The sequence below is a fragment of the Drosophila melanogaster genome, chromosome 2L (assembly GCF_000001215.4).
Source record: "Drosophila melanogaster chromosome 2L".
Lineage (NCBI taxonomy): Eukaryota > Metazoa > Arthropoda > Insecta > Diptera > Drosophilidae > Drosophila > Drosophila melanogaster.
Genome location: NT_033779.5, coordinates 22,572,040 through 22,860,397, shown reverse-complemented (window position 1 = coordinate 22,860,397; position 288,358 = coordinate 22,572,040). Strand labels below are relative to the sequence as shown.

At 40.5% G+C, this 288,358-nt stretch overlaps 4 protein-coding genes and 2 long non-coding RNA genes across 17 annotated transcripts, besides 4 other annotated features; 4 read left to right on the top strand and 2 right to left on the bottom strand.

The window, feature by feature from the left end:
- Positions 1-5,856: 5,856 nt before the first annotated feature.
- On the bottom strand, positions 5,857-16,178 carry CG17715 (uncharacterized protein). 8 transcript variants are annotated; one of them, NM_001259206.2, is made up of 8 exons: positions 15,990-16,178; positions 15,551-15,930; positions 11,306-11,428; positions 11,143-11,184; positions 11,025-11,092; positions 10,766-10,969; positions 10,628-10,705; positions 5,857-6,211 (listed from the first exon to the last, which is right to left on the bottom strand). In NM_001259206.2, exons 2-8 carry the CDS (start codon positions 15,825-15,827, stop codon positions 6,194-6,196), a joined length of 810 nt encoding a protein of 269 aa, NP_001246135.1. In that variant the 5' UTR covers positions 15,828-15,930; positions 15,990-16,178; the 3' UTR covers positions 5,857-6,193. The 8 variants fall into 8 exon arrangements, with proteins under 8 accessions (NP_001246135.1, NP_001036410.1, NP_001036408.1 ...); NM_001042946.3 differs by lacking the exon at positions 5,857-6,211 and having other exon boundaries at positions 10,088-10,705; NM_001259207.2 differs by lacking the exon at positions 5,857-6,211 and having other exon boundaries at positions 10,088-10,705; positions 11,025-11,074.
- Positions 16,179-16,729: 551 nt separating this feature from the next.
- Positions 16,730-19,881, top strand: lncRNA:CR43266 (long non-coding RNA:CR43266). Of its 2 annotated transcripts, NR_167782.1 has the most exons (4): positions 16,730-16,836; positions 16,898-16,934; positions 17,000-19,208; positions 19,283-19,881. It is a non-coding gene; the product is annotated as a long non-coding RNA:CR43266 (long non-coding RNA). The 2 variants fall into 2 exon arrangements; NR_167783.1 differs by having other exon boundaries at positions 16,833-16,934.
- Positions 17,981-19,074: a mobile genetic element.
- Positions 19,882-62,121: 42,240 nt separating the features above from the next.
- Positions 62,122-62,879, top strand: CG40439 (uncharacterized protein). Of its 2 annotated transcripts, none has more exons than NM_001042938.2 (2): positions 62,122-62,224; positions 62,295-62,879. In NM_001042938.2, exon 2 carries the CDS (start codon positions 62,465-62,467, stop codon positions 62,744-62,746), a length of 282 nt encoding a protein of 93 aa, NP_001036403.1. In that variant the 5' UTR covers positions 62,122-62,224; positions 62,295-62,464; the 3' UTR covers positions 62,747-62,879. The 2 variants fall into 2 exon arrangements, with proteins under 2 accessions (NP_001036403.1, NP_001036404.1); NM_001042939.2 differs by having other exon boundaries at positions 62,276-62,879.
- A 23,797-nt stretch (positions 62,880-86,676) lies between these two features.
- Positions 86,677-95,249: a mobile genetic element.
- An 8,799-nt stretch (positions 95,250-104,048) lies between these two features.
- CG40006 (uncharacterized protein) lies at positions 104,049-237,981 on the top strand. Its single transcript, NM_001042936.1, has 10 exons — positions 104,049-104,541; positions 141,423-141,514; positions 141,671-141,831; positions 141,886-142,030; positions 171,789-172,217; positions 172,275-172,392; positions 184,308-184,474; positions 216,516-216,641; positions 216,698-217,269; positions 237,695-237,981. Exons 1-9 carry the CDS (start codon positions 104,274-104,276, stop codon positions 217,259-217,261), a joined length of 2,070 nt encoding a protein of 689 aa, NP_001036401.1. The 5' UTR covers positions 104,049-104,273; the 3' UTR covers positions 217,262-217,269; positions 237,695-237,981.
- lncRNA:CR43927 (long non-coding RNA:CR43927) lies at positions 108,603-109,094 on the top strand. 2 transcript variants are annotated; one of them, NR_073823.1, is made up of 2 exons: positions 108,603-108,718; positions 108,879-109,094. It is a non-coding gene; the product is annotated as a long non-coding RNA:CR43927 (long non-coding RNA). The 2 variants fall into 2 exon arrangements; NR_124438.1 differs by having other exon boundaries at positions 108,603-109,094.
- Positions 229,446-230,572: a mobile genetic element.
- Positions 237,982-272,574: 34,593 nt separating the features above from the next.
- Positions 272,575-273,740: a mobile genetic element.
- Positions 273,741-274,554: 814 nt separating this feature from the next.
- Slmap (Sarcolemma associated protein) lies at positions 274,555-281,326 on the bottom strand. 2 transcript variants are annotated; one of them, NM_001042934.2, is made up of 4 exons: positions 281,146-281,326; positions 279,265-280,577; positions 275,716-276,276; positions 274,555-275,656 (listed from the first exon to the last, which is right to left on the bottom strand). In NM_001042934.2, exons 2-4 carry the CDS (start codon positions 280,555-280,557, stop codon positions 274,817-274,819), a joined length of 2,694 nt encoding a protein of 897 aa, NP_001036399.1. In that variant the 5' UTR covers positions 280,558-280,577; positions 281,146-281,326; the 3' UTR covers positions 274,555-274,816. The 2 variants fall into 2 exon arrangements, with proteins under 2 accessions (NP_001036399.1, NP_001036397.2); NM_001042932.2 differs by lacking the exon at positions 281,146-281,326 and having other exon boundaries at positions 279,265-280,648.
- Between the last annotated feature and the right edge of the window lie 7,032 nt (positions 281,327-288,358).

Here is a 288,358-nt window from a genome sequence, read left to right as displayed (position 1 = left end):
GTATGGAGGGACTCCCCGATCGATGACCTTCAAGTATACAAACTCGACACAGTTACCTACGGCACCAAACCAGCCTCCTTCTTGTCCGTAAGGGCTATGCAGCAGTTGTCAATCGATGAGCAGGCATCGTTTCCCATTGGATCAGAAATCCTTCGGCGCGATTTTTACGTGGATGATCTTATCTCCGGCCCAGGCACGGTAAAGGATGCTATCAGCATAATGCAGCAGACGGCTGGCATTCTTGCGAAGGGCAAGCTCAAGCTAAGGAAATGGTGCTCTAACATTCCGCTTGTGCTGGAGGGTGTGCCCGCCGAGGACAAGGAGTCATTCATGAAGTTTGAAGATGGTAGCGATTTCACCAAAACTTTAGGTCTCCCTTAGGATCCCGCCTCCGACTTCGTTCTACGCCTTTCAGTCGCCATTGAGACCCTGCAGGCGCTTGGTTTTGTCTGCGATTGCTAAATTTTACGATCCTCTCGCCCTGGTCGGTCCGGTAATCACAAGGTGTAAAATCTTTTTGCAGCAGCTCTGCAAGGAAAAGCTGTCCTGGGATGAAAGCCTCCAGGAAACTCATAACACGAAATGGCTTGATATATGTCGCAGTTTTGAAATAATAAGTCATGTTAGTTTCCCTCGGTTCGTGTTTAGCGCACAGTCTGGTCTTGAGGTGCATGGTTTTTGTGATGCAAGCATTGATGCCTATGGAGCCTGCGTTTATGTGGTTTCTAAAGGGAATCAAAGTTTTAGCCATTTGCTTTGTTCGAAGTCGCGCATAGCTCCGTTGAAGACCATAACAGTACCAAAGCTGGAGCTTTGTGGTGCGGATCTTCTGGCTAAAATCACGAGAGAAATAGTTGGCTTGAAAATATTTAAATGACGCTACTATTGTTGGTGCGACTCGACGGTAGCACTTTCCTGGATCCGAGATGAGCCCGCCAGGTTCAACATGTTTGTGGCAAATAGGGTTGCTGCCATTCAGGAGCTGACAGATGTCACGGCTGGGCGTTATGTTCCAACAGCGTTAAATCCGGCTGACATCTTATCCAGAGGTTCCCTGCCGTCTGAGCTTAGTGAATCGTCACTCACCCGCCTATCTTACGGAGCCTGAAAGAGATTGGCCAACAGCTGTTTGTCCTGACAAACCGGTGCTTGAGCTTCGTCGAAGTGTGTTCATCGCAAAATCGCCGTACGTGGATGTAATTGCTAGCTCCAAATTTGCAAATTCTTACCCCTCACTGCAACGAGTGTTTGAGACACATTCAAGAGGGTACTTGACAGCGCGCGCATTTATGGGAGGACCTGCAATCCCTAAAAACGCTGGGAAGAGTTTCCTCGTCTAGTCCCATATCCTCCCTCTCCCCGTTGCTGGATCAATTTGGACTTCTTAGAGTAGGCAGTCGCCTCCAGAATTCGTCATTGGATTCGATCCCAAGATTGGCCTATTGGGGGGAGGAAGACGTTTACCAAGACCGTGAACAGGTGCATCAGATGTTTTCGGATTAAGCCGCGGCTGATAGAGCACATAATGGCGGACCTTCCCATGGAGCGCTTGGAAGGATCTCACGCTTTTGAGGTTGCTGGTATAGACTTCTGTGGACCCTTCCTTCACAAGTCGGATACTCGCAACAAGCCCGCGGTTAAATGCTACGTCTGCTTATTTATATGCTTTGCAACCAAGGCAGTGCACCTGGAGCTGATCGAGGATCTCTCGACAGTTGCCTTTCTGTGCGGACTCAAGAGGTTCATATGCACCCGACGGAAACCGAAGCAAATTTGGTCAGACAACGCCACCGACTTTGTCGGCGCCAAAAATGAACTTCTGGAACTTCGAAAGTTATTTCTCAGCAGCGAGCATCAAGGCTCCGTTCAGAATTTTTGCCTTTCGGAGACGATTGACTGGCGGTTCATCCCTCCACGGTCGCCCCATTTCGGTGGACTTTGGGAAGCAGCGGTGAAAACAGCCAAACATCATTTCTACCGCGCTGTGGGTACGGCGGTTCTGACCTTCGACGAGCTGAGGACGCTGGTGTGCCACATCTCGGCAGTTATTAACTCCAGACCTTTAGTTCCCATTTCAGAGAACCCTGCCGATCTGGACGTCCTCACTCCGGCGCATTTTCTCAATGGTGGTCCGCCTTCGTCGTTTGACGAGCCAGATAAAACGGGCCTAAACTATAATCGGCTTCACTCTTGGCAGCGCATCTCCTTTCTTCAGCAAATATTTTGGTCGCGATGGAAGGAAGAGTACTTCACGTTGCTCCAGCAGCGCTCCAAGTGGCGCACCCCAAAGCCTGGCGTAGCCGTGGACAACGTCGTTCTTGTTAAGGACGAGAATCTACCCCCAATGAGATGGCCTTTGGCGAGAGTCATGCGGCTGATTCCTGGCAGAGACGACGTCGCTCGAGTTGCAGAATTGAGGACCGCGTCTGGAGTAATAAGGCGGGCAGTGACCAAGCTGTGTCTGCCCTTTCTTGAGGACTCTGTTGGAAGCCAAGCTTCCAACGGGTGGAGGATATTGGGTCATGCAGCCGCCAAAACTGTGCAGTAGACTAATCTTATACTCTTTAATATTGTAAGCCGAATTAGTCAGTGACAGCAGTTGCGATGCCCATAGTGCAAGCCGCTGTTCTCGCACGCATTTATCTGTACGGCGCTCATTCCTTGTTCTTTTTGTTATATACCTACGTTAAGCTTGGCGCTGCAATTTTCGGCAGTCTGTCCGGCCAATTGCCACTTCTTCGTTTGTCGGAAGAGACTAAACTTGTGCATTCGATATAGCTCTTTGTCGGCCCTAGCTGCCGTAAACAATTCGCGAAATAAACAGTATCGTAAAATAAACAAACTTTCTTCGGCTATTTTTTATTCGCAACAGCTATTGAAAAAGCTCAATAGCTAAACAATGATGAAATAAAATAATAATTAAAAATTCATGGCCTGACTATTATAATTTTAAAGTTTTTTAAATTTCTCTTCTTAAGGCAATACTTTCCTTTGTGCACTTAATGCATTGCTCAACAATCAATTTTTTTATACACATTTGTTTTTTATTATTTTTAAAAATATTTTCAAAAACTTTAATGTGTATTTTGCAAATATTAAAAAATAATTCAGATGGTGCCTTTAGTTTCCCGAAGTCCGAGTCTATTGAGTAGTTTTTCTCATGTATAAAAAGTTCTGATGGAGCTCGGTTTCTTTTAAAATTACCGATATGCATTTATCGCAAATGGATCCCTTAGCAATATATCCAACAAACTATCTACTGAAAATTAATTCACTTGGTACATTATTGCACTAAAAGGTCAAAGTATGTACCTCTCATTGTCTTGTACAATTTTTCAATTCAATTTTTATTTGCAACATAACATCATCATCTGATTCGCAATTCGACTTTTGTGAAAATTTAAAAATGTTTAGAGATATGAGCTTGGCAATTATTATATTAAATTCGTTAACTGCAGGTACCAACTTTTGCTCGAACGCACGTACGAAAAAAGTGGTCTGTGTGATCCTTAAATATATATCTTGGACGAGTCCAAATATAGCTTCAGTAGAAGATTTAGAAGAACCGCCCAACAAGAAGGTCTAAATATGTGGACCATCCAGGTAACGGTCTTTTTCAACAAACACAAAAGTTCTATATTCATTCATTTTCACCTTATTATTAGAAAGAAAAATACTAATGGAAAATAACGGCTTAATAGACTACTTTCGGAAGGAAACAATAATTAACGAAAGAACATTCATTCACAAAGAACTAGATCCATGTGATGGTAACACTTCAAAATATTTTAATGCACTCTTACAAGAAAACAACTTTAGATCAGAAATAAACTATGCCATGGACAACAACATAGACTCAGAACACACATACAGACTGGAATATTTTACCCGTCTCCTCGTCAGGAGTTTCGAAGCCAACTGGTTTGGGTGTTTCCCAATTTAATTAGGTACGCGGTTGCCTGTTTGTTTATGACATCGCCAATCCTTGATACTTTCAGCTCTTGTTCAATATCTTTGTTGCGGATGTACCAAGCCGCTCCAGACCTGCTTGTTTCCAGGCCTTAGGAGCCAAGCCATGCTGCTCCGTTTCTTTTGAGATGCCGGGTTACATCCCTTACATGGTATTGAAACGTAAGAATTTTATCCAGAGTGACACCGAGGTATTTGTGGGCGTTCAATTGGTGTACGTCACGGAAACACACTTTTCCGGATTGACAGAGATGATTCAGAGAAAGGCCCAGATCTCAAATTTGTTTAAGTACAGCTGAAGCATATCAGTGGCTGTATAGACGCAAGTATCTCTGGCCAGGACTGCAGTGTCATCAGCAAAGGTGGCAACTAGCAGGTCATTGGGATCTGAAAGCGACATGTAGTCAGCTGAGGGCATGTCGTGCGTATACAGGCTATACAGTGTTGGACCTAACACACTTCACTGGGGTACACCTGCTCTGACTCTCTTTGTTTGAAAGGACAGCTTGTCCTGTACAACTTTAAAGGAGCACTCGCAGATTATGCTTTTTATCATCAAATAGAGCTGAGAATTTATAGATTTTTAACAGAGTTAAAAATCAGCACAAGGAATAACAAAGCTCTATGGGGCATCAGCTTAATGAAGAGGTTGTTGATGTGATCCTCACCAGGAGCCTTGTTGTTGCGAAGGGATTTCATATCTGCTTTCAATTCCGTGATTTTAAAAGTCTTTACTATAAGCCAAATGTTCTGGCCAGAAGCATAGTCTGGATCCGGTTATTATATATTGTGATTTCAGCTTTGGATTATAAGAATTCACCACAGCGTGATCTTGGGAGATGAACGTATTTAAAATTTATTCAACTAAGGTAGAAGCAGCCAAGTTGCACATCACTACCCTGTAGGCTCTGTATAACGAGAGGCAGAAGTCAGTGTATTGGAGATTTACTTCCGATAGTTTTTTAGTGATAGCTCTGTGTGCATCAGAGTCACGGGGGTATATGTGCAAGTTGCCATTTCTCGCAATCTTGAGTTCGTTTGAGTCAGACGAAGCGGTTGCGGGAGCCAGGGTCACTGCTGAATCTTTGGTGCCCCTAATGCTGGACACCCCAAAGACATGGGAAGCAGCGGCTACATACGTCCGTCGTAAAGACCCTGTCAGTCCTAGAAAGGAGAGGGCGGAAAGCGGATGAATAGGCGGCCAGACCAAAGCGCAATGCAATGAAGTACCTCGTGAAGCGGGTCCCCAAAATAGTATAATCAACAAGTAAGTGGATCAACAAGTAAGTGGAGGCTCACGTATCCTTACCGAAGGATATGGAAATCGGTGGAAAAATGGTTGGATTTGTTTCTTTGAATTTACTATTAAAACAAGTTATAAAATCATATTAAATAAATGGAGTATGACTAATGATAAATATAAAAAAAAAAACAAGAGAATGCTATAGTTGACTTTCCCGACTATCAGATACCCGTTACTCAGCTAGTGGAAAAGCGAACTCAAAATTTCGCGATAGATGTTGGTAATAAATGAAAAAAAAATTTAAAAATTGTTTAAAGGTGTGGGCGTGGCAGTTTTGGGCTGTTAGTATGGTGAGCGTGGCTTGATAGAAATTTACAAGAATAATCAAAATATTAAGATATATTAATTTTCAAAAGTGTGGCTGTGGCAGTGGCAGTTTTGTCTGTTTGTTGGCAACATGTATATGTCTCTGGAAACTGGAAACAGCTTCTACAGTTCCTGAGATCTCGACGTTTATATGGACGGACAGACGGACAGGGCCAAATCGACTCGGGTTTTAATATATAATATAGATATGTGACATATTTAAAAAATTTAAATAATCAAGTGACATATTCATAATCAAAAACTTTTACCGATATTTCAAAAAATACACTTTTTAAATGACTCATAGTAAGACAATATTAATAGGCAAAATGTAAAGCTCCGTTTGTCGTTAGGATGTTGCAGTTGGAGTCGATGATAGGCCTTATCGATAGGTATAGCGATATGGTGATGATTTTGGGCGGCCCCCCGCCTTTTTGAATCCAGTTGGGCGATCTGCCCGTTTGAATTATCCCCGTTCGCTCAGGGATTACTCTTAAATGGCCCGGATTATGCTCAATGATCCTAGTCGGGACAGGATTAGGAATTTGTCGGAGACCATGATTAAATGTAAATCATAGCTCAATCGCAGCCATACCGACGAGCCGCAGGTCACAGCTAAGGCAATATCTGTGTCTGAAATTATTTAAAACAGTTCAAAAATTTAAATTCACGCGAAGGTATTATTGTTTAGGAATTTATTGTTTACAATTTCTCTAGACTAACCGGGGTGCCGACTAAAGGGTCCCGGGTAATATTACATTGGAAGTCAGGAAAATAAAGGTTCCGTGGAGCAAGTCTACCTCGCCGACAAATAGTCATCCGGACTCGCCTGGGGGCAGAATGTGATTCCCTAGTGTAGTGGACAAGTAAGTTTCCAAAGTACGGATGCTTGGTTTGTAGGAGGAATGGACATGAGTTTAATATGTGGCTTATTGAAATAACACCTTGAAAAACGGACAAGTTGGTATTGAGTTTGAATTTAGTTAGTGTTATGATTGTGTCATCTGTCATCCAGCGCCAAAAAATTCGGTTTTTATAAGAACAATAGACCTGATTTTAAATTTTACCAGGACAATGACCCCCAACATAAGGCGCATAATGTGCGGAACTGCCTCAGAGTCCAGATCTGAACCCTACAGAAAATTTGTGGGTTCATTTGAAGAAAAAAGTCGCAAAAAGGTATACTAGAAGAGTGGCATAAGATCCCAAAACAATATGATCTTTAAAAGTTATTTTTTCAATGAAAAAAACGCATATAATATGTTATTAATTCTAAGGGTATGCATACAAAGTATTAGAATCGCCTCAAGTTATTATAATTTGCTATAAACTATAAGTCTAAGATAGCTTAAGTACTTTGTGCAAACAATTTCTTGGCTGTCAAATCTGTGCAAACTCGGATTTAGTTGTTTTTCTCGTTCATTGTTAATAGTTTTGTTATTATTTTTATACATATTGATAAAAAACATATGAATAAGATATTAATAAAATAAAATAGATATTAAAAAAAATATTTAAAAAATTTAATAAAGGGCCTTTATATTTTGAACTTTTGATATTTTTCTGGCTTGCGATATTCTTGTCCATAAGAATGAATAAGAATAAGAATGTCACGCTTTCAGTAAGTTGTGATGGCTTAATTAATTGGGGTGGAAAGTGAACTTTTTGAAATTTCTGCGAGATCGTTTTGTGCAGCAAATGCACAACCAAATGCATAAAAATCGGCCACTTACACAACGCATAAAGCGTAAAAGACGATTATGTACCGTTTGTTTAAAGAAATTTCTCGGAATAGGAGCAAAATAGAGAAAAAAAGAAAAGTGTGGACAGAATTTCTTGACAGTGTTCATTGTTAATAGTTTTCTTCTTTTTTTCATATTGATAAAAAACATATAAACACATAAATGTAAATAAAAAAATCCATAAAGGTAAACAAAAAGGCCTTAATTTCCATTGAAAGGCTGTAACGAACTGATTTTCTATGATCAGAAAGTTTGGGCGTTCGACCCACCAAATTTATGATTTGTGTGATTGCCCGACCAAGGAAAAGCAGATGGTTCTTATTATAGTCGATTTATTCTACTGTTATATGACTGACTCCTTTGGTGATCTCGATGCTCCTGCAGCGTTTTTTCGGAGTTAAAGATATTATAAGATAATATAATAATAGATATGATAATGTGGGTTTCAGCTTTATAAGCTGGACCAAATAAGTAAAAATTCAGTTTGAAAAATCAACTCAACGAATGTAGACGCTTGCTTATTTTGCAGCCCCTTCACAGAATCAGTTAGGCTGGGTTGTTTCTGGAGGTTTCACACAATTTTAAAGTTTTTTAATATTCGTTTGCTAAAATCGCCGCTCTAATTAGCTACCGTTTACACATTTATATTTATGCTAATAATTAATTAAATGTAATATATGTAATAATCGGTACACAGGGAACACCACGAGGAGGCCATTGTAATTGTAATTACTTATCGCATTTACTATTTGCGTTTATATTTCCGTACTTTACTATTGCAACAAAATGACAAAATACAAAGGAAATTATTATAACTATTGTAATTTAAAACATACATTTTATTGCAGTCATTGAAGTCATTGAGAAAAATATATGGGGCACAGTTAAAGATTCACTTCAGCTGTGCAGCAATATAATCGTTATTTAGGCAGAGAAGCTGCGTGAGCATCGAAGCCCCCCTCCCCCCTCTCACTCACTACTCTTCTCTCTTTAGGACTCTCGCACATATACCTTTTGCTTAGCGTTCTGCTTTCGCTCTACAATTAAATCGCTTATTATAACTCGCTTTCGTAAACTATGCATAAGCGAATCGATGCCCAAAATCGCTAAAATAAAAAACCACAATCGTTTAAAATCGCTACAATTAAAAACGTCTTATTAGCTACAGATGCATTTAAATATTGGCAAAGTGCAAATAAAAAATAAAAAGTTGAAGTGAAAACCACGACTTTATTGATTAAAATCCAATCCAATCCAACTACCCAAATAGTCCCTACAAAGCCTTTGAGTCTTCAGCTGTGCTGACCTTGGTGGCAGAGTTTCGACGTAGGCTTTGGGTTTCATTGTTTCAACTTTTAACATTATTTTTGTTATATCCGTTACACATAGAGTTAAAAGGTATACTAGCTTTGTTGAAAAGTATATAACAAGTACAACGAAGCGTTACCTACGATATAAAGTATACATATTCTTGATCAGGATCAATTCAAAAACTCCCCTTTATTCTCCAATATCTATCGATAACTCAGAATTTCGCGTTCGCTAAGTAGCATTCTCTCTTGTTTATATTTCACACATATATGCTGCAAACAGGGATATAAGGTCTTAAATTGCCCACGGGGTGTGCGCGTTCAGATTGTCAAATTGTTATCTGTTGGACATGATTTTCATTTTAAGGATGCTTACATCATTGTGTTGTAAAACAAATTTTTCAGAAAATTCTATTTTCCACAGGTAGCACGCTGGGTCACAATACTGCTGCATTACAATAATATATACATTGAATAAATAACAATTTTTGTATTAACATTCTTGTGTATGTCGATGCTGAAAGAGCAAATTTCTTTATAAAGAGGTAATAATTATAATGCAAGTAGGTACATCAAAGTGGGTTTTCTTACATGAGCATTTTGTTAAACGATTGCAAGTTAATTACTTACTCCATGAAAATATTGAATTTTTGCAAATTTATAGCCATTATTAAACAGCGTTTTAGCCAATATGATACATTTACCAACACATTTTAAAACCCATATAATTTTTGTAAATGAAAACGTCTTGACTTACTGGCCTGGTTACTCGTTACTCCTAGAGTAACAGGTAAATTTATTCTATTATTCTTTTACATACTTCCTACCCGATTATCTATATAGTGACATATCCATAAGTCCCTTAGACTTAAGCACATGCTGTACTTATGTGTCACATAATGGAAAAACCCAAAGCAAGGCTAAATGGAATAAACCCAAAATTCTCCAGAGGATGAAATCGAAAACCCCAAACAAATCACCCACATCGTTGCATCAACTTGTCAAATCAGCATGTTTCTACCTTCCAAGCCCAGACTCACAACCTCGAAAGCAGAAGTTTGAATTTCAATAAATAAAATCGTAAAAATCCAAGAGCGAATGAATGCTTTTGATTACAAGAGAACTAACTCCAACATCTCATTAGAACTCTAAAGTCCCAAGTCCATATTCAAAAAGCTCGACACCGAGGCTTGAACGTTAGTCAAGTTGAGTTAAATAATATTATATTTTTTTTTACTTATGAAAATTGTAAACTTGTAACGGTCGCAGTCGGTAGGGTCAACAAGGAAATCCTTTTAGTACGGTACTGATCAATTATAGAATTTCCTATACACCTAGCAATTCTGATCAGTGAATTAAAATCAGTGATTTCCCATAAAAATGGTTAAAAAAAGAATGTATGTGAAAGTAAATTTATATAACTAAAAAAAATCCCGTGAAGTCGGAAATAATATTTTATGAAAAATTTTAATTCTGTGAACTTTAATAAAAGAAGATAACAAAATAAAATAATATTAAACATACCAAAACTTACAACATGGCAGTCCCACAACTTTCTGAGATGCTTTCAAATCAACTATCGGGCAGATAAAAGAACTACATGACACACGATAAAAATATTTTTAAAACCTATTCAGTTAAGCGGCACTGTATAGAGTTAAAACTTAAGAAAGTATTGCACATGCATTTTGATGCTCAGGTAATTGGAGTAATCTGTTATAAATTTATTATGTAATAAAAAAAAATATTAAAAATTTGTGAAGAAAATTACCGCCGATGAGCATATGTTAACCTCAGATACTTTTGGTACGTTTTTTAAGTTGCCTAACAAACATTTGATACATATTCAAATTGTTGAACGAAAAATTCATAAATAATACAAAAAATTTATCCCTTTAAAACATGAAAAGAAAATGTTAAATTATTTCCGATATCCGTTCTCTTGACAAGCTGGAAAACATTTTCTAATTTTTCGGGATTTCATCTTTTACATTCACCTTATCTGCTTTTTCATCCATAAACCATAAAGGACACATTCCAAGCAAACAGCCTACAGTGATCCCGACAATCCGTCCCTAAAATAATAGATATTTCTATGAAAAAAATCCCTTTTATACGTTCTTTGAGGAACTTACGTAACTTGAAGACCGCTTGCTAGACTTTAATTCAAATTGCGCTGGAGTCAAATTGGGCTGCTTTAGACCCAATATCTGGCACCCATTCTCAACGTAGGTGGCCATAGTGATGCCTAAAATATCGCTTATGGTGTTTCCTAGTCCTGCGGCTGCCATTGTAGACAGCGTTATAAAGTGGCCCAAATAATATTCAATGTATTCACCCTACAAATTGCAATTTCTATAGAAGTTTATATTGTTAGCTTTATATCATACTTACCGCCATGATCATTATGAAATTGTCAAGGAATCCGAAAGCGATAAACGGCACTGCATTTACAAAGAAAACTGCAAATATACGATGACTTATAAGCCAACAAGTTTTGACATTTACTTACTGCTGTACAATTGACCTGCCGTGGGGGATGCTGCCGTCTCAACTGGAAGCAAAATAAAAATGAAAGTATGATACCTTCATTGCGACAAGAGATCGATGATGGTCCGGCTGCTGTAATATTTTTACTGGCACAGCTTGTGTTAGTGGCTGATATCGTTATTTACCCAATTTTTTTCGCAGCCAATCATCGGGCACTGCGCAAAAAGTTCCCGCAATAACTTGGCCCAATTCCGTCTTATTAGAAAGTCGTCCGAAGCGAGTGCGCCAACTACCGAAAGCCAGTTGACCTTAAAACCGATGTAGATTGAAGTGTTAGCCGGGACGGTGAAGTGTTTTTTGTTCCAGTGTCAAATATGTGTTATTAAGAAATCGTTGTTGGGAGTCGAGAGGAATATGAAAAAAAAAATAAAATGTTTGTCAAGAAACATAAAAATTTAAATAAGTGTACAGTGTTAACCTTTTCCGTTTTTATGTATAAGACTATAATGTTTTTAACGACATCACCAGCGCACAAACATGATGTGTCTTTTGACACCACAATTGATTGAAGACGTAAACGGTATCGATGACTTTCCAAACTTTATCTATATCATTCCCAATCCAATTCTCACAAAACACACACACAGAATTTAAAATCTGTGTATTACTTTGGGTGGCATGCAGTTAAAAATATCAAAATTGTTTTGCTGCGTTTCGTACAAACAATTTTCGCTTGTCCAATATCCTTTAATTGTCTTACAGCATTAGAAATAGAAAAAACCATTTTCCAATTCATATGTCCTCCATACGAAAAATTCCCACCTCCGAATAACTACACTGAGCCTATAGGAACTGTTACCTTCCCACCCCTACCAAGTAGATAAATGCATAAGGCTTCACACCCACTCACAACTTAGGAAATGGAAGGGTTCTATGAACATTACGCACTATTCCCTCCCACAATTTTTTAATAGAAGCAAATATTAACTATGTAAATTATCGAAAGACATAATTTAAGACAAAAACACGTCAATCTTTAATCTGTAAGAAAACACAAAAAAAGGCACAAGAGTAAAGAAGACAGTGCAATTACCATCTGTAAGCTATATTCCATATTTCTACTCCCCAATTCAAATTAGTTCATTCGAAACATTTAACACATCCTCGATGCGCATGCGAAATGTTATAATGTTACATCACCCTTGCAAAACAAAACAAAATCCAAAACGATGCAATGGTTTTTTATCAACTCTTCCTCTAACTAAAAAATATCTACCCAAGACCTTACTTTATTTACATTAAAAGCTAGAGGCAGCACTTTCTTCAGCATTGCCGACAAACACCTTAAAGACCGGTATCTACTTTTCTGAACTCTAGCGAAATTGTTACCTTGCATGGAGCAATACAAATTTGTATATGTCACACCGTATCCCTTTTCTCACTCACAAACCCTAAAGAGCACCCGTACTATGCCTCATCAATTCGTACTCTGACGTAGAAGCAAAAGAACTAGACCATTACTTACCACTTCAACTGAAAACGAGACAAACACAATTGAGATCGGTCCCTTACCAACGTACTCCTCTTTACTCTCTTACAATATTATTAACTTATCACCCATATAAGCCGTACATATAAGTATGAGATCTAACTAAAAGACTAAGGGTGGGCAAACGTTAAAAATGAATTTTGAAGGATGGGCAAACGAAATTATTTAGTTTTAAAAGGTGGGCAATAGAAATTATTTATTTTTAAATGGTGGGCAAACGCTTTTTATTGGAAGTTTTTATTTTAAAGAGGTGGGCTAACGAAATTGGGTGTATTTTAAATGTGGGCAATCGAAAAAAAATTTTTGTTAAAGGTTTTTTAAAGGGTGGGCAAACGATAAAAACTAATAATAATGGTTGGGCAAACGTTTTTTGTTGATAATATTTGGTTTTAAGAGATGGGCAAACGATTTACTCTCTGATTAGACCGAGGTAAACTTAAAAGCCTTATATTTTCTAAAGTATAAATTTTTTCAAAATTCTAAAGGGTGGGCAAACGATGTTATTGCGATTTTAAAAAAAAAATTTTGAAAAAAGCGAAATTTTTGATTTTCGAAAATTCATATCTCAAAAACTGGACGTGGGCAAAAAAAACTAATTGGTGGGCAAACATGGGCGAAAAATGGGCAAACGATTCCAGCTTTCAAATTTCAAAAATTCGATTTTTCCGACCCCAGCTTCTTTGAGCTATTCTTTTGGTAACAAAATCACAGACTCGCCCAGAATGAAATACTTATACAATAAACTACTGAAAGAATAAAATGGTTTAACTATTCATCAGCAAAATAGGCAGAAACGTGTACTAGTGGACATAATAGGTTCATATTTTAAATTTCTTTGTATTGACACAATCGTTTATGAACTTATGCAATTTATTGTATACATAGAAGACCTAGAAATGGGCATGCAACTTTCACGTCTGGGACTTTTGAATCCAAAATAACTCAATTACAATAAGTTATAAAGCATTAACAACCAGAATATACATTTCAGCAAAACATCAACTAGGATTGATCACAAAATTAAGGAATTATTACTCATTTCACATATCCCTATTAACCAAAATACCATCAACACCATTAAAATTATTCCTATCTGACCACAAAAAAACAAATCAAATATCAAAAAACATATATATCCAAACATATTTGGAAGATGAGAATAAAATTTATAATCAAGACAAAGAAACAAGAAATTAATAATGAATGCATTAAAAAATTAATTAAGCGTAAGAATCCAATTTGTAATAATAATAAAATACTTTATGTAACAATAATAATTGTAATTATTATTAGTTGTAGTTATTATTAGTTGTAATTGTTCTATCAAAAATGTATACACTAAGTCCACTACTCTTCTTAATAAAAAAATTAAGAAACAAAAAAAATTATAAAGAACTACAAGAAAAAAATATCAAGATATTAATATCTACAAGAAATAAAACAGGCACAAAACAAGTTGCCTACATTATACCCTGTAATGCTAGCCCATGCATAGGCAACCCATTTAAGGGGAGGGAAGTAACATATTAAAGAAAGAAGAATATGCTGAGTGGAAAAATCCACACAATCCACATTCACTCATCATTGTATACAATTAATAACCCAAGCGCGAGATCTCGCTCCCGGAATAATGTAAGCAAAAGGGAAGCACAGGAAAGATTTTTGTCACTAAAATTTAGTTAAATTTATCTGAGATCAAAAGAATAAAGACATGGAAAGTATTTCTCTGATATTTATACCCGTTTATTTATACCCGTATAGAAAAAGGGTATACTAGATGCGTTGAAAAGTATGTAACAGGTAGAATGAAGCGTCTCCGAACATATAAAGTATACAAGTATGTATTCTTGATCAGAATCGATCTAGCCAGTTTGTCCGTATGAATGTCGAAATCTCCGAAACTGTAAAAGCTATAAGGTCGATTCAGATGCTCTAGAGAGCCAAAGACGCAGTGCTACTTTGTTGACACACGCTGCCACGCCCTGCCACGTTTTTGAACCATTTTTCGATATGTTTTCATAATCTTATTATTTTTTGGCACGCCGACTTAAACGCCCTAAGGCCGCCAAAACGGTGGAACAATTTTTAATTTTTATTAATTTTAATTCCCAATATCTATCGATGTTCCAGAAAAATTATGCAATTTCGAGTTCGCATTCACACTAGCTGAGTAACGGGTATATATTATAGTCAGGGAACTCGATTATAGCATTGTCTCTTGTTTTTATTCCTAGCGTTTTCAAATTCCATCTTTCAAATTTTAAAAATTTGATTTTTTCGATGCCAGCTTCTTGAGCTCGTAGGATTTTAGTTGCAATCATACGGAACCAAAATTTTTATTTTCAAAAATTTACCAAACTTTGTTTTTGGAAATATCTTTTGAGTTAAGCTGACTTGAACAAATGCATCTTTTTATGCGTTTTCAACATTAATTTTGTAATACTATCTTCAATTATCCCAACAATTTGAAGTTTTTACTTCAACACCGCTTTTTCTTCTAAATTAAATTATTTTTAATGTAAGCTGTAAGCCGTTAAGCCAATCAGTGCAGAATTTTTTTTTGCAATTTATGAAAGCAGTGTCAGCATTTTACCGAAAATGTATTCAAAGCTTAAGTATGTCGTTTCTTCGTTTCCCTCAATTTATCACGTTTAGCTAGCAAAATCGTACTTTGTTTAATATGTACAGGTAATACCTATTAAAAGGATATTGTATAAACAAACTTTTAATATATACTGAGCGGTTATATATCTTTATTAATTTTGAAGTTTAAATTTGGATACGTTTCTTGTTTTGCAAATAGTTAGCAGACATAACAATACCCCATGTTTATTTCTTTTAAGTCAATTTAAATAAAAAAGGTATTTCGAAAAGAACTTACTCTCGTATAATTTTTTTTCCTTGTCGGCATCTAGCCTGCCAAGAGCGGAGCGCAGGTTGCCGCGTTCCTCGTCATCAAGGTTGCATAGCAACTCCAACGCCCGCTCCATAGACAAATGTGTGCTAAACTTTGAGTAGTTTCTACAGGTAAATGGGCTAGATGTAGAAGATGGCGGGATAATCAGTTGCGTCCTCAATAGCTCTCTGCCTCGGGGCCACGATCTTATAATGTATTGTCGCGTTACGCCCCTAATAGCGGATTGAAATTTATTTCGCATTATTAGCGATCTCTTGGTTTACAGTGCTTTCTTAGGCAAATGCAATCCCACGTCAAATAATCCGAGCAGAATACGCCACGGAAGGCTGATTAATATCCGCGTCCTGTTTGCAGCAAGACATACATATGTATTTCGCAGGTTTTGAGTACACACACAACTCACTGTGCCTTGATCGAAAATTAATTTTCGTGTGATTCGAACGTGTCTGTTTCACTGTAAGCCGTTCAGCCAATCAGTGCAGAATTTTTATTTGTTTTGTTTAATAAATTGAGGGGAGATTTTTTGAAACATATATTATGCATTCCCATTTGTGTGGTTATCACGCGTTTAAAGAAAAAAGACAATAATAAATATTTCAGTTGAAACTATAAATAACGAACGGTAACATTAATAGCATCTAAAATAAATGGGGTATTCCCAAAAATGTTTAATCGCTATTTTTAACTTATTTGTAAATAAACTTATATTGTACCTATATGATAAGTACCATCTTATTTTTACTCTTCAGAGAGAGCCCTGCAGCTGTTATTTCTTCTTCACGGTTAATTTAATTCCCCTAAGAAACACAAAGACTAATCGACTGTGTGCTGGCATTGACATGTATTTTAATAAATATTTTAAGCTAGAGGCTTTTCTTTTACCATTGTTTTTCATTAGCGTATATATTGATATTATTTAAAACTAATTTAAATTCGATATCATTTGCAAACTACATTTTAATGTTTCTCTTAAATCCACACTCACATGAGTTTCCTCTCGATATAAAAAAAAAACGAAGACGAAGCGTTCTATAGCATTATATCGCTTTATGAGTTTTATTAGCCCCGAAGAACGAAAAATTGTTCAAATGGAAATTTCCTAACAGATGAATAGCTTATGTTTTGGGTCATTAAAATTGGGGAGAAAAATTATATCATACAATAAGTTCAAATCATTTCTCAACAATTTTGGCGGGTGTGAATAATGTATAATAATATAATTGGAGGAGAAATTCATAATAGATCCCCAGGTAACGATGTTCGTAATGATAGACGGAATTATATGTGTAATTAATGAACCGGTATAATCAGCGACATTACCAACACGGACAGTTATTATCGTTCCTTTGTAAGTAATGCAGCTGGCATTTGAATGGCAAACTAGATCAAGTGGGCTTATACATAATTTCAAAGGGGAAATAACCGGATCCCCGCGGCCTATAGAGGGACGGCGCAAGTGCAGCTCGAGGCAGTCTGTCTCAACACGCGAGGAGCCGTACGTACGCGAGAATAGTCGAGGAGAGTACCGACGCGAGTCTCGCGGTCAGCGCGCAGTCGGACAGTCGGAGTCTGAAGGAGGAGGAGTAAACAGTTAGTCAACCAGACCGCGCGTGGAAGGAGGTGGTGTGAGTGAGAACGTTGGTAAAGAACAAGCATTGGAAGCGTCGGGCAGCAAGAGGCCCGCAGGACACAGAAGAACGAGCAGTCCAAGTGAAGAGTAATCCTCGGAGTGGAGGAGCAAGAACCTGGCGTGTTCGAAAGGGACAGTGGAATCAGTGGTCGGCAAAGGTGGTCCCAGGCCGAGCGTTGCCTCAACCCGTGGACGATACACCTTGCCCCATAACATCCTAATCCCGGTCAGGTCGACACGTCGTCCATTGTCAAGGAAGCAAACGCCGCAGGAGCAGCGCGATCACCGGAGGAGTCAGCCGTTAAAACATTACAATAAATCGACTAAAATTAGAACCTCTGCTTTTCCTTGGTCGTGCAATCACACAAATCATAAATTAGAAAATCAGTTCGTTACAGCCATTCAATGCAAAATTAAGGACTTTTTGTTTACCTTTATGGATTTTTTTAATCGTTTATATGTTTTTTATCAACATGAAGAAAATAATAAGAAAACTATTAACAATGAACGATAAAAACAACTGAATCCAAGTTTGCGTAATTTTGACACTTTCAAAAAATTCTTTGCACACTTTTATTTTGTTTTCTATTTTGCTCCCTTTCCGAGAAATTTCTATAAACAAATTGTACATAATCGTCGTTTAAGCTTTATGCGTTGTGTAAGTAGCCGATTTTTATGGATTTGGTTGTGAAATTTGCTCAATTTTGCATCGTTGTGAAATTTAGAAATGCCTGGCAATAGATTGAGTTTTGCAATAGTTCAACCAAAGACACTAGAATAACAAGATGCGTAACGCCATACGATTTTTTGGCACACGATTTTTTCGCCGTGGCTCTAGAGGTGGCTCCAGGCTCTCTCGAATTTTTGTTAGAGAGCGAGAGAGCGGAGAGCGCTACAGCGAACAGCTATTTTCATCGCATAAAGTGATAGCAGACAACTGTATGTGTGCACACGTATGCTCATGCATTGTAAATTTGACAACATATGCCCTTCACCTTAGAAGTTCTTTGACTTTAAATCTATATTATTTTTGATCAATTGGCACCATGCGAAAAATTCTTGTTTTGCATTATTATTATTATATGAAAATAGATTAGAAATAGCCAAATCTATGTACATATCAGAAAAATAAATTTCAAAAATGACTTTATATAAGAATATTTGTCATTAGAGTATTCATCTTGCGGCGTGTGAAAAATTAATAAGGCAATGATTGTTGAGTGCTTGTGTCCGCACTTCGTGCCTCAAGATATGAACCAAGGAAAGACACTAGAATAATTGTAGTGTCTTTGATATTACTTTTGCAATAAACAGTTATCATATTTAATTATTTAGTATATTTATTAAATCATTTGACTTAATATGATGTAACATTAACATTAAAAGTGTTTCAAAAAAAATATTTCGCTTTTAAAATATTGTCAGATGAGAGACAAATTAGAATTAAACATAAATATAAATGTGTAAACGGTAGCTAATTCGAGCGGCGATTTTAACAAACAAATTTAATAAGCTTTAAAATTATAAAAGTCAGGTCGCGAATTTTTAAAAATTATTTTATTTTATCATATTGCTACGAAATTGGCAAAAACTACCCTAATATGTACAATGTAAATTCGTTTCTTCGATCAGAATTGATTTCGGCCCGAAAACCTTCTTCTAGCACAACACACACACATATACGCGTTCTCGTCTCTTGTTTTTACTCACACAAGCAAGCAAATTCTATTTTTAGATTTCTTACGCTCTCAGCGTGAGCGAGCGGAAAGAGAGCAACTTTGGCCGTCTCTAAAAAAGTGGCTGCATAGTGCAAAACCAATGTATGGCCGTTACGCATCTTGTTATTCTAGTGTCTTTGGTTCAACTGATTTATTATAATCACCATTTGGGAAAATCTGTCACGAAATTGTCAGAAATGTTTTCTGCATCGCGGAGAACAGTTTAATTGCGCAGAAAACAAGGGCAGATTGGAATCAAATTGTGGAACAGAAGGTAAAAGTAAAATCCAACCGTTCAGACCGACTTATCGTGCGAAAAATTCATTAAAATCCGCAAATATCGTTTAGAAGTGTGACCCCCAGCATAAGGCGCATAATGTGCGGAACTGCCTGCTTTACAACTGCGGCAAGGTCATCGATAGAGTCCAGATCTGATGTGGGTTCATTTGAAGAAAAAAGTCGCAAAAAGGTCACCAAACAACCGATCAGCACTGAGCTGCTATACTAGAAGAGTGGCATAAGATCCCACAACAATATGATCTTTAAAAGTTATTTTTTCAATGAAAAAAACGCCTATAATATGTTATTAATGCTAAGGGTATGCATACAAAGTATTAGAATTACCTCAAGCTTTTATAATTTGTTATAAACTATAAGTCTAAGATAGCTTAAGTACTTTGTGCAAACAATTTTTTTGTTGTTTTAGTTGTTTTTAGTTGTTTTTCTCGTTCAGAAAATTTGTGGGTTCATTTGAAGAAAAAGTGGCAAAAAGGTCACCAAACAATTACCTCAAGTTATTATAATTTGTTATAAACTATAAGTCTAAGATAGCTTAAGTACTTTGTACAAACAAATGTCAAATCTGTACAAACTTGGATTTAGTTGTTTTTCTCATTCATTGTTAATAGTTTTGTTTTTTTGTTTTGTTTTACATATTGATAAAAAAACATATGAATAAATAGATGTTAATAAAAAAAATTCATGAATTTTAATAAAAGGCCTTTATATATTTGCATTTAAAATCAAAAATACAATTTATTATCATCGTGCAAACAATTTCTTGACAAACTGTATGCATTTCGCGATGATGATGATTTCTTTTAAGTACTGTGTAAGGCATTGACGGTCACGAACTTTTGATATTTTTCTGGCTTGCGATATTCTTGTCGATAAGAATGAATAAGAATGTCACGCTTTCAGTAAGTTGTGATGGCTTAATTGATCAGGGGTGGAAAGTGAACTTTTGGAAATTTCTGCGAGATCGTTTTGTACAGCTAAAAGTCTGCATCACTACAGCTCTGAAATCCTTCACTTTAAAACCTGGGAGTAAAAGTAGTTACCAATGGAATCGTTTGCCCATGTTTCAAAACGTCAAAAAGTTGACTTTTTTAATTTTTTTAAATCGCAGCAATTGCCCACCCTTAAGAACTTTGAAAAAATCTAATAAGAAAATATAAGACAATAAAGTAAATATCGATATACTCAAGGAATAAAGTATTTGAATAACTCTTAAATTTAATATTATAAATTAGAATCGTTGCCCAAGCATTATTACTTGTTACTTGTTATTACTCGTTCGCCCACCCTTAAAAATAATTTATTGCGTTTGCTCATCATTTAAAATTACTTATTATCGTTTGCTCTCCATTAAAAATAATTATTTCGATTACCCCGCCCATTAAAATTATTGGATAAGTTGGCAAAATATGAGGCAATATATAAGGTCGTTTACCGAATGTTCGGTGTTCGGTTGTTGTGTTGATGGTCAAGAGCGGTGGGTCGAAGTCAGCGATTTCGAGTGGGCGATGAAATTGTTGGTAGACCCTCAACTGGCGCAAACCTGGAGAGCGTTGGTTGGTAGTGGGTAGGGGGAAGGTACATGGAGATGGTTCATAACTCCTCTCCCTCAAAGATCTAAGTCCCGCAGATTATTGGGCTTTGGGTGCCCTGCCCGTATCCTATGTTTCCATATCCGTTAAACAGTCTTGCACGACTGGAATACCTTTGGTCCATGTCCTTATGTCTCCACATTGAAGACTTTAACATAGTGAATAACAACTAGAATGAAACGAGACCTTCAAATAGCCAAGATTTCTCAAAACCTAATCTTGTAAAACACACCAATTCACAAGTTCATTAGGCTTAAAAAACCTAAGAAGAAAAAACACCAATAATAAACCAAACAATCAAACATAGCCTTATCTACCCACCAAAACAGTAAAACTTCATAAATACAAGCCATCATGGAGCCTACCCAACCTAATAGAAAAATAACTCCAGATCGATATAGAACAATCCTACCCAAATTGGATCGACCAAATAAAAATAATACGACTTCGACTAGGACACACAAACATAATCCACCTACACTAACTAAATCCAAACTCAATACCAACTTGTCCGTTTTGCCAACGTGATATTTCAATAAGCCACGAGCTTATCGACCATATGTTCGGGTGATTTTTGGCCGGATAGTATGGTGGTAAAAGAGTTCGAAGCTAAGATAAAAAATAGGAAAAAAGGGCTCGTGGGAATTAAACTTCCCTCACGTGGCCAGACCACTGCACCATCCGCCTCTTCATCTTCTTCCTCTTCAAAAAACTAACAATGAATCTTACTATCTCCTATGAAAAGGCTTGCGTAGCAAATTAAGCAAATTGTATTGTGATAGTCTTTCATTTGCATCCCATATAATAGTGCTCACAGAGACTTGGTTAAAGTCGGAGATACTTAACTCCGAAGTCTTCCCAGGTACGTACGCTATATATAGGTTTGACCGTCCCTCCAGACGGGGAGGTGGAGTCTTAATTGCGGTTAGATCTACCCTCGCGTCGGAGGAGTTACTAAAGCTGTCTCCTTCCGACAGATCAGTTTATATTACGTGCTCGTATATTCCGCCATCTTCTGAATTCCCAGAATATCAGAATCATCTGTCCGCTATCCAGTCCATCTTGAATAAACTGTCTGACAGGGACCAATTGGTAGTTCTAGGTGATTTTAATATACCTGGCACAATGTGGTCCCCAGAAAAACAATCGAATATCCTTCTCCCTTTAGCACAACATGACTTTATTGACGACCTCCCCTTAATAATAAAACATTCGCGTGTACTTATGTACGCAGACGATGTTAAATTATGCCTTCAGCACAAGGACACTTCGTGCCATTTGGCTTTACAATCCGATCTAGACCTATTTCAAATATGGTGCCGTGATAACGTATTAGACTTAAATGGCTCCAAGTGTAAAGGTATGACCTTTTGTCGTGCCAACCCAATACGCACGACTTACACTTCAAGTGGGTGCTCTTTGGGCAGATTAACACGAGTTGATGATCTTGGTGTTCTTCTGGACCCAAAACTAAAATTTTCTGACCATATTTCGTATATTGTCAATAGGGCCAGGGGTGTGCTTGGTTTTATAAAAAGGTGGTCTAAGGAATTTGATGATCCTTACTTGACTAAAACCTTATTTATTTCGTTAGTCCGTCCGATTCTCGAGTACGGATCACCTGTTTGGAGTCCACAATATGCAGTCCACTCGGACCGCATTGAATCGGTCCAAAAAAACTTCTTACTTTTTGCCTTGCGGCGCCTAAATTGGGATGCAAACCGTATATTACCTCCTTATTCCAGTAGACTACTTTTAATTAATTTACCGTCCCTAGCTAACCGTAGAACTATGCTTGGTACAGTTTTATTTGTAAGCTTATTCGTGGGGACGTTGAGAGTCCCGACTTGATTAGACGGCTTAACTTCTCGGTTCCAAGTAGATTCACTAGAAACTGTATACCCCTTTTCTTAAATCATTGTAGATCTAACTATGAGTTGCATGACCCTTACAGAGTTTTATGTTCTGACTATAATAGACTTTATCCTATTATCTGTAATCTTGACTCTCTCTCCGCTCTTAATGCAATCGATTTTAACTTTTTTATTACATAATTAGATCCTACTAACAGTAATATTTAATATAGTTATTTTACATTATATTCATTTCCTCGTTCCTGTTCTCTTTTTTATATCGCGTCTATATCTTCTCGCGAATTGAGCCGTACGATACACGGCAGCGCCCCTCGGTCGGTTGGGCGGGAGGTGTGGCCGTGGGAACCATGCGAAAAAAAAAATATTAAACTCATGACCTCCTACAAACCAAACAAGACATATTTAACAACACTAAAGACACTAGAATAACAAGATCCGTAACAGCCATACATTGGATTTGCACTTTGCAGCCACTTTTTTGGTGACGGCCACAATTGCTCTCTGCTCCGGGCATTTCGGCTGTCTGTCCCGCCAATTTGTTTCTTCGTTATTCGGAAAAGATTAAACTTGTGCATTCGATATAGCTCTTTGTCGGCCCTAGCTGCCGTAAACAATTCGCGAAATAAACAGTATCGTAAAATAAACAAACTTTCTTCGGCTATTTTTTATTCGCAACAGCTATTGAAAAAGCTCAATAGCTAAACAATGATAAAATAAAATAATAATTAAAAATTCATGGCCTGACTATTATAATTTTAAAGTTTTTTAAATTTCTCTTCTTAAGGCAATACTTTCCTTTGTGCGCTTATGCATTGCTCAACAATCAATTTTTTTATACACATTTGTTTTTTATTATTTTTAAAAATATTTTCAAAAACTTTAATGTGTATTTTGCAAATATTAAAAAATAAATCAGATGGTGCCTTTAGTTTCCCGAAGTCCGAGTCTATTGAGTAGTTTTTCTCATGTATAAAAAGTTCTGATGGGGCTCGGTTTCTTTTAAAATTACCGATCTGCATTTATCGCAACTGGATCCCTTAGCAATATATCCAACAAACTATCTGAAAAACTGAAAAATTAATTCAATTGGTACATTATTGCACTAAAAGGTCAAAGTATGTACCTCTCATTGTCTTGTACAATTTTTCAATTCAATTTTTACATTAAGCTAGTGTTCGCTGACGTGTGAAGACGTGTTTTCATCGAGCTCCGTATAAAATCGGTTGTTTTTTTTTTTTACTGAAGTGAATTGTTATTAATATAATACAAACAAATAAATCGAAAGCGAAAGAGACGCTCTGTGCGATGCACCATCGCTCGAATACATATTCTGTGTTTGAAATAGTATAAGCAAATAGTTTCTTTACGCTTACCTACGGTGACTCGTACTGTGACAACAACAACCACTGCAACTGCAATCACAACAACAACTGGAACGGTATCGTCAGCTCGCTCAATTTCGTCGACGCAAGCACTTGCTCCTACTGAGCCAGCGATCAAAACAGAAACACAATTTAACGGTTCTGCTGCGCTATCAGCAAGCCAAAACGTAAACAAGAACGCTGGGTCCACCATACAGACTGGAATGGATCGCTACATAACAATAAAAAGAAAACTTAGCCCTCAAAATTACAAAAGTCAACAAACAGAAAACAAATCAAAAATTACACGCGGCAATGCTAACATGCTCACTAACAAAACGCCAGAAAACACCAACAGATTTGAGCTGCTGGCAAATTCTACTGATGAAAGTATACAACCGGCAAAGTCACCTGAGAAGGTCAAGCCTCCTCCAATATACATTCGCGAAAAAAGCTCAAGTAATTTTGTTCATTAGTGAACAAAATAGCCACACTTATAGGAGAAAACTCATTTTACGTAATACCCCTAAGAAAAGGGAACATAAATGAAACAAAGGTTCAAACTGAAACCGAGGATAGCCATCGTCTACTAACCAAATTCTTGGATGAAGCAGGAAAAAACTTTTATACATACCAACTAAAAAGCGCAAGGGGCCTACAGGTTGTTCTCAAAGGGATTGAGGCAACTGTTTCGACCACTGAAATCGTAGAAGCGCTCAAGGAAAAGAACTTTTGTGCAAAAATGGTCATGAACATATTAAACAAAAATAAGGAACCACAACCAATGTTCAAAATCGAGTTGGAGCCAGAGCGCCAGATACTGAAAAAAATGAAGTTCATCCAATCTACAAGTTACAGCTCCTACTGCATCGGCGTATCACAGTGGAAGAGCCACACAAGCGCAATCGCCCAGTGCAGTGCACTAACTGCCAAGAATATGGCCACTCTAAGGCGTACTGTACTCTGAAATCTATTTGCGTAGTCTGTAGTGAAGCTCATAGCACAGCGAACTGCCATAAGAACAAGGAAGACATCTCTGTCAAAAAGTGCAGCAACTGCGGTGAAAGTCACACAGCGAACTGGCGTGGCTGTGTAGTATACAAGGAACTAAAGAACCGCCTTAACAAACGCGGAGAATCAATACGCGCTCAGACCACCCACATCGCTCACACTCCGCCACAATCGGGGCCGTCCTACACTGCACCCCCCCCTACACATCGTTCCAGTCCTAGCGTCTCCTTCGCTAGTGCCTTAAAATCGGGAATCAAATCTGTGAATCCGCTAACACAAAAGTCGACTTCTACTCGGGAAGAACAGAAAATAACTACCTTGAAAGAACAAACGCAGCATATATCAACTGGCATTGAAACGATGATGATCTCACTCCAGCAAACCCTAAAAGAGTTTATAACATTCCTGCAAACCACAATGCAAGAGCTTATGCGAAACCAAAAAATGCTGATACAGCTTCTTCTGTCATCCAAATCAATATAATGTCTCCACTTCAAATATCTATGTGGAACGCGAATGGCGTTTCACGGCATAAAAACGAACTTGCCCAGTTCTTATTCGAAAAAAATATTGACGTCATGCTCCTCTCCGAGACACATCTAACAGACAAGCACAACTTCCATATCCCAGGATACTTATTCTACGCCACAAACCATCCGGACGGCAAAGCCCATGGGGGCACTGGTATACTTATCAGAAGTCGCATCAAACACCACCTTTATAACAGAACTGAAATGGACTACCTGCAATCCACTTCCATAAGCATGCAATCCAGCAGCGGCCCCGTCACTCTGGCCGCAGTCTACTGCCCACCTCGTTTTGTAGTTTCTGAGGACAAATTCTTGGAATTTTTCAACTCACTCGGTGAGCGATTCATAGCGGCCGGTGACTAGAATGCCAAGCATACGCACTGGGGATCACGTCTTTTGACCCCAAAGGGCAAACAACTTTACAACGCGCTCATTAAGCCGCGAAACAACCTCGATCATGTGACTCCATCCCCAAAGGTGGAAAAAGACGGTTATAGTAATGATTCCCAAGCCAGGCAAAGACAAAACGCAACCCTCATTCTACAGACCAATCAGTCTCCTAACGTGTCTCTCGAAACTGTTTGAAAAGGCATTTTTAAAACAACTAACCCCCTACTTAAAAAGGCGAAATACAATACCATCGCATCAGTTTGGCTTTCGCAAAAATCACGGAACGATCGAACAGGTCAATCGCATCACAAACGAAATTCGTACCGCTTTTGAGCACCGGGAATACTGTTCAGCTATATTCTTAGATGTTGCACAAGCATTTGACCGAGTCTGGCTGGAAGGACTAATGTACAATATAACAAAACTGCTTCCCCAGAACACGCACAAATTTTTCGAATCTTATCTCTTCAAAAGAGTGTTCTCAACCAGGTGTAACAGTTCCACTTCACACGACCGCGTTATCAATGATGGAGTCCCCCAAGGTAGTGTACTGGGCTCCGTTCTTTACACCCTATTCACAGCAGACATGCCTACAAACTATCAGCTCAGTAGAGGTTGTCTACGTTTGCTGACGATACCGCAATACTTAGCCGATCTAGATGCCCAGCAAAGGCAACAGAGCAACTTGCCTGCCATCTTAAAATAGTGGAAAGATGGTTTGCGGACTGGCGCATTAAGATAAACGAGACCAAAAGCAGACATGTAACCTTCACACTGAACAGACAAACCTGCCCACCCTGTACCCTGAACAATACATTTATCCCACAAGCAGACGTAGTAACATATCTCGGCGTTCACCTAGATAGACGCCTCACCTGGCGGCGACATATAGAATCTAAGAGGACTCATATGAAGCTTAAAGCAGCCAATCTTCACTGGCTTATTAATTACAACTCTCCCCTTAGTCTGGAATACAAAGTACTCCTCTACAATACCGTGCTGAAACCCATCTGGACATACGGCTGTGAACTATGGGGAAACGCTTCAAAAACCAACTTTGAAATCATACAGCGAGCCCAGTCCACGATTCTGCGAACTATCACTGGGGCACCATGGTACCTACGCAGCGAAAGCATCCATAGAGACCTCCACATAAATCTTGTCAATGAGGAAATTCAGATGAAAAAAAGTCAACATCAAGCAACATCCCCTCACGAAGTCGCTTACGCGAGCCTACAGTCAGAGCCGACTGAAGCGCAAAGATTCTCCAGCCCAGCAAAGAAATTAATAATACAATTACTTCATATTGTAATTAATATAAGTTATATAATAAGATTTGAAAAATTATTGTTAGTCTCACAAAAAGAGAAGATCCAATAAATAACGCAAGAAGTTTAAAAAAAAAAAAAATTTTTTATTTGCAACATAACATCATCATCTGATTCGCAATTCGACTTTTGTGAAAATTTAAAAATGTTTAGAGATATGAGCTTGACAATTATTATATTAAGTTCGTTAACTGCAGTTACCACCTTTTGCTCGAACGCACGTACGAAAAAAGTGGTCTGTGTGATCCTTAAATATATATCTTCGACGAGTCCAAAAATAGCTTCAGTAGTTTGGATTAATAAAATAAATAAAAATATGAAAAAATATCTTGAGGCACGAAGTGCGGACACAAGGTCTCAGCAATCATTGCCTTATTAATTTTTCACACGTTGCAAGCTGAATACTCTAATGACAAATATTCTAATATAAAGTCATTTTTGAAATTTATTTTCTGAAATTATGTACATAGATTCGGCAATTTCTAAGCTAGGTTTAAATAATAATAACGTTGAGGCAATGCAAAACAAGAATTTTCGCATGGTGCCAAGTGATCAAAAATAATATAGATTTAAAGTCTAAGAACTTTTAAGGTGAAGGGCATATTTTGTGTGTACACATACAGTTGTCTGCTATCACTGTATGCGTAGATCGCTGTAGCGCTCTCCGCTCTCGAAAAAAACTTCAGAGAGCCTGGAGCCACCTCTAGAGCCACACCGAAAAAATCGTGACTCACCGATGGCATCGGACTCGCCTCGGGGCAGAATGTGATTCCCTAGTGTAGTGGACAAGTACGTTTCCAAAATAGCGATGAATATTTGGCGGCGAGGTAGACTTGCTCCACGGAATTTTTCCGACTTCCAATGTAATATTACCCGGGACCCTTTATGTCGGCACCCCGGTTAGTCTAGAGAAATTGTAAACAATAAATTCCTAAACAATAATACCTTCGCGTGAATTTAAATTTTTGAACTGTTTTAAATAATTTCAGACACAGATATTGCCTTAGCTGTGACCTGCGGCTCGTCGGTATGGCTGCGATTGAGCTATGATTTACATTTAATCATGGTCTCCGACAAATTCCTAATCCTGTCCCGACTAGGATCATTGAGCATAATCCGGGCCATTTAAGAGTAATCCCTGAGCGAACGGGGATAATTCAAACGGGCAGATCGCCCAACTGGATTGAAAAAGGCGGGGGGCCGCCCAAAATCATCACCATATCGTTATACCTATCGATAAGGCCTATCATCGACTCCAACTGCAACATCCTAACGACAAACGGAGCTTTACATTTTGCCTATTAATATTGTCTTACTATGAGTCATTTAAAAAGTGTATTTTTTGAAATATCGGTAAAAGTTTTTGATTATGAATATGTCACTTGATTATTTAAATTATTTAAATATGTCACATATCTATATTATATATTAAAACCCGAGTCGATCTGGCCCTGTCCGTCTGTCCGTCCATATAAACGTCGAGATCTCAGGAACTGTAGAAGCTGTTTCCAGTTTCCAGAGACATATACATGTTGCCAACAAACAGACAAAACTGCCACTGCCACAGCCACACTTTTGAAAATTAATATATCTTAATATTTTGATTATTCTTGTAAATTTCTATCAAGCCACGCTCACCATACTAACAGCCCAAAACTGCCACGCCCACACCTTTAAACAATTTTTAATTTTTTTTTTCATTTATTACCAACATCTATCGCGAAATTTTGAGTTCGCTTTTCCACTAGCTGAGTAACGGGTATCTGATAGTCGGGAAAGTCAACTATAGCATTCTCTCTTTTTTTTTTTTTATATTTATCATTAGTCATACTCCATTTATTTAATATGATTTTATAACTTGTTTTAATAGTAAATTCAAAGAAACAAATCCAACCATTTTTCCACCGATTTCCATATCCTTCGGTAAGGATACGTGAGCCTCCACTTACTCCCACAATTTTCATGACGCACTCTTGTTGATCTGCGTTGATCTCGTACGCAATTGATTATACTAGCTTGGCTTCCAGTATCAATGAAAGCGTTATAACCTTTCTCGTTAATGTATATCATCCGTGTGAATAGCTTGTCCTTATTGGAAGACCTATACTACTTTGGAACAATTTTTAAATTTTTTTCTGGAATATCGATAGATAGCGTTTAAAGCGTTTAAATTTCGCGTTCTAATTCACACAAGCACACGGGCATCTGATAGTTCGGGAAATCGATTATAGCATTCTCTTTTGTTTTTCAATATATTCCTTCAATCTTCTATAATATACCTACGTAATAATTTAATTTAATATACAGCCTTGCGGTAGTGCAGATGTGGCAATCGAATAGGGGACCCGCTTCACGAGGTACTTCATTGCATTGCGCTTTGGTCTGGCCGCCTATTCATCCGCTTTCCGCCCTCTCCTTTCTAGGACTGACAGGGTCTTTACGACGGACGTATGTAGCCGCTGCTTCCCATGTCTTTGGGGTGTCCAGCATTAGGGGCACCAAAGATTCAGCAGTGACCCTGGCTCCCGCAACCGCTTCGTCTGACTCAAACGAACTCAAGATTGCGAGAAATGGCAACTTGCACATATACCCCCGTGACTCTGATGCACACAGAGCTATCACTAAAAAACTATCGGAAGTAAATCTCCAATACACTGACTTCTGCCTCTCGTTATACAGAGCCTACAGGGTAGTGATGTGCAACTTGGCTGCTTCTACCTTAGTTGAATAAATTTTAAATACGTTCATCTCCCAAGATCACGCTGTGGTGAATTCTTATAATCCAAAGCTGAAATCACAATATATAATAACCGGATCCAGACTATGCTTCTGGCCAGAACATTTGGCTTATAGTAAAGACTTTTAAAATCACGGAATTGAAAGCAGATATGAAATCCCTTCGCAACAACAAGGCTCCTGGTGAGGATCACATCAACAACCTCTTCATTAAGCTGATGCCCCATAGAGCTTTGTTATTCCTTGTGCTGATTTTTAACTCTGTTAAAAATCTATAAATTCTCAGCTCTATTTGATGATAAAAAGCATAATCTGCGAGCGCTCCTTTAAAGTTGTACAGGACAAGCTGTCCTTTCAAACAAAGAGAGTCAGAGCAGGTGTACCCCAGTGAAGTGTGTTAGGTCCAACACTGTATAGCCTGTATACGCACGACATGCCCTCAGCTGACTACATGTCGCTTTCAGATCCCAATGACCTGCTAGTTGCCACCTTTGCTGATGACACTGCAGTCCTGGCCAGAGATACTTGCGTCTATACAGCCACTGATATGCTTCAGCTGTACTTAAACAAATTTGAGATCTGGGCCTTTCTCTGAATCATCTCTGTCAATCCGGAAAAGTGTGTTTCCGTGACGTACACCAATTGAACGCCCACAAATACCTCGGTGTCACTCTGGATAAAATTCTTACGTTTCAATACCATGTAAGGGATGTAACCCGGCATCTCAAAAGAAACGGAGCAGCATGGCTTGGCTCCTAAGGCCTGGAAACAAGCAGGTCTGGAGCGGCTTGGTACATCCGCAACAAAGATATTGAACAAGAGCTGAAAGTATCAAGGATTGGCGATGTCATAAACAAACAGGCAACCGCGTACCTAATTAAATTGGGAAACAACCAAACCAGTTGGCTTCGAAACTCCTGACGAGGAGACGGGTAAAATATTCCAGTCTGTATGTGTGTTCTGAGTCTATGTTGTTGTCCATGGCATAGTTTATTTCTGATCTAAAGTTGTTTTCCTGTAAGAGAGCATTAAAATTTTTTGAAGTGTTCCCATCACATGGATCTAGTTCTTTGTGAATGAATGTTCTTTCGTTAATTATTGTTTCCTTCCGAAAGTAGTCTATTAAGCCGTTATTTTCCATTAGTATTTTTCTTCCTAATAATAAGGTGAAAATGAATGAATATAGAACTTTTGTGTTTGTTGAAAAAGACCGTTGCCTGGATGGTCCACATACTTACACCTTCTTGTTGGGCGGTTCTTCTAAATTTTTGAACGGTTGAAATGTCATGTCTCGCTAAGGTCATAAACAACCTATCGGGGAGTGAACGTTAATGGCGGTTTTTATATGAAGAGGTGGTCAAAAGTATTTACACGACGAGCTTTTTTTTCAATTGTCAACACTCTTCTTCGGTCTCTCGATAGGAGGTAGCGCGCTAGACGTCCTGTTTCGGTTATTTTCTCTCTTTCTGCCCCCCTAAACAGTTAGAGCCTTCGCGTCAACTAACATATCACTTTTCCGCCCGATCTTCACTAACCTGTGACTGCTCCACTCGAACCTTGGGGTCTGGACTGGGATACCTTTGGTCCATGTCCTTATGTCTCCACATTGAAGACTTTAACATAGTGAATAACGACTAGAATGAAACGAGACCTTCAAATAGCCAAGATTTCTCAAAACCTAATCTTGTAAAACACACCAATTCACAAGTTCACATTAGGCTTAAAAAACCTAAGAAGAAAAAACACCAATAATAGACCAAACAATCAAACATAGCCTAGAACTTTATCTACCCACCAAACCAGTAAAACTTCATAAATACAAGCCATCATGGAGCCTACCCAACCTAATAGAAAAATAACTCCAGATCGATATAGAACAATCCTACCCAAATTGGATCGACCAAATAAAAATAATACGACTTCGACTAGGACACACAAACATAATCCACCTACACTAACTAAATCCAAACTCAATACCAACTTGTCCGTTTTGCCAACGTGATATTTCAATAAGCCACGAGCTTATCGACCATATGTTCGGGTGATTTTTGGCCGGATAGTATGGTGGTAAAAGAGTTCGAAGCTAAGATAAAAAATAGGAAAAAAGGGCTCGTGGGAATTAAACTTCCCTCACGTGGCCAGACCACTGCACCATCCGCCTCTTCATCTTCTTCCTCTTCAAAAAACTAACAACGAATCTTACTATCTCCTATCAAAAGGCTTGCTTAGCAAATTAAGCAAATTGTATTGTGATAGTCTTTCATTTGCATCCCATATAATAGTGCTCACAGAGACTTGGTTAAAGTCGGAGATACTTAACTCCGAAGTCTTCCCAGGTACGTACACTATATATAGGTTTGACCGTCCCTCCAGACGGGGAGGTGGAGTCTTAATTGCGGTTAGATCTACCCTCGCGTCGGAGGAGTTACTAAAGCTGTCTCCTTCCGACAGATCAGTTTATATTACGTGCTCGTATATTCCGCCATCTTCTGAATTCCCAGAATATCAGAATCATCTGTCCGCTATCCAGTCCATCTTGAATAAACTGTCTGACAGGGACCAATTGGTAGTTCTAGGTGATTTTAATATACCTGGCACAATGTGGTCCCCAGAAAAACAATCGAATATCCTTCTCCCTTTAGCACAACATGACTTTATTGACGACCTCCCCTTAATAATAAAACATTCGCGTGTACTTATGTACGCAGACGATGTTAAATTATGCCTTCAGCACAAGGACACTTCGTGCCTTTTGGCCTTACAATCCGATCTAGACCCATTTCAAATATGGTGCCGTGATAACGTGTTAGACTTAAATGGCTCTAAGTGTAAAGTTATGACCTTTTGTCGTGCCAACCCTATACGCATGACTTACACTCTAAGTGGGTGCTCCTTGGACAGAATAACACAAGTTGATGATCTTGGTGTTCTTCTGGACCCAAAACTAAAATTTTCTGACCATATTTCGTCTATTGTCAATAGGGCCAGGGGTGTGCTTGGTTTTATAAAAAGGTGGTCTAAGGAATTTGATGATCCTTACTTGACTAAAACCTTATTTATTTCGTTAGTCCGTCCGATTCTCGAGTACGGATCACCTGTTTGGAGTCCACAATATGCAGTCCACTCGGACCGCATTGAATCGGTCCAAAAAAACTTCTTACTTTTTGCCTTGCGGCGCCTAAATTGGGATGCAAACCGTATATTACCTCCTTATTCCAGTAGACTACTTTTAATTAATTTACCGTCCCTAGCTAACCGTAGAACTATGCTTGGTACAGTTTTATTTGTAAGCTTATTCGTGGGGACGTTGAGAGTCCCGACTTGATTAGACGGCTTAACTTCTCGGTTCAAGTAGATTCATTAGAAACTGTATACCCCTTTTCTTAAATCATTGTAGATCTAACTATGAGTTGCATGACCCTTACAGAGTTTTATGTTCTGACTATAATAGACTTTATCCTATTATCTGTAATCTTGACTCTCTGCCGCTCTTAATGCAATCGATTTTAACTTTTTTATTACATAATTAGATCCTACTAACAGTAATATTTAATATAGTTATTTTACATTATATTCATTTCCTCGTTCCTGTTCTCTTTTTTATATCGCGTCTATATCTTCTCGCGAATTGAGCCGTACGATACACGGCAGCGCCCCTCGGTCGGTTGGGCGGGAGGTGTAGCCGTGGGAACCATGCGAAAAAAAAAATATTAAACTCATGCCCATTCCTCCTACAAACCAAACAGGACATATTTAACAACACCAAAGACACTAGAATAACAAGATCCGTAACGGCTTACATTGGATTTGCACTATGCAGCCACTTTTTTGGTGACGGCCACAATTGCTCTCTGTCCGCCCGATTACGCTTATCTAAAAACAGAATTTTCTTTCTTGTGTGAGTAAAAACAATAGACGACAACGAGTATATGTGTGCGTACTTGTGTAAGAAGACAATTTTCTGGCCGAATTCAATTTTGATCAAAGAAAGGTATTTAAATATTTAGGGAGTTTTGGCCAATTTCGTAGCAATGTGATAAAATAAAATAATAATTAAAAATTCATGGCCTGACTATTATAATTTTAAAGTTTTTTAAATTTCTCTTCTTAAGGCAATACTTTCCTTTGTGCACTTAATGCATTGCTCAACAATCAATTTTTTTATACACATTTGTTTTTTATTATTTTTAAAAATATTTTCAAAAACTTTAATGTGTATTTTGCAAATATTAAAAAATAAATCAGATGGTGCCTTTAATTTCCCGAAGTCCGAGTCTATTGAGTAGTTTTTCTCATGTATAAAAAGTTCTGATGGAGCTCGGTTTCTTTTAAAATTACCGATCTGCATTTATCGCAACTGGATCCCTTAGCAATATATCCAACAAACTATCTGAAAAACTGAAAAATTAATTCAATTGGTACATTATTGCACTAAAAGGTCAAAGTATGTACCTCTCATTGTCTTGTACAATTTTTCAATTCAATTTTTATTTGCAACATAACATCATCAATTCGACTTTTGTGAAAATTTAAAAATGTTTAGAGATATGAGCTTGGCAATTCGTTAACTGCAGTTACCACCTTTTGCTCGAACCCACGTACGAAAAAAGTGGTCTGTGTGATCCTTAAATATATATCTTCGACGAGTCCAAAAATAGCTTCAGTAGTTTGGATTAATAAAATAAATAAAAATATGAAAAAATATCTTGAGGCACGAAGTGCGGACACAAGGTCTCAGCAATCATTGCCTTATTAATTTTTCACACGTTGCAAGCTGAATACTCTAATGACAAATATTCTAATATAAAGTCATTTTTGAAATTTATTTTCTGAAATTATGTACATAGATTCGGCAATTTCTAAGCTAGATTTAAATAATAATAACGTTGAGGCAATGCAAAACAAGAATTTTCGCATGGTGCCAAGTGATCAAAAATAATATAGATTTAAAGTCTAAGAACTTTTAAGGTGAAGGGCATATTTTGTGTGTACACATACAGTTGTCTGCTATCACTGTATGCGTAGATCGCTGTAGCGCTCTCCGCTCTCGAAAAAAACTTCAGAGAGCCTGGAGCCACCTCTAGAGCCACACCGAAAAAATCGTGACTCACCGATGGCATCGGACTCGCCTCGGGGCAGAATGTGATTCCCTAGTGTAGTGGACAAGTAAGTTTCCAAAATAGGGATGAATATTTGGCGGCGAGGTAGACTTGCTCCACGGAATTTTTCCGACTTCCAATGTAATTTTACCCGGGACCCTTTATGTCGGCACCCCGGATAGTCTAGAGAAATTGTAAACAATAAATTCCTAAACAATAATACCTTCGCGTGAATTTAAATTTTTGAACTGTTTTAAATAATTTCAGACACAGATATTGCCTTAGCTGTGACCTGCGGCTCGTCGGTATGGCTGCGATTGAGCTATGATTTACATTTAATCATGGTCTCCGACAAATTCCTAATCCTGTCCCGACTTGGATTATTGAGCATAATCCGGGCCATTTAAGAGTAATCCCTGAGCGAACGGGGATAATTGAAACGGGCAGATCGCCCAACAGGATTCAAAAAGGCGGGAGGCCGCCCAAAATCATCACCATATCGCTATACCTATCGATAAGGCCTATCATCGACTCTAACTGCAACATCCTAACGACAAACGGAGCTTTACAAACTCTCAATCGACAATGCACGCTAAGTTTTTCGCGACTTGCGATGGCGGCCATTAGTGTGCCCGCACACATTTATCGAGAGGCCGTTGTCGCTCATGCGTACTTTGGCGCGCTTGACTACTCCATCTGCTTCGCTGTAGACTTCCTCCACGATGCCCTTGCACCACTGTCGATCGACAAAGCGGGATCGCAGACGAAGACCATACCACCCTTGTGGATGGGCTCCGTTCTTCGGCACCACTTCTCCATGACCCATCTCCTTCAGAAACGGTATCACAGAACCCTCCATGGGCATCCAATCCAGGCGTATCCAGCAGATTGGCGACTCCCTTGAGTAAGTCATTCGACACAACGGCGCCTCCTGTTCGGCATCCACAGGCACATGGGTAAGGGGACGCGAATTTACAATATTCTCCGCCTCGATCAGGAGACTCTTCAATACATGGTCCCTCAGCGCAACTTCCTTCAGGGTGTGACGCAGTACTCTCTTGACGCACTGCACCATGCGCTCCCATACTCCGCCCTCAGACGGTTTTACTGGGCAATTGAAAACCCATTCGATGCTTCTGCTTGACAACTCACTCTGAATCTTCTCCATCTCGAACACGGCCATCCACCCGCATCCAATCTGTCCTCTGGATGGGGTCCCATTAGAGGCGGCGTCGGCAGCACTCGCTGCACCTTGCACTCGTTGCACGATGATTCACTCTCCGCATCACTCGCCTCATCTTTGTGACCCAGAATCTCGTCCGGATCTTAGCGATCGTGCATCCACATTTTGATGATTCATCCTGGCGTGGAAATGTCGTACAATCGCTCTGTCAGACTTTGCCTGTGTGACAGTATTACGGGTCTCCTCGCACTGTACGGCATCAATTCTGCCGTAAGCTCGCAGAATCCCGTTCTTGTCCAGAATGTCCAGAATACCAACCCTCGAATGTCGCTCGAGCTAGCGACGTCCCGTCCAGTTTCCACCGACCTCATTTCGTCGGGAAACGTCTCCAACTGTGCCTGTTCTCCGCGTCCTTACATTCTGCTGCAGTAAGGCCATTATTCCTCGAGATGGCTTCTCTGTTTTTGGCATACGGGCGCAAACCGTAGGACCCAGGCAACAGGCGATTGAAGCTCGAGAATTTCTGAAACTGAATAACAAAATCGTTTCCCACGACTAATACAAACTCACTGGGCACCTCTTCTTCATTAGGGGCATCTGGAACACGCTCAGTTCTATCCTCAGGCCCCGGCCAGCCGGCTGCTGGCTGCCTCAAAAATGCAGGTCCTCTTAACCACCTTGAATCCTGGCAAGGTCGACTCCCCTCTGTGACCGCGTCGCATCATCCGCCGCATTGTCGGCCGTAGGCACCCATCTCCATTGAGAAACCTATGGCGGCTCCAGAATCTTCTCCACTCGCTTGCCAACAAACTGCTTATGCCGGCGGTGGGTGCTGTCGATCCATCTTAGCAACGTCTTTGAGTCCGTCCATAACACAAGGTCCGTGATGGCCACACTCCTCCTTGACAGTGTTCATCAGCCTGGTTCCGAGGACTGCTGCTTGCAGCTCCAGCCGTGGGATCGTGATTGTTCTCATCGGGGCGCACTTCGTCTTTGCACATACGAAGCTCACCAGCACGTTGTCGTCTTCGTATGTGACCCTCCAATAGGCCACCGCCGCGAATGCTGCCTGACTAGCATCCACGAAGACATGCAATTCTACGGCCCGGATTGCTCCACGCCCAAAATAATGGCGAGGACATCGGAACTGTCCCACGACGTCCATCTCCTTGCGCCAAGTCGCAATTGCTTTGCCTTACTCCTCTGGTAGTGGTTCGTCCCACTGGATCTTCTGCCTCCAAATCTCTCGCAGCAGCAGCTTCGCTGTAATCATGAGGCAGCACAGAAATTCCAAAGGATCAAACGTCGACATTACCAGGCTCAAATACTCCCTCTTCGTAGGGGCTCGATTTCCACTCAGAACGCTGCTTGGCACTCGATAATTCTCCACGTTGAATCCGTTGCTTCCTGCCAACGCATTTCGAAGATCTTTTGCTCAGCCTCACCCCATCCGATGCTCTTGACGCGTCCAGGTCCTAAAGGCGCCTCCGCGGTGGGCGAGCTGGATGAAAACTGGCATAACTCGAATCCAGACATAATGTTAGTCGGTAATAGCCTTGATAGCTCTCGGACTCGAATCCCGAAACTTCAGGGCATTCACAGTCTTCACGCAATGTGCAGCGCTCGGCCGGCATGCTGCTCCAAACTCATTACGCTCATTACGGTCATCTCATAGACATCCGGATCTCTCTCGTCTTCGCCATCTCTCCAAATCGTTGGGAACATGTGTCCTGTTGAAAATCTCTTTGATGTCACCGCAGACACCGACTGCTCCCTCTCTGAAATGAAAGAGCACAGCTGGCAAAGGCTTAAAGTGCTGAGGCCCTTTGTCCAGCTCCGAATTTAGCGAGATTCCTCCAACTTTGGCTGGAGCATCAAACGCAAGCCGTACATTGCCGGGCTTGTTGGGGTATTCGACACTAAAATGTGGCAAATACCATAACCGGTCGCTCCTCATCCGTCTGTAAGCCCCCTTGCGTATCCTTTAGACAAGTAATCCTTTATAATCCGATCATATTCCTGCGCCAACGGCTCATTGCGCTTCAATTTCTTCTCTACGTTGACCAGCCTCTTGAACGCCATCTCGTAGCTCTGTGGCAGCACAACGTGGTCGTCCTTCCATAGTAATCCTGTGACGCCCCACTCTCACCGTTGTATATTAAAGCATCCTTTCTGCCCGCACATCGTCTCTGGCAGCGACCTCTGGCGCGGGTTTCTGTTCCATCGCGTCATCCACTGTCATGGCAAATAGGCAGGACCTCGGTGGTGGCGTAGTCAGTTGCCCACTTTCAGGCCCAAACACAACCCAGCCCAGCAGGCAATCCGAAATGTCCGTGATCCAGGCCGACGAGCAGCTTCGGAACCGCGTTGCTGTAGGGCTTCATCGGCAGGCGTGCATACCTATTCACACCTTGGACGTTTCTCAATACGTGGTGAGTGAGATTTCCAACTCCGCTTATCTTTAAACTCACCATGTTGGTTGTTCTGGTTGTTCTACCTCCAAACCATTAGATATTTAGCTGACGACGCTCTCCTTGCACTCCAAGATCCCTTCGTAGCTCGTCATCGATCATCGTGACGGAGGATCCCTCATCTAGGAGCACATACGTATCCACTTTCTACAACCTCTCGCACGCTGATCAGCTGGCTCCGGTCGGCCGAGCCTAAAGCGCAGCTGCTCCATCACGGCGCTGACATTACCTGGATGAATTAGTAGCGCCTTCAGTTTCTCAAGGGCTTCATCCTTCAGCGCCTTCAATAATCTTTGGTTGGTCGTCTGCACGAACGCACAGCTGAAGATCGGCCACTCTTCGGCGAGCCCTCCAAATACAGGCAAGTCCGGAAGCTTCCTTGGCCCATATGCTCCCTGGGTTCCATTCGGCGTCATCGCAGCGTAGGATCCAACAAGTGACGATGCTGTTGCCACATCGTGGACGTTCTCCAGCGCTGGGCTCGCAGCTGTGACGGCAGTACTTCCAGGTTGGGAAGTTACTGTAGTTACCGTAGTGGCAGGGCAAGAAATCGTCTCCGCCGAAATATTCACCCGCTACCGGGTTCCTGCTCCACTACTCACTGGCTCCTGATCCGCTCTCGTTGTTATAGGTTTGGCTTCCCCTTCATTCAGCCGGGCATCTTCCACAGCTTCAACAAGGCGGCGCCTGTGTGCGCTCCAAAATGGCGCCTGTGTGCGCTCCAAAATGGCGCCTGTGCGGCCGTCGATGCTTGGCGCTCCTTGCGCCTCGTGACCGCTAGCTGCGCTCACAAATCTTCCTCGCTGGCCGTTTAAGCCGTCATTCCAGCGCAAGTTGCCCTTGCAGTCTCCTTTGGACTGCGAATAAAAGATGTCGTCGTTCAAGTGGAGCTGCCTTCAACGGCTACTCCCCTTGGATCCCGACGGAAAGGAAAGACTCCTCCGGCAGTAGTAGCTTGGTCGTTTTATTCTATGATCGTTCTCTAAGATTATTCAGTATAAATTATTTTAGTCTTATCTTACCGCAGTTTGCCCTCCAAACTCTCAATCGACAATGCACGCTAAGTTTTTCGCGACTTGAGATGGCGGCCATTAGTGTGCCCGCACACATTTATCCACCAAATCCTATCACTATCAGGAAATACTGACTGACGCCTATCGATTACACCGTTCGATCCGCGACAATAGTGCTTCCTGGCTTTTGATGGTGGGAAATTAAAATTTTATCATCGGTTCTGGCCGTATAAAATGGCGCTAAAAATGCTAAAAACTCTTTGCTGAAGCAAATCAAACTACTCAATATGAAAGCCTGTACATTGCAGTCGGACAATGGAATTTACAGGAACCCTAAATAACCAGCTGCTTTTTAGAGTCGACTACTGTTTTGTACTATTCGCTAGAGAATTGACAGTTCAATACAAAGTTTCTCTAGTTCGTCTTTTTGGCTAAGGGTAGGCCTCATTCTTTTCAAGAGTTTTTATCTTTACTTTAGTTTCCCGAACCTTATCATCATTACCAATATGGACATTTTCCAAATTTCCAGAAATTCTATCTTCCTGGATGAAAGTTTTCATCTCTTAATAAAACTATTTGCCCTTCATCTGTATGATTAAGATGAGTGTAATTGATGAGTCACGTTCCTGGCCTCGATCTTCTCTAGTTATCTTGCATATCAACCCAGACGAGGTACGATTTTGCCTCAATGCATGAAACTATCCGCAATTACTTTTTGGGCAACCAATGCAGTCACTGCAAGGACGCATAACCCATCCCTATAATGGATGAGCTGCTTCACCAGACGATTGCTGGAAATTTCTTGTATCGTGGTCGTTTCGCCAAAGCGTAAAAAGTTCGGCACATGACACACCTGCTTATTGTGGTATGGCTTAATGTTTAAATCGTTTAAGACGGCGTTTCTATTGGCGAAATGTGGATTTCAACGCTCGCGATTATATTCGAAAGTGCGAAAAGTATCAGACCACCAAATATCCCAATCGTTTCTTAAAACCGCCAATGGGAGCACTCGGACCATTTTCTCGATCCAAATCTGGCAACATTGGTATATTGATTATTCTGGATCACTTTTCCAAATTTTTGTGCTTTTGGCTTTCCCGAAACATTTATGAGTGATAACGGAACACAATTTAAAAGCCATGATCTCTCCGTCTTCATTGACTCACAGAAGGTGCTCTCCAAGCAAGACTCCGTTATTTTGAGGTTGGCCAAGAAGTTGTTAAAAGGAATTTCGTACTAAGTAACACAGCGAACACCTATAACGCAAAACTCGCTGCTGTCGGTGTCGAGGCTCAAATCAAAGAATGGATTGGTCAGTCAATATATCTCTTAGAGAACATGAGCGGCAAAGGATTTGGTAGCATTTATGCCAAGGACATTTGTTTTTGCTTTTGACCTCTTTTTCAGTTTGTATTATTAGCCCCAGGTAGTACAAATCAAATCTGTGCTTGTGGGAGGCAAAATAGGATAGAACCTCATATTTGCTATCTCAATTATTTGGTAATGAAACATCGTAGCAAAGTCCAGATCCTGGAAAACTGATTATTTCCTGATAAAGTACAACAAAGAGTCCCGGATTCTTCCACAGTGCATCTTTATACTTCCGTTCTCTTTCTTTGGAGGCGTGATCGAGTACAGACGTCTCTTCGCATCGTCACCAAATGTCATTCCGCGTTCATCGTGTCGATTGGACAAGTGTTTTTCAAGCCAAGTACAGCCAATATTTAGTGATAAGACGGCGGTGAAAACTTGGATACCGCCGGCAAAAAGAAGCACATACAAACTACTTAAGATTAGGACTATTAAAAAAAACGTGCCCTGTTATCATCTGACTTACACCTTTATCATCGTTGGTATTTATGGTTACATAGTGACCATAACCCGGAACCCGGTGACCGGGTTCAAGTGTCAAGGCTGGGTGTTGCAATGGGCGACCATGCCAGAGATGTATTGTTGCGCCCAAGTTGGCGGTTTTGATCTCCTGTAGAAGCTGTCTGATGATACATTACAGTCCTTGACGGTGATGGGTTTCGACCCGCTAACAGCGAGCGTGCTACCAAAGACACTAGACACTAGAAAACAGGGGGAGAGCGGAGAGCTCTACAGCCACAGTGACATACAGTGACATACGCATACAGTGACAGCCGACAACTGTATGTGTGCATACTTATGCTCATGCATTGTAAATTTGACAGAATAAGTAGTTCACTTTATAAGCTCTATATTATTTTTGATCAATTCACAATGTAAACCACCACCATGGAAAAAATGGGCAAGATGTTTTGCATTGATAGTAATAGCCGAATCTATGTACATAATATTACAAATAAAGTTGCGATTTTAAATATGTCTTAAAATAATTGTCATTAGAATATTCAGCTCGCGACGTGTTAAAAATTAGAGAAGGCATTGATTCTTAGGTCCTGTTGACCGCACGTCGTGCCTCACGAAATTAATTTTGCATTAAACAGTCGCATATTCGTATTTATTTTATAAGTATTAACCTTTAACTATGTATGTTTGTATTATTTTTATGAAATATATTTTTAAATATGTATTTTCATTTTTTGGAAAATTTATGTAACAAATTTCAAATCTTATGATAACAATTCCAGATCGCAACTTTTTTTACTAAAAGGTTAAAATATTGAAGAACTTAATATTAATGTTATAAAGTTTTGGAACGAAATTGGACTAAACTCCGAATATGTTTACTCGTTTCTTAGATCAATTGATTTTCAATTCACATATACACGTTATCGTTTAATGTTTTTAGATTTTAGATTTCTTATGCTCACAGTTTTACTCGAGCGGAGAGAAGGCACTTTCGGCCGACCCCAAAAAAGTGGCTGCATAGTGCAAAACCAATGTATGGCCGTTACGCATCTTGTTATTCTAATGTCTATGGTGCTACCGTCCTAATCTAAGATTTAGTATACCCGTTACTCTTATAGTTAACTAGATTCGTTGAAAAGTATGTAACTATATAAAGTATATATATTATTTATCAGGATCAATAGCCGAGTCGATTTAGCCATGTCCGTCTGTCCGTATGAACGTCGAGATCTCAGAACTATAATAGCGAGAAGGTTGCGATCCTAGAGACAAAGACGCAGCGCAAGTTTTTTTATTTGTCTTGTAATTTTCTATTTTCATTGATCTTAAAATCTTGCAATGGTATTTCTTGTAGATGTTGATTTGGTCGAATAGAGACAGCAGAATTAGGTGAAATTGTGTAAACTGTTGCTTACAATTCATGGTATACAGGAGCTTATACATTTCTTAATCTTATTTTCAAATTTTGGTATGTAGAACTTTTTTCCAGTTAGTTCTTTAGCCTTCTTGACTGAAAAGTGGATGTGCTTGCTTTAAAAAAAGACCTTGCTTCTTGGAAAAATAGTGTTGTCTTCTACGATAGAATATCGATCATTGTATAAGTTACTATATTATTGTTTACTGTTACTTGTGCTTGATTGCAAAGCTCTTCAGCAAGCACCATTTTTTCGTCCAAGAGATTCTTTTCTACGACGAGAAACTTTGTTTCAAATTCTGCACTGTCTATTGATAGTTTATGCTCAAACGATATTCAAACGATAGTCAAGGGTGGTCCGGTCGAACGGGAATTAATTGACTTTGGACCGTGGACGATGCACTCTGCCCCGTAACATCCTAAACCCATTCGATCCGACACGTGGTCCGTTGTCAAGGAAAAGAAGGACACGCGTGGACGAAGAGTGGATACGCGGATGCGGCGTCAGACAGTCGGAACGGAGTCCAAAGACTGTTGGTGAGCCAGAACGCGCGGAGTATGTTACGAAGCGAGGACGCACGGAGAAGTGAAGGCAGATCGATCCTTGCAGTGGAGAAACAAGGACCTGGCATGTTTCAAAGGGACAGTGGAGTCAGTGGTCCTCAAAGGTGGTCCCAGGCCGAGCGTTGCCTTAACCCGTAGACGATACACCCTGCCGCATAACATCATGAACCCATTCCAGCTGTTAGGTTGTCCTTCGGCAGAGACGACGGAGACCTGTCGTGTTTAAAAGTGACCGTGGAGTCAGTGGTCGGCAAATGTGGTCCCAGGCCGATCGTTGCCTTAACCCGTGGACGATACACTCTACCTCCACAACTTCCTAAGCCCATTCGAGCCGGAACGTGGTCTGAAGACAACCACAAAAGCTCTCTGAGCTAGCCGCTACAGTTCGTTACAGTTTGTAGACATTTACCCTTAGAACACTCGTTAAGTTCTATGAGTTCTTATCGCGTTTAGTCACATATCGCATAGAATCGTCAACTATTCTCTGTCTCTATACCTATTGCCAGTCAAGTTAAGCTTATCCACGCATCGGGAGGCCTTATGGTACGTAACTGGTAGTCTAACTCGAAAGAGATACTCCACAGACTGGACGCCACCGTAAATACACTAGACCAAGTTGAAATTACGAACACGGTTTGTTTTGGATGCCGGAGCCCGACGCGTTTGTTTTTATATTCAAATTCGTTCATCTAAAACGTAACGTACCGGAAGGTGATGAGACACTACTACTACTAATTACTAATGTTTATGGGGAACGGCTAATGCCGTTGGGCTAACGTCCAAGAAATATGGCAAATCTCTATTGGCTAGCATCTCATACCCAAATGGACACAAGACCGCTACCTATAATTGCTACCATACAAGTTTCACGATGCTATTTAAAAGACGGAGGCCCTGTAACCATAGAATGGAATTTCAAGCTGCTGTCATCGAGGCGCGGTTGGGAAAACAGATCCCGAACAATTACCGACTTCCAATTCGAGTATTACTGTTCCGACTCCAAAGCCGTTTTATGTTGCCTTCGCATGGAATTTTTAGCAATACGTAAGTGTTAGAAACCACAAACGTGGACCAATGACCCTAGGTACCAACCCAATGAACACCGCCGACCTTGCAACGAAATTAACTGACCTAAAGAACGTCGACCAGTGGTTAAAAGGTGCAGAGTTCCTGATACAAGACCCACCCCAGTGGTCGAACTGCGTCGACTTGGGGCTAACACAAGCGGAGATACATCACTACTCGCCGTCCACACCGTAACTTCTTTGCCAATCATAAACGCTGAATATTTCTCCGACTGGCGGAGATTATAAAGCGCTATAGCGATTTTCTTACTATTGTAAGAAACTGATTTTACTATTTCTGCTCCCCACGAATTGCAGCGTCTAGATCAGAAAGCTCGTGCGTTCGTCCCACCAAATTTATGATTTGTGTGATTCCCCGACCAAGGAAAAGCAGAGGTTCTAATTATAGTCGATTTATTTTAATGTTTTTACGGCTGACTCCTCCGGTGATCGCGCTGCTCCTGCGGCGTTTCTCCTAAACGCCTTGCCTTCGTTGTCCCGTGCTTCCTTGACAATGGACGACGTGTCGGCCTGACCGGGCCACATAACAGCAGGGTGTATCGTCCACGGGTTGAGGCAACGCTCGGCCTGGGACCACCTTTGCCGACCACTGATTCCACTGTCCCTTTCAAACACGCCAGGTCCTTCCTTCCTTCTCCTCCACTCCCAGGATTACTCTTCACTTGGACTGCTCGTTCTTCCATGCCCTGCGGGCCTCTTGCTGCCCGACGCTTCCACTGCTTGTTCTTTACCAACGTCTCTGCGCGTTCTCACTCACAAACTCCTTCTCTTCACGTTCCATATAGAAAGTATATATTTCAAGAAAGTATATATATTTACAGTACATATATTTCATATTTCAACAGTACAACGATGGGATGAGCCGATTCCGGAAACTTTGAGGACGTGATGGAAAACGTTGGTTGAGGATCTCCCGTCGTCCCCACACTTTCAAGTACCTAGATACATGGCAGCTCCCTTCCAATAAGCTCAACTGCATGGGCTTGCGGGCACCTCCAATTCCGCGCTCATAGTTGAGTGCTGGGCTGCTGCTGTTCCGATTGTTAAAAATTGTAGCCAATTCATTAACAATTCCTATTTTCACCTGCAGCTGTTGAACAAATACATCTTTAACCGAACAGCTTAAATATTGAATGACTTTTCTCGGAGTTGCTATGGTTCGAAATTTTTGGAAAAATTGGTATATGGAGTACTTAACTTCCCTGCACGAGCGTACCAAATGGCATGTCAAGACGACAAGGTCCGGGTAGTTGCTGTGAATACTACCATGGCGTGTAGAAATGCCCTATTACTTAAGTAGCTGTACTGTCCTTATTGCTGAACAAGACACCCTGTTTTCCACTCTTCGTTTACCTGTGGAGCACTCGTTAAGTTCTGAGTTTTTATTGCATTTAATCCGCTGCATTTTCACATGTAACCGTTCACATTTAGACTCCGAGCTTTCTAGCACTTTTCCTAGACCGGTAATCGGTAACTTGTACCGCTTCAGTCATATTTCTCACAGTCTCCGAAGTCCAACTGTGTGAAGTTCTTTCACCCACACTTTTATTGACACATTATTTAGTGGCGAGACCGAACGATCAAACTAAGCTCTTTATATACCGAAAGTTTAAAGCACAGCATGCATTTTTCTGATCAACTTCATCACTTCTGCCGCTTCGCACACTAACATTGTATGCCTTTTCGTCTTCGTTTTTTTCTTTACAATCAGTTTCGGCTAACAGTGTTTTCTTAAGTTGCAAACTATGTGTTTTGTCAGGCCGGCCTTATCGTGTTGCAATTTTAGCAATTTGCGAATTAAAGGGATGTTATTAATTTTGCTTTTATATAGTCGATTCGACTTTTCGTAATCATAGCCTTAAAATTCTCCCAAACTCCCAAACAACGAATCTATATAGGAGCAAAATGTTTTGTATCTTCTCACCTCGGAGCTTCTTACTAATACTATCAAAGTCCCTCAGCTGCCATTAAGTCGTCCTCAGCTTCTGTGCATCTTCTGGATATCAGAAAAAGTACATGTATTCGCTTCTGCTTCTATAAATTGCTGAAGATTTTGCAAAGTCTTGAGAAATTTTCCTTTGTCCTGCTTTTACACGTGTTTGTATTGTATTTTGTTTATTGTTTTCAGCAGTTTTTTTTGTATTTTTTTTTTTGTTTAGCGTTCAATTATTTGTGGTGTGTGAATAAGGGCTAAGAAGTTTTGTTTCAGAGTTATTTTGTAATTAATTAACTTAGTGAACATGGTAGTATGGCGAAGACAATGGAGATTCTGCGACGACACTTTTATTGGCGAGAGATGAATATCCAAGTAAGTGAGATCATCCGAGGATGTAATATGTGAAAGGAGACCAAGTCGCCCAACTTCAGGATGAAAGTGGAAATAGGAACAAGGTAAAAAATCGGAAACACCATTCCAGAAACTCTATATCGACCTATGCACGTATCCGAAGTCCAAGGGCAGTCACTTATGGATATTTATGGAAGTGGACCATTTCTCGAGAGTTATTCTCCTGAAGGCTATTAAGGACAGCTGACAGGGTAAACCAAATGTGCTGGCGGCCATTCGTAGCGCATCTGCCCGAGATCGTATTTCTGTCAACACAGCCACAGGAGACGCACCGTTCTTCACCTTATTCGGCCATCACATGGCTCCAGTTATAGTACAGGCATTCAGATACAGTTCAGGAGAAGGATATGCTTCCGGAGAACGACGCCAAGGTCCAGGAACATCTTGGGCGCGCATGTGAGGTATGTCGAATTCTCTACGACAGAGAAGAAGAAGCACACTGCACCCCAAGCCATGGCAGGAAGTCTTCTGTTGGATCTTCGTGCTGAGAGATTTCTGCAAGTCTTGCAACGCTGAGTTCGCTCCTAAGGTCGTGAATGCGCGCGTGGTAAAGGCTTTTGCCAATAATGAGAGCTAGAGGACCTACAAGGACGAATGGTGGGAGTGGATCACGGAGTCAATGACTGATCTAATCTCAGAGGCTGTTAATGCGATTGATAGAAATGTAAATTATGTTAAAATAATTTAGTGTACTTTTTGCTTATTAAGTCAGGCAAGCTTACTATGATGAATATGAACATCATCATTAAGATTGACTTTTGTTTACGGCTTTTTGCCGAGCTTTCTTGGCGAAAAAGAAATCTTTCCCTCTGGTCTTCTTTTCTTTTAAAGGCTTGCCCGTCGTTCGCTTTTAATAGTGTTTAGTCTTTTGAGACGTCGATACACAGCAGCGCCCCTCGGTCAATCATGCGAGTTAACAAGTTTTTGATTATAACTCTTTTTTTTAAAATTATGTGTATGTATAAAACGGTGTACTTGCAATTTTTATTCGGGTCAATAGCAGTTCTGTTGGCTCGCCATGCTAATGCATATGTACAGCCGCAAGCAAACAATTCATTTGCTTTGGAGTATCATTCATACTCCTAAGAATAACCTTTGTATTCTTTTGAGTAACCATAGTACCCTGGCTCGGTGGCCCACAGCAATATATTTATTTTTTGTGTTATTTATTTTTGTTCACTCTTCTGTTTCGCATTGACTGTGCGTTGTTTTTTTTTTTTTTTTAATTTTTAAGAATTTTTGTACATATTTTTTTTTCACATGTCACCACACCGACTTACTTGATTAGTATAAGGATGCGTAGATTCATCTTCGCCGGCTCTTCTTCCTGTCCCACGAAGTTCCGACTGCGCCAGTTAACAAGTCCTGTGCTAAGGGGTAGACTTGATCGTAATTGTCTTCTTGGGATTGTACCTCAATCCTTCAGAAAGTATGCCTCCTTTTAGTTGGTTAATTTATGAGTTGATAGAATGTCCAAATGAAACAACGTCTCTCCAGTTTGACTTCTAAATTTATTCTGATTCTCTGGTCTTATATTTATACAATTGTAGCTGGCTTGTATTGCGAAATATGCTTACTAGTCATTTTCTTATTGGACACAGTCATCCGCTTGTGGAACCTAACTTTTGTTTAGTTTACAATTTTTGCTTGGAATTTTGTTTTGTCTTCAGTTTTCGTTGGAATTTTATTTGTAGTGTTTGCAACTTTTTGTACAATGTCGTCGACGTAGCTATCTGTGTGTCGTCGACGTGGGGGTTTGGCGGGACCATATTTTATTGGCATATCCTGTCTATACCCGACGGAATCCTTGGCTGTGTGCTCAGATTCTGCGCGGAAGCCTTGTAAGAGCATGTGCTGAAAATGTGCACCTTATCTATGCCATCTTGACAGGTCCTTCAAATATAGAAGGAGTTCTTTGTGATTCCTCTTCATAAAAAAGGTAGCAAACTGGATGCAAGCAATTGCAGCGAAATCTCTAAATTGTCGGCTATCCTAAAGCTTTTTGAAAATGTTATCACTCCTAATTTGCAGCACCTTTGTAGGTCATATATATCACCATGTCAGCATGGTTTTATGAAACGGGGATCCATAACCACTAACCTTTGGGAAATAATCTTCAAGCATATGTCATCTACACTGACTTTAGTGAAGCATTTGACTTCTAGTAGGGAAACTTGATTTATTAGGATTCCCTTTTGATCTTCTGAATTGGAATTTAAGTTATCGAAATGGCAGGAGGCAACGGGTCCTCTTTAAAATTTCTCTTTCTAGTATTCTCCGAGTCACATCAGGTGTCCCGTAAGGAAGCCACCGTGGTCCGCCCTTTTTTACCTTATTTAATAACGACCTTACTTTAGTAATAAAACATTCTTGTGTACTTATGTACGCAGACTATGTTAAATTATGCCTCCAGTATAAGGACACTTTTTGCTATTTGGACTTTAAATTGTATATTGTGCAGTAAATGGCTCCAAGTGTAAAGTTATGAACTTTTGCCGTGTCAACCCAAAACACATGACTTACAGTCTAAGGGGGTGCTGCTCTTTGGAGAGAATAACACGGGTTGATGATCTTGGTGATCTTCTGGACTCTAAACTAAAATTTTCAGACTATATTTCGACCATTGTTAATAAGACTTTGCTTTCTAATAAGGTGGTCCGATAACTGTGGTTACTCAATAACACAAGTAACTAATTAATTGGCGCCCAACTCGTGTTGACTACCCACGCGAAAGTGACACATAGTGACACATAACTAACAAGTGGTGATCTTAAGGCATCAGTACCAGTGCGAAAGCCGACACCTCCTCAATAAAATAAAAAAATAATTAAACACCGAAGCCGCGGGAGCTCTTCGAGCAGCGGCGTGTCGCCAGACTAACGTGCTAGTTAGCTGGACAGCGGAGACTGCAGCGCGGGAAGCGGAACCAGATCAACATCAAGTAACACACACAACATTAAAAATGTAAGTGGGCTGTTTTACTCAAACTGTGTTTTAAGTCTGCTATAATTTAAATATAACTAAATATAATTAAACGCGTAATTTTGCAAGAATCACCAGCAACAGAATACAAAAAGTTTAAACAAGAGAGCTGGGTTGCCATAAGAGTGTTATTTGTTGAATAAGCATTAGGAGCGCCGCATGAAATGCATGTTCAATTTTGCAACTTAGTTGCCTTGCCCTTCAAGCGGCTCGCTTCAAATCGCTTTGGCTACATAGAGGCCCATGTCTTCACCCTTCAGCTGCTATAGGAACCCCCGTCAGCAGCCAAGTGACTCAGGCTCCGATTGCGACAGTCGCATTCGTGTCCCAGACTCAAGGCATACAGTTTCGTCCCCCCCCAGCAACATCAAGCATGGACGCTGAGCAACTCAGAGTAGTGATGCAAACGGCTGTTACTGCTGCCTAAGCAGAACAAGCCAAAGCGTACCAGCCCATGGTAGACAAAGTCGAATTGCTATCACAGCAAATGAATGGAACTCATATCGTATCACCGGTAGTAGAAAGTTTGTCTGATATAGATACACCAAACGACGTTGTGTGTAACGAGCCATTAGATGCCGTCAAGAGCTTACCCGAATTCACAGGGGTACAAGAAAAATATGCTTCATGGCGACGGGCAACCCTCATGGCTTACCGCGTCTTCAGACCACACTACGGCACCGCGCGTCATTACCAGGCGGTCATAATCATAAGACACAAAGTCACAGGGACCGCAAATGACGAACTAGTTTCATTCGACACTGCACTTAACGTCGACGCAATCATAAGTCGTCTCGATTTCGCTTACAGCGATAACCGGACGATTCACGTTATCGAACAAGAGTTGGCCACGCTCAGGCAGAATAGCGCGCCTCTGCTGAAATATTATGATAAGGTCTGCAAGAAACTGACGCTGTTGACAAATAAAGTCAACATGTCGTATGAGCCAGCCTTAGCAAAGACACTTTGCGAAAAATTTCGCGAATATGCCCCACGAGTCTTTGTGTCAGGGTTAACGCGCAGCCTCTTGCTCTTGCAGCCTCGCGCTCTTTGCAGCTAAACCGAGGGATCTGCCATGGAAGAGAGAGAGAGCAGAGGGATAATGCCAATCAGCAAGTTAAACCAAATCAGCACGCCGAAGCGCAATCAAGCGGGTCAAAGAACCTGCACTCAACACAAAAGGCAAGCCCAGCGCGGTGCTGAGCAACAAAGTCGCGGTAGCGCACCGCAACCTATGGAAGTCGATCCGTCGCTTTCAAGGTTCAGGCAGCCCGCTCAAACATCGAACGATGCCAACAAGCGGCCAGCCACGTCCGAGCGCACTAACGCTAGGTATAAGAACCAAAGGGTAAATCATGTCACTCAGGGTGCTGGGCAGGCAGCAGAGTTGTACGCCGCTGCCGCCAGCGCCGCGATGGCACAGATCAACGATGATGGAGAGAGCGACTCGGATGCCCTACATTTTTTAGGGGTAAATCCCTGCTACCCGTCATCAGGCGAAGAGTAGCGGGGCTTGACATGAAGTTCCTCATCGACACCGGCGCGTCAAAAAACTTCATCAGGCCACATAAGGGCCTACGTGGCGTCCGTCCGGTTAGCACACCATTCAGGGTGCATTCGATACATGGCTCAATTAATGTCACCCAAAAGTGCTTTGTCGCGCTATTTAACACAAAAGCAACTTTTTTTCTTCTACCAGATTTGCTTAATTTCGATGGGAAATGCGCTGACGTAAAATTCACGGACATAGGCGCGCCCGCTTCGGTGCAGAGAACTTTTTAAAAATGTTAAGAATCAGAAAGAAGGCTTTCGCAAGTCCCAACGAGGCACTGCCCTACAACACGTCAGTGGTTGCCACAATTAGGACAATGGGCGAGGAGCTTATCTACGCCAAGCTTTTGCCCTATCCACTTGGCGTGGGGGGCTAGGATTGGAGAGCAGAGTGTAAGGTCTATGTGTGTGTATGTATTGTGTGTTGAAAAGTGTGCGGGAGATTTGTCGTTTAACAGAATAAGGTGCTTGTGGTCAATGAATCTTTGAGTTATTTTTCCTCGTGCATTTGTTGTTGGGGAGCCCCAGGATGGGTGCCATCCATTAAAATCTCTCGTAATTAGTGAGGGTGTTTGTTGTATATTAAATGTGTTATGGAGTGTCTGGTTAGTAATGTTTTTGGTCGGAAAAATGTATGTGGAAAATATGTTTAATTAAAGTTTAGATTCTATATTTATGGCTATTGCTTCTATATCGATTATTGTGTTAAGGATAGTGTATTGTATTGACTTATGGACTAGTAGTGCTACGCCCCCAAATCTGTTGGTGGCTGTATTTGTTAATAGTTTGTAGTTTATTGGGGTTGGAATGTTATTATTGTATTCTATATGTGTTTCTTGGAGGGAAAATATGTGAGGGTAGTATTTTTTGATTAGACTTAGGAGTTGGCTGTAGTTGTTTACATATCCTTTTAAATTCCATTGGATTATAGTTCGTGACATTTGTGAGAAAATTAAAGCTTATAACTTAACTAAAGGTTAACGATTTAGGTTTTGTGTAGAGTTTAAGGTTCTATATTGATTCGCTTTCGCTGTTGTAAGTGCGCTTGTTTTTGTTTGGAGCTTTGGTCTTTAATTTCGATGCTTTAAGGTTTATGGATAGGTTATTGGACTTATCTTTCGGGAAGATTTTTATTTTTAGATCTTCTGTGAGTTGTGATGAGTATGGCGTAGATGGTTTTCTGGTAGGTGTGTAGTCGGTATCCACGTCTTCTAGTTCGTCGTAGCTGTGGTGGTGATGGCGTTGGTGTGGTTGGTTGGATAGTAATGTTGTTTTGACTGGCCCAGTTGTTGGTGTCTTAGATGAAGTGTTTTGTGCTGCTGATGTGGGTGTGTGGTGCGGGTTTTGGTGTTGTGCTTGGGTTGTATTTGTGTGAATATTAGGTGATAAAATGCATGTTGTCGTCTGGGTTGTGCCGTTTGTAAGTGTTTTGGCATAGATGTTTTTCGTTTGGAAACCGTGACGTTCGAAATATATGTGTTGGGCAGTTTTATGGTCAACTTTTTGTGTAGTTTTAATGTAGGGCATTTGCGGTCAATTGAGCTGTGTTGATGGTCGAGTTCTGGGTTGTTTCGGCAATTTAAGCAGTTCTTTTCGTTTGTGCATTTTTCTCCGTCGTTTGTGTGTTTTGCTTCTGAGCAATTGATGAAAGTTTCTACACTTTTGCATATGGGTGTTCGATGACCGAAGCGGAGGCATTTTTTGCATCGAAGTGGGAGTGGGATGTAGTCTCGTACTCGGACTGTTTCGGGGAGCTTGTGAGATTCAAAGGTTTTAATTATTAGTCCAGTTTTAACTAAGGTGATGTTGTTGGTGTCAGAGTTAGAGTTGGGGTTTTGCCGTTTCATTATTTTTTTAACTTCAGTTACTTTTTGTGGTTTTAGTTCTTGTAGAATTGTGTCTTCGTCGATGTGTCTAAGGTCGTTACAGTAAATAACTCCCTTAGAGAAGTTTAATGTTTTATGTTCACTTCCTGTAACATCCACACCTGCAATTTTTGTTAGTTTTTGGTTTTTATTAGCAGGTTGCCGTCTCTTGTTCGTTTGCATCCCTCGACTTCTCCTCCACAGGCAAAGTCCACCGATTTCTTTATGATGAATGGTGAAATTCTTTCGAAAGAGTTGTTGTCTTTCCTTTTGATAATTATAAATTTAGGTTCACCTAATTGTGATTGGTATGTTTTTGAAGTAATTTTGTAAATGTTTGGTGGGTCTGTCATGATTGTTGGTTAAGGGCTTGAGCCCGGGTTAGCGGTATTGTTGTTTTTGTTGTTGGTTTTATTTTATTTTCTCTTTGTGTTTGATATTTGTTTATCAAGGTTTTGCTGATAAGGGTTTTGGGCTTACGCTAAGCCGTGCTTTAAACTGGGTGGCACGACTTATCTCTTCGGAGGTTGAAGTGGTACTGATGTAAATGTTTTTAAATATCGTTTTGGTGCCCCTAATGTATGCTCTTTCATAATATATAGTTAAGTTCCAAATACAATTTACAAAATTTTTTGAATTTATGCCAAAGAAGGGAATCTGGCCCAGTGTGGCGTGTGATAGTGGGTCCGTCTTGTAACGTATATTTCGGGCTTCACTCGCATTTTCGCCTAGGCATCTAAGTGGACGAATTATTGATTTAAAATCGGTGGACTAGTACTTTATGGATCGTTGGTGACATAGGATACCATGGATATGTTTGAATATATATTGATTGAATTATGTTTGAATAATTGATAAGTTATATCGCAAAAGGAACGAAATTTTTCGGAATTTATAAAAAAGTTGGACGATATTCCTATTAAAATAATGTGAAACTTTTCCAAAAGATTTTTGTTGAAGTTGGTTATCAACGAGAATTTGGTACTTGCGAAAGCTCTTGCCGTATTATAATCACTGTTATTGCCGCTGCCATTCTGCTTCGGCATGCTAACTCGACATTTGGATACATTTTTTGCGAGTACTTATTTTAACCTTGTCCTCTCGTTTTATATGCCACTTTTTTATCTCAGCTCTGTATGATACGTTTAAAACAAATTAAAAAAAAAACGAAATTTCTTTATATATATTTTAGGTATTTTACCTGCCTGTTTCGTTTTACCAACAGTATGACTTACTTATACTAACGTTGCAAAATCGACCACTTTTGAGGCCGACGGCAAAATTTGGTTTGTGAAATTTAAAATGGGGTGAGAAATAAATTTTTCTATAAAATAACCTGATTCTGATTTGATATAAAAAAGCCATTATCTTTTTTTTCGATTTACAAATACAAAAATTAATACGAATTCAAAAACCGGAGCACCGATTTTGCGATTTCTAATCGACATCCTTACGAATTCGACTAGCAAAGAATCTCAGATTGTAAATTCATGTTCTGTTCACACATGAAACATGTGCGTCCTCGGCATTCCTTAACCTTGTGGTCCTGATGAAATAGTTAACGAGTGTATAGTTCATATTTCAACTTTAGAAAGGAGAATAAAGGCGCTAACGGCAGTTTACAATAAGTGTTGCAAATGCAAGGAGTTGCCAAAATAGTAAATTTCCATTTTTTTTCAATCTAACGCCTACAAACCTCCCAAAAGTCAATTAATTCTTTTTCCGTTTTAATATTTATCTTGCCAATTTCTATCGGTATACCATAAACATTTTGACCACGATCTTTCTGACGACCACAATCCAAACAAAAATGTCACCCCAACACTTAAAAAATTATTGGTATTAGTTATTATTATTGTTATTAAATCCATAGATATGAAATGCCAGAATAATTTTGAAATTTCTTGTTCACACTTCCCCTAGTTTTTTATTAGTGGTTTTCTAATAGTCGGGAAACTCGACTATGACGTCCTCTGTTATATCTTGAAGTTAGAGTCTATAATGGGAGAGACTTTCGATAGGTACGAAAAGGCTTTAGCTTTGGTTATTCTGGTTAAGAAGATGGCGGTTAAGTTAGGCCCGGTGTCCACAATTTTGAGAGAGAAAGGAATGTATGGATCGATGTCAGTCATTCTTGGTTTAACAAAATTTTGGTAGAAGATGTACCACCTAACCACGCCCACGCGAGTGTGGCACAGGGTCCGTGACGATCGTTTTTCTTTCATCTTAGGAGATATTTGCATACGTGCCGTGTTTTCGTGAGAATTTTGGAAAAACTACAGGCTTACCGCTTCGTTCAAATATAACAAGGGTTTTTTTTTGGTACGGCTTGGCGGGCGAATGTGTTTTTTTTCGGTCGCGTATTCAGCTTTAAATCGGCTTAGCAAGAAGTGTATGAAAAAGAGCAAAACAACGAAATTAAGAGAACAACCCAATGTGCAGGCGTCACTATGTCCTCCAATCTGATAAGAAAGTTGGCGAAAATAGACACTGGGCAGCGACAGAGCAACAAAAATTATTACTCGCCGTTACAAACACTGGATGATACAACCGAAACACAGTAATGCAGAAGTTTTTGCAAAAAAAAAAGGCAAGACTTTTGTCCTGCCAATTACGGTGCTCAAAACAACGACGGATCAAGTGCTTGACATGTGCATTCAAGATTACTCCATCAAAAAAATTTCTAGTGAAGTAAAGCTGCACTTCACTGATATTAAAAGCTTTGAAGCAATCTGAACTCATCTAAAAAGAATGAAGCATGAGTTTGCCAATGAGGCCTTATGAAGCCGTTCTTACTGGCTTAGATAGAATGCCGGCAGAAACGGTACAGCTTATCAGTACGAATCTCCCATGCACACATTGAAAAAAGCATAGCTCCTATTCTTTGCACGTTGTATACTTTGTAAATAGGACAATCAGAAAGAGGAATCCGAAGAAATAATCCCAGAACAAGGGATGTCATTTAGAAGCGCCACAGTTAAATTGCCCCAGAGCTTTCCTTAGTCTAAATTGGCAGTCAGCAGAACCTTCATTATCAACCTGGTCGAGGCCAACAAATCCTTGGTTCTCTGCCAATAAGTATCTCTAATGGACTGACTTTAGTAACTCTATTGGGCGTGCTATTAAGGGCCAGCTGAATCTCATATAAAGAATCCTGCCAAGATCCTGGGCCAGTTTCAACCGCAGTCAGCATGGACTTTAGAGTACTCATGACTCGCTCCACTTGGCCATTGTCACGACTAGCACCTGCGGCAATTAAATGTAAATCCATTTTCTGTGATGAGCAGAAATCACGGAAAGCTGAACTAGCAAAACTACGACCTTGATCAGCAATAAGTCGGGAGGGGACACCGAATAATGATATAACAGACCTCACTGCCTTAATGCAACTATCGGTGTCTAGCTTCGTAGTATGAGAGAGATAAACAAATTTGGTAAATCCGTCTATCATCACAATTATATACTCCTTCTGGTCGCTTTTTCCGCTAAGTTTACCTGTAATATCCACATGAACCGTATGCCACGGGATGTCAATTTTAGGAATGGGATGGAGTTCGGATTGTATTTTGCCAGACGGAGGTTTTGATAATCTACAAGTGATACAGTTGTCCACAAATTGGCGAACATACTTAGACATTTTATCGAACCAATAGAACTCGTACATTTTCTCAAGAGTTTTCTCCCACCCGAGATGCATAACTGACTCGTGTACGTTGTTGACAGCGGACCACCTAAACTGCTTTGGGATTATGGGCAGACATCGAGTCTTTCCATTTCTTTGAATTTTTCGGTACATAGTTCCAGACCGTAGTTCATAAGTCTTGGCCAAATCCTCGGACAATTCATTATTACGCAATTTAGAGATAATGGAAGAAGTTTCTTCTCCTCTTTGCTGTTCAGCCAATAACCAGTTGTCGGATATTTCTGTCAGATTGATATGCCTTTCGACTACGCCTATGGAATTCTTGACAATTTTTGGAACCGGATTCCGAGACAGAAAGTCAACATGAGCCAAATCGGGATTCTTTTCGGAAACTTCAACAGACAATATAGATTTTTCGTTAAACATAGTAAGAGATTTTGATGTTATTGTCACACCGACTCCCTGGCTCAAAATATCTCGACCAATCAGAGCGTCATACTTAATATAATTGTCTAACACTACATGAAACAATATTTCATATGAGCGTTCACTTATCAAAACATTAGCCAATATCTGCAAAGTGCTACAAATAGTATTGCTACCAAGACCCCTTAAAATAACTACGTTGCCCATTCTGGATCCAGATAGTCTCTGCGAAGTAGCCTCCTTGATGAGTGAACACTCGGCTCCAGATTGCGAAAACGTCCGTACGGGCTCAAAAACGGTACAGATGTTGACATCTTAAACAATGTTATTTTTGCTAGACGATGAACGCTCCTGACGATCAGGACATACGGTGGAGATGTGTCCAGCTTTTCCGCAGTTGAAACAAGTCAAAGTAGACCGGTCTTTCCCTGATGGTTGCCTGTCGGGTTGCTGAACGTGCACTGCCACTGTTTTTGATCGACAATCCGCCTTTTTATGACCAAGCTTTCCGCAGTTGTGACACTTGAAGTAAGGCTTAGCTCGTTTTCCTGGCGGCTCTGATGTACCATCGTTTGGAAGGTGGCTCGGTCTAGCGTCGAATGAATAGGCCTTTAGTTCTTGGTTCAGCTCGTTCCGAGTGTTGATGTCGGAAGTGAAAACTAAACGCCGCAAACGCCTGTCAATTCCAGCTGCATGCGCCAGTGTAATGGAGACTGCGATTTGCTCCACGCTCAGCGTCTTCCATTTGGCCATAAGCGAAGTAACCATTCGGCTTCCGTATAACGACAGGCACTCGCCTTCCGCAGGGCGTCCATTTAGCAGATTCATAACGGCTGCCGCTAATGTTTCTGTTCCCGCAAAATGTTGCAAAAACAATTCTCGGAACTGTGGCCATGATATACCAGGAAAGCAAGTCTGTGAAAGCCAATGAGACGCGCTTCCTTCCAGTGATTTGCTAAGGGTCATCACAAGAGCGCTGCCTTCCAGTTGGTTTTCGGACAAGATGTAGTCCACCGTTGAACACCAGGATTGCGCATCTGATCCCGCACGTTCAGGATTAAACCTGGGCAATACCACAGCAAACGATTCTCTTGACTCTCTTTGTGAGTGTTGCACTTGTTTCAAAAGTTCGAAAAAATGCCGATTTTGCGACTCCAAAATTGTCAGCCAACTATTTTCATTGTTCAAAGTAGGTATAGGCGATCCCACTTCTGATGTCGAAGAGTCATCAGGATGCCCTTCTTCCTCTTCACTACTCTCGTTATGGTTCGCGCGACGTTTTCTGGCGCTTGAACGAGGCATGTCTGTTATGCGTAACGATCGAAAACTGACTGACTGATCTCTTCTTCACAAAATCAGAATTATGCGTAGTTCTTGACTTTACATGCAATACCAACACAATTATGACAGTTGTTCTAGTCCGCATACACCAATACTTATGCACACCGCATTTTTCTGTATGCTTCTCGTTTTCGTACAGACATCTACTTCCCCCCCCCCCCCCCCGGTCCTACCCGCGACCAGACTACGTTCGGCAGAAACTCTAACGGTTGTCTGCCGCGCATCAGAAAAATAAAAAGAGGCGTCTGCATGGCGCGTGCCAAGCAGAAACACGAAATTTCGTTTCATTTAAATGATCTGCGACATATACAAAAAAGTATTCGCTATTCCTTGCTACCTCTCCTTAACACAAAGACTGTTAAAACTATTGGCGTAAGTATTTTTAATATAGATGGCACTCAGACATCTATTTACTTCTGTTATTTTCCAGGAGGTCGAGAAAATCCTCAGAAAAAAAACTCTTTTTCTTCTTTCACCAACTAATCAGCTTAAATGGACCTTACATTGTAAGAGGTGACCTATGTCGACACCAGTCATGGGGATGTCGCAGGGCAAACTCGTGGGGTAACCTGCCAAAATCCAAACAATTCCTACTGTATCCGCCTGACCACACTTATATCCCTGCAAGAAGGCACGGTCAACCATCTACTCTAGACTTGTTCGTAACAAATCGCCCGCAATATCTTATCTTATCTAAACACTCTCAGTTCAGATCCTTTACCTGTGCTCCTAAAAGTTACTAATGTCTTGCCACTTACTGATATTTCTTTTGCTTTGACATAAAAAACGCCAATTGAAAAAGTTTTCCCGCTTCTGTAATAGATCGCTTCTCCATATAGATCCAAACACTTCATGCACCCCACATGATATTGATGCTATGATAAATGTCTTTTGCGAAGGCTTCCGTGAAGCTGAATATAGTATTCCTTAAAAACGAATTAAATTCTCCCCTAAACCTTTGCCTCAGAATATCGTTCCTCATAAAAAGCAGAAATATTCGGAGGCGAAACTGGCTAAGATATAGACATCATACCGATCTCATGCTCTACAAGTGGCTTATGAAACTAGTTAGAAAAGCGTTACTCGACTTTCGAAATAAGTCCTGGAATATCGCTCTCTCATCCCCAAAATAAAGGTTCTTCCCCCTTTTGGAAACTATCCAAAATCTTTAGGAAGAAACAGAGGAACATTCCAACCTTATAATCAAACAACAATCGATACACAACAGGTACAGAAAAGGCTGAGGCCCCAGCTCGATCCTGCACGCCTTAGTGACTCTTAAACAAAAAAGGCCGTATACGCGTCAATACGTAAATTACCACTGTTGCCAACTCCGCACCAAAATGACTACCATGATAATTTTTGTCTAAAAGCTCTTCCTTTAAAAGGACTAAAATTTTTGACCTGTGTGATTACTAAATGCTTGGACCTTTGCTATTTTCCGTTTACTTTGAAATGGGCAAAATTCCCATTGCAGATTCTTTGTCCGCATATAGACCTATTAGCCTACTTTCCTCAATAAAATAAGAAAATAATAAAAGAAAAGCTAACCCTATTCATTGAATCCCATAATATTCTGCCATGTGAACAATTTGGTTTCCGTAGTGAGCACAACACAGTGCAACCACTATTTAGAATTAAAAAAAATATTAAAAACAACTTTCTTCGTTCCAAGTCAACTGTCTTGGTCCTGTTAGACATTAAAGCCGCCTTGAGAGTGGGGTGATGGCTAAATCCATAAAATGCTATGTTCAAAATAAGCGGTCATAAAAACCTTACAGAATTTTCTAGAACACCGATCATTTGTTGTCCATTTAGGAAAAGCCACATCCACGACAGTAAATATTCCCGCCGGTTCCCCAAGGCTCATGCATATCCCCACTATTGTATTATATCTATACTTCAGATTTCCCAACTTTAACCCATTGCACAACATCGATATTTGCTGATGACACAGCTGTTCTCTGCTCTGTATTACTCTCAGCAGACATAAACGCAAACCTTCAGGTAGCTTACTTACTTTAGTGGAAAATTGCAATGAGTCCAGAGAAGACAAAAGCAATATACTTTACCATGAACGCAGAAATATATTTATTCATACAACAAATATCAGGGTGGGTACGAATTTCATTAACTGGGAAACAACTGTAAAATTTTGCAGCACCTTTGTAGATCAATCATACCACTGTGTCAGCACGGTTTTATGAAACGCAGATCAACAGATCTGTGCCCTTTGGACAGAATAACACGGGGTGATGATCTAGTTGTTCTTCTGAACCCTAAACTAAAGTTTTCTGACCATATTTCGACTATGGTCAATAAGGCCACGGGGTGTTCTTGGTTAAAAAGGAGGTCTAAGGAACATGATGATCCTTACATGACTTAAATTTTATTTATTTCGCTTGTCACCTGTTTGGAGTCCACAATACTTAGTCCACCGCATTGAATCGGTCCAAAAAAACTTCTTACTTCTTGCCTTGCGGCGCCTAAATTGGAATGCAAACCGTATATTACCTCCTTACTCCAGTAGACTATTTCAAATTCACTTACCTTCCCTAACTAACCGTAGAACGATGCTTGGAAAAGTCCTTATTTGTAAGCTTATTCCTGGTGAAGTTGAGAGTTCCGACTTTGTTAGTCGGCTTAACTTCTCTGTTCCAAGTAGATTCACTAGAAACTATTTACCCCTTTTCTTAAATCATTGTAGATCTAACTATGAGTTGACCCTTACAGAGTTTTATGCTCTGACTATAATAAATTTTATCCTATTATCTGTAATCTTGACTCTCTGACGCTCTTAAATCAATCAATTTTATGTTTCTGTTCAGGTCAATTTTCAAAGCATTAACTTTCTACGGTGCCCGATTATGTTCAGATATAGCCAAATACTGCTACAAATCAGGCAAAACAAAAAATTAAAACTAATCTTTAATCTGGCTTGGCATCACTCAACAGCTAATATACATAACCGAGCCAATATCGAAATAGTCTATAATAGATTAATAAGATTGTCCCAAAATTTCTCAATTAAATGTCAAGAGTCTGTGCACGAGAATGTATGTTTTGTATTAGGCGTGAAATAAATGAATTGAATTTAATTTACATATTTAATTAAATTCAATTCATTCAATATTCGTTGTTCGCTTTGATGCGAAAGCCAACATGTGGGAAGAGGATGTTTTATTTAAAAACTAAACTAGTCTTCCATTCCCACTGTTCCAATGTTGGCGCTTAGAACCTCCAAAACTGTGATCTTTATGTATTGCAGATGCTTATCTGAAGTAAGATAATTTTTAATAAAAGATAATGAACACGTTAAAATACATTGATAATAAAGAAATAATAATTGAGGTGAGGAACCTATAAGAATGTAGTTGCTATAATTGAAATAAAGTTTAATAGATTCTTCATTTGGCTATAGATTACCTGATTGGAAATTTTACTGACGAACAAACTCTTCGTTCGTCACACAAGTATGGATTTCAAAATTCAGACGACTTTCTGTTGGTCATACGAATCGTGTCAAAGTTTTACAAGGATATTTTAGTAAAATGCGAAAAACTAACTCAATTTTCGTGTATTAACCCTGAAATGAGCCGGCATGCACATCTTGTGCTATCAGCACGCTATTCTGAGTTAAGAAGCCATCTCGAGCATTGGGAGTTCTTGGAAAAAAAGAATGTCATAGAATCTTTTGGATGGGACACACGGCTAATATTAGGAGATAGCAGCTTTGGAAGGCATATACATCAACTAACAACTTTGGTTTTCCAATACCGTCACATGCATATTCAAAAAGACTTGCATTTTGAAATGAATAACGTAATGTTAAGCGACTTCATTTATTTATTAGAAAATTTATTAGCCAGGTAACAATCCAAATATTAAACAAATATTATTGTTCTTAAAAATTCAGATTAATTGTATCTGGTAGAATATACAGATTTATATTTAAATATTGTTATTCATTTCTATCAAATTAATAAACTTTTCTTTATATAGAACGAAACGAAACTTTTCTATCGTTCACAACGAAGTAATGTAAGTCTAACAATAAATGATTTTCTCCAGCGCTTCTTTGGTCATTGCTTTCCGTACTGTTGATGTGGTCATATTTTCGCTTCTCTAGATATTTAGGGAACCGGGCTTAACTTAAAAGCCATATTTTCAACCAGGATACCCAAAACTATTGCCCTTTCGTGATACCTATTGATGGACTCTCCCATTGTAGACTCCAGCTGCAAGATCTAACAGAGAACGCTTTAGTTGAGCTTTCCGACCGTCTGATACCTGTTACTAAGTTGGAAGTGTGAACGAGAAATTTCAATTTTTTTGGAATATAGGTAGAAATTGGGAAAAAATCAGTTTTGGGCGGTTTGTGAGTGTGACAAAAAGTTTTTTTTACACATCAATAAAAGTGTACTCGATTAAGGGTTTCAAAAATAATCTTTAAACAGATGTCATCTACACTGATTTTAGTAAAGCGTTTGACTCTGTTAATTATTACCTTCTAATAAGAAAACTTGATCTTTAAGGTTTCCCTTTTGATCTTCTAAATTGGATTTCAAGCTATCTGAATGGCTGGACACAACAAGTCCTCTTTAAAAATTCTGTATCTTGTATTCTCCGAGTCACATCCGGTGTCCCGCAAGGGAGCCATCTTGGTCCGCTTCTTTTTACCTTATTCATTAACGACCTCCTCCTAATAATAAAACATTCGCGTGTACTTATGTACGCAGACGATGTTAAATTATGCCTCCAGTACAAATACACTTCGTGCCATTTAGACTTACAATCCGATCTAGATCGATTTCAAATATGGTGCCGTGATAACGTGTTAGACTTAAATGGCTCTAAGTGTAAAGTTATGACCTTTTGTCGTGCCAACCCTATACGCATGACTTACACTCTATGTGGGTGCTCCTTGGACAGAATAACACAAGTTGATGATCTTGGTGTTCTTCTGGACCCAAACCTAAAATTTTCTGACCATATTTCGTCTATTGTCAATAGGGCCAGGGGTGTGCTTGGTTTTATAAAAAGGTGGTCTAAGGAATTTGATGATCCATACTTGACTAAAACCTTATTTATTTCGTTAGTCCGTCCGATTCTCGAGTACGGGGATCCAAAAAAACTTTTTACTTTTTGCCTTGCGGCGCCTAAATTGGGATGCAAACCGTATATTACCTCCTTATTCCAGTAGACTACTTTTAATTAATTTACCGTCCCTAGCTAACCGTAGAACTATGCTTGGAACAGTCTTTATTTGTAAGCTTATTCGTGGGGATGTTGAGAGCCCCTACTTGATTAGTCAGCTTAACTTCTCGGTTCCAAGTAGATTCACTATATATCCCTTATCTTAAATCATTGTAGATCTAACTACGAGTTGCATGACCCTTACAGAGTTTTATGTTCTGACTATAATAGACTTTATTCTATTATCTGTAATCTTGACTCTCTGCCGCTCTTAAAGCAATCGATTTTAACTTTTTTATTACATAATTAGATCCTACTAACAGTAATATTTATTATAGTTATTTTACATTATATTCATTTCCTCGTTGCTGTTCTCTTTTTTATATCGCGTCTATATCTTCTCGCGAATCGAGCCGTACGATACACGGCAGCGCACCTCGGTCGGTTGGGCGGGAGCTGTGGCCGTGGGAACCGTGCGAAAAAAAAGAAAGTAAAAAATCAAAAAATATCAAAACATTTTTAAAATGTGTGGGCGTGGAAAAAGTTTTTTGGCATATAAATAGAAATTTAAAAGGACTAATAAAAATATAAATATCAACAAATTTTTAAAAAGTGTGGCTGTGGCAGTTTTGGTCGGTTCGTGGGCGGGGCAACATGTCTATGTCTCTAGAATCTGTATGCTTAATCTCAACCATCTCGTTTTTATAGATCCTGAGATCTCGGATTTCATAAAGACGGATAGACAGGGCCGGACAGTTTAGGCTATTAATCCTAATTAAGAATGTATATATATTTATATATTATATGGTCGGAAACGCTTCCCCTTACTAGTACACTTCAACAATTCTTTACGTGTAACAGGTATTACTAGTTTGTTAGAAGATAACTACGACAAAAGAAATTGTCAGGTCTCGCAGCCGCCAGTAGTTCTTAAATTGGTCATATTTTATTGCTAATATTGGAGACGCAATAAACCTCTACGGCACCTCAGCTTTCGTATATATGCAGAGCAGCTGCGTGACCATAGAATCACGCGACTGCACCTTCAGCTTTGCGTTCTGCTATTCGCTCTGCAAGTCAACACTCATTTTTCGTAACCTATGCCCAACAATCGTTTTAAATCGCTAAAAAAGCTTTTATCTCAACTTTTTGTACATTGTGTAAGTCAGTGTATAGTTGACGGCAGAGTGCGCGCGAGAAGTGAAGCGATTATATTGAGCGAGAACGAGCGATAAACCATTGCATGCATTTTCAAGTGCAATCGCTCAAAAGATGTCAGACTACTACAGACGACTACTAATTTTATTTCAAATATAATCAAAAGTCGAAAGAGGTATTCCCGCATAGTCAAAGAGCCCTTCTGGGTGGTTACGAAAGTCATTTATAAATTATTGAATTCGCCTTTTCATTTCTATTGCAGTTAAGGGGTGGACGCCAGTTATTTTTCTAACAGAATGTTAATAGTTGCGCTTTATGCAAAAAAATTCCTCGTTCGAATCCATCACTTTCTCATTAATATAAGAAGAGAGAAATGTAGCTAGTTTCTGGCAAAGCTCTTATTCTGCCATCCTCTCGCTTTGCTCATAGCTTCTCGCTTCGCTTCTCCTGCGGACTCTGCCGTCAGCCTATGTCATACAAAGCTGTTAAAGCTTGAACTTTAATTAAATCGTTATTGCTGCTAAGTGCGTTGGCTTAACAATTTTTGATTGCAATATTTTGATTAGATTAAAGGCAATGTGCATAAAAAATAATTCCGTTGGTTACGTAAGGCTCGAAATACATAAGAAGTTATATTTATGTTTGAGCGTACATAGCCAAGTAACAGAACCTTCCGCTAATGCTTCATTGCGCTTATATTCCCGCTAAATTTCTAATCGCTGTTCTGCCGGTATGGAGAAACGCTACCGCTGTTTCCAACAGGGTGACATATTTAAAGCGCAAGGCGATTGCAATTTATTATATAGTGGATCGATTAGCAGGGTCGTTGTCAAGTTCTACGTTAACTTGATGGTCTTATCGATTATCTGTAGTCATCTACCGGCTCGAGTGGAAGGTTCATCATATCAGGCGCAGTCACAACATTTTGTGGCCTATGAGGAAAACCTGCTCAAACAAACAATGTTAGCCGAATTATTTAACCACAAAGCTGCATTCCGGTTTTGGGCGTTATAGTGGGGGTGGCAACAAGTTTTTTGGCAAATCTATAGAAATTTGCAAGACTAATAAAAATAATTCAATAGTGTGGGGGTGGAAGTTTTGTACGGTTTTTGGGCGTTATAGTGGGCGTGGCAACATGGGTCAACAAACTTGCGCTGCGTTTTTGTCTCTAGAATCTGTATGCTGAATCTTAACCTTATAGCTTTTATAGTTCCTGAGATCTCAAAGTTCATACGGTTAGACAGACAGACGGACATGGCTAGATCGACTCGGCTTTTGATCCTGATGAAGAATACAGCACAGATTTTAATATCCGGATCTAACAACACATCCTTGGTGTGTGTGTTTTTTTTTATTATAACTCGACTTACGGTAGGAAAGCTAAAATCTTCTAAAGATACCACCTACCGTCCGTAGGTGGCATGCACAATTCATAATGCCCATTGGAATTATGCCTACGTAATAAAACAAAAACCTCCGCGTGCTCTTCAGTCCTTGCACGCTTACCGGAACTGCCAGTCAAGGTATGACTTCGATGAGCAGGATGTGAGGCCAGGTCACACTCCCTTCCTTCAGTGTAGGCCATGAGGGCTCCTCCTTCCACCCTTTAGTCGCCTTTTACGACAAGCCCAGAGCGCTGATGTAGTATTTTTGGTCCGCCACCACAGGACACATGTTTAGGCTTAGCCACCCACTCTGTTGGCCATCTTGTCTGATCGGACTCGCTTCATCAAATTAATGATTAGGCTGTATCCCAGCTCCCATGCCTCACTGTTCGCCAACATAGCCATAGCCATAGCTTGTTGGACAAGCTACTAAGGCTGAACGCGGTAAGACCACTTCCCCTGTCGCAACGTTTGCCATCTGTTCTGCCACTCACCCAGCAGACAGAGCCTGGATCTTCAGATCAATTGGCGGCCAGCCTGCCAGAGCTAGTGCCGCGACTTCGGATATGGTCCTGAATCATGTAATGAGCCCGAGGGTCATGAACCGTAGCACCGAGCTCGTTCCTTTCAGGTATGAACCCCTGCTAGTGGCATTGCTCCAGACTGGAGCAGCTACCTCCACCAGCAGTTTCCTGGCTGGATATCTTGAGCCACCGACGTTGGGCACGAGTCATACTACTATTCTGGATCGAGGGCACATGCTAGACCAGATGATGCACAAGATCTTTTGGATCACGTTCTTACTGAACGCCAACTAACTCTCGAAAAAAGATGGTGTGAAAACACCTCTTTTCGCCATCCAAACAGAAAATATATGGTCCGCTTGCCGTTCAAAACCTTATAGTTCAAGTTCTCGGACGATCTCGACAGATCGCCTTTTCACCTTGGAACGACTATTTCAACTTCAAACAGAATTTCATCAGCACTATGTATGTGCAATGGATCAGTATTTTGTACTACATCTGATACAGGAAAACGCTTCCAGTGAAGACAACTACGCGCACTGTAGCACTATTCCGCACAATGCTGTTCTAAAGAAGGATAATCTCACTAATACGACGCCTCCTGTAAAAGTTCGATTGCAAGATCTTTAAACGACATTTTGTGCCTGGCATTACGTAATGATCTGGACGGAGTCATTCTAAATGGCCGATTTTATCGGTATGTTTTTGTTGCGGGGTTCCAAAGAATGTACCTATGTATCGTCATCGTCATGCACCCGAACGACTCAATATCAGTGGATCTAGTGGTGTGATCAAACTGGTAACTTAAAAAAGATTTGTCTTAGTACAAATACTACCATCCGCTTCAACGCATCAATTATCCTCTTGCAGAACACGCCTTACGCATATGATGTGTTAAGTGGAAATGAAACCATTACGGGGCGCTTCAAGTACGACAAGATGTCAAAGGCGCCGTTAAATCAGCTGGCATGGATGTCCGGAAAGCCATCCAGCGCTTTTAAGTCACATTCTTGCACCTGATCTCTGCAAAACTTCGATATTCTAAATGGACAACAGGGATCCAAGTTCAAGATCAATCCCATTCTAAACGATCACTCTCTTATTCACCGTGGCACGTTTTTTTGACCCATTGGGGTTTTTAGCACATGTCAAAGATCCTCCTGAAAGACGTATGGACCTTCCGCGTTTAGCAAACCGATGGCTTACTACCACCGAACACTGTATTTGGACGAACACACAGAACCAAGAAAAACAGTTCGTTACATCTGGCGCTCGAACCCACGACCCTAATATTATGCTCATGCTCTATCGACTGAGCTAGCCGAGCTGCGAATTCCGTGGGAGGCAAGTAAGCGGATGGAAAAGTCCCGTTACCGGTACACGCCCTCAAAAAAACGGTACAAGGAGCGGAAGGAAAACCGAGGTTTCATCGGGGAGAGAGCGGCGCGAGTCCATCATCTTAAACGAGATTTCATTATGGCAGCACGCATTTTTCACGACCGGCGGTTGCGCCTAGCGTCACCCCTAGTGTCGCAATCCCATACCCGGGGAGTACGGTGGATCCTAAGGAGATCCCGAATGTCCAATTGGAGGACGAGGAGCCGACGATGGAGATCGAAGGAGCGGAGGTGAGACGGTCACCCAGGATCGTGGGGCGGGGGGGGGGGGGGAGGAGAGGGGGGTTTCCCTTGCACCCGCAAGTCGGCTTTGGGACCCTGTAGCGGGCCGTGCGCAAAAGGGAAAATAACGGGATCTGGACCGACAGTGAGTTAGAACGCGCGGAGAAGTCAGTGAAGTGTGAAGGACACAGAAGGAAGTATACAAGTGGATATCGTTGATATGGTTGAGTGGAGACAGGGGTGGCAAAGAAGGTCCCAGGCCGTTGCCTTAACACCTGGAAGATACACTCTACCCCATAACATCCTAAGCCCATTCCATCTGGTAGGTGGTGCTTCAGCGGAGACGGCAAGGACCTGGCGTTTTTGAAAGGGACAGTGGAGTCAGTGGTTGGCAAAGGTGGTCCCAGGCTGAGCGTTTCCTTAACCCGTGGACGTCACTCATTGCCCCAATAAGATCCTAAACCCATTCGAACCGGCACGTGGGCCGTTGTCAAGGACACACTGGACAAACAAGGCACGGCATCGCAGGAGCAACGTCGCGCAGCAGACGACGGTGAGCTGTAAAATTCTACGACGAAGAGACTTCAATCTTCGTCTTGGTCGGACAATCACACAAATCGTAAATTTGGTGGGACGAACACACAAACTATCTGAGCTAGTAGCGAGAAAAACCAAGCAAAACGCTTCTGCGTCTGGACATATACGACACAACCCACACCAATTTACTCGCATTTCGGAGTCGGGTCACACCTACTCGACATCTCACCATACTCTTACTCACTCACGCTCAGGACCAATAAAAGCGTCAGAAAGTGTCAGCCACTCTAGCGGGTAAAGCTATCCATTTAGAGCTGGTTACCGGTCTCACCACACAACATTTCCTGTGCCGAAGAGGACTGGTTCAACACAAGCACAGCGGCTGCGGTACTAATTTATCGCTGCAGATAAGTCTCAATAAGTCAAAGACGTGGTGATTCCAGAACACATCCTTCACACAGTTCTTTCAAGGAAACCCAATGATATATGACCATCTATTTACTGTACTCATACAGACAGAAACATGCTTCAATTTCAGACCAATTATGTTCTTTATCTGCAGACAAAGATGATCTGCAGTCACTGACTCCTGCACACTTTATCATCGGAGACTCGATGCTAACCCTCCCAACAGCCAGCACTCAGGATAAATCCCTGGACGCTTATTTCTTGGACGGACAACGTGTCCTACGACAGTTCTAGAAACGATTAAGTTCAAACTGGCATTCCCATTTTGATTGGTGAAATTGTGATTGTCAGGAATGACAGCACGCATCACTGACTTACATCCGGGTCTAGATGGTATGGTCCGTTTAGCGAACATTCAGACTGGTAAAGGCATTTATAAGCGATGCGTATGCAAAATATGTCGCTTACCTATCCAAAACTATACTGAAGCTGTTAAAAAAAAAAGACACGATTCTTTTCATGGCACCGTCAGCAAGGATGTCTTAATACTGGATTGGGGGGCGTCATGTACGTGCGATAGTTCACACCATGGAATGTCTGATCGATGATCTATCGATCACCTACCAGCTCTAGTGGAAGACGCAGAATATACCAATGCAATTGTTTTTCGTTTTAAGTTTAATTAATTTAGAAATTCTTAAATACGAGCTGTTCTCGGCTGTTGCTACGCCACTCCCCTGCACGCTACTTGTAGGGAGTTTTTAGGCTCCTCGCAAGCTGCAGAGAAGACAGCAAAGCATCACTTGTACCGTTCTGTGGGCTCTTCCAATCTGACATTCGATGAACTGAGAACCCTTATGTGCCACATATTGTCGGAAGTAAATTCTTAACCTTTAGTATCTGTTGGAAATGCAAAAGCCACACATATGTGAGAATGAGAGACCAAGAAGATCTTAGAAAGAGAGAACGCGCTCTCCCATTGATCTCTGTCAGTTGTTGGTTCCACACATATATAAGTTTAATAAGTTACCCGAAACGATCGTCCGCTCACCAGCAACGGTCAAGCATGTGGCCGGAAGCTCGCACATAGCCGGCAAAAGCTCTGCACATTGACAGAGGACGCTATGAGGTTTTTTCTGTGTTAGCATTTAAGTCAGTTCGCTTTGGGCAATCCAATAACAAAGAGCACAAGTTCATAAGGCCAACTCCGGCAATCTATGGTTATCATTATAACTATCATAGCTATCTGCGCTCCTAGGCCAGAAGCCAAAAGGAAGACAGTCATCTTCCCAACATAATCATCCTAAATCTTCAGTTGGATTAACATCGCACTAGCTGTGCGTGGACAGCAACGTGGAAGACTTACACGAGGGACGAGACTGAGGGATTCTACCTATTCACCTTTAGGGTCACCCTCCACACATTTAATTGGCATCCAACTACCGGAACCGAACCCACAAAAAATCATGTAAGTGAGCTTCTGTTCCCACACTAACTTCAAGCTGCATTTAGTACTTTAAAATTTTTTTAATATTTTCGCGGCTTAAATAAAAACAGGAAGATCTGAATTTCCATAACAATTCATATTATTAAATTGAATATAATTAAATTCGTGTTATTATTATAAAATCTTAATATCGAATTTAAATATTGATTGATATTGCTCCACCGTAGTGTATTACTTGGACACTGCCGCGAAGATTGATTGACTTCACAGTTTATACTCTATTGTGTGCATTTCGTTCCACTTTTGTGCATTATCTGGACACTGCTATTTCAGTTGAGCTTGGGTTTGCTAGCTTCACAGACGTCTTCTGATCTTTGGTTATTTGGCTTAGCTACCTCTACCGTTCTACACGAGGGACGAATCGCCTCCCACAGACTGCTGCGAGGGATTCTACCTATTCACCTTTAGGGTCACCCCCAAAAGAATAATAGCAGTGAATGAAAGTGAAGTGATTTTTAATATGTATGTATAACGGGCACAAAATAAAAAATAAACTTTTTGATTTATGTGCAAATTAAAAATGTTACTATTTAATTATTTAAAAAATTTAATATTTATTTGGTGATAGACTTTTTCACTTCGACTATTACAAGACACTTTATTACAAGCTTATGTTTGATTTGAAGCTGTTCATGATCTCGTCCCGATTTAGACTGATCTTGTAAATCTTAGGATTCTTATTCTTTAGGATTTTCTTGAGCTTTCAAATACGTTTAGGATAAAAGCTTTACACTGAAATTATTTTATTATGACTGATGCAGTTTGAAGCGCAATAAGTTGATCATGGCTTGGTCTCCAAGTGGAAGTTGTGTGTACTTTAAGTTTGGTTATTTATCGGGTGGATAAGAGTTGGCGACAAAAACAAGAGCAAAGGCAATGCTGCTGAGATTGGAGTTTGAAATTTGTTTATCAACTGGGGCAGAGTGCTATATTTATGGCTTGGATAACTTTCCCCTTCTAAAATGACGCGCCCCGCTTCATTGTGAATTTCGGTTAAATGCTCTCTTAATTCTGTTAAAAATTCTTTCTCAGTAATTGGTTTTTATAGTTGTGCTCGCTTTTGTTTGGTTACAAATATAATATTTCTGAATTTAATTATTAAAGTAAATTTAAATAAATGGGTTTAAAATATTAATGTTGTCAAAAGTAAGTTCTGAGTTGTTGGATTTTAAATAATCTGATATTTCCAGATTCTTCAAGTGGTTAGTGGTTATGTACTCAAGTATTTTGTTTTCTACACTGGTGTACGAATTATTATTTATTGTAGTTGTGCCGTTGAATGTTATTAAATATGAATCGTCTAAATGAGAATTGTTTACATTATTAATTATATTTATTAGAATAGCACCTTCTTGAAAGATATCTATATTTTTATTTTTTTTCGTATTTTAGTGCTCACCATTTAGTATGCGTGTAAAACAAGTTTTATCTCTACTTAAAATACCATAGTTCTTAAAAAAATCGTTATTAAAATTAGATATTTCATAGAAAGTATTTTCGCATTTTGAGACCTGATTGCTTATTAGTAATTTTCCATCATTATGTAAAATGGATCTGGCATAATAAATTTCGCATCTATTTGTTATTACAGGGTATTTAATATAAATAATTATGAGTTATTTATGTAGTAAAATTTTGAATACAGACATATGCCTTTAGATCTGCAATAATTACAGGTTTTTTTTTGGTGATTTAATATTTCCTTAATGTCTTCATTGATTTACATTTTTGTGTTGAACACATCAATTTTCGCAAGTTGATTATTATTTTGTTAGGTAAGTTTTTCATAACAACCTGTTTCTTATATCTTGTTTTTAGCTTATTTCTTTCACCATGTTTTTTTTCATAAACATCTTGCCGCCCTACATGACATTCTTTTTCGTGTTCAATTTTATTATAGAGGTTCAAAAGGTTTTTGGTTTGTTGTTGAATGGATGCTCTGATTGAATTCTTTTGCGGCTCTAATAATTATTTCAGAATGTTCAGTAAGATTAAATTCTTCCTTTATACAACGAGCTAATTCTGTTAATGTTGAATGTGCCCTTTCTACTTGTCCGTTCGAGGTACTGGTGTCTGGGGTCTGCGAAATGTAGAGTTAAACCACATCTTTGTGCAAAGGATTTAAATTGGACAGAGGTGAAGCTTGGTTCATTATCAGTCATAATTACTTTGGCGTGGGGAAATTGTTAAAGTAATTCCATTACTTTATTATCGATGATTAGTTTATTTTGAATTCCTTTTACTACTAGGAATTTTGAATACGCGTCAATGCAAGTTAAGAAAATTAGATTTTGGGCGTAAGAAATATCGAGGTGTAAATTTTCTTCTTCTTTAGTTGGAATAGGAGCTTCCCCAATAAGGATTTTTATTGGATGCGTCTTATTTTCGTTGCAAATTGTACAATTTTGTATGTATTTTTTTTAATCGGATAAATAATTTTGGCCAATAATATAATCTATTGATTTGTTTGTAATTTTTAATAATTTTCTTCTATTATTATAGCCTTATCTTCATTATTCTCTACGTCTTCCAGAAATATTTTGGTAAAAAGAAATTTGTAAAAAGTAAAATGATTTTTAAAGGTAATTGAATATGATAAAGACCTTCTAATGTGCAATGAATTCCTACCTTTGTGTTTGTTGGTAAATATTCTCTTAATATTCCTACTAAATTTTCTGGTGTGTCATATTCGATTATATGTCGTGTCTTATCAAACGGTTGATATGTCTGATTTAACGGTTTACGGGTCTCATGTATTACATCTTACAAAACTACTTTCAGCAGAATGTTGTGTATTTTGATCTGAGCTTGATTGTGCTATATCGTTGTTTGTAATATTAATTATTTTTATTCGAGATAATGCGTCAGCTACGACATTTGTTGTTCCGGGTTTATACATTAATATTATTATTATTATATAATAATTATTAATAATTAATAATATAATTATAATTATTATATAATATTATTTTTGGGGTGAAACTTTCGATGAAAGAATACCATCTTTTCATTTCTACGTTCGGGTTTGTATTTGAGGTTGTAAAGATAAAGATTAGTGGTCTGTTTGTATTTCAATACCGATTACTCCATATAAATAATTTCTAAGATTTTTAAGAGCCCAAACTATGTCTAACAATTCTTTTTTATTCGTGGCATAAAGTTGCTCGGTTTTACTTCTGTAAAACTGTTTTCTGTTGTCAAAGTGAATTTTTTGTTATAATCTGGTTGAACTAAATGAACTTGTGCTTTTAAATTATCTTTTCGTGTTCGTAAAAGGCTTTTACAGCTGAGTCATCTAACTGTGTTGTTATTCTTGTATATGTCGGAGCACAATTATTATTCTCCATTTCGCGCAGCGAGTTTCGAACGCACCGAAGGTCTACACACAATTAATTTGTGTCACTCACTTCTTCTCCGTGCTACCCTTCGAACCACACTCGGCGACAGCGACCACACGCTGCCGCCGCGCTGTAACGGGAGATGCCAAAGCTACAAAAATACAGCCGACCAATAGCAAATATCAATGATTTCCCCGAACTGATGGAATTATTATTCTTGTGAAATATTCTAGCACATCCACCAGCTTACAAAAGTATGCGCCGACACGGCCATCCTGACCTTTACACGTCCTCGTGAAATATTACCAAAATGATTCGTTCTCTATAATTTTATTGTAAAACTATTTTTACATCATTTTAAAAAAATATTAACCAATTGACAAATCAAATTTTCAAATTTAAATTTCCAATAAAAATTTATTTTCTTTAACATAATTCATTTTTCTTCTTATTCATATGTAATGCGCAACACGCCATGATCAAGACATTTGCCTTGCACTTGTGCTTACATTATACTTAAAAATTTCATTATTAGCCCTTCAGGCATCCATACTGTCTCTTTCAACAGCTTCACCAATTTCGCTACTGTCTCTTTCAACAGCTTCAACAATTTCGCTACTGTCTCTTTCAACAGTTTCAACAATTTTTAAATTCTGCTGGTACTTGCCAATTTGGCATTTTCCTTATGTCATCGTGAGCATATTTATATTTTCTATTATTTGTCAGTGACCTGAGCATATACCTGTCTCCGTCTAAAGGAGATTTGAAAAGGCCCTCTGAACTTCGGGCTTAATTTTGTTTGATGCCTTTCTTCATTCTTTAACAATACAAAATCTTCGACTTGACATCTATTAACTTTAGCTTTGTTTTTATCAAACTGCGCCTTGTTATATGCTGCTGCAGCTGAAATACTCTGAACTGCACGTGCTCTTACTTCTTCTAGATCAACCTCATCTACCTCATCGCAAGGTGGAACCAACCCCAACGGCCGAGCAACTTTGCCAATAAACAATTCTAAAGGGATTGCCTTCGTCACTCGACTAACCGTACAGTTTAATGCTAACTGAACCTCACCTAATGCGTCTTGCCAAGAGCGACTGCTAGTCTCGACTGCGGTTAGTAAGTTTTTTAAGGTGCTCATAATGCGTTCTACTTGACCATTTGCTCTACGTGCACCAGTCGCAATCAAGTGCAAATTTATTTTCTGTTGCTCACAGAAATCACTAAATCTACTGCTGGCAAAACACCTACCCTGATCTGCAATAATGCGATTTGGTACTCCAAACAGAGATATAGCCGACGTCACTGCACTTACGCAATTCTCTGCGTCAATTTAATGCGTGTGAGTTAAATAAACAAATTTAGTAAAGGCATCCACTTGAACGATGATATACTCTTTCTGATCAGACTTGCCGCTTAACTTTCCAGTTATGTCGATGTGAACAGTGTGCCAAGGGATATTTACTTTTGGTATTGGATGAAGGCTAGCTTGAATTTCGCCCGAGGAGGTCTTTGACATTTTACACGTAATGCAGTTTTCAACGAATTTTCGAATATATTTCGACATGTTATCGAACCAGTAATAGTCATAGGCCTTGTCTAACGTCTTCTCCCATTCCAAGTGCATGATTGACTCATGAATTTGGTTTATAACAGACCATCTAAATACCTTGGGAACAATTGATAACGATCGAGTTCTACCATTTCGCTGAATTTTTCGATATAATATTCCTCCTCTTAACTCATAAGTTTTTGCAACGTCCTCAGCCAGGGAATTGTCTTTCAATTTATTTACAATATTTACTATTTCGAAATCTTGACGCTGTTCAGCCAAAAGCCAATTACTTGATATTTCAGCCAAATGAATTCGTTTTTCAAGAACTTTGGGAGTTGGGAAAAAGAAGTCAACATGCGCCATTCGTTTGCCTTCCCTATATTGTAAATCAAATGTAAATGATTGACCTAGGAGATAGGTCTTGTTTTGTCCTTGAGGCCTTAAGAGAGTTACAGTCAGTAAAGACAACAAAGTTTCTACCCAGTAAATAATGGCGAAAATGTTTCATTGCTAAAACAACAGCAAGAGTCTGCAGTTAATATGAGTGGTAACGTGACTTAGCCGGAGAAGCTGCCTTACTAAAATATTCAACGACATGAGACTTGTTGTTAATTTTGTGTAATAAGATGGCACCGTATCCACGAGAACTTGCATCTGTATGCAACTGGATGGGATGCTGCGGATCAAAAATTACTAAAACTGGCCTAGGGTAAAAATAGAAATAACCTCTTGTCTTATTTCTTTATGCTCTGGCTTCCAAATAAATTCATTCCTTTCTGAAGTCAAAAGATATAACGGCTTCATAAAACAAGAAAATCCTTGCATAAATTGTCGAAAGTAAGACGCTAATCCTATAAATTGTCGCAAAGCAGGGACCGACTGAGGAGGTGGTAAAGTAGTTAACGCTGCAATTTTAAGCGAATTTGGCCGGATTTCACCTGCACTCACTTCGTATCCCAAATATTGAACCTTTGACTTTAAAAAAGAACATTTGTTTATATTGAATGAAAATCCAGCTTTTGTGAGACAATCAAGAGTAATCTGCAACCTTTCTAAAGCTTCACTTTTCGTTGAAGCAGCCACCATTACATCGTCCATATAAACGACCACAAATTTATTTGCAAGGTCTCCGAGAGCTTGCATCACTGTACGCTGGAAAATAGATGGAGCATTTCTGAGCCCAAACGGCATTGCCAAGAATTCATATTGTCCATCTGGGGTGACAAAAGCTGTACACTCTACTGAATCTGGGTGTAATGGAATTTGATAATATCCACTTGCCATGTCCAGACATGAAACAATATTTCGATACAATGATTGTTAATTATTACGTTACTAAGTATCTGCAATGTGCTACACAAAAAATACTACCATTGCCAATACCTTTCAACATCAATTCATTGTTAATTCTTTTACCAACTACTTTGCTACTTAGCTTTTGTTTAATTAAAGAACATTCCACTCCAGAGTCAAACGTTGTTGAAAATGTTTCGCCTTGATGAATCATCTCTCCCTTGGGTTCGACAACCTCGCATAGTTCCAACCTTTTTACTTGATGCGTGCCTTTGTCCTTTTTGGGCTTGCTGCAGTGTGTTGAAATATGACCGCGCTCGCCACAATTAAAACAAGTCACATCCGATTTTTGATGGTGACCAAAAGGGTTTCTGTCGTTGCTGTCCTTGGCATTAGTCGAAAATTGCTGCTGCTGTTTAGCTCTACATTCGATCATCTTGTGACCGAGTTTTCCACAGAAATGGCATCTCATTGTTGAAAGTCGCTGGCGCTTTATGTCAGCTGCAGGCATTTCTTCTTGCGGAGTTTTCTTTCGTTTATTAAACGTAAATGCTTTAAGCTCAGTTTGTAATTCACTTCTTGTGCGCACATTTAAAGTAAATGTTAATCGTTGCAGCCTGCTGTCTACATGAGCCAACTTAGCAAGAGTCACAGAAACAGCTATTTCCTCCACATCCATCTCACGCCACTTCGTAATAAGCGACGTCATCATGCGACTAGCATAATTGGAGAGACATTCGCCGTCAGTTGGACAACCTGCTAGCATTGCTAAAAACATAGCCGCTGGAGTTTCCACACTAGCAAAACGTTGCACGAAAAGTTCCTTAATCTCGGCCCAAGTTATTTCCGGATAGCATATTTGAGCAAACCACTGCGACGCGTTTCCTTCCATCGCTGCACTTAAAGCCATAACTAACGCGCTGCCTTTTATAGTTGATTCAGCCAAAATAATATTTGCCGTAGAGCACCACGCCGTTGCGTCTGCGCCATCAAGGTCCGCGTTAAATTTAGGTAACACCACAGTATTTTTGTTTGTTGTTTCGGATGCCGTTGATTGTATTGCTTTAACAAGTTCGATCAAGTTTTTATTTTGCATTTCCATTAAAACGCGCCGCGGCCCATCTCCCGCCCAGATCCCACTTCTGATGTGATATTCTAGCACATCCACCAGCTTACAAAAGTATGCGCCGACATATACATTCTCCTAGATATTTTACCATTGTCTGCGCCTAAGTATTTGGTTAAAGGGTTGGCAATTTTGGTTTCTGTTTCTAATTTAAAGAATTTTGATTTTTTAATAAATCTTCATATAAGCTTGTTGTAAAATACTAATATTTTGAATTAGATCGGTTTAATGTTCAGTTGTATTTGAAAAGATTATTATGTCATCCATATAAACATGGCAAGTTTTTCCGACTTGTTCTCTTAATATATCATCCATTGCCCTTTGAAATGTTCTATGTGCGTTTGTTAACCGAAAATAGCATACGTAAGAACTCGAATTTCCCATTGTTAATAGAAAAGGCTGTTTTTTCAATATCTGACTCTTTCATTAAGATTTGATGAAATCTTGATTCCAGACTGACTGACATAGCATAAGGATATTGTTTGCTATAAATTGTCCTATCATTGTCAGTATTTATTTCTCCTCAAATATCTGTTCGAAAAGGAAGTTGCATATTTATTTTTGAATGCTCCTTTTCAATTTTATTCATAATATATAAACTAAACTATAATATATAAACTTCCTGCCTTTGTTCATCAAAGTATTTTTTTATAATATATTTTTTTAATTGAAGAAACTTTTTTTCCTCAAATCGTTATTTCTCATTGTCATAATATTCGAGCTTTTCTTTTTTCCCATTATATCCCATGATACCCTTTTCTGCATATATTTTAGCTCCAATTTTACTTATTTCATAAAATAGATGTTTTGTTTCAAATATTGTTAATATATGGTAATATTTTATAATTGAGTATCCATGATCTGTGTATACTCTCTTGTAAGTTGGCAATTCTTCTTTATTTTCATAGATCCCCTTTTTGATATAGCGAGATGTGGCTCCTGTGTCTATTAATATTCTTAATTGTTTTTGTGTTTTTCTGTATATTCTGGTTATATGAGGCATTTGTTCTCATTTCTTTCTGGGGTGGTTGACTTACGTTTCCAGTTGCTTTCCTTTTTAATGGGATTTGCGGTTCAGGTTTTTGCGCTAGATATCGTCTAAAATTTATTTTTTTGTGTAAAATTATTAAATTTCTGTCTGTTATTATTATACCCCCTTTTATAATTATTACTCTGACGATAGCAATTGTAATATTCGGACAATTTTGGTACCTCATGGAGCTATCTACCTGCATTGCTTCTGGTGGGGGGGGTGTACCATAAAACTGTTATTTGAATTCCAATTATTATTTTGTCCAAAGTTCCCGTTTGACGGCCAATTATTATTCTGATTATTATTCCAATAATAATTTATTCTATTTTATGTATTATTATTCTGTCTGGAATCTACTGGATTAAATCTTGTTTCCTTTTTATTTTCATTCCTAAATCCAAAATACCTATTTGCAAATATTTGCAAAGTTGAAAGTTGTTAGACTCTAGTTCCGATGGGTTTAGGGAAAGAGTGTTTCTAGGATTAAACCGTTCAATCCAGAAATAACAATTCTGAAAGCGTTGCTCCTTATTGTTTCATTAGATTTCTTTGTTATTTCACTGTCTTTTCCATATGTCATTATAATTTTATTTATGAGCAATGTCATTTTCTTATTTACTTCGTTGTAAAATGCTGTAATACTTAAGCGTCCCTTTCTAAGGATGCTTAATTCTGATTCGAGAATATGGATTGGTCTTTTATGGTTATAAATAAAATCCAATCTGGAAAGAATTATTCGAGTACCTCTAGCTGTACCATGGTTAGTTAGAGCATCATGAGCTGCTCCCATGATTTTATTACGTAGAATTGTTAAAGCGATAAAATATTGTTCGCTTTGAATTTTATGTAGGCTAATGGCAGTTTCCGCCACTTCTCGCCAGTCTACATATTGGGTTATTTCACCTGTGAACTTTGGTAAGGACCTAACTACTTCTAGGGTAGTTTCGCATTTTTTAGTTTTGTCAATTGTTTGGATTTTATAATCCTCCATTACATTTCTTCTAGCGTTTAACTTTAACCCTTCTGTCCCTTAAATTTTTATGGTCACTCCACCCAATTGTACATTTATTAATCGGTTAATTATTTTAATTGTCAGATTGCTTGCGCTGGTTATCCCGCGCGCAGAAAATGTTGGTGCTAAACCTCCTGTTGCCATTGTTAAATTTTATTTTCCAAACTTATTAATAAATTTTTCAGATTGTTTTCTTTATTTAATTATGTAATGTTTAATTTTTCAACTTTAGAGTATTCCCTATGTCTGCTCTTATTTTATTAAAATTGGCTTTTAAAGACATAATATTATTTTCTGCCCACGATACTTTCCGTTGGAGTCTTCCTTCCGTTTAGTTGTGCTGATTACTTCCTGTTGGGGTCTTCCTTCAGATTAATTGTCCTGATTATTATATGGTTAGATCTTCCTTCAATTTTTTGTATTTTGTTGTATCGAGGATTGTCCTGTTGTAATATTAATGTGGATGTTTTAATTTTTCCACTAAATGTGAGTTGTTGGCGGCGCGAGTTCCTTTTTATATTTATCTTATTATCGTTAATATTTTTTTTTAGAACTTTAGAAGTACACCGCCCCACGTTGGGCGCCTATTAAAATTGTTACTATTAAATTACTTAAAAAAATAGTTTTTATTTTTTATTATTTAATATTTATTTGGTGATAGACTTTTTCACTTATACTATTACAAGACAATTTATTACTAGCTTGATTTACAGCTGTTCACGATCTCGTCCGGATTCTGACTGATCTTCTAAATCTTAATCCTAATCCACTCAACCTCGGCCAGAAGCTTTTCTTTCGGATAAAATTATTTCATAGCATTGTGAAATTCAAATTTGCTGACTGATGCATTTTGATTGAAGCGCAATAAGTTGATCATGGCTTGGTCTCTAAGTGGAAGTAGTGTTTACTTTAAGTTTGGTTATTTATCGGGCGGCTAAGTGTTGGCGGCAACGGGTTGCGACAAAAACAAGGGTAAAGGCAGGTTAAGTGTTGGTGACAAAGACAAGGGCAAAGGCAATGCTGCTGAGATTGGAGTTTGAAATTTGATTATCAAATGGGGCAGAGTGCTATATTTATTGGTTTGATAACTTGCAAACGGAGAAGAGGAAAAATAAGAGCAGTGAGTCTTACCGTCGCTAAGACTAATGAAGGATAAAAGAAAGAGGAATATAAAACCGTTTAACGGGGAAATATATTCAATTTGGAAGTTCAGAGTAATGACGCTGTTTGTTAAATGTAATTGTTAAAGAACTGAAATAAACGAGAAAATAAAATGGGCTGACAGAATTGCAAAAAAGTCAAATTTATATTGGCTTCGGGGGCATCAGTTTGCCTAGTAAACAATATTTATTTAATTTCTGAGTATGTGAATTTAAAATTAAACGATTCAGATTGCAAAGCGTTGAAATTTTTGTTTACGTTATGTAGGGAACAACATTACATTACACCTCGTTCAGTATTGTAAGGAAAGCCCCCAAAATTTTTTCTCCGTAAAGAAGATGATAGATGCTGAAATGTCCGTCGAGTTTAATACAAATAACATTAAAACGGTAACATGGTATTTAAATGGTAAGTTAAACAGTAGAGTATACACATCTGTGTAATTAAATGAAAGATTGTGACATACAGTTTGTCAAGAAACTGTTTACACACTGTAAAATAAGTTGACTTTTTGACTTTAAAGCTAAAAATAAAGGGTTTTTTGCTTAATTAAACGCAATTTTTTTATAAAATATTATTAAACAATATTTATTTTACTTATAAATCAAAAAACAAATTAAAAATATTAAATATACAAGAAAATAAACAACAAATTCCAAGTTTACACACTTTTGAGACTGTCAAGAAACTCTTTACACAAAACACTAAATCGAAGTTTAATCCTAAATTTTTTAATTATTTTATTAAAATTTTAAAAGTTTTGGTATGTAGTATGTTCCCCATTGGCTTTAGCTACAAGTTGAAGCCTTTTTTTCATGGATTGGACAAGTTTTTGCAGGTCATATTCAAACGGGATCTTTTCACACTCTTCGACTATTACAGTCATAAGCTGTTGTTGTGTTTTAGGTCCCTTTTTGCCACCTTCTTCTTTAAGTAGGTCCACAAATTTTCAATGGGGTTCAGATCAGGACTCTGAGGGGGCGTATCGATCACTTTACCACAGTTATTAAGGCGCCAGGTGCGTACATTGCACTCTTTATGTTTCTGATCATGTCTTGGTAAAACTTAAAATTTGGCTTGTTGTTGCTAACCAGACTAATTTTTTCTACACTGGCCTTCAAATTTGTTTTCTAACATTTCTAGATATTGCACGGCATTTATTGTGCTCTCAATTAAGGCTAGTTTTCCCACTCCACGGCTGGTGATACAGCCCCACACCATCAGTGACATTTTTCCAAATTTTATCGTTGGAATGATATTTTGTTTTTCTAGCGCACTCAACGGTTTGCGCCATACTCTGCTTGGCCCGTCGTTATAAAAGAGCATCATTTTTGTTTCGTCACCAAATATGACGTCATCCCAGTACTCTTCCGCATGATCTATCATGCTCACAGCGAATAAATGACGCTTTTCAATATTGGCATCTGACAGCAAAGGGTTTTTCCTTGCAACTCTTGAAGAGTACCTATGGCGTAGGATGACTTGGAGCACAGTTTCGTGTGACACAGCTAGGTGACATTCTTGCCTGATATCCAGAGCAAGTGATCTGACCGAGATTCGGGGGTTCGCAATCACTATTCGCATAATAAAGCGGTCTACACGCTTTTTAATTTTAATTTTCCGCCCACCACCACTCTTAGGTTCAAGCCTGCCCTCTTTTTCCGAGCCTTTTAAAACATTGTAGACGGTCTTACGGGATACAGGAAACATTTATACTAATTCTGGAAAAGATTTTCCCAACTGGTGGTTATAGTTTATTAATTGGGTAACTTTAAAAGTTAATCTCTTTCCAGGCATTTTATTAAATTTAATAATTCGCTTTAAGCACGTTTGATCAGCAAAATTTCACAAGCAAAGTCAACAAAATTTCAATAGAAGCGTTGTAAAAAGCAATGCAAAGCCAAAAATAACGGAAAAATCGAGTTCGTTCTAAGAAAAAGAACAAAACAAAGTAGGAAAACAAAATGTGTAAAGAGTTTCTTGACAGTCTCAAAAGTGTGTAAACTTGGAATTTGTTGTTTATTTTCTTGTATATTTAATATTTTTAATTTGTTTTTTGATTTATAAGTAAAATAAATATTGTTTAATTATATTTTATAAAAAAATTGCGTTTAATTAAGCAAAAAACCCTTTATTTTTAGCTTTAAAGTCAAAAATTCAACTTATTTCACAGTGTGTAAACAGTTTCTTGACAAACTGTATACGTGACACATATATATAAGTATTTGGTAATTCTTAAAAATCAAATGTGATGTCTTATTTGAGATCAGTAAACTTATAATAGACGCACAAGTAAATAGTAACGAATTATTTGAGTCGTGTATTTAAGAAAAGCAATCTAGACAAAAATTTTAAAAACGAAAAATAAAAGACCATATTGAAGACCCACTATTTGTAATTTATTCTGAAGTGTGTGGTCCGATTACGCCCTCAACTGTTGATAAAAAAAAACTACTACGTACTTTTTTGATCATTATACACATTACTGTGTGAAGTATTTAATAACTTATAAATCGGGCGTGCTCTTTGTATTTCAAGATTTTTTAGAAAAGAGCCCATTGCAATTTAATTATGGTAAGTGTATACATTAATAATAATCACTGGCAAGAAGAGGACTAGATGCGACAATCAAGTCACTACTGGCATCTAGGCGAGCCATGGCCACTATAGGAGGATAGTCGTCCACAGTATCTACCACAAGGGGGTGCCCCTAAGGGGGTGTCCTCTCTACTCTCTTATGAAGCTTGCTGCTAGACGAGTTGCTGGACAGACTGACCCGCAGAGGTATACTTTGCCAAGGCTATGCTGACGAAATTGTCATTATAACCAGAGATAAATATGAGGAAACACTCTTCGATATCATGATATACGCATACAAACCCATTTAATAATAATAATAATACATTAATATTGGCAGGGAATATCTAATAAAATGAGTGAATTTTGCGTTGAAAAATGTATCAGCTCTCATTTAACGGTTCCTCATACCCTACAACAAAATAGTGTTGCAGAGCTGATGATTAGAACAATCAGTGAAAAGTCTCTGTACTTAGCCTAATAAAAGTTATTGGGGTGAAGCTCTTTTAACAGCAACATTCCTAATTAACAGATCTCCAATTATAAAAAAAACACTATATAAAAAAAAAGAGAGAACCCGTTACTCAGCTAGTGTGAACGCGAAATTTCATCATTTTCATCATCGATAGATATTGAGGGAAAAATTTGTAAAAATTTAAAATATGTTCAAAAGTGTAGGCGCGACCGGTTTGGCGGCTTTAGGGCATGGCAAAAAGTTTTTTGGCAAATTAATAGAAATTTACAAGACTAATATGGGTCAACAAAATTGCGTTGTGCCTATGGAATTCCTAAGATCTTGAAGTTTACACAAACGGAAAGACTGACGTACGGACAGACCGACGGTCAGACGGACGGAAGGAAACGCGAACATGACCAGATCGACTCGACTATTGATCCTGATTAAAAGGTGTAGGTGCTAGAGTTCTACAATAGAAAGAGAGAGAGCGCGAGAGGGAAGAGCTTAGTTGCTCACTCAGCTAAACTGCATAGATAAAGATGATATTGTACAGCTGAAGTGCAGTAAAGTTAAACTGAGTCTCCAAAGATGGCATATAAACAAATAACAATGTTAGGAATTGCTGGTGGCTGCATGACCCGACACCCTTTTACTCTACGAGTAACGGGTATTAATGCCTTACGTGCACCAGTACAGTCGGCAGGAGTACGGGCGCCAGTAGCGCGGTCAGGACGCGGTCGCAGTCACTAGTCGGTCACCAAGAGATCCCCAAGTGAGAATGGCAGTCACCTAAAATGAGGTCCGCGCTTGAGAAAGGAGTACGGAAGTGAAAAGTAGTCAGCCGTTAGAGAGGCGCCCGCAAACAACCTCTCAGTGAGCACCCGGCACCGTGGTACGAGGTCGGTCACTGCGAGTGACGGAGCTGAGAAAATCGGAGATCCACACGGCGAGGGCACAGGCTTGGAAAGGGAAAAGGAAAGTCTTTGGTTGGTAACGGTGGTTCTGCGAAAAGCTTCCGTTCAACCTCACAGACGATAAACCGCCACCATAGCATTCTAGGTCTCATTCGACCCGGCAGGTGGAATAGACGACAAGGGCGTGGCGTTGTCAGAAGGGACAGTGGAGTCTTTGCTCGGCAAAGCTGGCCACCATAACCAAAGCCCCATTCGAACCAGCTGCCTAGGACGACGTGGGAAAACGAAGGAAGGGCGACTTAGGAGTAACGCTGCGAAGCAGACGGCGAGGACTTTAGGAGTCCATTCTCGAGTAGCCTGATAACAAAGCTTGTCTAATCTGAAACCCTATCTCCTCCTTGGTCGGGAGATCACACAAACATAAATTTGGTTAGACGAACAGAATAGCTTCATGAGCTCGAGTCAAGAAAAACTGTTTGTTACAGTGCCTAGTTTATCGATTTTATCTTTTATAGTAGGATACACGGTACTTGAATTAGGACGACCTTACAGATTACAGACCTCCCGCCCAATCGATCAAGGGGCGCTACCATGTATCGTACGGTTCGATTCGCGAAAATAGAAAAGAGCACAGAAACGAGGAAATAAATATAAAATAAAATAAATATAATAAATATAAATATTATTAAGATAAGATTATGTGTGAAAAAAAAGTGAGAATTGATTGCGTTAAGGGCGGCATAGAGTTAAGGTTATAGTCTACTATAGTCCAAACATAATACTCTGTAGTATAGCTAAATCTACAATGATTTAATATTAGGGGTATGTAGTTTCTAGTGAATCTCCTTGGAACAGAGATGTTTAGCCGACAAAACAAGTCGGGGCCATCAACTTCACAACGAATAAGCTTACAAATAAAGACTTTTCCAAGCATCGTTTTATGGTTAGCTAGAGAATGTAAATTAATGTCAAGTTGTCTACTGGAATACGGAGGTAATATTAGTGAAATGGAGTGGGCGGAAAGATTCCTTTGATTGTGGTTGCTGCGGCGGCTGCTGAAATTTTTCCCGAAATTAAAACGCGCGGGGTGGACTTCAACCTTTCGTTCTTTATTCACGCACTGGTAAATTACAACTACCTTAACACTAACAGTAGAAATACCGCGGGACCGCGGAGTGGTGAATACCTTGCGGGAAGGGAGGAGAGCGGGAGAAGAGAAGGAGAGCGCGAGCAGCGGTGCTTGCGAGCCGTGGAGGAGCTTCGAGTACAAGCATTGGCCGCTTACACTGCCGCTCAACTGTTTGCGCCCTTCTGGCGTGAACATTCTCCCCCCCCTTGCGTAGGCAAAGGTATCCCTGGCCGGCTAGACATCAGGATCGTCCTCTTCATTTCGCGCACGTTCCAGAAACGGTCCATCCGAACACCGTGTTCTGCGCGACGGGCAACCCATCCTCAATTTTTAGGAACCCCGGTTGGATCAAATTGGCATATACATCTGATCCCAACACGAGGGAGATGGAGGCCGGCCGGTGGAAGCGCTCGTCCGCGAGACGAACACCGTCAAACTTGGCCCTGGCGGCGTCGCTCAGAGCTCGGATGGGTGTCCGGATCCTTAGGCTGGGGTCGATCTTCAGGACGACGTTGAGTCGGAAGGTGCTGGTTCGGGACCGGAGTGTCACCGAGCAGATCTCGTTGCCCCCCAGCCGAGTGATGGGCAGCCGGAACGCAGCCGCTAACGACCGGTCGATGTTGCTCACCGGCATGCATGGGTCGATCATGGCCCCGGTCTCGAAGGTCTTCGAGCCCGTGTCCAGCACGACGATGGCTGTAGGCAGTATGGGGACAGCCTTCTGCTGCTGCTGACGCGGGCGATTGTTGGCGACTGGGGCTGGTGGCGGAGTGCGGGAAATCCGGACCGGACGAGGTGCAGCGGGATGGCGCTCTCTGCGCGTCGGAGCTGGTAGCGCTGCCGGGTTCGGAGCGGGGAGGACCTCGTGCATGTGGAGTAGGGTGTGGTGGTCTCCTCCACACTTCTTGCATCCCTCTTGGCTGCGACAGTCTCCTCCTGAGTGCTGATGGGCGAGGCAGTTCGAGCAGTACTTATTAATAAGTACTGCCCGAAGGCGCTTTTCAACGCTCAGTTTGTGGAACCTCGTGCACTTTCGAAGAGGATGGATTCCAGAGCAGACTCGGCAGCGGTAGGATTTAATACCTCGAGTACGTCTGCTCTCCAACGACTGGGTGGCACGAGGACGAGGAGCCATTATTGGAGGAAGTGAGTAAGTCTGCCAATAAAAGAAATGTAGAAGCTTAGTATGAGCCGACTACTATTTTGGCCCCGGAATGGGGGAAGTGCCCTAATCCCTAGGAACGGAGGACTCTTTGTCCTCCATCGGTAGCAGAATAACTTTGTGGACAGGGCGTTTTATGGTGCCGCGAGACGTACGGATCTCGACGACTCGAATGCGCTCGTCGGCTCCTGGAAAGGCAGAAACGATTCTGCCGAGCCGCCATTCGTTCGGTGGTAGATTGTCCTCTTTGACAACTACCATATCGTCGGCTTGGAGATTCCTGGTCGGAAATTGCCATTTGCTTCGTTTATGGAGTTCCTTAAGATACTCCTCTTTCCACCGTGCACTAAACTGCTGATGTTGTGCCTTGAGGTGTTGCCATCGATTTATTATCGACTTGGCTTCGCCCTTTATCTCGGGTTCCGCCGTGGAAAGCAACGGCCCTCCAATAAGGAAATGGCCTGGTGTGAGGGCCAGCAAATCTGAGGGATCTTCGGACATAGGGGAGAGGGGTCTAGAGTTGAGGCAAGCCTCAATCTTAGCGAGAAGCGTCGCCAGCTCCTCAAATGTATATTTGCGGACTGACGTCGATTTAAGGAACAGGGTTTTGAAGCTTTTCACCCCTGCTTCCCACAAACCCCCCATATGTGGAGCCCCTGGTGGGATGAACCGCCATACGAGTCCCTGGTGGCTATATGCATCAGTCACGGACTCTTTGATGGCTTGGAGAAAGTCCCTGGAAATCAAAGCTGCCGCCCCCACAAAGGTTTTACCATTATCCGAATGGACCCGCTGAGGACAACCGCGCCTCGCTACGAAACGAGCAAAGGCCGCTAGAAATTTCTCGGTTGTTAGATCGGAAGTGGGTTCCAAATGGATAGCCTTCGTGGAAAAGCACACAAACACACAGACATATCCCTTCGTTATGAGACACGCTCTCCCTGTATAATTTTTTATTTCGAAAGGGCCGGCATAGTCGATACCCGTGTAGGTGAACGCCCTCGAGAAGGAGACTCTATCTGTCGGGAAGTCGCCCATCAACTGTGTTTGGAGTCTCTTCTTGTAAATCGTGCAAATCTTACACGGATTGACCACAGCCTTCACCAGATTCTTGATTTTAGGAATCCAATACTTGGTTCGGATCAGGCGTACGATCAATTGACTACCGCCATGAAGAGTAATCTGGTGAGTAAATTGGACGATGAGGCGCGACAGTCTACAGTCATAGGGGAGAAGAATCGGATGACGTTCATCATATTGCAGGGTTTTGGATGCAGTGAGACGGCCGCACGCTCTTAAAAGGCCGTGTTGGTCAATGAACGGGAACAAAGTCACCAAAGGACTTGACACTGGAAGAGGCCTTTTCTCGGTCAAATGCTGAAGCTCTTGGCCATATGCTCTGCGCTGCGCAATGGAGGTCAGAGTTCGTTCTGCCTCTCGGATCTCTTCACTCGTAGGTCGTGAACTGGGCAAGAACGAACCTTTGCGGCAGCGTTTAAAGAAGCGTTGAACATAGACCAGAACTCGCAGGGCCTTGTCCAATTTGGAGAAACGTTCGAGAAAGTCGATGGACGGGCCCTTGACAAAATGCACTTTGACCGCGCGCTGCTCTAGCTCTGTCACTGGAAGAGTGTCGCTTTGTGCTGGCCATAGCTCTCGTGGCCCTTGCAGCCACTCTGGTCCATGCCACCAGAGATGGTTTTCTGCCAATTCCTGAAGGGATACGCCTCGACTGGCTAGATCGGCGGAGTTTTGTTCTGAGCGAACGTGCGCCCAACAGTCGACTGGCGTCGCCTGCGTGATCTTGGCAACTCTGTTGGCCACAAATGTGGTCCAGTTGCACGCAGGCTTTCGTAGCCAGGCTAAGACGATTGTGGAATCTGTCCAGCAGCGGATATCTGAACTGGCGGAGGGCATGTGCGGAAGGATTGCTGTCACCATTTCGGTTAACAGCACGGCACCACAGAGCTCTAGCCGAGGAAGGGAGACGGTTTTGACTGGGGCTACTCGTGTTTTGGCTGTAAGCAGGCGAGTCAGGATCTTTTGCCCCATCTCGACGCGGATGTATATAGCCGCTCCATAGGCTCTCTGAGACGCGTCACAGAAACCGTGGTGCTCTATGACTACCTCAGGCTGGTACCAGATCCATCTCGGAACCCGGATCTGGTTGAGGTCGGAATACTCCTCTAAAAACGATTGCCACCGCTGACTCATTTCAGTGGGAAGCTTATCGTCCCAGCCTAAGTTTTGCAACCAAATCTCCTGCATGAATATTTTTGACCGGATTATGAACGGCGCGAGCCACCCGGCAGGATCGAACAACCTAGCGATTTGGGACAAAACTTCTCGCTTTGTATAGGAGGCCTCCACAACTATGTCTGGAGGAACGAAATAGAATTCGTCGGACTTTGCCCTCCACCGTATACCGAGCGTCTTGGCCGTGCTTTCGGCATCGATGTCGAGGAACTCGCTATGAAGGAGGTGTTCGGCCGGGACGTCTTTAAGGACGCTTTTGTTGTTTGAGGTCCACTTTCTTAGCGGAAACCCGGAGGCACTTAGGGCTGCTTGCAACTCTCGAATTGAACTTTGGGCTTCGTTTACGGAATTCGCCCCTGCCAGAACGTCGTCGACGTACATGTGCTGCTGGATGATGCGGCTGGCATTTGGAAATGGCACTTGGATATCCTCTGCCAGCTGTTGCAAGACTCGAATGGCGAGGAAGGGGGCGCAGTTGACCCCGAAGGTAACTGTTTTTAATTCGAAGTCTCGGATATCTCCTTCCTTGTTTCGGAACAGAATTCTTTGAAACGGGGTGTGTTTTGGATCGACCCAGATCTGACGATACATTTTCGTAATGTCTGCACTGAAGACGTATTGAAAATAACGCCATTTCAGGACCTGGATCGTTAGATCGGATTGTAGGACTGGACCAGCATGAAGAATATCATTTAAGCTGGTCCCATTTGCCGACGGACTTGAAGCGTTGAATACAACGCGAAGCTTTGTAGTGGTGCTTTCGGGCTTAACTACCGCGTGATGAGGAAGATGATACGAGGGAGAATTGTGAGTCGGCGGAACTTCTTTCATATGCCCCAGATCCAGGTACTCCTGGATCACGCTGTCATATTGCTCTTTTAATGGAAAGTCTCTTTTTAAACGATTTTCGTTTCTAAGAAACTGAGCTAGCGCAATGGACCTTGAATATCCTAAATCGGATCCGGTATTCTCGGGATCCCGGAACGGGAGCGTCACCACGTACCTCCCGCTTGCGTCTTTTGTGGTCGTTTGGAGGAAGTTCCTTTCACAATAGGAGTCCGACTCTTTTACCATCTTTACTGGTAGATCCTCCACCTCCCAGAACTTGCTGAGAAGCGTGTCGAGCGAATCAGGGTCGCCTGTTTGGTGCACCTGGGTCGTGAAGGATGCGACCCGTTTCGGCTTACCCTTGGAAATCGGCCCCGTTAGCACCCACCCGAAAATAGTTTCTTGGCCCAGGAGCGAGCCGCAAATATTTTGTCGGGTGCCATCCATCATTATGGATGGTAGAATGTCAGCCCCGATCAGTACATCAATTTGAGAGCTCTCAAAAAAGGTAGGATCTGCCCAGCGGAGTGCGGGCAGGTCCTTCAAAGAATTCCGAGGGATCGGATAGGAGGGCAGTTTGCCTGAGAGCTCCGGAAGGACGTACGCTTCAGTGTCTAACTGTAGACCTGGCTTAGTCGGAGAGCGAATCCCGAAGTGACACAGCTTCGAGGATTTCGCGGAGACCGAATGATTTAACCCGGAGACTTGGGTCCGGGTGTTGCGGAATGGCAACTTGATAAGGTTGAACAGGCGTTCTGAAATGAACGTCGCCTCGGATCCCGAGTCGATTAAGGCTCGGGCTCGGTAGTTCGTCCCCAAATGGCACACGTCTATCATCGCTGTGCTCAGTAGGACGGCTGAAGTGCCGGACGCGAAGAAATTTTGCACCGCTGAGGTGCTTGCCGATGCATTTCTGCTAGAGGGTCTCGGAAGTTGCTGTGTAGGGGGCGAGGTTGAGGAACTCGCATTTTCGGAATTTGGGGGGCTGCGATGCAGCAGCGTATGGTGCCTGCCCTTACATGTAAAGCAGCTGTGCATGCTTGTGCAGTCACGTAGCTGATGACCTCTGGCAAAACAATTCAGACATAGCTGCTTCTTTTTTATATATCCGGAGCGCGAGTCAACAGACATTTGAAGAAAACGCGGGCACAATCGTACCGGATGGTTCTCCTTAGAACATATGTCACACCCTTTCTGTTTGGTGCTGACCTTTGTCTCGAAGGATTGAAGCCTTTTGGGAACCGCCTGAGTCGGTTTCATATCTTCGATGGCTTCCAATGTCCGATACCTTTCGCTCAGGAAGGCATTCATTTCTTCCCAAGCTGGGATCTCGGATTTGGCAGTTAGCGACTGTTCCCATAAGGACAGGGTCTGCTTGGGCAGTTTGCTCGCGCAAAGGAAAACCAAGATACAATCCCAGTTTTCTGTGGATACCTGGGAATGCTCTAGTGCTGTTAAACACCCCTGAATCGTGGATTGTAGCTCTTTTAGAGCATGACCAGATTCTTGCGAAATTGAGCTCAAGTTAAAAAGAAGCTTGAGCTGGCTGTTGACTAAAAGTCGCTTATTTTGGAACCGATCTCGAAGCGCCTCCCAAGCCGAAGCAAAACCATCATTCGTGAGAGGAGATTTCGCCACGATGGCTTTTGCTTCGCCACTTGTTTTGGTAAGGAGGTGGAATAGCTTCTCGACCGGAGTCAGCCTGGGGTTGTTTACGTAAATTGCCGTGAATAGGTCCCGGAAAGTGGGCCATCGGAGGTAGTCGCCATCGAAGACTTCCGTGTCGCATGGAGGTAAGCGGCAGCCGGACGAAATTAGCGGCTGAGAGGGTGCTTGCGCGACTTGAGGCGTTGCTCTGTCGATTGTTTCGCCAATTTGTGCTGCACATGACTCGTATACTGAGTAGCAGTAGTCATATTTGGCCTGGAGAATAGGCACTGTGTCTAGGGATCCTTCTTGGGCCATTAGGTCAGAGCATGTTTCGTACTCTCTTTCCACTTTGTCCCATAAGGCTCGCACCTGTTGCAGACGGACTTGTAACGTGTGTAGGGACGGAGAGGCTTGATCTGGAGTGTTGATCTTCGCTTCGAAAAGGCTTACGCGATCGCTGACGGCGATGAATTTATGCAACGCTGCGTTTGCGGGCGTCGGCTGTTCAGAGGATGCCATTCTCTTTGTGGTAGAGCGTGTGACGCGGAGGAAATCAGTCCCGACAGCGGAGGGACTCTCGGATTTTCTCGATAGAGAAGACTCACTAGACGCTCGCGTCACTGGTCGGGAAATGACCAACCTAGGAGTTGTCTTCGAACTGGTCGATGGCAAAACCTTTGGTTTCGGAGTGGGAGTCGCGGTTTTGACCCTGGGACTAACGGACTTGGGTGCTGGCCTACCGCGAGTGGATATCGGAGATTGCGGGTTGAACTTTTGTTCTTTTCCAGGTGCGGGTGTCTTTTTCTTGTCTCCCTCTAGGGGCATGCTCAGCTATGCCCTAGGAGAAGGAAGTCAAGAAGGAGATTGGAGCACGAAGGAAAAAAAATCTCAATTTTTGTGAAATAAGGCCCCAATAGATCTTAAATCAACTGGAAAAAAAACTTAAATTGAGAAAGTTGCAATTGGGATCTGGAGATTGAGCACAATATAGCTAAAATTCAGTTTATTGCAATTTCTGAAAAAATAGCTAAAAAAAATAGCTACCAGCTGGAGTCTGGGTAATAGCCAAGGATTTATAAAAAATCGCTACCGACTGAAAATCCCGAAAAGCAAAAAAAAAAATAGCTACCGGCTGGAGTCTGGAAAATAGCCAAGGATTTATAAAAAAATCGCTATCGACTGGAAATCCCGAAAAACAATAGCTAATATATGGAAAATAGCTAGAAAATTCAAGTTTAAATTTATAAAAATAGCTACCGGATTTAGGACCACAATTTTATTATTGTAATTTAGGAACCAGAAATGGGAGCCAGAAATAGCTTGTAAAAAAAAAAAATTATTATTTGGGTTAAATAATTATTAAATAATAATCAATAATAATAATAATTAAAACAATCGTTTCTCTCCCTTTTTTTTATTAAATTATTTATTAAATAATAAAAATAAATAAATAAAATATTTTAAAATTTATTTTTAAATTTTATCGTCGGACTTATTTATTTTGTTTTATGTCTCGACAATAGGGTATTCTCTCGTCGCTATGCGCTGGTTTTTTTGTCAGGGCAATAACGAACAAAGAGGAGACGAAAGAACTTGCACTTGGCAAGTCTGTGTACGTCGCGACTGTGTGTATGTGAATATCGTTGGATGACAATGGATATGTCGTAATGTATGTATATGGCTATGTATATTTGTGTGTATGTGAAATTTTTGGTGATTATATGTATGTGTATATTTAATTGAATTTAATTAAATTTGTATATTGTATTGTATTGTATATTTTATTGAATTTAATTAAATTTGTATATTGTATTGTATTGTATATTTTATTGAATTTAATTAAATTTGTATATTGTATTGTATTGTATATTTTATTGAGGCACAAAAAAAAACAGCAGTTTAGCAGCGGACGATAGCAGTGAATTTTGGACAGTGTGTATATATATATATGTACATGCGCTTGGATATCAGCGGAGCACCGTGAGACGAATTAGGGGGCCGGTATTGGCAAAGTGCTTGTTTATGCACTTAAAAAAAGTAATCACGGTGGCTGGGCGCATGTACTTATATATTTTCACTTTTCACTTGATACGGATGGACGGAAAGAATAAACGCCGTTGGAAAAAACGAAACTGGCGACCACGGACGGAATAGGATTTAAAGCCGTACTTATCTTGAATTTTCCGCAAGGAGCGCTGGCAGGATCAGAGCTCATCCGGCTCGAAGGACCATGAAATGGAGTGGGCGGAAAGATTCCTTTGATTGTGGTTGCTGCGGCGGCTGCTGAAATTTTTCCCGAAATTAAAACGCGCGGGGTGGACTTCAACCTTTCGTTCTTTATTCACGCACTGGTAAATTACAACTACCTTAACACTAACAGTAGAAATACCGCGGGACCGCGGAGTGGTGAATACCTTGCGGGAAGGGAGGAGAGCGGGAGAAGAGAAGGAGAGCGCGAGCAGCGGTGCTTGCGAGCCGTGGAGGAGCTTCGAGTACAAGCATTGGCCGCTTACACTGCCGCTCAACTGTTTGCGCCCTTCTGGCGTGAACAATTAGGTTTGCATCCCAATTTATGCGCCGCAAGGCAAACAGTAAGAAGTTTTTTTAGACAAATTTAATGCGGTCCGAGCGAACTACGTATTGTGGTTGACAAAATCAAATGCTTTACAAAAGCCATCTACAGTGGATGCCATCTGGTTGAAGATTATTTTTGAAGCCCTGTATAAAGAAGGAAGTTCGCTCGACAAGGTAAGTGGTTGCTGATCTACGTTTCATAAAACCTTGCTGACATGGTGATATAATTGACCTACAAAGGTTGTGCAAATGAGGTGTGGAAACATATTCAAAAGCTTAGGGATAGCCGACAATTTAGAAATTCCTCTGTAATTGCTTGCATCCAATTTGCTATCTTTTCAATCGAGAGAAGTCACAAAGGACTCGTTCTATATATGGAGGAACAGTGAGGATTCAAAATATAAGGTAACAGTTTCAGTAGAGGCTTGCACAAGGCTTCCGCACAGAATCTGAGTACACAGCCAGGGATTCTATTGGGATCTGGCGAATGACAGGCTTAACAGGCTGAAGATCGTAAAATAGTGAGCTTTCGTTTAAAGTGGGACAAAATATATGATTCGACTTCGATATCACGTAAGAGTACGGCTGTTCGAAATGAGGTAACGTGTAATACGTTGCTTAAAAAACTTGGGAATTGGCTATTGCCTGATCCGATGCTACCGTAGTATTTTCAAAAAATACAGAAAAAATTGTTTTGCGCTTAGTGCTAACGAAGTTATAAAACTGTTTCGAATCCTGTGCGAACTGGAACTTACAACTGTTTAAATAGCTCTTGTAAGGGTAAAATTAAACCGAGCACTTAAAATTTTAGAAAGATTTCTTTAGAATTTAAAACATTCTAGAATTTTTTGCCACGCTCACTCTAACGGCCCTCATTTTTTAAAAACTTTCCAATATTTTTTCATAGTTTTAGTTACTTAAATTTCTATCGATTTGACAACAAAATTTTCGGCACGCCCACTCTAACGCCCTACAGCCGTCAAGCCGGCTTTTTTTTCTCATCTTATTCCCAAATATTTATCGATATCCCAGAAAAATTATAAAAATTTTCGTTCGTATTCACACTAACTGATTAGCGCGTATGTAATAATCGGGGATCTTGACTATAGCATAATACAAAAAGTATTAATGGCATCCACCATTATGTTGCGAGAGTAAAGATCGGACCCATTAAAAACAGCTATAAAATTATTTAGCCTCAGAAAGTTTGCCTTGCGAACACATGAATGCGCATGTCTGATTTCTATTTTACTGCGGTACCTAAGTCGATTATCACCTCGAAAGTAAGATGATATGAATCTTCAGGTTGAGTAAGAGGTGCTTCCCTGGACAGAAACACACTTTCGGGACGTGTTACAAGACAAAAATCCAAAAATCTACCACGAGAGTTTCCAATATAATTATCTTGCGACAACGATAAGTCGAGCAAGCCGCCAATAAAGTCATGTTGTGCTATAGGGAGAAGGATATTCGACTTTTCTTCTGGGGACCACATTGTACCAATTACCAATTGGTCCCTGTCAGACAGTTTATTTGAGATGGATTTGAAAGCGGGATGATTTGGATATTCTGGTAATATCTAATATATATATAATAATAGCAGTTAATATAAACAGATCTATTGGTAAACGACAGCTTTACGCATCTTAATTCTAACTTTAGAGACCCGTCAAAAAGTATATACCTGTATATCGTGTACATACCTGGAAAGATTTCAGAGCTAAGTCTCTCCGTCTTTAACTAAGTCTCTGTAAGCACAATTATATGCATCGAAAAGGTTAGCAGAATACAATTTAGTTAGTTTGCTACACAAGCCTCCAGCATTTTGATAGGAAATAGTAGTTAGTTTTTTGAAGAAGAGGAACAAGATGAACAGGCGGTTGATGCAGAGGTCTGGGCATCCTTTTTCATATTTTTAATCTTAGCGTCAAACTCTTTCACCACCATACTATCTAGCCAAAAATCCCTATAACACATATGCGAAAATAGCTCATTAGGGACAATTATCTTGAAAGATGACGTAAGACATGACATGGCGTAAGAAAAGTTAAATTTTTTCACTTTTATATTTTCGGCTTTTCTTTGATTTTGGATATACATCAGATGATGTTTGATCAGGGGAGAGCCGAGAAACCAAAATTTGTTTTTTGGTGAAAACACCGCGAGCATTGCAGTTTGTATTTCTAAAGAGCCAACTTGTGCCGGTAGTCCGGATTTAATATTCACTTGTGGTGGTAAGCTAATCCGGACAGGTGGAGTCACTGGTTGAGAAACCAGTACAGACGAATCGGAATCTTTAGCAATCCCAAGCTGGACGCCAAGCTACGCCAAAACTGTTGATCAGTCCTTTCAAGCCACCTTTAGTTTGGCTCATAAATGATTTCATCTTGTTCGCAACCCATAGGCAAGTATCACAACATTATTTTATTATTAGCTGGGTCATAAAGTGTTCGGCCGCTAAAACCAGCGCACATAGCCAAAAAGTCATTTTTGGCTGCTCAGGTTTTATAACCACGCGGCAGTTATTTTAAAAGCATACAACATAAGATTCCATATTTTCTCAATTCGGACCACTGTACAAAGACACAATCAAAACTTGCAAGCGAGTTGTTGAAAGTACCGCACGAGAGCAGTCTGCACGCTTAGAACCCTAGATTTTGTGTAGGCGAGAGAGAGAATGCACAGTGCAGTTAATGTGCATACAAAAACAACACAAAACAGCTTTGCGAACAACGCAAGAAAGAGAGAGTAACCAAATTTTTGAATATTATGTTTGAATATGTCGCAGATAATTTAAATGTAACGCGCCATGCAGGCGCCTTTTCTATTCTTTTGATGCGTGGCAGAGAACCGTTAGAGTTTCTGCCGAACGAAGTCTGGTCGTGGGTAGGAGCGGGGGGAAGTAGATGTCTGCAGGAATAACGGAAGCGTACAGAAAAATGCGGTGTGCATTAGTATTGATGTGTGTAGACTGGAGTGGGTCCCCAAAATGTGTTGGCAATGTGTGTAGAGTTAAGAACTACGCATAATTTTGATTTTGTGAAAAGAGTTTCAGTCAGTGATCGATCATTGCGAAGAATAGACATGCCTCGCTCACGCGCCAGAAAACGTTGCGCAGACAACGAGAATAGTGAAGAGGAAGAAGGGCGTCCTGATGACTCTTCGACAAATATATAAAATATAAGATTTAAAATATATATAAATGAAATTATTAATAAACCTCCGCGGGTTCTACAAACCTAAAAGTAAATTGGGAGCGCAGAAAAAAAAAACAACACTTCGCTTTAAAGGAATCCGATTGATTTATTTATTCCGAAAATTTAGAAAACCATAATTATGAGTCTTCTGTAGATTATGAAACATTTCTAAACATAAAGTGTAAGCATTATATAAAATGAACTCATTCGGCATGCTTTCCAGAAAATGCGTGAGTAGACAAGAAAATTATTTTATTTTATTCGCTGGTTGGCAAGCAATATGTTGCGGGCTTAATGTGCTCCGGAAAATCGGTGGCTATGTGCGGGAGAGAACGATTAGAGTGGCAATAATTCTCGCCTCTCCTAACCAGAATAACGGAATGGTAAAATCTCGTCTTGGTGGTGTCCCGCGAGGCTGTATAAGGCGGTATTTTTGCGATACTAACGGCAGCTTACTTTTGTTGCATGAACTTCAACATTTAGTTTAACAACTAAAAGTTTTATATACCCGCCTTGCTTAAAATAATAAAATTGACCAAGTCAAATGATTCGCGGAAACTTGAGAAAATAAAGGATACGCCACTAATCAGTATCTATCTGTGCTTCCTGCTTTCGTTCCGACCGTACAGATAAGAAGCCCACAGATGCAAGCTATTATCGCGCCTGATTGCGCATCCGTATTGGATCAGCTGAGGCGAAGCCAGTTATTTAATCCTTTTTTTTATGTTTCATTATTTTCAAAAATTTTATATTTGTTTAATGTTTGTTTTAAATGAATAAATTATAATGAATTCTGAATTCATAGTTCTTTAGTTGAACTCGGGTTAATGCAGCTCCGGTGAGATGGATAAAGGGGTCGTTGGAAAGGCAGAAGAGAAACAACCATGCGTAGGACAAGAGCAGGTGACCAAAACTCCAACTGTGTGTCTAATAGGCGTTTTTTCTCCCAGGTTGTCAATGCGGCGCGGTTCATCTTTGTGATGTTTTTTTTGTCGAATCATGCTAATTTAAAATAGAAGGATAACGCTTAAGGGCATTCGAGGTGCGAGGTGCTGGAGATATTCCAACAGCCCACTAACGTTGTTCGTTACTCATTTTATTACCGATGTGAGGGTTAGTTAAGTTTCACACAAGCGCTCCAAATTGCATTATTCTCAGCCCAAGAAACTCTAAACCAATATTTTCATCTGTAATGTTTGATCACCTACTCCTTCGGTAACCTAGGATGCACTGGGATCAGCAATGTGTCAGTGATACCCTTAAATTATGCACATCACTTTTGGACTGTTCGACAATCCTGCAAAAGCCTTTTCAAGCAGTCTAAACTGTTCCTGATCCGTGGTCCTTATCCCGAGCATGAGTCTTGCAGACACATTTCGCTGTATCATGGCCAGTATTTTTATATTTTCCATTTTCCAGTAGAAAACCCCTGTAATTTGGTGCACACGTAATGCGTATTGGACAATTGTCCAGGAACTTCCTGGTACTTGCTTGTTTGTGCCTAAGCTTGCTTGAATATCGCTGAGCTTGCTTTTATTTTTTGCGGAAGACTTTGCTATGTGGGCTTTTTTCCGCACTAGATTTTTCGTCGCGTCCAGCTCCCGTTGGATTAGAATTACTCTTCATTCTTGTGGGTTGCCTTCCTACCTATTAGCTTAACCTGACTTTGCCGATACTGGATGGATATCGCTACTGGGGTCATCTAGCTTTGTCGTCTTTTTACTCAATTTTCATTTAGAGTTTCTTCTTCTACTTACGATCTCTCTCTGTAATCGATATCTTCGTCCGAGTGCGTCCTAGTGGTCCCTGAAGTGTCCCAGTCAGCTGTGAAGGGGCCACATCCTTATCCGACGGGACAGAGCCGGTGATCCCTACTAGCCCAAGCGAGGAAGGCGGTTCTATCTTCGTACTGTGGAGTCGCATTTCTCCCAACATTGTACACCGTCTTTAGAAGCAATGCCTCTCAATTTCGTTTGGGCTACAAAATATTCATCCATTATTAATTTGTTTTGCAGACCACTTTAATAAGCTGTCTCGCCCACAATTTTGAAAATTTCTTTGATATTTTCTCCTATTACAATTATTTTTTAAGCATGCGATTTTGGAGCGTTGACACTCCCACTCTAACGCCCATAAGCCGTAACGAGTATCTGATACTCGATTATAGCGGTCCCTCTTGTAATGATTCATTACAAATTACAAAATATACAATTTCAAGGTACATAAAAAGTTTGTCGTCGAAAAATTTGTTGTTTAATTGTGAGAACTGGTTTTCTCCGATTTAACTACCGTGTGCTCAATGCTATCTACAATGCTGCCTGTATAAAAAGTTCTTCATCGCAATCAGAAGTGATCCCGAAATAAAAACTTTCCGCTTTTCCTTCAATTTATATATATATATCAATATATATATATATATTATATATTTAAGGCCTCAAAGGGAAAATCACTCTTCAAAACATCCCTAACTAAAACAAGATAGAATGCTATAGTCGAGTTTCCCGACTATCAGATACTCTTTACTCAGCTAGTGTTAATGCGAACGCGAAATTTAATCATTTTTCTGGATATCGAAAGATATTGGGGAATAAAATGAGAAAAAATTTAAAAATTGTTTAAAAGTGTGGGCGTGACCGTTTGGGCGTTTTGTAGGTGAAAGAAGGGGCGTGGCTACGGTGTTTTTACACACACTATACGGATATAAATTGTCAAGGCAAATAAAAAACGAAGAAAATCGAAACATTTTTCAAAGGTGTTGGCGTGGCAACATGGGTCATCAAACTTGCGCTGCGTCTCTAGAATCTGTATGCAGAATCTCAACCTCCTAGCTTTTATAGTTCCTGAGATCCCGACGTTCATACGGACAGACGGACATGGCCATATCGACTCGGCTATTGATCCTGATCAAGAATACGTATATACTTTATATGGTCGGGAACACTTCCTTGTGCCTGTTACAAACTTTTCAACGAATCTAGTATACCCTTTTGCCCTACGAGTAATGGGTAAAGTGAACAAAAATTTAAAAAAATTTTAAAAGCGTGGGCGCGACAGTCAAGTTAAGAATAACTTTATGTGGTCGGAAACGCTTCCATCTACGAGTAGAAGGTATAAAATTAAATATGAATTGGGACATAAAACTACTCGGTCAAAGTAATATTTCCAGTAATTGATCTTTTGAAAATCATCACAGAAAAAAATCAGTTAAAGATTGAATGATTAAAACTAAAATCAGGGTAGATACTATAACTGGAACTAATTTACAAGATTAACAAAAATAAGAAAAAGTATTAAACGTTTGGTTCAGTGTGTTGAGGGGTTTGTGGGCGCTATAGTGCGCGTGGCAAAATGTTTTGGCAAATAAAAAAAAATTAACAAAACTAAAAAAATAACAAAATAATTAATTTTGGTATTTTTTTCATCACTATGGTTTTTATTAAAGGACGCATACCGTCCTTGAAAACTGCGTTCTGACCAATCCTTGCAGGAATTGGATTCTAGGACCTGTGTGCCGTTTACCAAAGTCTAATGTTATCGTTTTCCATCATTTCTGAAACGCGTAAAAAATGATCAATCAATGCTTTAAAGCATTGTTTGGCACATTTACTTGTATGTTGTAGGTCATTATCGTATTGGAACGTCTAAACAAGGCATATTGAGCACCATGTTATTAAAAATGTTGACGCACAGATAACAATCCGTGATGGCTTCAATCCTACATATCGGCAAATCATAACAGTAAAATATGTTTTTAATTTTAAGTTAATTTAAAGTTCAAAGACTGCAATGTTTGTAAAAGGCAAAAGGAAGCGTTTCCCACCATATAAAGTATATCTGTGTATATATATTTGAGATCAGGATCAATAGCCATGTCCGTCTGTGCGTGTGAACGAGATCTAGAGATCTATAGATCTCAGGAACTATAAAATCCAGGAGGTTGAAATTAAGCATACAGATTCAAGAGAAAAAGAAGCAGCGCAAGTTTGATGACCCATTTTGACACTCTCACTCTAACACCCACGAACCACACAAAATTGCGAAGCCCACATTTTTGAAATTATTTTGAGTATTTGTTCATAATTATGTATATTAGTTTTGTAAATTTTTATCGTCTTGCCATAAACCTTTTTGCAAGGCCCATAAACCGCCCGGAATTACCACGCCACAATTGTCCTTCGGTATACCAAAAAAAAAAAAACAAACACCTTGGACACGCCCCTCATTTTCACTAACTAACTACCAAAGCGGTCTCGACTCATTTTAGCAATTTTTAGTTTTTTTTTCTCATCTTATTCCATAATATACATATACCGATATCCCCCAGGCAAATGATGAAATTATGCGTTCGCATTTCCACTTGGCGAGTAACGGGTAATTTTTATCGATATGCCAAAAGCATTTTGGCCACGCCCATTTAATAAGTTTTTTATATATATCCAGTAGCTGTAGCGTTGTATATCGTTTCAAAAATATTCCTCCTCTTTAGTTTTTAATACATTTTTTTTTGTAAATTAATCCCTAAGAATTTTTTAGTTTTTACGTTTTATGGGAACCATAAAGAATTATTTTTTCTTAGTAATTAATGAGTTGACATCATGGTAATATTTTGATGCGATACTCATTTAGTAAAATAGTAAGTTTTATAAATTATAAGTATTTACATAACAGCAATATTCATCATTTCGACCGCATAAGGTACATATTTATTATAAGTATGTTCTCGTCGGGTTTAAAAGCAAAGCTACATATAATAATGCACATTGAATTCGTGTAATTAAATTTGAATATCGGTAACTGTATACAAAAATAAAAGAGAATTGGAAATGTGCATGCAGACTATAATCTATCCCCTACGTAACTCAATTAAAATTCCAAATATGCCTGTGTCCATCGTAACTCTATATTTAACGATTTTTTTTAACTAAAAATTGTTGTATCTGTAAATACGAATTGATATACATAAAATGTTAGGTAGATTAAGTATTATAATACTAAACACTGATGACAGTATCAGGCTTGTAAATACGCCTGATGTTATGAAATGTAAATATATAAATAAATTTTCATCCATGCAACGAAATTTTTTAACTGATATCAACTGGTGGCAAACTTCGTTATCACAGTACCGATATTTAATTTTTTAGGCGCTCGACTTCTGTTAATGTGATTAAATCTTAACTTAAGCCTCATTTTTTTGTGAGTGTACATAATTACTATCCTACACGACACGAATGGACAAAGAGTAATTTAGGGTATTTATAATTTCACAAATAAACTTACAGAACAATATAATATAAATTCTTAGCAAAACCCAGCTGATATCGTACTTTTCCAACGACATGCCAAGCAGTGAACTTCCAACAAAGCCTTAAACTGGTTTTGCTTTAAGATAACTATTGAATTTTGGCTTATGCCTAGATCAGAAGACCGGCAGAAAACAATGCAACAGCTGAGCGCCGATCCGCGCGACCCTAGACTGTTAGTGCGGGCGCTCTCTGTCTGATCCTCTCCTTTTGTCGCTCTTTCTGATTGCGCTCTTTTGATGATAATACTGAACATTTAATGTCGCCCGTGCTTTCATTCATAAGCGGGCAATGCTTGCGAACGGGCGACAACGCGATACGGGATAAAGATACCTTGATAAAGAAATTGTACTCGTATGTACAAGAAGCTGCAGCAGCAAAGGCTTACAAAAGTTTTTAAGTGCCGTGGCAGAAGAGAAAATCTAAAATCTAAAGTGACCAATATTTTAAACAAAAAAACTAAACTCTATATATGATTTGAAAAAAAAAAAAACAGCCAATATGAAGGAGTTTAGCAAAATGTTTGCGCGACGATATAGTTCAGTATCAAGAGACGTAGAGGCCAGCAATCAGCGGCAGTCAGCAGTGACCCCTGGATCTGGGTTGAGCACAGACGCAGATCCTGCGGTGTCTTGTGCCGCTCAGGTAGCACTGCAACGAATCCAGCGCCGCAAAAGTCTCAAGGCAAATCGTTCAATGAATCCGATAGACATACTAAGCAGCTTTTTCAACGAGCCAATCCAAGGCAAACGGAATCGAGTTCCTACCCGTGAGTTTTTGATGAATAAAGAGAATTATGCTTTCTCGATTAAATTTACACATTTTCGTTATATCGTTCGCATTTGGGGGACAACAAAAACCTGATAAAGAGTCATTAAAGTTGTTTAGCATAGCACTCTATGCTTGTTTTTGCATTGATTGTTAAATACCAAAAGCGAATAAAATTAAAAGCAATGCCGACAATGGCATAGTTTGGATTTCTGATTTCGCTGACTATCTTGTCAAACCACAAAATAGCGTGAACAAATTACATATATCAATTACTTACGGATTCCGTTCGACCCTGAACTTGACCATAAAGCAAACCCAAACAACCAGAAACTGAAACATTTAAAACATGTTACTTTCCTTATATGAGTCGTGAGACAAGTGCGATTGCTTGACTTACTGTTGCATAGTATGTTGAAGAGGGCGACAATGATCGAAGGTGACCTTAAATTGCACCGACGACCTTGCTTATATAAGCAAAACGAAAGTTTTTGTGAAAAAATTTAAGGGGATATTGATCGATAACCATACAGGTTATTAAATATTAATAAATTATTTAAAATTCATAATTAAATTCAATCTAACAATTTTAAAAGGTGTGTATTTCACCTTGCTAAGATTTTTTAGAATAGTAATTTGGTTTAAATTATATTAAATTTTATATTTATATAAAAACATTGTACGCGGTTCCTAAAAAACTTTATGTAAAAATGTTTGGCATTTGATTTCATCACATTATATTCCCTGAATCATTAAAAACGAGATCAACCAAATATAATGAAATCGGGATTTCAATTCGTCTAGTATTACAACGCCCTATTTTTAATTAATTTTTTAGCACTTGGATGTGAAAAAGTTTTTTAAATTATTTAAAAATTTATTTGACCTGTAATTACCTTTTGATTTGGTGTTAAGCATTAATATTTTTAAATCGAACTTCTGAAATTAAATTTAAATAGTTTAATATGGCTTAAAATTTTTTTCTTGTCGTTTCGCTGTAAAATTTAGCACAACGTATTTGTAACATCTTTTTGTAAAAGAACAACATTTTTCAGGTTTTTAGTTTTTTAAGCTTTTATATATACATATAATTTAAAATTACATGCTTTTAAATGTTCATATTTATGTCATGGGGTAAAAAAGCACCTTCAGTATACAACAGTTTTGATATTCACTTCGTTTTGACACATTTTTGAAATTTACTCGGGGATCATATTTTATTAAATACGAATATGAATATTGAATTAAATATTTAAATTAAATATAGAATAAGAAAATACATTCATTCGCATTCACACAATTGATATACCCGTTAATCGTAGAATAAATGGGTATACCGTATTCCGAGCGAGCATATAAGAACTATTACTAGCCTATTATTAGTTTATCTGGCCATGCCTGTCCGTATAAACGTCCAGATCCCAAGAACTATAAAAGTTAGAAATTATATATTTAGAGAGATTAGATATGCAGATTCCAAAGACGTAGCCGCAGCGCAAGCTTGTGGTATAATGGTCAGCTTCACACCCTCTCCTGGATTGTCGATATAAGGACATAGATCTGTCTTTTTTCCTTTTACTTATGAATTTAGTTTCGATTTGAGCAAAATTTTTTGATTTCGTTTGTAGGTGCTCTGACTTTTGCAACATTTTTGCTATCAGAATGTTTCGTAAACAGTAAGCAGCTGTTTATGCTGCTTTCCAGACAGTAGAACGGCCACCTTTTTCACAGTTTTAATTCCGATGTTCGCAATTATTTTTTTACCGCACTTTGACCATTTAAGTAATGAAATTCAATGGCATTATTTACGAAGAACACCTTTTGCCCTCCTTTAACTTAATTAATGAATTCTTTTATATTTTATAAGTATTTTCACTTGCCTGTTTCGTTTTACCAACAGTAAGGCAGCCTGAGCGATAATTTTTGGCGACGTACATGTAGACCCGTTGCTAAATCGAAAATTTTTGTTGCCAACGGCAAAAATTTGAATGCCAAATCTGATCTGAAATCAGAAATAATAACATGGAACAAACATCAACATCAATTGAGTAAATTATTTTTTTCCTTAGTAAATAACATCTGATTTGATATAAAAAACGAATTTTCTTTTCATTTCGGCCTGACAAAAGTGCCCATTTTACAAATCGAAAATTTCTTACGAGTTCGAGAACCGGAGTAACGATTTTTCAATATCAAATCGATATCGTAAAAATCTTACGATAACTTGATAATTATAATAACAATTTACATTTTCTTAATTTTTAGAACTCTCTCCTACTTCAATATGTCTTGACAAATAAAATTAAATTAAAAATTTGATAAGAACATTGGCATCACGATCGTCGAACAGTTATTTTTTTAAATACATATTTGACAGATCTCGTAGTCTAATTTTATACAAAAAACCTGAAAAAATAGGTAACAACGTCATAAATGTACTCTGATAAAAAGCAATACAAAACAAGCGAAAATAATATAGTCGAGTTCCCCGACTATCAAATACCCGTTACTCAGCTATTGAAAATACGAACGCGAAATTGCATAATTTCTCACTTTACTCCCCAATATACATATATTGAGATGTTATAATATCTATCGAGATATTGGGGAATAAAGTGAGGAAAAACATTAAAATTGTTCAAAAGTTAGGCGTGACCATTCTGTAGGTGGAAGGAGGGGCGTGGCCACAGTGTTTTTGGTACATATACCTATAGAAATTGGCAAGAAATCCCAAAAAAGAAGAAAAGTTAAAACATTTTTCAAAAGTGTGGGCGTGACCGTTTCGGGACTGTTTGTGGGCGTTGGACTGGGCGTGCCAAAATATTTTCAAATCGTTAAAAATTTACAAGACTAATAAAAAATAGAACAAATTTTAAAACATTTTTCGTTAGAGGGCACGGCAAAAAGCTGTATTGCAACTCATTAGAAACTTAAAAGACTAATAAAAAAAATTAAAAAAATATCAAAACATTTTTCTATAGTGTGAGTGTGGCAGTTTTGGGCGGTTCGTGGGAGTTAGCGTGAGCAACGTGGAAGCGCTGCGTCTATGTCTTTGGAAGCAGCATATTTTTCTGAACCTTCTAGCTTTTATAGTTCGTGAGATCTCGACGTTCATACGGACGTACAGACAGACCGACATGGCTAGATCGACTCGGCTATTGATCCTGATTAGGAATATAAATATATATATTTTATATGGCCAGAAACGCTTCCTTCTACCTGTTACATACTTTTTAACGAATCTAGTATTACCTTTTACTCTACGAGTAACAGGTATAAATTTTTGCGATTTATTGTTCAAATTTAATCCAAATCATCGGATCATCGAATTGCAGAAAATGTATAAAATATTAAAACCTGATATACGTGAATTTTCAAATTTCATATGTTAATCCTGTCTGTATTGTTTCGCCGGGCAAGAATATGTGTGCTTAATAATTCAAATTATATTTCACTTACTAAATACAGTATCAGCTATTAAAATATTAGGTTCTCTCATAAAACTGTGAATATAAGTATAAAACAGAAACGCATTTTTAAATTAGAATAAACGTTGTTTTTATATATTTTAATATATTCTGTAATATGTAAAGAAATCTCCCAAAGTTTGTCCTTAATAGATGTCTGCCTCTCCGATCAGTTCGCTTAATTCAAACTTTATTTTAAAGGACTAAATTTTTTGTTTAAATGCAACAACCGGATTTTGTAAAGCTGTACAGTTTATAATATGCTTATATATATACTCAAGATGTAGAGTAAATATAGTCGACGCGAAATTGTTTGATAATTGTATATTGGCGCAAAACACGAAAGAAGTTGTTTGTAAGTTAGTTTTTGAACCGAACCTGATTAAAAAATTTCCGGTTTTGATTCATATTGCAAAAGAAGTATATATTATATATTATTGAAGTGTTTGTATGTATAACATGATATGACTTCGGCGTCATTTCATGTTGTGGTACGTATGTGATAACGCCAAACAGAAAAAAACTTGTTTTTGTAGTATAGTATAAAACCTTGTGAGTATTATCAATGAGATTTTAAGTCAATCTGTCCGTTTGACTACCCGCCTGTCCGTCAGTACACATATGAGCGCTGTGATCGCAGAAACTATAAAAACTTGAAAGTTGAGATTAGGGACGTAGATTGGTGATTCTGGGGATGTTGACGCAGCGCAGGTTTGCTTTAAAAGATTGACACGCCCACAAACAGCCCAAAACTTTCAAGCCATTTAATTTTTTAATTTCTCTTTCCATTTCCTGTTCATATGCCAATATAATGTTGGCAACGCGCACACTTCTGTCCCTATTTGACCAAAATGATGCAATTTCTCCTCAGCATTAGCTGAGCAATGTATTTTTGATTTTCGGCTATAGAGTCTGCTCTTGCCTCTACTGTGGATGGAAATGCGACTTTGCTGTAATCGACCGGTCATACCACCTGATACCACCACCACCAAATCAAAACTATCACAAATACTAAACGGTTACCATGTATTAAAGAAATACAAACGCTTAGAAAGAGAAGCGAGGAAAGTGTAATAATTAAAAATGTAATTAATAAATCAATCTAATGACAATCTATTGTACAATAAAAGCTGAAAATGTTTGATTAAGCATGCAGACTCTGGAGATGCCTAAGCAGTGATCGTACGCCCTCAACCCGTTTATTGTATAATTTATGTATGTTGTCAATTTCTATCAATATCCCAACAAAATGATTTTGGGCCCACAAACCGGCCCATGTGTACGGCCACGCTAGCGCTTCTAAGAAAAGTTTTGATTTTTAAAAATGTAATTGATATGTCATATTGCATTTCCTTGCCTGGTCATAAAAATAGTCTTTATGACGAGGATTCCGAAAAGTTACAAAAATTCTATTGTAAAGTCGACCTAAAAAATTCGGTAGATTATATCATTAAGCTGGCTTATTCGGTTTTTCGTATATCTTTATATCTTTTTTATATATGAATAATTTTTACAAGGGGAAGTCGTAGCTGGCATCCTTTCCTTTGTTAATATCAGCAATGTCTTGATAAGAAGTTTTGTTAACAATTTTTAATTTGTGTAATATCCAAACACATTGGACTCATATGTAGCTCCAATTTTAAATCTTTTTCCAAAATTAAATCTTTAGTTATCCCTACTTATTCGTTTAATTACATTAAAGTCTAAGTATTCCCTTTTCGTTTTTCCCTTATATTCCTTTTCCCAATATATTCCGTTATGATCGGACAGCCACAGATTTTCATTTCCTTCTGTATAGTATTTTGCGCGAATATAGTAACCCTTTAACCCTACGAGAAACGCGCAATAATTAATATGATTGTTTATCCTACAATTAGTGCAGCATGATCTGAAATATAGTGAAACTATAAAAAAAGCGCCTTTAATTCATATTGATTTTCTCTAATTTCTCTAAATTTCTTCCTGATATATTTGTTTCTTCATTATGGTCTATCTATCTACAAATGTACAGTGCCGCTCAACTGAATAGGTTTGACTATTTGTTTAGGTTTAAAACGTTGTAAAAAGATAACCACTTAAACCAATTTGACCACTTAAACTATTTAACAAAGTATACATTTATTAGTATAAAGCAAAATTTCAAGGCACTGGATAGTTTAAATAATAAAAGGTACTGCTTTAGCATTATTTAGTATTTGGTATGGACACCCTTTTTTTTAATTACTTCAAACATACGGTTTGGTAAGGAATCATAATATTTTTTAATTTCATTTAGTGAAATTGTTGACCAGGCTTTTTTAATTGCTTCAACTAAGGCCCCAGTGTCACTAAATTGTCTTCCTTCTTCGTACACTCTCCTGTACAAAAGTCCCCAAATGTTTTCAATAATGTTAATGTCAAGGGAGTAAGGCGGCCACTCGAGCAATTTAACGTTTTGGTCTTTGATCCACTGTTTTATAATCCGAGTCGTATGGATGGGAGCGTTGTCATGTTGGTACGTCCATTGAATATGACCATAAATCTCAGAAAACTCTGGAAAAGCGTTTTGAAACACATTCTTATACACGTTTGCGTTCACACCATTACACCACTTGCACAAGTGTGATGACGGCTTAAAAAACATTCTTCCTTTCTTATATCATGGAAATAGTAGTTATAGCTATCCGGTCCATCGATGTTGAACTTCTTTTCATCAGAGAAAACCACCGTTTTCAACTCCTTACTCCGCGTCATGTGTTCTCGGGCAAATCGCAGTCGTGCTCCCTTACGAGCATCATTGAGAGGAAGTTTTGTTTTTTAATTTTTAATCTCTTCAAGTATTTGGAACTTTGAATAATTCGTTTTACAGTGGCCACACTAGCATTTTTCCTAAAAGTTTTCCAGCAGAAAGGTGAGAATTTGAGGCAGTTGGTAGAATAAGTCGCCTCTCTGATGGTGTTGTTGCATATTTTTTCCTCCTTTCATTTTTTTCCATAGTCGGCTTCATTACGGAGAAAATTACTCACAACGATTTGACTTCGACCTATTTTCTTGGCTATTACACATTGTTTTAAGCCAGATTCAATATAGCCTTTGATTTGACCTTTTTCAAAATCGGATAAAGGTTTTCCGCGGCCCATTTTAGAAAAAGATGATTTAAATTTTAGAATACAAAAGAATTTAATTTTAATTTAAAATTAAGATTTTTTGTTATGTTTTTGAAAAAAAAAAAAAAAATAAAAATGATATAAAAACAAATTTAAGAGATCAGAAACTTTGCTATTTAACAAATGACTGATCTATTCATACATACAAATTTATTTCGCTTAAATCGGATGGCCTATAACTAAGTTACAACGTTTCAAACCTAAACAAATAGTAAATCCTATTCAGTTGAGCGGCACTGTATAACTATTTAAAAGTATAACTATACTTTGGATTATTTTATTACGTGTTTCTGTTTTTTTTTCGGAAATGATAGATAATTTCGCTAATACTTTTGTTAAGTGGTTGATGTTTTAGTTTAGTCACATATTTGGACTTTGTTTTTTAAAACTTAAGATCGTTGTGGCAAGTGAAGGATACATGGAAAGGATGTGAATTACGAAGTGTGTACTAGTCATGTGCCTTAGTAGCAGGCGGTTTATGATAAAATCCTGTCTTCTGTCGAGCAGCTTAAATGGAGAGTCTGTGAATTTGGTAGTTCCATTTATTTTTTATGTGTTTGGTGTTTGTCTTGTCAGTAATGCTAAAGGTCGTGATGTCTTTTACTTTCTATCCTTCCGTGTTAACAAAAGTATTGTTTGGAAAGGTAGTTTTTAGTTAGAGAAACAGTGAAGACCTGTGCTGGTTATGCCAAGTTAAGAGTATTTTTAATACGGTTTTCGATAGTTTGTCTGTTGGGTAACCTCGGTTTGGTTTCACAGAATTAACATTAAAGAAATGTAGTCCTTGATAGTGCGAAATGCTTCTAAAGAGTTCTTCATTTCGTAGTTTACAGAAGCTTTGCGTTTTTTTGCGATTTGGGAGTGGGTGCGAAGACATAAATCAAAAGATAGACAGACTGGCAATAATCCATTTTAGAGACTATAACTGATTTAATTACTGGGCTCATGGTGTTCGAATGGTTTCTCATAAATTGTTTATGAAGTTTTTACACCCGTTACTTATATAGTTAAAGGGTATACTAGATTCGTCGGAAATTGTGAAAAAGGGTTAATTTTTATATATTGTGAATATACAATATGTATAATATATTGTATGTAAATTGATTGAAGATTTTAGAAACAGACGGAACGCAAGGCCAAGGCCCATATGCCAAAATCATTTTTGCTACGCCCATTCTTACTCTAGAGAAACCTCTTTTGTTACTCGTAGAGTAAAAGAGTATACTAGATTCGTTAAAAGTATGCAACAGGCAGAAGGTTTCTTTTCCGACCATATAAAGTTCAATATTCTTAATTAGGATAAATAGCCGAGTCCATCTGGACAAAGAATTACAATAACAAGATAAATAACGGCCCCACATTGGTTTTCACTACGCATCTACTTTTTTTGGGAACAACCAAAATTTCTCTCACTTCGCTCGCGTAAAAATAGATTGCGCTTGCTTATGTGTGTTAAAACAATTAATCATAATGTCTGTATGGGTAAACAACAGTAATGTCAACATCCAGAACAACGAACCTCAATATGCAAGCTCATCGTCTGCATAATTTCCTGCATACGCCGAACTACCAAGCAGAGCTCCAAGAAAATATTTGGCAAATATTCCAAATAGACTGCAGATTTTTCGTGGTCTATTGGAAACAGCAAAGCCGACATTAGTCCGTTGCTAATAAGGGCAGCCGACAACTAAAGACTCGATAATTTGATTTTAATAAACAGAGACGTTGTTTCACTCCAATTTGAAGTCCAACGTTTTTTATTTTTTTTATTTGCACTTCGAAAATAATTAACTGGCGCCCTAACAGAGATGCGTACGAAATAGAAAAACGGCGTACGAAATAGAAAAAACGGTTTTTTTTTTGAAACTTTGCGTTCGTTCAAATTAACTCAGGCAAATCAAACTGAAATTGTTAATTTGCCCATCGGAGGACTCCAAGGACTGAAGGCAGCGCCATAGTCTAACCCCCAACCAATACGCATCACAGGATCCCGAGTAGTTACTGAAGCAAAAAGGATGACATCTGGATCGTCGGAGGGTGGATTTAAAATACATATAGTACACAAAAAATAATTTGTAAGAAAACTAAATACCGTAAAAATACAAAACAAACAAAAAGATCACAATAGTGATATAATACACTCCAAGTTTACGATTCCTGAGGAACCCTACAAAGTAAAAGGAAAAAAACAGCTCCTGGTTATTACAAAAATTATATACCCAAAACAAAAAAAATGTATATTTCACACTAAACAACTGGATAGCGATCTCGAAATATTTGACGCATGTCAAATGATGCGACAAATGCCACATTAACACTTTAGAATCTCAAATGACAATGCTTAAACAAGGCATTAACTAATCGGTGGAAGAATTCCATAAAGCAATCTACAAGCATCTATCCCTCCTAATCCCTAACAAGAACGGCTTTATGGGATTAGGTAAGGAAGCAGAAACGCTCATGTCAAAAACGTACAGAGATTAGGCTTTAGACACTTTTGTACGTGGGTTACTAGGCGACCTGCCTCGTCTAGTGGTAATCAAAGAACCAGTAGACTTACCCTCAGCATTACACCTTTCCTTCAAACTATAAAACCAAAATTTTAGAGCAAAGCATGCAACAAACATGGGACTAATCCCACGGCCAAGAATTCCATATTACCAAATGATCAGCTTCGGTTACCTTCACCGATATCCCGTCATTTTCAATATCGACATTCCCCATACAACAGTCAGTAGCACCTAGGCCACAGACCCCAAAACCACATCCTCGCCAGAGCCGATGAAAGTGGATCGCAGAGTACAGACCAGAATGGTTAATTATATGAACAGACCACGAGGTCCAATACCAGACTTTGAATTTTTTAGAGTAAGGAATTCCTCTCTTCATGGCAAAAACTATGTCCAACCGAAATTAGTTGATAACCCAATACACCATTCAACGATGTTTCAGTAGGAGTCAGTATGCTTTAATATTCAGGACCTGTTGCCCACATTAAAACCTTTTAATGCAATTTGGGGCAATGATTATTTGAAAGAACTAGGTGCAGAGATTAGCAAAAAATTATGACACTAAAAATCTATCTATTGATCCTCATCAAAGAAAAAAATACGAAGTAGTCAATACAATCCCACTTGTCCGATATACAAAAAGCCAAGCTAAAAAAATTAATGATACCGATATCCCAGAAAAATGATAAAAGTTCGGGTTCGCATTAACACTAGCTGAGTAACGGTTATCTGATAGTCGGGTAACTCGACTATAACATTCTCTGTTGTGTATATTATATTTAATTTATCGTTTCTGTGCTCTCATATATATTTCGGGTCTATAATTGAAAAGTCCTAACCATTGTCAACATATCTTGACTAATTTACGAGGTTTGAATTTATGCCAACAAAACATTTTGCTGTGTTGGAACACAAGCACACCATAGTGTATAAATTAACTAAAGATTGATCGCACCGTCTTGCGATACTGTCGTCGTCAGGATTCCTCCAGAGGTGAAGGGCTTCCTTCGCTGGCTGCTCCGTGGAGTCCGGGGTGCAGAAGAGTATTTTTTACGTTGAGAGGAACTTTCCTCTTTTAACTGCCAGCCTTGTGGTCTGGTAGAGTAAGTAATAAAAATATGTTTTACGACGCTTAGTCGGAGTTGACGAGCTGCCGATCTTCATTCTGATAAATGCAAATTCAAACTGAACTTAAGGCTAACAAAATATAAAACTCATAGCGGCCACTCCAACGGGTAGTGTTTGCCGGCTATGCATGGGCTTCCGGCCAGACGCTGTGTCAGCAATTTGGCCGGAGCGAGTCTTCGGACGATCGGTCGTAGCCGTCGCCCGGTTAACTTAGTTAACTTATATATCATCTTGATGGCTGAATGGAAAATTTAAATATCCGACCTGAGGGACCAAATAGTGTTGCTCGTCAAGAACTACCATATAACTGGAGAATGCCAATTACAAAACTTAATATAAGAGTGTCTATAAAAACTGGAGTTAATTTATAAAATTATTACTCTATAGTATAAGATGACCTTAGTTGCTATTATAGAATGCTACTATAAATTTAAAACTCCGTGGTGACATGGGGCAGATATCTGTCCTTGGAAGAAGATCACAACAAGAATACCAACATTTAAATATGTAAGCTACGTTTGACAACGGCGCATGTGATTCTAGGAAGACTGCACCAATTAAACACACATAAATCAGCCTACGTCGTAGCCCCTTAGAAGCTCCGGATTTAAATAAATAATAAATTATCGTTCAACAACAATATAGGAACCAAACGTCAATGAAAACAATGAATACTTGCATATATTGATGTTCTTGCACTGTTACGGGATTGAGATAGTCTACGATTTTTTGTTTTAATCTATTATCTACTGTCCCCCATTGCGAAATGTGTGTGAATAATGTCAAATGCCTATGCCCTTTGGAGCGCTGCACGCCATTTTCACATTTTAAACTATTCTAAGTTCGTTTGCTTGTGAAACGTCGATAGTTATAGATGTTTATGTAACGAACTTTGTGGCCCTGGGAAAACTACGCCCTGGGGAAAGTCTGAGCCAGCAGCACTGCCACTAAAGAAGGAAAGCAGTTCGTAACATCACACACGGTCATATACTCGGGAAACAACACTTTTTATATTGTATCGAACTGTTTTTCTTCGTTTGGCTCCCTACGAGTTGCAGCGTGTTCGCCCCACCAAATGTGACCTAAGATCTCGAATGTGACCTAAGAGTGTGACCCACTTATTTTACTACCGCTCCTGTCAAAGGGAACAAATCAATAACTCCACACGAATGCTGCAAATCCGAGAAAACGGTTCCTTTCGTCAAAACATTTCGGAGCTGCTGCATACAGAACTGCAAATTTTTCTCCCGAATGTCGTTTTTAGTTGTACAAATTTTAATTATTAATCTTATTTTTGAGTTTGGTCCGGCACATGCCTTATCTTTGCCTTTCGACCGCACCTGAACTCCCTCCTAAGAGGGAAGAAAACTAAGGGATTAAAATTACTTCCAATCAATTGTAACGCGGCGGTGACTCGCTTAAATGCTCTTTCTCTTGAAGATTCTCATTATGCTGACATAAAGGTGTCATTAGTTGCGATTTTCCATTTTGTGAGAACTCCGATTATGCAATTGCCCAGATTGTGTTATAGAAGAACAAAGTATTCTTATTTATCGCAGTCTTTATCTGTTGTGCCTAACATAACAATAATAAATAACAATCTTTCGCTTCTGCTGCTGAAAATTCCTTTAAATTTATTTGATAATCAAGTACTATTACCATTAGCTTACTGGAACAAAAAAAACTCGACTCATTAAAATTTGTAAACAAAACTGTTCCAAGTCCATTGTCAAAATTATTATTCATTTTCTCTCTCGTTGTGTTTCGAGTCAGACAAAAATTCCATATCCATTCCATTTTCAATTACAGTGATATTAAATTTACAAGGCCCTCGAAAGAATAAAAAGTTCCAATTCTCATTTTCAACAGGACGGGATATGGTCTCTATTTGTATTCTTAAATATTGTGCACACTATATTTTTCGTCAATTTAATTTTCCCCTGACTACAATCAGTTTTGTGCTGTTCCGCTTTTTAAATGGAAAACAGGTTAGATACGGCTATCGATGCATTCCTAGACTCAGTTCTAATCTAATTCATCTAGTCGTAACACACATCACGCACAAAATTAACCTAGATATTCTGTTGCTGTCTCTAACCGGGTTCTAAGGAAAGGTATTAGTGTGCACAAAAAAAAAAAACGATTCTACATATTGCGGAAAAATTAATAACAAATTTGTTCTAAATGGCAAGTCATCCTTATGATCTAGTTAAATATGTAGATGCCTTGTCTATATCGTGGCAAAATGCACTAGGGGATGTACAATGGTGTTGATTCCTATTAACTGTATCTGTTATCGACGGCGAAAGAGAGTTATGATTTAAATCTTCATTAATATCGCTTCACTTAAATTATCTAAGGGCGAGAGAGCAAAGGAAAGATTTAGTGCGCTGCAAATAAACCCTAAAATGAGCGCCGTATATGCGTGCGAGAACAGCGGTTTGCACTATGGGCATCGCAACTGCTACCACTGACTACTTAGGCTTACAATATTAAAGAGTATGAGATTAGTCTACTGCACAATTTTGGCGGCTGCATGACCCAACATGCAGCTTGGCTTCCAACATAGTCCTCAAGGGGAAGTAGACACAGCTTGTTCACTGCCCGCATTATTACTCCAGACTTGGTCCTCAATTCTGCAACTCGAGCGACGTCGTCTCTGCCAGGAATCAGCCGCATGACTCTCGCCAAAGGCCATCTCATTGGGGGTAGATTCTCGTCCTTAACAAGAACGACCTTGTCCACGGCTACGCCAGGCTTTGGGGTGCGCCACTTGGAGCGCGGCTGGAGCAACGTCACGTACTCTTCCTTCCATCGTGTCCTCAGCTCGTCGAAGGACAAAACCGCCGTACCCACAGCGCGGCAGAAATGATGTTTGGCCGTTTTAACCGCTGCTTCCCAAAGTCCACCGAAATGGGGTGACCGTGGAGGGATGAACCGCTAGTCCATCGTCTCCGAAAGGCAAAAATTCTGAACGTAGCCTTGATGCTCGCTGCTGAGAAATAACCTTCGAAGTTCCAGAAGTTTATTTTTGCCGCCGACAAAGTTGGTGGCGTTGTCTGACCAAATTTGCTTCGGCTTCCGCCGGGTGCATATGAACCTCTTGAGTCCGCACAGAAACGCAACTGTCGAGAGATTCTTGATCAGCTCCAGGTGCACTGCCTTGGTTGAAAAGCATATAAATACGCAGACGTAGCATTTAACCGCGGGCTTGTATATGAGTACCCTCTTGAATGTGTGCGACGGTGAGCCGAGGATGACGAATTCCATTACAAAATTTGTAAATGTATGCAAACACTCGTTGCAGTGAGGGGTAAGAATTTGCAAATTTGGAGCTAGCAATTACATCCACGTACGGCGAATTTACGATGAACACACTTCGACGAAGCTCAAGCACCGGTTTGTCAGGACAAACAGCTGTTGGCCAATCTCTTTCAGGCTCCGTAAGATAGGCGGGTCCATGCGCCCAGAGTGACGATTCGCTAAGCTCAGGCGGCAGGGATCCTCTGGATAAGATGTCAGCCGAATTTAACTCTGTTGGAACATAACGCCAAGCCGTGACAACTGTCAGCTCCTGAATGGCAACTGGGTGTAAGCGAAATCGAATTAGGATGTGAAATAGTTTGGGCTGGATGACCGGGCCAGCCATTAACACATCGTTGAGCGAGTAACCAGTGGAAGTGGCAGCTGATCCGTCAAAGACAACGCGAAGCTTGGTGGTAGTGCTATCCTCCTTCATGACGCAGTGATGTGGTAAAAAATATCGGAACGAACTGACCTCGGAGGCAGGCACAGGCGACATATGTCCCGGATCACGATATTCCTTCATGAACCCCGCATATTTCACCCTCAAGCCAGGGTGCTTTGTAAGCTTCCTTTCGAGCGACAAGAATCTCCGCAAAGCCTGAGGATAGGAATCTCCTAAAGAGTCCAAATGGAGTTTTAGCGGCAATCGTACCGATTTTTTAACAAAGTGGGCCTCGCAATCGAACTCCTCCTTAGTAGCTTGAACTATTGGGCCGAGACAATTTTCTACCTCCCAAGAGCGCTACAGAAGTGAATCAAGTTCAACATCAATGCTGTTTTCCTTGCTGGCTGAAAAAGGAACGAGTGAAGCTATTAAGGCGCTACCGCAAGGGCGCGCGCAGCCTCCATACACAACCCAGCCCAGACGAGTTTTTTGAAGCAGGGGCAGTCCTGGCAACAACCTTATCTGACCTACGCACAGCATCTCATAAAACAGGCTAGCTCCTATTAACAGGTCAACACGCTGAGCTTTATGAAATTCCGGGTCGGCGAGCTGCAGGTTTTCTGGAATCTTTTAGTCCCCAATGTCCACATTAAAACTTGGCTGGCGATCCGTGATATTGGGAGCGATAACTGCTGTTATGCTCGTTGAGAAATCCGAAGAGACAGACCGAATCGCAATTCCTACCGAGAATCTATCAGTCGCGAAATTGGAATCCCCGATTCCAGTGACGGAGCCGGACGACCTCGACCTCTTAAGTTGAACGAACAGACCGATTCTGCACTAGAACGGTTGCAGTGGCTAGCAGCACAAGGTCACTACCGAGATCCTGGGCAATTAGAGTAGAAGAAGTCGAAAGCGGGGCAGAAGGCTCAGTGCGGGAGCTTGAAGAAACCGGAACATGTGGCTGCGAGGAAGGCGGACCATCTAGATGGAGCAGCGTATGATGCCTGATTCCACAGGTGCGGCAGCTCGAGCTGCATTGCCTTAGCTGATGACCTGCCTTTAGGCAATTTAGGCAAAGTGCTAGTCTCTTGAGTGCATGCAACCAAGAGAATTTTGGGTGGTAGCAGCTAGCGTCGAACGATTTCTGCCCACCTGAACGCCTGGCGCATAGGTTGCCATGGCGCAATCCCCGGCCTCCAAAGTCCTACATCGCTGCTCCAGGAATGCAGCCAACGATTCCCACGACGGAATAAGGTTGGCAAAGACCGGATCCTCCAAGCGCTCCTCCCACTTAGCTTGGCTCGACGCATCCAGCTTTTGCAGCAGCACTTGCACTATGATGCAGCCAGCGATTTGCTCAGTGGTGCCCAAACCCTTCAATGCACGAATGTGATCGTTAAACTTGTCCGACAATTCCCGAAGCGATGCCACTGAACCATTCCGTACTACCTTTAAACCCAGAATCTCGGTTATGTGCGCCTGAAAAACGAGACGCCGATTATCAAACCTTTTTGAAGCAACTCTAAAGCCGCTTCGTAATTGCTGTTTGAAATCTCAAATGATCGGATAGTTTCCAGCGCTGAATTCCTCAAACATGACCTCAGATGTTGAAATGTCTCAATGTTGGAGAGGTCCGGATGGCTGTCGATTATGCTCGTGAACACGGATTAAAAATCCGCCCAGTTTGCGTAGCCTCCGCCAAACGTTGGCAGCTGCACAGGCGGCAACGGCATCGGCCTCGGCCGCGGCTGCGTTTGAGGTCCACTACACTGGTGGGGCACAACACCTTCCGCAAGCGTTGAGTGCGACGCGAAATGCACATTGCGTTTGGCTATTTCCGAGCGCACACTAGCCTTGAATTCAACGATGAATTCATCGAAACTATCGCTCATCTCACTGCCAATTTCGTCGAAATCCAATTTCTCCAGTTCTGTATGCAGAACATTGAAGGCACTTTGCAGCTCATCAATCTGCTCCAGCCTCACCGTAAGAGTGGGTTCGTCGTATCCGCTTAGCGTCTCATTAGACAGCGACGTCTGTAGCCTCTGCAACCTGCTGAACAGCGCATTGGCTTTGCGCTTTAAAAAGATCGCCCTGTTTTTGTCACCTTCAGCGGGCATAGCAACAATCGCCTTTAATTCGGTTCAGCAGGAAGATGAGCACAAAATAAATGCCGAAAATGCAAGCGGAGTCAATGCACGTAAAGATATATGTAGCAATGTATGTATGTATGTATATATGTAATGCTAGCTCGCTTAAACACAGCCACTATCACCGAAATCACCACTCACTTGTCCAACCGAGTGCGATTTAATGTATTTATATTTATTTATAAACGGGATAGGTGCATTAATTAATGCATGCAAATTAACACTATCACGTCGGGGTCACCAATGTTTAGCTACTGAGCTTTTTCAATAGCTGTTGCGAATAATAAATAGCCGAAGAAAGTTTGTTTATTTTACGATACTGTTTATTTCGCGAATTGTTTACAGCAGCTAGGGCCGACAAAGAGCTATATCGAATGCACAATTTTAGTCTCTTCCGACAGACGAAGAAGTGGCAATTGGCGGGACAGACAGCCGAAAAACGCAGCGCCCAAGCTTAACGTAGGTAGATAACAAAAGGAACAAGGAATGAGCGCCGAAAACAGCGGTTTGCACTATGGGCATCGCAACTGCTACCACTGACTACTTCGGCTTATAATATTAAAGAGTATGAGATTAGTCTACTGCACAGTTTTGGCGGCTGCATGACCCAACACTAATGTTTTGGGTTATTTCTGCCCCTGACATTTTCCAGTTGTCACCATGAAAAAATGTAATTATTTATATTGACGATATCATTATTTTTGGAACTAATGAAAGAGACCACGGCGATGCCGTTCAGAAAGTCAAGGATGTATTTCTGATTGAGGAGAAGTTAAATTCTTGGGACACATACTATTGGAGAAAGGCATCGAGGTGTACCCGGATAATGATTCTTTTATTTAGACATTCCAAAAACAAAGAGGAAACCCGTAGTTTTTTAGGACTGGTTACATATGTTAAAAAATGTATTCCCGAATTGGCCGACCCTAGGAGAGCAAATCCAATTGGGGAGAGTAAGAAACGAAAGCTTTTGAAGATCTGAAGCAGAATTTGGCGAATATTCCGAACTTATCTTATTTCGACGCAAATAATAAATCGCACCTTATAGCAGATGCAAGTCCAGTTGCCCTAGGAGCAGTACTATTACAATTTAACGCGGCCGGTGAACCAAAGATTGTGTCGATTGCAAGTCGCAGCCTATCAGATGTAGAATAACGATACTCACAGACTGAGAAAGAAAGTCTGTCGTTAGTTTGGGCAGACTTGTTGTGACTTGTTTGCATGCGAACTTGTGGGATACTGGTACATCGAACAGTTTCTACTGATCTCGATTCGAACTTTCATTGCTTGGAAAAATTCTGGTGAGAGTCACACGGTTAATTATCCCCAAAGGACTGCGAAAAAGAGTTTTAGAATTGGGCCATGAAGGACATCCTGGTGAGTCAGCTATAAAGCGTCGATTGAAAGTCGAGGTGTGGTGGCCTCATATCGATCGAGATGCTGAAAATTTCGTAAAGACATGCAAAGATTGCATGCTTGTTTCACAACCACCCCGTCCAGCTTTAATGCAAAGAACAGTTTTTCCAAACAGTCCATGGAATTCCATAGCCAGTGACTTCCTAACGGGAAATACGTCCTTGTGTTTATCGACTATTTTTCCAGGTATATTGAATTAAAGTTCTTAAAGTTCATATCGTCCGAATCCATTATTAGGGTAATGAAGAAAAATCTAGGAACAGAAAATGGAAGACAATACATAAGTACCATTTTTGAAAAATACTGCGACAATGATGGCATAACATTAATAAGGATCCCTCCATATTGGTCGAAAATATGGTCGGCGAGGTCGAAAATATGAATCGATCCCTAGTAGAGAGACATAAAATTGCTCATCTTAACAAAGCCAATTATCAACAAGAAATTCAAGACTTTATCACACAATGTCCACATAGCAGGGACCTCTCCTTCTGAGCTAATGTTTAACATATGATCAGGGACAAAATCAGAAACGTTCAAGATATTGCTGGCGAAGTCCACAATTCAAGAGAAAAAGAGGCTGACTGCTTGAAGAAACATAAGGGGAAGTAGACGCAGATAAAAGGAGAGGGACGAAGGAGATAAATATTAGGCGGCCAAGTTTTAATGAAAAATGTCGTCTTCCCACACAAGTTAACGCTCAACTGTGACACTCAAACCCGGATTTGGCTTCACTGCAAATTGTAGATGGCTATGGCCTATGAAATGAAGATGGTCAATAGGTTTCCTTATTAATTGAAACAAACAGTCTGAACTAGTATTGAATTAAAACCGTACCCGACAAAAGCTTGACTGGACTGATTCGCAGCAGAAGCTAGAAAAGACTGCGGATATGTGATCTCAATATTTTTGACTATATGCAGTAGGGCTGACATTAGGTAATATTGAAGGCACGACACATTTTGCGGTCCCGCCAGCATATTATCGTAGGTCTAAATAAATTCTAAATGAATTCTTATAAAAAGGTATTGTGCGAACTGCCTTACGGGAAGTTACTCTCTTTGCTGAGCTGGAGTTCTTCCCATTACCTGCGGCGAGGCAGAATGGTAAAATCCACCAAGAGTTAACGACATTTTGGGAACGCTTTGTCATGGTGCTCCCTTAGCACACGACTGGATAAACCACAACAAAGTTATGTGTGCCTCACATCAAAGTAAAAGTGCTAAAACTGCGCATTTGTGGGGTGTACATTAAAGAAAATAATTTCTACGACTCGATCGATTGCATAATGACACATGATATACGCTGATTGTATGTTTTACTTATATTTTTCTGAACAAACTATCATCATCCAACTTCTTATTTATTCTCAAGAAAAAGAGTTTCAACGTTTTGGCGACCGTGACAGAGCTAGTGTTGTTTTTGCTAATATTTTGTAATGGCTGTGTTCAACCTCATTGTGTCTCATTACAATGATTTCACTCTAGGCTTTGGGGAGTGAAAACTTTCCACTACATTTTGGGCAATGAAAACTTTATGCGCATGAGCAAATCAGTGAAATCTGTCTTAAATTTATCTCCATTGGAACTATCTTATCGTGTGTCGAAACGAAATGTTTCGTTTCGAAATAGCGGAGCTATTTATCCACGCCAAAGTTTACGTCTAAGAACAACTTGGGCCAGAAGCAAACAAAATTGGCATTATTGAATCCAATAATGGATTTACCACCAATGTCTAAGATCGAGAAGTTCAAGCAGTTGTTAAACTGTATTAGAGGACCGCCCTAGAAACGGTTCGAGCGTTCCAGGATCGCTCAGGGCAGCGCAATACTAACAAAACTCAACTTTTTTTTGACAACTCATTGTCGCTCATCACATTGCCAACAAATGGTCAAATGGTGAACAGATTTTTTTTTCGGACGGGTCCAACGGCTATACCTCCCGACCAACCGACGGAGGTGTATCGTACGGCTCGATTCGCGAGAAGATAGACGCGATATAAAAAAGAGCACAGCACGAGGAATTGAATATAATTTTAAATAACTATATTAAATATAATATAATTATGTACAAAAAAGTTAAAATTGATTGCTTTAAGAGCGGCAGAGAGCCAAGATTAGAGATAATAGGATAAAGTCTATTATAGTCAGAACATAATACTCTGTAAGGGTCATGCAACTCATAGATCTACAATGATTAAAGATAAGGGTATATAGTTTCTAATGAATCTACTTGGAACCGAGAAGTCAAGTCGACTAATCACGTCGGGACTCTTAACATCACCACGAATAAGCTTACAAATAAAGACTGTTCCAAGCATAGTTCTACGGTTAGCTAGGGAAGCTAAATTAATTAAAAGTAGTCTGCTGGAATAATGAGATAATAAACCGTATATTAGGTTTTAGATTTAGACGCCGCAAGGCAAAGAGTAAGCAGTTTTTTAGGACCGATTCAATGCGGTCCGAGTGGACTCCAAACAGGTGACAGGCGAAATAAATAAAGTTTTATTCATGTAAGGATCATCATGTTCCTTAGATCACCTTTTTAACCAAGCACACCCCTGGCCTTATTGACCATAGTCGAAATATGGTCAGAAAATTTTAGTTTAGGGTCCAGAAGAACACCAAGATCATCAATCCGTGCTATTCTGTCCAAAGGGCACCCACTTAAAGTGTAAGTCGTGCGTATTGGGTTGACACGACAAAAGGTCATAACTTTACACTTCACACTTCACAGCACCATATTTGAAATCTGTCTAGATCGGATAGTAAGTCCAAATGGCACGAAATGTCCTTGTGCTTTACATCGTTTGCGTACATAAGTACACCAGAATATTTTATTATTAAGGGGAGGTCGTTAATGAATAAGGAGAAGCAGACCAAAATGGCTCCCTTGTGGGATACCGGATGTGACTCGGAGAATACAAGATAAAGAATTTTTAAAGAGGATTAAAGAGGATCAGAATTCAGAAGAATTTAGAAGGTCAACAGGGAAACCTAAAAGATCAATTTTTCTTACTAGAAGGTAATGATTAACAGAGTCAAATGCTTTACTAAAGTCAGTGTCACTGTTTGAATATTATTTTTGAAACCCTGTATTACGAAAGAAGTTACCTTTTTTATGAAGAAGAATCACAAAGGACACTTTCCATATATGAGGGAACTGCGACTTGCCAAAGGCTTCCGCACAGAATCTGGGCACACAGCCAGGGATTCCATCGGGACCTGGCGAATAGACCGGCTTAAACACGCGGAAGATCGTTAAGCAGTGAGCTTTCGTTTAGAGTGGGGCAAAATATTAGATTCGACTTAGATACCGCATAAGAGTATGGATGTTCGGAATGAGGTAACGTAGGATACGTTGTTTGAAAAGACTTGGCGAATAGATCGGCTATTGCCTTATCCGATGTTACCGTAGTGTTTTCAAAAAATAGCGAAGAAGGTAAATAAATTGTTTTGCGCTTAGTGTTAATGAAATTATAAAACTGTTCCTGTGCGAACTGGAACTTACAACGGTTTAAATAATTCCTGTAGCACTGAGCATTAAGCACGGAAAAGTTTAACCGAGCGCTTCAATATTTAGAAAGGATGGACTGAGAACCGAATATAAAGGCTGGACTTTACATTTCTTAGGTGGATCAACTCTTTATTAAACCAAGGAGGTTTAGAGATTGACGGATAGTCATCGGAACACAAGAGTCAAAAAATGATTTAATTGCGCTATAAAACATATTAATGGAATCCGTCATTATGTTGCAGGAGTAAAGATCGGACCACTTAAAGCCAGCTATAAAATTGTTTAGCCTCCGAAAATTTGCCTTCCGAAAACAGGGAATTCGCTTTGTTGACTTCTCTGAATTTACTTTTAATACCGTACCTATGTCGATTGCCACCTCGAAAGAAGGATGATATGGATCTTCAGGTTGAGTAAGAGGTGCTACCCTGGACAGAAACACACTTTCAGGACTTGTTACAAGACTTAGATCCAACAGTCGACCAAGAGAGTTTCGAATATAATTAACTTGCGACAACGATAAGACGAGCAAGCCGTCAATAAAGTCATGTTGTGTCAGGTATATTAAAATCACCTAGAACTACCAATTGGTCCCTGTCGGACAGTTTATATAAGATGAAGTGGATAGCGGACAGATGATTGTGATATTCTGGAAATTTAAAAGATGGCGGAATATAAGAGCACGTTATATAAAATGATCTGTCGGAAAAAGGCAGTTTAACGCATAAGAATTCAGAGTCACGCAACTCGTCAAAAAGTAACTCCTCCGGCGGGAGGGTAGACCAAACCGCAATTAAGACTCCGCTTCCCCGTCTGGAGGGACGGTCATACCTATATATAGTGTACATACCTGGGAAGACTTCGGAGTTAAGTATCTCCGGCTTTAACCAAGTCTCTGTGAGCACTATTATATGGGATGCAAATGAAAGACTATCACAATACAATTTGCTTAATTTGCTACGCAAATTTGATAGGAGATAGTAAGATTCGTTGTTAGTTTTTTGTAGAGGAAAAAGATGAAGAGGCGGATGGGCCACGCGAGGGAAATTTAATTCCCACGAGCCCCTTTTTCCTATTTTTGATATTAGCTTCGAACTCTTTTACCACCATGCTATCCGGCCAAAAATCACGCGAACATATGGTCGAAAAAAGCTCGTTTGGGACAGTTATCTTGAAAAATGATATGTCCCTGGCGTAAAAGAAGTTAAAATTTTCCACTTTTATATTATTGGCTTTTGTTTTGTCTTGTATATAAGACAATACATCAGACGATGTTTGATCAGGGGAAAGCCGAGAAACGAAAATTTCTCTCTTTAGTGGAACCACCGCGAGGGGTTTTGGCCCTGCAGATTGTATTTCTGAAGTGTCAACTTGTGCCGGAAGTCCGGACTTAATGTTCCCTTGTGGTGGTAAACTAATCGAGACAGGTGGAATCACAGGTTAAGAAATCAGTGCAGACAATTCGGAGTCTTTAGCAATCGCAGGGTGGGCTCCCTCCACAGCGGATTGATCGGATTGCTCCGAATCTTTTTTAGTTGCCGATCTTAGCAACATATGCGGATTTGCTGCGATTGACAGCTGATCAATTGGAGATTCATCTAATAGCTTGAGGCCATTAAACTGAACCATTCAAAAGAAAACTATATCTAGTTATGCCATCTCTAGCTTCGCAACCACAAGGCAAGCATCACAACAGTAATTTAGGTTTTTACCCTTTGCTAGGTCATCACGTGTACGGCCATTAAATGCACTTAGTATGCATTCTATCACATAGGCAATAAATTATTTTTGGTTGCTCAGGTTTTATAACCTGGCAACAATTTTTATAAAAGCAGGCAACATTTACGGTTTCCATGTTTATCTAAAATCAGACCACTGCACGAAAACACAAGATCAAAACATTCAAGCGAGCTGTTAAAGGAACCGCACGAGAGCAGTCTGCAGCTGAGAAATTTAGATTTTGTGTGGGAGAGCGAAAGAGCGAGAGAGTGAGAGCGAAAGGTGCAGTTTATGTGCATGCAAAAAATAACACCAAACAAAAGGGAGAGTAAACAAAACACAAAGACGAAAAATGCAAAATACTTTGTATATTTGTTTAAACTACTGCACAAATCACAAAGAATCACTCACGAAGCGAACGGATCTTAAATAATTATGTTTAAAATATATGATAATTAAAGAAGATTATTAAAAACCACGGCTGGTTTGACAAACACAAAATAAAAATCGGGGGAAAAAAAATCACGAAAGCTAAAATTTCGCTTTGAAAGCTAACATGCGATTTGCAAAAGCTTATTTACAGCTTGCTAAAGAATTCGATTCCTATTTTCTACACCAAAGCGGAGGTGCTTGCATATCTCAGGTTCTTTCAAAATTCTTTTGGCGAACAAATGGCAAACTGCCGATCCTTAAAAACTTTTAACGTCTTAGAAAAATAAAATATAAATAAATAAATAAATAAAATTAACAAGTGTATTTTACAAATTGACCGATTTACATTGACAGATTTTATATATAATGATTTTTAAGAATCTGACCCCAACATAAAAATCACAATGCCACAAGTTTTATTGCGTTAGCTTGATACATTAAGAGGATTGGAACAGAATATATGTACAATCAAAGAACGCAGTTGCAATATTTACGGATTTATCTAAGACGGAAGACAGAACAGATGCCGAAAAATCCAGGGACCATTAGAAGCACTTCACCATTGGAACTTTCGAATGGTCATTAAGGAGTTAAGCTACGATCTCATGATCTATCTGAAGGTGTCTGCCAAAACAATCCTAAACCATGTAGGCACGCAACGGCTTTTAAATGCTTTCTGATCGCAATATGCTAAACGTTCATAGGTTGGAAAACAGAGAACTCATACCTTAAGAAGAAATCATCTCTTCGGGAGACGATAAATTTTTTTTTTGGCGGTTCCACTTTAGAACCTCTCCTTAAAAATTCCAAGTCCACTTTCAAAGCTGGCCTTAATTAACTTGTGCTTTTTATTTATTGAATTATTTACTACATCTATCTGAGCGTTACGTACTGTAGACGGAAACTCCATTTCCACAAGCGCATACACAAATCTACCCCAAACTTCTCTAGTAAAGCTATTTACAAAATCTTCCAGTCCTTGTTGGACTTCCGAATCCGCTTTGAATCCAGTCGAACACAATTGCAACTTCCGACAGATCTCTTCTTCGCGCAATCCCAAGATATCGCTTCTCTTCAAATAAAATTGTAAATAGGCTTACCAACCTGTGTCTCTAAGTGCTATTATAGTTAACCCACTTTTGGCATACAGCTTGCAAATAAACTTTTTGCTTAAATGGCACGTATGTACCATTGTTTTTTGCCACACTCATACATTCATGATTATGTTGCAATTAGGAGCCGGGGACAACTTAGAATGGAGAAGGATAGACATTGGTTTAATAGGTTAGGCCACTTTTGGTTTTCTTGCCTTTCCATTACAAGTTCCAACATATTGTACATTTCCGACGACGAAAAATTAATTTAATTTAATTATTGAAATTACATTTTTAAAGGCTATGTCTTCCAAATACTCCTTCCGTTTGCCATGAATCGCCAGTTCCAGCTCTTGGACAAGTATGCGTTCAGCGATTGCTTCCGTTGTACCCATTCCAATTAGAGCGCGCATATGACCTTTGATTTTATCCGACAGTTTACGAAGCATTGAAACAAATCCACTCTGCTCTGCCCTTATCCACAGAATCTCAATAATTTGGGCCTGGAATACTTAGACGATTAGCAAATATGTTTTGTAAGAAATCCATAATCCATCGGATATTTCCTGTGAGCGATTGGGTTCCAACGCAGTGTCTATCAGTCATGTTCGTAGATGCTGTAACTTTTCTATATTTGTGAGGTCAGGATGGTTATGATTGTAGTAAACAGCCAATTACCATACCCTCTCTTTGAGATTTCCCCCCGAACTCAGGATTCAATCTTTACGAGAATGTCATAAAATTTCGCACTCAAAATCAAGTTCTTCGAGCTCATTGAGAATTTTTCTAAATGTTTGCTGTAGCTCAACGATCAGCTCCAACCTCACATGGAGAACGGACTCGTCAAACGAAATTATTATTGTTTAAGCCGGTCTATTCGCCAGGTCCCGATAGAATCCCTGGCTGTGTGCCCAGATTCTGTGCAAGTCGCAGTTCCCTCATATATGGAAGGTGTCCTTTGTGATTCCTCTTCATAAAAAAGGTAGCAAGCTGGATGCACGCAATTTTAAAGGAGTCTCCAAATTGTAGACTATCCCGAAACTTTTTGAAAATGTGATCAATTCTCATTTGCAACACCTTTGTATTGTAGATCAATTAATTATATCACCGTCATCATAGCACGGTTTTATAAAACGCAGATCAATAACCACTAACCTCTTAGAGCTAACTTCTTTCGTAATACAAGGTTTCAAAAATAATCTTCAAACAGTGACACTGACTTTAGTAAAGCATTTGACTCTGTTAATCATTGCCTTCTAGTAGGAAAACGTGATCCATTAGGTTTCCCTGCTGTCTTCTAAATTGGATTTCAATCCGAATGGCAAGATGCAACAGGTCATTTTTTAAAATTACCTATCTTGTATTCTCCTTGCCCCACAAGGGAGCCACCTTGGTCAGCTTCTTTTTACATTTTTTTTAATTAATTTAGCTTCCCTAGCTAACCGTAGAACTATGCTTGGAACAGTCTTTATTTGTAAGCTTATTCGTGGTGATGTTGAGAGTCCCGACTTGATTAGTCGACTTGACTTCTCGGTTCCAAGTAGATTCATTAGAATCTATATACCCCTTATCTTTAATCATTGTAGATCTAACTATGAGTTGCACGACCCTTACAGAGTATTATGTTCTGACTATAATAGACTTTATCCTATTATCTCTAATCTTGGCTCTCTGCCGCTCTTAAAGCAATCAATTTTAACTTTTTTAGTACATAATTAGATCCTACTAACACTAATACTTAATACAGGCATTTTACAATATATTCATTTCCTCGTTTCTGTTTTCTTTTCTTAATCGCATCTATCTTTTCGCGAATCAAGCTGTACGATACACGGCAGCGAAAAAAAAAACATGTTTTCGGTCTGTACCCGAAAATACACGATTGTATATGAGCAATCGGCAAGCATCGGATTATTTAATGTCGGTAATACATTCAAAAAAAATAAACTAATTGCATTATAGAGCTTCCTTGTTTCTTTTGCACACGTTACTTGTAGAGTTAAAGGGTATATACAGTAACAGATCTGTCTGTACTTATTTAACGTGGCGTGTTGCAATCGAAGGAACCACGGCGTTCATATATGCCTATAAATGCGCATATTATGCTGTGTGTTGAAAAAAACGCTGAACCACCGAACCGCGTCACGGAGTAAACTCAGAGGTACCAATTCGGTGGCACACTTGTTGGGTAATGCAACCCCCTTTGGCGAAGGGAATCCTTCCAGCTTAAGATTTCACAGCCACCAAGAAACTCCCACAAGGGGGCCTACCTCGCATGAGCGGGTCTTGGTTAAGCGTGCTTCAGGCATAACATGATGTGGCGTCGATACTCATCCCATGGTACCGATTAGGGCTCGGTTGATGAGTCGTCTCATCACGACATCCTATTCCACCTGGTCGAAGGCTCCTTTGTAGTTCACGAAGATTCCGAGCATATATTGTGCCTGGTGGGCAGCAACAGTGCTCACGACGTGTCTCCAAGCATCCTCAACGCAGCGTCCTTCTCGGAATCAAAATTGCCATCTGCTTCCATCGGATAGTACGTCCTTCAATCGATTCATCATGATCCACTCTAGCACTTTGCCGAAAAGTGGCAACAGACAGATACCGCGGTAAGAAGCAGGATCACTCATGTCCTTATCCGGCCCTTTGCGAGGGCGTTTCCACTCCGAGGGAAGGTATCCAATTCTGATACAGCGGGAGTAAAACGCTGTGATGTGGTCGGGAATGGCACGTCACACCGCCTTGAATATCACCACGGTGATGCCGTCCATGCCGGTAGAGCGTCTGCTCTTCAACCTTGCGACACGAGATTTGTTGTAAAGTGTGTAACAGGCAAAAGGAAACGTTTCTGACTAAATAAAGTATATATATTTCTTGATCAGGATCACCAGCCGAGTCGATCTGGCCATGTCCGTTTCTCCGCCTGTCCGACTGTCTGTATGATCGTCGAGAGCTAGAAGGTTAAGATTCAGTATATAGATTCTAGAGACATTGGGGCATCGAATGTTTGTTGACCCATGTTTCCACGCCCGCTCTAACGCCTACAAACCTCACAGGACTGTCTCGGACACACTTTAAAAAAAAAATTTTGAAAATTTTCCATATTTTTATTAGTCTTGTAAATTATTTTTATCGATTTGAAATCTTTTTGTCACGCCCACTATTACTCCCTAAAAACAACCAAAGCTGCCACGCCCACATTTTTGCAAAATGTTTCGAAATTTTTTCATAATTTTATTAGTCGTATAAATTTCTATCGATTTGCTGAAAAAACTTGTTTGCGACCCCCACTCTAACGCCCTAAAGCCGCAAAACAAGAGAAATTATTTTATTTATATTCAATATTTAATAGTCTTATGACCGACAGGATCGGTCGCTGGACTTCTCGTTGTTGTTAGGATGTAAAGTTAATTTGCTAATTTACTTATGTTTTTTTTTTTCGAGATATCTCTTGTTTGACGGATCTCAGGTCTCTTTTGAAATGTTCTTTTCGAATGTACCAGGGTGCTCCAGTGATTGTTCTATGTATCTTCGATTAAGCCTTTTGAATAATGTCAATTTTACTGCTGAGACACATCCATAAATATTGAAATAAATATTCCATAAATATTCCGTTTTCGAAAGCAATTCATATATCTTAATCGAATTCGTGTATTCGATGTCTATTCGAATTACGTGTTCAATAGTTCCATGATTCTCTTAAAAACTGAACTGATGCGCTGAAAAAAGGTTACGTAGGGGCAATCCGGGTCATCAGCCATTTTTTCATTCTCTGGAAATTAAATAATTAATGAGCAAAACATGTTGAAGGCGCGTTGAAAATGTGATAGACACTTTAACAATGCTGCCTCCACGCTCTAATACTTCATATGGTGTGGTATCAAAATTTGGTGTTATCCTTTTTGGGAATACCATTTCATTGTCTTCTCTTTTTTTATGAGTATCTACTTTCCCCTTATGTTTCCGTATGCAGTCGTTGTCTTTTTCTCCCCGAAAACATGAACTTAACCCAATATATCTTACACATAAGGAGTTTTTTCTCGAATCATTCGGTTGAACATTATTTCGGAAGGGGAAGTCCCTGTCGTGTTATGTGGAGTTGTGCATTGACATAAAATCCTGGATGGCTTGTAGCAAATTGGGTTTGTTCAAATGGGCAATTTTTAGTCTCTTTAGTCCTTATTAATTGAAGTATTGCATCGAGTATTCCTCGAAAATCGTACTGATATATTGTCCTCCGTTATCAGTCCGCACATTTTTTTGGAAACGACAAAATATTTCTTTCACGGCTCCAATTGATTCCGATGATATTGACAGTAAAAACTTTAATTCCATATATTTGGAAAAATGTCGATAAACAAAGAACGTATTTTACATTTGGAAGTGGACCTAAAAGATCACTAGCTATGGAATTCCAAGGTCTTGTTGGACAAGTTATTCTTTGCATCGGGGCTGGTTGAGAAAAATGTTGCAAACTTTGCATGCCTTCACAAATACCTTAAGCATCACGATCGATGTGAGCCACCGTACTTTGGTTCTCAATCGACGCTTCACAGCCGACTCTGTCTCAAACTCTATTGCACTGTCCTTTTGGGATGATTAACCCTGAGGCCCTCAATACAATTTTACCAAGTATTGAAAGTTCGAAACGAAATAGTTAGAAGCTGTTATATGTACCAGCATCCCAGAAGCTTGCATTTCTTCATCTGCAGCGCTCTCCCATGTTCAACATGTTGCGATTTTGTATACAATAACACGAAATACTTTACGTTGCCAGTTGTCAGTTAGATTTCGTGGGTGGAAACTCGCAAAGTCGGAATAGAGCATACGAAATATTTTCCTTACCCGCTTCGTAAATGACTTAGAATTTGATTGCTTGTAGACATCGCTCAATTCGAGCTGGAAGTTTTGAAATTGGCTTTAAAATGCCAATTTTACACCGGCTTGTAGTCGGTGACCAATTCAAATTGTAGTCCGGCTAAATAAAATTAGAATTTTTCGACTGCCCAAACTAACGACAGGCTTTCTTTTTCATTCTGTGAGTATCGTTTTTTCAAATCTGATAGACCGCGACTTGCAATCCACACAATCTTTGGTTCACCGGCCGCGTTAAATTGTAATAGTACTGCTCCTAGGGCAACTGGACTTGCATCTGCTATAAGGTGCGATTTATTATTTGCGTCGAAATAAGATAAGTTCGGAATATTGCCAAATTCTGCTTCAGATCTTCAAAAGCTTTCGTTTCTGACTCGCCCCAATTGGATTTGCTCTCCTAGGGTCGGCCAATTCGGGAATACATTTTTTAACATATGTAACCAGTCCTAAAAAACTACGGGTTTCCTCTTTGTTTTTGGAATGTCTAAATGAAAGAATCATTATCCGGGTACATGCCTTACTCCAATAGTATGTGTCCCAAGAATTTAACTTATTGTATTTTCCAAAAACATTTCTCCTCAATCAGAAATACATCCTTCACTTTCTGAACGGCATCGTCGTGGTCTCTTTCATTACTTCCAAAAAGAATGATATCGTCAATATAGTTAATTACATTTTTTCATGGTGACAACTGGAAAATTTCAGGGGCAGAATTAACCCCAAACATTAATGTCTTATACCAAAATAAACCCAGGGGGTGGATTCATCTAGCTCCAACTGATGCGCCTCCCAATTTTGTCATAAACGTTTCAAAAACCGGCAGTGGATAATTTTCTCTTAAGATTGCCTTGTTGGCCAGCCTCATGTCAATGCATATCCCTATGTCGCCGTTTTCTTTGAATGCTATGACCACAGGCGATATCCAGGGTGAGAGTCCTATTACTGGTTCAATAATATCAAGGCCAACAGCCTCTTCCAGTTTGGCAATTACCTTATCTTCAAGTGCGATTGGTATCCTACGAATTGGTTGCTGGATCAGTTTGATGCTTGTATCAATTGATAATTTCATTGAAGTTCCACTTTGGAAAAGGAGTCAAAGTTTCAAATTTCTTGACCTCGAGTCCCAGACGTAAGGCATTTAAATTAGGTGCCGTAACTTTTCCCAGTAGTGAAGCATAGCATCTGAACTTGTTTGTTGAATTTGGTCGAATATTGAATATATCTGCATTCTTTGCCTGAAGATGGGTCTAGTCTTTTGGACTTATAAGGTTAAATATGGAATCAGAGTCAATTATTAGGGAGAGTTCGCTTCCGCCAACGAGACATCTTATAAACTCATCATCCTCGACCACATTTACAAGCCATCTGCCGCATTCACCGGAAATAAATATGTTTATGTGACTTTTCATAATTTTTCTTATTCCTTCAGTTTCTAAGTTTTTAAGGGCTTCGGATTCTGACTTTGCTCGCATAATTTCAGATTGTTTATTAATTTCCTCATCGACTTGACAGGCATCTATCATTTCGGTCAAAGAGTATTCTTTTTCCAACCATTTCTTTTTTAGATTTACTCCGGCTTGATTTAAAGGCTTGTAGGAATAATTTCAACTGAAGCCTTTTGAAGTTTTCTTAAAGATGATTTCTGACGGCTTTTGGTCAGTCACCAAAATGAATTCTGAAAGTCCGTCTAAATAAAAATATAAGTATTTTCCAATCTATGTAACGTTCTAAAAAACTTCGAGTTTCCAACTGGTTTTTGAGGTTATGAATGAATAATCATTTTCACCTTTTCCGGATCTGATAAAATGTGCCCCAAGAATTTAACTTACTAATTTTTCAAACACATTTTTCCTCATTCAAGATTACATTGTTTACCTTCAGAACATCATTCACTTTTTGTACAGCATCATGAAAATTTTCGTTTTTCCCAAAGATAAAAGAGTTGTCGATGTAGTTTATAACATTTTTGAATGTTGCTTAAATTTCCTTGAGTCTTCTCTGGAAAATTGTAGGAGCCGATTTAACGCCAAACATTAATCTTTTGTACCTGAATAACCTAATCGGGGTAATGAGCGTGGTTATGTTCCGGCTGGATTCCTCTACGGTGTCGCATTTTCAACTTTCTGTGCTTCGCTTGAGTGCCATATCCTTTCCCAATAGTGATTGTGTTCCGTTCTTTATTACAAACAAGAGTAATTGCTATAGTCGAGTTTCCTACCTATCAGATACTATCAGATACCCGTTAGTGGAAATGTAAAAGCGAACTTTCATGATTGTTTTGGAATTTAGATAGATATTTTGGAATAAAATGAGAAAAACTTAAAAATTGTTTAAAAGTGTGGAAGTGATCGTTTTGGGCGGCTTGTGGGCGAAGCTAAATTTGTTTGCCAAAATTTAAAAGACTATAAAACATGAAATATATCAAATCATTTTTTTAAAGTGTTGTGGGCGTTAGAGTGGGCATGGCAACATGGCGCTGCGTCTATGTCACTACAATCTGTATGCTTAATCTCAACATTCCTGAGATCTCAACGTTCATACTATTAGATCACTATTAAGAATATATGTATAAATTAATTAGTTACTAATGCGATTGAGTAACCACAGTTATCGTTTAACGTCCCAATGAAAGACGAAGCGATTATTGCGATATCATTTTTTTTGCGGAGCGAAAGGCTGCCGTTATTGAATGCAGAATAAAGACTAAAGCTACCAGTGAAACCGCAACACATATCGTTTCGGATCCATGTTCATAGCGGCCACGCAAAAATGCTGAGTTTGGCGACTACGCAGCGACGTCCAGCATTATGCTTACCAGCATGCCGTTGCAGTCGCTTATTTTATTTGGCCGTCCGCGGACGTTTACCTTAGTTAACTATTCCCCCCTCAAGTTGGAGGCCGCCCTCGGCCGACCTGATTCCGGCAATCGCCTCATTCAATTTCCTTGTAGCGCGTCTGGCCCTTACGATACGCCAGCTCACGAGGCCAAGGCAGAATAGCAGACAGCATACTGAAGCCATGATAAGTGGGGCGATCTGCGTCGATTTCTTCCTTGAACTTCCGGATTGTCTCCAAATTACTTTCACTCAGGCGATGAAGGTAAGGGAAGCTGAACGCGTTCTGGCTAGCGGTAACATTCAACAGGAGGAATTTAGCTAACCCTGGAGCTCGGCTCTAAACGTTATTCATTTATCGTGGCGTGCTGGGTGAAAGAAATGAGGTGCGTGCCGTCCATCCAGACTTCGGTGCTATTGTCTATTTGCACTTTGGCGGTATTGTCGTTGATGATGATGATTCCATCGTCTACATAGGTAATGGGGTCCAGACTGCTTGGTTGCGCTTCGCAGTGCGCCACGCCGTCAGCATGGAGCTCCCTGGCACATGAGCTGCCCGACGACAATTGACAAAAGGCGGTGCTGGCCGAAGCCGTGCAGTCCTTGACGGTGTAGACTTCGTTATTACATTCAGCGATGACGTTGTCGGTGATTCGCAGCATGGTGGCTAACGGGGAAAATAGTAATCTTTTTGCAAGCAAACTTAATCTTAGGAAACTTAATGATGGTCCTGAACTTTAGTGTTTATTTCTATTTGCCTATTGTTCGCGTCCATCAATCGCGCTTCTAGTCGGTTGTGTGCGCCGAGACCAGAGACCAGACAAAGATAGGAGAAGGATGAATCCGGTCCTGTGTGTGAAAATTTTACTGATATTTTTGTATTTAATGCGTAGGAAACCCACCACCAAAAACTTACTTAACTATTGTGTGTGTCGATGGTGTTAAGCTTAAATCTTAGTAAATCTAAACGTGCCAAGTAGCTTGAAAGACCTTACAGCCCTAATTAAGGGCATTGAATATGGGTGAGTCAATTGAGGTTGTCCTTATGGACCACCCTCCCCTTAATGAGGACTGTGGTCGCCATGTCCGCTTCGACAGCTCTTTCTTCGCACAGAGGCGTGAGTTTGTTGCCGAGTCTTCGGTTGGATTTGACCAACACCTTCTCACCGACTTCAAATACCCGGTTTTGCCGAGAGGCGTTCTCTCTGGCCCTGAGCGCGGTTTGAGCCTTTTTGATCTTATTGTAAATTTCCTCCAGTGGCTCATCGGGGTGCGCAAAGACGATGTCAGCCGGCCTTCTATTGACAACCGAGTGAATCGACTTATTATACTGTGTGGTGGCTAACATGATTAACTCTATCGTGTCGCCTATTCCCTTGTCTATTTTCATGCACCTGGCGAGTTTCAGTAGTGTGCTATGGAAGCGCTCTACCTGCCCGTTGGAGGTGCTGTGCGATGGTGGAGCATTCGTGATGCTAACACCAAAGTTGTTGGACAGCATAGATGAAATTTGTATGCGAATTCAACGATGGTTCGTTGTCGCAGTATATCATCTTGGCCCTTGGGAAAAAGTTCATGAGCTGAAGCAGCGCTGGCTTCAGGTCCTCAATGGTCCGCGATCTAATGGGCTGTACGACGGCAAGTGTGGAAAACTTGTCGATACAAGTGAGGAAGAATTTTTAATCAGTAGAGAAAATTTCTATGTGTAGCATTTCCCCTGTGTGTGACGGTATTGGTGTTTCGCCAATCTCCTGCTTCCTTGGGTGCCTGTCGTACTTGGCCCTTGCACAGGTCTTGCAAATCTGCACAATTTCGTTGGATAACTTAGCCATTTTGGGGAAGTAGTATTCGGACAAGACCTGCTTTACATTTTCTTGAGCTGCTCTGTGGGCTCTATTATGTTCGGCGGTCAAGATTTCCCTTCTCTCTTCTGCTCTAAATATGTCTGTTCTTGCAGTGCCAGAATTTCGTGGCTGGGAACTTCCGAACTACTTCATCGTGTATCATTGCGAGCGTATGCAGATCGCAATGAAAAGCGTTTACGCCTCTTGAGGCGTGCTTCCTCCAGTACTATCTGGTTCTGGAAACAGTTCAACGGTTTATCCGTTGACTCGATTGTGTGGGTGAGAGACATATCACTGTGCACTGTTGCGGCGCACGAGTCAGCCTGATCTTCTTCCAACGCATTAAGCTGTTGTCTGGATAACGCGTCTGCTACCAGGTTCTGTTTACCCGGCTTATAGAATAAACGAGCGTTAGACTCGTCTACGCGGGCTTTCCATCGCTTAATTTTTGCGTTTTGATTCGTTTGATTCCGACACGGAAAAGGTTAGCGGTTGATGGTCAGTGAATATGTTTATATCTTTGACCCCATACAAGTAATGCCGCAGCTTAGCTAGGGCCCATACTATGGCTAACAACTCCCGCTCGTTAGTTGCGTAGTTGGCTTCGTTGTGCTTTAACGCTCTTGAAATCATCGTTATTGGGCGGCCTTCTTGAGCTAGGACCGCGCCTATGCCGTAAGCTGAAGCATCTGTCGTTAGATCAAATGGCTTCCTATATTCTGGGTAACTGAGCATAACGTCTTCCGACGCCAAAATGTTACGCAGTTTATGAAACACCTGTTGCTGGGTTTCGGAAAAGTGCACCTGGATGCTTCTCGACCTATGATCGTTCCATTTTCGCCCTTCAGTATGTCTGAGATAGGTCTTGCTATGGTAGCGAAATCTCTAATAAAACACCTGTAGTAGCTCGCGAGGCCTAGGAACGATCTAACTTTGTATACCGTCTTTGGCTCTGGGTATTCTTTAATGGCTCTGACTTTTTCTGGGTTGTTGCATCGTTACTAGTGACTATGGACCCCAGAAAGTTGACGCTTTTCTTAAAAAAACTCGACTTTAAGGAGGTCTTGTATGTCCTTATTGACGAAATCAGTATCATGTCCAGTATATTGGAGTTATTATTGTAGATTGATTCGAGAACCTGAATCGATTTAAAAAAAAAATACCGCCCACCCACCTACGTGACATTTTACCTTTTCTTCAAAATCATATGGAAAGCAAAATTCATAATTTTCCCGGTGTATAATAGGAAATAAATTTTTGTTCGCTATTAAATTTATATCTCTTCGTAAGTTCTCTCAGTGTATTTCGTGGGTCATTTTCAATTTCAATTTTTTTTTTATATAAAAAAACTCACTCAAAAATTGTTTAATCCTCGGCGAAAGATCGACCACCCGGCGCAGGTGACCTAAAATGAAGAATAAAAAAAAAAAAAGAATTCAATTTAAACAAAAAATTAAAAATACAAAGTGATGTAAACTAAGACTCCTCCTTGGGTACACATTTTTATAAATGATTTTAATATTGTATTTTTGTATCCTTACCCTACTATTTTTTCCTGCGATTATCCTTGCTCGGTCTTTTTTATTAATACATTTTTCTAGCATTTAATTTAAATACACATTGCAGGGTCTCAATTTATTTGCAGCTGCTGTCCCGCTGCGGTTGCTTCTCTTCTTTCGTCTCTCGATGGGAGGTACGCGCTCCACTAGAAGGCCTGACTCGGTTCTTTTGTCTCTTCTGCCCGCCTTAAAAGTAAGATCCTTCGCGTCAACTAACAGATCACTTTTCCCTCGATATTCACTAACCTGTGACTGCCCCAGTTGAACCTAGGGGTCTGGGCGGTGTCGCTGCTGCGCGATGCCTGCGCCAAGCGAAGATTAAATTTCCACTTTTATTAGATATTTCCACACTAAACAAAATTTAAACGCCCGCAGTTTATATAGTACGTGTTAGATGGCAATGTAGTTGCTTTGGTTATTTGCGTTCAAATATTTTGCAAGAGTCTTAAAGCACTTTTCGGTTTTTACTTGGACCTTAGCTTCGTAGGTGTATGCTTTTTGGGGTAATTTGAAGAAGTTGTCATTTTCAACAAGTTTAATTATTTTGTTTAAAAGAGTATTCGAGCGTTCCTGTCGAATGTATATTGCTGGGGACTTTATGTCCCTTTTATCAGAACTGGGGTGTAGATTTTTGTCGATACCTGCCAGTATTCCAAATATGTTGGTGAACTTAGTTCGCTGACTGTGTTATTAGGTTATTCCGGTTGATTTTTCTTATCTTTTCCGTCGCAGAATTTGACTGGCTGTTTTCTTTTTATTTTGATGTAGCGATCCAATCCAGTTTGCATTGTTTTTGGCTTTCTTACTGTTTCGCTCGTTGTAGGAATAAGTTGGTGTATCGGCTAGGGGTGGTTGACAGTGGCCGATTTCGTGCGCGTTACACGTTCGTGCGAATATACAAATGAGAAGTAGGCGTTGTTCGTCTTGCTCTCTATGAGTCTGAGCGCGAATTTAATTTTGACTAATTGATTTAGTTTGCTTACGACTAAAAAGCAAACAATATCATTTTCTGCCGCAGCAGAGAAAAACCTTACCATGGGCCTGTGGAGCGTGCCGATCACTACTCTAAAGTATGTTCTTATCTCTGGCTGAAATTGTCTTGACTTAAATCAAAATCCAAAAAGGTCATAGCAGTTATTAAAATCGTGGTTATCAAAGAAGGTGGATCAAAAACGCTTAGTATAAATTGTGGGCGGTGTGTTTTCTGGGCTTTTGATCCTTATCAAGAATATATATGCATTATATAGTGGAAAACGCTTCCTTCTGCCTGTTGCATACTTTTTAACGAATCTAGTATACCGTTTTACTTACGTATTAGCAAGGGGTGTAAAAACAGTTATATTCAACAGGCAAGTTGGTAACTGTTAGGGCTAAATTATTGGTAAAAGGCACTTAAATTATTTTTTCAAGTGATTACCAACTCATTAAATGATTTAGTATATAATTAAATCAATAAACGTTAGCGAGCTTTACAATTAATTTAATTGTGTGTTTTACAGGTTTATTTATACTTCTAGTCATCGGATTTTTGGCTATTATAACATCTACACTGATTAAAGTTTTGGAACCATACGATTTGATATTTAAATGGGTAAGACACAAACGACTTTTTATGATTTTTTTAAATGATTACGCAAGAGTACTAAGTGGACGGAAATTTGCTCGGCACATGTAAATGATTAATCACAAATTTGATAGTATTCACCACCCAAAAAAATACACATTTACTCTAACGTTCTTCTTGCAGAAATTAATCATGACAGAGGGAGGTGAGATCTTTAATCTGTGGGCCCAGCCTCCAGTCGATCTGTATATTAAGATATATTTGTTCAACATAACCAATGCCAACGCGTTTTTAGCGGGTCGCGAGCAGCTTAGAGTCGAACAAGTTGGTCCCTATGTTTATAAGTAAGTTACGTGTAAAGTAAATAACAGATACCGATGATTAATTATGGGTTTTAGGGAGATAATGACACATGAGAATGTAACGTTCAATTCGAATAACACCATGTCCAGCACTCCCAGTCATCCCTTAGTCTGGCAGGAGGAAATGTCTGGGAATTGTCGTGAGGACGATGAGGTTGTAATGCTCAATATTGCCATGCTGGTGAGTATTTATTGTATAAGTAATATTTAAAAACATATAATATTTAATAAGACCGTGTGTTAAAAGCTTTTAAAAGATATACATATAGTTGTCAGCCTATAAAAATTACATTATAACATATCTGTTTTTCGCCAATAATATAATATGTTTGATTGCATTCGGACACTTAAACAAGCCCATAAATTAACTGTAGATTTAAGTCATGTAACTTGATTACCAACTGCATATCTTAGGGATCCACACCACAGTTCCCATTAGGTAGCTTTGATCGTTTGACTTTGCTATTGATTTTTTTGCAGCTACAGAAAACTGTAGCAGATTATAGTTTCGGGCTCAGCGCTTTGACACACTAGAAAAATTTTAGATGACATGTAATTGTATAAGTGTGCTGACTTTTTATATGCAATATATATTTAATGTACTCATCCAAATGGTCGAATATTACCTAGGAAATCGGAAAAACTTAAATTATCGTAGTTGGCGCTATCCTGATGACCCAATTTTGATTTACCTCGGAATGGATTGGTTTTCTTTTTTATTTAAATAAAAATCTATAAAAAACAAAATGCATATCATATAAACTTTTCATTTATAGAATTATTCAACTTTTGAATCAAAAAATTTTTAAAAACCCTAGCTTGAACAGTTATCGCATATCAAAGATTTTTGCTCAAGGGGCGCTAACCTACCTGATGATGCGCAGGGTTTTTATAAAATAAGGTGTTTTCTTTTAATTATTAGTCATTTTCTCTATTTTGCACAAAAATTTAAATAAACTCATTGTCTAAACTCGCAGCCGCCAAACACAATTACGGCACCTGAGCTGCATGAGCATCTCTCTCTCTCTCTCTCTTTTTCTAGTACTGCTGATCGCTCTGCAATTATTTCACTATTCGCTTTCGATACCCATGCTACGCATAGCTGCCAATTTTGCTGAAGCCAGTAAAGCACATTAGTTCAAAATCAATACATAATCATATAGCAAATCAAAAAGCTTATTAGCTCCACACACATGTTTGACAAACAGTTGACAACAAAAATATTTTGATATATATAACCTTAAAAATTATATATTAACACGGGATTCTTAAACAATTTTTATACCCGTTACTCGTAGAGTAAAAAGGTTTGTTAAAAAGTATGTAACAGGCAGAAGGAAGCGTTTCCGACCATATAAAGTATATATATTCGTGGTCAGGATTAATAGCCAAGTCAATCTAGCCATGTCCGTCTGTCCGTACAAACGGCGAGATCTCAAGTTGACCTACATATGTTCCCACGCCCTCTCTAACGACCTTAAGACGCAGAAAACGGCCACGCCCACACTAATGAAAAATGTGTTGATATTTTTTCACAGTCTTATTAGTCTTGTAAATTTCTATCGATTTGCAAAAAAAACTTTTTGCCATGCCCACTCTAACGCCCTAAAACCCAAAACTGCCACGCCCAATTATTTTAAAAACGTTTAGATATTTTTTCATAATTTGTTTACTTGCTTAAATTTAAATTGATTTGCCAAAAATAACTTGTTACCACGCCCACTTTAACGCCCTTCAGCAGCCAAAACGGTCACGCCCACACTTAGAAATAATTTTTAATTTTTTTTCATTTATATCCCCATTACCTATGATGAAATTTCGCGTTCGCATTCACATTAGCTGAGTAACGGGTATCCGATAGTCGTGAAACTCGACTATAGCCTTCTTTTGTTTTGTTTGTTTTTCTGACCATGTCCCGAGAAATATGGACTGGATAATTGAGTCTCCGGTTCTTCAGCAATTTTGGCACAAGTCTAGACCCCATTTTGCAAATAGGTCACAAGTGCTTTTTGTATCCTTTTATAGTAAAATTCTTAGCTTCCCCTTCAGGTACCTTATATTTTTGGATAATCAGCACTCTCTCTCTCTATGTGGGTTGACTCAAAGAGTCTGCTGACTTTTGAGAGTCTGCTGGTCATTGAACGAAATTTACCGTGACTAGTCCAAACTGCTTCGAGAGTGTAATAAAAAGTATTTAATGTAAATACACGATTTCACTTGTATATGCGTTAAGCGTCGATAAGGTAAGACTTGTGACCACACACCCATACTAATCCTACATACCCTACGTACCCTTCATACCCTTCATACCATTAATACCCTTCATACCCTACATACCCCATATACACAACATACACAACATACACAACATACTCAACAAACCCAACATACCAAACATACCCTAAAAAGCCTATGTCGGATCTCGTAGCCGCCAGCAAATATTAAATTTGCTCACAACTAAGTGTTACGGCACACCAGCTGTGCAATAATACTTTTCGTTATCTATGAAGATGGAGAAGCTGCGGAATCATCAAAGCTCCCATCTCCTTCCCACTTCTACTCACGCGCTTGAACTTTTGATCTATCGTTCTGGTGTGCGCTGTGCAGATATGAAGACTATTGCATTACCTTACGGATCCCATGCATATGCGCATTGGTCCCAAATTTCGTTCTAGAAGACACACTTAAAAAAAAAACGTTTAAATCGTAACTTAACAGTTCCGTTTACATACTAACAGTAATTTAAAACAAAACACGGCACTTTAATTGTACAGGAAAAACTGTGCCAGACAAAAACAATAAAACAATAAAATTGCAACGCTCGCAACAACCGCAGCTTCTTCGTCGACACTTCTTAAAGAGTATTTTCTAGACAAAGAATAAGATTCATGTAAGTGGAAAGCTAAATGTTATCACTCCTTCTAATATAAAGGAAAATTCGAATTAAAAGTAAAAAATTTGTACCTTTAATATTCTGTGACTTGGAAAATTTGATTTCTGTTTTGATAATCAAATACCCGATACATACATATGGGGTGACATATTAGTGTGGAGAAACAGTAATACCACAAAATATTCTGACGGGGAAGACAAATTAATTAGGTATGACAGAAAAAACAAAATCACTCAACAAGACGTAGTTAATGCCGTGGAGAGGTTAGTCTTCTTAATGTAAGCTTAAGTAAGAATTTTTTGTTAAACAAGACGAGGCGGCAACATTCGCCTGAGAGATCTGTGAACCTTATTATGGCAGTTCAGAACACTTCAGTGCACTTGGGACAGGTCAAACCAACAGTAAAACTCTTAGGTAAACACACCTGAATTCCTCAAGGCAACGGTTCCAAATTCGAGATACACACTCTCGAAGACCGGAACCAATGGAGGTTGACAAGTCGATATCGCGTATTTGACAACCCACTAAATTTTACAAGAGCTAACTCAACCCAGAGCCGACAGAATGTTCATTATTCGTCACATAAATTCAAATTCAAATGCGTTTGCAGGCCCTTTGTCAATTCAGAAGTTAAAGAACTTCGAGAAAAGGACGTCATTCCACCATGAAGATCGCCTTTAAATAACCCTATTTAGGTTGTTGATAAAAAAGTTGTCGATGAATTCCGTCATAAAAACAAATAATGGTTATAGATTTCAGGAAACTGAATCAAAAAATCGCGAATGATAAATACCCAATACCTAATATTTCTGCAATATCGGCAGACATGGGTGATGCTCAATATTTTACAACACTGGACCTTAAGTATGGCGCGTATCAAATAGAACTAGCATAAAGCGAAAGAGAAAAAACGGCTTTTCCCGTAAACAATGGGTAATATGAGTTTTGCAGTTTCCGTTCGGTTAAAAAATGCCCCGAGCATATTTCAGAGGGCTATTGTCATGTCATGTCTATGTGGACGACGTGATCATTTTCTCCAAAAAACAAAAAGGACCAAGTAAATCATATTAACTGGGTTAGAGAGAGAGAGAGAGAGAGAGAGAGTGTCTCAGTAAAAATCCAAGTGACTATCTGGGATATACTGTGTTCAGAGTTGGAATTCAAACTGATATCCCAACAAGGTCGCCCCATTGCCCTTATTTTTCGGGCACAACAGAGTAACGAACAAAATCTCGGAACAAATGAGCGAGAGCTGTTAAGCACATCTATATAGCTCCTCTCTGTACATCTATAGAGTTCATTAGCCGCTGACATATGCTGTGTCCGATAAGATTCCTAATGCCAAAATAAAGCTCTGAAATGCCTTTATTGACGATGCCTTAGACGCTTTATTGAATGCCTTATCATATTATCATCATGAATGCCAATCCATAGCGACGAATCCCTGACCTAAATTGTAGAGATCACTGACAAACCAGTGAACTGCTTTAGGAATCAGATAATTATTGAGGAATCTGATTCCCCATTTGTTAGAACCTTCGTGCTATAACCAGATGCGTGGTTGGAATCTCTGATCGGAGCACTCTTCTCCAAACACTAAAAGACGTATTAAATTCAGGGGTCGTCAATGGAATTTCGAACTACCGATTCTTTTATACACACTGAACTTTTCCCGTCAACAACATTTCGATACTCAAAGTATTAGGTAACTGACATCCCAGTTAAAGCGGAACAAAGGGAAATAGTAACGGCAGAACATAACCGCGCCCACCGAGCGGCAAAGGAAAATATTAGGCAAAGGTTACTACACATTGATGTATTTTGTACTGATCAAAAATACTCTCTAACGTAAATTAATAAATTCTTAAAGTTTGCTGTGACTCAGCCAATTTGCTCCAGAGCAGTCGTATACATAAAAAATCCAATCTTGCAATGTATAAATATTTTTCCCAACACTAACACTATTTATTGCGACAATGAAAGGTCTCCAAATTCAGAGACGATAAACTCTATCTTGTCCAAATTTAACATCCAAGTTGCACATACACCTCCCTCACATAGTGATTTAAACGGTCAGATCGAAAGCTTTCACAGTACTTAGCAGAAATAGCTCGTTGTATGAAACTTGACAAACAGATACGCGACACTGTTGATCTGATTCTGCTTTCAACAATCGAATATAATAAAACAAACAAACTATGCGTGAACTATGCAGACTTAGCATCAACAATAATTATAAAAGGTCCATAAAGACAATATAAAAAATAAGAAATTACTAATAATATGAAAAAGGAATTGAATTGGAAATAAAAATTGTTTAATTATTTTATCTTAGACTAACATTAATACTGGTAGTGCTTTATATTTATATTATATTTACGAGTGCAACAGTTAAATTGTTACATACCTGTAACAGACGGAGACGTAACCATTTGGAACGAGTTAGCCTAGACGTACACGGGCGAAACCAGACAGACACTAAGCTTATTTAAACAGGCCCACATACGGCACGTACTGCTTACTGACCTTGGACACAGTGAAACACTAATTACGACACTTAAGGTTAACCATAGAAAAACACTAAGTTTAAACTTGCTGGGGACAGCTCTGAAGATAGTAGCAGGGACTCCTGATTTCGATGACTGGGAACAAATTAAGTTTAGGCAAACGCAACTTACCGATTCAGAAAACCGACATATAGAATTAAACACTTCATTTCAGACAAGACTTAACGAACAAACTGAAATAGTTAACTCAATTAGCAAAACAGATGAAATTGACTCAAATCTCCTGTATAAAACAATAAAACAACAAAGTTATGATTATCTCAGACTTACAGAACTTAATACTTGGCGTAAAACTTTCAAAAATAAACCTGAAACAACGTTGATGTTAAGGAGATGACATTTAATAATTTCTCTAATATTAGCATAAAACAAAACATTTCAAAATAATGACATTGTGTATTTCCTAATATCGTATCCCATACCCAAGTTATTATGTAAGAAAATAATAATATTTTCCGTACAACATTCTGAAAAAAATTTGGACTTCGAAGACACAAAACATCGTCGCTGCCTGCGTTACCGATATCTTTGCTGTTTGTGACTATAATTCAGTAGTTAGCACCACGTTCAGCAAATACCTGAAAACACCCAGCTGTGCGCAGCAACTAATGACCATCTGGATGGGCTGGTTGTAATAGACGACGGCGCAATAATCTAATCATCAACGACTCTACTGTAAACATCTCATGCTATTCGAGCTCAGCGTCGTCTATCTCCGGAACATACCTGGTGAACTTTGACGTCGAAATCACAATTAACAAAATACTCTACACCACCGACTATGGTGTCTTTAAAGAATACCAGTGGTTTCTGCAGTCACTCAAATCAACGTGACCAAGCATCGGGAACACTTGAGCTTGCCCCTCCTTCATGAGATAAGTCTGACGAATTTACAGGTCAACTACAATCCATGTTCACCTACAGACCCATATGGAGCTGCGGAGTCACATTGAGAGCTGTCACGATTTGCCTGGTACTGATGCGAAAAATTCAACAACGCACAAAACTGCGGGAATGAAGCGAGATCATCAAGAACCTACAAGCAAACGCTAGGAAAACCTAGGGCGCTCTTCACGTAGTTCACGTAGGTGAGGGTAGAATTAAAACAAGCTCAACTTAGCTCGGGTCAGCCGGATGCGTGTGCAGCAAAGTTGCGACACCCAACGGCGAAGTAACTAGATCCGCACAAAAAGCAAAAAGATCCCGGGGCGCACGGTCAGCAGATCCGTACGCCAAGTGGCCGCCGCAGCACGGCACGAGGCGCATGGTCAGCGTTCTGACGCGACGCTGGCGGGTATCAATAGCTTTTGTTAGGCTTCTAAATCTAACCTTAAGTCAGCTTTAAGAGAACCATAAACCATGTCACATCGACTGTGAAGCCCAAAATCTCTCTCCTACCAACCAAAGGGAGTCGGAATACCCCGTCGTACGTGGCTACGGGTTATTACTCGGGTCGTGTTTGTGGGCGTTAGAGTGAGCGGGGCAAATAGTAAATTGCTATTTCGATAGAAATTTGCAAAGCTAATAAAAAAAAAAATATTAAAACTTTTTTAAAAATGAGGCAGTACCAGTGAAAAAATATCAGAACATTTTTCAAAGTGTGTGTGTGTTAGGGTGAGTGGGGGGTTGGGGGCAGATAGTAGAATTCATCCTCTTAGTAAAAGCACCTATCAAAAAGCTTATGTATTTGAAGCAGATCGATAGAATTGGAGGAAGTTTGACTAAGAGAATAAGAACAGTACATAGTGTGTGACGAGGCGTGCCCACCGCCCGAAATCACTGCACTGGCTGAATACTGCAAGAGGACACACTCACCCATCATCATCGGATGTGATGCAAATGCACATCACATATATGGGGCAGAAGCGACGTGAACCAAAGAGGTGAGTCACTCTTAGAATTTATCTTGAATAACAATCTAGAAATCCTAAATGTCGGGAATGTTCCGATTTTTGTTATTAGGGTAAGATCTGAGGTTCTGGACATTACACTTTCCAGCAGATCAGTGGCTTCGCATATAAGCGACTGGCACGTATCTCCTGAGGAGTCAATATCAGATCACAGAATTATTCGTTTTAACATAGGGCTAAATCTAGAATGTAGCGAGCGTAGGCGCAATCCCAGGAATACGAACTGGGAAGGGTTCAATGTCTCCTTACTGCGAGATCCAGCTACTAGGGTAACCGGGAAACTCCGTACCACTCTAGAACTGGAGGCCGCCGTAGAAGATATTAACTTGTCTTACAAACACGTTTAGAGAAAACTGCTCCCTTGGCCGAGCCAAGACAGATGGAGATGCTCCATGGTGGAACGACCAATTGGAGAAGTTACGGAAAGCGACCAGGCGTCGCCAACGGACGCAGCATGCCTACATGGCGGGAAGATCAACTGATACTGCCCTATATCACCTGAAAAGCCTTATTGAGGATTCACTGACTCATAAGGAAGTGGCGTTATGTGCCTTCTTAGACATACAGGGTGCATTCGACAATACCTCCCATGAAGCTGTCAACGCATCCCTGGCAAGAAGAGGACTAGATGCAACAACCAGCAGATGGATCAAGTCACTACTGGCATCTAAGCGAGCCATGGCCACTATAGGAGGGCAGTCGTCCACAGTACCTACCACAAGGGGTTGCTCCCAAGGGGGTGTCCTCTCGCCTCTCCTGTGGAGCTTGCTGGTACGCGAGTTGCTGGACAGACTGACCCGCAGAGGTATACTTTGCCAAGGCTATGCTGACGATATTGTCATTATAGCCAGAGGTAAATATGAGGAAACACTCTGCGATATCATTCAACTGGGCATCAATATGACCAGCGAATGGTTCAAGGAAGCAGGCCTGAGCCTAAATCCTAGCAGAGAATGAAGGCAATAGCCCTGTCAAAATGTGGCATAGAGGCCAGCAATGAAGTTAAGTATCTTGGGATAGCCCTTGACTCCAAAGTCAGCTTCAAAACTCATGTCGATAACAAAATTGATAAGTGCACCAGAGCACTTTTCACGTGTAGAAACATTGCTGGTAAGTCGTGGGGAACCTCACCACGCATAATAAGATGGCTGTACCTCATGGTAGTCAGACCCATACTAACCTATGGGGCAAAGCCTAGGGTGATAGAGCACGCCCTAGCACCACTAAGGCGAAACTCCATAAGCTTCAGAGTGCGTACCTGTCCCACTGCAACCCTAGAAGTACTAGTGGAGGTGACGCCACTTCATATCGTCATTGAAATGAAGAGGAAAGCCACCCTAATAAGAATTGAGGGAGCAGGAAATGACTGCAACCTCACAAGTAAGGATGCTGAAAGCCTAAAAAGGGATATCCCTTTGCCAAAGCAACCAAGGGATGAGATGCCAGCTGAGCATAGGTTCGCTCAGAACTTCACCACTCATCTCAGTAATAAGAACAGTTGGACATCCCTGGGGAATCCACAAGCAATAAAGTGGTATACAGACGGATCCCTCACTCAGGTCTCAGGTTGAAATACTACGAATCAATGGGCAGATACACCAGCATTTTTCAAGCTCAAGTCTGTGCTATTGGACGCTGTGCGGAGTTCAATCTGCAAAAGAACTATCATGACAAGGACATTGCTATACTGCCTGATAGTATAGCAGCCATAAAAGCGCTCAGCAAAGCTAAGATAACATCTAGGCTAGTACGTGAAGTGAGGACAGCCCTAGACAAACTAGTAGCTGTAAACGAACTCACAATAAGGTAGATCCCGGGACACAACAACATCCCGGAAAATGAGCTAGCGGACAACCTAGCCAGGAAAGGCGTAAAGAAACCCTCTAATTGGGCCCGCACCCAATTAGTATGGGGCTTACTTAAGTCACTGGAGGAAGAAAAACGTCTGTCCTTCTGGGAACACCTACCAGGGCTTAGGCAGTCTAAGATTCTCCTCCGTGAATATAACCATAAAAGGTTCAAGACCTTAATGACACACGGGAAAAACACCGTGCGCATTTTGACTGGCCTTCTTACGGGGCATTGCCGTCTCACAGCCATTTTCACAAGTCGCTTCTGCTGCATGGAGGAGAAGAGCTCTGCACATATTATATGTGACTGCATGGAACTTTCCATCAGGAGGAACAGACTCCTGGGCATGTATGTAGTCCCACGGGAAACAATTGAACCATGAACCCCAATAAAATTCTGGCATTTATACAGTGCATTGGACTTCAGGGGGATCTTTGAGTCATGAGTCATAGGAGGCAGCTGCCCTGCCCTACCCTGGCGACGCCCTTAGCAATCGGCAAACTTAGGATTTTATTATTTTCCTTAACATATGCAAAAGTTCATCTCAATGCATTGTAGTAGAGAACTCTAAAAAGCATTTCATTTATTGTGGAAAAAAAGAAATTGCTTCTTTATGCTCTGAAAAAAGAAGCGCTGCGTAACACCTCTTTTCCTCGACACTTTCACGAACTTCCGACTGGGGTTACCATCGATTGAATTAAACTTACCAGATTCTTCACTTGTATATTCAACCACATCTGCCCATGACTTAAGCAACATTTAAATTATCTGCTATGTCAATGTTATAGACTCATGTACTCCCGCAAATTTTGCCGTTTGCCCGAAAAGCATCTTTTCAGTGACTTCGTTGCAAATAGTTTGACTCTGGAAGGGTGACAGGGGTACAACTCTAAATATCGATTGTTTATTTGGTGCGAGTTTTAGATGACTTTAAAAATGATAAAGTCAAATTCGTAGATCATGATATAAGGAATTTAACACAAATTTGATTTATCTGTGGTCGAAGTTTCAAATATATCTGTTGAGGATCTGTCCCTTGTTAATCTTCTAATTGTTAACAAGAATTCCGATTTTGAAAAATATTATCACTCTTAATTTGCTGGTTTCCTTTCTAGGTCAATTTTATAACCTTGTCAGTACGGTTTTATAAAACCCAGATCAACTTACCCTGCGGAGCTAACTTCCTTCTAAATTGTATTTTAAGCTATTAGAAGGGCAGGACGCAACGGGTCCTCTAAATATTCTTTGTCTTGTATTCTCCGAGTCAGATCCATCTAGGAGCCACCTAGGTCCGCTTCTTTTTACCTAATTATTAAGGACCTTCCTTTAGTAATAAAACATTTTTTTGTACTTATGTACACAGGCGATGTTAAATTATACCTTCAGTATAAGGACATATCTTCCCAGGTGGGTTTACAATCAGATCTACAGAGCTTTCAAATATGGTGCCGTGATGAAATACTAAACTTAAATGGCTCCAAGTGTAAAGTTACGACCTTTTGTCGTGTCAGCCCAATACTGGCGACTTTCACTCTAAGTGGGTGCTCTTTGGACAAAATAACACGGGTTGATGATCTTGGTGTTCTTCTGGACCCTAAACTAAAATTTTATAAAAAGGTGGTCAACGGAATGTTATGATACGTGACCAAAACCCTATTCATTTCGCTTGTCCGTCCGATTCTTGAGTATGGATCACCTGTTTGGAGTCCATAATACGTAGTTCACTCGAACCGCATTGAATCAGTTCAAAAAAAATTGGTCCGGAAAACGACGCTTGTAAGCTTATTCGTTGTGAAGTTGAAAGACTTAATTAGTCGGCTAAACTTCTCTGTGCCAAGCAGATTCACTAGAAATTACATACCCTTAATCTTAAGTCATTGTATGACTGAGTTACATGACCCCTAGAGAATATAATGTTCTGACTATGATTGACTTTATCCTATTATATCCAATCTTGACCCTCTGCCGCTCTTTCCAACACGTAATTAGATCTTAGTAATATTTTTTATTTATTTACCGCCAATTTTGGTAATAGCATCTTTTTTGAAGCAATCAGTTATCCTGCGAACATTTGGACAACCTTACTTTATCTGGTTTAATTACCATCTTTATAGGTTAATTCCATGAACTACTCGATTTTTCGGTCATGCCTAATTCAATTCGATCGAGTGAGTTTCTGAGTTTCAACATTAAGTAATACTGTAAAGTTTTAATAAATTTATTTGCACAGGTTTTAGACTCGATATCATTATTTTCATCTTCTTTGACTTTCCAATAGAGATCTAAATCTTTTAATTTCAAAAACTATGCATCGGAGATCAGTTTTTTGTCCAAGGAGGTCGTCCCATCTAGTTAACCCTTTTACTCTACTAGTATTTATACTAGTATATGGGATATACTATATTCGTCATATAAAGTAAGTGTCATGGGCATGCACACAGTCGTTATTTGCTTCTTATTGCGGTTGTGGCAAAATAACGGGTGTGTAAGACTGTACTGTTTCCACTTCTCCTTGGGTTCTTTAATGTTCTGGTTATTTAATTTATTGTCAATATATGGGAAAAAAGCGACAAATCATTTGAGCATGGGAATAATTGTGTTAGAGCCGGACCGATAGAGCTGTTGCTCTTGGTCAATTGTGGTCCTCGGTTAGAGTGCGATAGCGATACGACAAAATGAAATGAACCAAAAGAAAAAGGAAATGAAGCATGATCGAGGCGAGAGCGTCGGTTGTAGATTAGAAGCCAAAGCAGACAAGTGAACTGGTTGATGCGCACCGCCTTACCAAATCGATCAACCGAGTCGACCTGGCCCCGTCCGTCTATCCGTATGAGCGTCGAGATCTCAGGAAATATAACAGCTAGAATGTTGAGATTCAGCATACAGATTCCAGAGACCAAGACGCAGAGCACCCATGTTGCCACGCCCACTCAAACGCACACATACAGCACAAAACTGCCAACCCTACACTGTTGATATTTTTGCACATTTCTCTTAGTCTTTGTTCAACTCGGATGTGTTATTCAGATGAAGTTGCTCGAGTGCTTCTAGCGAGAGGTTTTGTTGGAGCCACTTCAGCATTGCTGAACTCTCGGCCCTTTAGTTTTAGGGTCTCGTTCAGGAACGTTATCAAGTAAGTGCCGCTCAATCGTCTCTCAGTGTCCCTCCCTCCCTGACCGTGCCATTGAAGCCGTTGAGCAATATCATATACACATACACAATTGTATGTGTGACATACACAATTGTAGATCCGTCGTGTACAACGGAAACGTCTGAAAATTTTAACATTTCTTCGTCCGTCAAGGCAGAAGTCGGCATATTGGCTACTAATCTCATTCAATTCAACCTCGCTCAGCAGAAAGGCATTCACATCGCTATCTCTTCTTTCGCGAGCCCAATATACATTCTGCAAACCTATGGCCAAATCATCTCTCGATCGAATCGAGTCCTTTCTAATTTAATTCTGTTTTCTCCTGGCCACGCTAGTCAGTATGTTCATTCTGGGTTCTACCTGTCTATTGATGTGCATCGGTGTAGTTAGTTATCTCGATAAGTACTTTTGTCAGTGTGACCACAGTAAGTATCCTGAAAGTAATCATGATCTGATGTTACTTTTATGTACTAATTTGCCTGATTCTGTTAATATTGTAGTACTTAACTATTTCCTTTCTAAATCTACTTGATAGCTTAGAACCTAATCTTGTATTAACCCCAACGAAAATTTCTTGCCCTTTGATATAGGTCTTTATGGGCTTTCTTTTCCGGTTGTGGTATTTAATGTCGGTTTCCTGTTTTTTCTTAAGTCGGACAATATATTGTCCAGTCTAGCTTGTTCGATAGCTATCTTAGCGAAGAACACCTCTAGGGGTCGTTTTTTTGTGAAAGAATGGACAGTGTAGTTACATTCATAGATGGCTCTATCGAGAAGTTTATCGAAGCATCTATGTGTTCCATCTCCTTTCAAACATTTTATTATTTCAAAGAGTGTGGAGTGACATCTTTCTAATTGTCCATTTACCGTACTCTTATAAGGCGGTGATTTATAGAGCTCAATGTCCAGCTGGTCTGTCAACATAAATTTGATAGAGGCTGAGTTGAGGGACTTTTCATTGTCCATTACTATTAGGCACTCCATAATAAAACACCATATCTCTTAAGGCTTTCCTAAAGTCTTCTACAGCTTTTGATTTGATGACTCTTCGCATAACCAGTTTGAAAAATTGATCGATTGCTGTGAGCAACAGATGTCGTTCTGTCGAGTAGATGTCAATATGGATATTTTGTCCGGGATGTCTAATCATATTCCTCAAGGTATGCTCTCAATCTTTTAATCCTCGCATTCCCATTCCAACTACTGAGAGAATGGGTCAGAGGCTGATGGTCAGTAAAGAATTTCACCTTTGCTTTACCGTAAAGGTACATTTTGTGCTTTTTAAGAGCCCACATATGGCTAACATTTCTTTTTCATTTGTGGAATAATTTTCTTCCGCCTTCGAGATTGTCCTCGATAAAAATGATATGGGTCTGTTTTCTTGTGAAAGAACATCGCCTACTGCGAAAGTGGAAGCGTCCGTTGTTAGGTGAAATTCTTTAAAGTCTGGGTAGTGGAATATTACGTCTGGAGAAACCAAACTGCTCTTCAATTTCTTAAAGGCTTCTATTGCTTCACTATTAGGGGACACCGATTTTTTTAACGATAATGTCTTTGAAATTCGACCATCCTCCCCTTTCAAAAGCGATTTAAGTGGTTTTGCTTACTTAGCGTAGTTTGGAATAAATCTCCTGTAATATCCGGATAATTCCAAGAATGATCAACCTCGGCTCTTTGACTGTTCTTGGAATTGGAAAGTCTGAGATTGCCTGTGCCTTGGTTGGGTTGGTTTCAATGCCCTTGTCGGACACAACGAAACCTAGGAACTCTTCATGAACTCGCATTTATCCAACTGAAGAGTAATGAAAATGGGGTCAAGGTTCTGGTAGTGTGTGTTTCATCATCTTTACTAAAGAAGATGATGTCGTCAATATAAATAAAACATATCTTACCGATATGTTCGTGAAGGATGTCGTCCAGTGCGCGCTGGAAAATTGACGGAGCATTTTTCAGACCGAATGGGAGTCGTGTAAACTCGTATTTTCCATTATAGATGGTTTCTGATTTTCAATATCAGATTCCTTTAAAAGAATCTGACTAAACTCACTTTTCAGATCGAGCACTGAGAAAAATTTGTTGTCTTCCAATTGGGCCAACACTTCATTAATATCAGGGATAGGGTATCTGTCCGCCACAGTTACCATATTAAGTTTTCGGTAGTCAATTACCACCCTGTATTTTTTCATGCTAGAGGAGTCGAGTTTTTTTGTACAATCCACACGGGTGAATTGTATGGTGACCTTGAGGGTCGAATGATGCCATCGTGTAAGAGTTCTGTTATTTGATTGTGTACCTCGTCTTTAAGAGACATTGGGTACTGATAGAATTTTGAGTACACCGGTAGATTAGGATAGTTTCTGATTGGGGTCTGCGCAGAGACCTGGATGAGAATCAATTATTTTATTTAATTTCCTTCTCTGTTCTATCTCTAATTGTTATACTCTAGGACTAATTGTGCTAACAGCATCAAACTGTTTTTCCTTGAGGACGACTTTTTTCCCGTTTTCCAGTGTCATGGTTAGGTTCTTTAGGTCAATGTGCGCTCCCATTCCCTTCATTGTATCTTTGCCAAGTATGGCGTCAAAAGAAATGGTAATAGAAAGAATTTTATTTCAAAATCGTAAAGGTTTTCTCTTTTTTATTGCGATATTTTCACATCGCCGCCTGGAGTGTCAGCTATGTAAGGCTTGTTATTTGGTATCGCGTTCGACAACACTTGGCTGTCCAATATCCATTCTTTGGATGTTGTAGTTTCTTTGTCGTTTGATTAAGTTTGGTATCGCGTTCGACAACACTTGCCTGTCCAATATCCATTCTTTGGATGTTGTAGTTTCTTTGTCGTTTGATTAAGTCTGAAATTTGAATGCTCGGTTGTTTACCGGCGTCAAAATATGGTCTATTCATATAATTTACGTTTCGCGTCTGTATACTGCGGTCCACATCCATTAGTTCTGGTCTTAGGTTGGCGCATTATATTGTTGCGATTGCTGTGGATAGTATTATCGGGGTGCGGCGAAATTAGACACATATTGTCTTGACGCAGCGAATGGCTGGCCTAAATGTTGTGGTGGTCTCCTCATGAGATTTCGTCGAGGGCCCGGTGGAGGCTGTCGATGGCCAAAGGCATTCGCCTTCAACTGGCCCTTTTATTGCCAAAAGGCGAGGTAAGTCTCCTCGGAGGCTAATGAAAGTATCCAGAGTTTTTCCTGTGGACGGATTCTCGGCTCATTTGTATGCAGCCTATCTTATTTAAAATAAGAAAAAGATTTTTGTAGACGTCCTCGTGGAAGTCTTCAACCGACTGCTTTTGGCCTTGAACCACAGTTGACATTTGGTATTCCAAGGTAGTTATGTCTCGTTTATCTGCGTAATGTAGAGTGAGACATCTCGACATGGCCTTTCAGTACAGCGGAATGTTGTAGCACTTGAGTGCCACGTCAGCACTTCCGACAATTTTGTTTCTAATGATATGAAGTATATTATAATAGTTTGGAGTACCCACAAATGGGGTGTAAGTTTCCATGATTCTATAACTCTCTTTTTCCAAGATCGATTTTACAATATCAACCACACTGTCAAAGTCCACTAAATTTTGTTGTATTCAGGCTTGACGACCTGATCGCTCACGTCAGTAAAGTCAAGGGTGTCATCATTCATTTGTTTTATCAGTCCACGTAAAACTTGGACCACCAAGTTCGACCCTCATATCTACGCGGTGCTGTTCAGGCAGGTCGGTTCTTTCTGAGGGTACCGGTCTCTCATTTGAATTGGGAACCGATGGTCTTATTGGATTATCAGGTTGATTAGATTGCCATGTTGGCTTCTAATGTGGACAACACTTACACGAAACGAACCTAAATTTAAACCAATTCGGACTTAACAAAAGTTGTGCGTGTGTATGTGTTCGCTTATTTCTTTTTCGGTTTCATTTTTTTTCAATTTTGCATGCAATACAAATTTAGCTCGGCGCGGATACTTTGCTTTGAGAACAGAAAACGAGAAAAAAGGAACAGAAAATAGGGAATTGATTTTTTTTTAAATATCTCTAGGAACTGGCCTTTATTACTTATAATACTTTTTTTGTATACTTTTCGAGACTCTTGCTGTCTTGCTGGCTCCTCTTCGGTTGTTTTAGCTTCAGCTTCTTCATCCTGCTGTGCTGATGTTGTTTTTTTAATTGGCCGCGCTTTGGCACACGCAGCTTTACTTTTCAGATTTTACACATGTGTGTCGTCGTATGTGTTTGTCGCCACTTCTTCATTTTACCGTTTTTGGATTGCATTGTTAACTGTTATCCAAGCTACGCTTAGTTCTCTGCGTTCTACTTCTACTTTTTTACAGCGTCTTTTCGGCGAAATTGCTGTTCTTCGTTTTGCTACCCCGAGATGGCGATGCTGATAGTTGTTGTGGTCACTCCTCCTGGCTAGGTGAATGTCATCCTTATTGTCTTTGCTACTGGGGAATCCACGTCAGCACTCCATAGAAGGTTTTTGCGGGCTGGCCTGACAGAAAATGTGATCCACGAATGGGCAATGCGTTTGCCGATGAATATTTTCCTCTTCCGGAAAATCTGCTCTTTTTTCCAACAGTTTTACTTTATGCCGACCTTGTTTTTTTTTTTGGTTTTTTTTTTATATTAACTCACGGAAATTTCTTTAGCTCAATTTAACCTTTTTTTTTTACCAAAATTTTGATTTTGCTTTGCGACATCGATTTTTTGTCTGTCGTTTGCGTTTATTCACTTTGGCCCGAACAGAGACCAGGCCAGTTAATAATTACAGTTATTTTCCTTTAGTTTCGTAGATCGCAAGCGACCGTTTATTGTAACAGATTATTTGAAACTAAAACAAACATACAAAATATATTCCTACGTCGACTTGGCACACTTACAAAGGAGGTCGTTGAGCGGCCTTACAATGCCAGCGAAGGCGACATTTCCGGCATTTCTCACTATTGGAACAGCCCTTTCCCTGGAACTGTGAAGGCCGTGATTCTGCCAAAGGTACTGCCAATATCCATCCTTAAGGTCCATAGTGCGTATGAAGCGCGCCTCCCTTAGTTGGTTGAGGATGTAGTTTGTTCTTGACATTGGGTAGGCGTCCATTATGGATTTCGCGTTTATCTGTCTGAAGAACAGTATCCGTTTCCCCTCTTTCTTCTTCACCACTACTATGGGCGAGTTGTACGGGCTTATTAAGTAATCTAAATGTGCCATTTTCAGAAGTTCGTCTACCTTTGCAATTATCTCCCCTTGAATTTTCGGATTCTGGGGATAGTATTTTAGCTTAATCGCTTTATACTTGATGTTCTGGGAATACTGTTCTGTTTTTAGGAATATATCCAAGTCGTCTTCTTCGCTGTTCTTTTGGACATCTGCGACCAACAACTTCTCCTCCAGCCACCCGTTGTCTCTGTTTTTGCCCGGTGTCTGGATTTTATGACCGCCGCACCTTATTTCGGGGTGAGGAAATTCCACCCCTGGTAGTATTAGGATGTTTATGCGAAGTCGTCTTTTGCCGAATTCGATTTCGACCTCGAGTTGTGCGTTGATCTCGATGCACCATCCACCTGACAACCTAACTTGCCGTCTTATTTTTGTAATCGTTTTAGGGGCAGCCAGCTTGTCCGTCAGCTCTTCGCTTACGAAGATCCCCCGTGTTCCCAGAACGTTGACCAGCAGAATGATGGCTTTGAGTTTAAACGACACTCCGCCTGTTTATGACCAAGTGTCGTTTATGGTACCATATAAAGATTGACTTTGTCGGGCATCAAAAGAATAGGATGCAGATCGTTCCGAGTGTTCACATCTGTCGTAGAAGCTAGACGCCGTAATCCCTTATCAAAACCAGCTGCATGCGCCAGCACAAGCGAAACTTCAGTTTGTTCCACATCCAGTGACTTCCACCTGGACATGAGAGAAGTAACCATCCTGCTCCCATACAACGATAAGCATTCTCCTTCTTTTGGAAGTCCATTCAGCAGATTTATAACTGTTGCGGCCAATGGCTCAGTTCCTGCATAAATTTGCAAAAACAACTCCCGAAACTGCATTCATGTGATTCCCGGAAAGCATGTTTGGAATAACCAATGAGACACGCTTCTCTCCAGCGCCTTGCTGAAAGCCATAACAAGAAAGGTGCCATGTAGTTGATTTTCAGATAGAATATAATCCACTGATGAACACCATGATGCTCCGTCTGAACCAGTGCGATTCTGGATAAATTTTGGAAGCACTACAGCTACTGCGTCATTTGGCACTCTTTGCCTTCGCTGCATAGCCTATAGGAGTTCCGCAAAGGTGTGATTTTGAGACTCCAACCGTCTTCCCTTCTTATTCTCTTTCATACACCACTACACAACACAGACACACTGTGTTGAGTTTTATAGGACTCTTTCCATCCCATTCATGAACTTTACAATTCGAAATTAAAAGTAATATACGACATGCATATATATATTCTTGATCAGGATCAATAGCCGTGTCAATCTAGCTAGTCGATGAACGTCGATATCTCAGGAACTATAAAAATTAGGAGGTTGAAATTAACCATACAGATTCTAGAGACAAGTGCGCATATACAAAGACAGATACGCAATACGGCATATCTATCGATATCCCAGAAAAATGATGACATTTCGCGTTCGCAATCACACTAGCTGAGTAAAGGGTATTCGATAGTCGTGAAACTCGACTATAGCATTCTCTCTTGTTTTTTTATTTGGGCGCCAGATGGAACAAACTGATTTTAATTGGTCTGCTTGTTACGAGATACGTGCGGCTAGCTCAGAAGATTTTTTGTGTTCGTCCCACCAAATGTATATCATTTCACCGTTTATATATGATCACCGGTTACCAGTAATAACACTAAGTATTTCTTATTTCAATGATATTCATTGTTGGATCGCTTTACACTTAAATTCGATCTCCAGTGGTGGGTTTCTTCTCCTTCGTGGACGACAGCTCGCCGAGGTACCGCCACGTGTGCTTGGCCATGGGCTTAGAGAAGCTTAATCGTTACCGGACTAGATTTAACAGGTGCTGGGCTCTTAATGCAAAAGCCTTGCTAGTCCCAACTTCCTGTCCCTTGTTCTGTCCCGGCTTGTCCCGCAAGACGCCTGTTCAGATCCTCCAGACGGTGCTTCTATGTAAAGTTGATACTTATATTCCCACCTGGAAGCGACGGTGTTCTTTACCAAGCCCTCATGGATAACAAACATTAACGCCACCTCGGGATGGACTTTTTGTGATACGGATTTGGTAGTGTACACCAGACAACCAAATTGCTGTATTTAAAATTTCGCAAAAGCTACTGTGACGAACTGTTCTTCCTATTTCTGCTCGCTACGAGTTGCAACGGCTTGCTCAGAAAATTTATGTGTTCGTCCCACCAAATTTATGATTTGTGTGATTGCCCGACCAATTAAAAGACAGAGGTTCTGATTACAGTCGCTTTATTGTAATCTTTTCACGGGTGACTCCTCCGGTGACCGCGGTGCTCCTGTGGCGTTGCTCATGCGGCGTTGCTCATGCGGCGTTGCTCCTACGACGCCTTCCCTTCGTTGTTCTGTGTTTCCTTGACAACGGTCCACGTGCCGACTCGAGCGGGGTTATGGGGCAGGGTGTATCGTCTACGGGTTGAGCCACGATCGGCCAGTGCCGACCACTGACTCCACTGTGCCATTCGAGCACGCCCAGTCCTTTTCGTCTCCTACGAAGGACGACCTGCCGGCTGGAACGGGCCAAGGTGTGTCGTCCACGGATTGAGCTACCGCTCGCCCTCGGACCACCCTTGCCGACCACAGACTCAACTGACCCTTTCAAACACGCCAGGTGCTTTTTCCTCCTCTCCAAGGATCACTCTCAACTTGCACTGCTCGTCCTCCGTGTCCTGCGGGACTCTTCATGACCGACAATTCCACAGTTTGCTCTTCACCTCTGCGCGTTCTCACTCACGATCCCCTCCTTTGCACGTTCTGACTCACTGAATTCTTCCACGCGTGTTCTCGTTCACAAACTGTCTACTCCTCCGCCTTCAGACTCCGTTTCGACTGTCCGACTGCGCGGCCGCGTCCTAACCGCGCGACTCGCGCGGTCTCTCCTCGACTTGGAGAGCTGCCCTTGGCCAGCTCGAGTCCAATTTCCAGCGCGGTACCGTTAGTTAACACGTTGGAATCAAAACATATTTCAAAAGTGTGAGCGTGGCAGTTGTGGGTGGTTTGTGGGCGTTAGAGGGTCCGTGCAAATGACTGTCCTCATACGAATCAAAGACGTCGTCAGGGTTTTCCCAATCTTGTTCCTCCTGGAAGGCATATAGCATATAATTGTATTGTACTTACGCCAAACGAACAGCTAATGCTTGGACAGATTAAATGTCTTCGACAATCTTGATGGCATTATTATGCGTGCGAGCAATATGGCTTTTGCAGAAGCACCGCTGAATCATACTCCGCATGGCGACCGAGAATTGGCAACGATTTTATATGATATAGGAATCTATAGTTTACCATATACAAGACAGCAATAAAGGACCAAAAATTTTATGTTTATAAATGAAACGCGAGTAGTGCATCTATTTTTTTTATAATATTCATTGTTTCGAACTTCCCACAGTTGGACTACATTTGCTATAATTAATCACATTAATTATCAGACTATCAGATACCCGTTACTCAGCTAGTGGAAATTCGAACTCGATGTTTTATCGTTTTTCTGGAATATCGATAGATACTAGGAAATAAAATACGAAAAAAATTAAAAAGTGTTAAAAACTGTGGGAGTAACCTTTTTTGGCGTCTTAGGTGTAAGAAGTGCCGTGGCCAAAGTGTTTTTGGTATACCGATAGAAGTTGGTAAAACAAACAATATAGCGGAGGAAAATCAAACATTTTTCAAAAGCATGGGCGTGGCAGTTTTGGGCGATTTTAGGGAGTTTCTTGGCAAAACGATAGAAAATTTCTAATAATAATAAAAGTAAGGAAAAATATCAAACAGTTTTTCAAAAGTGTGTGGTTTGTGGGCGTTAAAAATTTTTATTGGCAAAAGCCTCTCCTCATACGCATTAAAGTCGTGAATACTCTACATACGCGATCATTAGCCATACCCACGAAATGCGAGCCTTACTGATTGCAAATATATGTTTGGCGAAGCGTTCACATTAGTCAAACATATTGCTGACATCAACTGTTAGAACGATCTAATTAAAAGGCGTCTACATCTACAGACCGACTCGTCGCCGGGGCAATATGGTGACCAGAGCGTTGGAATGCCCCGAATAGCACTTATCTCTAAAATATGCTGCAACCGCTGACAGGAGTTTTAATTGAACATTTCCAAGTATACAGATATTGTGTTGCAGATTACAATTCTTACGGTGTAAGGAAAACAATATTATCTTGTATACAATGTCGTGTTCATTGAACACGAACACCAATGAAAACTATCGTGAAGCTTGGGGCAGCTACAACAACGATATGACTAGCCCTCTCTAATAATCCGATCGTTTTTAAGCAGTTATATATATATTAAGCTGCTACCAATCCTAACTCCAACCACCTGCGTAAGTTGGCTGACGGCACTTGTTGCCGCTGAAACTAGCAACGACGCTTTCTGAATTTACATTTTCACAAGGCTGAACTTAGTTTTCCTACTGACGTCTTAGACAAAGTTTTAAAGAGAAACCAGTGAAAATGAATATTGAACAGACAAATTTCTGCGTACTTATTTTGTCCATAAGAAACGCCTCTTAATTAGTGTCGACGAAATCAATATTCCTTAAAAATCAATATTTCCTTTTGGCGAAAGACACTTATACGTGCAAAATCTTTGGCAACTACATTTACTAATAAGTACTATTTTGGATGCGTCGAGGCTAATATCACCGGCAGCGGAGATAGCTGGAGTTGCGACTGCAGTACCAACGTGCAGGAGACAGCTGCTGTGAAAGCTACGGTAAAATTACTTATTGATCATGAAGACCCAGTGAATGCGGGGAAACCGCAACAGTCTTCAACTTCAACATTAAGTACGGCCCATGGAGCGGCGTCTAGCTTCACAACAACCATAGCTGTGGCTCATAATTGGACTCAAACGTTAAATAAGCAATGGTATCTATTTAACGACATGGCAGCACAGAACGAACACTACGAAAGATTGCCACTAGATAAATGCATAATCCTGAAAGGCTTGAACCAGAGTACCAGAGTACTACAACAGAGTACCCCAAACGCGGCACAAATCGCTGCCCGCCAAGCGATTCCCAGAGAATGGGAATTCGACGGCAACCCCAAAGCTGGCCATTGTTTTTGGCAGTTTCCAGACGAGTACTGAGCTCCCTGGCAATACTTACGCCGAAAAATAAATGCGTTAGCAGGCGAGCCTAAAAGGAAATGTTAATGCAAGTTAATGCTGCCGGCCATGGTGGCGAATATCATCAATACGCTGCAAACGCGATTTGGACGTCCAAAGCACATCCCCACTCAGTGCTGAGCAAAATCAAACAACTTCCGCCATCCAAGGATACGCTGGAGCCTCTCATCGAATGCGATCTGGGCGTACGGGCTATTTACTCGACGATGGAAGCTTGCGAACTCAAGGACCATATAAACAACCCGATGCCCGTGAAAGAGCTGGTGGACAAGCTGCCTACCCAACTAAAGATACAATTCCAGAGACGGCTAGGCATCTTCCGTGCAGATCTTTAGTGAATGAAATCGCTGAGGCAGCGAGCCAGGTCTCAATGCTTTTCTACAACACACAGAGCGCTAGCATATATCACCATACGGAACATCTATGCGAACCAAAGACCTACACGCCAAAGTGAGCGAATTGCCAAATATAAATATGTATAACTGCTTAAATCAGCACCGCAGACAGTGCTTTTTGAGAAGATTGTGCTGTATCAGAGTTGAATCGGAGTTGAACAAATATACAAACATCTAACACAACGGAGGATCCGCCCAGCAACCAGGACTGGCTGCTCCACACTCATTGGCATGTGGATAGCACCAATTTCCGTATTGTTCCAATCATAACAAACAATCATTACATACATTTGCCTTTTTATATGAGGGTTCGTCCGCCACACTCATCGACAACCTAATCTTTAAGCAACTTAACGTGAAGGGTGTCAGGCAACCACTATGCCTACGGCGGATTCGCGACACTAACGCTGAGCTTTTTCAACTCTCCTACAGCCGCAAACGCCATAAAGTATTATCACTGCTTAGACGATTTTATTTATAAAAGTATCAACGAAAATGTAGTAGCAAGGATTGCCAGTCAAGTTAAGCTTTAGGTACGTAACTGGTACCAAGTTGAAATTTCGGCCACGAAAAAGGTGCTCGGTTAGTATTGGATGCCAGAATCCAACGAGTTTGTCTTTAAATTCAAATTCGCTCAGCTAAAACGTAACGTACTGGAAGGCGATAAGACACTAAACAAACGTGAGCTCTTGCAATTAGTAATGTTTATGGGCAACGGCTAATGCCTTTGGGCTTACCTCATGCTACTTCATGCTCCACAAAAAATATGGCGAATCTCTATTGACTGGGAGGAACTCCTACCTAACTCCTACCTAAATAAAAACACTCTCTACTCACGGTAATTTTAGCAATACGTAAAACATCGAGTTGATTGGGTGTTAGAAACCACAAACGTGGACCAATGACCCTAGGTACCAACCCAACTGAACACCGCGGATCTTGCATCGAAATCAACTGACCTAAAGAACGTCGACCAGTGGTTAAAAGGTGCAGAGTTCCTGATACAAGACCCACCCCAGTGGCCGAACTGCGTCGACTTTAGGACAACACAAGCGGGGTTAGCTCACGGTCTACTCGCCGTCCACACCGTAACTTCTTTGCCAATCATAAAAGCAGAATAATTCTCCGACTGGCGGAGATTATATAGCGCTATAGCGATTTTCTTACTATATATTTCAGCAAACGTCCGACGGGCAACGGGCCCAAATCTTGGCGAAAAGCGCACTCATCCGAGTTTGGCAAGGAGATCCTTGATCGAGGTAAATGCCTACACCAAAATTCCAAACTAATATGTTTAAACATCAATCAAAACAACCGCCTGTAGACCGTGCTACCATATGAGCACTATATAACGCGCCACATAGTGGGATGGCATCACAAGGAAATGCACCACACTTCTTTTACATCGTCTAGCGGAATTTAAACGCCCTTTCACATATTTTGGCATTGACTATTTCGGGCAAATATTGGTCACGGTCGGACGACAGAGAGAGAAGAGATGGGGTGTCATATTCACATGCATTATTATAAGGACAGTGCATTTGAAAGTGCCTAATGACAATTAGAAACTTTACCAGCCGGTGAGGATCGCCGCTGGAAATTTACTCGGATAACGAGATCCATTTTAGGACCGCGGTGAAGACCATTTGCAAAGGAACCCAGAAAATCCAATACAATGAAGTTGGAGCATCATTTGATCAAATTTATTGGACATTCAATCCATCAGCAGATCCCCACATGGGGGAAACCTGCAAGCGTCTCTTACGCTTTATTAAGAAGGTGTTGCGCGCCCTAGGCCCCTCGATAAAATTTACAGACGAGAGTCTGCGCAATGGGCTGTGCAAGGTGGATTTTATTGACAACTCTCGCCCGCTGAAGCCTTAACACCAAACATCGCCAGCGTAAGACACATGTGGCAGTCTACTCAACTGTTCGCGGAACACTTCTGGCGACGCTGGGTTTGTGAATATGTACCAGACTTAGCTCGACGAGAAAAATGGTTCAACAAGCGACAAGTTCGGTCGGTGAGTATTCCACGTAACTTCTGGGCCATAGTTCCTTTTTTTTCTCTCCCTTGATTTATAGAATATAAGAACCGCTCGCCCATCTTCCCATAGCTGACGAAGCTTTAAAGCGATCCGGAAATAAGAAAAGCTTTTATCGGATGCGTCCTTATATATCGTCATATATAAAAACGTTTGGAAACAGTCGCAGGGAAAATGTTACGACGCATGGATGATGCTACTAGACACTGCATCTGCAGTGGCACTGGCCTCAGAATCCTTTGTTCAGAGGATTTCCTTTCTTGGTTCTCAGTCAACATAAGTGGCGTTACCCTCAGCAGTACGAGGAGTTCTTGGAATACTATCTACAATGGAGTCATATGGCACAGCTCACACCCGATTTGATTTGGGAAAACGCAGAACATTTTTAATTGACGCACCACGGTGATAGTCGGATAGCTTGATAGTCGGACTGCCAAGTGTCTGATTACGGTCTTTTATGCTCGTGGTCTAGCAAAGACAGCTCTGAAATGTTGGCTTCAGGTTAGACCGCCGATTCAGCGTGACCTTCTTCGTACTTGTACTATGCGCCGATATCGTAAAGATGTTCCGAGGGATCCTGGTCTCCAAGGCCTACATCATTCCGCGTTTTCACGGTTACCTACGGCTTGGCGACTGTCTGATTCGACTGCTAAAAGAGGCAAAATTTAACTGTTCTGCCTTTTAGAATTCTTGCCAGATGAAGAACGGTACTACGAACCAGTACAGATTCCCAACTGTTCATTCCGCAGGATCAGATGTTCCGTTTCTGAGCCGTACTCCTACGAAGCAAGAATCTCCCGTCGTTCCCACACTTTCAAGTACCTAGATACATTGCATCTCCCTTCCAAGAAGCTCAACTGCCTCCATGTAGGCGTACAGCACTGTTATCTACACAAGACCTCGATTTGTGACGGTTTTTACAGGTTTCACTCCTGTTGACACAATACCGATTCCGGGCTTATAGTTGAATGCTTGGCTGCTGCTGTTCCGAATGTTAAAAATGGCAGCCAATTCATTAACAATTCCCATTTTCAGCTGCAGCTGTTGGATAGATTCCGAGCTTGTTCTGCATCAGCTCCATTTAGCTAAAATTTAGCCACCACGGAACTGGAACAAATACATCTTTAAACGAACAGCTTAAATACTGAATGACTTTCCTCGGAGCTGATGGAACCATGTCGCAAGGAAGACAATCCTGCAGATTGCGCCTCTTGAGGAGTTCATCCATCCAAGCTTCTAGAGAATCAAATCTGGCGGAACGGAGGCGGAGAGAATCAAAGCAAGTTCGAGGCGTGCTCTGGTCCGACGTTAACACCGATGAAAGGGCAACGCAGACAACATCTCTGCCTACTTTCCCTGACAAAACTAGAGAGGAGTTACTCATCAACAAGATCTTACCATGGTTAAAAGTTTTTGGAAACGTTGGCGTATGGAGTACTTGACTACCCTGCACGAAGGTACCAAATGGCATCTAGAATTCGACACTATTAGTGCTTAAAGAGCCTAATTAACCCCCATCCAAATGGATCCTTGGATATATCACGGAGTTCAAGCAGATTAAGACGACAAGGTCAGGGTCGTTACTGTGACGACTGTCAATGGCGTGTACAAACAGACAATTACTAAAGTAGCTGTACTGCCCTTGTGCTGAACAAGACACTCTGTTTTCCCCTCTCAATTCACCTTTTGGAGCACTCGTTAAGTTCTATGGGTTCTTTTCGCATTATAACCGCTCATTGTCACATGCATCGGTTCACATTTAGACTCCGACCTTTCCTAGTACTTATACATGACCAGTAAATGGTAACTTGTTTACATCTATAGCATCGTATGATCCATTAGCCGCTTCAGTCACATTTTTCTTCTCAATGCAACCACACGCATCGTGGTCTCTAAAGTCGAACTGTGCGAAGGTCAAACAAATAAATATTATAAAAACAGATACACCACGGACGTTTGATTTACACCCTTTTTTTGTTGTATTATATCCGTTACTCGTAGAGTAAAAGGGTATCTTAGATTCGTTGAAAAGTATTGTATGTAACAGGTTGTTTGAAGCGACCATATAAAGTATATATATTTTTCTGTTTGAACGTCGAGATCTCAGAAACTATAGAAGCTACATGGTGAAGCGATTCCGACCATATAAAGTGTATATATTCTTGATCAGTATCAAAAGCCGAGTCGATCTGGCTCTGCCCGTCCGTCTGTCCGTTTCCAGCAACTGTAAAGAAGGTTAAGCAACTGTAGAAGGTTAAGAATTATCATGCAGATTTTAGTTTCGAAGTTTTTGTCGGTTTTTGGTTGTGGCAAAAGTTTTTTTTTTTGCAAATCGATAAAAATTTACAAAACTAAAAAAAAAATATTAAAATTTCAATACATTTTTCAAAATGTGGTCGTGGCAGTTTTCTGTTGTTTGTGGGCGTTATAGCGGGCGTGACAAGATGGGCTGCGACTATATCTCTAGAATGTGTATGCTTAATCTTAACCTTCTAGCTTTTATAGTTCATGAGATCTCGACGTTCGTACGGACATGATGACAAACGGTCAGACGGACATTTCTAGATCGACACGGTTATTGATTCTGATCAAGAATACATATACTTTGTATGGTCGGAAACGCATCGTTCTGCCGGTTACATACTTTTCAACGAATCCAGTATATCCTTTTACTCTACGAGTCAGGGGTATAATGTCGGCCATGACGGGATGTTGTCGTAATCATTTCTGGCCTCCATTAGACCGACTTTATACAGATGGAGAGGTGTAACTTCATGATATTTTCACTTCGGTCATGTGTTAACTGTTTTGCGGCACCCCCAATCCATTCCGAACTTTCTTCAATAGCGTGATCATTAGTTGTACCTATGTTGTGCCATGCCCATGTTGTTTGAAGAATGCCAGTTTTGTAGAGGGTTGTTCTTCTGAGACCCTGACGATGAAATCCTAAAAGCTGCTAAAAGCGAGCGGTTATGGAGTTACGGATATAGATCCCCGATATTTGTAGTTTTGGTCGATACAAAGTACTCCTGGGTGCCATCTGGGGTGTTCCGGCCGCCGAATATATTTCTTATGAACTAACATTTTCCCATACAGTAATATATTTTATCATGATGAATTGACAGATAATTCGGTGTAATCACAAATTCTGTGTTATTCATGGGAAGTGCTATGATTCTAAGCCAGAAAACGCTTCCCTCTTGACAATAGGGACCTAATTGAGAATATTATATCTGTTCTGTTAATGATTGCTATTAATTGTAAGAGCTCGTACATATATTATTCGATATTGATTATGTACGTCCTGTTCCTCTAATACACAACTCATTTGTTCGTTCGCTTCCTCTCTGTCGAATATAAATCTTGAGATAACTACTATCTTGGGCAATTATAGCTTCTCGGAAACATCATTCAGATTCAATCCCAACCAGTCTGTTGTTAATGAAATTCTATCGACGATTCTAATTTATAAGTTCTCTTGTCTTTTTCAAAAAATGTCCTTCTTATGAACGTGTTTATCCTACTCTGAAACTAATTTTTGAACAGGATGTTAACCTCGCAGACTCCATATTTCCTATCAGCTTTTGGTTTCTCTCAACCACCCTTCTTCTTCCTGTATTTTTCTTAAGCTTCCTATTATGGATTTATCCACTGAGCCTAGTCCATTGATTAATCACCTTGTTCCTTTATACTTGGGACTAATACTTTCCAATTAATAATATTATTCATTTGGTTTATTAATTCTTTTGATCTTTTCCTTGTGGATTTTTTGCGGTTAGGTTAGGGTTACGATGTTATCCTACAACACCTTGTTTTTCGAGAGCCTAGAAGTGAGCTCATCCCTTCTGTTCTCTTTTCTACATTCAGAACATTCGTATTTTACTAACTCCTGCTAATAGCTACTGGGTCCTTTAGTATTCTTATATACTGTGGTGCCCTAACTCGGGAAGAATAAATAAAAAAGTGGATTGATTAACAATTTTATTGATTATTCTGGTGTGCTCTTTTACAACAAATAAGGCAGCGTCAACTGCCTGGCTGTGAAAAATGTTCGTCTTCCTTCTGAATATTGTGGTGTTGTCCATGGACATTCGATTCCCGTACCCATCGGAGGTCTTGGTGTTCGAGGATGGACCACATTGCTGCATATTTCGTTTCCCATCCTTGAAGTTGAAATGCTTCTCGACACTGATTGTCACACGTCATTGTTTTCCAGAAGGCGTAAATCGTCATCCATTTATTAGCTATGTTACGTATCTGACAAAAAAAATGCTTCATTCAGTCAACCGAGACTATCAAGTTCTTCCGAAAAAGAATGCGTTCCATACGCCTGACAACCTCCTTTCCAGAACTTTTGCAAACAGGCCGCAGCATGCTGATCACAGCATGCCCGTTTCATTCTACCTTTTTCCTGCACAATCGATCGTACAATCGATCGTACAATAGACTCGAAATGTCGAATTGTTGAAAACTTAATCTACTGATCTCTACGGGTCTCTCTTCATTCTTAACGACACTTTATTTTTGATTTTCGTTTTTTTTACGGAATATTGCCTATCAAAAAATATTATTCATATACAAATAAAATTTAAATTTAAAAAAAAATAATTTTTTTATATTTTCAAATAATTCGGATAAAATATGGTGTTTTGTTATAAGAAAGTAGAATTAAGTCCGGTTTTATTAAAACCTAATTTAAAGTTTGTTATTAATTACAGTCCGAGACATTTAATTATTAATGAAAATCAAATTGTCTATCTAGGCAATATCACACCTTACTGCCAACCAGCCGTTCTTAGTTAGAATGGCTCTGAAGACACTACTACTGAGTACAAAGTCGGAGCCAATAGTTCGCACCACTGCCAAGGAATTCATGTTTGGCTATCCCTCCGCCCTGGCCACTCTCGGCAACACCTTCCTTCCAAATTGGATTTCCTTTGAAAAGGTTGGGCTTATCGATCGCATGTACGACTTCTCAACGGATTTCGAGACGTTCTACACAGGCGTGCCCAATCCAGCGCTTTCGGGATTATATGCATCGTATCGCGGAGAGACAACGCTGCCACAGTGGGACGGGGACCATTGCAGCAACATAGAGTTTGCATCTGATGGTACAAAGTTCAAAAGCTTCATTCAGCCTAACGAGACCGTTAAGTTCTTCCGAAAAAGCATGTGTAGACCGATAAACTTGGTATGTTTTGAACAAGAATTCCGGGATAAGCCCCAACTAATTTATATTGTCTTTTAGTACCGGGTGGGAAACGAAAAAACCTATGGCAGCCTTAAAGGATATAATTATGTATTTGAGGATAACGCCTTTGATAATGGCGCAACTAATGAAGCTAACAAATGTTTTTGTAGAAAAGGTAAGTAACGAAGCAGCTCTGAATATTACTTACATTTAAGTTTTTTAACCGTTGGTTGTTGGGACCAAGTGGATTATGTAAATGTACAGTATGCTGGAACAATGCCTCACAATATTATGTGTATAAATATAAATTTTTACTAGTCCAAACTGAGATATGAAAGCCAAGACTGAGAAAAGCTTCGCGTCAATTTAGCCTTAACAAACAGCTGATCATACATATGAATTTGATATCGCATAAAAAATTCAGTGTTGCAACTTAAATGTTTTTAAATATCGTTTTGGTGTGTCTAATGTATCCTCTTTCATAATATATAGTTAAATTCAAAATACAATTTACAACATTTTTTGACTTTATACCTAATAATTGGATATCTGGCCCAGTGTGCAATGATTTGATTTTAGACAAACAGGGAAACAATAAATGTTGTCTGCTTTTATAAAAATGTTTTGTTGGCTATGTGAATGTTGCATATTAACTGCGCTGGTTTTAATGGCCAAACAAGTGATGACGTAGCAAAGTGGCTGCGAACGAGATGAAATCGTTTATGCGCCAAACTAAAGGTGGCTTGAAAGAACTGATCAACAGTTTTGGCGTAGCTGTGATGATCTTCTTTTCATTCAATTCACATTTTAATGGCCTTAAACTATTAGATGAATCTCCATGCGCAAAAAAGCCGCTGGTGTTAGGCTGCCTAAGGCCCCGCAACAACGGGCAAGAGGCAATGATCAAGAGGACTCCACAACTGATCAGCTGTCAATCACAGCAAATCAGCATATGTTGCTAAGATCGGAAGCTGAACAAGATTCGGAGCAATCCGATCAATCCGCTGTGGAGGTACCCCACCCTGTGATTGCTTAAGACTCCGAATTGTCTGCACTGGTTTCTCAACCAGTGATTCCACCTGTCTCGATTAGTTTACCACCACAAGGTAACATTAAGTCCGCACTACCGGCACAAGTTGGCACTTCAGAAATACAATCTGCAGGGCCAAAACCCCTCGCGGTGGTTCCACTAAAGAAACAAATTTTAGTTTCTCGGCTTCGATTCCAAAATTTTGATTCATATTCTCATCAAACAAAGATTATTCTAACATATTTTCAGATCGTCAGATTGATTGAGATTGTCAAAAACATTTTCAGATACCTGCACACCAGAGAGGTAAAAGTCATTTTAGGAAAACCAAGCGAAGGAAAATTTTTGATAGCTTCTATACCATTAAATATCATATCTTATATTTTCTAAAGATTTATGAATTAAAATTTTACCGTTTTCCAGTATTTTTCGCACTCAATTTGTACAAAAAAGTATTTTACACACTTCTTATGTCATGTGTTTCGTTTAAGTGTTTAGCTAATGCGCTCTTCGCTTTTTACTTCGAATCTTTGATGCTCATTTGAAATCTAAAAGACTTCCGATAGCTTATTCTTTTTAGCATCAATAAATAGTTATACCTGTTACTCGTAGAGTAAAAGGGTATACTAGATTCGTTGAAAAGTATGTGACAGGAAGAAGGAAGCTCTTAAACGCTTCATATAAAGTATATATATTCTTGATCAGGATCATTAGCCGAGTCGTTCTGTCCATGTCTGTCCGTATAAACTTCGAGGTCTCAGGAATCTAAAATGTTAAGATTCAGCTTACAGATTCTAAAGTAAATTTCTATCGATTTGCAAAAAAAAAATGTTTGCAACGCCCACTCTAACGCATTAAAACCGCCCAAAACAGCCACACCCACATTTTTGGACCATTTTTTCATATTTATTTTCATTATTGTATTAGCCTTGTAAATTTCATTCAATTTGGAAATTGACATCCATTCTAATCTGATTACTCTTAATTTGTCTTTGTCTTTTGATAGACATACTTGGAAAATTATACGATGTAGGTGTCCGGAAATTTATTAGGTTTTGCATTCTACCTTGGTGTGAATTCCTTCTTTTTTCTTAAAAGTTTTCTCTTAGATGAGGTGGAATTTGATTTATATTTAATACACGCTGAGTGAGTGAGTTTATAGTTATTATGTTATAATTATAAAATATAACGATTTTGTCTATAATTTGGATAATAGCCTGAGATGTTAGTGGGTTAGTGGGTGATGGCTTAGTGTTTTGATGGTGATGATTTTGGGTAAAATGATTCTTTGGATTATGATTATGGTGAGTTTCGTAATTATTTACTGAAGTTTTCCGAATTTCATTTCTTTCAGTGTCAAAATGTTCAAATTCTGCTTCTGCTTACTTACTGCTTCTTTTAAGTTTCCGATTGTGAATATGTTTTTCTTTTGATAAAGCATAATAGAGTGTATCAGGAATTTTCGTTTCAATGCAATTCTTGATAGTTTTATCTAGCGCATGGTATAAACTATTCTACTTGATTGATATGTTTCTAAGTCTAACTTATTTATTTCATTTGTTGCTTATGATTTTAATTCCCTAGCAAACTTACTGATGCTTCCCTGGTATCGCTGATGAGGTCTTCATATGGTGATCTTTAAGCCGCGTGCTTTTCCTTCATTGATTACTTCTCGGGGTGAGCCTATCATTGTCCCTATAATGGCTCCATAAATAATGTGTTGTTTTCGAACTTCTTGCGTGGGATATAATTGTAACAAAAATTCGACTTCAGTTATGCAATAACGATATTTACACGGTAATTTATCATTCATAATTTTATGGTCTTTTTTATGTCTTACTCATAGTGTTCAGTGCTTATATGTATGGTGGTTTGTATGGTGATGGTGTGAGACAAGACATAGGATTATCGATATGTCACTATGCTATTATTGTTATTTATTTTCGTGACGATGGCCGACGAAACAATATAATGTTACCGATTTCATTGACAAGAGCGGTCTGCGCTAAATCGGTATTCAAGTTTCGATTTGCGTGGCGATGACCAACGCGTTTAATATCCAGAAATCAACTGAGAAATACAATCATTATCTCTTAAGCTATCCCTACATCTCGAGTCAAAGCTTCACTTTTATCTTGAAAGCTTAAGGCGTTTGCTTTTTTCTCGGCAGATTGGATGCTGGATGGTAGTCTTAACTTATATCTAAAATATGCATATACATGTTTGTATTTTATTGAGTCGTCAGTTGACTAAGGACAACGCTGAGAAAAAAAATTACCGAGGAGATAGTTTTGACATCTTGCCCTATTTCTGAGTTAACGCTGCTGATTACCACAATCATGCGAAGCAACGCCGCCATCAAAAGTTGAGTGGGAGTTCGTTTGCGAGTCTCGATTTAAGATCTTCCCCGAAATAGAGGATTTAAGCGTTACGAGAATGTCATCAAACTTTCCAGCCAAGTCACTTTCGTTTTCAACCCAATCGAGTTCTTCGAGCTCGTTAACAATTTTTCTAAATGTTTGTTGAAGCTCATCGATTAGCTCTAACCTCACACGAAGAACGAACTCAGTGAACGAAATTAACGCAGAACTTTTTTTTTTTTTTTTTTTTTTATTTTACTTTGCTTTTATTTATTGAATCTTCTTGTATAAGAACTAACAATAAGTTTAAAAATCTTAACTATAACAAGTATTTTTTGAACAGTTGTATTATTTTTCCAACTGTTCTATGTTTAAACGGCCCTAATAATTTATTCGCTGGGTTGGTAGGTCCTTTCGCCGGAGACGGGAACGGCTGCTGAGCTGGATTAGACCTCGCGCTAGGTGGTTGGGGTGCGTGTGAAGCTTGCTATGGTATTTTTCCTTAAGTTCCGTGATTGCGTTGGTAACTGATGGGATATTTAAGTCTCTTTGGATGTTTTCACTCCGAACGTACCACGGTGCCCCAGTGATGGTTCTCAGAATCTTTGATTGTGCTCGCTGAATGATGTCAATATTGCTGTTGCTGGCATTGCCCCATAACTGTGAGCCATAGGTCCAGATTGGTTTCAATATAGAATTGTAGAGCAAGACCTTGTGATCTAGGCTGAGCGGAGAACCAGAGTTGATGAGCCAGTGTAAGTTGTTGGCTTTGAGTTTAAGTTGGGTTTTTTTGGCTTCAATGTGCCTGCGCCATGTGAGTCTTCTGTCTAGGTGTACTCCTAGGTACGTTACCTCGTCTGCTTTCGGGAGTGGTATGCTGTTCAACAAGAGCGGAGGACAGTCTTGTCTGTTTAGCGTAAACGTCACGTGCTTGCATTTTTGCTCGTTTACTTTTATTCGCCAGTCAGAGAGCCACTTCTCAATGTCGATGAGGTACAGTGCCAACTGTGCTGTAGCTTGGATAGGGGACCTTGAACGGCTAAGGATAGCTGTATCGTCGGCAAATGTGGATACCGTTAAGCGACTATTTGTAGGGATGTCGGCTGTATAGATGAGGTATAAGGTTGGCCCAAGAACGCTGCCTTGGGGGACTCCAGCCTCAATTGTATGAACAGTGGAAGTGGCAGTGTTGCACCGCACTGCAAACTTTCTGTCATAGAGGTAAGACTTTAGAAGTTTGTGTGTGCTTTCGGGTAGGGATGTTTTAATTTTAAACATTAGGCCGTCGAGCCAGACTTTGTCGAATGCTTGGGATACGTCTAAAAATACTGCTGTACAGTATTCGCGATATTCAAATGCAGTTCTTATTTCCGTTGTAATACGATTCACCTGTTCAATGGTTCCGTGGCTTTCGCGAAATCCAAATTGGTGGGCTGGGATTATATTGTGGTATATCAGATGTTGATTAAGTCGGATCAGCAGGCATTTTTCGAATAGTTTCGAAATGCATGAGAGTAGACTTATTGGTCTGTAAGATGAAGCGACTGTGTGGTTCTTACCAGGCTTTGGAATCATTATGATCTTCATCATCTTCCATCGTTGTGGAAAGTAACCAAGTTTGGTGATGGCATTAAAGAGCTTGGTTATGTAGCGAACTGCAGAATGTGGCAGCTGGATGATCATTTCCGGTGTTATAAGGTCGTAGCCGGGGGATTTTTTCGGGCTGAGATTGTCTTTGATTATTTTAGTTATTTCTTTAGGACGAAACACAATTGGGGTGTGTTGCTGATGGCGGTTTACGGGATAGGACGGTAGCGCGAATGTGCTAGTAGCCTGGTTTGGCGTGAACACATTTTGTAGGTGAGCGGCAAATGTGTTGGCTCTGTCTTCATCACTACGGGCCCAGCCACCTGATGAATTCCTTATCGGCAAAACGGTTTCAGTCGGTGGGCGAAGAGTTGAGTGGGCTCGCCACAGTGACTTTTGTTTTGTGCCTGTTGGTGTGAGTTGCTCTATGTATCGGCGCTGATCGTCGTCCTCTTCTTGTTTCAGAGCGTTGGCCAGTTTCCGTGTGGCTACTTTTAGCTTTTGTTTTGCAGTTGGGGATCTGGAAGATTGCCATTCTCTGCGTAAGCGACGTTTTACGTGGACGAGTTGCTCGATTTGTACGTTGGTCTTTTTTGAATTAATTGTATTATTTGTTATTTTGGGTGTTGCAGTAAGAGCTGCTGCAGTAAGGATGGATTGCAATGCACACGTGCAGCTCTCTATATCAGATTCAGTATTGAGTTTTGGGCTTAGCTCAATATGTGAACTTATATATTTTTTATACCTGAGCCAGTTTGTTTTGTGAGAAGTCAATCTGAATGGTGGTTTCACGTTTTCTGCGTATCGGCGGAGGTGAATTAGTACAGGCGAGTGATCAGATGAGAGATCCGGCAGACATTCAGCTTTAACCAAACTGCGGGAAATATTTTTCGTAACTGCGAAGTCGATCAGGTCTGGCAGCTTATTGAGGTCTGATGGCCAGTATGTAGGACTCCCGGGGGAAACATGGTCAAGTTTATTAGTGGCTTTTATTATCGTCTTATAAAGCTGTTTTCCTTTTGGGTTCACAAGTCGCGATCCCCAGTGAGTATGTTTAGCGTTGTAGTCGCCTGCTGCAATGAAGTGTGGCCCTAGTGCTTGGAAGAAATCCAGGAATTGAGCTTCTAATACTGTGAAACGGGGGGGGGCAGTATACGGCCGCTAGTGTAAGGAGAGTGTTGTCATCCAGCTGAATGTTGATAGATGTGGCCTGAAGATGATTTTCCGCAAATTCTTTGTAAAAGTGGTGCTTCATACGGTTCCTTATGAGTATGGCGGTGCCACCGTGTGCTTTTCCGTCGGGATGATTTGTACCGTAGAAATGGTAGTCTCTTATTTGAAAATTGTATTTGCTTGTGAGATGAGTTTCCGAAAGAAGCATTACGTCGATATGCTTCTCATGTAGGAATTGAGCTAGCTCAAGTTTGCGCTGTGAAACGCCATTGGCGTTCCACGTAGCTATGCGTAAGGTAGCCATTATTTATTTGATTGTTGGGCTACAAGCATTTGTATCAAAAGGTTTTGATTACGCATCATGTCTTGAATGGTGGTCTTCATAAATGTCATAAATTCCATCATGCTCTGTTGTAAGGCTTGCATCATAGCTTCAGTTTTTGTTTCCTCCTGCGCAGCTGGGTGATAGTTTTGTTGTGTGTCTAATTTTGTGTGCACTTCATGTGGAGTTCGGGAGTTTTGGGTTGGAGGCGTCATACCTGATTTTAAAACGTTAGCAAATGTTGTCTTGTTAGTGTTGGATGTAGGCCAGGGAGCGAAACTTGCTGCTTTCGAGAAAATTATTTCAGGATTTGTCTCTGATGGTATCAGGGTAGCTGTTCCTTGGTGTGCCCGCGCCGTGTTCATTCTTTTGTGAAGACGGATTTTCAGCTCTTTGTAGATTGGACAGCCTCTGTAGTTTGCTGTGTGATTGCCCCCACAGTTATTGCATTTTTTCTCGCATGCACTTTCTTTGTTCATTTGGCACTGTTTGGAGTCGTGGAGATCTCCACAGACTACGCACACCGGGCGAAGTGTACAATATGACCTCGTGTGGCCATACTCTTGGCAGTTTGTACATTGTACAGGAGCGTTGCGTTTGTGCGGCTCTTCTACCGCGATCCTACGGTGCAAAAGGAGCTGGAGTTTGTAAATTGGGTGAACCTCGTTTTTTCTAGGAGGCTTGTTTTCTGGTTCAAGCTCAATCTTGAAGAGTGGTTGGGGCTGCCTGTTTCTGTTTTTGATATTGAACACGTTTTTGGCATAAAATCCCTTTTCCTTTAGCGCCTCAGTTATCTCTTCGGGCGTAACATCAGACTCAATGCCCTTCAGGACTACTTGCAGGCCCTTGCTGCTTTTAAGCTGGTAGGTGTAGAAGCCTATTTTTTGTGCGGTAAAATAGTTTGTGACTTTTCTGTAGTCGTCCTCCGTTTTCGTCTGAAGTTTGATTTCGTTGATAGTACCTCTTACGAGGGGAATTATATGAAAGCTATCTTTCCCAATAAGGCCAATCAAAGTATTTACAAGACGGCTTGTGCTCTTCTCGCGGATGTATATTGGCGGAGGCTTTGTTTTCTTCGGTTCGATATCAACGGATCCCAGCGGCACGTCCTCAGCGGTATCTACCAGCAAGGCAAATCTGTTGGTATTTGCAGGGGCTACATTTTTGATCAAGGTAGAGTTGTCGCGTGTATTTTTCGGCTTGTTTCCCAAATCTGAATTTTCCGGGCTGAGCTTTCGCTTTATTGTAATGTAGCGGTCCATTCCAGTCTGCCAGGTCGACCCAGCTTTTTTGTTTACGTTTTCGTTTTGTTTTGCTGGCAGTGCAGCAGTACCGTTTATTGCTAGCGGTTTTGCTTTCGCTGACTTAGTCAGACCGTGAGCGGGTGCAGCCGATGACGAGGCAGAGCGGGCTGCCGGTCCCTCTCCAGCTGTTGTTGTTGGAGGTAGCGGGGCTTCTGTCGGAGCCAATAGAGCGGGAGAGCAGGAGCGCGCTCTTTCTTGATTTGTTGGTAGAAGAAGGTTTCCTGGGCTATGGGTTATTGACCGCTCGATGTCTGCGTTTGGGATTGTCGGTGAGACGTAGGAGAAGTACGCGTTGTTGCGCTGAATTGAGAGTCGGCGTTCGTCATGCTCGCGCTGACGCTGGGCGCGAGTGTCATTCTGACTCATAGTTTTATTATTTAAGATAACAATTCACTATGTATTTAAGCGATCTTGCATCGCATAGAGCGTCTCTTTCGCTTTCAGATTTTTTATTTAGTTTATTTTATTTGGCGTTCACTTCACTCAAAACAACCGATTTTGTGCGGAGCACGATAAAAGCGTCTTCACACGTCGGCGATCGAATTGAATATATAACGCAGAACTTGACAAAAAATCCGCTAATCGTTCCACTCGAGTACAATTGCTAAATTGTATTTTGAATTTATCTATATATTTTGAAAGAGCATACATTAGGGACACCAAAACGATATTTAAAAACATTTAAGTTGCAACACTGAAGTTTTTATGCGATTATGTGATTCTGTTAAAAATACACCACTTGTCCGAATATTTACAAATAAAATGGAACATAAAGGCTAAGGTATGATTAATATAGATATAACTTACTGATTTAGAATTATGTGTTCCATGTTGTAATTGTTGTTGTCTTTGCTTATTTCTTAGTTTAGGCAAAATATAACCAAAGTGTTCGGCTATTGTGGAGTGAGAAATGATTTGTGCCAACTTGTGCCAAAAAATAGTAACTGATGTTTTATCATGTTTTATTTTGCCTTTTAAGACAAGTTTGAGATTAGCCGATCGGTTCTGCTGGATGAATGGATCAAAAAAGATCGGAATGACAAGGCCTTCTTGCAGTAATGCATGATCACGGCTTAAAAGAAAAAAAATTCTACAAGCGTGATAGACGGTCATTTTCGAGACAAAATTCTCGTGTTAACAATTTAACGGACGTATCAAGCCTACATATAAACAAAAGATCGCCTCAAAACAAAATAATCGCTTTTCCGAAAGAAGTCATGAATCTTTTAGATGCATCAAATGTAGAACATATTAATAATGAACCATTTTTGGGAAGCAATGATAGCGACACGGATTCGGATCACGATGATCCATTTTCTTTGCATTTGGACATAGAAAATTTTGATTAATATAATAGTATAATTATATGTATATTAAATAGATACATAATAAAAATGCAGCTTAAATTTATCAATTTATCAATCATATCAATTTATAAAAAGAAATAATCTTACCAAATCACTCCTTAACTTTATATCCTAATATGGGCGGTATGGGTGGTCGTGGTCCGATTTACTTGAAATTTCACGTACGTATTTTAAATGTCAAATGCACCAATTCTACAAAAATACAAAATGCAGCTGTCTGTCTATCTTTATTATTTGACCTTATGCGAGCTACCGCAAGAGAGCAGTCTGCACACTCAGAAATTTTAGATTTTCTGTGGGAGAGCGAAAGAGTGAGAACGAGAGAATAGGTGCACAGTGCAGTTTATGTGCATACAAAAACAACACCAAACAGCACTGCGAACAACGCACGAAAGAGAGAGTAAACAAAACACAAAGACAAAAAATGCAAAAGAGTTAGTTCATTTGTTTAAACTACTGCACAAATCACAAAGAATCACAAACCTCGGCTGGTTTGACAAACACAAAATAGAATTCGGAGCTTTGAAGCTAGGAAGCTAATTGATGGTATAATGGTGAGGCGTTTTATATGTAGCGATTTTGAACAATTATGTTTTATTGGTTTTACCGAAATTTGATATAATGAATGACTTAATAGAGTGAGTGTAGAGGAGGGAGCTTAGGTAACAAAGATGTTTTACAAATAACAAAATTGCTGGCGGTTGCGAGACCCGACATATCCCCCCATTCGAGACATGGTTTTCCACAGAATTCTTAAAGGGCATAAGATGCAGCATGATCTTTTGGTACAATTAGTGTGCTTAGTTAGTGTGTGAATCCAACAAATACTTATCCAGCTGATCAAGGCCACTTTGGTCAACAATGCGTGAAGGCGAGGCACGTCAACTTTGCCAATGAATGCTCTTCGACGAAATTCCAGTACTGAAAAGACTGGCGCCAATATGTGCGTTGAGAACGATGACACGAGATCGCGTTGAAATATTGATGAACCATATGTCTCAAAACTTGAATCGCCTATACCGGTAACATAACCTGCCTTCTTAAGTTAAACCTGATTTGCGATTCGGCATGTCATAAGGTGCAGATGAGATCCAGAGCAGATCGAGCAGAGCACGGCAACCAACGAATTTTTCCGAACGGTTCTTTAAAAATACGGTGACAGTGGCTAGGATCACAACATCTTTACAAAGATCCTGTGCAAGAAGAGCAGAAGCAGTTCTAGGCAATGCAGAGGGTTCTTCGGCATGATGTGATCTTTCATGTTGTGAAGGCGAGGACCTGACTGCCTGGTGATAAGCTTGCCATGGCGAAATCCATGCTCTTGAGCGTCCTGCACGTGCCGCTCCAGAAATGATGCCATGGGTTCCCACGTCGGAATTGACCACTTTTTGAACACTGGGTCTTCCAAATGCTCTTCTGACCCGCCGGATCCAGCTTTTGTACAAGTACTCGGGCGATAGTGCATCCAGCGATTTGTTCCGTTGAGTGGAAGTTCAGTTGCGAGACCCGCTTTGAAATTTTCCCCGATTGAAGAGTCACGAGAATGTCATCAAATGTGTCGCTCAAATTACTTTCAATTTCCTCACAATCCAGTTCTTCCGCTCGTTAAGAATATTCCTTAACGTTTGCTAAAGCTCTTCAATCCGCTCCAACCTCACATGGAGAACGGACTCATTAAATGAAATTATCACAGAGCTTTATAGGAAGTCCGCTAATCGTTTCACTTGGTTATAAATTGCAGCCGCCTTGCACTTTAAAAATGTCACCCTGTTTGCATGAGCGGTAACGTTTCCAGAATTTTTAGCAGCCATGGCAACAGCAAAAACAACGAAACGGCGGAAACAGCGACTCGAAATTCAGTTCAAGCGGGAAGATGAGCGCATAGAAGAATTAGCGGCAGCTTCCGTTATTAGGTTATGTACGCGCACATACGTATTGCAACGGAGCTATTTTCAATGTTCCCTGCCTTTAATTTGTCTGATTATTGCAGACAGAAATTGTTGCTCAACATCGCACTCAGCAATAATAGCAAATTAATTTATGTCTTAAAGCTTTAAATAGCTTTAGAAGACTTGTACTATTTATAGTGTATGCGCAAATCACGTCGGGGTCACCAAATGTTGAGCTAATAAGCTTTTTTATTAGCTGTTTTTGAGAATTTAAAAGACAAGGTAAATTTGCGTTTACGAACGATCGGTTTTATTGAGTTTAGCAAACGAGATTTTGCATTGATGAGATATGTACAAGATACGGTAACGAATGAATAATGAGGGCTCTAATTGCAGATCGCTAAGCCAAAAGCGTAGGTGCGAGAATACGAGAGAATAAGCTCATGAGAGAGGAGAGCTTAGATAAGCTCCGAAGTTGACATAAAATAAACAAATAACAGTATTAGAAATTGCTGGCGGCGGCGTTACCCAACATTGTTGTTAGAGCAAAGATGGACTTTACATTTTAGGCATTTGTATGTAGGTGGTCTTGTTTTATTTATTCTGCAACGTCCCTTTAACAAAAAACAACCCAAAGTTCTATTTTAGCAAATCGCCGAGAGTAGTAGTACTCTGCAATATCCGTTTGAAATTTAATAAGCTGCATGTGTTTGCTTGTTGGTTTGGTCAAATATAAATGTTTTCTATACAAAAGTCAATCATTTGTAAACTTGCAAAGGGTTCATGGCTTTGACATGAGAATATAAGTTGAACTGGATTATTGTCAAACCATTTCACACATATATAATTGGTGTTTTTGATATGATATTTAGTAACGATATTTAATATCAATGGACACAGACACCCTTTGTTGTATTTTCTATATTTGTGTGCTGTACACTTTATTATTTCAGTGTTATTCACTGTATTATACTAAATTATTCAGGTCTTTTTGTTTTCAATTTTTGTCATAAATATTACGTATTAAAAGATCTTTTATCCTTTACCGTTCTCCTTAGGTGACTGTCAGCCGGTTGGACTTATTGATGTTACTGACTGCTATTACGGATTCCCAATCTCCTTAAGTTTTCCCCACTTCATGAACGGTGACGTGGGGCTCCAACAAAACGTCACCGGCATAAGTCCAGATCCGGATAAACACTCATCAACCTTTGTCATTCAACCGGTAAGTGCAACCGGTATAAAAAATTGAAACTAACTTGGTTCAGCCCCTGTTATTTTGTTTTCATAAGTTCAATATAAACTTAATCAATGCTTGGTTTGTTAATTATATATTGACTATATTAACTTCAACTCTTAGCGCAATAAATTCCTACTTTTTTAACATACAATTAGATCTAACAAATATTTATATGTATTAATTTTTTTGTATAATATATATTATTATATATTTATTTCATCGTGTTCTGAGGCCGTAAAAAGGACAAGAACAAGATAGTCGAGTTCCCCGTTACTTAGCTGGTGCGAATGTGAACGCAAAATTTCAGTTGATTTCTTCTATGACACCGACAGATTATTGGGGACGAAAATTATAAAAAATTTAAAAATAGTTTAAAAGTGTGGGCGTAACCGTTTTGAGTATATGTGATGGGAGGGGCGTGGCCACAGTGTTTGTATATATACCGATAAATATATTATCGGTATATTTTTATACCGATAAAAATTGGCAAGACAAACAATAAAACGAAGAAAACTCTAAACATTTTTCGAAAGTGCGGGCGTGGCGCTTTGAATGGTTTTTGAGCGATAGAGTGGGGGTGGATAACATTTATTGGCAAATCGATAGAAATTTACAAGACTTATAATATAATGAAAATATCTACAATTTTTCAAAAATGTGTGCGTGGCAGTTTCGGGCGGTTTTGGGGCGTTAGAGTGCAAATCATGGCCATATCGATTCGGCTATTGATCCTGATCATAAATATATAATAAACTTTTTTGGTGATTGATTTAATTAAAAAAAAATATATTTTTCTTTTTTTAATCTTCATTTGATAAGTTTTCACCAGAGGTTAGTTATGAACTAATTTACAAATGCATTCTTTGTGCCCAGCAAACCATCAGAGGATTAACATAAGCCTTTTAAGTTCTATTAAGCTTTATATTTCAAGCTTATCGGATCAGTAAGTTTGTTTCCGTCAAGCGATTGGTGTCTTGGGAGATTGCATTTATATGAAGGGTGAAGCATTCCAAAAGATCGACTCCCCCACCATTTAGATATTAGCTTGTCCTCAAGCGATTATGTCTGGATATAATTGTGGTACTGGATTTTCAGTTTCAACTATTTCTGTTTTTGATTCTGTTTCTTTTTCGATATTCTTCTTGTGTGGCGCTGTTTTACATTTCATATAAAAGTAAAATATTGTATATAAATTGAAACTAAAACAGATATGAAGATTATTACTAAGTTTCTGTAAATCGTGTTAATCTTATTGTTTACAAAATCATTTCTTTAATTTCCATGTGTGACATTGGTTCGGATTTGGTTACATTGTGTTAAGTAAGTATTGCATTTGTGTATTGTTGAATACTAATAGACATTGTAATTTGTTTTAATTCTGCTGTGAAGTTGAATATTTTTATAATTTTATTGTTTTCAATATAAATCACTTGACCGTTACAATAGTGATAAAGCTTTTCTTTTGTCATATTGTCATTGGTTTAATGTACTGAATTCTTTAATAATTTGGCAATAATAGTCGGGGTAAGGTGAAATTATGAAAGTTGGTTGTTCAATTGTATTAATAGGAATAGGAATGTGGGATATTAGGAATATTTCATTGTAGCTACGTTATACCAAGCGGAAGTTTTTATGTTTATCACATTTGGTAATTAACGTTGCCAATATTGTCGTGTTTAAATAGTTTGGGATTAAATATTCCTGGTCGTGTTAAAATGTTCGTCGGTAAAATGTTCAATGTTAAATATTAATTGTTGTAATTGTAGATTAATTGTTTGTTCTTTTTTCAAAGAGTTTGACTGGGTGTTAATTCTTTCTATGCCATTATTGAGACTTTCAATAACGTGGTTTAGAGTGCTGACCTGTACTGAGCCGAAATTTTTTGTTCAATATGTTGTCTGTCTTCGATTTTAATGTGAAACCTACAAAGTTAAGCAGTCGTCGTTTGTTTCGTTTTGAGATGCGTGTGCCATTCATTTCTATTTCCATATTCTCGGTTAAATATTTAATTTGTGTAACGTTTTTAAATTCTTGACATTGTTTAATTGTACTATTAAATGTTTCTTCGACGTCTGTAATATATGTATGTGATGGGGATATTGTTCCAGATTCAAACAAGATAAATCCTTGATTGTTTTCTATTGGGTCGACTTCGAGTGTTCCTGCTGTAGTTCGTGTCGCAATACAAGTTATTATGGTGATTATGAGTGCGTTTGAGTGGTTTGCTGCAAGTATTGATAATTCTGATATTTTCATTTATGGTTTTATGAAGTCGCTTTATGTCTTCTATTCCTGTTTTACTTGTGGTCATATCTATTTGTATGTCTTCGTTGTTTAGCCAAATTTTTAAAGAAGTCGCGGAGTCTTTGTATGCTTTAATTTTCTGTGGTTTTCCCATGTCGTTAAAAATTCTAGTAAGGGCTCGTTTTGCCTCTAAATAATCTCTACTGTTTGTTTTAATAAGTGAAGCAAATGTTGAATATACAAGATAAAGTCTATACAAGATAAATACTGTTCGTTGTCAATTGCATAAAAGTCAATAAAATTAATTTTTCGTAAGTTATTTGTCTCTGGATTTATTTCGAAAACAGGTTTTATTGGTCTACGTTCTATCTTTGCAAAAACTGTAATAATAATCATCCAATTTTAATATTTACCTGCTTAAATATAAATAATTGGCAATGGTCAATACTAGTATATCTGCAATTAAGCTAATAGATGAGCTTAACAAGATCAGACCAGAGGTTTTACTCCAACTGAGCTGCGTGCAAAGTTAAGGGAAGATCTTGCCTCACAAGGCATTTCACAAGATGTCTCTAAATACGTTAACGGAGTCACCATTGTGCCTATCACAGCTTCTGTTACCTTTTCAGTAGCCTCGACCCGAGCTGGTTGCTGCTCAGCTACCTGGTCATCTGGAGGTACTTCCTCAACTAGCGGTAAAGCAGTAAGCAGTAAACATGCCTAACCAGAAAACATCTGATAATTGCTGCCTATTACCGCAACTTTAAAAAATAATAATACGCCGACTTCAGTCTCTTGGCAAAAGGTTCCATATAAGAAAAGAAGCTCACCTGACTCTCAAAAATTCCTAAGAAAAGAGCCCATGTAATTGAATAGAGAAATCATCTCTCTTCAAATAAATTTGCTGATGTTGCAAATCAGAAAGATCACGGAAGTGAAAGAAGATATGAAATCCCTTCGCAACAACAAGGCTCCTGGTGAGGATCACATCAACAACCTCTTCATTAAGCTGATGCCCCATAGAGCTTTGTTATTCCTTGTACTGATTTTTAACTCTGTTAAAAATCTATAAATTCTCAGCTCTTTTTGATAATAAAAAGCTTCATCCGCGAGCGCTCCTTTAAAGTTGTACAGGACAAGCTGTCCTTTCAAACAAAGAGAGTCAGAGCAGGTGTACCCCAGTGAAGTGTGTTAGGTCCAACACTGTATAGCCTGTATACGCACGACATGCCCTCAGCTGACTACATGTCGCTTTCAGATCCCAATGACCTGTTAGTTGCCACCTTTGCGTCTATACAGCCACTGATATGCTTCAGCTGTACTTAAACAATTTTGAGATCTGGGCCTTTCTCTGAATCATCTCTGTCTATCCGGAAAAGTGTGTTTCCGTGACGTACACCAATTGAACGCCCACAAATACCTCGGTGTCACTCTGGATAAAATTCTTACGTTTCAACACCATGTAACGGATGTAACCCGGCATCTCAAAAGAAAGCGAGCAGCATGGCTTGGCTCCTAAGGCCTGGAAACAAGCAGGTCTGGAGCGGCTTGGTACATCCGCAACAAAGATATTGAACAAGAGCTGAAAGTATCAAGGATTGGCGATGTCATAAACAAACAGGCAACCGCGTACCTAATTAAATTGGGAAGCCACCCAAACCAGTTGGCTTCGAAACTCCTGACGAGGAGACGGGTAAAATATTCCAGTCTGTATGTGTGTTCTGAGTCTATGTTGTTGTCCATGGCATAGTTTATTTCTGATCTAAAGTTGTTTTCTTGTAAGAGTGCATTAAAATATTTTGAAGTGTTACCATCACATGGATCTAGTTCTTTGTGAATGAATGTTCTTTCGTTAATTATTGTTTCCTTCCGAAAGTAGTCTATTAAGCCGTTATTTTCCATTAGTATTTTTCTTCCTAATAATAAGGTGAAAATGAATGAATATAGAACTTTTGTGTTTGTTGAAAAAGACCGTTGCCTGGATGGTCCACATATTTACACCTTATTGTTGGGCGGTTCTTCTAAATTTTTGAACGGTTGAAATGTCATGTCTCGCTAAGGTCATAAACAACCTATCGGGGAGTGAACGTTAATGGCGGTTTTTATATGAAGAGGTGGTCAAAAGTATTTACACGACGAGCTTTTTTTTTCAATTGTCAACTCTTTTTTATTAATACATAATTCTAGCAATTAATTTAAATACACATTGCAGGGTCTCAATTTATTTGCAGCTGCGGTCCGGCTGTGGTTGCCCGCTGTGGTTGCTTCTCTTCTTCGGTCTCTCGATAGGAGGTAGCGCGCTAGACGTCCTGTTTCGGTTCTTTTCTCTCTTTCTGCCCCCCTAAACAGTTAGAACCTTCGCGTCAACTAACATATCACTTTTCCGCCCGATCTTCACTAACCTGTGACTGCTCCACTCGAACCTTGGGGTCTGGGCGGTGGCCCTCATGTTATAATTTCTCAACGACTCGAACTTTTTACGAACGAAAACTCTATACGGAATCTAGGCCATCGGCTGAAATCACGATCAGCTAAAAGTCACTCTATTTACGATAAATAAATTATTTCAAAACTTTCCGGGTGCTGCTGAGGGGTTGCACCTCGTCTAGTATATTCCCGATGCCTAATACTGCATTTAATGCGACCATAAATTACAATCTCACAGCTGAGCGCAAATTTTAGGAAGCTTGTCTATCAAGAGCTTTCTAACAATACAGTTTCAGTTGCTACTACAGCTTTCCTGGCTTGGGAGATTTGGTTCCCGATGATGAAACCATGAATCAAAGAAAATATTTGGATGACCTTAATAATCATGCATTCCTCTCTGGTGATAAATTGATTGGGGAGTCCTTCATACTCCAGCAGGATAATGCCCCCTGTCATAAGACCAAACTGATTACGAAGTTTCTGAAAGATGTTGGAGTAAACACATTGAATTGGCTACCACAAAGTCCGGACCTCAACATAATAGAAAATCTCTGGTCTTATATAAAAAAAAGTTGTGCAAACTTATCTAGAAGTCGCAAAGAAACGTTTAGGAAATTCAAACCTTATGGAAGGAAATTTCCATATATTATATGCACAGCTTGGATACCCAAGCTGTACCCAAACGTCTCCAAAAAGTGATAGACGCTAAGGTAGGGTATATTTTTTATTAATTTCTTATAATTTCTTAGTTGATTTTTCTTTTCAATTTATGACATTTAAATAATTTGTCTAAATAATTATGCCACTGCTTATTTGAAAAAAAAGGAATTTTTCCTAAATTTACAATGAAGTTATCCATATGTTTATATTACTAAATTTAACTACGAAAGTCTACCTACTTCAAATTATTATTAAATTATTTAACAATATTTTATTAAGTAAATAATAAGTTACAAACAATAAAATTGAATATACTTCTAAAAACATATGCCAATTAAAATTGTTACTATTTAATTATTTAAAAAAATAGTTTTTATTTTTTATTAAAAAACAAGAGAAAAAAAAAACAAGACCAAAGGCAACGCTGCTGAGATTGGAGTTTGAAATTATTATATTAACTGGGGCAGAGTGCTATATTTACGGTTGGATAACTTGCCCACTTGTGTATATTTCCCCACGGCACGATCCGACCGCATTCTGATTCTCAAACTACTTAAGGCTACTACTTATGCGAAGTAATTGTTGTCATTTTGTTTTTTCTGGCATTTGCATCGGTTGACTATTTTTGTTTGCTTGCAATGCAACATTAATGTACTGTTTTTATTGTCACTGCACTACTCATTTAAGTTAAGCGAGCTTCGCCTTCCACGGTATAGATCATTAGGACTGTGTGATACTGGACAGAATCCTTTTCAATGTATGGTGGTAAGACGCCGCTGCACTGACCCCTTGTTGGTCTTCGCTAATTTTAATACCATTACATTACATTACATTACTGCGATGAAACTAATGGTATGTTGCACGCCTAGGATCTCGTTCTGTACTTCCACGGTGTTGATCACATTGGCCGTATTGTTAGAGGCCTTAGACTCTTTGCAACCCATCTGCAACTTTCTTATTAAAAGGAAAGTCTTTCCATAGGATGATCTTTTGGCTTGAAACAATGAGTAATTTTTTACGATGGACTGGTTATCTGACACTCGTTTATTGTCGAACTGCATTTTCCTTGTGCCCCTCCGACCATATAAAAAATATATATTCTTGATCAGGATCAATGGCCGAGTCGATCAGGTCATGTCCGTCTGTCCGTCCGTCCGTATGGTCGTCGATCTCTCAGCAACTATAGAAGCTAGAAAGTTGAGATTAAGCATGCAGTTTCCAGAGACATTGACTGTTTTGTTCATTATTGTTGTCACGCCCACTCTGACGCCTACGAAGCACGCAAAATGAGCTTTTTTATTTTTATTACTCACGTATTTGAATAAGCTGTGTCTCCTGCTTCTTAGGATTCTATTGAAAGCCACTCTTCCAACGGGGGGAGTATGTTGGGTCAGCAATTTCTAATATGTTTTTTTTTATATTTGATGCCGACTTTTGCGACACAATTTAGCGGCACCTCAGCTGTGCCATTATCTTCCTTATCTAAGCTCCTCTCTCGCGAGCTCTTTCTCGTGACGTGATTTGCGCATATACTATAAATAGTGCAAGTCTTCTAAAGCTATTTAAAGCTTTAAGACATAAATTAATTTGCTATTATTGCTGAGTGCGATGTTGAGCAACAATTTCTGTCTGCAATAATCAGACAAATTAAAGGCAGGGAACATTGAAAATAGCTCCGTTGCAATACGTATGTGCGCGTACATAACCAAATAACGGAAGCTGCCGCTAATTCTTCTATGCGCTCATCTTCCCGCTTGAACTGAATTTCGAGTCGCTGTTTCCGCCGTTTCGTTGTTTTTGCTGTTGCCATGGCTGCTAAAAATTCTGGAAACGTTACCGCTCATGCAAACAGGGTGACATTTTTAAAGTGCAAGGCGGCTGCAATTTATAACCAAGTGAAACGATTAGCGGACTTCCTATAAAGCTCTGTGATAATTTCATTTAATGAGTCCGTTCTCCATGTGAGGTTGGAGCGGATTGAAGAGCTTTAGCAAACGTTAAGGAATATTCTTAACGAGCGGAAGAACTGGATTGTGAGGAAATTGAAAGTAATTTCAGCGACACATTTGATGACATTCTCGTGACTCTTCAATCGGGGAAAATTTCAAAGCGGGTCTCGCAACTGAACTTCCACTCAACGGAACAAATCGCTGGATGCACTATCGCCCGAGTACTTGTACAAAAGCTGGATTCGGCGGGTCAGAAGAGCATTTGGAAGACCCAGTGTTCAAAAAGTGGTCAATTCCGACGTGGGAACCCATGGCATCATTTCTGGAGCGGCACGTGCAGGACGCTCAAGAGCATGGATTTCGGCATGGCAAGCTTATCACCAGGCAGTCAGGTCCTCGCCTTCACAACATGAAAGATCACATCATGCCGAAGAACCCTCTGCATTGCCTAGAACTGCTTCTGCTCTTCTTGCACAGGATCTTTGTAAAGATGTTGTGATCCTAGCCACTGTCACCGTATTTTTAAAGAACCGTTCGGAAAAATTCGTTGGTTGCCGTGCTCTGCTCGATCTGCTCTGGATCTCATCTGCACCTTATGACATGCCGAATCGCAAATCAGGTTTAACTTAAGAAGGCAGGTTATGTTACCGGTATAGGCGATTCAAGTTTTGAGACATATGGTTCATCAATATTTCAACGCGATCTCGTGTCATCGTTCTCAACGCACAGATTGGCGCCAGTCTTTTCAGTACTGAAATTTCGTCGAAGAGCATTCATTGGCAAAGTTGACGTGCCTCGCCTTCACGCATTGTTGACCAAAGTGGCCTTGATCAGCTGGATAAGTATTTGTTAGATTCACACACTAACTAAGCACACTAATTGTACCAAAAGATCATGCTGCATCTTATGCCCTTTAAGAATTCTGTGGAAAACCATGTCTCGAATGGGGGGATATGTCGGGTCTCGCAACCGCCAGCAATTTTGTTATTTGTAAAACATCTTTGTTACCTAAGCTCCCTCCTCTACACTCACTCTATTAAGTCATTCATTATATCAAATTTCGGTAAAACCAATAAAACATAATCGTTCAAAATCGCTACATATAAAACGCCTCACCATTATACCATCAATTAGCTTCCTAGCTTCAAAGCTCCGAATTCTATTTTGTGTTTGTCAAACCAGCCGAGGTTTGTGATTCTTTGTGATTTGTGCAGTAGTTTAAACAAATGAACTAACTCTTTTGCATTTTTTGTCTTTGTGTTTTGTTTACTCTCTCTTTCGTGCGTTGTTCGCAGTGCTGTTTGGTGTTGTTTTTGTATGCACATAAACTGCACTGTGCACCTATTCTCTCGTTCTCACTCTTTCGCTCTCCCACAGAAAATCTAAAATTTCTGAGTGTGCAGACTGCTCTCTTGCGGTAGCTCGCATAAGGTCAAATAATAAAGATAGACAGACAGCTGCATTTTGTATTTTTGTAGAATTGGTGCATTTGACATTTAAAATACGTACGTGAAATTTCAAGTAAATCGGACCACGACCACCCATACCGCCCATATTAGGATATAAAGTTAAGGAGTGATTTGGTAAGATTATTTCTTTTTATAAATTGATATGATTGATAAATTGATAAATTTAAGCTGCATTTTTATTATGTATCTATTTAATATACATATAATTATACTATTATATTAATCAAAATTTTCTATGTCCAAATGCAAAGAAAATGGATCATCGTGATCCGAATCCGTGTCGCTATCATTGCTTCCCAAAAATGGTTCATTATTAATATGTTCTACATTTGATGCATCTAAAAGATTCATGACTTCTTTCGGCAAAGCGATTATTTTGTTTTGAGGCGATCTTTTGTTTATATGTAGGCTTGATACGTCCGTTAAATTGTTAACACGAGAATTTTGTCTCGAAAATGACCGTCTATCACGCTTGTAGAATTTTTTTTCTTTTAAGCCGTGATCATGCATTACTGCAAGAAGGCCTTGTCATTCCGATCTTTTTTGATCCATTCATCCAGCAGAACCGATCGGCTAATCTCAAACTTGTCTTAAAAGGCAAAATAAAACATGATAAAACATCAGTTACTATTTTTTGGCACAAGTTGGCACAAATCATTTCTCACTCCACAATAGCCGAACACTTTGGTTATATTTTGCCTAAACTAAGAAATAAGCAAAGACAACAACAATTACAACATGGAACACATAATTCTAAATCAGTAAGTTATATCTATATTAATCATACCTTAGCCTTTATGTTCCATTTTATTTGTAAATATTCGGACACGTTGTGTATTTTTAACAGAATCACATAATCGCATAAAAAATTCAGTGTTGCAACTTAAATGTTTTTAAATATCGTTTTGGTGTCCCTAATGTATGCTCTTTCATAATATATAGTTAAATTCAAAATACAATTTACAACATTTTTTGACTTTATACCTAAAAATTGGGTATCTGGCCCAGTGTGCAATGATTTGATTTTAGACAAACAGGGAAACAATAAATGTTGTCTGCTTTTATAAAAATGTTTTGTTGGCTATGTGATAGAATGTTTCATATTAGCTGCGATGGTTTTAATGGCCAAACAAGTGATGATGTAGCAAAGGGTAAAAATCTAAATTACTGTTGTGATGCTTGCCGTGTGGTTGCGAACGAGATGAAATCGTTTAAGCGCCAAACTAAAGGTGGCTTGAAAGAACTGATCAACAGTTTTGCCGTAGCTAGAGATAGTTTTCGTCGCGCCGATGATCTTCTTTCCGCACTTAATTCACAGTTTAATGTCCTTAAGCTATTAGTTGATTTTCCAAAGGGCAAAAAAGCCGCTGGTGTTAGGCTGCCTAAGGCCCCGCAACAACGGGCAAATGATCAAGAGGACTCCGGCAGCTAAAAAAGATTCGGAGCAATCCGATCAATCCGCTGTGGAGGTACCCCACCCTGTGATTGCTAAAGACTCCGAATTGTCTGCACTGGTTTCTCAACCAGTGATTCCACCTGTCTCGATTAGTTTACCACCGCAAGGGAACATTGAGGCCGGACTACCGGCACAAGTTGACACTTCAGAAATAAAATCTGCAGGGCCAAAACTCCTCAAATCTCAAATTTTCGTTTCTCTATTTACTCCTGATCAAACATCATTTTATATACAATACAAAATAACAGCCGATAATATTAAAATTGGAAAAATATAACTTCTCTTACGCTAGGGACATATCACCTTTTAAGATAACTTTCCCTAGTACGGTGGTAAAAGAGTTAGAAGCTAAGATTAAAAATAGGAATAAGGGGCCCGTGGGAATTAATCTTCCCTCGCGTGGCCAGACCACTTCACCATCCGCCTCTTCTACTTTTTCCTCTTCAAAAAACTAACAACGAATCTTACTATCTCCTAGAGGCTTAGAGGCTTGCGTAGCAAACTAACCAAATAGTATTGTGATAGCCTTTCCTTTGCATCCCATATCAGTTTATATTACGTGCTCGTATATTCCGCCATCTTCTGAATTCCCAGAATGTCTGAATCATCTATCCGCTATCCAGTCCATTTTTAATAAACTGTCTGACAGGGACCAATTGGTAGTTCTAGGTGATTTTAATATACCTGGCACAACATGACTTTATTTATTGGATCTAAGTCTTGTAACAAGTCCTGAAAGTGTGTTTCTGTCCAGAGTAGCACCTCTTACTCAACCTGAAGATCCATATCATCCTTCTTTCGAGGTGGCAATCGACATAGGTACGGTATTAAAAGTAAATTCAGAGAAGTCAACAAAGCGAATTCCCTGTTTTCGGAAGGCAAATTTTCGGAGGCTTAACAATTTTATAGCTGGCTTTAAGTGGTCCGATCTTTACTCCTGCAACATAATGACGGATTCCATTAATATGTTTTATAGCGCAATTAAATCATTTTTTGACTCTTGTGTTCCGATGTACTATCCGCCAATCTCTAAACCTCCTTGGTTTAGTAAAGAGTTAAAATTACCGGTTTTCAGTCCATCCTTTGTAAATATTTAAGTGCTCAGTTAAGCTTTACCGAGCTTAATGCTCAGTGCTACAGGAAATATTTAAACCGTTGTAAGTTCCATTTCGCACAGGATCCGAAACAATTTTTCAAACAACATAATCTACGTTACATCATTCCAAACATCCATACTCTTATGAGGTATCCAAGCCGAATCTAATATTTTGCCCCACTATAAACGAAAGCCCACTGCTTAACGATCTTCAGCGTGTTTAAACCGGTCTATTCGCCAGGTCCCGATGGAATTTCGCGCCATTTGGACTAACTATCCGATCTAGACAGATTTCAAATATGGTGCTGTGATAACGTATTAGACTTAAATGGCTCCAAGTGTAAAGTTATGACCTTTTGTCGTGTCAACCCAAAACGCACGACTTACACTTTAAATGGGTGCCCTTTGGACAGAATAACACGGGTTGATGATCTTGGTGTTCTTCTGAACCCTAAACAAAAATTTGCAGACCATATTTCGATTATTGTCAATAAGGCAAGGGGTGTGCTTGGTTTTATAAAAAGGTGGTCTAAGGAATTTGATGATCCTTACTTGACTAAAACCTTATTTATTTCGTTAGTCCGTCCGATTCTCGAGTACGGATCACCTGTTTGGAGTCCACAATATGCAGTCCACTCGGACCGCATTGAATCGGTCCGAAAAATGTCTTACTTTTTGCCTTACGGCGCCTAAATTGGGAGGCAAACCGTATATTACCTCATTATTCCAATAGACTACTTTTAATTAATTTAGCTTCCCTAGCTAACCGTAGAACTATGCTTGGAACAGTCTTTATTTGTAAGCTTATTCGTGGTGATGTTGAGAGTCCCGACTTGATTAGTCGACTTGACTTCTCGGTTCCAAGTAGATTCATTAGAAACTATATACCCTTATCCTTAATCATTGTAGATCTAACTATGAGTTGCATGACCCTTACAGAGTATTATGTTCTGACTACAATATACTTTATACTATTATCTGTAATCTTGACTCTCTGCCGCTTATAAAGCAATCGATTTTAACTTCTTTAATGCATAATTAGATCCTACTTACACTTATATTTATTAGAGTTATTTTACATTATATTCATTTCCTCGTTTCCGGAAATTCATAATTTAACCCTTACTACTTAAAATAAATTAAAAAAAAAACTTCAATTTTTCACGCTTATTCATAATCAATATAAACTATATAATTAAGATAAATCTACGTGTGCCTTTGTCGGACGGGAGTTTCTGGAGAATACACTTACATATCTGCTTTATAATTGCGGCTATGCCGTACTTATGGAAATTCCCACGAAGTCAGCAGGCCTGATGTTGTCGGTTTATAAGTTAATTTATGCTTAATTAAGGCATGATTATAAAAAAAGTACAGCAGGTGTACACCCCGAGGTTTAAAGTTACATCAGGAGCCACCCCAAAGATGCTTCAAATGCCTGGCACTGCAATGATGCGTTTGATTCAGCTAAACCTGAATCACTGCACGGCAGCCCAAGACCTGCTATACTACTTAGCGAGCCCTACCGGCTATCCCAGACTGAGCTTTCGACCGCACCAAGAAAGCAGCGATCTGGAGGTATAGCAGATAAGCCCAACAATTAAACGATGTTTTTTCGGACATCGGGTTTGTCAGGGCAAGGGTGGGCAGTTGGTGGGTGTACAGCGTATACCTGGCCCCCAGTCTGACCCTAACGCGACGGTGGACCTGGCTCTTCTAAACCCAAGGACTGGGCTCTGTGGTGTACCTCAGCTTCACTAGCGGCTTGTCGTTCAGGCTAGCGAGGTGGAGACTCAGCGAGGAATACACTGGCAGTGACCACATGGCCATCATTTGCGACCTGGGATACCCTTCCTAGTCCCAAGCCTGGGCCAAGCCAGGATGAATACAAGAGGGACACCCTAGACACGCAGTTATTCCGAGAGCAGTTTCTACCCACGGTGAGCAGAGAAGAAGCTGAGGTGACGGCAGTGGCGTTGATGAGGCAGCTGAAGGCCCCTGTCTACTGGTGGAACCAGAAGATAAAAACGGCTCGTCGAGATTGCCTCTCCGCCAGACGTCGCTATCAACGCGCTAGAGATGTGGAGTCCTTTGCCGAACGCCAATCCGAGTATAGAGCCCGCAGGAAAGCACTCAAGATAGCCATACGGGAGAGCAAGAGATAGAGATATGCCTCATCGGCAAGCTCCTGGAGAAACTGGTGTGCAGTCGGCTAGAGAGGGCTATCGCTGACGCGGGTGACCTCTCTCGGTCTCAGTATGGCTTCAGGAAAACGCGGTCCACCGGTCCGCAGTCCAATCAATCGAGGGCACCAGATGGAACGGGGGTAACAAAGAGTACTGCCTCATGGTCACACTAGACATCAGGAACACCTTCAACACAGCGAGGTGGGATCGGATACTAGAAGCATTAATGGGCTTCGGCGTACCAGCCTACCTAGTCAGGATCATTCGCAGCTACTTCTCGGAGCAAGGACCCGCTGTGCAAATCGTCGGAATGAGTCTTCAGGCACCAGGTCACCGGCGGAGTCCCGCAAGGCTCGGTTCTTACCCCGCTTCTGTGGAACGCCATGTATGACGGGATACTTCGCCTACCGCTGGTTGGAAGGAGCGAGATCGTAGGCTTCTCGGAAGACTTGGCTTTGCTCGTTGTTGACAAGCATCCCGGCAAGGCTGACGAAAAGTGTAACATAAACATCATGGCCATTGAACAATGGCTCAGCTCAATGGGGCTAGAGCTGGCGCCGGAGAAGAAGGAGGCTGTCCTGATTAGCTCCAGAAAGGCAGTGGAGACGGCCCCGGTGTCCTCCTCTCGGACAATTAAGTACATGGAAGTCATGATAGATACCAGGCTTTCGAAAGCAGCAGGAGTAAATCGGGCGTTATCAACCATAATGTTGAACATCCGAGGCCCAAAACAGGCGAGTAGACGGCGGCTGACGAGCGTCACCCGCGCGACCATGATATATGCCGTCCCGGTGTGGGCTAAAGGGCTTGAAAGAGAAAGCTACGCCAAGGGCCTAAATGCCCTGTCGGCACTACGTATCTGCTACGCCTTCAGAACAGTGCCCAACGAGACGCAGGAAAACAAAGTGGTCTTCAACCAAACCCACAGTAGAAGCCTCTTCCCATGCGCCAAGAGGTGAATACGAGCAGAAGCAAGGCAGCACACCGTGGAGACATGGTAGCACAAGTGGAACAATGGTCTAAAGGGTCGCTGGACGCAGCAGCTGATTCCTAATCTCAAGCCGTGGATAGAACGGAAGCATGGCGAAATAACGTTCCATCTAACGCAGCTGATCAGTGGGCACGGTTGCTTTCGCAGCTATCTGAAGCGCTTTGGACATGTGGAGGCGGATGTTTGCTCATGGTGCGGAAGTGGACGGAGCGAAACCCCAGAGCACGTTCTCTTCTCGTGCGAAAAATGTGCAAGGGAACGGAGCTCTCTGGAAACCGTACTTGGTAGAAGACTGAATGCGGATAGTGTAGACCCATTCATGCTGCAGAGTGAGGCGGAATGGCAAGCGGTCAACAGCTTCGCCGCAGAGATAACTACCGAGCTCAGAAGAGCTGAGAGAGCCAGGAGGTTCCACGAGTAAGCAAATCTTGTTCGTCCTCCCGAAGCAATGCTTTACGGCCATACCGCTGGGGGATCTGGATTTGCCCTCTATTACTGTTGTTTTTACATTGTTATTTACTTTAATTAATTTTAATCTTAGATGTCAAATAAACGAATAAAAAAAAGTTAGTCTATGCCAAAGTAGGACAATATATTCGGAAGAAGATAATTCAGGAAGAGGAGGATAAGCATGAGAGATTAGTGAAATACGGGTGTAATTGTGTTCGCGGGACTGCCCTACCCTACCTACCACATTTCTTAAGAGCATGGCTCTAGTAGCGTGGCGTTTTCCACGCACACTTTCAAAACATACGAACATATTTTTTCACTCAATTTTTCGAACCAAAACGAATTTAAATTAACTGTTCCTTGCCAAATTTAACCCGAAAATTTGCGGATATAATTATTCAGCAAAGTTCTCTAAGTGTAGATTCGCAGTTGGGTATCTTTCACCCAGGTATAGGGTTAGGTCCGGCACAATTTAGCAAGCATTTTTTATATTTTTTTTATTTATTTATTTTTACTTCACTAGAGAAATTCTCCCAGTGCATTAATATCTCCTAACCCTGCATTGTTCTCGACCACGTACTTAACTTTACTTTGGGATTTCTTTTTTAATTAATAGATGTTCCAGCAATTGAATTAAATAAAACTCGTAGGTTTTCTGTTTACGCGCGGCTGCAGTTCCAGCTGCGTTTGGGAAGGTGTACTCCACGTGTGCTTCACGAGAGGATAATAAAAACAATTATTAAGTTATAATTTTCCCGTGCACTAGCTGAGTAAATGGTAATGTTGATTAAGGAATAAACTTTAATGTTTAAAAACTTAAAATCACTAAAGTGCATTACTGTTTCTTTTGAAATAATTGAAGTGGCCGGTTTGGACCATCCAAATACGTCACTCCCCTTCCCTTAAAGAGAAGCCCATACTTGGGATTGATGGATATAGTGTGGGAAATGGAGTTTCTTCTATTTCTGTTTGTTGTGGTGTGTTTTGATTTTGATTTTTTCTTTTTGTTTTGCAGACAGCAAATGATACAAGTAATTAAAGTTGAGGGTGGGGGGGGGGGGGGGTGGATCCCTCGCTGCAGTCCCATATATTATGTTGAGAGGAACTTTCCTCTTTTAACTGCCAGCCTTGTGGTCTGGCAGAGTAATTAATACAAATATGTTTTATGACGTTCAGTCGGAGTAATAAGGTTGACAAGCAGCCGCTCTTTATTAATGTCAAAAATCAACTGAACTTAACAATGAATCGTACAGCTAACAAAAGACTCGCAGCGGCCACGCAAATATGCTGTGTTTGCCGGCTGCGCACGGGTTTCCGGTCCGATGCTGGGTCAGCACTTTAACGTTATGATATTATATTTCGTGCACTGAGCCAACTGGTCTAGCTCGTTGGCTCGTGTTAACTACTCCCCCTTCAAGATTGCGGCCGTCCTCGGTTGGTCGTAATTCGGCGATCATCCCGTTTAACTGGATTGCAGATCTCCGCGCTCCGATGTACCGTAGATGCCGATACAAACCAATGCACAACAAATCGCTGCTGCGATAAATATTATGCGATGCGAATGATTAGTATCAATTTCTCTTCCGAACTCATTGATGACCTTCAAGTTACGTTCACTTAGCTGGTGAAGGTAAGGGAGGCTCAGAATATCTCTGTTGGCGGTGATATTCAATGATGGGGAACTCGCTACCCCTGGAGCTCTTGTTTGGGCCTTGTCATGATTTACAAAGGTGGTGTCATTTATCACGACGCGATCGTTGAAGGTGATGAGATGTGTGCCGCGTAGGTAGACTTCTGTTTCGTTGTCTACCGTGACCCTGGCTGGCCGGTCATTGATGATGATGATACCCTCATCCACGCGGGTGAGCGGGTGTAGGTCGCTTGGTTGCGACTCGCAATGCGCTAGGACGCCTGCGTGTAGTTCTCTGGCGCATGAGCTTTCCGTTGATAGTTGGCAAAAGGAAGCCCCCGGTGTTGGGATGCAATTTTTGATTGTGTGGACTACTTCACCACACTTTGATACCATGTTGTCGGTTATCCGCAGCATAACTGGGAAAATAGTGACCTTCTTACAGCATAATTTTATTTTGGGAAATTTGATAATAAAGTGCATCATGTTAGAGGATTGCAGTATTTTTACAGACGATGCGGACATAAGATCCCCTATGGGGGTATCGGTGGGTTCTTTCAGCCAAACTGATTTTAAGTCTGCATGATCTAGGATATTTGGACAGACAATATTGTTTTTCGCCAGCGTTACAGCCAACATTAAATTCTGTAACTCCATCATTAGTATTCTATTCCTAGCCAGCACTGTCTCGTATAAATGGCCGGTGTCAATTTGGGTATTTTTATGTGTTTGCAGGATTTGATTTACTGTTGTTGTTAATTGGTTGATTCGGCTTTGTATCCTAGTGTTAATTTTTGATTTGCCTATTGTTTGATTGTGTCAACTGCCACTCTGTGAACCTAATTCTTTCTAGATCGCCGGCATCCGGCGTCCCCGCTACTACCTTTAGCATTGAGCCTAGAAAATCTAAACTCCTTGCTATTCTGTGGTGGACTTTTAACGAATCCAGCGTGTCTCGAAGGTGCGATGTATCCACTTCTAGCAATTTCCTCATATGAGACTGCGGAAACATCTCGTACATGCTGCTTGTTTCTTCTATTACGCGCATGTATTCCGAGAGATTTGCCGAGTGGGTCACATATGCGAGCTCCTCCCATACCAGGATCTCTCCATCTATGATGGGGATATACCTTGTTTGCGAATAGTTAGTGACGTGCGCTGACACCAATGCCAGTGAGAGTAGGATGAAAATTTTGCACCTCTGGAAATGTATTTTTTAGTCGCTTTTTCTTGTTCGCTGAGGTTTATCCCATCACCAATTAAAACTAAAACATCGCGCCTTTTGCAACGTACTTAATGTCTATTAAACGGAAGTTTGCCAAACGGCTGATAATAGGTAGTGATAATAAAAAATTAAAAATTAAGGGAGAGAGACCTTTGCGCGTCTTCGGCACTCTTAATTTTGTGAGCAATCCGTTCTTGTGTGTCGTCCGTGCATTCTTGTATTGCGTCGACTGGCCTCTTATCGATGACCGAATGGATTGATTTGTTATATTTGGTCGTGGCTAACAAGATTATCTCCACGGTATCGCTCATGCCCTTGTCAATCTTTAGGCACCTGGCGAGCTCTAGTAGGGTGCTGTGAAAACGTTCCACTTGCCCGTTTGAGACACTGTGAAGGGGCGGCGCATTCGTGATGCTGACGCCAAAATGGTTGTCTAGCATGGCCGTGATCGTGTGCGATTTTAACGATGGCTCGTTATCGCAGTAAATCACTTTGGCTTTTGGAAAGAAATTCATGACCTGTAACAAGGCCGGTTTCAAGTCCTCAATTGTTCTTGATGGTACATGACACGACGGCGAATTTCAAAAACTTGTCGATGCAAGTGAGAAAATATTTTTTGTCTGCTGAGAAAATGTCTACGTGTAGCATTTCTCCTACATGAGAGGGAATCGGAGACTCGCCAATCTCTTGCTTCCTAGGATGCCTATCATATTTAGCTTTAGCGCATGTTTTGCAGTTTTGGACAATTTCATTGGCCAGTTTGGCCATTATTGGGAAGTAGTATTCTGTGAGAACCTGCTTCACATTTTCTTGGGCCGATCGGTGGGCCCTATTGTGTTTTGCCAATATGATTTCCCTTTTTTCCTCGACCCCAAAAATGTCTGTAACACGGTTTTTGCAGTGCCAGAATTTTGTAGTCGGGAATCTCCGGACTAAGTCGTCCTGCACCGTTGCTAGCGTGTGCAAATCGCAATGGAGGGCGTCCGCAAGGTCGTTGAGTAATGATTCCTTGTCAGTGAAGTTGATTGTATGTCGTTTCTTATTTTTAAAGAGAACGAAAGAGCATTTTAGCGGAAAGCGGGCCTCTTCCAGAATTAGTTGGTTCTGGAAGCAATTTAGGGGCTTATTCGTAGTTTTTATGGTGTGAGTGAGGGAAATCTCACTGTGAATGGTCGCACCACATGATTCTGCGTCCTGTTCTTCTATGGCATTAATTTGCTGCCTAGACAGGGCATCAGCAACCAAATTTTTTTTTCGCACCCGTTTCCTCGATGCGACCCTTCCACCTTTTAATTTTCGCGTTAGGGTTAGAGTCTGATACCGAGAATGACAATGGTTGATGGTCGGTGAAGATAATTATATCTTTCACCGCATATAAATAGTGTCTCAGTTTGGCCAAAGCCCAAACGATGGCTAATAATTCCCTTTCATTTGTGGCGTAGTTCATTTCCCTGTCCTTTAATGTCCTCGAGATCATTGTAATAAAGCGGTTCTCCTGTGAAAGCACTGATCCAATACCGTAGGCTGAAGCATCCGTCGTTAGATGGAATGGCTTCTTGTAATCCGGGTATCGGAGCATAACATCTTCGGATGCTAAAATGTTGCGCAGTTTTTCGAAAGAATTTTTTTGCGCCTCATTGAATTGTACTTGGATGTGTCGCGATCTGTGTCTGCTTACACTTCCGTTTTCGCCCTTTAAAATGTCCGAAATAGGCCTTGCTATGGCTGCAAAGTCCTTACTGAAGCATGTGTAATAGCTCGCGAGACCTAGAAATGATCTAACCTCAAATACTGTTTTTCGTTCAGGGAACTCCTTAGTGCCATCACTGGTGACTATAAAGCCAAGAAAGTTTACGCTTTTTTAAAAAAAACTTGACTTTTTCACTGAGACTCTCATATTTGCATCGCTTATGGTTTTTAAAACCCAATCCACGTGCTTGACATGAGCATTCTCGTTTTCTGAGAAGATTATTACATCGTCGACGTAGACATAGCAAGTCTTGCCGATTTGCTCTCTGAGAATGTCATCAATGGCTCTCTGGAAGATGCTGGCAGCATTTCTCAAGCCAAAGGGAAGCCTCTTGAATTCGTACTTCCCTCCGCTTACGGAGAAGGCAGTTTTTTCGCGGTAATTTTCCGCTAAGATGATCTGGTGATACCCGGACTTGACGTCCAGTGTCGTGAAGAATTTGGCCTTGCCCAAGTTGCCCAGTATCATGCAGATATCTGGCATAGGGTATTTGTCTGGGATAGTTCTTTCGTTTAGCTTACGAAAGTCTATGACTAATCGTCTATTTTGATTGCCGGCCTCGTCGGTTCCTTTTTTATCAACCACCCATATTGGGTTGTTATAAGGAGACACCGACTTTTGAATTATACCATTTTTAAGCAGGTCTTGGATTTCGTTGTTGACGAAATCTGCTGCCCCCATGGGGTATGGATATAATTTAGCGTAAATGGGCTCTTCGCTAGTAGTCCTAATCGTGGCCACTACCGATGTGTTATATGGCAGGGCCTCGTTGGGATCTGCGAAGGCGTTTTTTCGGCTCCTTATCATCCCAAAAGTCGCTTTCAAATTAAAAATCGAGACGAAGCATTTTTTGTAACGATGGTGGTGCCGTGAATTGAATGAATTTCGAAAGGGGAGTCCACCGGGCAGACACCCTTTAGCTCTTTGCGAGGCCGGATGAAATTTTTTGATGCGCCGGTGTCTAAGAGGAATTTCATTGGTACCCCTGCTACTCTTCGTCTGATGACGGGTAACAGGGATTTACCCCTAAAAAATTGAGGTAGTCAGAGTCATACTCGGTAATGGCATCGTCGTCTATTTTCGATTCCGCTTTGGCGGCGGCGGCGGCATATGCTCCTGTCTTTTCTTCCGCATTCTGCGTAATGAAGTTAACTTTTTGTTGTTTCCTCACGGCGCCTGTGCGCTCGGAGGTGGCTGGTCTTCTGTTCCGGTAGGCATTTGTCTGGGTTAGAAAATGTGAGGGATCGACCTCCATAGGCTCTGGTGGGCCGTCGTCTTTGTAATTTTTGGTACTTTGCGGGTCGGCATGAACATGTGCCTTATGCTGCCTATTAAAATACGGGTTTTTGGTATTACTAGGTTGTGGGTCATGGCGGTCGTACTTGTTAAGTTGACGACCCTGCGCTTTTGCAGTAGGTTTGCGATCTTTGTCTTCTTGACTTCTTGCGAAACTAGCTGCAAAAACGTACCTCTCGTGGTTAGATTCCACTTCTTGCGCTAAGGCCAAGGCTGACGGCATGTCTTTGCCGCGAAAAGCACGTCAGTGAGGTTGCGTTTAAGTCCCGAGATGAAAATACGCAAGGCGTCCTCTCGGAATTTTTCGCACAATATATTTGCCGCCGATGCCTCGTGAGACATATGGGCTTTATTTGTGAGTAAGGTGATAATACTCCAACAGGGTCATGTTGCTTCCCTGTCTTAAAGTGCTCATGTCCTGCTCAATGACATGCATTTTGCGTTTGTCACTGTAAGTGAAATCAAGCCGATTTATAATGGCATCGAAATTCAGTACGGTGCCAAACGAGGATAAGACGTTATTGGCCGCGCCCCTAATTTTGTTCCTAATAATTGTCACCGCCTCGTAATGGCGAGAGGTGCCGTTGTAATCTTTAAATATGCGATACGCAGCAACCGCCGCTTGTCGCCACGAAACATATGATTCCTGTGACCCCGAGAATTCAGGCAAATATTTAACGGCGTCTAAAGTCATGTTACATGGTACACTACTAGTTATGTCTATGGGTTCGTAAGCTCTAATTGCGGGGGCCACCGCTGAGGTGGGCGCGACCTGTGTTGCTGCCAACTGGCTGGCCAGATCCTCAATTTTTTGACGCATTTCATTTTGTGCGAGCTCGTTTCTGGCAGCCTCGTCCGCTAAAGTATTGGCTACCACTGCTTGTATTACAGCTTTGAGTTGTTCTGGGTCTATCGCCATTGTAGGGGAATTCGCGGTTGCACGTCTTAGAGGGGAAGGCTGATTTTCACAATCGGACTCTGAGTCCGTGGAGTATGGTGTACTATTCCTATACTGTGAGAAACTGGGCTGCATGAGCAGTCCAATTCGCTTAGGTATGCAAAAGCTGCCTGTGTGGGCGGCAGTTGACCAAAGCCAAACAAACAACAACTAAAGACAAAGGCTGCAGCGTCGGTTGTCGCGCTTGAACTGAATGGAAACACAAAACAACAACAATAAATGAAAAGCGAACGTATGCGCCGTTATAAAAGACAATTATACGATTTTTGTTTTTGTTAACATTGATGCGAGACCATATTTTAGCGTATCTGCTGGATTAATAATTCTTTTATTATTATATATTTTTTTTAAATATTCACAGACTTAAAATGCGTTTAGCATCGGTTCCCACTCACATAATTTTTTGTTTTTGGTGTGTGTGTTATTTTGTCACTAATTCCCTTCACTTTTCCCGCGCCGCTGTCATTTGCTTTGCCGCAAATTTAGTAGCTGTGTGGGCGGTGTTGGTGATGGTGGTGGTGGGTGGTGGTTTTTACCACTGGTTGGGCGCCAGTAATTAAAGTTGTGGGTGGCAGGGGGGATCCCTCTCTGCAATCCCAGATATTATGTTGAGAGGAACTTTCCTCTTTTAACTGCCAGCCTTGTGGTCTGGCAGAGTAATTAATACAAATATATTTACGACGTTCAGTCGGAGCAATAAGATTGACGAGCAGCCGCTCTTTATTAATGTCAAAAATCAACTGAATATAAAAAGTGAATCTTACAGCTAACAAAAGACTCGCAGCGGCCACGCAAATATGCTGTGTTTGCCGGCTGCGCACGGGTTTCCGGCCCGATGCTGGGGTCAGCACTTTAACGTAATGGTATTAAATTTCGTGCACTGAGCCAACTGGTCTAGCTCGTTGGCCCGTGTTAACTATCCCCCCTTCAAGATTGCGGCCTTCCTCGGTTGTTCCTAATTCAGCGATCATCCCGTTTAACTGGATTGCAGATCTCCGCGCTCCGATGTACCGTAGACAGGTGATGCCGATGCAAACCAATGCACAACAAATCGCTGCTGCGATAAATATTATGCGATGATGATGATTAGTATCAATTTCTCTCCCGAACTCTTTGATGAACTCCAAGTTACGTTCACTTAGCTGGTGAAGGTAGGGGAGGCTCAGAATATCTCTGTTGGCGGTGATATTCAATGATGGGGAACTCGCTACCCCTGGAGCTCTTGTTTGGGCCTTGTCATGATTTACAAAAGTGGTGTCATTTATCACGACGCGATCGTTGAAGGTGATGAGATGTGTGCCGCGTAGGTAGACTTCCGTTTCGTTGTCTACCGTGACCCTGGCTGGCCGGTCATTGATGATGATGATACCCTCGTCCACGCGGGTGAGCGGGTGTAGGTCACTTGGTTGTGACTCGCAATGTGCTAGGACGCCCGCATGTAGTTCCCTGGCGCATGAGCTTTCCGTTGATAGTTGGCAAAAGGTAGCCCCCGATGTTGGGATGCAATTTTTGATTGTGTGGACTACTTCACCACACTTTGCTACCATGTTGTCGGTTATCCGCAGCATAACTCCTTTGCTAGTGACTGGGAAAATAGTGACCTTTTTGCAAGATAATTTTATTCTGGGAAATTTGATAATAAAGTGTATCATGTTAGGGGATTGCAGTATTTTTACAGACGATGCGGACATAAGATCCCCTATGGGGGTATCGGTGGGTTCTTTCAGCCAAACTGATTTTAAGTCTGCATGATCTAGGATATTTGGGCTGACAATATTGTTTTTTGCCAGTGTTACAGCCAACATTAAGTTCTGTAACTCCATCATTAGTATTCTATTCCTAGCCAGCACTGTCTCGTATAAATGGCCGGTGTCAATTTGGATATTTTTGTGTGTTTGCAGGATTTGATTTACTGTTGTTGTTAATTGGTTAATCCGATTTTGTACCCTAGTGTTAATTTTGATCTGCCTATTGTTTGACTGTGTCAACTGCCATTCTGTGAACCTAATTCTTTCTAAATCGCCGGCATCCGGCGTCCCCGCTACTACCTTTAGCATTGAGCCTAGAAAATCTAAACTCCTTGCTATTCTGTGGTGGACTTTTAGCGAATCCAGCGTATCCCGAAGGTGCGAGGTATCCACGTCTAGCAATTTCCTCATATGAGACTGCGGAAACATCTCGTTCATGCTGCTTGTTTCTTCGACTATGCGCATGTATTCCGAGAGATTTGCTGAGTGGGTCACATATGCGAGTTCTTCCCATACCAGGATTTCTCCATCTATGATGGGGATATACCTTGTTTGCGAATAGTCAGTGACGCGCGCTGACACCAATGCCAGTGAGAGGAGGATGAAAATTCTGCACCTGTGGAAATGTATTTTTTAGTCGCTTATTCTTGTTCGCCGAGGTTTATCCCATCACCAATTAATACTAAATTAATACCAATTAAAACTACAACGTCGCGCCTTTGGCAACGGACCTAATATCTACTAAATCGAAGTATGCCAAACGGCTGATAATAGGTAGTGATAATAAAAAATTAAAAATTAAGGGAGAGAGTCATTTTAAATTGTCCTTGTGGACCACCCTCCCTTCAATGAGGACCGTGGTCCCCAGGTCTGCTTGTATGGCTTTTTCCTCACACAAGGGAGTGAGTTTATTGCCAAGTCTTCTGTTAGTTTTGACCAAAACTTTTTCGCCCACTTCGAAGACTCTATTTTGCCGAGAAACATTCTCTCTAGACCTTAGCGCGTCTTGGGCACTCTTAATTTTGTCAACAATCCGTTCTCGTGTGTCGTCCGTGCACTCTTGTACTGCGTCGACTGGCCTCTTATCGATGACCGAATGGATTGATTTGTTATATTTGGTTGTGGCTAACAGAATTATCTCCACGGTGTCGCTCATGCCCTTGTCAATTTTTAGGCACCTGGCGAGCTCTAGTAGGGTGCTGTGAAAACGTTCCACTTGCCCGTTTGACACACTGTGAAGGGGCGGCGCATTCGTGATGCTGACGCCAAAATGGTTGTCAAGCATGGCCGTGATCGTGTGCGATTTTAACGATGGCTCGTTATCGCAGTAAATCACTTTGGCCTTTGGGAAAAAATTCATGACCTGTAACAAGGCCGGTTTCAAGTCCTCAATTGTTCTTGACAGTACATGCTGTACGACGGCGAATTTCGAAAACTTGTCGATGCAAGTGAGGAAATATTTTTTGTCTGTTGAGAAAATGTCTATGTGTAGCATTTCTCCTACATGAGAGGGAATCGGGGACTCGCCAATCTCTTGCTTTTTAGGATGCCTATCATACTTTGCTTTAGCGCATGTTTTGCAGTTTTGCACAATTTCATTGGCCAGTTTGGCCATTTTCGGGAAGTAGTATTCTGTGAGAACCTGCTTCACATTTTCTTGGGCCGATCGGTGGGCCCTATTGTGTTCTGCCAGTATGATTTCCCTTTTCTCCTCGACCCCAAAAATATCTGTAACACGGTTTTTGCAGTGCCAGAATTTTGTAGTCGGGAATCTCCGGACTAAGTCGTCCTGCACCGTTGCTAGCGTGTGCAAATCGCAATGGAGGGCGTTTACGCCCTTGGGGACTATTGCGTCCGCAAGGTCATTGAGTAATGATTCCTTGTCAGTGAAGTTGATTGTATGTCGTTTCTTATTTCGAAAGAGGACGAAAGAGCGTTTTAGCGGAAAGCGGGCCTCTTCCAGAATTAGTTGGTTCTGGAAGCAATTTAGGGGCTTATCCGTAGTTTCTATGGTGTGAGTGAGGGAAATCTCACTGTGAATGGTCGCACCACATGATTCTGCGTCCTGTTCTTCTATGGCATTGATTTGCTGCCTAGACAGGGCATCAGCAACCAAATTTTCTTTTCCCGGTTTATAGACCACCTTCGCACCCGTTTCCTCGATGCGACCCTTCCATCTTTTAATTTTTGCGTTAGGGTTAGAGTCTGATACCGAGAATGACAATGGTTGATGGTCGGTGAAGATAGTTATATCTTTCACCGCATATAAATAGTGCCTCAGTTTGGCCAAAGCCCAAACGATGGCCAATAATTCCCTTTCGTTTGTGGCGTAGTTCATTTCCCTGTCCTTTAATGTCCTCGAGATCATTGTAATAGGACGGTTTTCCTGTGAAAGCACTGCTCCAATACCGTAGGCTGAAGCATCCGTCGTTAGATGGAATGGCTTCTTGTAATCCGGGTATCAGAGCATAACATCTTCGGATGCTAAAATGTTGCGCAGTTTTTCGAAAGAATTTTTTTGCGCCTCATTGAATTGTACTTGGATGTGTCGCGATCTGTGTCTGCTTACACTTCCGTTTTCGCCCTTTAAGATGTCCGAAATAGGCCTTGCTATGGCTGCGAAGTCCTTAATGAAGCATCTGTAGTAGCTCGCGAGACCTAGAAATGATCTAACCTCAAACACCGTTTTTGGTTCAGGGAACTCTTTAATGGCCCTGACCTTTTCTGGGTCAGTGGTAGTGCCATCACTGGTGACTATAAAGCCAAGAAAGTTTACGCTTTTTTTAAAAAAACTTGACTTTTTCACTGAGACTCTCATATTTGCATCGCTTATGGTTTTTAAAACCCAATCCACGTGCTTGACATGAGCATTCTCGTTTTCTGAGAAGATTATTACATCGTCGACATAGACATAGCAAGTCTTGCCGATTTGCTCTCTGAGAATGTCATCAATGGCTCTCTGGAAGATGCTGGCAGCATTTCTCAAGCCAAAGGGAAGCCTCTTGAATTCGTACTTCCCCCCGCTTACGGAGAAGGAAGTTTTTTCGCGGTCATTTTCCGCTAAGATGATCTGGTGATACCCTGACTTGAGGTCCAATGTCGTGAAGAATTTGGCCTTGCCCAAGTTACTCAGTATCATGGAGATATCTGGCATAGGGTATTTGTCTGGGATAGTTCTTTCGTTTAGCTTACGAAAGTCTATGACTAATCGTCTATTTTGATTGCCGGCCTCGTCGGTTCCTTTTTTATCAACCACCCATATTGGGTTGTTATACGGAGACACCGACTTTTGAATTATACCATTTTTAAGCAGGTTTTGGATTTCGTTGTTGACGAAATCTGCTGCCCCCATGGGGTATGGATATAATTTAGCGTAAATGGGTTCTTCGCTAGTAGTCCTAATCGTGGCCACTACCGATGTGTTATATGGCAGGGCCTCGTTGGGATCTGCGAAGGCGTTTTTTCGGCTCCTTATCATCCCAAAAGTCGCTTTCAAATTAAAAATCGAGACGAAGCATTTTTTGTAACGATGGTGGTGCCGTGAATTGAATGAATTTCGAAAGGGGAGTCCACCGGGCAGACACCCTTTAGCTCTTTGCGAGGCCGGATGAAATTTTTTGATGCGCCGGTGTCTAAGAGGAATTTCATTGGTACCCCTGCTACTCTTCGTCTGATGACGGGTAACAGGGATTTACCCCTAAAAAATTGAGGTAGTCAGAGTCATACTCGGTAATGGCATCGTCGTCTATTTTCGATTCCGCTTTGGCGGCGGCGGCGGCATATGCTCCTGTCTTTTCTTCCGCATTCTGCGTAATGAAGTTAACTTTTTGTTGTTTCCTCACGGCGCCTGTGCGCTCGGAGGTGGCTGGTCTTCTGTTCCGGTAGGCATTTGTCTGGGTTAGAAAATGTGAGGGATCGACCTCCATAGGCTCTGGTGGGCCGTCGTCTTTGTAATTTTTGGTACTTTGCGGGTCGGCATGAACATGTGCCTTATGCTGCCTATTAAAATACGGGTTTTTGGTATTACTAGGTTGTGGGTCATGGCGGTCGTACTTGTTAAGTTGACGACCCTGCGCTTTTGCAGTAGGTTTGCGATCTTTGTCTTCTTGACTTCTTGCGAAACTAGCTGCAAAAACGTACCTCTCGTGGTTAGATTCCACTTCTTGCGCTAAGGCCAAGGCTGACGGCATGTCTTTGCCGCGAAAAGCACGTCAGTGAGGTTGCGTTTAAGTCCCGAGATGAAAATACGCAAGGCGTCCTCTCGGAATTTTTCGCACAATATATTTGCCGCCGATGCCTCGTGAGACATATGGGCTTTATTTGTGAGTAAGGTGATAATACTCCAACAGGGTCATGTTGCTTCCCTGTCTTAAAGTGCTCATGTCCTGCTCAATGACATGCATTTTGCGTTTGTCACTGTAAGTGAAATCAAGCCGATTTATAATGGCATCGAAATTCAGTACGGTGCCAAACGAGGATAAGACGTTATTGGCCGCGCCCCTAATTTTGTTCCTAATAATTGTCACCGCCTCGTAATGGCGAGAGGTGCCGTTGTAATCTTTAAATATGCGATACGCAGCAACCGCCGCTTGTCGCCACGAAACATATGATTCCTGTGACCCCGAGAATTCAGGCAAATATTTAACGGCGTCTAAAGTCATGTTACATGGTACACTACTAGTTATGTCTATGGGTTCGTAAGCTCTAATTGCGGGGGCCACCGCTGAGGTGGGCGCGACCTGTGTTGCTGCCAACTGGCTGGCCAGCTCCTGAATTTTCTGACGCATTTCATTTTGTGCGAGTTCGTTTTTGGCAGCCTCTTCCGCTAAAGTATTGGCCACCACTGCCTGTATTACAGCTTTGAGTTGTTCTGGGTCTATCGCCATTGCAGGGGAATTCGCCGTTTCACGTCTTAGAGGGGAAGGTTGATTTTCACAATCGGACTATGAGTCCGTGGAGTATGGTGTACTATTCCTATACTGTGAGAAACTGGGCTGCATGAGCAGTCCAATTCGCTTAGGTATGCAAAAGCTGCCTGTGTGGGCAGCGGTTGACCAAGGCCAAACAAACAACAACTACAACAAGTGGGTCAGCACTTTAACGTTATGATATTATATTTCGTGCACTGAGCCAACTGGTCTAGCTCGTTGGCTCGTGTTAACTTACATATCTTAAATATGTATAAGTACAACAAAATTAGTGCAATTATTACAATGATCATGATCATCATCAGTATGTAATGTGTAATATTGTTCTCTGTAATCATCTCAACAATGTCGTTGTGTTTTACAGTTTTTATTTTTGTTATATTAAGTTTTGTGTATAGTGGTGTCAAATCTATTTCTGGATTTAACAGATTTTCACTTAAAATTATACTATTGATTTCTATTTTGCATTGCGTTACTCTTATCATTTTGTTTCCTTTTATTTTTATTGAATTTTTGGAAATTTTTGTTAAGAATTGTTTGGGTTAAGTTCCAGGTTACAATTGTTTTCGGTTCTATGTATTGTGAGGAGTCTTAAAACTCCCCACAAATCTCGTGTAGGGGAGTGGCGTGGCAACAGCCGCGGTGCAGGGCAAAGCGGAGAGACCGTGAATTAACGGTACCGCACTGGACCTTGGACTCCAGCGGACGGTAACGGTGCATGCGCAAAGAGGGCGCACCGTGAATTAACGGGACCATATGTGGACCTTGTACCCGAGCAGGCCGTTCGCAAACAGATAAATAACGGGATCCCTGCGGCCTATAAAGGGTCCGCGCGGGCACGGATGCGGGCAGTCAGTGAGACAGCAAGATCGCGCGTGAAAGAAGATACTGCGTCGGAGCGTTACCAGAAGTGAGAACGAGCGGTCAAGTCGGAAATAATAAACAGTGGAAGCGTCGGGCGGCAAGAAGCCCGAAGGACACGGAAGGAAGACCACTACAAACGAGAAGAGATCCTGGGAGTGAAGGAGAAGGAGCTGGCGTGTCGTAAGGGTCAGTGGAGTCAGTAGCCAGCCAAGGTGGTCCCAGACCGAGCGTTGCCTCGCCCGTAGACGATACACCCTGCACCATAACATCCTAAACTCGTTCCGGCTGGCAGAGAGTCCTTCAGAAGGAAAGGCAAGAACTCGGCGTGTTAGTAAGGGTCAAAATCAGTGGTCGGTACAGGTGGTCCCAGGCCGAGCGTTGCCTCGCCCGTGGACGATACACCTTGTCCCATAACATCATAATCCCAGCCGGGCCGACTCGTCGTTCGTGTCAAAGAGTAATCAAGACCACGGAGGCAAGGCGTTGCAGGAAAAACGCCGCAGGAGCAGCGAGATTGCCGGAGGAGTTATCTATAAGACAGTAGAATAAACGACTATAATAAGAACCCATTGCTTTTCCTTGGTCGGGCAATCACACAAATCATAAATAAGAAATAAAAAATTATCCGATAAATATTTTTCACGTCTTTATTTTTTTGATCTCAGCTTAAGACTAAAAATCAAATGAAAATTGGATTGAGGAGAAGCCTCAGTACTTGAACTATATTTGTATTTCGGGAGAGCCTCTCTCTTGTGTTCTTAAGATTAGGAGAAGGTTCAAATAGAGCAGCCAAATATGCTTAGGTCAGGCTTTAGGATGTTTACAAGAACGGCTGAGTGCCGTTGCCAAAGAATTCTTTATTAGAAACAGATGCTGCGCAGCTGGGATACATTATGGAAAGTCACTAAAGTGCATTACAGTTTCGTCAAATACGTCACTATATATAGGTATATAATATAACAATATATATATACCTTACTGTATATAAAGAAAACCAGAATCGAAACAGTGGATTTGGTTTTATTAAAGATGTATATAGCTGGAGCAGTGCTGTGGCTCAGCTGAGAACACCAAATTACCTGCAGTATTTGTGGTTATGTATATTTACGATACGATATTATGTATTTATATATGCATTATGATATTTATGTATTTCGCGATTAGCATTAAGCTATATTATTTCTTATACGCATATCACGTCGGGGTCACCAATCAACTTTTTCATTAGCTTTTGTATAAATAATATATATTGTTCAGATAACGATGAGCTTAAATAGGAAAATGTACGCAAACGTATGCTTAGATAAATGGGGAAATAAATGAGCAAGAGGAAATCAATGATTGATGTACGTTAATTTTAACTAATACAATTGGTCTTGTTCAATGCTGTGGCCCGACACACAGTATAAACAGAAAAAAACCTTTATTAAAGAAGTGGGCGTTTATGGTGTTTTAGCGGCTCGTAAGCGTTAGAATGGCGTTGTCAATATGTTGGTACAAAATCGAAAAACATTTGCAAAACACAAATTTGTTGTACCAATTTTCTAAACAAGCTTGCAAAGCTTAGGCGTCTCTAGAATCTGAATGCTTAACGTTCTAGCTTCTATAGTTCCCGAAATCATGGCCCCCTATCCGGACAGATAGACGAATACCAGACGGATAGGTGAACACCACCAGTACGACTCGACTCGGTAACTGTAATATTAGTGCTGGCCAACCAAATATTTCTCATTATTTTCTACATTATTTTACTTCTTTTAATATTTAATTTATTAACTTAACTTAGGTGCCATATAAGAATGATATAATATATCATTCATATAATATATTTGGTACCCGCCTTTCTTTTCATTCTTTTCCGACTTCAATAGCAAGGGTGCACTTGATTGGCCAATCCAAATTATGGGATTACTAAATCAGCAAAAATAATCAAATTTAATCACACCTATGCAAGGTTTGTGGCATTTACCAATAGTTAATAGTTAGTTCTTTTCTTTTTATAGTGCTCATGGACATTTAGTACTGACTACTTAACCTGTTCTAACACTGCACTGCGCAGATTTTTTTGTTTTTTACTTAAAAGTCTTGTTATAAAGTGCAACATATTATTGGTTTCTATTCTACTATGGTTACAAACCCTATTAAACATAAGCCAGTAAATGTAACGCGTATTTGCATTATGTTAGTGGCCAAAAGGTTGGGGCTTTGCTTATGAGGACAGTAAAGGATTCGGGCCTGCTGCATCACAAAACAAAATTTTAACTTAAGCTTGTAAATAAAAGTGGCTATACGGGTCGGTTAAGGCCAAAATTGTTTTGTTTGGAGGCAGTCCCTCTCTGTAGTTTGTTAGACGACCGCTATATATATACACGGTAGTCCATAAATTATTATTTGGGTGAGTTTATGGTAAATGGGTCAACTGATTTCAAAACCATATACGTCAAAATTATGAACGACGTGGAACTCCTACATTTGCCCCGATAATTACATATATATGGGAAAATAGTTAGCCTAATATAAATCACACGAATCAATTCCTGCCTATAGCGTAAACACGAGACAAAAAAGAATAATTTAAACAATACGGGCTCAAACTTAGCTTTATATCTATTGAAGATATGTCTCATTGTACAGTTACAAGAAATTTTGTGCTGCCTGGATTTTTAATAACAATAAATATGTGTGTTTTTATTTTTTAGGAATCCGGCCTGCCGTTGTCACTCTCTGTAAAAGTGCAAATTAACATGCACTTTAAGGACCTGAGCAATTTTCCAGTAGTATCTGTATTTAATCATCTAACAGTGCCAATGTTGTGGTTTGAAATCGTAAGTACCACATACACGTCCGCTCCGATGTCATCATTGTGAATTGTATATTTCAGATGATGTCAAAGCTGCCCGACAGCTTGGACTCGCGGTTCAACTTTTACCTGAACATTTTGCCGTTAGTTAATCCCTTAGGCTTTTGGAGTGGCATACTATTGGGAATAAGTCTTTTGGGGTATGCAATAACCAAGGCCACGCTTCACATGTCTACCTTTTCTCGACGAGCTGCTAATATAACAGATGTTAAATATGTACGAGCAAATTTAATTCAAAACATCGCAGGTGAAGCAGCGAATCATGCTTACAGTCCGTGCGATATTAAGTTACTAGATGATATTTCGGTTGTAAGGCATCCTGTTAATAAGCAAACAGTCCAGGATTCTGGATTCAGTTCAAAAACAACATACGCCTTGGATATGGAACCTGCTTTATTAGACACGAGCGAGAGCAGCGACGAGGGGCGAGATTGTGATATTGTTACCATATCCCGTAATTCTACAAGCACCCGCTTTTGCGCAGATGAAAAAAAATGCTGGCTCGGCGACGATATACGAGTCGAGTGTTTCACCGAGAGTCGAGCTCCTCAAACGATTTTGAAAAGGGAAGAACAAATACATTAAGGCAACAGGTGGGTGTAGCTTAAGAATTACCATAATATGGAATGTTGAGAATTAAATTAACAATGCAGTCGAGGTCCAGGGAATTATAAAAGCAAATACACTGCGCGAGTCTGTTTCAGAACGTTACAACGCCACCGTTTTTTTGTTGTTGTTTAGTTTTTATTTTATGATTTCCCTTGCCAATTTCTATCGCTATGGCAAAATAACCACGTCCACAAGCCGTCCAAAACTGTCACGCCTTCAATTGTTTTAAAATGTTCCAATTTTAAATATTTTTTGCAATTTAATCAAGTTATAATTTTCCCATGCACTAGCTGAGTAAATGGTAATGTTGATTAAGGAATCAACTTTAATTTTTAAAAACGTAATTTTACCCAACGGGACACGGACAGTAATATTATTATAATATATTACAAGCACTTATTTTAATAATCACGTAGCAATTAACCAAACCATTGAATTTGCTCATATATCTGTAGTATAGCATATACCCTTTAAGTAAAGCTTAAATTAAATTTTGAACAATATAAATAGGTTTATGTGCTTGACCATTGAGTCTCACTCCATCTAGAACCGTCCATAATCAGTTCCTGCGATATTGTATATTTGTGATGTCATCAAGTTGTTGCTCCGCAGGGAGAAAGAGAAAAAAGATTCATTGAATTTAATCAAACTTAATCCCTTTCTTTCACTTAAGGCTAACATATGTTTGAAATTTATTTAAAGTGCTGTCTTTGCCAGCTATGCGCAAGAATACGGTCGAATGATGTGTTGCCGGGCCTCGAACATTCGTTCATTGCCTTGTCCGGTTAACACTAGTTAACTTATATACAAAAATATTTTACCATGCCCACTGTCATGTCTACAAACTGCTTATAACAGCGTATTCCACTCTGAGAATGCAGAGTGCACAGATTGGCGCAAGTACGGATCTCTAAACTGAATGGTATTTCGGTTAACAAACCCAAACAGAGTATGGAGAACAAAGAACAAAGAGAACAAAATTATGGAGAAGAAGAAGTTGACAAGTATTTGCTATATGTAACAACATTGCATTTATTTATCTTTAAAGGTAGATTATTTTTAGTGCACCAGTTGTACATACTGTCCACGTCAGCCTGCAGCATAAAACAGTCACTAACAATCTTAATTATCATATAGATTTTGAGGTCATCTCCGTACAGCAAGTAATTAGAAAAATGTAATCACAAACAAATATTGTGGAAAATTGACAAGCTATGGCACAAGAGAAATACCTCGAGGAAGTTCAGAAGTAATCTCGACCTGAAAAATTATATTTACCATATATTCTGTCATTATTATATTATGTTCTGTCTGCAGGTCGACAATCAGTGATGCAATGTTTCCGCAATAGTTCTAGAATATATCGAGTTTGCCCCAATGTGATATGGCTAAGTTCTCCATCACGTTCTATCTCCATGCCCAGAAATAGCTTTAACGGGCCGTTATCGACACACTCAAACGCATTTGAGATCGATGCTTTTATGTTAATGAGGTCTGCTTTGTTCTGGCATGCTATAATGAAATCGTCAACATAAACCAATATTATTGCCAAGTTACCTTTGCCACTCATTATATATTGCCAGGGATCAAAACCAATTGACCGCAACACACAGTCCAGTTTATTGTTCCATGCCCTTCCAGATTGCTTCAATCCATATATGGCCTTCATAAATAACAATACTTGTCCAGGTTTTCTGCCTACTGTATATCCCTGTGGTTGTTGCATATATACAGTTTCTGATAAGTCGCTGTTTGGGTATAGAGATTTAATTCAGAATACACTCCTTGCCTTTAACAACATTTACACATTCACTGCAGAATTTCACAATGCAGCCCTTTATTTCAGGCACAAACAAAACGTTGATCAGTTTCATAACGCAAATGTCTGTTTGCAATATTACGTCGCCTTTTCCCGTTGCTTTTAGGTAACCCACGCCAGCCAGTCCTATATTCTCATTGTGTTCTTCGAAATTCGTAAATAGTTCCCGTTGACAGCACATGTGGCTGGTGGCGTCATTGTCTAGACACCACATCGAACGATCAAAACCATCCATGTCCATCCATGTCCACATCCAGAGCCAAGCAAAGAGCATTGCTTGTGTTCCGTTTTGTCTCCATTCTCAATTGCCGCGCGACAATTTTTCCTTATGTGGCCGAGTTTTCCCGCATTTATAGCATTTCGTTTTTAGTTTATCTCTTTTATCGTTGTTTTGTTGCTGACTCGTAGTAGCAATCAATGCCTGTGCGCCTATGTTCTTCTCGTCGCTTCTTTCGCCTTCTACTTTCAACTTTATGCAAAGACTCTCGAAGTCCAGCAAAGTGTCGCGCGTCTCAATGGCGACAACAAAATATTCGAGGTCTTTCGGCAGGCTGGAAAGCAATCAAATTCCTCGTAGATCATCATCTACCGCTATTCCTATAGCTGCCAACTGATCCAAAATTCCGATGAAATCATTTATGTGGCTGGATATGCTCTGACCATCTTCCATCCTGAGACCCAATAGCTTCTTGTACAGCGCTACCTTGCGCACCGGTCCCTTTGGCTGATGTACGTCTCTTAACTTTATCAACGTCTCAAAAGAATGCACACAGTGTTTAATATAACCCAATTGTGAGGTTTTCACGCTCAATATTAGAGTCGCCAAAGCCTTCTGACCCAAGCCTTGCCAATCCACAGCTTTTGGCACAGATTCCTGTTTGAGCTCCCCTGATGTAACACTCCATAGCCCAGAATGCACTAGAACACTTCTAATTTGGATGTTCCATGATTCATAATTCTTTTCGTCCAGTTTCTTAATCTGATACAACGAGTTCATCTTTCTATTTATTAATCTCCGGAGCCGCACACAGTCACACACTTTCAAAAACGTTTACTTATATACGCACCAGAACGTTTCTGGGCCCATAACTTGTTGATTATTTACATGTATGAGCACTATATGAGTTTATTTGTGACTGATCTTCTTCTTGTCTTCTATTTATACTACTGTACAGACATACAGACTTAAATATACATATGTATGTCGGCGAGACAGGAGTCTAATCCATTTCGTTTATTCACTTCGCGATTTTGTGCGTCAGCGCAGCAAGTTCCGATCGACTTCAGCAGTCAAACTTCACTGAAGGGATCTTCTTACATGTCCCTTCTTCATCATATTCTCTAATGTCTATACACACTGGCGTGTGCCACATTGTCATCTCTCTCTAGCACACTATTTATGACCACTCGATCGGACCTCACTCAGCTGCAGAGGCTGTTCGTGCCTCTGCCGCAGCGCTCGACAGAATTTTACCGCAATGTTACAATTTCATCAGAATTTGAAATCACAGAAGGAATTTCTGGAATGCGAAGAGTCGCGCTCCGACACGGCCTTCCTGACCTTTCACACGTCCTCGTGTGCCTAATCCACCAATCAAGTCAAAGTCACACAACTTCGTTAACTTAAGAACAATTAATGACAACAAGTAATAATCAGTAATTATTTAATTGACAATTCATCTCATGACTGATTTTTCTTTTACAAAGACATCTCCAATTTACATATCAAAACTTCAAACTATTTACATTTTCCATGACTTTAATTTCTCATAATAACATTGGCGTGTCTTCTCTCACACCCAATCTCTTGACCCCCGCCATAACACTTCTCGTCTTTGCGAGTTAGCTGTTATAGTGCAGTCATTATCTCTTGACCCCCGCCATAACACTTCTCGTCCCTGCGAGTTAGCTGTTATAGTGCAGTCATCATCTCTTGACCCCCGCCATAACACTCCTCGTCCCTGCGAGTTAGCTGTTATAGTGCAGTCATTATCTCTTGACCCCCGCCATAACACTCCTCGTCCCTGCGAGTTAGTTGTTATAGTGCGGTCACACGCCATTCTATTCATGACGTTCGCCAAATGTTTCCTTTCTTGGGACACAGATACACGATCACTAGAGCCATCTTTAAACTCTTTTCTCTCTTGGGACACAGATGCACGATCACTAGTGCCATCCTTCAACTCTTTTCTCTGTTGGGAGTCACCATTACATTCATGCGAATATTTATATGTTCGCTTGATAACTAACGACTTCAAATTGTGTCGATGACCATCTAGTACATTAATCACTCGATGATACTTCTCACTTAACACATGACCTCATACCGAACTACTACATCCTTTCGCATGTTTTCCTTGCTTGTACGCTCATTTGTTTTCAACCTGCCCATTTGCTCTGCTGGCATCTGTAGCTATTGAAAACAACTCAATCCTGTTTGTTGAACAAAGCTCACGGAACTTGTTGCTGACAAAGCTTCTGCCTTGATCCACTATGATGCGACTGGGAGCTCTAAGGAAAGACATACTTGACTCTTCTATAGAATCCGCTGGCCATGTCTAAAACAAATGAAAAAAATATTTACCACACCGCAAACGATCTATTTGATCCAAAAGCAGTGGCAATGGAAACTGAGTCGATATGGGCGCCCTTGAACACTTTTATTTTTATTACTTAAACGAATTTCCAATGCGCCTTATTTGGTATCCCAGTTACGAAACTATCGGCATACTTTTCCAATATATTTCTTAATTTACATTTATCATTATCGCTTACTTCTATATTGATGTCAAAGAGTATTTCCAAACTATTCTCATGTGCATTATTTTGAACGGCATTGATAACTTTGGATTTGTACATACTAAATTTATTAGATTTAATCAATAAAACGAAACCAAGCTTTAATATGTCTTGGCCAATCATTATGTCGTACTTTAAATAGTTGTCCACTACAACATAAAACAAAATTTCTAAATTCAATTGAGACATTTGGACAGTTTATAGTATTTGCAAGTGGCTCTTAACTACATTGTCACCAATTCCTCTTAAAACAACTAGGTTATTAATTCTCTTGCCAGCCAATTTGTTACTTAATTTATCCTTTATTAAAGAACATTCGGCGTCCGAATCGAAAAAAAAAAATGGAAAGGGCTCACCCAATTGAAAAAACAGTCCACTTGGCTTACTTAGTTTCGCACACGTCAACTCGCTTTTCGATGTATTTGTTGTGGCCTTTGGGACATACAGACGCCACATGTCCCATTTCGTCGCATTTAAAACATTTTATGTTCGAACGATCTTTTAACCCAGGCGTGTTGCTTTCGCTGTGGTTTCTTTCTTTTGTGTTTGATGTACCTTCCTTTCGAGCACGGCATTCGGCGAATTTGTGGCCAGCTTTCCCACAAAAATGGCACATGGTCTGCAACTGCATTCTTAACTTTTTTCTGGGCCAGAATCATCTTCGTTGTTACGTTTCTTGAAGGCGTAAGCTTGCAGTTGTTGCTGAAGCTCATTGCGCGTAGCCACATTAGTCGTAAACACCCAACGCAACAAATTATTATCGATTTGTGCCATGTGAGCCAACGCTACCGAAACCGCAATCTCCTCCAAATCCTTGGCCTTCCACTTAGACAGCAACAAGGTGACAATGCGACTTCCATACTGGGCAAAGCTCTCTCCAAGTGTTGGACGTCCGTTCAAAACGTTTATCAAAATAGCAGCCGACGTCTCAATTCCTACGAATCGCTGTATGAACAGTTCTTTAAACTGCGGCCACGTGATGCCAGCGAAGCATATCTGCGACAGCCATTGCGATGCACTGCCTTCTGATGCTTTGCTTAACGCTATTGCGAGTGCACTGCCTACAAGCGCATTATCTGCAAAGATTAAATCCACGGTGGTGCACCATGCAGATGGATCTGCTCAATCACAGAAGGAATTTCTGGAATGCGAAGAGTCGCACTCAGACATATATGTATGTATAAGATGCGTGCATTGCAGTTCATACCAGACTCGCAATTTAACGACATATCGAACTAGGGTTGATTTTTAACAGATTTACATCTCGTCTTGTATATTTCCAATGACTAATACTGCATTATTGATATGACCCTTAATTAGACGCACAGAGCTTCTTCTTCTTATTCTAACATAAAAGCTTCAGTCGCCACTACACATCTATGGGAGTGGTTTATAACCAGTTGACTAATTCTGATCTTTGGTGGATAGGTCGGAATGGATAGCTTACCCAAAAGAACTTTGTCATCGGCAGTCTGTAGAAGAACCTGTCTTTATAAAAATTATATGACGCGATAAATGATCCGATTTACAAATTAATAAAACGGCATTCTAGTGTAGGAATGCTCATACGAGTAGAAGAAACTGTGTGCAAGGCACAGGCCAAAATAACTAAGCGACGCATTTTTAGCTTCACTCAGAAGATTTAGATAACGGAACAAATTTTGTAAAAGCTGCTGGAATTTATCAATCATTAATTTATGGAATCTATGACCTATCCTTCTCCAGCTGCGCTGCAATCGCTAAATTGATTAGCATTTTATTCCCCTGCCGGGACCGCAATTCAGAGGTAGTTGGGAAGCTGGGGACCCTGATCCAAAAAGCGGAACTAGAGCAACTTCGGGAATGTCTAAGATCAGAGTCATGGAAATGTTGTTGTTTATATTGAGCTGTTAATTTTCTAGCGCATTACCAAAAAACAGCAACACCAACATATTCCATGTACAGGATAAATAAGACCTTGTTGCGTCGTCGTGTTAGTGCTCTCGTTCTGGAAAAAGGCTTAGACCGTGAGAGAGCCATCTGATGTTCAGGTACCTGGTTGTCAGCGTAAGCTCGTAGGATTTTGTTAAACCTCTAACCTCTCCAATTAGTGCAAAGGTACCTCTGTTTAGTAGGTATCTATCTAATAAAGACCATCGGATGAAGATGATAATGGCGTCTACGACTTCCGAATATTTAATTTATAGTTTTAAAATAGACTCTTATCAATGACGGAAGCTACTTTAATTTAATGTAAAGAAGCTTTCGTTATTATGTGATAAGAATCAATTCCAATGATCTTCATTATGCCTAATTTGTCGTCAATAAATTATCCTTAAGCTCCGTACATGACCATTTTACTAAATTGAATTTTAAGCTGATTTGGCCTAAGACTATTTGGATATAGCCTACCGTTATAGGTAATTGAATTTTTTGGCTTATTCGATCAAGGAGTGCAGCCGTTTCGTGGTCCTGAAGAATCTTATTGATTCCTTACATTATTTTTATTTATTATACCAAATAAAATACTATACAATGAACCCGTCTGGGCGCCTGAAGCCCGGTCTGGCATCACGGCGAAAACAGGTACTAACGCCAAGACCTTTCCTGGAGGACGATATCTTCTGATATCGTCAGACTGGACACACTGAAACTTCAGCTCCGCGCGCAACAAGCTTACGGCATAAAACAACAAGATATTGTACTTAGTAATTAAATAAAGCGGTAACTACATAAGTTACCATAAACCCATGAATCTAACGGATCACACACACAAGAGCGCTTGGCTCACTGAATAATCCTTTTATAACAATTACCTAATCGGTTTAATTTCTTAATTGCTCTTCAAAGCTATAATATAAAATTGGTAATCGCTCAAAAACACACGGAGGCTGTGCACATTTGCTGCAGACGTGATCATAACGTGCTAAAACGCGCGATACAGTGAATATTTTAATTGCAGTTGCCATTTAGTTTAGTTGACCGTGAAAACAGCTGACAGCTGCCAACTTGTCGAAGCGATCGAGTTTGAGTGGCGTTGCCAGATTAACAGCGCTGCCAGACCACAAATTTCAAATTTAAATTTGAATTTATAATATCTGCCACGAAAGAGCGGAACATTTTAATATAAATTTATATTTAAATTCTGGAGTGGACCGTTTTAGAAAGGGAAAAGTTCGTGGACAGACCAATAGTCATCCTCTCACCTCTTTGGTGCCTAAGTAGAGGCTCTGGTGTCCGAGTAGAGGATGATTAACCTCCATTAGGCGAGCTTGGGAGAAATCCATAGCCTACCCTATCTAAATCTTGGTGCTCCACGTCCGCAAGGGAATAATTGTTGCCGCTACTGTTTAATGGATAGTCGAACGGGGGGCAGTGCCCCCCACTTCGTCGACCTTTTCGGGAGAAGCTCCATGATGTCGAGATGTCCGACGAGGGTTGCGGAAATAACGGTGCAGGGGGCGCCGGCGGTTGAGAGAGGGGAGCAAACGGCCCCCAAACGACGTCGGCAATACCCAATAATGGCAGTGCTGCGGAGGTGGCTAGCTTGGCCTCGGCAGTATCCATAACGACAAGCCAGAGGAAAAAATTGTAGGAATCTGTCGGCATACCAAAACGAAGGCCTGCAGGGCATTCTGGACATGATAAGTGCCAGAATAAATATTGTAGTATCCGTATTTGAGACTTTGCGCCACGCCAGGAAAACCAAAGGCGTAATCACTGAGTTGGCTGCACTCAGTGAAGCCACATTCAGAGTTGCCAACCAAGCCAACCAAAACGGCTCATTCTAAGGTAAAGGAGCGGTCAGCTACGCGACTATTGCCAGGGACGCGAGTACGAGGGAGGGGTGGGTTAAAGTAATGCCGAAGCGCTTGCGCAAGAAGCCGCTGTCATCCTCAAGAAGACTGGTGAAGCTTCGTGCGCCGACATGCTCCGTACGCTGAAAGCCGTTCCCAATCTAAGCGACTTTGGCAAACAGGTCAAAAAAGATAGGAAGGACCCAACAGGGGGAACTACTGCTCGAGATAGAGGGCAAAGCCTCTGCCAGCGTTCCCGCATACAGAGTAGTGATTGAGGAGGTTCACAGAAGTAAAACCTTCCAATAACAAGGCATACTGATGAAACCAGAGGATTTTCGTGGCTGGCGCAAAATGCGGGATGGAACGCAGTCAGCGACAGTGACGCTAGGTGTGAACGTCGCGATCACGGTTATAATCATGGTTCGGTAACTGTAGGTCACGGTGTCGCATAGTCCAACAATATGCTTCAGGTGCCTGGAATACGGCCACCGGGCTTCCAGCTGCATGTCAGTCGATCGATCGGAGTGTTGTCTACGGTGCGGCGAGCATGGACATAAGGCAAAGATCTGCACATCGCCGCCCTGATCTGCAGCAGCGACGTGGACAAGAACCATGCGACAGGTGGCTTCGCATGTCCCACCTACAAAGCTCATGCTTTAAAAGGAGCTAATAATGATGCTAGGTCAAATTAACATCATACAGATAAACGTCAAGCATTGTGCAGCCGCACAGAACCTTTTGTGCCAGACATCGAGGGAGCGCAATGGGGACGTAGCGCTATGGAGTGAACCTTTCATTCCTGGTGCGGGAAACTTGGGGGTGCTCCTTGATGAGCTAGGTAAGGCAGCTATCAAATGCCACACTAACCTATCTATAGATGAGTGGGAAGCTGTTAAAGGAGTCCACTTCAGCAGCTGCTTTGCTTTACTTAGCGACATTCCAGAGTAATTCGAGGACATGCTTGGAAAGCTTGTTGACCATGCAAGTGGACGCAAACCAGCAGTCATAGGAGGTGACTTCAATGCCTGCGCTACAGAATGGGGCAGCCGGACTTCAAACCAATGAGGACGAGCAGTAATCAAAGCCATGAACTTGCTAGAGCTCGTATTTCTTAATGACGAGCTCAAGCCGACGTTTAATAACGACAGAGGTTCGTCTTTTATCGATGTCACCTTTGTCATCAGAGTCTTAGTGGCCAACGCAAACTGGATGGTGCGAGAAGACGTATCGCTGAGCGATCATAACCTAATCTCGCACCATGACCAATACATCGAGGCTTACAAAGCTAAGCGAAAGCAGCAAAAGCGAATGTATTCAAGGAGCTGCTTACTAGCATAGACAAAGACCCTTGAGGCCTCGCCTACAAAGTAGTACGGAAAAAACTCAATGGCGCCGGTGCAGGAACTCCACAGGATCCAGTTACCCTGGCTAGCATTGTCTCGGAGCTGTTCCCTAGACAGGACACGTTATGGCAACCAGCGCTAGAACCACCTGCATCCGAATTTCCGTGTATCACATCCTGCGAAGTCGTCGAAGCTGCAAAGAGAATCAAGGGTGTCGGGTCATGCAGCCGCCAGCAATCCTAAAAATTGTTACTTGTTTACATGCCAACTTTACTGCACCTGAGCTGTGCAATATCATCGTTATATATAATAAACAAAACAAAAAACTGTATACGTAGAAAAGAGCTGTTCGATGTAGAGCTCTCCGTTCTCGCTCTTGATCAAAAATTCGAGAGAGCCTGGAGCCACCTCTAGAGTCACGCCGAAAAAGTCGTATGCAAAAAAATCGCATAGCATTACGCATCTTGTTATTATAGTGTATTTGGTAAAAGGGTGTCGGGTCATGCAGCCGCCAGCAATCCTAAAAATTGTTATTTGTTTACATGCCAACTTTACTGCACCTGAGCTGTGCAAAATCATCGTTATCTACACTGCTGGTCTTAGGTTAGGCGCACCATCGTTTTTTTAAGGCAAATCAATTTATTCATTTCCATGCAATTGACTTGATTTTTATCGATCAAAACATGAACAGCTAATTAAAAGATCTTTTTGGACCGATTTCTTGGACTTTTCAACAAGACAATGCTCCTATTCATAATTCTGGAGTAGTAAAGTCTTTTATTTCGAGTCAAAACGTTAATATCATGACCTGGCCATTCTACATTCTCCAGATCTTAACGTAATTGAAAATGCTTGGGGCTGGCGATCACGGAAAGTATACGAAGTAGGAAAGCAATACGAAGACAAGGAAGCGTTAACTGCAGCTAGTAAACGTGCTTAGAGCGAGATTTCCTTGAGCTACATAGATTCATTGTGTCATTCTATGAAGGACCGGATTTATGAAGGTATTACACACAAAGGAGACAGTACTCATTACTGAAATTATTATTATTTTTTTTTATTGCAAATAAATCAAATAGTAACGCCAACTAATAATTTATGTTAAAATTTAAATACTAAATAAAAAGCCAACGTGCGTCCATTCTAATGACCAAGACAAACTCGCCGTATTTTGAAAAGCTTTATTAAAATGTTAGAAAAACACAATTTGGTTAAATGTGTATAATCATTTGAATATTATATTAAAAGTATCATTAAATAATTAATGTTTTTGCATATCCAATTCTTTTCTATCGTCGTTTGATAAATAAATATGAAGCAAAGTTGTATACAACTAAAGGTGCGTCTAACCTAAGACCAGCAGTTCTACAGCAGATCAGCTGCGTGAGCAACTAATCTCTCGCGCTCTCTCTCTCTCTCTCTTTCTAGTACTCTAGCACCTACACCTCTTGATCAGGATCAATAGCCCGGTCGATCTGGTCATGTCCGTCTTTCCTTCCGTCAGTCTTTCCGTTTGTGTTTACTTCGAGATCACAGGAATTATAAAATCGAGAAGATTGAGTTTCGGCATACAGATTCTATAGGCATAGACGCAACGCAATTTTGTTGACCCATGTTGCCACGCCCATTCTAACCGCATAAAACTGCCACGCCCACACTTTTGAAAAATGTGTTGATATTCTTGTACATTTATATTAGTCTTGTAAATTTCTATCGATTTTCTAACTGTTACATTTGTGAAAAATTTATATTTATTTTTTATTTACCAATATCTATCGTTATCCCAGAATAAATATGAAATTTCGCGTTTCCATTCACACTAGCTGAGTAACGGGTATCTGATAGTCGGGGAATTCGATTAAAGCATTCTTTCTTGTTTTTATATATTTTCCTTATTCTCTGCTCGAATCGTTTGGGCGGGAACTGTATGTCGGGCTTAGTTCTGGAGCGAAGATGACTAAGTGACGAGGGCTAAGAGGTCAGTTGGGTTATAGAACATCGGTGAAATAGGCCTGGAGCTAAGCAATCCTCAAATTTTTTTGTAGCTAGGCTTTTTGAGAAAGTGTGATTAGAAACTTTTGTCAAAGTTGTATGTTTGTTGTATATTTTTGCCCCCGGACTTGCATAAGTCCTTCTATATGGGCGCTAAAGGCCCAGCGAACTTTTTACCATTGTCAGTTTAAGGGATATGGACATTCACGAACGATCCAAGATAACTTTGCCAGAAATGACCTTCATGCAATTAATCTAGATTACTCTTAGGACACCATTTATTGTATCGGCACTGGTGTTCAAAATCTCCATTTCTCCGATGGGTTTTTTTCTTAGGTCCATGTTTTCTAGTTACAACTCATTTCACTGCACAAGCAACATAAAACCTTCGTGGATGTCGGGCACCTCAGATTGCGACACAGTTGCGTCAAAGACCCTAGAATAACAAGATGCGTAACGCCATACGATTTTTTGGCACACGATTTTTTCGCCGTGGCTCTAGAGGTGGCTCCAGGCTCTCTCGAATTTTTTTTAGAGAGCGAGAGAGCGCAGAGCGCTACAGCGAACAGCTCTTTTCAACGCACAAAGTGATAGCAGACAACTGTATGTGTGCACAAGTATGCTCATGCATTGTAAATTTGACAAAATATGCCCATCACCTTAGAAGTTCTTTGACTTAAAATCTATATTATTTTTGATCAATTGGCACCATTCGAAAAATTCTTGTTTTGCATTGCCTTAACGTTATTATTATTTGAAAATAGATTAGAAATAGCCAAATCTATGTACATATTATCACAAAAATAAATTTCAAAAATGACTTTATATAAGAATATTTGTCATTAGAGTATTCATCTTGCGGCGTGTGAAAAATTAATAAGGCAATAATTGTTGAGTGCTCGTGTCCGCAATTCGTGCCTCAAGATATGAACAAAGCAAAGACACTAGAATAATTCTAGTTATCATATTTTTATGAAATTTATGAAATTACAGTAGTTATAATAATTTCTATTGTACTTCCTTTAATTAATTAGTATATTTATTAAGTCATTTGACTTAAAATGATGTAACATTAACATTAAAAGTGTTTCAAAAAAAATATTTCGCTTTTAAAAAATTGTCAGATGAGAGACAAATTAGAATTAAACATAAATATAAATGTGTCAACGGTAGCTAATTCGAGCGGCGATTTTAACAAACAAATTTAAAAAGCTTTAAAATTACAATAGTCAGGGCGCGAATTTTTAAAAAATTTTTATTTTATCATATTGCTAGGAAATTGGCAAAAACTACCCTAATATGTACCATGTAAATTCGTTTTTCGATCAGAATTGATTTCGGCTCGAAAATCGTCTTCTAGCACAACACGCACACATATACGCGTTCTCTTCTCTTGTTTTTACTCACACAAGCAAGCAAATTATATTTTTAGATTTCTTACGCTCTCAGCGGGAGTGAGCGGAAAGAGAGTAATTTTGGCCGTCACCAAAAAAGTGGCTGCATAGTGCAAAACCAATGTATGGCCGTTACGCATCTTGTTATTCTAGTGTCTTTGGTTGCGTAAACCGTAACAAGAACAAAAGAAAACGTAACACCTACCTTTTCGAACGCCAAAATCCATTCAAGAATATTATCTGTGTGCGCTATGGCGCGGGAAACTTACTGGGCCTTTTTAAAATATCTACATTTAAATTCATTTTTCGTCGTCTGAAATGTATGTTGGATCTTGTGCTGGAAAGGCAAGACAACCAAAAGTGGCCTAGCCTACTAAACCAATTTCTATCATTCTCCGTTCTCGGTAGTTCTAAGCTGTCCCCGACACCTAATTGCAACGTAATCATGCATGTATGGCTTTTATTTGCAAAATTAGGTTTGTAAAAAACTTTGTAGAATTTGTAAAATGATTTAAATTTGTAAAAAGCGATATCTTGGCATTGCAAGAAAAAGAGATCAGTCGATAGTTGTCAGAATTGAAGTTGTGTTCGACTGGATTCAAAGCGGTATCGCAAAACAGATTGTTAACGTTTTTTGGACGTCAAGGAAGACGGCTTTGCCATTTTCCTTGTGCTCAAAAGAAGTTCTGATTTCTGTTGTTATTCTGTTCACTTGTTCAATTAATCCATGATTTTGGCGGAATCCAAATTGATGCGATGGAACTGTGTTACGAGCTTGCAGGTGTGCTTGTATTCGAATGATGAGTAATTTTTCAAAGATCTCAGAGATGCATGAAACAAGACTTACTGGTGGTTTTCACCACAATTGCCAAATTTTCTGAATTTGGATCAAGTTTATTAGCCGGGAAAGTGCCAGATTCGTACACATCCCCGCAGACGACGCAAACGGAAGGAAGGGTACAATATGTCTTGGTGTGGCCATATTCTTGGCAGTTGGAGCATAGTACTGGACCATTAAGCTTAAATGGTTCTTCTACACTAATTTTACAATGTAATAAGAATTGGTGATTGTAAATTGGGTGCACTTCATTTCTCATTAGTGTTTCGCTAGTTGCATCTATCTTTATTAAGAATATTAATAATTTTTTTTCTAAACGTTAAAGGGCTTTTCGTGAAGTGCATTCGCAACTTCATTGGGTGTGACATCAGACTCAATGCCTTTTAGTACCACTTGCAGCACTTTACTGCTTTTGAGTTGGTACGTGTAATATTTTTTGCCGTTTACGTTTAAAAACTTCGAAACCGCTTAAAACTGGTCTTCGGGTTTTTTGCTTGCAATGCAAAAGCTGGTAAGGTCGTTGACTGAATCGTTTGAGTTAAAGAGACTGTTGCTGTTGTTGTTGTTGTCGATGCAGTTGTGAGAGAGGCAACCGTGCTGGTAGTTCTGGTACGTCTGCACTTGCCGAATGCCTAATGATGGCCAAATGGTCACTGCCAGTGTATTGAGTACTGAGTCTCCGCCTCGCGTGCCTGAACGACGAGCCGCTAGTGAAGGTTAGGTCCACCACAGAGCCCAGTCCGGCTCGCCTGAATGTGTTTTCTTGATTTAATACAGCCAGGTCCAGCGTCGCGAATGCCACCTGCCTCTCGCCTTGGTGGTTGAACTGTCCATGAGTTAACCAAGAGTTAAAGTCGCCAGCTATAAGAACCTGGGTGCGGCACCTAGCATCTGCTTTCCTGGTGCGATTGAAAGCCCAATGTGGGCCATCCGGTAGGGCTTGCTAAGTAACGCAAATTCAACTCTACGTTCACGCACCGTATGCACTAGCAGGTCTTGGGCTGCCGTGCAGTGATTCAGTTTTTTTTTTTTTTTAATATTCGCCTTACGGTAGGAAAGTTAAAATCTTCTAAAGATACCACCTACCGTCCGTAGGTGGCATGCACGATTCATAAGCCCTATTGGAATTATGCCTACGTACTAAAACAAAAACCTCCGCGTGCTCTTCAGTCCTCGCTCGCTCACCGGGACTGCCAATCAAGGTATGACTTCGGTGAGTAGGATATGAGGCCAGGTCGCACTCCCTCCCTTCAGTGTAGTCCATGGGGGCTCCTCCTTCCACCCTTTAGTCGCCTTTTACGACGAGCCGGGAACGCTGAGGTAGAATTCTTCACCCGCCGTCACTCAGGACGCCAGTTTGGGCTTAGACATCCACTCTGTTGACCATCTCGTATTGATCGGACACGCTTCATCATATTAATGATAATGCTGTGTCCCAGCTCCCAAGCCCCGCTGTTCGCCAGCATAGCCGCGAACAAGCCACTAGGGCTGAACGGGGTACCTGACAGCGTCTTTAGCTGCTCTCTCTCCGCCGTGAACCTGGAGCAGTGCATTAGCACATGTTCTGCTGTTTCTTCACCGTCGACGCAGAACAAGCATTGGGCAGACTCTACGTGACGGAACCGGAGTAGATAGGCCTGGAAGCAGCCATGGTCCGTGAGGAACTGGGTTAGGTGGTAGTCCAAGCATTTGTGTTGGCACTCTGCCCAAACCGTCATCTCTGGGATGAGCTGATAAGTCCATCTCCCCCTTTGCGACGTTTGCCATCTACTCTGCCATTCACCTAATAGCCACTCGTGCCTCTTGCCTGAAAGCGCCACTCCGCATTAGGCTGAGAGCCTTGATCTCCAGATCAATTGGCGGCAGGCCTGCCAGCGCTAGCGCCGCGTCTTCGGATATGGCCCTGAATCCTCTAATGAGCCTGAGGGCCATTGACCGTAGCACCGAACGAGCTCCTTTCAGGTATGAGCCCCTGCAAGTGGCATTGCTCCAGACTAGTGCAGCGTATAGCAGCGAAGCCTTTGCTACTGACACCAGCAGTTTCCTGGCCGGGTGTCTTGGGCCTCCGACGTTGGGCATAAGCCTCGCCAACGAAGAGGCTGTGACTGCTGCCTTCTTGCTGGCGTAGCTCGCGTGGTCCTTGAACGACAGTCTGCGATCTATCATTACCCCCAGGTACTTTAGGGATTCTTGAGAGGTCACCTGTGTGCCCTTGACGGAGACCAGCATGTTCTCCACCTTTTTCCTGCTGCTTAGTAGGACTGCTTCGGTCTTGTGAGCCGCTATTGCTAGCCCGGCTTTCTCGAGCCAGAGGATGGCAGCACCGATCGTAGAGTTGCATTTATCTTCCAACCCTGCGATTGGTTTTGAGACAGCTGTGATTGCCACATCGTCAGCAAAACAGTGCAGCTTTACTCCTACGGTGTTGAAAGCGTTCTTTACGTTGCGCAGTATTCCTGCCTGCCCCTAACCATCTATCACCAGAAAGAGTGGTCTTGGCGATGTTACTAACGGCCGAACGGGCGTCCAGTGTGCTCTTTCCTTTCCGGAAGCCATATTGATTCCTAGGCCGTTTATGCTCTTAGTGATTGCCTCTATTCGTGTACACAGGATACGTTCGAACAGTTTTCCAACTATATCCAGTAGGCATAGAGGACGGTAGCTGTTTGCAGCATGTGCTGGTCCCTTGCCTATTGTTGGGAAGATTCCGTCCAGAAGACATTGCTGGAAGGTGGCCCTGAAGATGTCCGGTCTACCCAGCGCCACTGCTTTAATAACAGCTCCAGGAATACCATCTAGTCCAGGGACTTTGTTGGGTTTGATGCGCTTGGCTGCCTCGACGACTTTAAGTTCTGTGACGCATGGGAAATCTGCGGCAGGGGCTGCCTCTGTTGGCCTCCATAATGTGGTCTGCTTTGGGAATAGCTCCCCTACTATGTTAGCCAGGACCCCCAGGTCGGATGGGGTTGCCGCTCTCCTCCTTAGCTTGTTGGTAACAAGCTTGTAGGCGAGGCCCCAAATATTGCTGTCTACGCCATCCTGCAGCTCCTTAAACGACCGCGCCTTGGCAGCCGCGATGCCGTGCTTGAACTCTAGGCGTTTCCTTCTGAAAGCCTCCAAGAGTTCCGCGTGGTGGGTACTGCCTCTGGCTCGTTGCGACGTTCTCCTAGCCCTGAGGCAATCAGACCGTAGTTGGCTTAGGGAGGCACTCCACCAGTAAACGGGTGGTTTGCGCTGTGGCTTTTTTTCTTGGCATGATTGCGTCGCAGATTCTTCCCACCATATTCATGAGGCCTGCCGCCATACTCTCTGCGTCCCCATTTGGGATTTCCAGGGAATTGATCTGATAGGCCATCATGGCCTCATCGATCTTCCTGGTGTCCCATGCTTTCCCGGCTTTTCTACTCTGCCGTCTCCTGGGCATGCATTCAGCGTCATGACGTCATGGACCATCCTGTTGTTGTTGTCCACTAGCCCTCTGCTGACAAAGGTAACGTCAATCGTTGTTAAACGTCGGCTTCCGTCTGTCGTTCAGCAGTATAGGGTCCAGTATTCCCATGGCGTCAATCACAGCTCGGCCTCTGGCGCAAAAGCGATACCCCGCAAAGCAGCAAGTTCCTGGACGTGGAGAGAGCTGCAGCATTTGATAGCTGCTTTACCTGTCTCGTCAAGGATCATGGATGATTGTCCACTACCAGAGACGTAGGGTTCGCTTAGGAGCATGATGTCTACTTTGCGCTCAACCGCAGTCTGGGCCAGGAGGCTCTGAGCTGCTGCGCTATGATTGACATTGAGCTGTACTACGCTAATATGGGCGTGCATTAAGGTGGCTCTTGGCTTCTTTTAGGGTCGCTCTGTAGGTCTAGCACGCAAAGCTACCCGTCGGGTGGTTTCTGTCCACCTCGCTGCTGCAGATCAGGCATTTTGGTGCTGCAACGCACCTCTTTGCCTTGTGCCCACGCTCACCGCATCTAAGACAGCAGTCTGCCCTGTCAGTGTCCTTGCAGGTTGCTGATCGATGCCCATAGCCGAGACATCTGTAGCATCTCGTGGGTCGGACGTCCTGGGTGATACGACATGTTGACCATCCAACGATTATGGTGCCCTGTTTAAGGACTGGTATCGCAACGTTCGCGTTCAGCAGCACTGAGGCTATTTGCGTGCCATCCCGCATTCTGCGAAGGCCCCTGATATCTTCAGGATTTATCTGCAGGCCCTGTAATTGGGCGACCAAGCAGCTGTGGAGCTCCTCTGCTGTCGTAGCCTCGTCCAATCCGCTGCAAGATAGAGCTATTCTTTGCGCTCCTGTGCGCACAGACGCCAAGTCATTGAGCGCCGCTTCCAGGTCGCTCAAAAAGCTTCCAGGAAGCTTTCCCCTCTACCTCAAGCAACAGCTCACCTTTCTGCGTTCTCTGGATTTTTCGCACGTGACTGCCCAGTTCGCTAAGGCTCGAGTCCGATCTTAGCTTCCGAAGCATCTCTGCGTACGAAGCCTCTCCTGTATTTTTTACGATGAGTGCCTCCGGTTTTTTACGCAGGCGCGTAGACTTCACCTTGGTCCACTCTGCACCCGTGCTAGCATTCTTGGCGACAGATGCGTAGCTGCCTGGCTTGGACTCGTTAGGTATGGATGTCACCTTTTCCTCACCGTTGCCACCCAACGTAGGGTTGCTCGGCTTGGGCGCCTGGACTTTTGGCACTTGCACCTTGGGTACCTGCGCATTTTGAGGAGCCTTTTTGGTAGGCTTTTGTACCTCCGTCTGGGTAGCACTGCTCTTCAAGCGGTGCTCGCTAGTAGTACCTTCGTACAGCTCTATCGCCCTGTTGTTAAGGGCTGAGAGTTCGGAAGCTGTGCCCTTGTCTCTCGTGTCACGTGCCGTTGGGTCTCGAATGTGGATAGCAGGGTGCTGATCTTGCCATTCATCCTGGTAAGTATGCCCCTCAGGTCCTCGTTCTGGAGAGCCGTGGTCTGGTCCGAAGACCAATGAGGGGAACCAGCTGGGGACTTCCCTCCCGTCTTTTGCGATGGCACGGCGATGTGGTCCATCGTCTTCTGACTTGTCGCGGTCGTAGATGCTGTAGGAGCCAAGTTCTCCACCTCTACAGCATCGCTGCAGTCGCTAGTCAACGGCGGCTGGGGGCCTGCGTGCTAACCCCTTGCTACCGACGGGACCCAGATTCCGTCACCATGGGTCGGGTTACCGACTCCTCTGGTGGGGGATCTCGAAAATCGGGAGCTCCTCCTGAACAGGTCGTTGCGATCAGGGGGACTGCCCCCCACTGCGCTGTCCATCAACTGAAGGATGGCCTAAGGTTACCTAGGCGAAGCACCAGCCTTAGAAAGGGGGTTCCCGCGTAGGCCACGGATTCCCCCTGGCTTTTACGGATGGAGGTTTGTACCGCCTCGACTCGGACACCTCTGCTTAGGCACCAGCACGGTGAGAGGATGATATTTGGTCTGTCCGCGACCTTTGTGCCTTTTCCCCTTTCTTAAAGACTTGTGCGCTCCCAGTAACCAGAATCAAAATTAAATTAAATTAAATTTCAACGGTTTAATTTTAAAATTTAATTTTGAATTTCACGCCCTACTGTCGCAACACAACATTGTTCACACTGTCGATCGGTCGTAAAAGCCCCGGACTTAAAGTGTGCCGCCTAAGCGGGGGGTGGGCTATTGGTCTGCTCCTTGACTTTTTACACTCTTGTTCTGCTACTCCTGCTCATTTGTGGTCCTATTTCCGGATATCCATGGGATGTTGCCAAGGATATCTGTCAGCATCCCAGGAATGTATGCTACGACCGAAACTTAAAAATCATCATATATAAATCTTTCAATGGATATTTTTTTCTCTCTTTACACTAAAGTATTTTACAAAACTGTAATTGTTTTGCTATTTTTTGAAAACGTTAACTGCTTTTGAGGATCGGCTGTTGCCATTCGCTCGCCAAAGTCAAGTTAATCGACAAAAATATACAGAGATATGCAAGCACCTCCACATTAGTGTAGAAATTGGGAATCGAATTCTTTAGCAAGCTGTAAAAAGGTTTTTGCAAAGTTGGTCAATTTTTAACAGATATCAAATAAAAACGCAAAAATTATTTTAGTACTGTGTTAACAACAAAGACATCATTTCGTCAGGTGATTAAAAATAAACACGAGTACAAACTATTTATTTGGGTTAGAATTTATAAAACATTTCTTTGTTTATGTTTTTATTAAATTCACAATTTTTGTCGCAATTTTTGTAACACCATTTTATCGTTAATAATGAACCAGCATTAGCTGATGGTAGTTGAACACATATAGGCGATAGTCGTATAAAATCCTAAATATTAATTATCCTAATTTATAACAATTTACGCGAGTGGCGACCTGGGAAGGGTATTAAATAATATTTCTTTAACCGAAAGTAATAATTGACCAAACTATAATGTTATTTTTCAGGTGACAGGCTCAGGTGTAACTCAGGGAGCCCAAAGTTTATCAGCTCACTTTTCGCCATGGAGAAATCACCATTTAGTGGTTTTGGATGTGTAACCGATCTGGAACATTAGGTTTTTGGCTAATAAATCTAAGTTATAGAATACAGCTCTCGTAGTGTTAATTCAATCGCTAATTTGATTCAATTTATTTTAATACACACGCTAATAGCTGTTTAAAAACTGTGATAGGTTTAAACAAAATGTTGTAGTTCATAATGCTTAGAAGAATTACATTTTACCCCTGTAAATATCACACAATTGCTTTTTATTGAATAAATATCATCGAAGAAGCCGTTCATATGTCATTATGTTATCAATCGAGATCCAGAAATGATGAATTCAAACTATCGTTACCCATTGTGCGATATTAACTTTCTCCGCTGCATGCAATGGAAATAATTCCAGATCAGGAGAGAGAGCAAGTTCCCAAAAGGCAGTTCACGTAATACCTGTTTACAAGGTTTACAAGGAAGTCTTGAGGACTTCGAAACAAGACTGGCATTTCTAAATACTCTATACCCTGATGTAGAGCCCATTCGTCACGTAAGTCCGAATGAAGTCTGCTTCTAATACAAAAAATGCGCTCCAGGATTCGACGGAATTAATAACAGAATTGCTAAGGCTCTGCCAAAAAAAGGGACTTCTGTTTCTTGTGCTCCTTTACAACTACATGTTACGTTTTTACCACTTCCCTACACATTGGAAGTGTTCTGCGATGTCGATGATAACAAAAGCAGGCAAACCGGAGAACCCTGGTGCGTCATACAGACCAGTAAGCTTGCTACCAATTTTTACAAAGATATTCAAAAGAATATTTTTGAACAGAATGATAGCGGTAAGTTGCGTTCAGGATGCCATTCCAGATCACCAGGTTGGCTTTCAAAACTAGCACGGAACCTCAGAACAAGCATATCCTTGATGCCTTTGAAAATCCGCTATCCTCCTAGACGTGAAAGAAGCCTTTGATCTCGTGTGGCATGACGGTCTGCTTTTTAAGCTAAAAACACTCCTTCGAGCTTCACTATTTCTTCTCCCGAAGTCTTATCTGCTGGAGCGAAAATTTATGGTCGATTTGAGAGGTGAAAGATCATCAGCCATCAGATGCAGTCGAGCTGGCGTTCCGCAAGGCGGTGTGTTGGGTCCTGTTTCGGACACCCTTTATACCTCTGACCTGCCATATCCCAGATAACCGGTTACCCCGAAGCAACGCATGCTGATGACACAGCCATTATCGCAAGCTCGCTTTGTCGATTCGAAGCGTCTAGGAAAACCAAAAACTTGTTGGACCTTTATAGTGTGTGAACGAACAGGTGGAATATATACATCAAGGGGAACAAGTCCTAGCACTGCAATTTCTTCTTCAGGCACAAAACTCTTCCTAGGGATAACCTACAGAACACGATTTTCCCTTAATCTCCCCAGGCGGAGTACCTGAGTTTGACCCTGGACAAGCGGCTCACGCATAAAATTGTATCAACTTTTCGCGGGAAGCTGAATGCTTAAACCAACGAGAAAGCTAAACCTTAGCAAACAATGACCTATTGCAGTCAGATATGGGGTACGGCGTCCGACATTAAAGAGGCAAAAAACGAGAGTGCTTCAAAACACGCTAAATCTATTAGCTAATCTAAATTATTTTTCCAAATTTAAATTCATCATTGCTGTTATGTTTCCATATTATGTTTGTTACCTATGTTAGTTTCTACGTTTTAAAGCCATTCAATTGGTTGGTTAAACTACCATAAAATTATATTATATAAAAAAAAACGGTGCTGAAATTGAACATTTTTGACAGAGGCTTTTTAGTGCTAAAAATTCTTTTGTGTTAGATAGTGTGTTTGTTATTGGGTTAGAATGTCGGTTTTGTCTGTTAGGGCGTGGTTACTGGCTTGGAACATGGCATTTATTTCAATAAAGTAATTCTCGGAATATTTCTTGACTTGTAGGAGAATTTGATTACTTTCATCATGCTACAGTTATTCCTGACTTGGTCTAAAATGAAAATATATTCGGAGATTTGTGTGGTTTCGTATTAAAAAGTATCAGTGCTGATGTGTCGGGTAGCTCTGCAAGGTTTTTAGAGGTTTCGTCTAGAGTGTAGAGTTCTGAGGCTGTATTATTTTCTAAGTACATTTTGATATTATTGGGTACTTAGTATGAGTTTTGGAATGTTGGTAACTGCTTTAAATTTTTGTAGATGTCCAATACGATTGGTTTATTGTATATTTAATGGAATTTAAAAAAGATTAGTTTGTATCGTGTGCTTTCAGAAAAATTTTTTTTATCGACCTCGAGTCGTTCCCATTATTTTGAGAGTGTTGTCGATAATTTCCCTTGATTCCTTTGTCTCTAGGTTTGTAACTCTCTGTCTTGTTTGTCTGTCCTGTGGGCTAGACTCTCTAGTTTACCCGGTCCCTTCCTTCGTTTCATTTTCTTGAAATTAGATGTCCCTTGTAAAGAACTGATTTTCTATTTCTGCTCGCTGCGAATTGTAGCGGCTAGCTCAGGGAGTTTGTGCGTTCGTCCAACCTAATTTATGATTTGTGTGATTGCCCGACCAAGGAAAAGCAGATGGTGATCGCGCTGCTCCTGCGGCGTTTCTCCTGCAACGCCTTGCCTTTGTTGTTCTGTGCTTCCTTGACAAAGGACGACGTGTCCCGACCGGGATTAGAATGTTATGTTATGGGGCAGGTTGCATCGTCTAAGGGAGAGGCAATGCTCGGCTTGGGGCCACCTTTACCGACCACTGACTCCTCGAACACGCCGCGTCCTTTCTTCCTTCTCCTCCACTCCCAGGATCACTCTTCACTGTTCGGTCTTTACCGACTTCTTTCCCCGCTCTGTCTCACTACCTCCTTCCACCCGCGGTCTAGTTGACTAACTGTCTACTCCTCCTCCTTCAGACTCCGTTCCGACTGTCCGACTGTCCGACTGCGCGCTGACCGCGAGACCAGCGTCGGTACTCTCCTCTACTATCCTCGCGTACGTAAGGCTTCTCGCGTGTTGTGACTGACGGCCACGAGCTGCACATGCGCCGTCGCTTTAGAGGCCACGGGGATCCCGTATTTTCCCCTTTTGCGCACGGCCCGCGGGTACAAGGTCCAACAGTTGTACCGTTAGTTCACGGTGCGTCCTCTTTGTGCATGCACCGTTAGAGGTCGTTACAGAGGTCGACCTCTGTGCCCTTGGCCAAATCGAATCCAAGGTCCAGCGCGGTACCGTTAGTTTACTGTGCGTTATTTGTGCCTGTCCGACGTCCGCACCGTTACCGTTCGACCCCTGCAGGGGTAGATATATTAATTTCACACATCATAAAAACCTAAAGATTGATTATCCGTTTCAAATTATACTCTTCTTCTTCTTCTTAAATTTTAACACTTTGAAAGTTAAGCTAAATTTTGCGCGCAACGTGGTATATGCTCGCAACAGCCGACCTTAACTGCTGTTATTATAACGGTGCACTGTTAAATTAACTTATAACATATAACACACCTATAACATAAAAGTTTAACGTATTTCCAATGTATTAATACTAAAATTCTTCAAATTTGCATACTTGTGAAAAAAACAGGCCAAATGCCCCATAGTGCCCTGTGCCCTTGGCCAGCTCGAGTCCAATGTCTAACGCGTTACCGTTAATTCACGGTCTCTCCTAGCTGTTGCTAGGCCGCTCCCCGGAACCCACATTTGTGGGGTGTTTTAGACTCGTCACACCCATTCTTTAATAGCCCACTCGTCTAGAGTTGCTTCGTGAAGTTTGGTAGGTCTCAAGGTCCTAACCGCTTGTTTTATTTTAACATTATTTATTTTTTAAACCATTAGTTTTTTGTTTTGGCAAGCACAAGTTCGCATTTGAAGAGGGTCGTTCTAATTTCACAGATATTTTCCAAAAGGTATTGCATTGACATTTGTCATAGGCAAGGTTCGACCATGAGAGTTTGCTTGATTATTTTGTTTTTGATCTCATCCCAATTAAAATCAGCTCCGGACGTATGGATTGTGTCGTCGGCTTTGCCCTCGAGCTTCTGATTGTTCTTAAGAGCATTTAACCGTATGGGATTTTGATGGGGTTTCTTGCACCTGGTGTTTATAGCGAGGTTGATCTGAAGGAACTGCTTGGGGTGTTCTTTTAATGCTACTGCGTCGAGCCCATAGCTCAGAGTACGCACTTCGGATGCTTCCACTTTGGACATGCGGAAGGAGTGCTGGAAACCACCCAGCTCCTAATCGGTTCCTGCAGTTGGAAAGGTGCAGTTTACTAACGAATACTTCTACGATTAGCCACGTAGCGTCTTGTGTATTCCCTTGCCTATTGTTGGGAAGATTCCGTCCAGAAGACATTGCTGGAAGGTGGCCCTGAAGATGTCCGGTCTACCCAGCGCCACTGCTTTAATAACAGCTCCAGGAATACCATCTAGTCCAGGGACTTTGTTGGGTTTGATGCGCTTGGCTGCCTCGACGACTTTAAGTTCTGTGACGCATGGGAAATCTGCGGCAGGGGCTGCCTCTGTTGGCCTCCATAATGTGGTCTGCTTTGGGAATAGATCCCCTACTATGTTAGCCAGGACCCCCAGGTCGGATGGGGTTGCCGCTCTCCTCCTTAGCTTGTTGGTAACAAGCTTGTAGGCGAGGCCCCAAATATTGCTGTCTACGCCATCCTGCAGCTCCTTAAACGACCGCGCCTTGGCAGCCGCGATGCCGTGCTTGAACTCTAGGCGTTTCCTTCTGAAAGCCTCCAAGAGTTCCGCGTGGTGGGTACTGCCTCTGGCTCGTTGCGCCGTTCTCCTAGCCCTGAGGCAATCAGACCGTAGTTGGCTTAGGGAGGCACTCCACCAGTAAACGGGTGGTTTGCGCTGTGGCTTTTTTGCCGCCATACTCTCTGCGTCCCCATTTGGGATTTCCAGGGAATTGATCTGATAGGCCATCATGGCCTCATCGATCTTCCTGGTGTCCCATGCTTTCCCGGCTTTTCTACTCTGCCGTCTCCTGGGCATGCATTCAGCGTCATGACGTCATGGACCATCCTGTTGTTGTTGTCCACTAGCCCTCTGCTGACAAAGGTAACGTCAATAAAGGACCCCTATCGTTGGTAAACGTCGGCTTCCGTCTGTCGTTCAGCAGTATAGGGTCCAGTATTCCCATGGCGTCAATCACAGCTCGGCCTCTGGTGTTGGATGTCCACTGCCCAGACATTAAAGTCGCCGGCAATGAACTTCGGGCCTCGCCCTTTCGCATGGTCCACGAGCGCCTCCAGAAACTCCTCGAACTGATCGGGGGTGTCACTCGGCGGAGCGTAGCAGCTGTACATGTGCACGTGTTTTAACTTCGCAAAAGCGATACCCCGCAAAGCAGCAAGTTCCTGGACGTGGAGAGAGCTGCAGCATTTGATAGCTGCTTTACCTGTCTCGTCAAGGATCATGGATGATTGTCCACTACCAGAGACGTAGGGTTCGCTTAGGAGCATGATGTCTACTTTGCGCTCAACCGCAGTCTGGGCCAGGAGGCTCTGAGCTGCTGCGCTATGATTGACATTGAGCTGTACTACGCTAATATGGGCGTGCATTAAGGTGGCTCTTGGCTTCTTTTAGGGTCGCTCTGTAGGTCTAGCACGCAAAGCTACCCGTCGGGTGGTTTCTGTCCACCTCGCTGCTGCAGATCAGGCATTTTGGTGCTGCAACGCACCTCTTTGCCTTGTGCCCACGCTCACCGCATCTAAGACAGCAGTCTGCCGTGTCAGTGTCCTTGCAGGTTGCTGATCGATGCCCATAGCCGAGACATCTGTAGCATCTCGTGGGTCGGACGTCCTGGGTGATACGACATGTTGACCATCCAACGATTATGGTGCCCTGTTTAAGGACTGGTATCGCAACGTTCGCGTTCAGCAGCACTGAGGCTATTTGCGTGCCATCCCGCATTCTGCGAAGGCCCCTGATATCTTCAGGATTTATCTGCAGGCCCTGTAATTGGGCGACCAAGCAGCTGTGGAGCTCCTCTGCTGTCGTAGCCTCGTCCAATCCGCTGCAAGATAGAGCTATTCTTTGCGCTCCTGTGCGCACAGACGCCAAGTCATTAAGCGCCGCTTCCAGGTCGCTCAAAAAGCTTCCAGGAAGCTTTCCCCTCTACCTCAAGCAACAGCTCACCTTTCTGCGTTCTCTGGATTTTTCGCACGTGACTGCCCAGTTCGCTAAGGCTCGAGTCCGATCTTAGCTTCCGAAGCATCTCTGCGTACGAAGCCTCTCCTGTATTTTTTACGATGAGTGCCTCCGGTTTTTTACGCAGGCGCGTAGACTTCACCTTGGTCCACTCTGCACCCGTGCTAGCATTCTTGGCGACAGATGCGTAGCTGCCTGGCTTGGACTCGTTAGGTATGGATGTCACCTTTTCTTCACCGTTGCCACCCAACGTAGGGTTGCTCGGCTTGGGCGCCTGGACTTTTGGCACTTGCACCTTGGGTACCTGCGCATTTTGAGGAGCCTTTTTGGTAGGCTTTTGTACCTCCGTCTGGGTAGCACTGCTCTTCAAGCGGTGCTCGCTAGTAGTACCTTCGTACAGCTCTATCGCCCTGTTGTTAAGGGCTGAGAGTTCGGAAGCTGTGCCCTTGTCTCTCGTGTCACGTGCCGTTGGGTCTCGAATGTGGATAGCAGGGTGCTGATCTTGCCATTCATCCTGGTAAGTATGCCCCTCAGGTCCTCGTTCTGGAGAGCCGTGGTCTGGTCCGAAGACCAATGAGGGGAACCAGTTGGGGACTTCCCTCCCGTCTTTTGCGATGGCACGTCGATGTGGTCCATCGTCTTCTGACTTGTCGCGGTCGTAGATGCTGTAGGAGCCAAGTTCTCCACCTCTACAGCATCGCTGCAGTCGCTAGTCAACGGCGGCTGGGGGCCTGCGTGCTAACCCCTTGCTACCGACGGGACCCAGATTCCGTCACCATGGGTCGGGTTACCGACTCCTCTGGTGGGGGATCTCGAAAATCGGGAGCTCCTCCTGAACGGGTCGTTGCGATCAGGGGGACTGCCCCCCACTGCGCTGTCCATCAACTGAAGGGTGGCCTAAGGTTACCTAGGCGAAGCACCAGCCTTAGAAAGGGGGTTCCCGCGTAGGCCACGGATTCCCCCTGGCTTTTACGGATGGAGGTTTGTACCGCCTCGACTCGGACACCAGAGCCTCTGCTTAGGCACCAGCACGGTGAGAGGATGATATTTGGTCTGTCCGCGACCTTTGTGCCTTTTCCCCTTTCTTAAAGACTTGTGCGCTCCCAGTAACCAGAATCAAAATTAAATTAAATTAAATTTCAACGGTTTAATTTTAAAATTTAATTTTGAATTTCACGCCCTACTGTCGCAACACAACATTGTTCACACTGTCGATCGGTCGTAAAAGCCCCGGACTTAAAGTGTGCCGCCTAAGCGGGGGGTGGGCTATTGGTCTGCTCCTTGACTTTTTACACTCTTGTTCTGCTACTCCTGCTCATTTGTGGTCCTATTTCCGGATATCCATGGGATGTTGCCAAGGATATCTGTCAGCATCCCAGGAATGTATGCTACGACCGAAACTTAAAAATCATCATATATAAATCTTTCAATGGATATTTTTTTCTCTCTTTACACTAAAGTATTTTACAAAACTGTAATTGTTTTGCTATTTTTTGAAAACGTTAACTGCTTTTGAGGATCGGCTGTTGCCATTCGCTCGCCAAAGTCAAGTTAATCGACAAAAATATACAGAGATATGCAAGCACCTCCACATTAGTGTAGAAATTGGGAATCGAATTCTTTAGCAAGCTGTAAAAAGGTTTTTGCAAAGTTGGTCAATTTTTAACAGATATCAAATAAAAACGCAAAAATTATTTTAGTACTGTGTTAACAACAAAGACATCATTTCGTCAGGTGATTAAAAATAAACACGAGTACAAACTGTTCACACATGAACACGAATATATTTAAAGACTTACAATTTTGGGCTCCGTTCATATCTTATGTAAATGAATCGAGAGCGATAAATTATATTTAGGATTTTGTTATCTAAGGCGACATGGGTGCATTGCTCAAAAACATGTAATTTAAGTGCACACTACATGAGTCAGTCACTTGAGATCGTTCCCCGCCTCCTAAAATAGTCCCTTAGTGGGAGACCACAGATAAGGTCCTCGCCGCTCAAGATAGGCAGATGTGCCCGAGCGTGGGACCTCGATAAGGCGGGGACTATTTACGTAGGCCTCTGCGTAGGCCATTTACTTTAAGATGCGATTCTCATGTCACCTATTTAAACCGAAGATATTTCCAAATAAAATCAGTTTCTTACAAAAACTCAACGAGTAAAGTCTTCTTATTTGGGATTTTACATTTGGTCAATCGAGCCTTTAATCGACTCTGCAGTTTCCCCCTACCAAAGGTAAGGAACTCAGAGAAAGGCCAGCTCCTTTAAGCATCTTACAGCTAAAGGCAGCAAAAATAAGTAACTCTTGTTTCCCCCTACCAAAGGTAAGGAACAGAGTATAAATATAAAAAGCAAAAGATACAAAAGAATCTTTTATGTTTTAAAACAAGCACCTTATAGTCTATAGCTAAAGGTTGCTTTGTGTACCATTATAAATTGTGGTAAGGCGTGCTTGAGGCCATACATCAGCAATTGTGAAATTAAAAAGTGCATAACAAAAGTGCCTTATAAATGCTCTAATAGCATTAAATCAGCTCATAAATAGAGTGCAGTGTATATGCCATAAGAGCATAAATTAAATAAAAAGTGCCTGAAAACAGTGCCTTATAAATGCTCTAATAGCATTAAATCAGCTCATAAATAGAGTGCAGTGTATATGCCAAAAGAGCATAAATGCCGAAATAAATGGCTAAAAAACAAAAAATCTGACTGGACTACAAAAATAATAAAACGTGCAAAAAAAAAAAAAAAATCATCTTTAAACATCGACGGAGCCTTAAAGAAGAGAAGGAAGTCAAATTCAAAGGAGCCTCTACCAGCAGCAGAAGCAGCAACAACAGCAGCAGCAGAAGCAGCAACAGCAGTAGCAACAGCAGCAACAACAGCAGCAACAGCAGCAGCAACAACAACGACATCAGCTAAGTCAAAACAAGAATTTTCTGTTTATCCAAACACACATATATATATAAATACATATAAAATACATATACACGTACTATATATATTAAGAAATTACAAAAAATTTTCAAAATGATGTCAGAAAAGACTATTCAATTCCTTAAGAAGCAGTCCGAAATTATTTTGGAAATTAGAAAGTTGGAAGTAAAACCAACATTAACAGATGTAGAAATTCTAAAATTAAATGAGCTTCAAAAATGTTTCATTGCTAATCATAGCAATTTGTTAAAGATCGGCGTTGTCGATCATGAATATTTTAACGCGAAGCAGTATGATTTAATAATGATGGTGTTAGAAAAAATTAAAAATAAAAATGAAAAAATTAAGGGCGAGTCGGTAGAAAACACTTTCCCTAAATCAAACACTGTCCCTAAATCAAACCCTCCCCCTACATTAAACCTTGAAATGCGTGGTCACCCTGAAAAAGAGGGTATAGCACAAAACAACGCTTTAAAAGTAGAGCAGGCATTTCGTAATAATGTTGGCCAATTTCGAGTATATCTAGAAGATACGTCTAAACTAATAGACAGTAGTCCAGATTTCCTTAAAATAAGGAAAAATAAAATTGAATTTTTATGGCATAAAATAGATAACCTGATTGAACAGGTGAATAGTCATTTTGAGAGTTCGCTATTCGAAGAAGAAATTAGCGAACTTGAATTTGACAAACAAAATATTCTTACAGCCATTAATAGTCGACTCAGTGGCACAATAAATAAAGCTGAAATGTCGACGGTTGTTAAGGCGGAGGAGTTACCAACCCTGCCTAAAATACAGATTCCCACTTTCTTTGGTGATTCCAAAGAATGGGATCTTTTTAATGAACTCTTTACAGAGCTCATACATGTGAGAGAGGATCTCAGTCCTTCTCTCAAATTTAATTATCTAAAGTCAGCATTAAAAGGAGAAGCCAGAAATGTGGTTACTCATTTACTGCTCGGCTCTGGAGAAAATTATGAAGCCACTTGGGAGTTTTTGACCAAGCGATATGAGAATAAAAGAAACATATTCTCAGATCATATGAATAGGCTTATGGATATGCCAAATTTAAATTTAGAATCCAATAAGCAAATAAAGACATTTATTGACACGATTAACGAGTCAATTTATATTATAAAATTAAAGGCACAATTACCAGAAGATGTGGATGCAATTTTCGCTCACATAATTCTTCGGAAATTCAATAAAGAATCACTCAATTTATATGAAAGCCATGTTAAAAAGACAAAAGAAATACAGGCACTTTCTGATGTCATGGACTTTTTAGAGCAAAGGCTCAATTCTATATCATCATTCTCACAGGAAGTAAAACCTGTAAAGAAAATGATTAATAATAACAAGAATAAAAATTATAGTGACAATTGTGCATATTGCAAACTACCAGGGCATTATTTAATTCAATGCCATAAATTTAAAATAATGAATCCAGCAGAACGGTCTGACTGGGTAAGAAAAAATGGGATTTGCCTAAGATGTCTGAGGCATCCGTTTGGTAAAAAATGTATAAGCGAGCAGCTTTGTTCGACTTGTCGTAAACCTCACCACACGTTACTTCACTTTGCAGGTCATAATCCAGAAAAAGTGAATACGTGTAGAACAACAGGTCAAGCCTTGTTGGCCACGGCCTTGATTCAAGTAAAGTCGAGGTATGGAGGCTTTGAACAATTAAGAGCATTGATTGATAGTGGCTCTCAAAGCACAATTATTTCAGAAGAGTCTGCACAGATTCTAAAATTGAAAAAATTTCGGTCTCATACTGAAATAAGTGGAGTATCTTCCACAGGAACGTGCATCTCCAAGCACAAAGCGGTTATTTCGATAAGAAATTCTCCGAAAAATTTAGAAATTGAAGCAATTATTCTCCCAAAACTTATGAAGGCACTTCCAGTCAACACGATTAATGTTGATCAGAAAAAATGGAAGAACTTTAAATTAGCCGACCCCGATTTTAATAAACCGGGTCGCATTGATTTAATCATTGGAGCAGACGTATATACTCACATTCTGCAAAATGGAGTTATAAAAATAGACGGTCTCCTTGGGCAAAAAACTGATTTCGGGTGGATAGTTTCTGGATGTAAAAAATCCAAAGGAAAAGAAACCATTGTAGCCACAACAATAGAAATAAAAGAGTTAGATCGCTACTGGGAAGTGGAAGAAGAAGAAAAAGATGATATCGAGTCTGAAATCTGTGAAAATAAATTTATCAAAACGACAAAAAAAGATTCAGATGGGCGATACATTGTGTCAATTCCATTCAAGGAGGATGTCACCTTAGGAGATTCAAAGAAACAAGCGATAGCTCGTTACATGAATCTGGAGAAAAAACTAAAAAGAAATGAAAAACTTAAGGTTGACTACACTAAATTCATGAATGAATACATGGATTTAGGACACATGATTGAAGTGAGTGATGAAGGCAAATATTTTTTACCGCACCAGGCAGTGATTAGAGATTCAAGCCTTACGACCAAATTGAGAGTAGTTTTTGATGCTTCAGCAAAAACTACGAATAACAAAAGTTTGAACGACATAATGTGGGTTGGGCCACGAGTTCAAAAAGATATTTTTGACATTATTATTAAATGGAGAAAATGGGAATTTGTTGTTTCGGCAGACATTGAAAAGATGTACCGACAAATTAAAATAGATAATAATGATCAAAAATATCAATATATTTTATGGAGAAATTCTCCAAAAGAAAAAATTAAAACATATAAATTAACCACAGTCACTTACGGAACTGCATCTGCACCATATTTGGCTACCAGGGTTCTGGTAGATATTGCAGATAAATGTAAAAACCAAGTTATTAGTGCAATAATTAGGAATGATTTCTATATGGATGACCTAATGACTGGAGCTGATTCGGTAGAAGAAGCTAATAAATTAATAACATTAATTCCCCATGAATTGCAGAAAGTTGGATTCAACTTAAGGAAATGGATTTCCAACAATTCCAAAATATTAACCACTGTGGAGGACACAGGGGACAATAAGGTTCTCAATATTATCGAAAATGAATGTGTTAAAACTTTAGGACTAAAATGGGAACCTCAAAAGGATTTATTTAAGTTCAGCGTAAATTGTAATGATGAATCAAAAAATATAAATAAGCGCGTTGTGTTATCAACGCTAGCAAAAATATTTGATCCGTTAGGATGGTTGGCACCAGTCACGGTTTCAGGAAAACTTTTTATTCAAAAACTTTGGATAAATAAAAGTGAATGGGATCAGGAATTATCCATAGAAGATAAAAATTATTGGGAAAAATATAAAGAAAATTTATTATTGTTAGAGAATATTCGAATCCCAAGGTGGATTAATTCAAACAGTTCTTCAGTCATTCAGATTCACGGATTTGCGGACGCCTCCGAAAAAGCATATGCTGCAGTAGTCTATGCTAAAGTAGGACCTCATGTTAATATAATAGCTAGCAAAAGTAGAGTCAACCCTATAAAAAATAGGAAGACAATTCCCAAACTCGAGCTGTGTGCAGCTCACCTGCTTAGTGAATTAATCCAAAGACTAAAAGGATCAATTGACAATATAATGGAGATCTATGCTTGGAGTGATTCCACGATTACCTTAGCATGGATTAACAGTGGTCAAAGTAAGATCAAATTTATAAAAAGAAGAACGGATGACATTCGGAAATTAAAAAATACTGAATGGAATCATGTTAAGTCAGAGGATAATCCAGCAGATTTAGCATCCAGGGGAGTGGATTCTAACCAGTTGATCAACTGTGATTTTTGGTGGAAAGGTCCGAAATGGCTAGCAGACCCAAAAGAACTTTGGCCTCGGCAGCAGTCTGTAGAAGAACCTGTCTTAATAAATACGGTATTAAATGACAAAATAGATGATCCTATTTACGAATTAATAGAAAGGTATTCCAGTATAGAAAAACTTATACGTATAATAGCATACATAAATAGATTCGTGCAGATGAAAACAAGAAATAAAGCCTATTCATCAATTATTTCAGTAAAGGAGATAAGAATAGCGGAAACAGTTGTTATTAAGAAACAACAAGAATACCAGTTTAGGCAAGAGATAAAGTGCCTTAAAATCAAAAAGGAAATCAAGACAAATAATAAAATATTGTCATTGAATCCATTTTTGGACAAGGATGGGGTTCTAAGAGTTGGAGGAAGATTGCAAAATTCCAATGCAGAATTTAATGTTAAACATCCAATCATTTTAGAAAAATGCCACCTAACAAGCTTATTAATAAAAAATGCTCATAAGGAAACATTGCATGGAGGGATAAACCTAATGCGAAACTATATCCAAAGAAAGTATTGGATTTTCGGGTTGAAAAATTCGTTGAAAAAGTATTTAAGAGAATGTGTAACGTGTGCAAGGTATAAACAAAATACAGCCCAGCAAATAATGGGTAACTTGCCAAAATATAGAGTGACGATGACATTCCCGTTTCTTAATACTGGAATAGATTACGCAGGTCCTTATTATGTTAAATGTTCAAAAAATCGTGGCCAAAAAACATTTAAAGGATACGTTGCTGTATTCGTTTGCATGGCCACCAAAGCCATACACTTAGAAATGGTAAGCGATCTAACTTCAGACGCATTTTTAGCAGCACTCAGAAGATTTATTGCTAGACGGGGAAAATGTTCCAATATCTATTCAGACAACGGAACAAATTTTGTAGGAGCTGCAAGAAAATTAGATCAAGAGTTATTTAATGCAATACAAGAAAATATAACGATTGCAGCGCAGCTTGAAAAGGACAGGATTGATTGGCATTTTATTCCCCCGGCAGGACCTCACTTCGGAGGTATTTGGGAAGCTGGAGTTAAGTCAATGAAATACCATTTAAAGCGTATAATCGGCGACACTATTTTGACTTATGAAGAAATGTCAACTCTTTTATGTCAAATAGAAGCATGCTTAAATTCAAGGCCATTATACACTATAGTTAGTGAGAAGGACCAACAAGAAGTTTTAACACCAGGTCATTTTTTAATTGGAAGACCACCTTTAGAAATAGTCGAACCAATGGAAGATGAAAAAATCGGAAATTTGGATAGGTGGAGACTTATCCAAAAAATAAAGAAAGATTTCTGGGTTAAGTGGAAAAGTGAATATTTGCATACGCTCCAGCAAAGGAATAAATGGAAAAAGGAAATTCCTAATATAGAAGAAGGGCAAATAGTTTTATTAAAGGATGAGAATTGTCATCCTGCAAGATGGCCTTTAGGAAAGGTGGAAAAGGTGCATAAGGGGAATGATGATAAGGTCCGAGTGGCTAAAGTAAAGATGCAGGAAGGATATATCACTAGACCCATTACTAAAATTTGTCCCTTGGAAGGAATAAAGTCTGTTGACAAAAATGAGGCTGACCAAGAGCCAAAAAGACGAACTAGAGCGACATCGGGAATGTCCAAGATCGGAATCATTATGGCAATGTTGTTGTTTGTGTTAAGTTGTCAAGTTTCTAGCGCATTACCTAAAGATATAGCACCAAGATATTCTATAGACAAAATAAATAAAACCTCAGCAATATATCTAGACCCGCTAGGAGATGTTGAGATTGTGAGTACTTCTTGGAATTTGGTTATCTATTATAAAATGGATCCATATTTTAAAATGTTAACAAAGGGTAATGCGCTTATACAAAGTATGAGGAAAGTTTGCGAAAGACTTCATAGCTTTGAAGAGCAATGTAGTCTAGTCTTAGATAATATGCAAAGTCAGTTATCGGAACTTGAAGAAAACAATAAATTGTTTATGATGCAGTCTAGATCTAGAAGCAAGCGTGCTCCTTTCGAATTTATGGGTTCCTTGTATCATATTTTATTTGGTATAATGGATGAAGATGATAGAGAGCAATTAGAAGAAAATATGAAGAATTTGTTAGATAACCAGAACAACCTTGATAAACTAATTCAAAAACAAACATCTGTGGTTGATTCAACTTCTAATCTATTAAAGAGAACAACAGAAGATGTTAACTCCAATTTTAGAAGTATGCAAATAAGAATTGAGAACATGACAGAAGTTCTTAAAGAAAATTATTATGTTTATAAGGAATCAATAAAATTCTTTATGATTACGAAACAGCTACACTCATTGATTGAAGAAGGCGAAAAAATTCAAGCAGGCATTATAAGCCTGTTGATTGATATTAATCACGGTAGGCTAAATACAAATATTCTCAGGCCAAATCAGCTTAAAAAAGAAATTGCCAAAATTCAGCAGAGTCTTTCAGAGAACCTAGTAATTCCAGGAAAACGGTCAGGTACGGAACTTAAGGAGGTGTATACACTGTTAACAGCCAGGGGTTTATTCATCGACGATAAATTGATCATTAGTGCAAAAGTGCCTCTGTTTAGCAGGCATCCATCCAAATTGTTCAGGCTTATTCCGGTGCCAATTCGAAATGAAGATCGGATAATAATGGTGCATACAACGTCCGAATATTTAATTTATAATTTTGAGATAGATTCCTATCACATAATGACGGAAGCCACATTAAATCAATGTCAGAAATGGCAACTAAATAAGAGAATATGCAAAGGAAGTTGGCCCTGGAATTCAGCGAATGATAATGCATGTGAGATTCAGCCTCTAAAGCCAGATAAAGCGGCGAACTGCATCTATAAAACAGTAGTCGACTCTAAAAGTTACTGGGTAGAGTTAGAAAAGAAAAGTAGTTGGTTGTTTAAGGTTCCTGCGAATTCAAAAGTCCGTCTGCAATGTACTGGCTCTCAAATTGAATTGTTTGATTTGCCTCAGCAAGGAGTTTTAAGCATTGCGCCATATTGTACGGCAAGAACCGACGATAAAATTCTAGTTGCCCACCATAACATTTAGTCCGAAAGTGAAGAATTATTATCAACACCTTATATAGGAGAAGTTAGTGGAGTGCCGAAGATTATTTGGGATCCGCTGAAACTATCAATATTAAATCATACTGAGGAATTTGAACGATTGAATAATGAAATTAAATTTATGAAAGAGAACCATCAAAAATTGAAAGATTTACATTTCCATCATATTTCCGGACATGCTGGATTAATTATTGCTTTAATACTAATGATAGTATTAATAATATATTTCATACGGAAATGTGCTGTGCAACAAAGAATGCAAGCAATAACCTTTGCAGGTCCGTTGCCAGTACTATAAATATCAATAGTAAATAAACAATAAAATAATATAACAAATAAAAATATACAGTCCACTAATAGAAAATGTACTTCTACATAGAAAAAGCAAAATGTTTAAAATAAGTTAATTAAGTACAAATTGTTGAATTAAAAATAATATAAACCATAATTGTAATCCAATAAAATTAAAAGCCAGAAAAACTAGGCCCATTGAAATCTTAGTTGCAAAATAAATGAACATATATCAAATACAGTCCACTACTGTTATAAATGCAACTAATATACTAATGTACATCTCAGCTTTGCTGGCCCTTTGGCAGAATGTTCACACATGAACACGAATATATTTAAAGACTTACAATTTTGGGCTCCGTTCATATCTTATGTAAATGAATCGAGAGCGATAAATTATATTTAGGATTTTGTTATCTAAGGCGACATGGGTGCATTGCTCAAAAACATGTAATTTAAGTGCACACTACATGAGTCAGTCACTTGAGATCGTTCCCCGCCTCCTAAAATAGTCCCTTAGTGGGAGACCACAGATAAGGTCCTCGCCGCTCAAGATAGGCAGATGTGCCCGAGCGTGGGACCTCGATAAGGCGGGGACTATTTACGTAGGCCTCTGCGTAGGCCATTTACTTTAAGATGCGATTCTCATGTCACCTATTTAAACCGAAGATATTTCCAAATAAAATCAGTTTCTTACAAAAACTCAACGAGTAAAATCTTCTTATTTGGGATTTTACAAAACTATTTATTTGGGTTAGAATTTATAAAACATTTCTTTGTTTATGTTTTTATTAAATTCACAATTTTTGTCGCAATTTTTGTAACACCATTTTATCGTTAATAATGAACCAGCATTAGCTGATGGTAGTTGAACACATATAGGCGATAGTCGTATAAAATCCTAAATATTAATTATCCTAATTTATAACAATTTACGCGAGTGGCGACCTGGGAAGGGTATTAAATAATATTTCTTTAACCGAAAGTAATAATTGACCAAACTATAATGTTATTTTTCAGGTGACAGGCTCAGGTGTAACTCAGGGAGCCCAAAGTTTATCAGCTCACTTTTCGCCATGGAGAAATCACCATTTAGTGGTTTTGGATGTGTAACCGATCTGGAACATTAGGTTTTTGGCTAATAAATCTAAGTTATAGAATACAGCTCTCGTAGTGTTAATTCAATCGCTAATTTGATTCAATTTATTTTAATACACACGCTAATAGCTGTTTAAAAACTGTGATAGGTTTAAACAAAATGTTGTAGTTCATAATGCTTAGAAGAATTACATTTTACCCCTGTAAATATCACACAATTGCTTTTTATTGAATAAATATCATCGAAGAAGCCGTTCATATGTCATTATGTTATCAATCGAGATCCAGAAATGATGAATTCAAACTATCGTTACCCATTGTGCGATATTAACTTTCTCCGCTGCATGCAATGGAAATAATTCCAGATCAGGAGAGAGAGCAAGTTCCCAAAAGGCAGTTCACGTAATACCTGTTTACAAGGTTTACAAGGAAGTCTTGAGGACTTCGAAACAAGACTGGCATTTCTAAATACTCTATACCCTGATGTAGAGCCCATTCGTCACGTAAGTCCGAATGAAGTCTGCTTCTAATACAAAAAATGCGCTCCAGGATTCTACGGAATTAATAACAGAATTGCTAAGGCTCTGCCAAAAAAAGGGACTTCTGTTTCTTGTGCTCCTTTACAACTACATGTTACGTTTTTACCACTTCCCTACACATTGGAAGTGTTCTGCGATGTCGATGATAACAAAAGCAGGCAAACCGGAGAACCCTGGTGCGTCATACAGACCAGTAAGCTTGCTACCAATTTTTACAAAGATATTCAAAAGAATATTTTTGAACAGAATGATAGCGGTAAGTTGCGTTCAGGATGCCATTCCAGATCACCAGTTCGGCTTTCAAAACTAGCACGGAACCTCAGAACAAGCATATCCTTGATGCCTTTGAAAATCCGCTATCCTCCTAGACGTGAAAGAAGCCTTTGATCTCGTGTGGCATGACGGTCTGCTTTTTAAGCTAAAAACACTCCTTCGAGCTTCACTATTTCTTCTCCCGAAGTCTTATCTGCTGGAGCGAAAATTTATGGTCGATTTGAGAGGTGAAAGATCATCAGCCATCAGATGCAGTCGAGCTGGCGTTCCGCAAGGCGGTGTGTTGGGTCCTGTTTCGGACACCCTTTATACCTCTGACCTGCCATATCCCAGATAACCGGTTACCCCGAAGCAACGCATGCTGATGACACAGCCATTATCGCAAGCTCGCTTTGTCGATTCGAAGCGTCTAGGAAAACCAAAAACTTGTTGGACCTTTATAGTGTGTGAACGAACAGGTGGAATATATACATCAAGGGGAACAAGTCCTAGCACTGCAATTTCTTCTTCAGGCACAAAACTCTTCCTAGGGATAACCTACAGAACACGATTTTCCCTTAATCTCCCCAGGCGGAGTACCTGAGTTTGACCCTGGACAAGCGGCTCACGCATAAAATTGTATCAACTTTTCGCGGGAAGCTGAATGCTTAAACCAACGAGAAAGCTAAACCTTAGCAAACAATGACCTATTGCAGTCAGATATGGGGTACGGCGTCCGACATTAAAGAGGCAAAAAACGAGAGTGCTTCAAAACACGCTAAATCTATTAGCTAATCTAAATTATTTTTCCAAATTTAAATTCATCATTGCTGTTATGTTTCCATATTATGTTTGTTACCTATGTTAGTTTCTACGTTTTAAAGCCATTCAATTGGTTGGTTAAACTACCATAAAATTATATTATATAAAAAAAAACGGTGCTGAAATTGAACATTTTTGACAGAGGCTTTTTAGTGCTAAAAATTCTTTTGTGTTAGATAGTGTGTTTGTTATTGGGTTAGAATGTCGGTTTTGTCTGTTAGGGCGTGGTTACTGGCTTGGAACATGGCATTTATTTCAATAAAGTAATTCTCGGAATATTTCTTGACTTGTAGGAGAATTTGATTACTTTCATCATGCTACAGTTATTCCTGACTTGGTCTAAAATGAAAATATATTCGGAGATTTGTGTGGTTTCGTATTAAAAAGTATCAGTGCTGATGTGTCGGGTAGCTCTGCAAGGTTTTTAGAGGTTTCGTCTAGAGTGTAGAGTTCTGAGGCTGTATTATTTTCTAAGTACATTTTGATATTATTGGGTACTTAGTATGAGTTTTGGAATGTTGGTAACTGCTTTAAATTTTTGTAGATGTCCAATACGATTGGTTTATTGTATATTTAATGGAATTTAAAAAAGATTAGTTTGTATCGTGTGCTTTCAGAAAAATTTTTTTTATCGACCTCGAGTCGTTCCCATTATTTTGAGAGTGTTGTCGATAATTTCCCTTGATTCCTTTGTCTCTAGGTTTGTAACTCTCTGTCTTGTTTGTCTGTCCTGTGGGCTAGACTCTCTAGTTTACCCGGTCCCTTCCTTCGTTTCATTTTCTTGAAATTAGATGTCCCTTGTAAAGAACTGATTTTCTATTTCTGCTCGCTGCGAATTGTAGCGGCTAGCTCAGGGAGTTTGTGCGTTCGTCCAACCTAATTTATGATTTGTGTGATTGCCCGACCAAGGAAAAGCAGATGGTGATCGCGCTGCTCCTGCGGCGTTTCTCCTGCAACGCCTTGCCTTTGTTGTTCTGTGCTTCCTTGACAAAGGACGACGTGTCCCGACCGGGATTAGAATGTTATGTTATGGGGCAGGTTGCATCGTCTAAGGGAGAGGCAATGCTCGGCTTGGGGCCACCTTTACCGACCACTGACTCCTCGAACACGCCGCGTCCTTTCTTCCTTCTCCTCCACTCCCAGGATCACTCTTCACTGTTCGGTCTTTACCGACTTCTTTCCCCGCTCTGTCTCACTACCTCCTTCCACCCGCGGTCTAGTTGACTAACTGTCTACTCCTCCTCCTTCAGACTCCGTTCCGACTGTCCGACTGTCCGACTGCGCGCTGACCGCGAGACCAGCGTCGGTACTCTCCTCTACTATCCTCGCGTACGTAAGGCTTCTCGCGTGTTGTGACTGACGGCCACGAGCTGCACATGCGCCGTCGCTTTAGAGGCCACGGGGATCCCGTATTTTCCCCTTTTGCGCACGGCCCGCGGGTACAAGGTCCAACAGTTGTACCGTTAGTTCACGGTGCGTCCTCTTTGTGCATGCACCGTTAGAGGTCGTTACAGAGGTCGACCTCTGTGCCCTTGGCCAAATCGAATCCAAGGTCCAGCGCGGTACCGTTAGTTTACTGTGCGTTATTTGTGCCTGTCCGACGTCCGCACCGTTACCGTTCGACCCCTGCAGGGGTAGATATATTAATTTCAGCACATCATAAAAACCTAAAGATTGATTATCCGTTTCAAATTATACTCTTCTTCTTCTTCTTAAATTTTAACACTTTGAAAGTTAAGCTAAATTTTGCGCGCAACGTGGTATATGCTCGCAACAGCCGACCTTAACTGCTGTTATTATAACGGTGCACTGTTAAATTAACTTATAACATATAACACACCTATAACATAAAAGTTTAACGTATTTCCAATGTATTAATACTAAAATTCTTCAAATTTGCATACTTGTGAAAAAAACAGGCCAAATGCCCCATAGTGCCCTGTGCCCTTGGCCAGCTCGAGTCCAATGTCTAACGCGTTACCGTTAATTCACGGTCTCTCCTAGCTGTTGCTAGGCCGCTCCCCGGAACCCACATTTGTGGGGTGTTTTAGACTCGTCACACCCATTCTTTAATAGCCCACTCGTCTAGAGTTGCTTCGTGAAGTTTGGTAGGTCTCAAGGTCCTAACCGCTTGTTTTATTTTAACATTATTTATTTTTTAAACCATTAGTTTTTTGTTTTGGCAAGCACAAGTTCGCATTTGAAGAGGGTCGTTCTAATTTCACAGATATTTTCCAAAAGGTATTGCATTGACATTTGTCATAGGCAAGGTTCGACCATGAGAGTTTGCTTGATTATTTTGTTTTTGATCTCATCCCAATTAAAATCAGCTCCGGACGTATGGATTGTGTCGTCGGCTTTGCCCTCGAGCTTCTGATTGTTCTTAAGAGCATTTAACCGTATGGGATTTTGATGGGGTTTCTTGCACCTGGTGTTTATAGCGGGGTTGATCTGAAGGAACTGCTTGGGGTGTTCTTTTAATGCTACTGCGTCGAGCCCATAGCTCAGAGTACGCACTTCGGATGCTTCCACTTTGGACATGCGGAAGGAGTGCTGGAAACCACCCAGCTCCTAATCGCTTCCTGCAGTTGGAAAGGTGCAGTTCACTAAGGAATACTTCTACGATTAGCCACGTAGCGTCTTGTGTACTCCCAAATCACGCTGTCCTTATGAAGGATCCTGAGTCGACCAAACAGCGAATCGTCTTCGATACCTCCACCCTAGCAACGGACGATTGTTAAACGACATTTTTGGGACTCGCCCGATCCTTCAAAATGACGTGTCGGCAGTCATACTCAGTGGGCGAAAATATCGTTTCGTTTCAGAAAATGTATTGCTGTATCAATGTGTAACAATTTACAAGGCAAGGGTGGTGTCATGAGATATTCCAGGACGCACGCGCGAATCCTAATTTCATTCAAAAAATCACCAATGTGGTTGCGTGCTTAAACAATTAAGAAAATCGCCATCTACGACACAGACAACGGACAGAAAGATTCTTTTACCCTACAAACATCTGCTCGATCCTCAGGTGTGATGGAGGATCGTGTTATGCCCGCCCTACCTTGGCCATTCTTTACCAAAAATCACAAACAGTTATCATCCCGAATGGCCCGAAAACATTATAAAAAGGAGTATATTAGAAAGAATAAAATTTCTTACCAATAATTTAGATGAAATAATTCTAGGGGGGAGAGACAATTTTGTACCTCCAAAAATCAATTAAAAACAAACAAACATTTCTTTTCGGACATATGTGGGTATGCACGGCCATCAGCCAAAAATTAAACGGACCACATAGAAACAAAGAACTAAGCGGCATCAATCTGTGAAACGCAAAGACAAATAGCAGAGAAAAATTCTGCCAATTCCAATTCCACCATTCCGGTCTGCTAGAGACCTTGGCCTTGAAAACGATACTGATCCTACTAATACTTAGGTGATAAAAATATTACTGCGCCTTGTGCACCGTGAAACCAGGACCGCGATTACGTGAATTTAATTTCTCTTTTTTATTATCGCATGCTTTTCTTTTTTTATTAAATACATCAGTCAAAAAACTCATCCACCTATAGGAATCGGCCAACTGGCCGCCACGCCAGTAGGTATCACAAGGGGATCAACGCGCCACCAACGGTGGTACGCGCCGTAATTGTGACACACTACTGGAAGTGCAACTACACTCTTCGTTCTGCTAAGAGTGCTGACTAATCGTAGTTCGGCTGGAGCTGGTAACTCTCAAAAATTTCCACATCTCCTGGCCGGACTAAGGTGTCATTCGACCCGTGCAGAGAGTCTGCCAGGCTGGGGGCCCAGGTAACAACCAGCCCAGTCGCTAACGGAGAGTCTGGGCAAGTGGCGTCCGCCCGGTCTGGTTAGCCTTACCCGGGTACTGCGGATCTCTGCCCGGGTAGACCATTTATTTCTCTGCAACTCGTGGGAACCATTAACCATAAACCCAAAAATATTAAAATATCGCAGGCCTTGACTGCGGGAAATGTCGCAAGACATCTCCTTGACGGAGAGCGGCCTACTTCGGTGGTAACACCAAAAAATGCTCCTAATCGGAGTGTGCCAACGGCACAAGTACACCCAGCTGCGGGAGGGAAGAATCGGGCAGCCACGCTGAGTCACTCGACTGCGGTCCAAGCGGGACGCTCTAGAAACCCAAACTCAAAACCGCAAGGGTTTGAGCGGAGCCAGCTCGAAGTGGTATCTTCGTTACTTGTCTCTGGCCAAGACACCGCAGACACTAGAGCAAAGGCCCCACTCTGCTTCGAAGCAAACTCCACCCTGACGCCCCCGACGGAAACGCCTAAGAGGCAGAAGGTGGAGAAGAGCAGGCCACTGGCTGCTCCTTTCGATTGGACCAAGTACCTCAAGGGCTGCAAAGGCAACTGAGGTACGCAAGCCATCATATGCGGCCGTAATTGGGACCATTAAATTTGCGGTCGTTCCAGCGGGGTACCCCAAAGTCGTCCTCATCCTCTCACATCTCGAGGACCCACTACTGGAGGAGATAGTCCTATCTGGTTGGAATTCTCCAATTAAGTTTAGATGGTGGGTCACCTGATAGTGGATTGCCGCAACTGGCGTCTCATATCAATGAAGAATGAGGGTGGTGGCTCGCTCCTCAGCCTTGGCATTGATGACAACTCATGTGCCAAGATTATTCCTAGCGCCCACAAGCTGAGCTTAAGGTTTGGAGACATCTCAGTTTGTGGTCTAAAGAAGGCCAAGGCGATCAAAGCCGGCACAAGACGGGTCAAGACTCCTCGAAATCTACCAGTCTCCGCGGAGAAGGAGAAGCCAAATAAGCTCTCCGAATCCAGCGAGGTTCTTGCGGATGATATGGATCTCGATGCGACCGTCATCGAGATGGAGGATCAGACCCCGATATCCTCTCAGGACCTAGTCATGGAACTAGACCTGCTAAGTAAGGAAGAAGCGGTACCGGCGGATAGTGATCGGGGCATCTCCAGATTAGTAACGCCGACGATGGAGCCGATCATACAGGGATAGTACAGGGATAGCTCAGGTAAACATACATCGCGCCAAGGCGGCCTGAGCTGTGCTGGCAAGGATGTTCACCAAGCAACATCTTGGGCTAGCCCTGGTACAGAAACCATGGTATAACCAGGGCATACGTGGACTGTACGTGAAGAACGCCTGGGTAATTTGGGATCAATGGGCTTCTAGACCTAGAGCCTGTATCCTGGCATGTTGTAGTATTAATTATTATATACTTACAGAATTTCTCACGCGGGACTGTGTACCGATCGTGGTAGAAGATGTGGGAACAGCCAAGGAGACTGTGGTGGCATCGGCATACTTTGACGGTGACGAGGCGTGCCCACCGCCCGAAATCACTGCACTGGCTGAACACTGCAAGAGGATGCACTCAACCATCATCATTGGATGTGATGCAAATGCACATCACGTAATATGGGGCACCAGGCGTCGCCAACGAACGCAGCATGCCTACATGGCGGGAAGATCAACTGATACTGCCCTATATCACCTGAAAAGCCTTATTGAGGATTCACTGACTCATAAGGAAGTGGCGTTATGTGCCTTCTTAGACATACAGGGTGCATTCGACAATACCTCCCATGAAGCTGTCAACGCATCCCTGGCAAGAAGAGGACTAGATGCAACAACCAGCAGATGGATCAAGTCACTACTGGCATCTAAGCGAGCCATGGCCACTATAGGAGGGCAGTCGTCCACAGTACCTACCACAAGAGGTTGCTCCCAAGGGGGTGTCCTCTCGCCTCTCCTGTGGAGCTTGCTGGTACGCGAGTTGCTGGACAGACTGACCCGCAGAGGTATACTTTGCCAAGGCTATGCTGACGATATTGTCATTATAGCCAGAGGTAAATATGAGGAAACACTCTGCGATATCATTCAACTGGGCATCAATATGACCAGCGAATGGTTCAAGGAAGTAGGCCTGAGCCTAAATCCTAGCAGAGAATGAAGGCAATAGCCCTGTCAAAATGTGGCATAGAGGCCAGCAATGAAGTTAAGTATCTTGGGATAGCCCTTTACTCCAAACTCAGCTTCAAAACTCATGTCGATAACAAAATTGATAAGTGCACCAGAGCACTTTTCACGTGTAGAAACATTGCTGGTAAGTCGTGGGGAACCTCACCACGCATAATAAGATGGCTGTACCTCATGGTAGTCAGACCCATACTAACCTATGGGGCAAAGCCTAGGGTGATAGAGCACGCCCTAGCACCACTAAGGCGAAACTCCATAAGCTTCAGAGTGCGTACCTGTCCCACTGCAACCCTAGAAGTACTAGTGGAGGTGACGCCACTTCATATCGTCATTGAAATGAAGAGGAAAGCCACCCTAATAAGAATTGAGGGAGCAGGAAATGACTGCAACCTCACAAGTAAGGATGCTGAAAGCCTAAAAAGGGATATCCCTTAGCCAAAGCAACCAAGGGATGCCAGCTGAGCATAGGTTCGCTCAGAACTTCACCACTCATCTCAGTAATAAGAACAGTTGGACATCCCTGGGGAAAGTACACCCTATGAAACCACAAGCAATAAAGTGGTATACAGACGGATCCCTCACCGACGAGGGAAGTGGGCTGGGCGTTGTAGGCCCCACGTTGAAATACTACGAATCAATGGGCAGATACACCAGCATTTTTCAAGCTGAAGTCTGTGCTATTGTACGCTGTGCGGAGTTTAATCTGCAAAGAAACTATCGTGGCAGGGACATTGCTATACTGTCTGATAGTCAAGCAGCCATAAAGGCGCTCAGCAAAGCTAAGATAACATCTAAGGTAGTAAGTAAAGTGAGGACAGCCCTAGACAAACTAGGAGCTGTCAACAAACCCACAATAAGGTGGGTCCCGGGACACAACAACATCCCGGGAAATGAGCTAGCGGACAACCTAGCCAGGAAAGAGGCAAAGAAACCCTCTAATTGGGCCCGAGCCCTTCTGTCCTGTTGGTCACCATAGAGAAAAACGTCTGTTCTTCCGGGAAAACCTACCAGGGCTTAGGCAGTCTAAGATTCTTCTCCGTGAATATAACCATGAAAAGTTCAAGACCGTAATGACACACGGGAAAAAGACCGTGCGCATTTTGACTGGCCTTCTTACTGCCGACTTCACAGCCATTTGCACAAGATTGGCATTGCGGACAGTGAACTCTGTCGCTTCTGGTACATGGAGGACACATCTGCACATATTACTTTTCATCAGGAGGAGCAGACTCCTGGGCGTGTATGTAGTCCCACGGGAAACAATTGCAGCCCTGAACCCCAATAAAATTCTGGCATTTATACAGTGCATTGAGCTTCCGGGGGATCTTTGAGTCATGAAGGTGTAGTACAATAGATCCGGCTGGGTCGCAGTACACATACAAATGTGTACACATGTGGTGGCGATGCCCGGCGTGGCTTACACGCAGTCGAGGTGACTGACCTTCGGCCCAAATCGGAAAGGTCGACATGAATGATGCCGCACTAGAAAGGAAGGGAAAGGCGGGCAAAGTAAGCGTTCCCCACGCAGCCCCCACGCAAAGTCATGGCATATATAATTCGTTTTAAAACCAATGCTATTGCAAAAGGATAGAGATGTACCGGTCCTCTAAGCATTCAGGTGCTGGACTGACGGCGGCAAGGAATGCTAAAAGATTGCATGCCAGTAGCAACCTCTTAGTAGAAGACATTTTTCGAGTAGGGGGCGGTACGCCGTTTTGGGCATAGTCCTTCCAAGTTCTTATGACTTTACATAAATGTTCGAAAATGTGTGAGGTGCTTCGTGACCAGGCCAATCACTTCGTCACAGCTCAAGGACGATTTGACGCTTCATCCATTGAAGCAGACTGGCGACTGGAGTTGACTACACAGAAGCTCTAGAGCTCAAATCGGCATGCTTGCGAAGAACAAGCTTTTACAAAGGATATATAGCCGTGTTCATTAGTCTTGCAACAAAGGCAGAACACTGAGAAACTGTGACAGGACTCACAACAGAGCAAATATGTGGGCGCGGACAATTTTATGAAGGCGTTCTTCAGAAAGCTTCAGGGGGATTACGAGAACCTCATAGATCCAAGCTTAATTCGAATTCTCCTCAGTCGCCCAAGCTGTGGCCCGCTGTTGGAGGGTAATGTTAAGTAGGTAAAACATCCATTCAAGGGAGTCACTGCAAATCGACGGCTCACGTCGATTGGCAAGGATGTTCACCAAGCAACATCTTGGGCTAGCCCTGGTACAGAAACCATGGTATAACCAGGGCATACGTGGACTGTACGTGAAGAACGCCTGGGTAATTTGGGATCAATGGGCTTCTAGACCTAGAGCCTGTATCCTGGCATGTTGTAGTATTAATTATTATATACTTACAGAATTTCTCACGCGGGACTGTGTACCGATCGTGGTAGAAGATGTGGGAACAGCCAAGGAGACTGTGGTGGCATCGGCATACTTTGACGGTGACGAGGCGTGCCCACCGCCCGAAATCACTGCACTGGCTGAACACTGCAAGAGGATGCACTCAACCATCATCATTGGATGTGATGCAAATGCACATCACGTAATATGGGGCACCAGGCGTCGCCAACGAACGCAGCATGCCTACATGGCGGGAAGATCAACTGATACTGCCCTATATCACCTGAAAAGCCTTATTGAGGATTCACTGACTCATAAGGAAGTGGCGTTATGTGCCTTCTTAGACATACAGGGTGCATTCGACAATACCTCCCATGAAGCTGTCAACGCATCCCTGGCAAGAAGAGGACTAGATGCAACAACCAGCAGATGGATCAAGTCACTACTGGCATCTAAGCGAGCCATGGCCACTATAGGAGGGCAGTCGTCCACAGTACCTACCACAAGAGGTTGCTCCCAAGGGGGTGTCCTCTCGCCTCTCCTGTGGAGCTTGCTGGTACGCGAGTTGCTGGACAGACTGACCCGCAGAGGTATACTTTGCCAAGGCTATGCTGACGATATTGTCATTATAGCCAGAGGTAAATATGAGGAAACACTCTGCGATATCATTCAACTGGGCATCAATATGACCAGCGAATGGTTCAAGGAAGTAGGCCTGAGCCTAAATCCTAGCAGAGAATGAAGGCAATAGCCCTGTCAAAATGTGGCATAGAGGCCAGCAATGAAGTTAAGTATCTTGGGATAGCCCTTTACTCCAAACTCAGCTTCAAAACTCATGTCGATAACAAAATTGATAAGTGCACCAGAGCACTTTTCACGTGTAGAAACATTGCTGGTAAGTCGTGGGGAACCTCACCACGCATAATAAGATGGCTGTACCTCATGGTAGTCAGACCCATACTAACCTATGGGGCAAAGCCTAGGGTGATAGAGCACGCCCTAGCACCACTAAGGCGAAACTCCATAAGCTTCAGAGTGCGTACCTGTCCCACTGTAGCCCTAGAAGTACTAGTGGAGGTGACGCCGCTTCATATCGTCACTGAAATGAAGCGGAAAGCCACCCTAATAAGAATTGAGGGAGCAGGAAATGACTGCAACCTCACAAGTAAGGATGCTGAAAGCCTAAAAAGGGATATCCCTTAGCCAAAGCAACCAAGGGATGCCAGCTGAGCATAGGTTCGCTCAGAACTTCACCACTCATCTCAGTAATAAGAACAGTTGGGCAGTCTAAGATTCTTCTCCGTGAATATAACCATGAAAAGTTCAAGACCGTAATGACACACGGGAAAAAGACCGTGCGCATTTTGACTGGCCTTCTTACTGCCGACTTCACAGCCATTTGCACAAGATTGGCATTGCGGACAGTGAACTCTGTCGCTTCTGGTACATGGAGGACACATCTGCACATATTACTTTTCATCAGGAGGAGCAGACTCCTGGGCGTGTATGTAGTCCCACGGGAAACAATTGCAGCCCTGAACCCCAATAAAATTCTGGCATTTATACAGTGCATTGAGCTTCCGGGGGATCTTTGAGTCATGAAGGTGTAGTACAATAGATCCGGCTGGGTCGCAGTACACATACAAATGTGTACACATGTGGTGGCGATGCCCGGCGTGGCTTACACGCAGTCGAGGTGACTGACCTTCGGCCCAAATCGGAAAGGTCGACATGAATGATGCCGCACTAGAAAGGAAGGGAAAGGCGGGCAAAGTAAGCGTTCCCCACGCAGCCCCCACGCAAAGTCATGGCATATATAATTCGTTTTAAAACCAATGCTATTGCAAAAGGATAGAGATGTACCGGTCCTCTAAGCATTCAGGTGCTGGACTGACGGCGGCAAGGAATGCTAAAAGATTGCATGCCAGTAGCAACCTCTTAGTAGAAGACATTTTTCGAGTAGGGGGCGGTACGCCGTTTTGGGCATAGTCCTTCCAAGTTCTTATGACTTTACATAAATGTTCGAAAATGTGTGAGGTGCTTCGTGACCAGGCCAATCACTTCGTCACAGCTCAAGGACGATTTGACGCTTCATCCATTGAAGCAGACTGGCGACTGGAGTTGACTACACAGAAGCTCTAGAGCTCAAATCGGCATGCTTGCGAAGAACAAGCTTTTACAAAGGATATATAGCCGTGTTCATTAGTCTTGCAACAAAGGCAGAACACTGAGAAACTGTGACAGGACTCACAACAGAGCAAATATGTGGGCGCGGACAATTTTATGAAGGCGTTCTTCAGAAAGCTTCAGGGGGATTACGAGAACCTCATAGATCCAAGCTTACTTCGAATTCTCCTCAGTCGCCCAATATCGCCCAAGCTGTGGCCCGCTGTTGGAGGGTAATGTTAAGTAGGTAAAACATCCATTCAAGGGAGTCACTGCAAATCGACGGCTCACTTATGATGAGTTGTCGACGGTGCCTGCTTTAACACACGGCCGCTTTGTCTTTTCGCATCTGTTGCAGACGATCTAGACCGGAAAATTGACCACAGTTGAATTTCGTGGAGCTGTTTCTCATTCATCAAACAATGATACGACATTTCTGGAAGGCCTGGAGTCTACAATGTCTAGCTCATCTACAGCTGAGGCCGCAGTGTTGCCAGGAGGCAACGACCTTCTCATCATCAGGGATGACCAATTTCCGCTGTCAAAATGGTTACTAGGACGTATCGTCGAGTAACACACAGGGACGGATACGTTAGTCCGAATAGTGACACTTAAAACCCAACAGGGTCATTTAAAACGGACAGTATCGAAACTGTGTCCACTGCCAATCCGTTTTTAAAGGCTCTCGCTTACATACCTCAATCATAATGAACGGCTTCTTGCTGACACTTCTTGTCTCATTTTCTCCATAATAGATTCCACCTTACCTACCAGGATGGACTGGAGGGGTGTTTCATACTAGGTCATGCTAGCATTGGCGGGCGGCATGTTCAGTTTGCTACTTGTCCCAATATGCGGGAGAGCGGCGACCAGCTAATTGTTCGATCGTTGCTGTGCAGTCCATACGACTGGGATTTGGAGAACGGACAAGAGGACAAAAATCAGTCTGAATTCGCGAACGGCATTAAACGCACAAGTTACCGCCTCAGCATTTACCCTCGGCGGCCCCCCACCAAAGCCCCCAAGACAACCAGAGATCTAGAGGGCCCAAGAATTACTTCGTTACTACCCATTCGGAATGCCGAGTCGTCGTATCGGGCCAAACAAAACCTCTTGCAACACCCAATCGCATCTGCTCCACTTCTACTTTTGGCCGATCAGCAGTTTAAAACAAACACAGTGTACAAATCCAACCCGTAAAGAACTAGAAAGAAATATAAGAGTTCATTCTGATTTATAAACTCAATCCAAACGGGTTTTGGGGACAATCAACCGCTCAACTACGAAGCTCAAACTCCCGGACCTAATAATGGAGTTAACTCAGGCCTTCGGTGTAGCTCGCTATCTATTTTACATAGCTATGACTGACCTCTCACGGTCCCAGTTTGGCTTCAGGAAAGCGCGGTCCACCGTGGATGTAGTAAACATAGTGGTCAAAGTAGCGGCCCAGGCAATCGAGGGCATCATGGTCACACTAGACATCAGGAACGTCTTCAACACAGCGAGGTGGGACCGGATCATAAAAGCATTAATTGGCTTCGGGGAGCTAGCCTACCTAGTCAGGATTATTCGCAGCTACTTCTCGAAACGGGTTCTACTCTGCGAGTCGTCGGAAGGAGTCTTTAGCCCCCAGGTCACCGGTGGAGTCCCGAAAGGTTCGGTTCTTGGCCAGCTTCTGTGGAACGCCATGAAGACGGGATACTTCGCTTACCACTGGTTGAGAGGAACGAATCGTAGGCTTCGCGGACGACGTGGCTTTGCTCGTTGTTGACAGACAAGCATCCCGGTAAGGCTGAGGAAAAGCGTAACATAAACATCAGAGCCATTGAACAGTGGCTCAGCTCAATGCGATTGTCCTGATAAGCTCCAGGAAGGTAGTGGAGACGGCTACTGTCGAAGTTGGCAGTACCTTGGTGGCCTCCTCTTGAACAATAAAGTACCTGGGAGTCGTTATCAGGTATAATGTTGAACACAAGAGGTCCAGAACAGGTGAGCAGACGACTGCTGAGACGACTGAGCGTAACCCAGACTACCATGCTATATGCAGCCCCGGTGTGGGCAAAAGCCCATAGACTGTCGGCATTACGTATCTGCAGCGCCTTCAGAACAGTGTCCACCGAGGCGGCATTGGTGATCGCAGGATTACCGCCTAATAATACTAGACCTAATAGCACAAGAGAACAAAGTGGTCTTTAACCAAACTCACGGTAAAGGCCTCTCATCCAACGCGAAGAGGTCAATATAAACGAAAGCAAGTCAGCCCTGGAGACATGGCAGTACAGGTTGATCAACGGGCTATAGGGTCGCTGGACAAAGAAACAGCTTCCTAGCCTTAAGCCGTGGATAGAACGGAAGTATGGTGAAATGACGTTTGGACACGAGGAGTCGGATGAATGCCCATGGTGCGGAAGTGGACGGTGCAAAGCCCCAGAGCACGTTCTCATCTCGTGCGAGGGAAAGGAGATCCCTGGAAGCCGTACTTGGCGGCAGGCTAAGTGCGGATAATCTAGTCCCATTCATGCTGCGGGGGGTGGTGTAATGGCAAGCGGTCAACAGCTTCGCCGCAGCGGTAACAACCGAGCTCAGGAGAGCTGAGAGAGTCAGGAGGGTTCACGAGTGAGCGGATCTTGATCGTCATCGCGAAGCAATGCTTCACGGCCACACCACGGAAGGTTCTGAATTTGCCATCCAATTGTTATTCTATTTACAACTGTTCAAAATGAATTATAAATTTTATAAGAAAAAATTGTTAGATTTCCTTGTTAAGTCACAATCTTAGCTTAACAAAGCCAAGCTTAGTGCAGACTTACCTTTTTATATTAACGTAATTATAATTCGTCCAGACCATGTCCTTTAATAGATTTGATTCCAAAAAGGGCAGGATAGCAGATACAATGGCAACGCATTTTGCGGTGCAAATATATCGTTTGTTTGTCAATCCAGTACAGAGAGTTTGGTAAACTGACCGGAACACGTTAAGCCGACGTACTACTGTAGTACTACTCTACTGTAAAGCTGTAACACACTTCCTTCGACATCCTTCAATGTAAACCAAGACCTTCCCGAATTATCAATCACTTAGATTTCTTCATTATCCGAATTCAAGCCGTAGTGAGCAAGCAGGCTGTTTTGTAATTTAGGTTTCCTTCCATCTCCGCTAAGTCGTAATAGTGAATAATTGTATTCGTAGTTTTCTAATCAGTATTTTAATGGAATGCTTAATAGCTATAAGATGTAATTTTGAAATTAATATATGATGTCGCCTTCTTTGCAGAATGTTCTCATATTTCCCTTATACGGGTACTCCCTTACGTTCTTCAGTAGATTGTAGTTCGGTGTTTCGGGTTTGAATTCTACGGGCAGTCTCACTTTAAGTGTATGCCAATCTTCTACGTTCGGAAGTAACAAAGATCGTGGTGCTGACGCGAAAAATGAAGTAGGTCAAAATTATGACGTAACCTTTGACGAACAACTTTGACAAAAAAGAATCATATTGCCCGCAACGATCCATTTGGCACATGATCGAGGAAATATTGTCAAAACACTTCCCAATTGTTCTATGATTGTTTACGAGCTTGTGGAGCAGTGACGATCCAATTATTTCTTAGGCACTTCTAATATTTATTCTCTATTATGTTGGAGCGATGAGGGACCTCACAAGACCCACGACCCGAATACGGTGAGCTTACCTGACATCGGACTGTTCGACTGTTTACAGAACATTGGACTTGAGTAGAACCAGTGCCAGTTAAGTCAAAAGAAAAAATTAACAGTTATCCGAACCAATCAGCTAAGTGTAGAATGACCTTTTAAACATTTTTCTGGGATATTGATAGAAATGGGAAAATAAAAGAACATATTTGAAAATAAAAAATGGTTCAAATTTCTGGGCATGAGCGGTTTGGCGACCGGTTTGGTGGGAGTGGCAATGTCAATAGAAACTTAAGCGACTAATAAAATTATGAAAAATTAACCAACAATTTTTCGAAAATGTACGCGCGGCAGTTTTGGGCGATTGTAGGGCGTTACGTGCGAGTGTCAAAATTTTTTTTTGCAAATCGATAGAAATTTACAAGACTAAAACAAACGTGAAGTGTCTCAACACATATTGCAAAAGTGTGGGCGTGGCTGTTTTGTGCGGTTTGTGGGCGTTAGAGTGATCGTGGCAGCATGGGTCAACAAACTTGTGCTGCGTGTTTGTCTCTAGAATCTGTGTGCTGAATCTCAACCTTCTAGAGATCTCCACGTTCATAAGGACAGACGGACACGCGGACCTGGCTAGATCGACTCGGTTATTGATTCCGATCAAGAATATATATACTTTATACAGTCGGAAACACTTCCTTTTGCCTGTTACTTACTTTTCAACAAATCTAGTATACCCTTTTACTTTACGCGTAACGGGTGTAAAGAGCTTATACAATGGTAACGCATTTCGCGGTGCAGATATAACGTTTCTTTATCAATTATCATTACAGAGAAGGTGGGAAACTGACCGGAAAACGTAAAGCCGACTCTGCCGACGCGCTAGGCTAAGCAACGCAGTGGTTTAAAAGGTTTGAGTCTTTACGGCTTTCCATGCCTATTTTGGGCGGGGGACGTTTTTAGTTTTTTTGGACGACAATGCCGACGTAGTAGGCCAAGTAGCCAGGTCGCTTGTGAGGCTTAAGTCCGCGGAAATAGGAAAACTGTTGTGGATTTCGAACGTATAGATCAAGCTACCCCGGGTACTGAGTTCCGACGTTATTGGTAATACAGCACCAAGTTGTGGAGTCCTTACGTATACTTCTAACAGCGTGCTTTTTCAACGACTGTCGTGAGGGGGTGTTTGGACATACATATATCAAGACAAGCCATTTCAAACCTGTAAAAGCTCCCTTGGAAGAGGAACCACATTTTTATGTGTAGAAGAAGGAACCACTAATTTAGGTGGACAAACTCCCAAAGCGATAAATTACAAATACATTTTCGATAAGTGTAACCAGTAACGTGTAACGAAAAAAATTGATGGAAGGCAAGGGTAACTTTACAGGCAGGTGCACGCTTTAGAGCCCTGCTGTAGCTCGTCGGCGTTGGGAATGGTTTTTTTTGCTGGTACAGATACCTTTTCGCGTTGGGAATGGTGGTCTTGCTTGTACAGATACGTTTTCGCTACAGACATTAATAAATAAGATCGAGAATTGAGCGGGCTTGCGACTAAATAATATAGAAGCTAGTATTCAAAATCGAAGGAAGCAAATAAATATATTTGTAAGAAGATAGTTCTAGAAGAAGAGCAGAAAAATGAGAAATTTGTTGCTAGCGAAATACGGGTGTAATTGTGTTCGCAGATTGCCCTACCCTACCAAAGACACTAGAATAACAAGATGCGTAACGGCCATACATTGGTTTGGCACTATGCAGCCACTTTTTTGGTGACGGCCAAAATTACTCTCTTTCCGCTCACTCCCGCTGAGAAATCTAAAAATATAATTTGCTTGCTTGTGTGAGTAAAAACAAGAGACGAGAACGCGTATATGTGTGCGTGTTGTGCTAGAAGACGATTTTCGGACCGAAATCAATTCTGATCGAAGAAACGAATTTACATTCGTTAGGGTAGTTTTTGCCAATTTCCTAGCAATATGATAAAATAAAATAATTTTTTAAAAATTCGCGCCCTGACTATTATAATTTTAAAGTTTTTTAAATTTGTTTGTTAAAATTTGTTATGGTTAATTCTAATTTGTGTCTCATCTGACAATTTTTTAAAAGCGAAATATTTTTTTTGAAACACTTTTAATGTTAATGTTACATCATTTTAAGTCAAATGACTTAATAAATATACTAATTAATTAAAGGAAGTACAATAGAAATTATTATAACTACTGTAATTTCATAAATTTTCCAAAAAGAAGACATTACGTTGAGAAATATATATTTCATAAAAATAATACGAAGTAGAAAATAAAAATTTATAAAATAAATAAAAATATGATAACTGCTTATTGCAAAAGTCATATCAAAGACACTAGAATTATTCTAGTGTCTTTGCTTTGGTCATATCTTGAGACGCGAAGTGCGGACACTAGCACTCAACAATCATTGCCTTATTAATTTTTCACACGCCGCAAGATGTATACTCTCATTTTGAAATTTATTTTGTGATAATATGTACATAGATTTGGCTATTTCTAATCTACTTTCAAATAATAATAACGTTAACGCAATGCAAAACAAGAATTTTTCGCATGGTGCCAATTGATCAAAAATAATATAGATTTAAAGTCAAAGAACTTTTAAGGTGAAGGGCATATTTTGTCAAATTTACAATGCATGAGCATACGTGTGCACACATACAGTTGTTTGCTATCACTTTGTGCGTTGAAAAGAGCTGTTCGCTGTAGCGCTCTCCGCTCTCTCGCTCTCTAACAAAAATTCGAGAGAGCCTGGAGCCATCTATAGAGCCACGGCGAAAAAATCGTGTGCCAAAAAATCGTATGGCGTTACGCATCTTGTTATTCTAGGGTCTTTGGACGTGTGCTGGTGAGGGAATGTGACCGAAACGTTGCCCGATCAAACGATCGTAAAACTACGATCAAGTGACAGCTGGGATTGCACACAGTTAATTTATGTTCTTGTTATGTGAGAGGCTTACGAAATCACACCACCCTAACACGAAGAGCTTATGCTGACTACCTCGTCTCTGAACAGCGGATGCAACTCCTTCCAAGTTCCAGAACAAGGGTGCCTATATGCCTAAGTAACAACCATGATGTGTTCCCATCGAGGAGCACAATGTCTTATTCGATTTTTTGGCTGCCGTCTTCGTTTACGGTTTTTGCAAAGTTTGTGCCCAGAGAATGAAATTTGCCGACGTATCCTTACGAAAGTACACACAGTATACATTGTGCCAACTGGATGTGTAGTTGGTTCTCTTGGAAATTATTATAGTTTGATTGCCGGTAGATGTCACGACGAGTGAGTTTATATGATTATTTAAGGGCGCAAAAAAAAACGCAGCCCTTTTAATAAAGTGTTTCACCCCGAGAATTAAATTTTGCGTTCAAGATCGATGTTAAATTAATTATTTATTCAGGGATGATGATCTTTGATATTGGTAGGTATCGGCGGATATTGAATGCTCATTTCCCGAATGAAAGCCATTTGTTAAAACTTACGTGCCACACCTACACGTTTAAAATTGTGTGCTAATATATAGATTTTTTGACCCCCTTCAATGTCAGCTATTTTTGGTATATTCCAATTGGTTTTCAGTCGGCTTATGTATACAAACTTATTTAAAATAGCAAATAGTAATGCTAATGTATACTCATAGCATTATAGTTGTAATTTGCAGAACTTTATTGAACCGAGTTCCATGCTTAAAGCAGTAAATTACTTTTAATAATAATTTTGTCTCTGGTTTATTATTTCGACTTAAATTTGGACCTTAAAGTGATTTTGAAACCAAATGCAAATAAAAATTTAATAAAGCTTGACGACAACGCAAGCATTAACTAAATATGCTGTCATCCCAGTGTACACTAATAGTGTGTAGATAAAAGCTTTTAATGCGCGAGTTTTCCTCATTAGCTAAAAGAATGGCGCTTAAATTCGACTGGAAAGAAAATATATGAGCAGGCCGATGGCAACACAGCCAAGAGGTAGAAAGCGGCATAGTAACTCTTGTTTACTAAATGGGATGTGTTTATGCTTTAAGTGCAGCTCAGAGATTTCTTTGCGAAGCTGCATGTTGTTAAGCTCCGAATTTTCAAGAAGCTCTTTGTAAACAATTAGTTCTTCTTCATTTTCTACGTTGGGGTTATTAATGGTTGCAATGTCCTCATTCCAAACACCTTCTGTGCTATCTCGATTATCAATTAGCTCTAACGTCTCACGCGGTAAACTGTTTTCCTCTTCCTGCAAGTTTGTTGCAAAATTGTGATCAACGCCTTTCTCAAGCTGCTTCTTTAATAGCTCAATTTGTCCTTGCAGGAAGTGTATTTCACTTGTTAAATGAGCTGTTTTTTTCTTGTACGTATCACATTCCTCTTGTAACATATCAATTGCCTGCTCCGTCGGTAATGCATTTGGAATATTAAGATTTTCCTCAACGTCTACAAGCTTTTCCTTACTTTCCGCATTAGGGGCTGACAATTTCGTTGCAGCCGAATCCTCTAAAATTGTATGTGTAGTTGAAGAATGGTTTTTAAAGTGATCCACGATTTCGGATGTATTTCTGCTAACGAACTCTGTTGGAACTGAATCGTTTGCCATATCCTCCTCCTCCTTAACTTTGCATTCAAAGGCTTCATCGTCACCATTAAAAATAGCTTTAAGCACTGAAGATCCTTCTTCTCCCTTGCCAAGATCGGAGTTCTTTAGCAATCTTAAGACGTTCGATTTATAATTGCCTTCTTCTAAATCGGGATTACTTAGTTTTAGCTTCTAGAATTAAATAGGAATATATTAATATATAATAGCATTAAGACTGCTATAAGCATTACCCTTTTTTTCGTTTCAGACAACACATTTTTAGCTGGTGACACAGACAAAATATCATCGTCAGAACTTTCATTATCATCCCTTTCATTTAGCGCTCTATCTTGAGCGTGGTCATAATCGTCAAGATTTATTGTATCTAAGTTTTTTAAGACAATTCGCTCCTTCAAATGTTCAGTATCAGACTCAGATAAATCGCGATGGATTCGCGAGACCTGCAGACGAAGCTCCTTAAGCTCGAGCTCCTGCGTCGTCAGCTTTCCATTTAGCACCTCTAAGCTGCGTGATTCTTGCTCTTTAGCCTCTTGTTCTTGGCGCACTGACTCCTTCTTGAATTCCATGTACTCCTGCTGAAGTTCCTCTAACCGGGTATTGAAATCAGTCAGCGTCTGCTTTAGTGTTAGAACTTGAGCGCGAAGTATGCCGCACTCGTTTTCAGAAGTGGCGTAGGCCATCTCCATCTTAGAGAGCATTTGCATAGCATCGCAGCGTTCCTGGTAGACCTTCCGCAGGGCCTCTTTGGCAGTCAACTGGTACGTTGTTTTGTCCTCAAGAAGCTTTACAATCTATTGAAGACAAAGAGAGAAATATTAAAAAAAAAAAATCAAATTTTACCAAAATATACTTAAAATTTTTTGCAGACAAAATTTTAATATTCAAAGGAGCTACTGACCATTAAGTCGGAAAAAGGTCCTCTTCGAGTTTTTTAAACCCATTTATAAGGGTATATTAATTTCTTTCAAAAAGCTAAAAGGTTGAATTTTCGAGCTATAGAATATTTCCTGTATTCGGTACCTTTTTGTTGTTTTGTCTTATTTCACGCACAAGTTTAAAATCGCATATTCGTATGGTCTCAATTTGCTTGCCTATCTGTATTTTTACCGTTCTGTATGAGTTCTTTGTTTTAGAGCCCTAGAGCACATGTATGTACAGTTTGTCAAGAAACTGTTTACACACTGTAAAATAAGTTGACTTTTTGACTTTAAAGCTAAAAATAAAGGGTTTTTTGCTTAATTAAACGCAATTTTTTTATAAAATATTATTAAACAATATTTATTTTACTTATAAATCAAAAAACAAATTAAAAATATTAAATATACAAGAAAATAAACAACAAATTCCAAGTTTACACACTTTTGAGACTGTCAAGAAACTCTTTACACAAAACACTAAATCGAAGTTTAATCCTAAATTTTTTAATTATTTTATTAAAATTTTAAAAGTTTTGGTATGTAGTATGTTCCCCATTGGCTTTAGCTACAAGTTGAAGCCTTTTTTTCATGGATTGGACAAGTTTTTGCAGGTCATATTCAAACGGGATCTTTTCACACTCTTCGACTATTACAGTCATAAGCTGTTGTTGTGTTTTAGGTCCCTTTTTGCCACCTTCTTCTTTAAGTAGGTCCACAAATTTTCAATGGGGTTCAGATCAGGACTCTGAGGGGGCGTATCGATCACTTTACCACAGTTATTAAGGCGCCAGGTGCGTACATTGCACTCTTTATGTTTCTGATCATGTCTTGGTAAAACTTAAAATTTGGCTTGTTGTTGCTAACCAGACTAATTTTTTCTACACTGGCCTTCAAATTTGTTTTCTAACATTTCTAGATATTGCACGGCATTTATTGTGCTCTCAATTAAGGCTAGTTTTCCCACTCCACGGCTGGTGATACAGCCCCACACCATCAGTGACATTTTTCCAAATTTTATCGTTGGAATGATATTTTGTTTTTCTAGCGCACTCAACGGTTTGCGCCATACTCTGCTTGGCCCGTCGTTATAAAAGAGCATCATTTTTGTTTCGTCACCAAATATGACGTCATCCCAGTACTCTTCCGCATGATCTATCATGCTCACAGCGAATAAATGACGCTTTTCAATATTGGCATCTGACAGCAAAGGGTTTTTCCTTGCAACTCTTGAAGAGTACCTATGGCGTAGGATGACTTGGAGCACAGTTTCGTGTGACACAGCTAGGTGACATTCTTGCCTGATATCCAGAGCAAGTGATCTGACCGAGATTCGGGGGTTCGCAATCACTATTCGCATAATAAAGCGGTCTACACGCTTTTTAATTTTAATTTTCCGCCCACCACCACTCTTAGGTTCAAGCCTGCCCTCTTTTTCCGAGCCTTTTAAAACATTGTAGACGGTCTTACGGGATACAGGAAACATTTATACTAATTCTGGAAAAGATTTTCCCAACTGGTGGTTATAGTTTATTAATTGGGTAACTTTAAAAGTTAATCTCTTTCCAGGCATTTTATTAAATTTAATAATTCGCTTTAAGCACGTTTGATCAGCAAAATTTCACAAGCAAAGTCAACAAAATTTCAATAGAAGCGTTGTAAAAAGCAATGCAAAGCCAAAAATAACGGAAAAATCGAGTTCGTTCTAAGAAAAAGAACAAAACAAAGTAGGAAAACAAAATGTGTAAAGAGTTTCTTGACAGTCTCAAAAGTGTGTAAACTTGGAATTTGTTGTTTATTTTCTTGTATATTTAATATTTTTAATTTGTTTTTTGATTTATAAGTAAAATAAATATTGTTTAATTATATTTTATAAAAAAATTGCGTTTAATTAAGCAAAAAACCCTTTATTTTTAGCTTTAAAGTCAAAAATTCAACTTATTTCACAGTGTGTAAACAGTTTCTTGACAAACTGTATATACATTAGAATATAACTCTTTTAATTCTGTAAATTAGAAAGTGTGGGGTGGGAAACAGCTTTTGGTATCAAATAGGAGTCCCTTATTTTGTACAAAAATAATAGCAATGATCTGTTCGTATCAAATGTGAGGATTGGGTCAGCAAAGCACAATTTGTTTAAGGATTTATTTTTTCTGTTATATAAAAACTGAGAAAAAAAGAGAAAATATACTTTAACCTAAAAATTAGAAACAAATAAAAAGTAACGTTTACAAAATATGTATAACAAATTACTCCACTGGCACCAATCGGTGGCACCAAAATACCATTTGCTCACAATTAAAATACAATACACCTTATACAAATGATTATAATTAATGCGTATTCAAATAATAAAAATGAAGGAATCAATGAATGAATAACAAAATGAAACTCTAAAGCCATTATATACTGCTTTGTTTTAAAGGCACAACCACTAGATATAATTTGATGGGACCGAATTAAATTGCTTAGATTCAGATTTGCTTAATTTTTGTGCATTAAACATTTTGATTATGTTTGTAGTTAAGACAATTCATTATAAGATTTGGTTCAATTTATTTTATCTTGTCCGGTTTGGGAAACAGATTTATTAAAAATTTGCATATTGAAATCTTTAAATTAAAAGGAAAACACAAGTGTGCAAAAATGGTTTTTTAGAGATTCCGTTATACAGGCTAACGGAAAGGTGTGTACGTATTTATGAACAAACTTTTTTAATTGTTCGTGTGAAAGGTTTTTGAGGTTTTGCTTAGTTTCATGCTTAATACCAGTATTCTTGCTTTCATAGTTGTCCAGGATCACAGGATAAAATTGTAAAAAATAAACAAAGGCTTAATTTTTTAATCGGTCGCTAATGGGACTTACCTCGTTTCGCAGTGCATTCTCTGGAATGTTCTTTTCCATCATTTGCAGTTTCTTTTCCAGAATATTTATCTTGTGAAGCAATTGGTCTTCAGTGATCATGCTTTGCCAACACATCGCAGAGTTCTTTCTGGTGTTATCAAGGACGCCTTGCAAGCTGCTTAATTTAGCTTTCAGAGATTTTTCCCTTTGTGCAGCCTCTTGGAGGAACGAGCTTAGGCGCTGCACTTCATCAAAGCTGATTCGGTTAGGCACAGTCAACATCATCTGCTCTGCCTCAACTGAAATGGCCTCTTGTCCATTGGGTAGAAAGAGGGCGACACGGGCCAGGATACACCCGTGTACCTCCTGACGTGAATTCTCAATTACCTCAACGCCGAACTTCACAATATCGCCATAATGTAGTTCCGCTGGATCACTACCCAACTTGTTGTCGTTAATAAAGGTACCGTTGCTGGATTTTGTGTCTTTGACCCAGAATTTACCGTCTGGAGTGTACCACAAAATCGCATGGTTTCTTGACAATACTTTACAGTCAAATATAGCGTTCCCCTCACCCGCCTTACTTTTAGCTATAAGGCGGCCCACCTTGCAATCCTGGTTGGGCTGCAGCAATATAGATCTCGTTTCAAACTTGTGCGACTTTGGTTCACATAGGAGTACGATTTTTGCTGCACCCTTACATGGCGTTGGGGCAGACTCCAATCCTATGTCTAGATCTACGCCAGAAGTTGGGGGCACTGAAGAGACTTGTAAAGTGCCGCATTCCGATGCCACCTCCCTTTGTAAAGCACTATTGTTTAGTACTCCTAGTGGGCTAAACAGACTGCAGGCAGTAGTTACTCGAACTCCAACCCCGGTGTTATTTGCATTCAGCACAGAGTTCATGGCCATATTCATAGCATGCTGGGAAACTTCAGCCGGACGTCGGTCAATACATACTGTGTTGGAATCACAAAGTTCCATATTATTATTTTCCTGGTTCTTCGTGGACGCCTCGTTGTTACTATCAGCCATATCTTCTTTTATGTCCATTATATGAAAGAAATTGTCCTGCTCCAAATTTTTTTCAGTTTCCATGTTTAAAGCGTATTGCGCCTCCTCTGGCTTCACAGCAGGTTCTTCCCCGGATGGATATCTGGTCGTCTGAGGTAATTCCGTGGCCGTGTCGGTTGTGCCAGTTCTGTTTAATGCCGTTGATCCGACTGCTCCTGATGCTGGCGTCGGCGATAATGAACTTGACGTCTGGTCTTCATCAACATTATTTTTTAACCACTCATTGCACACCAAGACCATTACTTTACATCCAAACAAACCTTTGGGGATACGAGAACAAAAGCGGATTAACAAGTTAGTAATTAGTAATACACGAGTGGCTGCTGTTTGACAAATCCGACTAGCCGAAACATTGACAATGAATCCAAATTTTAAAGGCCTGCTTTAATTTAATGTAACTATAAAATTTGTCTTTTCCCGATGAAAATTTGAAAAGGTTTCCGACCACATAAGATATACACACATATGTAAATGCATACATACATACATACATACATACAGAATGAATTTGCATTTGATACAAAAATATGTACGTTCAATAGCAATGTTTTCAAGAATTATTGTAAACAAAAAACTATGCCATTAGTTGGTCATTCTTATGAATTAAGCAATTTTCGAGTTAAGGATGTGCCGATTAATTACGACAACTTAAACCAGGCATTAAAAATGTTTGGAACGGTTGGAAATTGTTTACTTTTTTGATTTAAAAATAAATTATATGGTACGGGGAGGACCGCTTAAGTTCAAGAACATTAAATTCGCAATAATATAAATGTTTGATATTGCGCAACGTTTTTACCTTTATTTTACAATGCACGCTTGGCTTACCTTGGAATTTTGTAATTTTCCTGTATTAATTGTTGCAACCTTCTACCCGTGTTTTTTAGTTTTCTTTAACTTTGAACAATTGTTGTACAAAAACACCTGGTTTCGCGGTAAATTTGTGTGCATACTTAAAATATTTCCGTCAAAATAGCGACAATCAACTGGTGATGAACACGGAACGATGAAAAAAGCGCTAAGCATTATTGTATATAATAATATACAATATACCAGTTTATATACCATATACCAGTTTCTATGTTGACATGCAACGATAGAACCATTCCATTCTGCAATTTCATTTCCAATAAATACAAACAATAATTTTCTAAAATTTTTATAAGAAATAAGATTTAAGAATTTTAAAATGTTTTAGAGCAATGTCGTATGCTAGAAAGGTTAAGAGTATGTTTGTAGTCGGCATACAAATGTTCTGCAATTACATTTCCAATAAAAAGAAACAAATAATTTTCTAAAATTGTTATAATAAGAAAGGAGATTTCGGAATTTTAAAATGTTTTAGAGCAATGTCGTATGCTAGAAAGGTTAAGGGTATGTTTGTAGTCGGCATAAAAATGTGTTTCCGAACCTTAAAGTATAGTGTACTCCTGATCATAAACACTATTCGATCAGGTCCGGTCTGTCTGACTGAAGGCTGTGATCTCGCAAACTACAAAATAGAGCTGGAAGAAACATCGGAGATAGCGCTACATAGATATTTAAAAAAAAATCGGAAACATCGAAATTTTCGGACATCGATGTTAGATTTTTCTGTTTTACCCATCACCATTTGCAGGGAAAGATCTTGCTAAGCTAATCGGCTAATGGCAAGACAGACAAATGTATTAAGTGGGGCAAGACACCAAACAAGTGCGAATAATACTAACTTGTCTTGCCACGTAATGAGGATACATATTAATTTAACAGTCAGTGAATTGCCACAAAGGCAACAGCAGTCAATTCTGTCATTTATTGACAAAATAATGAAACGTTGACGAATCGAAAACAAGTGCTCTACGCTACTACATTGGCTCAGACTTGCGCGGATTCGGATTTCGACGAAACAACTTATTTTTCTGAAAACATTGCAAACTTAATCCGCACAGTAATTGATGAACGCCCATATAGTTTGAAACAATAGAAATAGGTTATAGAAAATAAAATATATATGTATAGAAAATCCAGTTGGAATGGCGCGTTTTACCTGCTGAAACGATTTTTGATTACAAAGGTTGCTATCGCAACTGTTCTACTGAACCAAAGTCTCTAGAATAATAAAGAATTATTGTAGTGTCTTTGACTGAACACTCTCAAAGGGTTGGTTATTGCCGTAAATATCGAATAAAATATTCATTTTCGAGGATTTGAAGGCAATACTTTAACCTTTAGAGCATGCAACGGTTAAAGTTTACAAATTGTTCAAAATTGTGGGCGTGACCGGGTTGACGGCTTTTGGTCGTTAGAGTAGGCGTGTAAAAAGTTTTTGGCATATCGATATAAATTTTAGCGACTAATAGAATTATGAAAAAAATATCGAAAAAAGGTTTAAAAATGTGTGTTTTGCGCGGCATTTTTGGGAGGTTTTAGGGCGTTAGAGTGGGGCTGGCAGGTTTGTGTGCGTGGCAACATGGGTCAACCAACTTGCGCTGCGTCTTTTTCTGTGTTCTAGCTTTTTAAAATTCCTGGGATCTCGACGTTCATACGGAGAGAGGCCAGATAGACTCGGCTATTGATCCTGATCTAGAATATTTACACTTTATATGGTCGGAAACGCTTCCTTCTGCCTGACATACTTTTCAACGAATCTAGTATAACCTTTTACTTTATGAGTAACGGGTATAATGAGTGCATATCTTAATTATAGTTTGCAGCTTTATCGATGTTTGTTTTATTTTCTTTTAAATTGAATTCATTTTTCATTATAATTTTTGTGTTTGACGAGAAAGTAGTTTTAAGTTTCATTTTGATTTTCAGGCAATAAAAACACCAAAGTATGAATTTTAAATTTATAAAGAACTTTTACCCATTTTGATTTAGTTTTGGTATTCATTTTTAATATGATAATGACTAAAATACATTAAAAAACACCCTTAAAAATTTCGATGTATTGATACATCGATGGAGGTAAACATCAATGTTTTTCCAGCTCTACAAGACAGCTAAAATACGGGATTATCGATACTGTCGCCGTTCGAGTGGATTTGCCTTCAACGGCTACTCTCCTTGGATCCCGAAGGAAAGGAAAGACTCTTCCTGGCAGTAGTAGTGTGGCGCCCAGACTGAAGCCCGGTCTGGCATCACGGCGAAAACAGGTACTAACGCCAAGACCTTTCCTGGAGGACGATATCTTCTGATATTGTCAGACTGGACACACTCCAAGCGCTTTCAGCAAAGATCACCGACTTACCGAGCAACTACGTCAACATATCAGGGCAGCCCGACCTACTCCTGCAGCGCATCATGCTAAACCACCTGTTTTCATTTGTAAGGACCTGAGAACTTGTACGCACGTCTTCAAGCGAGTGGCATCTGTTAAGAAACCACTCGAGCAGCCTTACACGGGACCTCATCGGGTAATACGCCGGGTTGATGACAAGTTCTACATCATCAGCATTCATGGACAAGAGAAGGCCATATCAGTCGATCTCCTCAAGCCTGCCTTCTTAGCTGAAGCTGATGCTTGCGAAGACCACCACGAGGATCTACCGACTGACCAACAGATTTCGCAGCCACCTAAACCGCCTGCAGCTCCAGAATTTATACCGTTACCTTCACCACCTGGCGAAGTCACTGGAGGGGGAGTAGATGTGGCGCCCAGACTGAAGCCCGGTCTGGCATCACGGCGAAAACAGGTACTAACGCCAAGACCTTTCCTGGAGGACGATATCTTCTGATATCGTCAGACTGGACACACTGGAACTTCAGCTCCGCGCGCAACAAGCTTACGGCATAAAACAACAAGATATTGTACTTAGTAATTAAATAAAGCGGTAACTACATAAGTTACCATAGTAGCTCCGTTTTATTCTATGATCGTTCTTTAAGATTATTCAGTACAAATTATTTAATCTTATCTTACAGCAGTTTGCCCATCAACTCTCTCTCGTTTCACCAACAGTATGGCAACCTTCGCGAACCCTTGCCAAATCGAAAGTTTGTTTGTCAAATTCGAGGTGGTGTCAACAAAAAAATGTTACATTCTTATTGTTAAATTGCTAAATTGTATAAAATAACTAAGTGGCAGAATGATCTCGTGGTGATATGGAACAAAAATCAATAGACCACTTAGTAAACTATTTTTTCCCTTAGTAAATAAGATCTAATTTGATATTATAAAAGTCATTTACTTTTCATTTCGGCCAGACAAAAATGCACGTTTTACAAATCGAAGAAGTCTGATTTTGTGATTTAAAATCAAAATCGTAAAATTCTTACGAATTCGATTACCGGAGCATGCCTGTGTTCCGGAGAACAGACCTTTCTAATCCTTGGAGATCAGAGCTCGACGCTCTGGATGCTGGCTGTTGGAAAAATGTGATGTTGAATCTATACGTGCTTTACAATATACGTAATACAATAATAAAATAATAATTAATTAGTTGCATATATATGTATGTCGGAATGTACTGTGGTACCGCTATTTTCTTCGACAATTAAAAGGGTACTAGATTTGTTGAAAAGTGTGTAATAGGCGTTCCCGACCATATAAAGTGTCTATATTCTTGATCAGGATCAATAGCCGAGTCGATCTAGCCAGGAACAAACCGCCCAAAACTTTCACGCCCACTTTTTTGAATTTTTTTTTACATAACGCCCAAAACGGTCACTTCCACACATTTAAAAAATGTTAAATTTTTTATCATTTTATTCCCCAATATCTATCGATATCCCAGAAAAATTACAAAATTTCACGTTCGAATTCCCACTGGCTGAGAGACGGGCATCTGATAGTCGGGAAACACCACAATAGCATCCTGATCCCTCAACATAGAAAAGCTGTAGAATCTATGATAATGTCTGAAGGACACTGTTCTGGAAACAATTTGCTCAAATTACTGTGGCTAAGGGCAGTGCAGAGTGGTTCCGTTTCAATGCTTCGTGAACTGTCCAATAAATTAATAAATGGTCCAAAAGCTTGATCATTGGGGAGTAGCATTTATACCCATTCTATTTCAATGCGGGAATCCATGGCATCCTATTTCGAAGCAGTGATGAAGGACGCTGGAGAATATGGGTTTAGCCATGACAAGCTATGAGCCATGCAGTCAGGTGGGAACTAACAGAATATCGCATTTCCGTAGATCCGCTCTCCTAGCCACAAGTCTCAGCCCTTCGACATGTGCCTGTAATTATTCTGGAGAACTCAATATTTTTTTGCCAGATCTTTAAAACCCAGACCCCAGTTGATCGATTCAGAAAGGCAAATGTGCACTTTGCACATCTTGCCTCAAGAGTCATAGTGGGCAGTATAACTCCGGCAATTGCTTTTCTTGCACAGCATCTTGGATCTCCTAGCCACTGCCACCGTATTTGTAAATAACCGTTCAGGAATATTCGTTCTTGCCGAAAGGAAAATAATTGGAAATGGATCCAAAGTCATTAGAAAAACAATTTTAATCGAAGACGCCGTTCATATGACATTATGTAATCAAGCGAGATCCACAAATGATGAATTTTGTTCAGCTAGGCAATAGTCCACATGTGCTAAGGCAGCACCATATCATGCAATGTCAAACTATCGTTACCCATTGTCCGATATTAACTTTCTCCGCCGCTGTAGGCAATGGAAATAATTCCAGCTCAGCAGAGAGAGCAAGTTTCCGAAAGGCAAGTCACGTAATACCTGTTTATAAGGACAGCGAGCGGACTAGGAGGAAACGTTGGTATTGATAAGAACGTGTTTCCCTCCGTAAACTGGGCATATTGGTTAGATAATCATGCATCCGACAAAGCTGCCATTTGTGAAAAGCTAAGGTTTATTTTAAGATTACAACTATGTTCACGTGCGACCTACGGTTATTAATCGATGACTTCTATCAGTTATAACACGAAATCAGGGAATGCCTTGGGGTACTGAAGTGAATGGTGAAATGCTTCTAATGATCCCTGAATTTTTCGGCATCGATTAGTGAGTTTGTAATAGTCTTCGTTTATGATTTCTACATATTTATTTGCTATAAATGGATTTTCTAATTTTCCTCTTTGAATTCGACCTTTTCTGAATTTACTACATCAATATAAAATTCCTGGCCGTCTTAATTTATTTTATCTATGTTCCTTTCCTCAATTTTTGGGTTATCTATTATTAGATGCCCAGCATATTAAAATAAATTGAGTAGGTGTTTGTAATTTTATGGTTTTATGTGTAAAGGATTTTTTCTATCTTGCTTAATTTCACTTATTCATCATCAGATGAATTGATTATACGAATTTTTTAATTTATTGTTTTGTGTAATCTTTTGACATCTGCTACCCCGTTTTTTGCTGTATTAAGCTGTAATTCGATTTCTTCCTCTTCAAGCCATCGCTTCAAAGCTAAACTGGAAAAAGCGCCGTCTCTGTCTGTCTTCACTGATTTGGGCTTACCTAACTGAATAAAAATTCGCATTAATGCGTTTCTGCATTCTAACCCGTTCTTTGTTTTAATTTTCAAATGTCAATGCAACTGATGTTTTGCCTCAGATGACTAAATATCTACCACAAATTTGTTTCGGCAATGGTTTAGGACTAGGTGTGATTTTAAAACGCATTATTGTGTTCTGTTCTGTTTTAGGCAAATTGCATATGGCGCATTCGTTGATTATATTCTGAATTAGTATTTGGCTATTTGGAAATAAGTGATTTTATTTTAAAAATGTGGTTATTTTTAATTGACGTATAGTATTTATAGAAAGAGACTGGCGAATTACTTTATCTTAGGTGGTATTAATAAATTCTATGTGTGCTCCTTGAATAATTTCAAAATCTACGTCTCTCTCAACATAAATGGCAATGTTTCGATGAATAAAATGATCAAGTAAAATTTGTTTCTTTTCATTACATCATATTGAATTCTGGTTATAGAGTTACCGAATATTGTTTATTGCTCTACTTTATTTTTATCGGATTTAATGAAAATTATTTGTTTTTTAATAAGTTTATTGGTTTTTATGAAAAAATTAATAAAGTTTATATGGTTTTCTCCAATTTAATTTCTCGGTAATTCATCGGCAACTGAATATGCCTTCCCCCTAATATAATCAATTTGTAACTTAGCATTTACCCATATGCAGCCATCTAAAAGGTTGATGGTCACTAGCAATCAGAAATTTTCTAAATAAAATTTTCCTACTAAATAATATCGAAAAGTTTTAGTTGGTCAAATTATGGGGAGTAATTCTATTTCGATAGCAATGTAATTCAATTCGTGTTCATTAAGTGTTCTGCTAATAATAGGATGACGATTTGAATTTTTGACTGTCCTATAGTCTTGAATATAATAAAGTCTTGTTCACCATGGAGTCCTGAATACCTTTGATAGAGTATTCGATCACGCTCTCATCTCGGTCAATTCCATTAACGCATATAGATACCTGTCACGGATTTGGTATTTTTCGGCCGTCGTCGTTTTTGAGGTCAACGATAAACCTCTACTGAAGAGAAGCCTCAACAAATTTGCCACACACTATGCGGTTTTTAAAGTTCTCTCGAGCATTTCGCATATATGAACACCTGCAACTGACTCCATTCCACCGTAAGTACTTGAATCCACTGATTAATGTCTGGTGAACTAGTTCCCGAAAGCTGTAACACACTTCCTTCGGCATCCTTCAATGTAAACCAAGACCTTCCCGAATTATCAATCACTTAGATTTCTTCATTATCCGAATTCAAGCCGTAGTGAGCAAGCAGGCTGTTTTGTAATTCAGGTTTCCTTCCATCTCCGCTATTTGAAAATAAAAAATTGTTCAAAGTTCTGGGCATGATCGGCTTGGCGACCGGTTTGGTGGGAGTGGCAATGTCAATAAAAACTTAAGCGACTAATAAAATTATGAAAAAATAACCAACAATTTTTCAAAAATTTAGGCGCGGCAGCTTTGGGCGATTGTAGGGCGTTACGTGAGAGTGCCAAATTTTTTTTTTGCAAATCGATAGAAATTTACAAGACTAAAACAAACGTGAAGTGTCTCAACACATATTGCAAAAGTGTGAGCGTGGCTGTTTTGTGCGGTTTGTGGGC

Excerpts from the sequence above, each read along its gene's own strand:
- CG17715 (NM_001042945.3), bottom strand. The coding sequence starts at position 15,827 with ATGCGAAATAAATTTCAATCCGCTATTAGGGGCGTAACGCGACAATAC. Across the intron at positions 11,429-15,550 it reads GGAAAAAAAATTATACGAGA|GTCAACTGGCTTTCGGTAGT; the intron begins GTAAGTTCTTTT and ends ATCGGTTTTAAG. Across the intron at positions 11,185-11,305 it reads TTGGCTGCGAAAAAAATTGG|TTGAGACGGCAGCATCCCCC; the intron begins GTAAATAACGAT and ends TTTTGCTTCCAG.
- CG40439 (NM_001042939.2), top strand. The coding sequence starts at position 62,180 with ATGAACACGTTAAAATACATTGATAATAAAGAAATAATAATTGAG. Across the intron at positions 62,225-62,275 it reads ATAAAGAAATAATAATTGAG|ATTCTTCATTTGGCTATAGA; the intron begins GTGAGGAACCTA and ends AAAGTTTAATAG.
- CG40006 (NM_001042936.1), top strand. The coding sequence starts at position 104,274 with ATGAAGGAGTTTAGCAAAATGTTTGCGCGACGATATAGTTCAGTATCA. Across the intron at positions 104,542-141,422 it reads ACGGAATCGAGTTCCTACCC|GTTTATTTATACTTCTAGTC; the intron begins GTGAGTTTTTGA and ends TGTGTTTTACAG. Across the intron at positions 141,515-141,670 it reads ACGATTTGATATTTAAATGG|AAATTAATCATGACAGAGGG; the intron begins GTAAGACACAAA and ends TTCTTCTTGCAG.
- Slmap (NM_001042934.2), bottom strand. The coding sequence starts at position 280,557 with ATGGTCTTGGTGTGCAATGAGTGGTTAAAAAATAATGTTGATGAAGAC. Across the intron at positions 276,277-279,264 it reads AGAATGCACTGCGAAACGAG|ATTGTAAAGCTTCTTGAGGA; the intron begins GTAAGTCCCATT and ends TGTCTTCAATAG. Across the intron at positions 275,657-275,715 it reads TGTCTGAAACGAAAAAAAGG|AAGCTAAAACTAAGTAATCC; the intron begins GTAATGCTTATA and ends ATTTAATTCTAG.